Source organism: Micromys minutus (assembly GCF_963924665.1).
Source record: "Micromys minutus genome assembly, chromosome: 12".
Lineage (NCBI taxonomy): Eukaryota > Metazoa > Chordata > Mammalia > Rodentia > Muridae > Micromys > Micromys minutus.
In genome coordinates, this window is record NC_137981.1 from 27,466,005 (window position 1) to 27,733,752 (window position 267,748).

The following is a 267,748-nucleotide window of genomic DNA, read 5'->3' on the forward strand; positions in this document are numbered from 1 at the left end:
GCACCCCTCCATGGCCTCTGCTGAAATCAGTTCCTGTATCGAGGCTCCTGCCCTGGTTGAGTCCCTGTCCTTACTTCCTTCAATGATGGACAGTGATGTGGAAGCATAGCCAGATTAACTCTTTCCTCCCCAGTTTGCTTTTCAGTTCATGGTGCTTTAGCAATAGAAACCCTAACTTAGACATTTTCTCATAAAATAATCACTGGGCATCTAATTGAGATTGGAAGAGGATTGAACAGGACATTCTCTGCTAATATAAGGTATTTTTAAAATGGTAACTAAAATTCAGACCGGGTTACAGGAACTTTGAAAGAGATACCTATCAAAGATTCTGTGCAGCCACTACAAAGTGACATACTAGATGCTTCTGGCCTCTTGGGTCGCAAAGCTACAAAAGACAAAGCTTAGCTTTGTATTTCTCACCTTGAACTAGTGCCAGCTTGTACTGTGGGCAGACCCACTTGGACCTCAGGGGAACTGAATGATGTTCATTCCTGATCCTTCACATCAGTAACCGATGACCCCAGCTGGGTACAGTGGGACTTGAAGCTCCCTCACAACTCTACTAACTTCTGTTCTATAATCTAAGACAAATCCTTGTATATTTAGATACTTGAAAAAAAATCATTCCTTGGTCTATTTTTCTAAATGAGAGTGATGATTTGGCCAAGGATGGCGTTATGAGCTCACATTAATCATAGGTTTTGCCATGACTATTAGCTTACCCAAACTTTACTTGAATCAAGATTCCAGTTTCAAGTCAAAAAATAAAAATAAAATAAAAAACTTTACTATTTTCATAAAATAACTAACTCGTTCAAAGAAAACATAATTTTTAGACCCAAAAACTAGGACAGAGATTTTTTTTTAAAGATTTCTTTCTTTTTTAATGTTTGTTTTTAATTGTATGGTACATGTGCACATGAATTGCAGATGCTCACAAAGGCTGTGATCAGGCTACCTGGTGTGGGTGCTAGGAGCTCACCCTTAGCCAGTGAGCAAAATGCCTGTTGTGTTAGCACGAGGACCTAAATCTGCATCTCAGTACCCATGGAAAAGCTGAAGGTAGATGTTCACATCAATAACCTCAACACTAGAGGTGGCAGAAACCAAAGATTTCTAGGAGATTACCCAACAAGCCAGTTGTGGTGATTTGAATAGTACTCTCAGATATTGAATGTTTAATGTCTTATTTTGGGTTTTATTGCTATGAGGAGACACCATGACCAAGGCAACTCTTATCAGGACAACATTTAATTAAGGCTGGCTTACAGCTTCAGAGGGTAAGTCCATTATCATCATGGCAGGAAGCATGGCAGCGTCCAGGCAGACATGGTGCAGGAGAAGATGAGCATTCTATATCTTGATCTGAGAGCAGCCAGGAGAGGACTGTCTCTGCCATACTGCATGGAGCTTGAACACCAGGAGCCTCAAAGCCAGCCTACACAATGACATACTTCCTCCAAGAAGGTCAACCCTACTCTAACAAGCCCACACCTCCTAACTGTGTTACTTCCCATGGATCAAGCATATTCAAACCACTACTCTTAGTGAGTGGCATTAGGAAATGTAGCCCTGAAGTGGTGTGGCCTTATTAGAGGTAGTTGGGATGTAAGAAGTTCAAGCCAGGCCAATATGTCATTCTCTTCCTGCTGCCTGCAGATCCAAATGTAGAACTCTTGGCTCCTTCTCCAGCACCATCCCTGCCTGTATTCTGCCATGCTTCCTGCCATTATGATAATGGACTTACCCTCTGGACCAGTCATCCCCAGTTAAATGTTTTCCTTTGTAAGAGTTGCTTTGGTCATGATATCTATTCACAGCAATAAAACCCCAAGACACCAGTCTAGCCAAATCAGTAAACTCTGGATTTAGTAGGAGACTCTGTATAAAAATCCAAGGTATTGCCAGGCATGGTGGCACATACTTTTTAAATATATACATCATACTTTTATTGATCATTTGGGAATTTCACATCATAAGCCCCATTCACACTCATGACTTCCCAGTCCTCCCAGGTCTACTCCTACCTTTGTGACTTCTCCAATAAAGAAGGAGGAGGAAAGATAAGAGGAAGAGGAGGAGGAAGAGGAGGAGGAAGAGGAGGAAGAAGATGAAGAGCAGGAAGAAAAGGAAGAAGAGGAAGAGGACACTCAAATCCAATTTGTGCTGCCCATATACTCACTGAAGCATGATCAAACTCCCAGTGGCTGACCCCTTAAGGAAAACTGAGCTCTTTCCACTCACACCCCTGGATGGCACACTTTTAATGCCAGCACTTAGAAGATAGAGGTGAGCTTGAAGCCAGCCTGATCTGCATATTGAGTTCCAGTACAGATAGGGTTATAGAGAGAGCTTGTCTCAAAAACACAAAAGACAATAAACCCCAACTAGTGGGTTATAAAAGGACTCAGTGAATACAGACTCTTGGTGACATCAGTTCAAACCATGGAACCCACAAATTGGAAAGAGAGAACCAAGTCTAACGAGTTGCCTTCCGGCCTCCATACCCATGCCATAGCACACACACATATAATTAGACATGTGCACACACAAGGAGAAAATGAAATAAGAAAACAGATTAGTAAAATCAAGAAGAAAATCCTTACAGACATGTTTAACGAAGTTAATAATCCAAGGAGTAGTATCCCAGTGAGGGGTAAATTTATCTTCTAAAAGTGCACAAAGATTAGAGAAAAACAAAGCATTTAGTGTCCTAATTAGGATTACTATTGCTAGCTAGGGTTACATTGTGACAAACATCATGACCAAAAACAACTTGGGAGGAAGGGTTTATTTGGTTTACACTTCCACATTACTGTTTATCATTGAAGGAAGTCAGGACAGGAACTCAAAGGGGTCAGGAACATGGAGGTAAGAGCAGTAATCAGAGAGGAGTCCTGCTTACTGCCTTGTTCCTCATAATTTGCTTATAGAACTCAGGACACCCAACCCAGGAGTATTCCCACCCACAATAGGCTGGACTGTCCCCAGTAAGTGTTACAGGTCTGATGGGAAAGGTGTCCCCAGTGCAAATATTCCAGCTCTGAAGGGAAAGATATCCTGGCAGTGGGGAGCTAAGAAATACTGCAGTGTCACTCTGCACAATGAACTTTACATAAGACATTTATTGGGAAAAACCAGGAGGGTGGGTGAGAGGCAGGCTCTGTTTATATAGGGTTTCTTTGGGGTAGAACTTTCCAGGATGGGGATTTACACGGTGGGGACTGGTGAGGCTTCAAGTCCTGAGCTCAGGCCAGCCCAGGAATTTGGTAGGACATCAAGCCTTGGCAGGGATCATCTCAGGCTTTCTACTTTGTAGGCCAGAGCTTTGCTACTGTCTGGAGGGTCTGCTCTGTCCAATATGAGTGGTTGGAGCCTTCTGTAGGCAGAGTCTATGGTTGGAGGTCCTCGGGGGTGGAGCCTGTCCACTCAGGTGCCTCAAGGGGCTTACACCCCCATCAACCACTAATGAAGATGATACTCTACAGATGTGTCTGCTTACAACCTGATCTCCAGGCATTTTCTCAGTTGAGGCTTCCTCCTCTCAGATGACTATAGTTTGAGTCAAGTTGACAGAAATCTAGCCAGCACAATTAGATCCTTCCAAAAGCCATGAGGCCGTACTGACCAGAATAAAGAGTGATGATATCATGTCTGCCTTTCTCCAAGCTCGCTGTGCCTGTCTGTACTGAGTCATTGTCTGTTGTGCTGTAAACTGAAGTTCCCAGAGAAAGCTATACCCATGTAAAGGATTCTGTATGACTGATTGGTATGTTTGGACCTCACCACGGCAGAGAGTCATAATGTTCAGATATGGAGCCAAAATTATCTTGTTTTTTGTTAGTCCCCTTAATATTTATCCATTGCTAACTTCCCTGTCTGGCCTACTATCTTTTCGGATATTATGTAAAACCATTGGAATATATCAACAGAAGACTAGCTTCCATAACATCAACTCAAAATATCACCAGATAATAAATATCTGAAGCCTATTGATAAGTTGTCCCACCTTGCTATAACCTGCCCACCCACTGTGCCCATCAATGTATTTGGTAAATGTTTTGAATTATGACTACTTTTTGTTCTGTGGCTTTGAAAGTTTATAAAAACCGCTTTTATGTCAGAACACGTTATTGGGGGCAACCTGAATTCATGCTTCTGGGCCATGGTTATTGGTATCTGGCTCAGAATCAACTCTTTTCTTCCTCTTAAGGAGAAGGTTGGGTCTTGCATTGGCAGTGTGAAGCAGTGAACAAGAGAGATTCAGAATTCTATTGGTGTCCCTCCTCTGTTCACCAGTACGGATGAACCAGCATGTGTCACAGAAGAACAGACACATGGGGAGACTTAAAATACTCAAAAGTAGCATATGTTGGGAGAGGAATTAATGGGAAGGAGTTTTTAATCCTTGTAGAATACAAAGATATCAACTATGTTGTATTTATATATGTGTGTTGCACTCACAAGAAGAAAATTGTTAGGCTTGGCTAACTGCTGTGAGAAAAACAAAAAAAAAAAAACCAAAATAAACAAAAATGAAGCCCAGGTACTGTAGGACAAATGCCTCTTCCTTCTTTCTCTCTCAAAATAAAGCAGGTCTCTGGACTGTGTCCAGGGATCCAGCTCCCTCCAGGCAGTGGGGTCTCTCATCCATAGAACCTCCAGGTTCTCCTTGCTTGTCCATGTCTGAGGAAGGTGGCAATGAATAAGAAAGGGGGCAGGGAGTGAGAAGGGGGAGGGGGAGGGGAAGGGGGAGAGGGGAAGGGAGAAGAAGAGGGAGGGGAGAGGAGGGAGAGAGAGGGAGAGAGAAGGAGGGAGGGAGAGATTATTTAAGGTGGCCAAGCATTTGGGAGGCTTCAACAAAACGAAGACACTCGGGTATGTCCGTTTGTATGTATGTATATTAAATCAATCAAAAACAGGTCAAAAGAAGCGAAAACGCAGTTTCCAATCCATTCTACCTTCCTGCTCTCCTGCATGGCTTGGTAAGGTTCCTGAACCTCAGTTAATACAAAATGCAGGCTGCAATTGGATGGTTAGCGATGAAACTAGGCAACTCTGGACAGCACAGTCAGACACATACATGCTTTCCCTAATTGGCGGGAGTTAAGTCGCTCTCGCAGTCACCGCTAACACTTACCACAGCAGGTGGAAACTGAGTTACTTTACCAGGCCTTAGACCAGTAATTCTGTTCTAAACCTGGGGGCTTGAATAGGGAAAGCCTTGGCCCCGCCCAGCACGTGGCCACGCCCACCTCTCCGAAGTCTGGAGGGGCGGTTGCCTAGCAGCAGGTGTTAGAGTCCTTGACAACCTCTCTCAGACAGGACACAGCACCATGCCAGAACAAGCGGTAGTGACCTTGCGCTATGGGCCCTACAGCGCAGTGGGCCTGTCCGTGGAGCACCGCACCTCCCGACTGCAGGGTCTGCAAGGTGGGCCACCCTACCAAGGGCCTGGTTTTGAGCCTTAGCCTCCCGGATGCAGCCTGAGTCCCCTACCTAGACCTTCCCTCCTCAGATCCCAGGCAAGCCGCCTTCCCCAGGAAGCCTTCCCTGATGACTTAGCACCTCCCTCTGACTCCCCCTGCTTGGATATAAAAGCTGAGAATGAACATAATCTGTGAGTATCGTAAGTGTTACCGGTCAAAATATACAACTTTTAGGAAAAAGCAGCTAACTCCACATTAGGATTTGGGAAGTTTAGGATGAGGAATAACAAGTGACCTTTGTAAGTCAAGTGGCTGCACAGTGACCAGCCTGAGATACTGTCCCTTGCTTGTTCATTTATGCAGCTAGGCCTGTGTTAAACACGTGTGCATGGACGCAGGCAGATGTTGGTTGAACTGTTGAAAAGGGTGTGTTGATTAATAAGAGTCGTGCTTAAAACCAAATGCTCTAATAAGTCTAGAGGACACAAAAATCAGTTTGGATCCAGCCATTAGGGATGACTTACTGGAGGAGGTGGTATTCAAAGTTCACACCTAAAAGGTGGGTAAGCTTTTCACTATTACAAAATGTCACTCTAAGAAAATAATTGAGAGGTTTCTGTAGCAAATCCCTTAGCATCTGTGTTCCCAATTGTGTCCATTGGACATAAGCTAGAGTTGTTTGGGAAGAGAAACTCATTTGAGACAATGTCTCTGTGAGATTGGTTTGTAGGCAAGTCTGTAGTACATTTTTTTAAACCAGTCATTGATGTGGGGAGGACCCAGCCCATTTTGAGAGGCACCACTCATGGTCCGGTGACCCTGGGTTCTGTAAGATCGCAGGCTGAACGAAGCTACAAGAAGCAAACCAGTAAACAGCACCCCTCCATAGCCTCTACTTCAGGCCCTGACTCTGAGTTCCCACCTTTAGTTCGTGCCCCGACTTCCTTCAGTGACAGTGGAGTGGAACTGTGAGCTGAAACAAACCCTTTCTCCAAGCTTCTCTTTGGTCCTGCTGTCTTATCCAGAGCTGGAAACTCCACGGTAACATTGATATTAGTTTGTGTCAGCTTCCAAATGCTTCAGGCTATGTGCCTTGGACAGTAGAAATCCCATTTCCTAACATGCTGGAGGCCCTGGCTAGGTAGGGTGATTTCTGGTGTAGCTCTCTTCCCAGCTTGTTGATGGCCACTTTCTCTCTTGCCCTCTGGTACTGAGAAGGTGGATACCGTGTCAAACAAACTTATATCATCATCAAGGAAGACACCACAGATCCTCTTTTTGCGTTTTTAAAAACACGTTTTATTATTTATCTTTGACGGTTTTATACAACATACTTTGATCAGATTCGCTCCCTCCAGCCCCGCCCCCAGCTTCCTAGTCACTCACTCGGGCCTGCTTTTTACAAACTCCAAGCTAGTCAACTCTGTGCTACCCAAATCCTCTGGGGTGTGAATCTATCTTTTGGGGCATGGCAAACCTTCTTGGAGACACACCCTTAGAGAAAACGACTCCTCCTGCCCCAGCAGCTATTAATTGCTAATGACGTCAAGGCTCAGAGTGGTACTTCATGTCCACCTCTCCTTGGCAGGCTGGGATTTTGTCTGGCATGAGCTTTTGCATAGCATCACAACTGTGAGGAGTTCACACGTGTGACTGTCCTGTTGTAACCAAAGCCGACTTCACTTTAGTCTCTCTGCCCCTCTGTTGCAGAGCAGTCTCCTGAGACTAGGCAATAGAGAGGGTGACATTCATGTGGCATGTAGGGTTGAGCTCTCCTGGCCAGCTTTTATAGTTCTGGAAGTAAGCACTCATTTTACCCATCTGTAAACTCTGAGGGTTACAGAACGGCTGGCCTGGCAGGGCGTGCCCACTGGTGCAGTGGTGGCACCAACGTTGTGGGAACAACTAAAGACTTTCTGATTGGATTTAAGGGGCACTCTACAAGTCAGAACCCGTTCCCAGTACCACTGGAAGCGTGACATTGTTGGGTAGGTTATAAACTCTAAAGACAAACCTACCACTATTTTTCTGAGTGTTAAACCAACTTCCAAAGACTTATCAATATACCCATAGATTAGTGGATCTCTCAACTCTCTTAAGAGAAGCATCTTCTTGCAATAGATGGCAACTAGCAGAGACCCACAGTTGAAAAATGTACAAAGAATAAGGAACTCTAATCCCTTCAAACCAGGGGCTTCCTATGACCGCATTTAACCTCAGTTATAGCCTAAAGGCTGGAGTTAGGACTCGACACACAAACTAAGGAAAGTATAATTAAGCCCATAGAGGTGTCATGTTGCAGCACTAACTAAATATCACAGTATTGCAGAACCATCATTTGTCTGTTCCCAGAGTTTTCCAACATCCTAAACAATAGCGCTACTTCGTAAGTAGTAACTCCAACCTCCACCCCTAGATCTCCTACAGTCTAATCAATCTTCCATCCCAGTGCATTTGATATGTAATATGCACAACATCTGCTTATAGGCCTGCACTGTGGCCAGGGGACGGCATTAGCAGAGGCTGAGCACAAAGGCTCTGAAGATGAGATAACCTAGTTCTGACATGGCCTCTTCATGAGCCTCCCTTTCCCTGTTGGTAAAGAGACTATGAGCCCCGCACTGTGAGAAATGCAGAGAGACCAGTGAGCACCATGCCGCATGTGGCAAGGACTTATTTCAGAGACAGTCATTAGGAAAGGAGGGGCTCTCTCGGGACATCTAAGGAATGGGAAGTAGTTCAGTCTGGTAGAGGATGGCAAGAGATGGTTGGGTCTGTTTTGCCCTTGACATCAAACAGTCAGGAAAGGTGCCTAAGTGAAGAACCACGAGTTAGCCTTAGTTGGAAGGCAGAGGCAAACAGATCCCTGAGCTTGAGGCCAGCCTGGTCTACAGAGCTAATTCCACAGGGCTAGTGCTACACAGAGAAACCCTGCCTTGAAAAATTATAAATGAATAAATGCCGTAATTTGTACCTTAAAGTCCAATTCTGAAGTGAGAAATTGCAGAAGAGAAATGGAGGAAGTTGAATTGTTAAGAGACACCAAACCAGTATGTAGAAACCATGTTCTAGGATTTAGAAGAAATGAAGGCAGGATCGAGTCTAACTATAAACAAGATCTGGACACCAATGGCATTCAACGCCTCCCTTCTCCCGGTCTCAGGCCCTGGCCTCTCCCATTTTGTCATTCATTTGGCCAGAACCTTGCACCCATTTTCATTCCTCCTCGGTTACACCTACTACTCAGCCTGTCAGTCTATTTCAGAGTCTTTGTCCTTGGTGCATACCCATAATTCAATCCTTCTTAGCCCTGCCAATCTCCTTTCTCCACCATTTCTGTTTGGTCGCCATCATCATTATCATCATCATCCTTCTCCTCCCCCTCTTCCTTCTATTCCTTCTCCTCTGTGTTGTGCCATGGCTTCCGGCCTGAGCTCCCTGTAACCATCATGGTCTCTTTGTAGTCTGTTCTCAGAACCAGAGCAGGGCTTTATGCCTGGATAACTCAGGTGGCTCCCAGATCACTTGGGATAGATGACAACGACCTTCCAAAGGCCACCCAGCTCCTCCTGGCCTCCTTACACATCCACTCCAGCCACACCCACACCCTCACTGACCATGAAACTCTCCAGGGATCCCAGGAGCTTACACCTGACGCTCAGGAGGAGCTGCACCTGGGATGCCTTTCCCTCCTCAGCCTCCAAGTCATCAGCCCCGAAAGTCACCCTCATGGACAAGCCCTTCTGGAGTCTTGTGTGCGTGTGTGCATGTGTGTGGCATACCTTGTGTGTTGCATGCTGACACTCATGTGTGCAGTTCAAGAGATAAATCAATGGAGTCGATTTTCTCCTTCCACCAAACTAGGGCTTGACGGCAAATGCCTTTATCCACTGATCTTACCTCCTCACCTCACACACACTTGGATAAACAATTCAGCCATTCCTATCTGCCCCATTCCCTGCTGGGTACCAGTTCCTAGGATGGTGTCTGGTACACAGAAAATTGTGACCACATTTCTATTCACCCCAGATGGGGCACTAACAGCAGACGGAAGAAACCATTTCACCCACATACAGAAGCAGAAGTGGGCTAAAGGCAGGAAAGGCCAGTTTCACCTGGGCAGTGAGTCACAAGGGCTGCATCCCTGGAGCTCCCTGCTCAGCTTGCTGATAGCTCTACTGAAAGGGTCTCCTCTCCCCTAGTCATGGCTCACTGCTTGGATGACCCTGAGAGAAGGGTTTCATGATAATGTTACTTTTGAAACATCCAGGAAAGAATGTATCAACTTTGAGGGCGTAGCTACTCATCAGAAATATAGAGCCACTTGCTGGAGGGAGACTGGAGCAAGAGACAGAACCAGGCAGCAGGGCAGAGGTGTTTGCCTAAGGACAGAGTAGGAGGGGCCAGAATTGGGTAGTGAAGAAGTGGGAAAAAGTAGAAGTACCAGAAGGCATGTTAGACCGGACCCCAAACTGTTGAGCTCCAGCTGTCTCCGGAGAGAGATGCATTTACAGCTGTGGGTTGTGGAAGGATTAGAGAATGAAAATTCATAGGTTTCCAGTTGAAAGACAAATTGGGCAGTGAGCTTGGAGGGCAACTTGGGAGTATCTATAAAATGGTAACCCACACAACAGAAACCAAATGTCTCCTCCCCAAGTACCTTCTTTACTGCAACCCACCCCCACCCCCTCAGTTAACACAGGTGTCATACTAGCAATGCTTTCTGCAACATTCTTGGTGGGGGAAAAAAAGGAAGCAATCAGAAACTGCAATGGTTCGAGTCATTGCAGCACGTCTGTCACCTGGCATGGAGGCGGAGACCTGGGTGGGTGAGCCCAGCACTAGGCAGGTGTAGAGCCTCTCCTGTGTCCCCTGCACACCATGATCTTTCTCTGCTTGAAAGGGCAGATGACAGAAGAGGGACATAAGGTAGAGTCAGGCCGGTTTTTAAAATGCTGTCCCTTTCTATAATGTCTAAGATTTTTACAGAATCACAAGTCCGCTTTACATTTGTAATCTGAAAATCTTTTAAATGTACGTTTAGTTTCGGGGAAAGGGTGTCCTAAAGAAAGACAGAGAGACAAAAAACCAGTATACATCTGTAATCCTGGCTCTTGGAGAGTGGGGGGGTGGAGAATTAGCAGTTCGAGCCATTTTGGGCTACATGGGGCTCTGAAGGGGGGTGGACAAAAGAAAAGGAAGACAGGCAATCAGTCAGTGTGGCGATACCTGTGATGCCAACATTCAGGAGACTAAGGCAGAAGGGTCATGAGTTCAAGGCCATCCTGGGCCACCAAGATTCTGCTACCACCACCACCCCAAAAGTAAGGAGTTGCAGGGGAAAGAAAGGGTGGAGGAAAGAGAGGAAGGAAGGAGAGTGAAGTAAGAAAGCAGGCATGGATCAGAGAGGAACAGAGAGGCTTGGTGAACATCTGAACTCATGGTTTCTGGCCTCAGAGAGGCAAGTAGGTAAAGGACTCAGTGGGGCCAGAAGCTGAGCTGAGGCCTCGGGTACAGGCTGCTGGTCCCTCTTGGGGAGGGGATGGTATTTTGAGGAAGTCCTGGGGGTGTCTTTGATGGCTGTGGAGGTTTGGAAGGTGTCTGCAGGTGGCTGATTTGGAAAGTAAGCTGTGTATACCCGTGCTTGGTAACACATCTAATAACAGCTGCCAACATTTACGGAGGGCCTGGTGACCAGGGCGAAGGTGTTAATAGCAACAAAGCAGGGGACATTTACTCCCTCACCCCGCCCCCACTCTCCCACTTTAGACCCAGCGTTAGTGCCAGAGTGAGTGGATCTACTTGCAAGCCCTCCTCTGTAGGATCTGCTTCTGAATTCTGCGTATGAGTTTTTTTTTTTTTGTTTTTTTTTTTTTTAAATCATAGCTCTTTATCGTTTCCCGAAGCCCCACTGTCTTTGGAAGGATGCCTGATCTTTTCTGAACATGCCATGCCCTAAGCAATCTGAACGCTCTTGTTCTTTATTAGTCAGGAATTATAATGGCTCAGCAAAAAAAGGAACCGTCTCCACTAAACCAATGCTTAAAAGAGCCTTAAGTAATTGCCCCGGCCATGGTTTCTCCTCATCTACTGTACTTGAGGCTGCCAAACGATGCCCTCAAAGGAATTAGAAGGCATTGGAACTGACCGTTAAAAATGGAATCCATCTTTATTTAGTCAAGGTACCCAAGTGCCATCCTCCTATCCCCAGCGATGCATTAGCTGTGTTCATTAATGGTCACTGGCATCGCGTCTGCTCCCAGTAAAGAAAGGAAGGCAATCCGTCAGGACGCCAGCAGCACTGACATCACCCGCAGATGGTGCACAGCTCTGCCAGCTCGGGGAGGGCCTCTCCCCTGTCCCTGCACTTTATCCCGGATTCCCTGTGAGGGATGAGGTGCCACTTCAAAGAGGTGGGTGTTCTGCGGGTGGTTTACGACTTCTGGCTGATTTATGCTGGGGTTTAGCCACTTCCTGTGCACAGGCTTTGTTTCAGGGAACATGCTTATCTGACCTTTCTTTGAATAGACAACCATCTCAGTAGCAACCCAGGGAATGACGTCCCCCTCCGTGCCAAGCAGTGGCATTTGGGTGAGCTGCAGGAATCCCAGGGGGTTGCTCTCCCTCCTCCCTTTAGCCGGCACCAGCCATGCTATAGTCGGGGCTCACGACCTCCTCTCTGACAGGAAGGGATTGAAGTACTGAGGCTGATAGTGTGACCGATTCTGAGGTAGTCGTTACTAGAGTAACAAGTCAGACAAGGTAGCCAGTAGCCACAAGGGAAGGTGGTGGCACCATTCTGAGTTTGCTCCTTTGGGGAGCCTGTGTTGGCCCCAGGTTCCTGCAGGAAGGTCAAGAGGCATGCCTTTAAGAGTTCAGGTGCCAGTGCCTGGGTTCCTCTCTAGGGAGAGACGAGCCCTTCTTGTCTGCTTAAGTTGCTCATGGGAACCCTCCCCATTTGCCTTTCAACTCCATGGGGTGGCTCGTTTTGTGGACCAAATCCATTTTCAGTAACACCTTGTCCCAGAAGAGTAAGGCTGTCTCTATAATATGCTCCAAAGCCAGATGTAGCCTGAGTTTCAATCAGATGGGCCTTTCAGGGACAAGTCCAGGACAGCTGGGAAGTGCTTGCCTCCTGAGGTCTTTTGCTGCCTGTGCCTGCCTAGTCCTTGTCTCCTCTTCTCTCAGACTCCCTCAGGCCTTAGAAAGCTAACTTTAGCTGTCTGGAGAGGAGTGACAGCTAGACTCCCGCGCTGTCCCTTTCAGATTTCAGTTCTACAGACCACACAAAGCCTAGGTCCTAGAAGCCACGGAACTCCTTCCCACCGGTAGCTACTTCCTGGGGGGAGGGGTGCAATGAGCAGGGAAGGTGAGGTCAGAAATCCCTCCCCATGGACTAACAGCATGCCTCCCTGGTTGAGGAACTGTCCTTCCTAACCAGCTGGACCACTTCCAGTTAAACAAGTCACTGAATGCCCTCTTCAAAGATGTTTAAGACCAAGACACTAAAACAGGATACAATAGCACAAACACGCCAGAGAAAGGACACGGGTGTTCTTTGGAGAGAGGCATTAGCTGAGGTAGGTCAATTAGGGCCAGCCCCAGGTGCCTGGAGAGGCAACTGTGTTAATGGAGACCCTCACCGAGTCTTTCTCAAGTTTCTTTCCAGAAGTGAAATCCAAATTATGCAATTAAAAGTCTCACAGCTGGGGCCGGATGTTCTTGAACTGATTGAAGGATGAAGGAGTGGACACAACAACATTCCGAAACAGCGATTGTCTCAGTAATTAAATGCAATTAGCAGACAGAAATGTCTGCCCTTCCCCTCCGAAAACTGATTGGAATGCTGAGACTTTAAAAAAAAAAAAAAAGTGACCCCATCTGATGCTTTGTTTCTTCTAACCCAGTTGCTCAGCTGAGCAGGCAGGATGCTAAAGGTGAACTGGCACCAACTCTAGGATGGATGGGGCCATGAGAGCGTCAGGGGAAACAGAGAAGACTGGGGCCATTAGCTGTCTGGGGGGGGTGGAGTCGGGGGGGGGGGGGGCTGCACTGTGAGCTAACCACAGACCAGATGGAGTGGGCGGGGCTGTAGTGGAGACTTGCCTAGCCCGCCTAAGACCTTGGTTCAATCCTCATCGGAGGGGGAAAAGAAAGATTGCCTTAACAAATTATCTGTGGCTGGCTTGGAGGAAGGAGCCACTGGGTGTAAATGATAGATACACAAGCCTCAGACTCAGAGGTGAGATTAATAAACCCGTTTTCTTCTTAAAAGTCTTCTGATTATTATAGACATCATGGGAAGTGCTGAAAGAGTAAACGGTTTACATAATCTCGCCTCTGAAGGAGGAAGAACCACGGAGCTCCCTTTCCTCCATCTTTTTGAATTTTAAGACAGGCTCTTATTTAGTAGACCAGGATGGCCTCTAACTCAGTATCCTCTGCCCCAGTCTCCCTTAGAGCTGAGTTACAGTGTGTCACACCACACGAACTTCTTCTTTCTCACATACATAGTTTAATTAATACTGAGTATATGTTCTTAATCTATTATACGTATTTACATCCTAATTTTTGTTCTTATCACAAGTATCACTATATTTTAAAGTCCCTTTTTCTTTTTTGTTTGGTTTTTCACACAGGATTTCTCTGTGTAGCCCTGGTTATCCTGGAACTCACTCTATAGACCAGGTGGACCTCAAACTCAGAGATCTGACTCCTGAGTGCTGAGATTAAAGGTGTGCACCACCACTCCCTGGCTTAGGTTCTTCACTTAGGCACCTTTTCCAACTCTTTGATATCAAGGGTCGACAGACCCAACACTCTTGCTGTCTGCCATCCTCTACCAGACTGAACTGCTTCCCATCTCTCACATGTCCCAAGAGACTACCACCCAGCTAACAGAGTCCCTATTTTTTCCATATTTATTTACACATTGTGTGTGTACACACACCCGTCTACATCATGACACACACAGGTGAACACAAGAGGACAATGCAAGAGTTGGTTTTCTCCCTCTATGATGTAGGTTTCTGGGATTGACTTGGGGCTGTCAGTCTTGGCAGTCAGTACCCTTACCCATTTGGCCATCTCACCAGCCCTATAGCTTAAAATTTCCAAATTAAACTCTCGTTGTATGCACATAGACTAGGATGCTCTGTCATCCTTTTATTATCAGACTTGTAAACTGTTCACAGAATTTGGATATTATAGAAAGAACGTCTTGTGGCAAAAATCTGCCTGTCTTATTTTTTCCCCCCAAATCTGCCTGTCTTGTCCACTATAAATTACCCTCTGGAAAGGCAACCAAATTATATTTCCATCATCAGTAAAAGAAGTTGCTGGATCCTGGTCACCTCCAATACTGAGCACCATCTCCATGATGTAGAGCTGTGGGTGGGACTCAGTGGCCACTTCCAAGAGATGGAAAATTTCTAACTGTTCCTCCAGGCCTGAGGAAATTCACAAGCAAGACCTGTGTCACTTGGGTGTCTGTCTTTGCTTTCCTGAGACTTTAAGGACAAATGGAGGCCTGGGACTAGCTAAGTGCCCACAAGGCACTCATGACTGTGACCAACCAGGGAGGAGCTCTGACATCTATGAGGAAATGGACAAAGGCTAACGTGGAGTCTACCCACTTGTCACCCGCGTCTTTCTTCATTTTTCAGCTGTGTTGGCCAAAGACGGACATCAGATCATCCTGGAACCGATAGAAGACTGGAATCTGGTGGAGCTTGTAGTAAATGAGGAGACGGTCTTTCAGTGTGACATCCAAGACCTGGAGTTTGGTAAGGCTGTGGGAGGCCTCTGTCCAGCCCTCAGCCTTCTCTGAGCAGTCCCTCCGTGTCCAGTGGAAATGGCCAGGGAGCCATGCTTATAATCAAACTGGGCTTCTGTCTGCTTTTCAAACTCACTTCAAGAGCCCTGTTCCCTGTGGCACATGAAAGACAACATGTGTATGCTGGAGGGCATGCAATTGTGTGAGCACACACTCACACTCACATACACACCACATTCATACCATACACTCACATATACACACATACACCATATACACATACACTCACACACACCACATACACACTCACACAAACACCACACACAGATACACATACACACATACCAAACACAACACACACACCAGATACATACCACACACATATATAACACACCCTGACACACACACAGAGGAACACACAAATACACATACACAACAAACACACCACTAACACATACCAGATACACACATACACCACACAATATACACACCCTGACATACACACATCACACACACACACACACACACACAGTACAGTGCTGTGCTGCCTAGCTTCTTCCCCAAACACTATAGACAGGAAAAAAAAAAAAAAAAAAAAAAAAAACCAAAGCTGAGTCCAGCCCTCAAATGAAAATCAGGCTTTGTTTAGTTTCCTTGTTTTTTCCACCATAATAACGTATATCTTATTATTATTTTCTTACAACATGCTTTTTGTTCTATTTGTTTACTTTTTCTAGATTTCCGAGACAGTTAGTGTTAGCGTGCCCGCAGGATATGGCATGATCAGCTATATTCTGCAAAATTTCTGGCCCCCTAGACTGGCACCATGCCTGCCTCCCCATGCCTACGAGCAAGAGCTTCAGCAGTCCACCAAAGCTGCCAGAGGCTGCTGAACAGTTTACGTGCCTGTAGCCTTTGAGAACATACTCCCAGGGAAAACTCAAGATATATTCAATATTGCACCAGCTTGTTCACAAAGCTGGCCAAAAAAAAGTGTTATCTATTTCTCTAGGGGGCGATGGCAAACTAGACCCACTGTGTGAAGAGGCCAGGATCGCTGTGCTAAATGCCTTCTGACCTGGTGGAGCAAACAGAAGAACACCAGGGATGTTCTCCAGCCTACAGTACCAGCAAAGGGGGCTCAGTAGACACATGGATGGTGGGTGAGCTCTACCGGCTAGAACATGAAGATTCCACCTGTCCACTAGTCTGTCCAGTTTGGGTTTCTCATCCAACTGCCTAGGAACCCAGAAAAATAATAAAAACTCCTCCCTGGCAGCGTCTCTCAGTCTCAGCCCATAGGGAGAGCCCTCCAATATCAGGTGCACTGGATCTGAAGGAAATAAGAAAATGCAATCTAATAACAAAGCACCAGCCCCCTAATAAAGCGCCATCGCCAGAAGCATTAGACATTCCATTCTGAAGCCTGCCGTGAACCAGGAACAGGTGAAATTAAAGAGCTTCTGAGTAGGGGGTGGGAATGAGGGCTCTGAAAGTCTGGACCAGGCCAGTGTAAATGTAGAATTCAGAGACCTGACCATTTGTACGGGTTTGTGTCTTGCTCTTACTGGAAAACATTTTGAATTGCTAGAATAAAATGATGTGAAGTCAAATCCTCACTTGGCCCTGTTGCAAACAAGAAAAGCATCTGCCTTCTCTTGTGTTAGCCAGTTCGGCAGGATGCTCTAAAGGAGACAGGATGTCCACATGGCCTTTGGAAATGACTGAGAATGTCTTCCTTCTGTCTTCTGCCTTCCATCTCCTTGAAGACACTTCCCTGTGGGGAACCAGGAACCTGCTCCCTCCCTGTGGAGACAAACATGCTCCGTGCCTCAGCGAGCCAGACATCCAGGTGCCTTTTAATACTTTTAAAACACCAATTAATTAATCACAACCCAACTTTATAAGATGATAAATCAATGCCCTGTTAGTGGCCCATATAAAGAAAGCAAGCATCTTTTTTTGGAATTAAATCAAAGGCATGGTTCTGTCTCAGCAGTTTTAAAATGAAATTTAGAGATTCTAAGCATTTTCATCATTTAAAATAATTTAATAAAGATTTGGAGGGGTGGGGTGAGGGGATTTCCAGGACTCCCAGGACTGCTGCCAGAAACCTGCTAACCACATCTACTTCCTCTTGTTAGGTTTATCCTTGAAACCTGTGACCAACAATTCTGTGACCTCACCATCAGCTCCCCAGCCAGTGACAGGAACATTTCAGTAGTGTGACAGACAGAAGACCAGGAAAGGACCCTTGTATTTCCTTAGACACATCTCCCAAAGTAATCCTGAGACGTAATACCCAAGCAGTTCTCCTTCAGACACTGGCCTCCAGCTGCTGCCTTTGCAGGTGGTTCAGGAAGGCACCTCTCAGGTGATAGCATACATGCTCCCTGAAGGTGACAAGTTTCCAGGAAAAACATACCAGCCAGCCAGATTCAGAGAAAAGACAAGAAAATGCTGACACAGGTGTCTGACATGGGGCACAAAAGAATAACCTTCCCGAATTGAACATGTAAAGGGAAAAGTACCATGAGACAGTGGTACAACCAGGTGCTCTCAGCTTGGCTGGGGCCAAGTGTCCTAAGTCACAAGAAACAGATCAGAGGCCTTCTTAATGTAAGCTCACACTCTGAAGCTACAAAGCCTGGGTGACAGCAGGCAGACAGAACCAAGCTCCTCTGAGACCACAGGCCAAACAGCCCAGTGACCTGTGAGCATGGAGAGAGAAGTGTGTCCAGCTCTGGGGACAGCCGTCACTCACCTCCAATGTCACTTTTGCTCTCCAGGAGGGAACAGGGCTGGGGCTATTGATCTGGGTCTTTCTAGAAATGCTACAAATCTGGGCTTCTATTTTAGCTCTTTTTCCTTTTTTCTAATACTGAGGCTTGAACCCAGGACCACCCACATGCCTGCCAAGAGTTTTAGCACTGAATTATATCTTTAAATCCTCATAAAACAAAACAAAATAGAAAACTACCACACCATCTGAAAAGCAGGCACATCCATGGCCCTCAGGAGGCTGCTCCTTTGTGCTGTTTGCTCAAGACTGCTGCAGGTGTGCTTTTGGTCTAGGCATCATTCTTCCCATACATCCCACAGTTTCCCCATAAGTTCCATGGTTGCCCTTCCCATGGCTGCCCATGGCACCTCTGCCTACAGTGGAGCTGTAGGAGCTGTATGTAAACTACTCTGTTTCAATGAAACATTTGACCCAATAATTTGCATATGCAAAGTAAACAACAGACAGCTTTCTGAAATGACACCAGAGAAGCTGGGTTTTCACACACACACATGCACACACACACACACACACACACACACACACACACATACCAGGGGAACGGTTGACTCTATCAGTCATCTTAGGAAAGGCAGAAAAAGGAAGGGGAGGGGAGGATATTAGAAAGTAGACAGGAAGGAAGGGGAGGAAATGGAAGCACAGATCTTGGCACTATGTCTAGGTTAAATTTATCGCAAAGTTAACCACTAGCACCTGCCACTGATGACCAGTTTCAATAATGTCATTTGGATGTTCCCTCAACAGGCTGCTAACCTTGATAACCCTTCTAGATCACAGAGGCAGAGAAAAAGAGAGATTTTTCACTGCAGAGCTTGTCATGTAGAGCTGTAAGGGAGGCCACCAAGCTCCATAACCCTCAGAATGTGATGCCACAGGCCAGAAGTGTCTTCAAGGTTGTGCCTGGTACTATAGGGATGGAGTGGGCAAAGGGAAGGCTGTCTCAGAGGCTGTATGACATGTGAACAAAGACCTAAACGCTGTACAAGTTCTGTCAGCCCAAAAGCACAGTGTGGAAATTCCAGGAAGAGAGAGACAAAGAACAGGGAAAGGATGTGCCTTACTTTGAGGAACCATGAGAAACTTAGGGTAACCTGATAGTATGTCTGGTGGTTTGAGTAAGAATGGCTCCCATACATTCGTGTGTTTGAATGCTTAGTCCCCAGTTGGTGGAACTGTTTAGGAAGGTTTAGAAGGTGTGGCCTTCTTGGAGAGGGTGTGTGGGTTCTTAGGTTTCAAAATCCTCTCTCTCTCTCTCTCTCTCTCTCTCTCTCTCTCTCTCTCTTTCTCTCTCTCTCCCTCTTCTTCTCCCCTCTCCCCTCTCCCTCCTCCCCTCTGCCCTCTCTTCTCTATGCCTTGTGCATGTGGATCAGATATGATCTCTCAACTGCTGCTCTAGCACCATGTCTGTCTGCCTGCTGCCATATTCCCTACCATGATGTTCATGGACTCAAACAGAAACCAAGAGCCCCAGATTAAATAAATGCTTTCTTTTATAAGTTGCCTTGATTGTGCTGTTCAGTCATGGCAATAGAAAAGTAACTAAGAAGGTATCTTAGTTAGGGTTTCTATTCCTACATAACATCATGACCAAGAAGAAGGTTGGGGAGGAAAGGGTTTACTCAGCTTACATTTCCACATTTCTGTTTATCACCAAAGGAAGTCAGGACTGGAACTCAAGCAGGTCAGGAAGCAGGAGCTGATGCAGAGGCCATGAAGGGATGTTACTTACTGGCTTGCTTCCCCTGGCTTGCTCAGCTTGCTTTCTTATAGAACCCAGGTACCACCCACAATGGGCTGGGCCCTTCCCCTTGGTCACTAGTTGAGAAAATGCATTACAGTTGGATCTCATAGAGGAATTTCCTCAACTGAGGCTCCTTTCTCTGTGATGACTCCAGCTTGTGTCAAGTTGACACAAAACCAGCCAGTACAGAAGGTATGTATATAGAATAAGAGGTAGGCCAATTGTAGGACTTAAATGCCACAAAAAAAAAGCTATAATGCATCTGGGGCACAGTTTGTAGTACAGTACTTAGAGCAGCTCAGAAGTCTAATGCAAAGCCCACAGAGAAAGGAACACAATACAGAATTTTGAACTGGGTTTCAACTTAGATTTCCTCATTCATCCCATGACCACACCGGTATTAGGGGCCCAACAAGCTGCTCATCCGCTATCTGGGTGCCACACTAGTCTCTTTTAGGACTCCAGATGAAAGTGTTATAAATCAAATACATCCTGCTGGGAGGAGGTCTCAACCCCACTCCCTTCTTCTAGAATCACAGCTTCCCAGCCTTCGTTCACTGGAATACAGGTATCTACTGCTCTTTAAATAAAGCAAAAGACTTGCAAATGACAATGTGCATTTTAATGCACAGGTATTGTAGAAAAGTGAGCAACTTTCAAGTACACCACCCAGGTTCTGGGGTTCTTTCTGGCTTGGGGGTTTGTGTGAAATATCAGAAAACAAACCCTCAGTCCGATCTGAAGTATCTCCCTGCATAGTAGAAGGACAAGCCTCTCCTCCAAGCCAGATTGACTCTGACAGGAGCACGGAAGCACAGTGGCTATAGGGGACCTTGTTTGCTACCTGGCTCGCCTCCAGCAGGTTCCGTGGGCGATTCAAGGCCTCTGCTGCTGCCCCTTTCCTGGGCTGGAGTCACTTCCTTCCACACATTGCCCTTAAGTCTAAGAGTAGATATAGACCTTGCAGAAGACCAGACTTGTCCACATCTCAGCTATTAGCAAGAACCAGCAGGAGTTCCAGGAATAACTGGTCATGTTCAGTGAGTACCAGCCTCAAGAATCTTTCCAGCCTAGCTATAAACTTGGATCCAAGCCCAGGAGACTACTATCACCCTGCAGGAATATTCCAAACTCTTCCAAGCTCTTTGGAATCTGGCTACAAGCATGCCAGGTGCTCACAGGATGTCCCCTGCATATGATTCAGAGGAAAACTGGTCAACATTTAGGGCTTCTGACTTGTGATGAGTGAAGTTTTCCAGGTTTGGGAATATTTCTACATGGTTCTCATCTTTTGGCCTGCCAAGTGCTTCAGGCAGATCCATCATAAAATACCAGCTCGATCTAAGTAGAGCTATGGCTCTAATGTTATACCAATAAAAAATGCCAGCTGGGTTGTTTGAAAACAGGACAAATGAATTATGTTTATGTTGAAATATTATCAGGCACTAATGACTCCCAATATGGAGTAGAAATGGAATTTGACCCACCAAAGGACACAGCATATGGCAAAAGTCCTTAGACCACCCCAGAGAAGGAGGTTTGTCCTAAACATTCCAGGAGAATTGGACAGCAATCCCAAGGGAGGCGGGATTCAAACCTAGTCTTCCTCTGCAACACATTCTAGGGATTCAAATGTAACAAGTAAAACCACAAGTCCGAAATTTTGTAAACTTGGAATGAAGAAGGTGCTTGTCCTTTTTTTTTTTTTTTTTTTTTTTTTGGTAAGAATTTGTATTCATCTGGACTGTAAAAAAAAAAAAGTAATAAAAGAATTTATATTTATTTGCTTTCTGTGGGAAGGAATAATGCTTGGCACCAAACACATGTGGAGGTTAGAGGTCAACATGGAGTTCTAGGATCTTAGCTGAGCTCACTGGGCTTGCACAGCAAGTGCCTTTACCCAGTGAACCACCCAAGGCTCCCCTAAAGGAGGCCCTTCAAAGTATGACTCAAAACCCGCAAAGATGGAAGAATAAATAACTTCAATTCCATAAGAAATAAAACCTCATCGCTTCTCGGCCTTTTGGCTAAGATCAAGTGAAGAAATAAAACCTCACAATTCTTTTACAAAATAATGTCATATCAGAAGTTAAAAATACATATGGAAAAGTGTCTTTCAACTCATGTTTTTAATATGACTCCCACAAATCAATTAAAAAAAAAAAAAAAACCCTAACAGCTATCGCAGAAGAAAAACAAAGGAAATGGAGAGAACATTCACAGAAAAGGATGTAAAAATGGTCCTTCTACACAGAAAAATGATTTGATCTTACCTGTAATAAGACCATTGCAAATTAAAACAGAACCCAGAGCAGAGCAGATGACACTGCCTTTGAGAAGGATGTGGAAGAAGTCACTTATTCCTGGATAGAGACGTGTGAATTAATACAATATCCCCATAACAACTTGGCATTATTAGCCATAAAATTAGAACATATGTCCTTTAGCTCAGTATTAGTCCCTTTAGGAAACGTGTCCTAACAGTATCCATATACAGATGTGTATAGGAATGCAGAAACTCTAAAACATAGTTTGTGGTGCTGGAGAGATGGCTCAGTGGTTCAGAGCACTTGTTCTTGCAGAGGACCAGAGTCGGATTCCCAGCACCTACATGTTGACCCACAACTATCCATAACTCCAAAGGATCCAACTTCCTCTTCTGGTGTCTAAGAGCACCAGGCATGCGCATGGTACACATACACACATGCAGGCAAACACACACATAAAATAAAAATCATTTTTAAAGACCATGAATCATATACGTCTATTTAGATTTTAAAAATGTCAAGCCAGATGAATGTATAGGAACACGATGTAGGTTAGTGCTTGTGAAAGGCTGACACGGGTGCTGAGGAGCTGAGAGCTAAACATTAGAGGGCTTATGTTCACATAATGAAAACGTCCTATAATTAATTGAGGTGATGCTTATACCAGTCCATGGACATTGAGCATGCTAAAATTCACAGAACTGTGCACTTTTAGTGGGCAAATTGTATGATTTGTTTTATATATATATATATATATATATATATATATATATATATATATATATATATATACTGTTACTAAAAAAAATATCAGCCATGCCCCCTTTAAACTATTTGAACAACTTAAAAATGATATGTTTCTTATATTATCTATATATATATTGGCTTTGCAAAGACATCAATGTCATAAATATGATGCCCTGATGTGTATGGTAGGTGTGAAAAACTGTGTGCACGTGTGTAGGTAAATGTGTGTGTGTTGTATGTACACAAATTTACACAGGTCAATGTACACTTGGAAGGATATTCTTTCCTGAAAAAGTCAAGAGCAAAGTGAACAGGTAGATGAAAAAGGACACTCCCCCTCCACTTTTCTGGGAACACACGCACTTTTGTTTGTATACAATAATAAGAAGAATGAAATGGGAGGAAAATCGCTCCTTTGGAGCTGGAAAATGGCTCAGTAGGTAAGAGGGCACACTGTTCTTGTAGAGGACCTGAGATGGGTTCCCATGTTAGGTAGTTCAACAACTGCCTGTCACTCCAGAGGAAGCTGACACCTCTGTCTTCCACAGGCTCCTGCACTCTCATGCACACCCCTACCACACAATACCTCTGTTCTGCATGGGCTCCTGAACTCACCCACACACTCTTCTGACCACTACATATTATCTTAAAATAATAATGAAAGGTAAGCTCCTTTATTGATGCTTAGTGAGTATTGAGCCTTGGCTGTGTGTATGTGTTCACCTGGTGTTCTGATAGCAGCCAACGTCACCGAATCCTTACACAGATCCCTACGCAATATTCTATTGAATAAACAGAGGAACTCCATCTCGGGAGGTTGAGCAATCCAACCAAGCTGCTCATTCAGGTAAGAAGTACCCTAACCCGTGGGCAGAACCAAGTCCTGTGAGACACTAAGCTCACCCATTCCCATTCCATTCTCCATTCCTGAAGTTGGACTCGAACTATTTTTGTAACATCCCCCCAACTGACCCCTTAGTGACAAGGATTGACAGGCACAACCTAGCCAGGGCACCCGGTCTCATACAACAAACTTCAAGTATCTCCAAAGCTTAGGCAAAGATCCTAAATCGCACACAGGGGACTGAACAGCAGATCTGGCTCTGAGATCTAACTGGTCCTTGTCTTTAACTCTTCCAGTCTTTTATCCCCTAGTGACTGCAGCATTGGTAAAATAAGTTCAACAGAGACCTATCCAAACTGCTTTTAATTTGACACACTGCTGCAGACCCCCATCGGTGCAGAATGACATCGGAGCGGTGGGAACTCTGGAAACCGTCTTCAGAAGAACCTCTATTTTTCTCTCTCATAAAACCGCTTCCAAAATGTCTGATTTTATCTTCCTTATTAAAAACAAACAGAAAACAAACAAACAAACAAAACTCTGCTGGTCTGATCGCTTTGTGCTCCTGGGTGTGGGCGTGGGCATGGGCGTGGTCTCGGGTGTAGGGGAAGGTGCTTGTGGAGACCGGTGGTTGACATTGGTTGTCTTCTGTCGATCATCACCTTGTTAGTTTTTGAGACAGTGCTTCTCATTGAGCCTAGAACTTGACAGTTCAGCTGTACTAGCTAACCCCCAAAGCCCCAGGGATCCTCCAAGCTCTGCCTCCCCACTGGGGGCATTACAGGTACCACACCTACTTTTACTCAGACCCTGCGAACTCAGGTCTTCACACTCACATGGCAAGCCACTTTACTAATTGAGCTATTGTATTTTATTGCCTTTTAAAGTGCCTTAAAGTCTTCTCTCAATTTGGTATAAACATCAGTGATTATAAGAACAGCTTATTGTTAGTGATTTGCCATTAGAAGTGTCTCTGAGCAAACCATGGCTAGTCTCATGTCCACGCCCATGTTCTCCTCTTTGACTCTGAGATCACACCCACAGTCTAGCACCCCAATGTCTTCCTCAAGCCCTGTTTCCCTTGAGAAGACCAGATTCCAAATCCCAGTGGCTGAGGCAAGTAGTTTAATCAACTGCAACAAGATGGGGAAAAAAAAAAACGGAAGAAAAAGAAAGAAAGAAAGAAAGAAAGAAAGAAAGAAAGAAAGAAAGAAAGAAAGAAAAGAAAGAAAGAAAAAAAGAAAAGTATGTTGGTTTGTGTAACTGAGAAATCCAGCTTCAATCATAGCTGGCCACTAGCCACGGATACTCCATAAGTGACATCAAGCCCTCTCTCTGCCGGTTGGTCATGCTGTCCCAGGCACGCTCACCCATTAAATGCTGACCAGCAGCTCCAAGCTGGCTGGAATTCCCCACTGAGAAGTCCCTTGTGGAAAGAAAGTTTTTCTTTCCCAATTAATTCCAGAAAAAGCCTTATAACCTAATTTTGATTTGCCCTGATTGGGTCATGTGCTCATTACAATTGATCTTGTGACCTAGGTTAGCCATGCCTGGGTAGATAAAGACATGGAGAAACCGATCCAATTAGAACAACAAACCTGCTGGGGGAAGGGGGGGGGAAGGGGATGCGTTTATAAGGGGAAAATGACTGTTTGCCAGGCAAAGAAGATGAGTAACCAAAGAGAGCAACTGTTCCGTGTATCCTGAACATTTCCAACTTGGATACCCAGGGCGCACGGAGAGAACCCCATCTGCTTCTACCTCCACATGAATTCATCATCAGCGGCTGTCACAATTGCTTCCTTGCCATCTTACAGCTTCCTGAAATATCACCAAGCTTGCCTCTCCCCGCAGTGTGTCACTCACCTCCCAATCACCATAACAAACAGCTCTGATAACCCTTTTATAAAGAGAAGGAGCTTAGGCTCACAGCTCGGTGGAGTTTCCAGACCTCATCCATCTACCCCACTGTTTTTAGTTCTGAGTGAGACCACACATCACAGCAGGTGTGGGTGGCAGAGCAAATCACTCATACATTTCTGGGGAACAAGAAAATGAGAAAGGGCTGCTATCTTGCTTGTGAGGCTCTGCCTACCCCTTGACAGAAAGAACATCTGCTGGCTTCATCTTCCAACAGAGCCTTTCTTAGTCTTTCAACCTCCACCTGCAAAGCACCACTCACATGGCTACCAAGAATCTCTCTACAAGCCCTGTCACCCATTTCCTTCCTGTCCTAATGTTATTTGGGGAATCTGCCATTATCGTGGGTTTTGGGTGACTTAAGCAGACAGTCCATGCATGGTCAGTCTCTGCCTCACACCTTGACTCTAGAGTCCAGAGCAATGGTTCTCAGCCTTCATAGTGGTGCAACCCTTTAATACAGTTTCTTATAAAATTATTTTTGTTGCTACTTCATAACTATAATTTTGCTACTGTTTATGAATCGTAATGTAAACATCTGATATGTGATCCTTGTGACAGAAAGGGTCATTCGACTCGCTAAGGGGTTACAACCCACAGGTTGAGAATCACTGGTCTAAAGCTTGTGACACAGGACAGTGAAAGAAAGATGTAGCTTCCTCCTCTGGTCTCACACAGCTTATATGCTTCCCAGTCTCTGAGAGAATATTTGACACACTGTAGCCCTGTCTGTCTCCTGAGAAGGTCAAGAGTGCCTAGTAGTGGCTGCCATGACATTTTTCTGTCTTTGTGCCTCTTACCCAAGAGAAAAACACGTGGGTGTCACCTCATCAGCCCTCCACAGGCACATGGTGAACACCAGAAGATATGATGGCTCAACTTCAATGTCAGCTTGACTTGATCTAGAATCACCCAGGAGAGACCTCCCTGGGCATCCCTGTGAGGGAGGTTCTAGGGGACAGCAACTGAAGAGGGCAGATGAACCTTGAAAGTAGGTGGTACCATCACGGGCTGATCAGGATGTAAAACTTGAGCTGAGCAGGGGCATTCTTTTGGCTTTCTGACCATAGACACAATGTAACTAATTACATGGTAATCTGCTCCCCGTGCCTGTGCTACTATGATCCACTGTGGCCCTCTAAACCAGAAGCCAAAACAATCTTCCCTCAAGTCCTTATTCCCAGGTATTTGGTCACGGGGTGACAAAAATGGAAACTAATGGTAACTAGGACAAAGAGTTGCAATTCTCTGTTGCAACCTGCTCAAAGTGAGCAGATACCATTCACACCCCAAGGGGGCAGTGTGGCCTCGCTGTGTAAAGAGTGTGGGGGAGTATCTAAATGTCACCATGGAAGTGCAAAGTACAAACTCCTGACAGTTAGTTGGCACCTCTTTCGGAGGAACAGTTGACTTCTTCGGAGAAACTGTTTCCCTCAGGTCCTGGTGTCTGGAAGAGCTCTGACTGTTGGACATGGAAGCTTGACTCTCAAGATGCTTCAGGCACAGTGGTTGGCAGTGGCTGTCTCTCTTTGACCTTTGTAAAGCAATAGTTCTATTGTTTTAAGAATCCACCTCTCCTCCCCTTGGTCTATGGGACTCCATGCCATCCTGCCACTGCTACTGACTCATGCCTGGCCAATAAGAGTAGGACATCTCACAGGACCCAGATTTTCTTAAGGCCAGCTTGAATTAATTAGATCCCACCCATTGGAACCAATACGATTTTCCCTAGAACCACTTCCAAACATAACACTTCAGGTACTCAGCAGGATGCTGGAGGGCTAATGCACCTCTCACACTGGAGCCAGACAGCCTCCTACAGCTCCTAGCATGTTCCACTCAAGTCTTGGACTTGAATCGCCCACACATTCCACATCACTGGCTACTGATCCTCCCCTGCTTGGGACATCTTCTAATCAGCCCACCTACCCAGAAACCCCCATGTACCAAGCAGAACTTCTGATTCTCTGGGGAGAAAAGACAGAGTTTCTCTGCTACACCCACAGCAAATGTTTTAAAGATTTATTTATTTTTATTTTCTATGTATTAATATTTTACCTGTGCACGTGTGTGTGTGTGTGTGTGTGTGTGTGTGTGTGTGGGTGGGTGGGTGGGTGGGTGTACGCGCGCACCCACACATACACACACACACAGATGTCAGAAGAGGGCATTGGATCCTCCAGAACTATAGTTACAGACAATTGTTAGCTGTCATGTGAGTGCTGGGAACAGAAACTGGGTGCTCTGTAAGAGCAGCAATCACTCTAAACCACTGAGCCATCTCTCCAGACTTCAAGCCTTACTGTGTGGATTCCATTGGTTAGTAGATAACGATTATCTGTCTATCTGGGGTACAGTAAAAAGTTGCTCAGGACCTACATTTCTCTTTTTTTTTTTTTTTTTTTGTGATGACAACATTCAGAATTGAGTCTTCTGAATATACCAAATTATGGTACAAACAGTATCTCAGAGAATGAAACTTCTTACAACCCCACAGACTGCTTGAGGCAGAGTTGACTGGGGGCAGGGTTGGCTAGAGGCAGAGTCAAGCCTAAAACTTGGGTCTGTGTAACTCAGATAGAGTTAGGAAGATGGTGTGGGTGAGCAGGGTGCTAGTGAGTAACAGAGAGCACACTCAGGACGTCCGAAAATGTTTGGACTCTCCCAATTTGACGTGGAGGTGTTAGCGCAAGGAAACGAAAGTGTGATATGGAGTTTTCTCCCTGAGAAAAACTATTTGCCACCATGATGTGTTTGGGAAAATAGTACCTTTTCCCAGTACTGGGCTCAGCTTGTTGCTGTTTTCCAGACTTGATCAAAGATGAGCTGGCCCCACCCACCATGGATGGCACCATTTTCTTCCAAACATACATGTCAACAGGCTAAATGACAGTCCCTTTATAGACCAAGACTGTTTGGTCTCACCTGTGTCTGGGAAAAGTTTCAGAGGTTGTTCATGTTTGTCTTATGATAGGATGGTAAACCAGAAAAAAAAAGAAGCTCACAACCTTACCTGTTGAACTCCAAATCTGCACAGCTCCAGGTAGATTCCAAGTACCACATCTCTAGATGACTGAAAATTTATTTAGCCTCTTATTTTTCAGTTTTCTCGCCTATAAAATGGAGTAGTAATAACATCGTCCTCCTTGGGCTCCTTAAAAGCATCACAGATATATTTATTTGTTGAAACTATGTTGTTCTGGCTACAGGTTGGCCTTGAGCTCATAGAAATCCATTGGCCTCTGCCTCTTGAGTTCTAGAATTAAAGGCAAGCAGTACCACCCCTGCCCCCATTTTTTGTTGTTGTTGTTGTTGTTTTGTTTTTAGGTAGCCTAGACAGTGAGATTCAAATCACAAAAGTGAAGCCATCAACAGAGATGGAGGACTGTTATATTGTCCCCTTTGGTTTTGTCTACACACCCTAATGTTTAGGATCCCGGCACGAAAGCCTGGCTTCTGTTCTCTGCAGCCCTCTCTCTCTGTCTGGGTCTGACATTCTGAGAAGGAAACGACTACAGGGGATTTTCATTTTACCCTTCAGCAAGACAGAGCTACAAACAGCCTGTGGAGGTGGATAATTTGCAGCATAGTTTCTCTCCTACATCCAAGATTTTGAGAATTCCTTCTCATAACACTGGGAAGTCGTTCAAAGGGAAACCAGTTCTCTGTATTCTCCCACTCCCCCAGAAGGAGACCACCAGAGGAGCCCCAGTTGGATCTACACAGATCTACGTAGCCAAACCAGAGCAGACACACGGTGGGAACGGGAACACACTGGTGACTTCTGGGTACTGCCATTGTCTTCATATTTTCTCTGACGACAGAGGACAGTCTTCCCCAGCTGTTACGACCAACACCCACATCCCCCTCTCCTAGAAGCATAACCTGCTTTGTTTGGGTCCTTCCACCATTCCCTGCATGTCCTGTGGAGGTCTGGTCTATTTCTGTGTATGTATCATAAAGCTGAATTCTCTTCTCATGTTTACCAGCTTTTGTTGTGCAAACCTTGTTCCTTGATCTAAAACTAATGGTTAGATAAAATTGGCTACAGCCAGTTCCTGGAATGTCTAGAAGTATTTGGGTTTTGAGTGACCTGGTTGGAGGAGGGAGAGGGCTGCCATGATGGGAGATGGACCATGAGTCCACGGCCAGGAGAAACAGCAAGTGTCTGGGGTACATCGCTGGGGAGGCAGCCAGGCCAGCAGTTAGAAGAGTAGATTAGGGGTGACTCCCAGTAATTGTCAAAACCAAATAAATGAATAATAGATAACCATGGTCTGCGTCTCATTTATTTGTAAGCCCCTCGGGGATAAGCTTAAATTGTTTGTACTACACACAATCTTACTAAAACTGTCAATCAAGATACTCCGGGAAAGATATGGATGGGCCAAGAAGTGCTATGACTCTGAGAGTGTGACTCTTAGAGTCAGTGACAAATTGAAAGAAAGCAGATAGAAAACCCAGGAATTCATCTCGGGAGCCAAATCTGGAGCAGACTTGCCGTCAGTACTGGCAGCAAAAATGCTCCGATCCATTCTGTTCATGGCTTTATGGAGTTTGCACATGTATATGCTACAGGTTATATCTGTGGCCCACAAGGAATGCACCCTGAGACACTCTGGGAGAAGGCATCATACTTCAGCATGCTGCTCTGCTCCAAGATATCACAATGGCAGGTAGAATTTAAAGAGAGGAGTTCTGTAACATAAAGTCACTTCCAAAACACAAACAAACAAAGATAAACATCTCAAGATCAGAAACAAGACTAAAGGGGAAGCCACAGCATGGGAGCACTGGAGCACAGAAGCCACAGCATGGGAGCACAGAAGCCACAGCATGGGAGCACGGGAGCACAGAAGTCACAGCATGGGAGCACGGGAGCACAGAAGTCACAGCATGGGAGCACAGAAGCCACAGCATGGGAGCACAGAAGCCACAGCATGGGAGCACGGGAGCACAGAAGTCACAGCATGGGAGCACAGAAGCCACAGCATGGGAGCACGGGAGCACAGAAGTCACAGCATGGGAACACTGGAGCACAGAAGCCACAGCATGGGAGCACTGGAGCACAGAAGCCACAGCATGGGAGCACTGGAGCACAGAAGTCACAGCATGGGAGCACTGGAGCACAGAAGTCACAGCGTGGGAGCACTGGAGCACAGAAGTCACAGCATGGGAGCACTGGAGCACAGAAAGCACAGCATGGGAGCACAGAAGCCACAGTGTGGGAGCACAGAAGCCACAGTGAGGAAACACTGGAGCACAAAAGCCACAGTGTGGGAGCACTGGAGCACAGAAGCCACAGTGTGGGAGCACTGGAGCACAGAAGCCACAGCATGGGAGCACAGAAGCCACAGCATGGGAGCACAGAAGCCACAGTGAGGGAACACTGGAGCACAGAAGCCACAGTATGGGAGCACTGGAGCACAGAAGCCACAGCATGGGAGCACAGAAGCCACAGTGTGGGAACACTGGAGCACAGAAGTCACAGCATGGGAGCACAGAAGCCACAGCATGGGAGCACTGGAGCACAGAAGCCACAGCATGGGAGCACTGGAGCACAGAAACCATGCTTTGCAAGCACTAGAGCAAGCTTGGCTTCTTCAGGAATGGGTCCGAGAATATTCTGTGTCAGATGCAGGATTGCCAGCAATGCTTACAGTCAAGTGCTGAGTATCCGTCAGCCAAGAAATGGAAACAAAGTGACATCAGCCTAGACACCTGCTGCAGCAGCTTCTTTGAGCCTCTGGACCTAAAGGGTGGTCTGGACAAGGAACCTCAGATAACTGAAGCACTTCAAGACATCAGTCTGGTCTAGCCTTTGCATCTCCATAGAATAGAATCCATACTGTATTGCAGTGACCCTTACCCTTGGCTCTATTCCAAAATCCTCAGAGGAGGTCTGAAACCAGGAACATTGCTGAACTTGGTTTTGTGGTCACCAGGTATCAGGAAAGTATTAGGTAGAAATTTTCAGAAATAAGTAAATTGGTTTGTAGCATAATTCTCAGCAACACGATAAACTCTCCCACTTTGGGCTCCATCACAGTGGCTATGACTCACACCTCAGTCCAGCAAATCTACATTGTGCACGCACAGCCTCCCTGTCTCTTGTAAGCCTCTTCGGTGATCAGGCTAGCTGAGCATTTAGTGTCCGCATCGTGGCTTTTACCACACTTAATAACATCTCTAAATGTTATTAAGGCTGGTGATGCTTGGAAAATCAGGTCCTCCAAAGAGAAATACAAAAAACTTCCTTTAAACAACACGGCAGGGGTATCCATAACAACGACAACAACAACAACAACAAATATCCTATGAGGGCTTGCTAATCACTGTTGCTGATTTATTACTGTGCCTAATTTATGAACGATCTTTAACATAGCTATGTGTAAATATGGAAAAACACAGTGTATTTAGGGTTTGGTACCATCCAAGATTCCAGGCATCTACTGGAGGTCTTCAAATGGATCCCATGGGGAAAGTTTTATGTCAATGTGACACAAGTTAAGTTCTCTGAGACGAGGGAGCCTCGGTTGAGGACATGTCTCAGTAAGATCAGGCTGCAGACAATCCTGTAGGGACTGTTCTTAATGTGTGATTGATGGAGGATGACCCATTGTGGATGGAGACAGCCCTAGGTTGCTACTCCTGGGTTTTACAGAAAGAAGGCTGAGCAAGCCAGTAAGCAGTACTCTCCTCCATGGCATCTGCAGCAGCTCCTGACTCCAGCTTCCTGTCCTCTGTGAGCTCTTGCCTTCACTTTCCTCTGATGGTGAACTGTTCTATCTGTGAATGAAATAAACCCTTTCCTCCCCAAGTTGCTTTGGTCATGGTGTTTCATCACAGCAATAGGGACCCTAACTAAAACAAGGAGCTACTGTAGAAGACTTAATCCTATAGAGATCAGACAACCATTAAAATAGAAACACAGTGAACAAGGAAGGAGAGAGAGATTAAACAAACAAAAACATCCAACTTCAAACAAGTCAGACCTCCAAAATATAGGGAAAATGAAAAAGCAAGAGGAAGTTAACAAATGCAACAATTTGAGGATGGACTAATTTCAGATAAAATTAGGTGCATAAAACAGTATGCCTTCGTTTGCTTCTCTGTTGAGTGATAAAATAGCATGATTAAAATCAATAGGGAAGAGTTTAGTTTGGTTTGCAGTGTAGTTCATCATGAAGGGCAAGAACTCAAGACAGGAACCTGAAGTCAGGAACTGAAGCAGACCACGGAGGGGTGCTGTTTACAATCTTGCTCTTATGGCTTGCTCAGCCTGCTTTCTTATAAAATTCAGGACCAACTGCCCTCGGGTCTGGGCTCTCCCAAATCAATCATTAATCAAGAAATTGTCCCATAGTCTGGCATACAGGCCGGTCTGGTGGAGGATGTTTCTTCATCTGAGACACTCTCTTCCCAGATATGTCTAGGTTTGCGTTAAGTTCATAAAACTAACCAGCACACTGTACTCCCAAATTACAAACTGTTGAAAGAAGCTTGTAAAATAACAGTCATTAAAAATAAAATAGGGAGCTGGAGAGATGGCTCAGTGGTTAAGAGCACTAACTGCTCTTCCAGAGGTCCTGAGTTCAAATCCCGGCAACTACATGGTGGCTCACAATCATTGGTAATGAGATATGATTCCCTCTTCTGGTGTGTCTGAAGACAGCTACAGTGTGCTTACATATAATAAATAAATAAAAATTTTTAAAAATTAAAATGAAATGGCTGGGTGGTGGTGGCACATGCCTTTAATCCCAGCGTTTGGGGAACAGAGGAAGATGTATCTTTTTATTCTAACTTAGCCTGGTCTACAGAATTAGTTTCTGTAAATGCATTTTTAAAAGAGGATAATCTTTTCCCTATACCAACTAGCTCCCAAATAAATTAGACAAAGACTATAATACTTATTTAATCAGGCTTTATGGCACAATAACTGGACAGTCATTAACCTATTCTTTTCCTCTAAACTATTCTGGCTACCTCCCAGCCAAAATACCCATGATACTTGCATTTTTAGTATTGTTCGGCCTTTCTCTGCTTCAGTTGTTTTTCAATGAAGTCCCTCTTAGAGGTAAGAGCATATTGACAAATGCAGGATGGATCAAAGGTGGCTAAGGGGGGTGATTCCATTCATAAGACAAAAGACAGGCCCATATGAATGAAAATGGATTCCAGTTGCCCGGGTCAGGGGTAAGGGATAGCAGGTAGACTCAGCGGTGGTGGGTACAGGGTAATCTTTGAGGTGATGTATGGTTCTGCCTTTTTTATTTAGTAGTAGTCACACAAGTCAATACTTGTGAGAGTGGGGTGTTGAAATCATCTGTTGTTGTTTATTGGCTGTTTGTGACCATGTAAGTACTAGCAATTGAATCTGAGTGCTCTCAACTGCTGAGCCGGATCCGGTTTTTTAATCCTATCTGCTAATTTCTGTTCTTTGCTTAGGAAATTGAGACCATTACTAGTTAATTACCGAAAGGTGTGGTTGCTGTCTGTCCTCCTGATGATTTGTAGCTTGTTTTCTAACTGCTCATTTGCTTAGTTACTGTCCTAGCCTGTGACTGAAGTGAGGACATAATTGTCCTTGGTGGGAGGCTATGAATTTCAGTCAGTCAGAGGCATCTGGAAGAGCCCAAAGCAGGGAGTGATAATAGTAGATTAAACATGGCCAGCATGCTGGGGGGAGGTGTTGAGAGAGCAAAAGAGCAGAAGGCCAAGAGAAGCAGAGAGAACCAAAGAAACAAAAGGGAGAGCAGAGTTCTATAGGAACAAGAAAGAGAAAGAGAAGGGAAGGGAAGGAGAGAGGAGGGAAGGGGAAGGGGAAGAAAGGGGAGGGGCAGAGGGAAAGGGAGTGAAGGGAAGGAGAGGGAAGAAGAGAGGAGGGAATGGGAAGAGAGGGAAGGGAAGAGGAGGGGAGGGGAGGGAAGGGAGGGAAGGAGAGGGAAGAGGAAATTAGAGAAGGGAAGAAGAGGAGGGGAGGGGAGGGGAGGGAAGGGAGGGAAGGGAAGGGAAGAGGAAGGGAAGAAGAGGAGGGGAGGGGAGGGGAGGGGAGGGAAGCCTCTGGGCTGGAGAGGTGAGAGAGTTAGTGAGAAGAGCTGAGAGAAGCCACAAGTGCTATTGGATTGGTTCTGAGTTTCTTTTGGACCTGACAGCATGGTTTATTCTTCTCTGTAGCATCATAAGTGTAAGTGTGTGTGTGTGTGTGTGTGTGTGTGTGTTGTATATATACATGCATATATATGTGTGTGTGTATGTATATATGCATGTGAATATATATACATATAAATGTATATTTAGAGCTTCTAATTTTAAGCCAGATGGTGGTGGCACACACCTTTAATCCTAGCACTTGGGAGGCAGAGGCAGGTGGATCTTTGAGTTTGAAGCTAGCCTGGTCTACAGAGCAAGTTCCAGGACAGCCAGGGCTACACCCAGAGAAACCCTGTCTCAAAAAAACAGAACAACAAAAACAACAACAACAACAAAAAAAAAAAACCCACCAAAAAATAATACAAAGGAAATTCTAGTTTTGGGGGTGTTTAGATTGTATATACATAGAATAAAATGTTTAAATAGTAGATTTATTGTTGAATTTTTATTTTATAGTTTTATAAATAGCAGAACAAACGGCCCTCTCCTCTGTGCTATGGAGAGGCTGAGGAGTCTTCCCACAGCTGGATGAGAGGCTCTTGGCTCTCCTGGAACTAAATCATGTCTGGTTATTGATAAACTGCTTCCTTAATATTGACCAGGAGTCCCTCTCAAGGCCTTGGAAGGCCTCCTAACAGATAACACTTATAAATGCAATTACATATAATCGTTAATTTCATCCTGTGTTTCTGATTTTTTTCAGATTTTTCATACGAAGACTGTACATAATTTTAAATGGTATATACACATGAATATTGGTTGTTGGATTGTTTCTATTTCCTTCAATCTACAATAGTCTTTGCACTTGTTTTCTTACCATTGCTTTTGTCATGAGACCCGGTGAGATCTCTGGCAGCCTCCTGGCTACTACCCTTGCCTGATTATTTCTTATGATGCTCTTGAATCTATTCATACGCTGCTGGATTTCCCAGAAACAGGATGTTAACCCATAGGCTAGATCAGATTCAGGTCACACATCTTTTGGAAGTTTTATGTGTTGTATAATGCTGTGTGTGTAATATTTTATGTTATCAGGAGACATATCAGGTTGTCCCCTCACTCAGGGTTCAGCCCATAATCACTTGGCCCCATGTCCTGAGCAGAACATGTGGGCAGGAGAATGTTACAGAAAAGGTTTTTTTTTGAAAGATATATTTATTTTATTTTATGTTCATAGGTATTTTGCTTGTGATATGTGTGTGTGTGTGTGTGTGTGTGTGTGTGTGTGTGTGTGTGTGTGTGTGTGTATTTATATAATGGATACCTGGTGCCATGGATGACCTGGGACTAAAGTTACAGACAATTGAGAACTGTCATATGGGTGCCAGGACTTGAACCTGTGTCCTCTAGAGGAGCAGCCAGTGCTCTTAATCACTGAGCCATCTCTCCAGCTCTAGAAGAGATTTCTCAACTCATGGTGAAAAGAAACAAAAAGCCAAAGACGGTATTTTAAAAACAAGTAGAAATCAATTGTTTTATGACTTGTTAAACTTATTATAAACATAAATGTATATGCTTACATATATGCATATATAGGTAAACAAACACACAAACATGTACAGACATATGTATCTATAGGAACTGTCACTGGGATAGAATTGAACTTAAAATCAGTTCAGGGAAATTTTATGTAATTTACTTAACTGTAGTTTTATTTATGTTTTTATTTGCATTTTTCAAATTAAAATATAATAACTACATCATTTCTCTCTCTATGTCTTCTTTCTCCAAACCCTCTCATGTGAAGGGAGAAGTGAAAAGGGGTAGTAAGTATAATTGGGAAGGGACGTCATTATGGAAGAAAGGGGATAGAGCGAATAATTCTAAGGATGTTTGAAAAAAGCCAGAGGGAATCATATTGTTTTATATTCACCTAAAATTACATATAATACATGTAAGTATTTGTGTCTACATACATGTGTAGTTTCAATGAAGCTACGGGATAATACTATTCCCCCCCACACACACACGAGTCATACACTATCTAACAATAACCCCAGTACCAAGTATGAGAAACAACTTTGAGGTTTTAGCTAAGGGTGCCCAAGAGACTCCCAAAACAATAGAAGCCATTGCTGCTGCCATTGCTGCTCCCACTGCTGCTGCCATTGGTTGCCTCTCAGAAGTTGATGGTAAGTCCCCATTGCTGAAGAACCATGCATCCAGACTCAGGGTTTGGAGGAAACCAGCTAGGTCTACTCCAAAAACATCTTCCCTGAGGACTAGCTTTCATAATAGCAGAAAGGTGCTATGCAAACATCCAAGCGGAGCAGGACAAAGCTGGCTTGCAACATTGGCACTGAGGAAAGAAAGAATATGAGAGGTGGGAGATGAGCGGGGTGTGGGATATGCATGTATTCTGGCCTGCTTCCCGCCTCCCATCTTGACTTTCTTGGTATTCCTGCTTCAGCTCTCAGACCATGCTACACCCTTGCATGGTCTCACACGCTTCTCTCACCTGAGGGCCACACTCTGCAGGTCAGCTGCTGATGCTACTGGACACCTACAGGTGGTCCTTTAGTGATAAGCTTGCAAATGTAGGTCTTGTTCTGTGTGTTCCTGTTCGAACCTGGATCACAGATTTGGTTCCATCAATGGGCATTCTTTGGTAGTGTGGCAGATGCTGGTCACATCTCTGATTGGGTCTTCAGGAATTGGGTTGCAAGGGCAGGCTTCAGTCTTGGTGGTTTCTCGGGAGTGAATAATGTCCAGAGTCGATGTATGCTCTTGATGCAGCCGCACCTACGTTTAATGCACGGCCTCAACCCATGAAAGTGACAAAGCCTTCTCCTTGGGATGAGGCTCAGAGAGCAATGGCAAAGCCTCCCGTCCTGATCCAAGTATGAATGCTGATAGTGTGTGTGGGGTGGATGTACACCATCGCTTTCTCCCCTGGGATATTTACATCCTGAAGACCTCTCTCCTGTAGAAGCTGCTCCTGTGGAGATTAAATAAACCTGCTCTTCTCAGCTATGGCATGAATCTGTCCTTGATTTAACTGTATGAAATAACCCCCACCTTTCTGGTCAATGTAGGCAGTAAGCATGCTGATCCTTCGGAGACCTAAGTCCACCGTATCCCAGCATTTCTCTTCATTCATCTGTGTGTTTTTCATGTCTTCCTTCTCTTGATGTCCAGTCAGATCTGTCCCTGGAGCCGTGCAAGGTTCTTTATGGAGCTGGGTTGATAGATGCTGGTCTCATCACCAAAGTTAGGCCTTTTTTCATAAAGCTATGTTGGGTTTTGTCAAAGGCCTTTTCTGCATCTATTGAGATGATTATGTGGTTTCCTAACCTTGAGTCTGTATCATTCAAGTTCTCTAGAGGAACAGAACTGGTAGAATAGACATGTAGGTATGAGGTGTGTTCTCACACACGCGCGCATGTGTGATTTACTACACACACACACACACACACACACACACACACACACACACACACACATTTTTTAAGAGTAGTTTACCGTCTGTGGTTTGGCTGTTCCAAACAGCTGTCTCCTGACAGAAAGGCCAAGTATCATAGTTGTTCAGCAGTGAAGTTGGACGTCTCAGCTGGTCTTTGGTCTCTATTGAAATTCCAAAGAAGCAAGCTCTATTACCAGCAAAGGCATGCCTCAGCAACAGGGTAGACGAGCTTGCAGTGGGAGTGAGGGAAGCAGACAATAAGCCAAAAGCTCCCATTCATTTCCTTTTATGTGAGCTGCCACTAGAAGGTGTGGCCCAGATTCAGAGTGGGATCTAACCAAGAAAATGTCCCACAGGCATGCCCAGAAGTTTGGGTTTTAGTTGATTTCGGGTGTACTCAAGTTTTCAGCACAAGGCCATTGGTGTGATAAATTATATTTATTGATCTAGTTATGTTGAACATCCCTGTATGTCTGAAATGAAACTGTCATGATGAATGATCTTTTTGATGTGCTCTTGAATTAGGCTTGCAAATAGTTTATTGAGGATGTTTGCATCTATATCCATATGGGGAGATCAGCCTATAATTCTTATTTGCCTGGGTAGTGGGGCACTAAGGGCTTCATAAGAAGAATTAGGAAGTGGTCCCTTTGTGTTTACAGAATAACCCGGGTATTGTGATCTTCTTTAAAAGTCTGTAGAGTTTTGCACTCAGCTCTCAGATGACCTATGTGGAGGAGGGCAGGAAGATCTGAGTCACTGTGTATTTTTAACATGGCATAGCCATATCAAACACCACCCCCAAATGGTTTTGACCTGTGGGAATGACAAAGCCTTCCCCAGGTAAGGCTCAGAGTTCAGCAAAGCCTTTTTCTGGTTCAAGTGCAAATGTTCACAATGTGTACAGAAACTGTAAACTGCAGCTTCTTCCTTTGGTATGACTACAACCTGAAACTGCTCCTCCACCCACTCCTTCATGCTTACCATAACCCCACCCCCACTCAGCTGTTTACCAAAACCCCGCCCCCACTCAGCTGTTACCATAACCCACCTTCTTGATTCAGAAGTGTTTGCTTCTGGATTGCTGCTGTTTTAGTGCCCTCTGTAAGAGTGAGCATGGCATACACACCACATCCCAGCTTTTCCGTGTGTGTGTGTGTGTGTGTGTGTGTGTGTGTGTCCTTTCTTTATTCCCCTCTTGCCCTAGTTTGGTCAACCCCTGAACCTATGCAGAGCATGGCAGAGCTAGATTTTTTTTGGGGGGGGGGATTCTTTTCCTCCTACTTTATTTCTTGTTATAGGTCTGTTTTTAATGATGTACTTCATGTTGCTTTATTAGCTTTGGTAGATCATAATCACCTAGAAAGCCATGTTTCTTTTTGATTTCTAGTTTAAGTGGTGGGATATAAAACTTTAAGGTATGTCTTTACAAGTCGCCGTGTTTCCTTAATGTGTCCCTATTCATCTCTGATTGTATTAATTTGGGTATTTCTTTTGATTTATTCTCCAAACTATTTTCTCTAAGAACCAATTATTTGCTTTTTGGATTCATTTTTCACCCCTTTCCCATTCCTATTTCATTAATTTATGCCTTGGTCTTCCTTTTTGCCACCTCTATTGCTCTGGGAAATGGTTCTTTCCAGTGGCTTAAGGTGCATCATGAGGGATTTCTTAGTTTTTTGAGACAAGGTTTCTCCTTGTAGCCCAGGCTGTCCTGGAACCCGGAGACAGCCTGAGTCTCTGGCTCCCAGGGGCTGAGATTAAAGGCATGCATCACCCGTATCTGGTTTTTATTTTGTGTGGATACTGTTTTTTATGTGGGTACTTAGTTATAAACCTGGCCCTTGCCTTCACTGTATCTGGGATTTTCATAACTGTTTTCATTCGGGCTTTCATTTCTTCATTTTCATTTCTTTAACAACTTACACATCATTTAATAGCATGTTGCTTGCTTTCCATGAGTTTGCAATTATCTATAGTTTCTCTTGCTGTTTTACATCTCTACCCCACTGCAGTCAGATAGGATGCGGGACATTAATTTTCCTGCACTGATTGAGATTTGGTTTGTGTCCTAATATATATGATCTATTTTAGACGTCTCCATGTGCTGGTGAGAAGGCAAATTCTTTGGTGGCCAGGTGGAATGTTCTGTAGATGTATGTTACATCCATTTGATCTATGATATAATTTAATACCAATATTTCCATATCCATTTTCCTAGTCATATAGTAAGTGAGGTATTGTATTACTATTAGGATCATTTGTAACTTAAAATACTACATTTGTTTTATAAATCTGAGTGAGTCTGTGTTTGGTATGTATTTAATTTCCTCTTGATGGATTAGCTCCTTGGTTAGTATGAAGTGTCTCTCTCTCTTCTGACAAGTCTATTTTGTCAGAAATTGGAATAGCAGTCCTGCCTGTTCCTGAGTCAGTTTGCATGGAATATTTCCACCCATCATTTTATCCTACAATAGTATTTGTCTTTGATAGTGAGATGTGTTTCTTGGAAGCATAACTTTTAAACAAAAGATACTATTTTCTAATTCAATATGCTATTTCCTTATCTCTTGATGAGAGAACCACAATCATCCTATTACTGAAAAGTATATATTGATTCCTGTGTTTTTGTTTTTGTTTTTGGCATTTGGGTATTTCTTAGTTCTTCCCTGCTAAGCATCATTTATTTTATTCCTGTTGTAGTCTCTTGGGTATATTTATCTTCCTCTCCCGTTTTAGGTATTCCCTCCAGCATCTTCTGCAGGAATGATGTAGTAGCCATGAATTCTGTAGCCTGCTTTTGTCGTGGAAACTGTCATCCTCACTCCAAGAGTTTTGCTGGGTGTGTCAGGACATCACCAGTTATGTCCTTCCAGAATCTGAAATGCATCCTTCTAAATGTTTAGGTTATTTTAACCACCATTCTAAATACTCGGTTATTTTAGACAAGTCTGGTAAACAAGCTGTAATTATTTAATAGAATCACTATTCTCCTGGTCCTCTAAAGTAGTCACAGACCATCCTAAAACAAAACAAAAAAAAAAAAAAAACCTTTACTTCCCAGTCAACGTTTACTAGAGAAGTAGGAGCCCTATCTTCATGCAGTTTTCCCCCACTTAGTGATTTGAAACACACTCTTTGTTTAGGAAGCTCCTCTGGTCTTCTGTGTAGTCTTAGTGTAGCCTGAAAGCTAAATTTAAGATTCATGGCACTATATACTCCCCAGTGCAACTCGAGGATGTTCCCAAAGGAACCACATTGTCAGTACCCCTGGGTCTATTCTAGGTAAGAGCATCTCATTCCTATAGGACTCCCCCTCCTCTTGCAAACAAGGAACTTTTCCTGACACCTATAGTGCCTATGCTTTTCTCCATCAGGGCCCCTAATTCAGTGAACTAATCCATTGTCATGTGCTGTAAATATACTTTAGGGGCAAAATAAATGCTCAGCACAGTAAGGCTCTGGATTAAATTCCCAGTACCATAAAAAGACCAAACCAACCAAACACACACACACACACACACACAAACACACACATACAGAGGGGTGGGGAGGGACACCATACACACTGTCAACAGATTTGGGGCAGAACTCAGGTAAAGCCCACAAGGCTCCAATGGATAACTCCTGACCCAGTCACAGATAGCTGTGATTAATCTTGATGAATCAAGAAACAGGTATGAACTTGAGAGAAAAATCTGTGAGGATGGGGGAGAGTAGCCAGCATACATATGTAAAATTGTACATACCATAATAAAATTAAAACCATGCCTACAGGTGTCACTCAGTGGGAGACATGCTAACATGTGCCAGACCTTGAATTCCATTAGAAAGAGATGGGGAGAGAAGAGGAGAAAAATAGAAGGAAGCACATGTATGTCTCTCAAACAGGGCAGACCTGGAGGCCATGGCATCTGGTTCCAAAGAGGCACTCTGGGAAGGGGACACATCAACAATCTGTACAGGGTCCTAGTGCCCCCCACCCCCGACCCCGCTCCTCCAGCATCTTAGCAGACTCAGCAAGGGAGAAGCAGGAAACCCCTGCCTGTGGCTCAAGGGGGAATCTGTTGAACAGACATAGTCTCCATGGGTTTGCTTTTCTCCCAGCCACCCCTCCCCCGGATCCATGGGACAAAAAGGGGACAACAGGGCTTTCTCAAGCATGTCTTTATTCCTCCACCCTTTGGTCTCCCACTCTGGTTCACACATGTGTGCCGCACTTCACTGTACCTCCCGGTGTGGCTGAGCCTCACCTGCTGTTATGGCTGAACACTCGACTTCCAAAACACAACAGAGAGCATATGCTAGGATGGGAGCGATCCTTACACAGCTCTGGTGGCTGTCTAGGGATGTGACCAGAAAAGCTAAAGAAACTGCCACCAAAAAAAACCCAAAACACCTAATCAGAAAGGTTAGCAGGGCTGGTGAAATGCCACATCTATGTTCCCTCCATCTAAGGAAGGCTAATCCTTGGTCCTGACCAATTCTGAGATAACAGAGACCAAAGCCTGCCGTGCTACTCTTTGGTCCCAATTGCTACAAGAATGTGGGTCATCTGAGGCCCCAGAGTTTCCAGAAAACCTCCCTCAGCCAGATCTGAGCACGCGTGGCCTCATTCTAAAATGTCTTGCCCTCGAAGGCCTTTAGGTTGAAGGCAGTATCCAGAAACTTCCTCAGCGACACCAAGTGAGCATTCTTATTTCCAGTGGCTGGTGCGGCTGCAGGGTCCCGGCCAACATACCTGGAAGAGGAGAGTCAGCTCAGGGAAGGGCTGGTAGGGTCACATACGTGAAGAAAACTGCTTGCCTCTACTTAGGGGACTTTGCACTTCCAGCCACAGGACACAGAAGTTGCCCACTCTGACCATGGAGACAACAATCATGCCATGGCCCAGACTTTGGAGGAGATCTGAGTCACACAGGAGAGTCTGAAACCTGATCCGGACTGCAGAATCCTTAGGCTTACTATCCTCGACAGCCCCACAGGCATTCCTCCCAATCCTGATCAGCTAACCTGTAGACAGAGAACCCAGAATCTATAGGGACTCAGATGCTTGCCAGAGAAGACTAGTTCTCCATGGCACTGCCAACGAGGCAGGAAAACCTAGTATGGGATTGCCAGGATCAAGAGCCAGTGCAGGTTAGCAGAGGTAGGAGGTAGATATCAAGCTCTCTAGCCCAGTACCATATGGGCCGGGAGTGGCCGAGGAGAGTCATGAATCGTGGACTGATGTAGTCGTAATAGCCCATGTTCTTATGTTCTTCCTGACACCACACCAGCTCAGCTCCTGAATACTTCTCAGCCTCCCGCATGATCAGGTCGAAAGGGAATGGAGAGATCTGGGCAGGTAGAGATAAAGGCTCGTCAGTCACGCCCAAATACCGCAGAGTCGGGGCGGGTGAGTTGACCTTGTCTATCACTACAGTGGTAAGACAGTCGGCAAACCTGCTCCAGGCGTGTGACAGCCACTTGCTTCTCCAGGCCCTGGCTGCTGCGCTCCTTTACCAGGTCATAGTACACCTTTCCCGTGCAGAAGATGAGCCGCTGTACCTGCTTCGGAGACTGTGCCGCGGGGCCATCTTCTGGAATCATCCGCTGGAAGCTAGTTCCTAAGGGATAAACCAGGTACCTCGGGGGTATCAGCACCCAGAAGGGCAATGGGACACTGAGCCACCCAACCATTCCTGGGCTCTTCCCAGCTACTGAGCTGATTCAGGTCAGGCTGATTAGACAGCTTTTGATCAAAGATGGACTAAAGGAGAGATGATCCCCTACATTGTCAGAGGGAGAGGAAGGCAGGTCTACAGCTAAGACCAGAGCTCTAGGAACACATTCAAGGTATGGGGTACAGGAATGGAAAAAGACCCTGAAGGACAGAGAAGGTAACATGATGGGCCCTGATAACATCATCCTGCTCAAGATTTGTCCCCCCACCCCCAGTTGTGCCCACACTGCACACAGCCCTCAGACCCCATGTGCCAAGGTGAGCTGTTGGGAGGCCACTGCACACTCCTCCCCTAGCCCCATAGCAGAGCCTCGATCTCCCAGCTCTGGCCATTTCTTCTTCCCGAAGCCAACATGCTGTAGAACTCTTCAGAGAACTGTTGTGATGTCCCTGTGTCACCACCCCTTCGAGGGCACTGAAGCCCAGAGGGCGGCTGCCAGGCATAGAGACAGAGCTACCAGTCTCCCAAGAGGCCAGTCGTACTGGTGGGTCTGACTCACCAGTACAGCTGCCTTCCCACAATAGGCGCACAAAAAACAACAACAACAAACAATAAACCCCTCACAAAAACAACAACAACAAACAATAAACCCCTCAAGTGTCCATGCCACTGAAGCCCTGACTGGCTAAATCCTGCCTCTACTCAGGACTCAGCCAAGCCAGATGTCCTGTTGGCCACAAGCTTCATTCTTGTGCCTCCCTGACCAGGTCACCCTTCGAGTCTTCATGTGCTTTCCTGGCTCCTGATCCCCGGGGGGAGAGGGCACCCAGGTTCCCACTGATGTCTGTTTGGTTTGTGAGTGAAACTACGGATAGAAGATGAGTGTGTGTCACTCAGTATTCAGCAAACCAGACACCTCTCTGCCAGCGTCTCCTCTCCTGCCAGCCTTACTGACAGGTGACAGCCCGCCACCCCCGGACCCTGGAACTTATTCCAAGTGATCTGATCTAGCCAAGGTGCCAATCTCTCAATGCTGTTGCAGGTGAGGACCCGGGCAGGAGCTGCAGAAGGGACAATGAACAGAGACTGAGAAGACAAGGGAGCTCCAGGGGCAGAATCCACACATCAGCCACTAGACCACAGGTCACCGCCAGTGACGGAGGCCCACCAGGCCCAGATCAGACACATACCGGACACCATCTGGTCAAAGCTGGACTTGGCATCGGGGTGCCTCAGCAGAGACTTGGGTGTGAAGACAATGAGCTGGAAGGTAAAAAGCCAGCTGCCAGTAGCTCCTATCCATCTATGGGTTCCCACATCCAACCCTTGCACCGTCATGGTGCTAAAAGGCTAGGGCGGCTCACGGGCTTGCGGAAGGGCAGCAGGATCTGCCGGCGCAGCACGTGGAAGTAGCTAGCTGGTGTAGAGCAGTTCACCACAATCCAATTGCAGTCATAGAGCTGGCTCACCTCGAAGTCCTCAGAGAACACCTGCAGTGAACACCTGCTGGCTAGGAGTGGCTCTCTACACCTGGACGCCATACCCTGCCTGGGGACAGCGGGCAGAACTCACTGGGTAGGCATCTGAGTCATCATTGCTCATCTGCAGGAACCTCTCTGGCCTTGCCGAGGAGTGCTCAGGACCCTGAAAGTACACGTGACCCAGACTGAGCCTGCAGAAACCTTAGGCTCGCTGTGCCCAGATGGCTTCAGGAGGCAGAACAGCCTGTTCTGTTCCCACCTTGCCCACCAGCCTGGATCACAAGTTCCAGGGGACTGAGAGGCATTTCAAGGGATCAAAGGGTGAGCCTGCCCTCCTGCGGTAGGCCTCTGGCCCTCACCATGCCCTCCATGCCGTGCGGCAGCAGGAGCACTATGCCATTGTGCCGCACCCACTTGGCCTGGCCAGTGCTGATGAACTGGTCGATGATACACTGGGCAGTGTTGTGGAAATCACCAAACTGAGCTTCCCAGAGGACCAGGGCGTTGGGGCTGGCCATGGCATAGCCCAGCTCAAAGCCTAGGCAAAGGACATCAAGACAGAGCTCAGTACAATGTCACCAAGTAGCAGCAGTTCCAGTTAAATCCAGTCTTTCCTCAGTACGTGCTACCAGTCCCAACCGGGCCTTCCCCATACGCCAGAAAGAGGCAGGGGGCTCACTAGGCCTCAGAGGTCCGGATGTGTGTTCCTGGATGTGGAAGCATGTTTTTCTAACACTATATGTTGCCATATACTATATGTTCATGTGGCCTTGGGGACACCACCAGCCAACCAGCCAACCAGCCAAAAAGACCTCTGAAAACATGCACAAAGCTCCTGAGAAAGGGCAGGCAGGAGCCCAAAGGCAACTCCCACAGGTGGGGCTGAACCAGGAAGAGGTAGTAAAAGGACAAGCGTACTGGCTTCGGGTAAGCCGAGGGAGGGCACGTCCCCATAGAGTCACAGGCAAACCCCAACACTGGGCTCCTGGGGTACAGAATAGAGAAGGTGGGCTTAAGACCATGTGTTCATGACCAGACTTCCTGCTAGGTGGTCGGTAGCTACAAGCTGCCACGGACTCTCCTGGACTTTTGTACTCTGTGGTTGGCACCCCAGGAAAGAGTTTAGGTATCATATAGAAAATAAAGCAAGTTGGGTGTGGTGATGGACACCTTTAATCCCAGCAATCAGGAGGCAGGTGAACTGACCTATAAAATGAGTTCTAGGACAGCCAGGACTGTTACACAGAGAAACAAATTCCGTCTTGAACAAACAAACCCAAACAAACAAAAATGGCAAATAGAAAGAAAAGAAAACAAAGCAAATATCCCCTTTCCCCAACAGAGATGCCTGTTGGACCACGTAGTACACGTTTTCATCTCCCAAATGTCTCTGGAAAGAAGCAGTCCAAATGCATTTCCTCAGGGCTATCCGAGTATCTCTGTCCTCCCTCCCAGTCTCCAAGACTGCCTGCCCTCCCAGATCCTGAGGCATCCCAGTGAGCCTGTCACCCACCTAGAACTCCATACTCTGAGAGGGAGCTATTGCACACAGTGTAGGGAGCCTGGTCAGGCCACAGGTGATTCATTGGGACACACGTCCTCCGGTCAACTTCCTGATCATGAAGAACATGATGCCGGTGGCTGGGGAGAGAGAAATCAGGATAGGGACAAGAGCAAGGAGGCTGTCACACAGACAGCAGCAGGTAGGTAGGTATTGGTATATCCCAAAATGCCTATAAAGTCCTATGAAATGGCCATACCAAGAAGGTTACACAGTAACACGCTCCTTTCCTGAAGTGTTTCCAGACCTGCTCTCTCCCCGCCGGCCACCCACATATTACACCAAGGGTGCCGGGCTTAGATCTGAAAGCTACAACGTCTCTTGCCTCAGCGTCTCAACCACAGAGGGAACCAGTGAGACCTGCCTTGCCAGCATCCAGAAGCAGGGTGCCCCTTGAAACACCAGCAGGCCACATCTTCAAGGTAGCATCTCTTACATGGCCTACCATCTCTTCAACCACTACACCTGCCCTGTCCCTGTTCAGAGGAGTTGGGAAGCGCTGTAAAGACCCCAGGATGAAAGAGTAAGGGAGCCCCCGGGTTGAGGTCCAAGCCCAACAAAGACTGGCAATCGGTTCAGGATGCAACTGATAGCTCCCTTCAGGATGCAGAGATGGCTGCTGCATCCCAAGCTGAAATAAGATTGGCAGAAATGAGCTCCAGAAATGGAAAAACAGCTTGTGGTCCTGGAAGCCAATGAACGCGCTACTGAGCCAAGACTCTGAATATTCAGGGCCCCAACCTAGAAGTATTGAGTCCTCACTCAGATCCCAAAACTCAAGCAGCAAGGCAGAAACTCTAGGCTGATGCAGATGCCAGTTATAGAAATAAAGACTCCCGGGGGTCACAAATGACTACCAACTGAGACAACCAATCAGCTTGGCATGTGAGGGTCAATAAAGGGACTGTTTGAAAACTTGGCCCTAAGTATGGATTTAGCCAGACAAATGTCCCCCCAAGGAGTTCCGAGAGAGAGAGAGAGAGAGAGAGAGAGAGAGAGAGAGAGAGAGAAGTCTACTTCAAATCTCTAAGGCTAATTCTGGGATGCCTGTGTTTTGCTGAGTTATGAGATCCATGGGCTCAGTGAAGACAAGACCAGAGCTCAAGGGACCAGGGCCCAGCCTGCCTCAGCCTCACCTGAATGTGCCCCTCTCCACATCTTGGCCACTGAGCCGCACATGGATGCCCTCCTTCAGCAGTGAACCAAAGGCCATGTACTCTGCCAATGCCCAGTCGACTGTGCGCTTCTTGGTCATGTCTGCTCGGCCACGCAGGATCCGAGAGAGGCCTGTGAGAATGAGGAACACGGTTCAGCCCCAGGTCTGATGGCTGAAGCACCAGAGCCATGGGGTATGTGCTCAATGAGAAAGCAAAGGCTTTCTGGTCCCCTCAGACTCTCAGTGAGAAGGCAAAGGCTGTGTGTGGGTGGTTCCCTCAGACTCTAAACTGTAGCCAGACCAGGGCTGATCTGAGCTTCCTCTTCAAAGGAGGAAGTGGTAATATACTAGGTCAGAATTCTCTATGACACTTCCATGGAGGACTGTCCCTGCCCTCCAGAAGAGGAGACTGAGCTAATAAACACCATACACACAGCAGGACCCCTGCAATGCATACAGGATGCAGCTCTAAGCCTGGGCGCCATCAGTGGCTACCTCATACATACTGTGAGAGGTGCATTCCCATAGCTATCTAGAGGAGACACAAACATCTTAGTGTAAGCTTCCCTGTTCCCCTAAATGGCCGAGGGGTACCCTAGAGGCTGCCTTAGGCAGATTCAAGGTACCAATTTAAGACCTCACCCTGACACCCAGCTGGAATGTGGTATCCACAAATGCATATCAGCCATATCCACTGGGAGTGGAGCTAGGAACATGGGAAGGGGCCTATATGAAGCTTTGAGAGCCAAACCAGGAAACCAAGAGGCTAAGCAGGAACACGTCATGATCTTTGTTTTCCTATGATATCCCATCAAATCAACCTGAGGGATACAGTGTCAGCTCTGAAAGTAACTATGTTGGAGTTTGCACAGCAGCCTTACCTGTGTGGATCTTAAAGTCCTCCAGGGGCACAGAGCTGGCCACATTGCCAATGTGGGTCAGCATGTCTTCAGGGATGCCCGTCGTAGGGCATGTCATGCTCTTGGGCTCTCCATCCACATTGAAGAAGCCTGAAGGGACAGACTCCATTCAGACTCTGGTGAAGGAACTTTGACACCCCTGGCTAGTTTCTGTCCCAGGCTGCAATTCCTTACCTCCAGAGACATCAGTATATACCCTTGGGAATCTGCCACAGATGAAGAGCCACAACCATAGCTCCTACGCATGCCCTAATACTCCCCAGGACACCGAGGTCACAGCTGGCCCACCTTGGCCCCACCAGAGGGACCCTTAGTAGACACCCCCTAGTACCACCCCACCCCGGAAAGGCACAGGCAGCCACACTTGCTGTAATGCCATCTCCTCCACACTGGCCTGCCTCTGCCTGCAGGAACAGCTCACACTTGCACATCAGGCACAAGCCTCAGCTCTGGCGCTGTAGTGACTGCACTCCAGAGCCACTACAGTCCTTTCCCCACCAGTGCTCAAGGCGGTCACTGAGCTGCATGTGTCTCACTCACCAGGCCAGGGGGAGTCCAGCCAGTGCTTTATATGCAGGATCTTTTTATCCTTGGACCTGCCATATGCCTCCTCACAGATACGGTCATATTTGGCAATTTCTTCCTGGAATTGAGAAGAAGGTGTGGACAGACAGTGATATATTAGGCATCCAAGAGGGTCAGTCAGCCCAGACTCAAAAGCCCTAGTCTCTATCAGTAGGTTCTAGAGATGCCATGGTCAGAGGCTAGACCTTAGAGTTCAGAGCGGTCCTGGACAGATACTCTAATGGAAGGAGAACCAGGGAGACAGAGGAGAGACTCCCACCAGAGGTTCTACCATAAAGGCAGAAGGACTAAGGACGTCCCTACAGAAAGATCCCTTTCCTGTCTAAAACTTGGCTTGTCCTAAGTCACAATACACACCCAGGTGTACCCATGCCCCAAATTCCTATGCCCTGTTAAAACCAGAGACTTTTGGAAACAAGGTACACCAGCTACTCCTTAAAACCTTCGATGTCTAGCACTGTGCTGATGGCACCTGCAGCCATCCCATGCTCCCGTTCTGCCCATCTGAGGCTTGTGCCCACATGTCCCCTTACCTACCTCAAACTCCTGTAGCGTGACTGTGCCCTCGGCGATGAGCTTGTCTGCATACTTCTTCAGCACGGGTACCTGCTTGTGGATCTGCTTGTACATGAGGGGCTGTGTGAACATGGGCTCGTCCATCTCATTGTGACCCCGCCGGCGGTAACAGACCTGCGTGGGCAGCCAGGGCTTCAGTCCCCACCACAGTCTGTGAGCACAGTGTGCACGCAGGCCAGGGTCTGATCTGAAGCATTCCAAAGGACTCACTCTCATCTGTCGCTGAGTCAAAGTTCCATACCCAGGCCTTCCCACAGATGGTTGGTTGTTGGTGACACCAACCCTTAGTCTGAAAGCATTTCTAGGCCTTAGTGCTGAAGATATACTGAAGCCCTAACCACACATGAAGATGGGCCATGCTGATGGCCCCTGGCCCCCCAAATATACCAAGCTTGATCAGCACAGAAGAAAAGAACCCTCCATCGCTGCTCTAGCCCCAATATGTCGAAATCCCCTGGTTTGTTTGCTACCAGCAAAGTTGGGCTACTAAGCATGCTCTGGTACCAGCATCCTCAAACATATCCGATTTTCTTAGCCAGTCAGGAACAGGCTAGTCACTCCATCCTTGGCTCCAGCACCCCCAAACACAGCAGCATAGCAGGAATAAGCCATCTACTCCATCCCTGCCTTGGCCTGTCAGTACCCCAGACCCACCAGGTCTACAACAACATCTTTGTTGAAGGTGTTCCTCCACTCAGCTGCCACACTGCACACGTAGATCACGGCCTCTGGGTCGTCTGCGTTCACGTGGAAGATGGGCGCATTGACCACGCGAGCCACGTCCGTGGGGTAAGGTGAGGAGCGAGCCATTCGGGGATCCGTAGTAAAGCCAATCTGCAAGGGCGCGAGAAGCCAGATGTGCCCCTCTGTGCATTCTTTTTTGAGACAGGATTCCATTAGATCTGGACTCCAGTAATCCTCCTACCCTAGGCTCTAGAGCAGCTGGAACCACAGGCATACACTGCTGTGCCCAGAGTCCCTGCTTACTTGGGGCTAGACATGCATTGGCAGACAGATCTGGGAGCTGGAGTGTGAGGGGGGTATCAGGGTACCAAGGACATACAGGACATGAAGGGGTAACAGTCAGTGAGTCCTTGACCAGCTATGACAGCAGTTGCTATGGGGCAACAGCAGCGGCAGCAGGGAGGCTGGCCTGCTTTTCTTCGGGCCCTTGGGCTGCCCAGGTACTCAGGCTGGGCATCTGATGCAGCAGTGATTGCAGAGCTCCGGGCTAGATGCTTTGGTTCCCAACCTCATTGTCCTCATCTATAAGTAAGTCTCATTAAAGTCCTGCTCCCAGCAAAACTCGAGGAAGATTAAATGCTGCTGCAAAGGAGGCAGAGAGCACAGGGTTTCTAGTGTGAGACTTGGCTGCCTGGAAGGAAGGAACTTGACTACCAAGACCGATGTGCTCAGGGAGCTCAAGGTCACCTACAGCTATGCAGTCAGGCACCATGCTGTCCTCGTGCTGCTACACATGGGTGACTCTGGGTGCCTGGGAAAATATTTTCAGGACCCCAGTCTTAGACACAAAATTCCACAGTATTTCCATAGAATCTACATCTGTCTCTACATCTTTAATCATATATATAATGTAAACTATATGTAAACAGTCACTGTATTACATAAACTTTAGAAAACAAGGAGGGAAAAGCCTTGTTCATGTTCTGTACAGGTTAGTGCTTTGTTTTTCCTGAATACTTTTGTATGTGTGACGCTGTGGTTCAAAGCCAAGGCTTATGTATACTAGACAAACATTCTCCCTGGATTTTCTGAGACAATCTCACTAGATAGCTCAAATTGCCCATGAACTCTCTAAGTACCAGCTGGAATGGCAGGTACCCCCATTCCTGGTCTGAATATTTTGGATCCATAGCCAATTGAGCCTATGGATGTATAACCTCCAAAAGCTACATAGATATGTGTACAGTACATATATCTTATATATCTACCAATTTCTCAGATGAGGACACAAGGCTGGAGTCTGGTTCCCTGCCTGAGGTTTCATGCTAGACAAAGGATCGGGTTCTTTACCTGAAGTCACGTGTTGGGAAGTTGCAGGACAATGGTATGAACACCACAGCTATCTCACATTTCCCACCAACCCACAACCTGGACTGCTAGGAATGGGCATGTGACCTGGTATGGAGCCGACACCCTTACCTGGTTATTGACCACAACATGCACCGTGCCATTGGTGGTATAGGAAGGCAGGTCGCTCAGATGGAAGGTCTCATAGACGACACCCTGGCCAGCAAAGGCGGCATCCCCATGGACCAGGATGGACATGACCTGAATGGCAGGGTATAAAAAGCAGGATCCTGTACCCTGGCCTATGAAGCCCACCCTACTTCCTCTTCCATCAAGATCCAGGATCCATATCCTCAGGATCTAGTTTCTCAGAGCCCTGTTCCCAAAGGCTGATTTTTGGGTGCCTCTCTATAGAGAAACTCACCTTCTTACCCTGGGCATCCCCACGGTAGAATTGCTCTGCCTTCGTCTTCCCCTGTACCACAGGGTCCACAGCTTCTAGATGGGAAGGGTTGGCTACCAGCGACAGTGTTATGTTCCTGTTGGTGACACGGTTGATCCTCTCATGGTACATGCCCAGATGGTATTTGACATCACCAGAGCCCTGAGGATAAGGGTGGGATATGGTGAACCTACCACCTCCAGTGAAGGAAGGAGGTAAAGAGCAGCTCATGGCCTGAGCCAACTTGCCAGGCTTCTTAGACTGTAACAGGGCTCAAAGGCTACCTTACTCCTCACACCAGTGAAACCAAAGACATGTTAGAAGATATTTTAGGATCCAGGAGTAGAGAAAACATACTTTCCGAACAATTAAATATAAAGTCCCTATGTGGTAAGATAGCTAAGCCAGGACAAATCTTTCATTAGCAAGGGGAAAACAAGCTGGTCTGTCAAAGGCAGGGAGAGAGCTAATTGCACTCAATATGCAAAGTGGCTTTGCAAATGAGTAAAGTCAAATGCCAGAGTCCCAAGAAAATAAACAAGAAGCACGGAGATTCAGAACTGTTGACTCGTTTCAAAAAGTATGTCAAAATTAAATCATTCTGCACCCATCCAATTGGCAAAGGAAAAACCAACAGAGAAACAGCTGTGGCTGCAAGTGCTGTGGGTGGGCCCAGTGGAGGCTCCAGGGTGTCTGCTCCTTGCCCAGGCTCCTGTGCTTCTCAGGCGCCACCTACCAGCTAGTCATGTGCTCACTGCAGCAGGCAGAGTCCTGACACAGAACTCTGGAGCTGCAAGAAGCCAACAAACCAAGCACATTAAGTGTTGGCACAGAACAGAGGCAACATGGTGAGTGAAGTCGCCCGACACCTACAGTGCCCCAGGCTGTTCTCATGGTTCCTGGACAAGTATGTGTGTCCGCAGGGAACACACCTCACCACAAATGCAGGCAAGTGTACACAGACACACCATGAATGAAGTATCATGGAGAAAATGTTTTCTCTTTCAAATTATATATACTTTTTTCCTTTCAACAATACTTACAATTTTTAAATCGTAAAAAAAAAAAAAAAAAAAAAAAAAAAAGTGCAACTCAGACAAAAATCTCAGCTTTCTTCCCCCCAAATCTTCTCTTCAGTTCTTCATACCATGTGGGGCAGGGTCCTTTGTGACTATTGAGGAGCAAACAGAGGCTTACAGGTGTGAAGGCTGCTGAGCAACATGAACAGGATACTGGAAGATCCTGGGCTGGAAGGCAGCTCTGTGGGCACCAGGCCTGCTCTGGCACCAGGCCTGCTCTGGCACCAGCCCTGCTCTGGCACTGTGTCAAGTGTTCCTGGACCAGGTTCTTTAACCAACTAAACACCTGTGCTGGGATTGTAAGGGTTTCTGTAGATTTATGTTAAGCTGATACATGATTAGACAGTGGAAAGGTAGGCAGAGAAAAGGTAGGAAAATGGAAGAGAAGAAAGATTAAAAAAAAAAAAGAGATGGAGCTGGAGAAAGCAGACCTAGATCCTGGTGGCCGTAATTGGCGATAGGTAGATATGAATATTCTCAAGGGATTCTATAGGTTATCTCTTGTAGAAGGGCAGTCTGTATCTTTGTCCATTGGATGTGATCTTGTGGATTGAGAAGTTAATATATAAGCCTTTCTGAAAAGTTACTGGGCTTTTGAAGTAATGTTTGTGATGGGTGGTGGAGGAAAGAAAACACCAGGTCAGTAATAACCACCGGGAAAGTAATACTGAGGAGAGGGTGGCCTGTGGATCGAGTGACAGAGTCCATGGGCTCGGCTTGAGTGGCGTCCGCGGAGCGAGACTGTGGGGCTGATAAAGGAATAGGCCTTCCATATTTTAATATTTACTGCAACAGGTTCCAAAGGCAAAGTTCCTTCCCCCCTCTCAAAAGGACGACAAATGGACATGGATGAACACATGGGGTTACACACACAGACACACAGATGTAGAAGTAGACATACACACACTCAGAGATACTGACAGACAATACACACACAACACACACAAACACAACATATACAGACACACACACACACACACACACATACACACACACACACACACACACACACGCACGCACATGAAAAAGGCCAGAGAAGAGACAAAGCTAAGGAACACAGAAGGGGAAAGAAGAGACAAAATGTGTAGGTCAGGAAATTCAGCTAGAGACTTGAATGAAACAAAGAAGAGGAAGGCAGGCAGTAGGGCTGAGGGCTTGCCATGGCTGAGAGCCTCCACTGGAACAAGAAAATAAGTTCTGTGGCTGGTAGGTCAAGGGCACAGGAAGCCATCGGTCCACCCATGCCTCTCTGGAACCAGCAAGTCACTCAAGGCTGACAAAAGGACTGTGGACATAGAGGCTCTGTTACAAATTCTCAAGGGAGAAACTTCAGGGAAGCCCCTGCCCCTCTCTGGGCCTCAGTTTTGCTAGCTGGAAACAGGAAGGTTGGCCAAGATGATCCATTGCAGCACCTACTTCCCAACGCCTTAGGGACCTGAAGCAAGCATCCCAGGCCCTGGGTCTCTTTCCATGTCTTCATCCTGGTAGTTCACGTCCCAAACTCTCCCAGCCCACCTCCCAAACGCCAGCCCTCTTGGGTACCCCAGGAACACTATGACACCCACCTCATCTGCTGCTTCCAGCTTGGGATCAAACTGACAGAAGATCTGCTCCAGTTCCTTGCGGATCACATTAGCCAGCACATTCAGCCTGCCCCTGAGGACCAGAATGTCAGGGCTACCATCTGACACCGTGGTCACCTTCCTACATTGGCCAAGTGCAGCCATTCTCCCTACCTGCCGAGGAACCTATCAGAACCATTCCTGCTGGACCCAAGTAAGGCCCAATCTTTCCATTCTGCCTCAATATACTGGGCCCTGGGGTAGTCCCAGTTTGCAAACTTCCTTCAGACAGATTCCCAGCATATCAATGATTTAGAAAGCCCTTTGGGGAGGGGCAGAAAGCCACTAAGTCACCTATAGCATGTCCCTACTCATCCCCCCCAAAAGACCCAACCCATTACATAGACACCTCCTGAACACTGAATCTAGTATGTAAGACTAACATGACCCTCCAGCCCAGCCAGCAGCAGTTTTGGGCAGGATAGGACAGAGGAGACTCAGATCAGGGAGAATACTGAAAGAATAGGCAGCCATGGACCGGATTCTTCAGCCCAGCCTGAACTTACTTACTACTTAAAGTACTTACTGCAGGGTAGGAACCAGTCTGGTAGGAACATATAAGTGATTCAAAAAAAAATTCTCTTCAGAACCCATTAGCTTCAGGGTGACAGGAACCCTAAGCCTAACTCCCAGCTCCACAAAGAAAGGAAAAGCCTCCTCCTGGTCAGCTCCCCTCCACAGACACCCAGGAACAAAGAACATTCCTCAGCTGCTCTGGGCAAAAAGCCCTTCACAGCCCAGAGGTTCCCATTCATGCCGTGAAAGCCTGAACTACCAGAAGGGCCCCTTTGATCAGAGAGCCCTCCAGGCAAATGCCCACTTAGCAGATGTCAGAGCCATCTCTGTCTTCCAGGTGCCATCTTCTCCTGCTGTTCTAATAGCCCAAGGCATGAAGCCACGAGTTCCAGGCCAGCATGGCTACTGAGACAGCTCTGCCTAACCTCCTAACAGACACTGGGTATTTCCAGACCCCTCAAAGGGACCACGACAGACAAACCTTAGACCCCTGAAAGGCTGCCAAGACAGAAACTATCCACCCCATACATCTAGAGTCCCTTGGACATTACAGCTCTGTGCTAGCCCAACCACAACCAGCTTTCTAAATCACAATAGGGCTTTGCCCAACAGACTACTGGCAAAAGAAAATTCAAAGTCTTCATCAAGGGAAATACAGTAACCTTAAGCTGGGAAACAGATTGTTTATCCATCTCTATAGACCGATGTCCAAAGGATGCCAACTCAGGGCCATTTACTCACTTGTCCCTAAGCACACCCCCTTGACTTCTCCTTATCTACAGGATTTGAACTCAGTATGTCCCACAGTCTGAATGAGCCCTGGCCACATATGGCTCTGGCTAAGTATCTGGCTCTTGCTGTAAAGAATAGGCCACACCAGGGCCCTGAGAACCTTCCAAGTTCTTTGCTTTTTTGCCTCAAATCCCACCAATGCCCCTCACCCTGACTGCCACCTCCTTTTTCCTCAAGGCAAGCGTCACAGCGAGGGGAATCGGTGGCCCCACCTGTGTGGCATCCCCAGGATGACGTTTTCAATCCCCATCTCACTAGATTTGTCGATAATGGTCTTGAGGGCAGGAATCATGACCTCACAGCCCTCTAGGCCAAACCGTTTCTCTGAAGACCACTTCCTGGCCAGGAAGTCTTCAAACCTGTTTGGGGAAAGGAGAGGGAAGGGGTAAAAAGGAACAAGTTTGGGGTTTACAAACTTTTGACAACCACGGCAAGCTAAAAATGCCTAGGCCACAGGAAAGACAAAATCACCTTCCTTCTGTATAGCCCAGGACCCAGCCTGGACACCATGTCACACTCACCTAAGGAAAAGCACAAGGCAGGGCACCTTGGGAGTCTTCCCATAACCTTAGCTGCCACCCCATTCCCCAATACCACTCTCTCCTCCTCACAGCCAAACTTCCCTGAGAGGCCATCCTCCAGTGTCCCTGCTCCACCGCCGTCCTGCAAGCCTCAAACACCTTCACCCTGACAATGCCTAAGTTGTTCCACACCCCACTGCTCAGAAAGTCTCTCAGTAGCCAAGCCAGGTGCACCTCCGGGCCCCTGCAGCTCCTCCAAGGCATCAAGTAGGAGTAACACAGTGCCCCTGCTAGGGGTACCATCACACCCCCCCATGCCGGGGACAGTATTCTGTCATTCCGATAGCCGCAGGCTGTTACTTCTGCCTAAGCTGTGTGACCTCCACTGCAGTGTTTCTCTGCAGCCCCATGCCCACCCACCTATGTGGCTCTGATGGTCAAATCAACTGAGCATATGGTCCTGATATTTAGTCTAAGGGCTTCTGCAGGCCTCCAGCAGTGGGAGCAAGTCAGCCTGTCTTCCCCTGCTGGGCCCTGCCAGTTTCCCTGCCGTGGAAACCAAGCACAGTCCTCCAGCCATGCAGACTGTCCATCAGGTAGTGCTGACCTCATGGAGCGCACTAGTCTAGCCAGCAGGGTCCGCTTCTCCTCGACGGAAAACTGCATCACACCCGGAGTTTCAAATTTCTGTCGGATCCACTGGCACTGTTCCACGTCATTAATAAACATGAACTCCAGGCCGATGTGCTGGCAGTAGGTGCTCTAAGAGAGGCAGGTGCAAAGTGTTTGAGGAACAGACAAGAGCGGTGATAGTCCCAGAGTCTGAGACTGAAAAGGAAGTACCCTCTTTCCATCCCTCTGCACATCCTCAAGAGCTATGCCAGACATGACTCCTGGGCTCACCTCCAGGCGACGTATGATCTCTCGAAGGGAGAGTGTGTTCTCTGAGCCACCGATGAAAGTAGTGGTGGGCAGCCGGAACTCCTTATCCAGATCAGCCTCCTGCAGGTCATAGAAGGCTGGAAAGGAGGCCAAAGCAATAGAGAAAGAAATACTGAGGTTGGGCTAGGGATATGGAGAGCATCTCAGCAGTACCTAGTGCATCCACCCTGAGATTTGTCCAGAAGCCCCGATCGATCATCAGTGGAGAGAGGGAAGGATCTGCCCCACCTGCTGCTGCCGTGAGAATGGGTTTGGAAAAGTGGTAAACCCTAGCACTGGTGGGAACACATACCTCGTGGGATACTATATAGTGTCTTGGGACCCTGTAAAGTGAGTAGGAAATGGACCCAGGAGCAAGAGTCACACAGACAGAGATATGTCAGGCTCAGGCTAAGCTTCAGGCCCTGCAAACTCCTCATTAGGTCTCAACACCAGCTAGCATGTCATTGTAGGGTAACAGGGGAGGATCCCAGCACTTACCCAATTTATCAATGGTTGTGATCAAGTCTGAGGGCACAAAGGAATCCAAGTCTGCATCCAGGATGCCCAAGGGATCCAGCTGGGCCACATGGTGGCCTCGGATCTAGGAAAAGGAAGAACAATAAGACTGGACAGATATTCATTCCATGTGAGGCTCAGAGCCCTGCCCCACTTCCAGCTTCAGCGTTCCACGTTGTCACGCATCCTACCGCGCTGTCACCTGCCAGCAAATCCCCTGAGACGTTGGGAGCTTCGGTTCAAAACCACAATATGAGGCTGGCAAACATAAGCAAAGACCCACACATAAAGTTATATGCTATACACCATTAGTGTAGATTTCCAAAGTGTCTGACACCTGAGCGAGGAAAATCTAGACAAGTGAGGGAAATCCCCACCTGCTATTACGAAACCTTTTCCACAATCTCCCATCCACGCACCTGTGCGTGAACATACACAAGAGAAATAAAAATAATAAAGAGAGCATCTAAAAGATTGAGAAGGAGCTTCACAAGAAATCATAAACTAGAGAGAAACCATGAAGTAAGAAGACTGACTGTACAGAGATGGGGTAATACAGGAATTGTAAAAACTGGGTTGAAGGAATAAGATTTCAAAGAAACAGGCTTTTTAAGAATATCTTATTTTGAAGAGTTGACTTTGGGACCCTACAAACATTTTAATTATAAAACTAAATTAAGATTTAACACTAAGAGCATATCCACAGTAACATATCCACAGCAGTATGGCTACACGGAGAAGGACGATTCCATTTGGCCAATGGAATATTCCCTAAAGGGGACATTCATAAACTTTCCTATTGCCAATCAGTAGCAACAGAAGGGAATTGTTATTCTAAGCCTGTTCCGTGTGGGCTATGGAAACATCACATAAGCCACTGCATGGCATCTCTGAGAACATCTATTGTTGGCATCTTTGAAAGGAGAAGGTGCCATGAGATGGATGAGGTCAGACCCTTAGTCCTGCATTTGAAGTACATGGCTGCATTAAAATAAATCCATAATGCATGCTATCTTTCTAAAAAGCACACAGTTGCCAGCTCTGATCGCTGCAATTGACTAGACTGATAGAGAACATTCTCAGAACTCCCAGGAAGCCTGGTTCCGGAAAGCGGAAAAATATAAGACTATTCTAGATATTTCTCTGTTGCTATAATAAAACACTGACCAAAACCAATTTGGGGAGGAAATTGCTATTTCACTTACAGATCCGTGATGAAGGGAGGCAAAGCCAGGAGTTCAAGGCAAGAACCTGGAGGCAGGAACTGAAGCAGAGACCATGGGGAGGATCAGGGGACAGGAGGGTCACCGCTTACTGCCTTGCTTAGCTACCTTTTCTATACAACCAGACCCACACATACTGTAGGCTGGGCCCTCCTGTATCAACTAGCAATTAAGAAAATGCTCCAGAGACTTGTCCACAGGCCAATCTGATCAAGCCAATGCCTCAACTGAAATTCTCTCTTCCCAGCTGTGTCGGTTGACAACTGAAACTAAGACAAAGACTGACTTGGAGTCTATTAGACCAGAGAGCAAAGGGGTGCCGATCACTGGGAATAAGGACACACTGTGAGAAGTATGTGTGTGTATGCAATTTACAACAGACTGAAATCCATGTAATATGCTTAAGTGTGTTCATTCTCATGAAACTATAAAAAGAAGGAAGTTAGGTATGGTGGTGCATGCCTGTAACCTGAGGCAGGAGGATCATGAATTCAAAGTCAGCCTAATCAGTAGAGGGATAGACGGAGTGAGAGGAGGAGGAAGAGGAGGAGAATAACAACTTTCGCTGGTTACTTATGAAGACTGCACAAAACCTCTTATTTTTGAAAATCAGTCAATAAACAGAAAAGTAAAGTGCCCCCTAGCCCTGCCTTTGCTGAACAATGTACACCTCAGTGTACCGAGGACAAAGGAAAATATTCACCGTGCTTGGTTGTTCACTGCCCTCTAAAGCCCATCCCATCCCCACCAAGAAGCTGACCGGGGGAAAATCAAGTCTACACTGGGTGAAGCTCAGAGCTCATTTACATGGACAAAGGGACTGTGGGTGGGGTGGGGATGACACTGGGAATGGAGCAGTAAAACCCGACCTAGAAAACCTCTGCAGGAAAAAACGGCATGGTTCATTTTACAAAAACTAGCAAGAAATAAAAACAACAGAGATGGAGTTGCGGAGCCCAGGAGACGTATCAGCCACTGCAGTGTGCCTCTTTACGGCAATCTTGCTTCAAACAGGCAATGCCTGGATCCACAGGATCCTGAGCTTGGTACTGGCTAATGGGGGGGGGGGGGGGAGGGAGGGAGGGAGAGAGAGAGAGAGAGAGAGCGCCAGATATGGTGGTGAATGGCTATATCTCAGCACTTGGGAGATGAAGGCAAGGAGATCAGGAGTTCAAAGTCATCCTGAACTACAGAACAAGTTTGAAGTCAGACTTTTGGGCTACGTGACAATATAGGCTGAAGAGATAGTTCAGTGGCTGAGAGCATGAGTTCAAATCCCCAGCAACCATATAAACAAGAAGCCATGCCAGTAACCTCTGTTAAAACTAATGGAGTCAGATAGACCCAGAGAGCTTGCTGCTAACCATCCTACCCAAAACAATGAACCTCTGGCTCAATGAGACATTGTCTCAAGGCAATAAAGAGGTAAAGAGACCAGGCATCCTGTTCTGGCCTCTACACACACACACACACACACACACACACACACACACACTCACACTCACACACACACACATACACACTCACACACACACACTCTCTCACACACACACACACTCACACACACACTCACACACACTCACACTCACACACACACACTCTCACACACACACACTCACACACACACTCACACACAGACTCACACACACACTCACACACACACTCACACTCACACACACACTCACACTCACACACACACTCTCACACACACACTCACACACACTCACACACACACTCACACACACACTCTCACACACACACGTACCACATGCACAGAACCTGAAGGACAGAGCTATGCTGAGATAAGAACAAGCAGCATCCTGGACGTTCACCTCCATACAAGACAGTTCTAGTTTGACCGTCCTTGTTCTTGTCAAGATCACCCATGAGGTCACCAGGTGTCTTTCACCCAGTTAGGAAACCACAATGAACTGGAAGATTCCCTTATTGGAAATACTTGGGACCAGCAGAATTGGCATTTCATTCTTCTTGATTTGGGGATATTTAGACATAATGAGATACGTTGGAGAAAGGACCCAAGTCTAAACACGAAATTCATTTGTTTCACCAGCATCTTGTATGCAGAGCTGAAATGTGGTTTTAGACAATGCTCCTAGGATGCCTGTGTTCTGACTACAACCCATCAACATGAGATTAGGTGTGGAATTTTCCACTTGTGATGTCACATCAGTCCTTAAGAAGTCTCAGATTTTGGACTTCAACAACAATTACTGTGCTGCACAAAGCTCATGTGTCCTCCAGCCAGAGAGAGCCCCCTGTGACCCTTGGGCACCAGGTGCCAGGGAATTCTCACTCCACACTCCCACACAGAGGATTCCTAGTCGGAGACAGCACATTGTTTGCATTTGCCGATGCCCTGATGTTCCCAGGTCCATGGGAGCAGCTCACTGCTCCTCCTCCTCCAGGCCCACAGCCCCTAGAATCACACTCTGCAGGCCACGTTTCCCTTGTGAAATGCCTTCTGCCTCCGGTTCCCACAGAGATCCTCAATGGTTGCACCTGTTACGGCGTCAATACCAGTGCAAGCCTCCAATTAGTCCTGTTCAGCTGAGAGAACATGGACCGTCACCAAGACACACTGCCAACCACCAGGCCCAGCCTAGGGAACCCGGTGTGAGAGAGCCCAAGCCTCCAGAATGAGCAGCTGGTGGGGAGCTGTGTCTGGTAAATTATTAATTCATTCTGAACTCACTGATGAAGCTCCTGCTGCAAACGGTCCCTGTTTCTTGGAATGCCCAGACTAGAGAGTGGTTATCAAGTGTCAGAGGACTCCATGGTCACTTCAGGCTAAATGCAACCTACTAAGTGCTCCTCTAGGTACTTAGGACATCACATGCAAGTTGGACGACAACACAGAGAAACAGACAAGCCAGCAAAACAATACACTCAAAAGCTCTAAATGGCATGAGATAAAGGCCAGTTCTCAGTGAGGTGACATTAGGGCTCAGACTCCCTGCACCCCACCCCACCACCATCCTCCATCTCTCTCACCTGATAGGCACGGATCAGGGACTGTACTGCCAAGTGGTCTTCCACCAGCTTGCTGGTCTTGGTGCAACTTGACACAGATGCCCTGCTCTCTTGGATAACAGCTGGGGGCTGTGGCTGAGCAGGGCCCATAGAGGCCTCCTTACTTGTTCTCTGGAAGAAGCTGTCCCAGGACTAGGTAGGGAAGAAGGAAGAACCCAGCTGGGTCAGGTCATAAAGAGTTGGTATCCCCAAAGCACTCAGTGTTCTTGGGAACCATGGTGCTCAGGGACTTTAAAGAGGGACCCTCCATTCTGGGACCCTCTACTAGCCCAGGTCCCTTACATAGTCCCCAGCTTTCCTCAGGATGTGGGTTCCATTATAGCAGGGACATCTGCCTACATATTTATTCTTAAGATGTTAGAAAGGCTGGAGATTTGGCTCATTGGTTAAGAGCACTGAACTGCTCTTCCAGAGGTCCTGAGTTCAAACCCCAGCAACCATATGGTGGCTCACAACCATCTGTAATGAGATCTGATGCCTCTTCTGGTGTGTCTGAAGACAGCTACAGTGTACTCATATATATAATAAATAAGTAAATCTTTAAAGAAAAGATGTTGAAAAAAATCTTTCTACAGTCATTGTGTGCACACATACAAGTATACTATATTCAGGGCAACCCAGACAAGATGTGAACCAGAAGTCCGTTACAGGGAACAGAGGACATCCATGTTTCACAACACTACACAGGCAGAAACAAACAAACAGCGGGGCATTTCTCACACTGACAAAGATCTGAGAGCATCAAACGAAAGCCAAAAACAAAACCAAAAACCAGGATCGTTCTCTGCCATAAAAGGGGGAGAATTCTGTTATGTTTGCAAACATTTATGGAGAGAAAAATCTCAAAGAGAAGAAACTAAAAAACAAACCCCGTGGTGGGCTCAGAGGAACCTCTTGATTTTTCATGCTGCTTGCATCTGGAGCATGTGACTATTGCCTTTTCTCCCATTTTACTTTTAGATATCAAGGGGTATTAGTTTATTAGATGGCACATCTATATGCATTTCTTAATTTCGTCCCAGGAGCCATCTGGAGAGAGCTCAGCATAACCAGGCTGGGCCGGTCTCCAGCACATCAAGCAGATCTTTATGGTCCATCAAGTGGGATGGACTCACACAAACTTTGATCAGTAAGAAAGCAAGAGGCCACTCCCTTCTCCCCCCACAATACACAGGGATGGAAGTCATGGCTGGTTCTTGGCAGTCCCTTATCCTGCCAACCACCCCAGCAGCTTCCTTCCCATAAAATGTGGAATGCAGGTGCCAACCTTGTGAACGCTCTGTGGGTTTTCCAACCAGGCAAAGTACATCTCTTCCACATAACTGGAGCTGACTCCACTTCTGCTCCTTGGGATGGTACTTGGTGGCCCAGAAGACCTTCTGCGCCCACTGAACGCTGGGATATCCCGTATGGCCAGGAGCTTTGTGGCCCGTGGCCCCAACTTGAATGGCAGCAGCCTCAGCTGGCTCATTCTGAACGTGAATAAGGAGGAAGAAGCAGAGATCACAGGACTCAGTCAGGAGGAAGCTCAGATGCATGTGAGTTCACACCTGCCATCTACACTGAAAGGTGGCCCTAGACTAAGCCAAGGTGAGACACAGGAGACAAACTCCTATCTCAGCTTCATTTCCAAGCAAGAGGTCTCAGCTCAGTGACCTTCTCCAAAGGCCTCTGAAACCCAGCACTCCTACCCTTCCCTCTGGCCTAGGCTCCCTCTCTGCTGGTCCCAGAACCCTGCTACCCCTATACACAACCCTGCTTCAGGGGGAACCTAGGTCAGGCCCTGAAGCCCACTCAGAAGATCGCAGAACATGTGTAGGCAATAACCCAAAAAAGGGAAGGGCACATAGCCTATCCTCTTGGAAACGGGGCAGGGGTCCTCTAGGCACTGGGATGGCTGTATGTGGTCAGAAAAGGCAGGGAAAAGGCACTGAGGAGCAAAAACTCAGAAAAATGAGAGGACAAGACCCACCCACTATCTCTGGAATCTCTGATCACTGGCTAGAAGTAACCAGTAACTTTCTAGGAGTGCAATACTAGGTTAGGGTATCTTTGCTTTTGGGCAAAGCCTTAAAGGTCAGGAACCCAGACCTCAATGATAGCTCCCTTTCACAGAAGTGGGGACTGGGAGTCCCTGTGGTGAAGGCAGAACTGAAGCCAGCCCAGTGACAGACCCCTGCTACAGCTGCCTTCTGTGGCAACCAAATGCTACCTGGAACTTACACTCCAGACAAACACCACCTAAGACAGCTGTCAGCACAGGGGCCACCCAGGTCAGGAAAACACAACACTGGGTTCTTTCCACTTGTCAAATTTCCCAAGGAAGAGACCTAAACAATGGGCAGGCTTTCAATGGATAGACACCCTCAGTAACCTCTCCCCGGTACAGGAGTTTTTAAAGGTCTTCTCTACTCATAGAGAACTACCAGGCTTCCTGCTCCGACCTACTGAGTCCCCTGCTGCCCCAGGGTCCTTGCTACCACATGTAAAGTAGGACCTCTGCTGTCCTACCTTACCCCATGGCTTTGAGCAGAAGGTCCTCTCTTGACCTGCCCTCTGCCCCCTGCCCTGCCCAGCCCAGCCCCTCCCCAGCCTGGAGTAGATCCTTCCTACTGAATACTGACTGATGATCTTCTACCAGGGGAGTCCAAGCTTCAATACAGAGTACAACCCTAGAACACCCATCAGAGTCCAGAAGCCTGTGGCTCCTTATACAACCCGCTGACCCAGAACACTTATACTCTGGGGTATATGGTCCTGGTTAGAACTGACTGGCTCTAAGTCAATGCTCCTGGGTGTGTTCAGCCAACTATCCACCAACTGCACCCCTCCATCCTATCCCTGCCACCAGCTAAACCAAGTCAGGACGCCACTGGCTAGAGTTTTTTGCAAGGGATAAAGTCCACCAAGGGGCAGGCAGGTATGGCTGTCCTAGGCTGCCTCCCCTGACCCTTGCAAACTCACTTAGGCTGGAGAGCCAGGGGAGTTCCTCAGTCACAGAAAGGCGAGTTCCTCAGGTGACCTGCAGCAAGTCTGAATTAGAGGAAAATTAATACATTCTACAGGTAGGGCTAGCAAAACTCTGAACCTCAGTTGCCCCAGGATTCCCTCCCAACATTTCAACCCCCGAGTTGGTGTAGCAGCCCGTCGTGAGCCACTGGGGCTGGGCCTCCTGGAGCAGCAGCCTGGGCCCTACAGTCTAATAGTTCAAGTCACACTGTGGAAACATCCAGGAGAATACAAACAACTATTGGGCTTCCCAATCCATTCTACACAGCAAGGGAAACAGGTTGTAACAGAAGTAAGGGTACACAGTCCAACAAGGATGGAGTCACAGGGCTCAACATTCTCACGGAGGTGGGCACTAGGCTGGAGAGTGACCAGCTGTCTGTTCCGGGGTCTGTGTCTTCCTCACGGCAGCACTAAGATGTCCTAACATCTCCTTGGGACAATGCCCTAGTTCCTCTTTCTGCCAGCTTTACCCCCACAAGGTGATAGGACGGTTCAGGCCAGAGAGGGACAATGCCTGGCTGTGTCCAGCCTGGCCCAGTGTGCCGGAACACTGTGTTACACAAACACAGAACAGTCTGGGCAGCCAGACACTGCTATGGCCTTCACCCAACCCAGCAGGAGATGCCAGCCATTCCTACCCCATGCCAGCTGGGCTTGAGGACCTCAAAGCTCTAAATCTATAGTCAGAGCCCTAGTTAGTGCTGTTAAGTTCTACCCATACAGGACAGGATGGCAGCAAGGACCCCCTAAAATATGCCCTGTGTACATTTCTAGTGGGAAGATCTTGGGGGCATTCTTTCTGAAACAATGTCATCCAGTAGTCCCAACCTGACCCCAGAACCAGTGCAGGCAACCTAGGACTAAGAGTTCTGCAGTGATACACAGGGGAGGGCTGCTCCGTAATGGATCCCTTGGGAAAACCAGTTAGTAGAGGTCAGAGTATAGAAGGCCCCTTTCCCCCAAGCCCTGAAGCAGCACATAGCAGCAGAGCCTGCATTCTGTCCTTCTCTGTCTTGTACTAGAAACTGAACTCACTGCCTGATTGGAGAGTGTGGAACTGCAAAGAGCTAAGCAGCAGGGTGTGATGGGGGTGGGGATGGGGGTGGGGTGCGAGCTTATTTTCTTGACAGGGAGGAAGGAAGGGCCAAACTAAAGCCCAGAACTGGGAAAAGTACAGAGGTGGGTGGGGCTTGTTTGAAGGTTACTGGTGGATGAATGGAGAGGAGATAAACAGACTGGCTTAGTATTGGACCCTGTAGGGCTGGGAATTTCAGCGCTGGGTCTTTGCAGAGCATGGTACTTGGGGTCAATCAGATAAAGCCTCTTAGCGCTGCTCATCCTGAGTGTGGGAGGATGGCTGGGACCCCAAACTACTTGAGCAAGGAATCTGGCCCGCCTCGGTTTCCTCCAGTGGGAGCAGAGACCGCAGTTAAAAGCACATATAGGGCCTGTCCTGGGACTTCGAAGCTGCTTTCTTGTCCCGCCAGATGCAACCCTGGAACCTCCTCAACCTCAGTGCAGTACTGGGCAGCCCCCCTCTCGTTGGAAGAGTACCAGACAGGGTCCTCTCCAAGCCACTATGGTACAGAGTGGGAGGGGACTGCAGCCTTCCGGCCTGAAGCCCCACTGTTGGCAAGTCACTCCTTCCCAAGAAATCTGCATTCGCCTGCTAAAGCGCGCAAAGGGCTGGGGGTCCTATGGAACGCCGCACTTAGGCAAAGGAGAGACCAAGGTCAAGTTCCCGTTCCCCACCCCAATCCCGCCCCCTCCCCAAGGGCCTGGCTGAGGTTAGCGGGCAGCGCTGCCCCAGGACCTAGGATCAAGTTGCAGAGGGTCCAGCTCGCAGGAACGGGGGATCACGCCGCCGCGCTCACCGGCTGGCCGAGGTTCCGGGCCACGCGGTCCGGGGGCTGAAGGTCCGGGGACAGCGCGGAGGGTCGCAAGCCGCGCGCTGAATCGATTACCTAGGTCACGTGACACGGCCGCCGTGAGCGCGCACCCTCGGGATTCCGCGCGTCGTGACGTCTCGGTAGACGCCCCGCCCCGTCTGCGGCCTTCGCTGTCCGAGGTGCTGACCTCCCAGATCCAAGACCACTTGTGGTCCCCCAAAAGGCCAGGCTTCTCCAGATGGTCAGCAGGAACCCAGGCCTGCCTTGTCTAAGTGAATGGAGACACTGCTGGACCCATGAACTCCAGAGTCTTCGACTTGAAACTAGGAAGAATGTACAAGAACAAAGCAGACTTGTATGTGTGTTTTGAGGGAAAGAGATTCTTCTCTATCGCCCATAAAATGGGAATGCTATTAAAAGTTTTGCTGTCTTCAGGCCGTTTTGAAGAAAGGATGAAGTAGTTTGTAAAAAAAAAAAAAAAAAGAGAAAGAAAGAAAGAAAGAAAGAAAGAAAGAAAGAAAGAAAGAAAGAAAGAAAGAAAGAAAAGAAAAGAAAAAACACGTATCCTTCTCTTTCCGAGGGACTGTGGCTTGGTGTCCCTCTCCTCAGAGAACCATTGCCACAGACAATGTTACAAAGAACATATAGAAATTTTATCTGACCTTTTATTAGTGATTTGCAATTATGTTATTTTTCAGTTTGGAGTTTTTTTTCTGTTATATTCCTGCCTTATTTTTGTATTGAGTTCTGTTTCACTTAAGCTAATATTGTATGCCTGAGTCTGGAAATACTATCAGCTGTCCTTTACAGGATTACTGTAACAGCCCCTAACTGGCTTCTGTTTACATCCCTTAATCCTAATCCAGCACAGCAGCTAGAGATTTCCTCCCGGAGCACACTTCATGTCACAGTTTTGTACAATCATCTTTCTACACAGGTGTTTGAGTCCCACTGATTCTAAGCAAACTATCGATAAATGGAGGCTCCTACGTCACATAAAACCATAATCAAATGAAATTTTTATGTTTTTCTCTTGCCAACCTGTCCTTGATTTATAGGGGTCTTGGTTAACATCCTTTGTGAGACTCAGAGAGGGAACCATCCCTTTTTCCTTCCCTTCCCTTTATCCCTGTGATCCCAGCACCGTGATGGCTAAGGCAGGATAGTTAAGAGTTCAAGGCCAGCCTGAAACTCATATTGAGAACCTGTCTCAAAACAACACCCAGACTCTGTCCAGGAGACTCTAGGCAGCTATGAATGTCCAAAGTTGTATGTTTGAAATTCTTTCCTGGCAACTGTGGGGAAAATGGAGGGTAAAATGTCAGAGTGTGCATTGTCCTCAGTGAGAGGCAATCAAGCACTGTCGGAGAAGAGGCTGGGACAGATCTGACAGACGGTGGCTTGCAGGGTGTTTGACAGGGTCTGAGTAACATGGACTTCTGGCTTTCTAGACTGGTGCTTGGTGAGCAGGGTAACAGGTGATATGGGTTGAGAGGCAACATCAGAGAAGTTTACAACTGAGAGCCAGTAATGAATGAACGACCCAAGAAGAAAAGAGAACCAGTGTCCATGGGCAGGGAAATGCCCTAGCAAATCAGAAGGCTTCAGAACTTTCTGTTTGTTCATAGCCCTTTGCAAAGTTATAAGAGGGACAAAAAGATGGATCCACATCCTGGAGGGAGGGAAGGCGAGTCACTCGTAGAACGGGATGGGGAAGAGGCTGCCAAGCACAGGAACTACTGCCTAGGTAGCCTGCTGGTAGACCAGCCTTCCCGCCTGATTGTTGTTCTGCTAATTACAGCAATTGAAGCAATTATTTGGGAGCAATCAAGGCTCCCATAAGGTGGCTGCCATTCTTAGGAGTCTGGGAAGACGTGAGGGAAGGACTGGAGCTCTGCAAAAATCTTGGTATCAGAGACCTGTCTTTGCTTTCTTGGGTGTGGGATATAGACACACATGTTTACTTATTCTGTTAATTCAGAAACATGAAGCGTAAAGTGGTCTAGTCCCATATCAATTATGATTCAAGAAAATGCCCCACAGACATGCCCACAGTCATATCTAATGAAGGCAATTTCTTAATTGAGGGTCCCACCTCCCAGATGACTCTAGTTTGTACCAATTTGGCACTGTGTCCCTGCCTTCAATTTTGTAAGATGAAGTTCTAACTCCAGAATGTCACCCACTACCTTTAAAAATCCGTATTTAAGAGAAAATTGAGTTAAAATGAGGACATTGCAACGGCCCTAATCAAGTCAGGCTAGTATAAATATATCCTTTTAAGTAGAGGAAATTCAGGCACAGACACTGAAGTGGAAATTTCTGGCTTTTTTAGAGACTCTGTTGTATCATGTGATACTTTCCTGGAAACTGTCTCCTGAGAGGATATTTTAGCCGAAGCAGACATGTGGGAGGATGTTTTGCTAGGAACAGACGTGGTGTTTTTCTGGAAGCTGCCTGTAAAACGTGCATGTGATGTTTTGCTGAAGTGGACAGTTTGAGAGAACACGTGATATTTGGAAATGGTATAAATATAATCCAACAGGCAGTGGACAACGGTGGTGACGATGATGACAAAGATGGTGCTGTATCGGTTCACCTTGCCACTCTTTGTTGATCATTGTTTGTTTTGGTAGAGACTTTGTAGAGAGAAATGCACCAAAGAAGTTCTGGTGGTGAGCCAGCGCTTGTAGCTTCTTGAACTCTGGCTGATTGGCAGAACCTCTCTCTTTCTTCTGGATCAAACTGCAGTTGCCGATTCATGAATGGTGTTTGTGAGTGGATTGACCTACCACTGCTGATTTGTGTGAACTGAACTGCTGATCTCCTGACAGTGCATATTGGATTCACCGCAAAGAACAATTTCTAAGCAGGTCCATATTCTCCTTTGCCCTATTAACTTTTCCTTTCCACTACCTTTGGTGGGTGATGGGCTAGAAGGGAGGTTAAAGCAATTAAATATACTTACTAAAGTAGGTTTTGAAAACAAGAAGCCTACAAACGTAGAGAAGGTAAATCTTGTGAGACACAGGAACAAGATAACATCTACCAGCTAAGAGCCTTGGGAGAACAGCCTTGCATTGCCCTGGAGATGGTGGAGAAAGGAGTGGGAGTGGCTGGTCTGCCTGGGGCATTTGTCAGTTGGAGCACACCAGTGTGAGGTCACATGCAACCTCTGCTCCAGACACTGCTCCCAACTCGAGCCCTACTTAGGATGTGATTTCCCCTCCGATCCTGCTTCTATTTCTTCCTGGTTACTGGGTCTACATGCAGGTCATTCCCAAGAAGAGCAGAGCTTCACATAGAAGGCTTATGTGCATTTTCTCCCCTGTTCTTCCACCAGCTCCTTATCTTACCATTTTGAAGAGGTGTGTCAAATAAACAGGCCACCACTCAGAAGCAAATGCTGTTTGTTCTTTTCTTTTTTCTTTCCTTCTTTTTTATTTATTTATTTATTTTTGGACTGATCTCATCTTCATTTTTGTTTTTCTAGAAAGATCAAAGACAATTTCATTTGAATTTACAAAAAAAAAAAAAAAAAAAACACCCTAGGCAACTGAGCTGTAGCTCCCAGCAGCTGCCCCAAGGAGGAGAATAGGAGAGAGAAGCGGGAGGGGAAAGCCATACCAGTTGATCTGGTGTGGAGGTCAGACACATGGGGGACAAGAAGACAGATGGTGGTAGTGGGGTCTTTATTGCCTAAAGATGTGGCCAGCAATGGAAAGAGACAGGAAAAAAAGGGAAAAAAAAGAAAGAAAGAAGGAAAGTTGACCCTTCCTAACTCAGGACAGGTGGCAGACCCAGCTGAATCTCACAGTGGCTGTGCTCAGGGACAATGCTGGAAGAGGTATTCTGGAAATGAAAAGTACAGTTGCTCAGTGTGGTGGATTGAGTATGCTTTGCCCATGGGAAGTGGCACTATTAGGAGGTGTGGCCTTATTGGAGGAGTTGTAGCCTTGCTAGAGGAAGTGTGCCACTGTTGGGGGCAGGCTTTGAGGTTCCTGAACTCAAGCTCAGTGGGGAAAAGAGAGACTCAGTGTTCTGAACAAGATGTAAAATCCTCAGCCCCTCCAGTGCCATACTGGCCTGGACACTGCCATGCTTCCCACCATGGTGATAATGGACTGAACCTCAAAACCAGTAAGCCCCAATTAAATATATTGCCCTTTTCCTTGGTCATGGTTTCTCTATACAGCAATGGAAACCCTAACTAAGACACTCAGTAAGCAAAAATATCCCACCTATTTCTTTAGCCCAAAAACATGAGCTTACTTTCCTAGGGGTGGTCCCTTTGTCAGAGGATTGACTTGGCCTAACCAGAATGTTAGGTATCCACTCACTGAGTCTATTCTATTGACTAGATGGAGTTTTTCCTTAAAGGGCATTTCTTGCTGCTTTAACATTCCCTCATCGGAAGAGTAACCTTTAAATCATTCAGGATCCAGATCAGGGATCAGAGCCCCAAACACTTTCGGTATCTCTGGCCTCTGACTCACTTTTCTTTTTTAAGTATCATTTACATAAAAAGTAGAAACACTTTCCATAACAGAATAACAAACAATTCCTCATGTTATTAAACAGTCAGTAGCCATGGTTTTAATGATTGAACATGTATCATGGTATAAACAGTTCCTTTACTGCAGACTTCTATAGTACATCCCAATGTGAGCCACTGGCCTGCGATCTCCGGTCAGAAGTCAGAGTGCTTGCTTTTTTTTTTTTTTTTTTTTTTTAAACTTGACTCCCATTACCAACACACTGCCAGGTCACCCGCAGAGCATTGTGCAGGATTCAATATTTTAAATCCTTGCTATATCTAAGAGTCAGGAAACTGACACGCATAAGCAGAGAATCGCTCTGAATACCAACAGGAGAGTGTGAGCTGAGCTCTGGACTCCCAGTGCTGGCTCAGGACTGGGGCTGCTGGATCCACACCACCTCCAGCTGCTGCCATTCAAGAATAGCCTATACAAATAATCTTGGAGTAAGACGAGACATGTTGAGTGTGTTTGGGGCCTGCAGAGGCCTTCCTTCTCACCTCAGGTGAGCTCCCACTCTGGAGCTATGTATGGTTCTGGGTGCTCATGGGCACACGAGATTTCCAGAGTTTGTAGAGTCTGTATTCTTCCCTCAAATATTCAAATGAAACTCATGGACTCTTGGGTTATTCCATAGTCCCCTGATACTAGTTGACCTTGGAGGGCAAAGGACAAAATATTGTCCCTTTTAGTCCCTCTGTCCACATTAGTACAGACTTTTGGGGGTTGTTGCTGAGCATTCATGTCAGTTACACCTTGTATAGTCACACCTTGTATAGTCACACCTTGTATAGTTACACCTTGTATAGTTACATCTTGTATAGTCACACCTTGTATAATTACACTTTGTATACTTTTATACTTTGTATAGTTTTGCACCTTGTATAGTTATACCTTGTATAAATCTACACCTTGTATGTTACACTTTGTATAGTTTTATACCGTGTATAGTTACACCTTGTATAGTTATACCTTGTATAGATCTACACTTTGTATAGTTACACTTTGTATAGTTATACTTTGTATAGTTTTATACCTTGTATAGTTACACCTTGTATAGTTACAGCTTGTATAGTTACACCTTGTATAGCTACACCTTGTATAGATCTACACTTTGTATAGTTACACTTTGTATAGTTTTATACCTTGTATAGTTACACCTTGTATAGTTACACCTTGTATAGTTACACCTTGTATAGTTACACCTTGTATAGTCACACCTTGTATACTTACACTTTGCAAATAGTTATACATTATGTAGTATATAGTAATACCTGCCTGGCACTTTTAGAAGTAGGTAATATTTAGATAAAGGTTGAACAAAACCCAAAAACATCTAAATAAATCTCAATTTTGTTAAGATTCATTTTTTATGTAGTTGCTTTGATTAAATTGACATATGCTTTCTGTCTTTTAAGATAGTTGTTACAAATAGTGCCTGAATACACATTAACTGAATAGGTCCCTAGTTCACACTTCCCTCGAATTCCTAAGACCACATGTTCCTTCCTTGGGAACACAAAATCACTTATTTCTCTGCTGCCCAAGAATCAAAGCCATACTGATGACAAGGGTCCTGTCTTAGTTACAGTTTTACTGCTGTGAACAGACACCATGACCAAGGCAACTCTTATGAAGGACTATAAGATGATGTATTTATTCAGGAAGGCAGGTACAAGATAAACGAGGCCTGTCATTGGACAAAAAGAAAGGATGAGCAGGAACAAAGTTTCAAAAAGTAAGGAAGGAGCTGGAGCGAGAAGGAACTGGGAGAAGCATAGAGGCAGATGTTAAAATTCTTTTCTGCACATAGATACAGGTAATCAACATTTTAAAGGGATGGGTGTGTACAGGATTTTGTGCTGTCTAGATGGGTAAATTTTATCACACCAATTGGATCAGAGGTTATTGTGTGGTGTGTTCTTTCATGTGGTGACTTAATTGAGTTCAAGAAAAGGTACAGAATTGGGATATGTGTGCCTGACGTGGTAACAACTCACCAATGGAATGACTCTCAGACTGCCTGGATCAGAGAGTACCCTGGGGGCCATCATAGAGCTGCTGAGATAAATTAGTGCAAATTCCATTTGGCCCTGTAGTGCTGGAACTAGTGTGGGAGCAATCCCCCTCTCTCTCCCCTCCCTGTTTCAGAGAGAGCCAGGGACATCGCAGAGCAGTAACTGGTTGCGCCACTTTTTAAATATTTACTGCAACAAAGGACAACTTTTAATTGGGGCTGGCTTACAGGTTCAAAGGTTCAGTCCATTATCATCAAGGTCAGAATATGGCAGCATCCAGGCAGGCATGGTGCAGGAGGATCTGAGAGTTTTACATCTTCAACTGAAGGCTGCTAAGAGAAGACTGACTTCCAGACGGCTAGGATGAAGGTTTAAAACCCCACACCCACAGTGGTAGACCTACTCCAACAAGACCACACCTACTCCAACAAGGCCACACCTACTCCAACAAGGCCACACCTCCAGATAGCACCACTTCCTGGACTGGGCATATTCAAACACCTACAATTCCTTCTACAGACTATTCATCAGCAACATGGCACAGAGTCTTCCCCCATGGTTCTGAAACTTATGATAAAGGACCATCACTCTGCCTCGGGCCAGAACTCTCCTCAGATTTCATGCTGCTATCTATGGCATTAATAAGTCTCCTAATAAATTTTTTATACAAGAGAACAATCTATCACAGTGTCCCACTCCAACTCCAACCCAAAGATCTTTCAAGCTTATCTTGGCTTTATAGGTGGAAGCTTAGGGGGTTAGGCAGGACTCCTGTATAGAAGGAGGCTAGGCGGCCCAGGAATGGACTACCATTAAGATGCTAATTTGGGGGCACTTGAAAGAATTTACAGCAGAAACTGGGGAGAGGTAAAGGAAGGGAGTTGAGAGGCTCAGACTAGTTCCATTCAGGTCAAGTCAGGAGCAAGGGTATCCTGCCCTATTTCCTGTCCACATACGTCCCATCTACAGGTGATCAGTACATCCAGTGTACTTGAGTAAAACAAACTACTTTAGAAAAATGAAAACATTTGGCTTGTTATCTCCCATAAACAATAGCCTCCAGCATTTCAGGTAGTATCTGGCTTTGAGCAAAGGGCTTACAGGTTAGAGGCATTTTTAAAAAGATTTATTTATTATAAATAAGTACACAGTGGCTATCTTCAGACACACCAGAAGAGGCATCAGATTCCATTACAGTTGGATGTGAGCTACCTTGTGGTTGTTGAGAATTGAACTCAGGACCTCTGGAAGAGCAGTCAGTGCTCTTAACTGCTGAGCCATCTCTCCAGCCCCGTGGCATTTTAGTTTTATGAATATTTTGGGCACAGTAATTAAAACTTAAAACATAACTTTGTCTTTTATACTATATCTAGTTTTGTGTCAGGTTGACTATAAAACACAAACCAGCACACTTTCAAACCCACACCCCCCCAACAACCAGACACTATTTAGAGACACCTTGAGGTTGTGGTGTGGTTGAATATATACAGTCAATGATTAAAAAACAGTGTCTTAGGGTTTCTGTTGCTGTGAAGAGATACCATGACCAAGGCAACTCTTCCAAAGGACAGCATTCAACATTTAATTGGGACTAAGCTACAGGTTCTGAGGTTTAATCCATTTTCATCATAGCATCCAGGCAGACATGGTGCTGGAGAAGGAGCTAAGAGTTCTGTGTCTTGATCTGACTACAGCCAAGAGAGGACTGTCTCTTCCATACTGGGTGAAACCTGAACATAGGAGGAAACCTCCAAAGCCCACCCACAGTGACATATGTTTTCCAATAAGGTCACACTTCCTAACAGTGCTACTCTCTATGGGCCAAGCATATGTGAACCACCATATTCCACTCTCTGACCCCCATATGCTTGTTCAGACACATGAGTCTATGATGGCCATACCTAGCCACAGTGTCCTACTCAGGGTTCTGTTCCTGCATAAGCATCAAGACCAAGAAGCAAGTTGGGGAGGAAAGGGTTTATTCAGCTTACACTTCCACATTGCTGTTCATCACCAAAGGAAGTCAGGACTGGAACTCAAGCAGGTCAGGAAGCAGAAGCTGATGCAGAGGCAGTGGAGGGATGTTACTGGCTTGCTTCCCCTGGCTTGTTCAGCCTGCTTTCTTATAGCCCCAGGTCTACCAGCCCAGGGATGGCACCACCCATAATGTGTTGGGCCCTCTCCTCTTGATCATTAATTGAGAAAATGCCTTACAGCTGGGTCTCATGGAGGCATTTCCTCAACTGAGGCACCTTTCTCTGTGATAACTCCAACCTGTGTCAAGTTGACACAAAACCAGCCAGTACACATAGCATAATATAAAATATGTTTAGTCCAACTTCAAAAGTTTCATAGTCTATTATAGTCTTAACAATGATAAAAATTCTAAGTTCAAACTCTCTTCTGAGATTCATGCAATCTCTTAACTGTAATCCCTATAAAATAAAATTCAAAAAGTAGATCACATACCTCCAACATATTACGACACGGGATAAACGTTACCATTTCAAAACGCCATAATGAGGACATACTGGACCAAAGCAAGACCAAAACCCAGCTGGGCAAACTCCAAACCCTGTGTCTCTACGTCTGATGCCCCACTCTTTTCAGCTTTGATCACTGCAACACACTTCTTTCTCTTTGGCTGGTCCCACTTCCTGTTAACAGCTTTTCTTAGCAGGTATCCTGTGGCTCTGACGTCTCAACATCTTGAAGTCTCCAAGGCAACTTCAACTTCACAGCTTCTAGTTCCAATATCTAGAATCCACACATAGTCTTCTGGGCTCCTCCAAAGGGCTTGGGTCACTTGCCTAACTCTGCCCTCTGTAGCACTCTAGGTTCTGTTTGACTCCACTCCACTGCTGCTGCTGTTCTTGGTGGTCATCCCAAGGTACTGACAGCTCCAAAAACAATGGGGTCTTCTACTGTAACTAGGCTTCACCAATATCATCTCATAGGCTCTCTTTATAGTGCCAAGCCTCAACTTCTTTGCATGACCCCTTTGGTCCTGAGCTATCAACTGCAACTAAGGCTGCACCTTCACTAAAGGCCTTTCATGCCCTCTCACAGTGCCAAGCCTCAACTGCTTTTCATGACCCCTTCATGCCTTCAAAACCAGTACCACCTGGGTGACTCTTATACATCACCAAGTCCAGCTGCAGCACAAGGTACAACCTTGGCTATCTCTGAAATAGTTTCTTTGTACTTTCAGAAAACATTTCCCAGAATATTTTACCTCAGTGATACTGGTCTCTTAATCACCACTAATGTCTGAACTGCAACTATCCTGCATCAATTGTCCTAGTAACCCCTTGACTCTTGACTCTAAGGCCAGAGCCTCATAGCCAAAGCTGCCTGCCAAGTTCTTCTGCTTTCTGGGGCTGGAAGATGGCCTCTGTGTTCTATTACGTCCTTCACTACCTAAGCTTGGTGGTCCTGTGACTTGCTCTGTAAACTGATCTTCAACCCATAGATCTGTGTGCCTCTGTCTCCTGAGTTTGGGGATTACAGGAATGCACTACCATGCTGGGACCTAAACTTTTCTCTACTTAGGACTTGCTCTGTACCGGGCTGCTCTTGAACTCAGATATCTGCATATCTCTGATCCCTGGTATTAAAGGCATGTACCACCATGCCTAAACTTTTCATGGCCACTATGCCTCAAGATCCAGATCAAAAGTCCGTGTCTTCCAGCCTCAAGATTTGGGTCACAGTTGTACCCTCCATTTCTTGGTTGTAGTTCATTCCAGATTAAAAGTCCAAATGAAAAAAATAACCAGGCAATAAGAACTCTTAACATAATATAACTATTCCTTGTTCAACTGCAAATGCATAAACAATAAGTTTATTTGGGTGGGATCTTGCCCCAATGTCACCACTCCCTTAATTCTATTTAATGTCCTTGAACACAAGATTCAGCTCCATTCTACTTCCTGGTGCCCCTTTACTCTTTGTACCATATATTTTGTGTTTTAATCTTCTAAGCTTGCTACATTTGATCAAAATGCCTCTCAGAAGAGTGAACCACAAGATAAAGTCTAAACTTGGTCGATTTGAGACTTCTTTTGTTAATGCAATTAGTCTGAATCTATTTACCATAACCCTAGGCAGAATATATATAACATTTAATTTCTAGCTGCTATTTTTTTTTTATTTTTATTGGCTATTTTATTTATTTACATTTCAAATGTTATCTCCCTTCCCATTTTTCCCTCCACAAATCCCCTATCCTCCCCTTGCCACTATGAGGGTGCTCCCTAACTTGCACACCCACCTCTGCCCTAGCATTCCCCTATGATGGGTCATTAAGCCTCCACTGGAACAAGAGGCTCCCCTCCCGTTGATGCCACATAAGGTAATCCTCTGATACATATTTGGCTGGATCCACGGGTCCCCTCATGTATACTCTTTGGTTGGTAATTTAGCCCCTGGGAGCTTCAGGGTGTCTGGTTGGTTGATATTGGTATTCTTCCTATGGGGTTGCAATCCCCTTTAGCTTCTTCTCTTTGTACAAGGGCAGAAGGCAGCCACGTTTTTCACTAAAATATAATAAAAATGGTCTCTAGGCAACATATTGAAATTCTTCTCCTCTGAAACTTTTTGAGCCAGATAGGTTCCCAAAGTTCAAATCACCCTCAGCATAGATGTCTTCCATATTTCTACTAGGATGACCCATTAAGCCTCACTTAAAGCATTCCATTGTGTTCCAAATCCAAAGTCCCCAAATTCACATTCCTCCAGACAAAAATATGTCAGGCCTATCACAGCAATACCCCACTTCTGGTACCAACTTCTTTCTTAGAGTTTTATTGCTGTGAAGAGACACCATGACCAAGACAACTCTTATAAAGGACAACATTTAATTGGGGCTGGCTTACAGGCTCAGAGGTTCAGATCATTAACATCATGGCAGGAAGCACTGCAGCATCCAGGCAGACATGGTGCTGGAGAAGTTGCTGAGAGTTCTACATCTTGACCTGATTGCAGCCAAGAAAAGACTGTCTCTTCCTTACTGGGTGGAGCCTGAGCATAGGAGAGACCTCCAAAGCCCTTCCTCAAAGTGATATACTTCCTCCAACAAGACCACACCTCCTAATAGTTCCACTCTTTATGGGCCAAGCATATCCAAACCACCACGAATAGCTTCATCGTGTCCTAGTGTTACCTAAGGCCTCATTTCACAAAGAATAAATGACTAGGTAATTAGTGGCTGGGTCATATTAGGTATTCATATGATTTATTTATTTATTTATTTTTGAGACCGGGTTTTTCTTTGTAACAGTCCTGGCTGTCCTGAAACTCTTGTAGACCAGGCTGGCTTTGAACTCACAAAGATGCTTCTGCATCTGCCTCTTGAGTGCTGGGATTAAAGGCAGGCACCACCACCATCCAGCATACAGTTAATTTTTTAAGGGACTTTCCATTTATTTTCCAGAGTCTGTTCCATTTTACATATTTACCAACCAAATGTATGAGTGACTCGGTTTCTCTGCAACTTTGCCAACATCTGAGTGTATATGTGTGTGCGTGCACGCGCGCGCGTGTACATACTGTGCATACATGTGTAGGCACACACATACTATTTATTCTAATGAGTATGTCATAATATTTAATTGTGGGTCTAATGTGACTTTACTGAATGGCAATGGATATCTTTTCAGATGCTGGTTGTCATCTGTGTGACTTCAAAGGAGTGCCTCTTTGTGTCCTCTATCCCCTTTCTAAGTTTTTCTTACTGTTGGATTTGAGAGTTATGTGGTAACCCAGACACTGGTTCCTGTCAGACAGACTTTTCTTAGTCTATGGCTTTTCTATTCATTGTCTTAAAGGGTCTACTAGGCAAGTGTGATTAATTCTAATGTGTCCACCTTTTCATTTATTTCATGGTTCACATTTCTGATGCCCGTGTAAAGTTTCTTTGTTTGTTTGGGGGTGATCATCAGTGCAAGTGGAGCGCCTGAGAAAAATGAGGCCATTCAAAAAAGACTTGTGCCTCTCACTGTAGCATCTGGACTACTGGAACAAGGTACACCCACCCCAACCACACCCCCTGCCTGCCCTAGTCATCAGGCACTGGAGTTTCTTCTGGGAACTTTGAGCTAGGGCTCCAGTTTGCAGGGAAGACACTGATGGGTAGGACCACAATGACTCAACTGCCTAACTATGCACTAAAATGCCTTCTATTTAAAACTTAATCTTCACACCAGGACTCAAAAGATGGACTGGGGTGTGAGTGTGTTTGTGTGTCTCTATGTGTGTCTGCATGTATGTGTATCTGTCTGTGTGTGTGTGTCTGTGTATCTGCATGTATGTGTATCTGTATGTGTGTCTGTGTGTGTCTTCATGTGTACCTGTCTGTGTGTGCATCTGCATGCATGTCTGTGTGTCTGTGTGTCTGTGTGTCTATGTCTGTCTCTCTCTCTCTCTCTCTCTCTCTCTCTCTCTCTCTGTGTGTGTGTGTGTGTGTGTGTGTGTGTGTGTGTGTGTGTGTATCAATGCATCTCTTCTGACCTTTGACCAATGTGGCCACATTGACTAAGTTTTCTTTTCATTATTAATTTGACTCTTTTATTGGCATATCAAGGGCAGTGACCAATCTTGGCTTGTTGGCCAGTCAGAGCACCACAGCCTTGCATATGCCTTGGTAGGCAAGTTTTCTATTACTCAGTTCCAGCCAAATCCTATCTGATAAATTTTCACATCACTGTACATGCCTAGTACATTTACTCCCATTTTCCCCTGAAGGTTGTATTATATTATATTTTAAACCCACCATTAATTTTGAGTTAATATTTGTATAAGAAACTGACTCTTGGGTTGATCTTTTTCTTTGTCTTTCAAGGACCGTCCAGTTGCTTGATCCATTTCAACCATTTGTTTATGACTGTCTTTCCTGCATTAAATTTCTTTTGTGCTTTCGACAAAAACTGATTTGGGCATATTTGTGTGGTTCCTTTTTCTTTCTTTCTCTCTTTTTTTAAAGATTTATTTATTTATATATGTGAGTACACTATAGCTGACCTCAGACACCCCCAGAAGAGGGCATTGGATCCCATTACAGATGGTTGTGAGCCACCATGTGGTGGCTGGGAATGAACTCAGGACCTCTGGAAGAACAGTCAGTGCTCTTAATCATTGATCTATCTCTCCAGCCTATGGTTCCTTTTTCTGAGGTTACCTTTATTGAGATATAATTCACATACCAGTCAAGCCATCCATTTAAAGTGTGCCTTTGGTGATTGTTAGTGTAGTATTCTCAGAGTTATGAGAATATACTATGCCTACTACAACTATTAGAGGGTGTACATCGTGGGCAGATAGTTTTGGGGTGTCTTTGAGTTCAGAGAAGGCCTCTCCTCATCTCTGGTAGTCTTTAACCCCAGAATGCAGGTGCCAGATATTGACAGTCACACATACACACACATATTGACAGTCACACAAAACACAGATATTGTCAGTCACACACACAGATATTGACAGTCACACAAAACACAGATATTGACAATCACACAAAACACAGATATTGACAGTCACACACACAGATATTGACAGTCACACAAAACACAGTTATTGACAGTCACACAAAATACAGATATTGATAGTCACACACACAGATATTGACAGTCACACAAAACACAGATGTTGACAGTCACACAAAACACAGATGTTGACAGTCACACAAAACACAGATGTTGACAGTCACACAAAACACAGATATTGATAGTCATACACACAGATATTGACAGTCACACAAAACACAGATGTTGACAGTCACACAAAATACAGATATTGACAGTCACACAAAATACAGATATTGATAGTCTTACACACAGAGATTGACAATCATACACACATAGATTGACAGTCTCTCACACACACAAAGATTGACAGTCACACACACACATTAAGATTGACACACACACACACACACACACACACAAAGATTGACAGTCAAGGGAACTTCCATTGCATCAGTGGCTTTCAGGTTCTTTTCTTGAAACTTTGAGAACAGAAATTCATGAACCACAAAGGGTGAGTTTTAGAAAGGCTGGTGCTTACAGGGTGGGCAGGGCTCCTTATAGCAGAAGGAGGGTCCTGAGAAATAAGGTGCCATGGAGCTGCTAGTCTAGGACTTTTTAAAGAATGTATGGCAGAGACTGGAAGGAAGCATAAGCTGGGGTTTGAGCTGGCCAACAATGGTGGCTAAGTATTCGGCCTGGAAGACCCACTCTTTTGTATCTCTTGGGAAGGTCAAATAAACCAGGCCAGTGGGGCTTCCAGGACCAGAGGGAGTATTGCTCACAAAGGCCTGCAGGTAGCAAGGGTCTGACATATTCTGGGAGGTAGAGTTGTCTGACTGGGCATCAGGTGCTTCCTAAAAGGACATTAGCCAGGCCTTAACAGGGGCATTTGGAGTGCCCAGGGCTCCATAGAGCCCCTTCAGGGTTCAGTCTATTTTGGAAAAATCATTCTGGAAGTTTCTCAAAGACCAGTAGGAGAGCCAATGAAGGCCAGGAAGGGCCTTCCCTAATGAAGGACTCCAGGGAAGAAAGGATGTACCCATGGGGCAGGGGAGCAGAAATGGCAAACGTGTTACAATGCTGGGGGTAGTGAGGTTGGAGGCATATTGGTAGCGGGTACTGAAAGGGTAAGAGTCAGCATGGCTTTCAAGGACCTAGAGGTGCATTAACCCTGCCACCCACTGTGGGGGTGCTGGGCTGAATCCTATCATGTATTTGAGACCAAAAGAACTATTTTCTCAGGACCCTTAGAGTACAAGTCAAGGGTTTACCCAAGAGGCCCTTGCTTTGGGGATAGGTTCCCTGGTACAGCTTATTTCTAGCTAGATCCAAAAGCCTTCAGCCCTGGAGGGGCAGGGTGACAGAAAGAGACCAGAGAAGAGAACTGCAGGGACCAAAGTGACTGGCAAAGCAGCCTGAAGCAAGATCTCTCCCATGAGCTGGTCCTAGGGTCAATGTTTTTTTGTTTGTTTGTTTGTTTGTTTGTTTTGTTTTTTTATTGCAACAACAAGGCTTGCTTGTTACAGATGTTCAAAGGCACAGAAACACATAAAAGACAATGTTTCACATTCAATCAGCTGAGTTTTTAAGGTAACATTTTCCTTTGTCTTTGTTACAGTTTTCAAATGTTTGACAAAGCTGTAATGTTATTGTCACGATGTCAGTGTCCCTTCATTTAAAATGACCAGGAGGCATCCTCACCATGCAATGAACTCCTGGGTACGCTAAACATCAGCATTGGACAGATCACTCAAGATCTAGCCTGGCAGGTTTCAGGTAGATCCCGAGCCCCAAATTCTAGGGACTCTACACATGATAAACGCAAGTGCTACCAGCACTGCAGAAGTGAGCTCCTGACTCACAGCTACTAGGTCCTTTGTTTTTCTTCTGCAAACTCTTTAGGCAATTGTAAGCACAGTGACTTAGAAACCCCAGCAGTATAATTAACTTCCAGGGGAAGCAAGGAGGAAGTGTGGGCTGTAGTTAATAAGTCCAGGCTAGGCTCCCCTATTATATGAAGTGTGTGGGCTAGAGATGAAGGCCTTGGGGAATAATCAATGCCGTTGTTGCCTGAGCTTAGATTGATTTCATAAACAAGAGCTGAGCTACTGAAATATCAGATAGGGCCAATACCTTGCTATTTAAACTTAAAAAAAAGATTTTGACATCTTCTCTAATGTTGTTCCAGAAGAGCTAAGGACACATTTATCATTATTCACATCATGGTGACAGTAAGAAAGAAGAGTTTTGTGCACCCCTCAGGAAACAGCTCCCATGTTTCTGCCCCTGAGATCCAGGACTGGATTTCTTAGCATCTTCTGCGAGTTCAGCTTCATCTCTGCCTGCATGCTGGCTCTTGAGAATGTAATACCTGGCATTACCTGGGAGTCTGTTGGCAACAGGGGATCTCAGTCTTGACTTACTAGAGTCTATATTTCTCTAGCATTCCCATTAATTCCTACATTTTATTAGATGCCAGAGGCACTGCTGTCAATGATCCAAGGATCCTGTATCCCTGTACAGTAAGATGAAGGCTGGCAGCACAAAGCACACCCACCCGGTGGGATCAGCTTGGTGGCTCAGCCGTCAGTGGGTTCATCTTTAAACTCGTGGACTCCAGTTGAGGAGTTTCTTCCCTTCTGCTCCTTCTCAGGAGGTAATTATTCCTCTCCCAATTACAACTCCTCAGCATTTTCTATTGGACATTCACAGGACTATGAATGTGCATGATTCTCAGACAAGCCATTTCTTCTTACAATGGCTTCTATTAAAACGATTATACAAGTCAATTTAACTGAAGCTTTCTACACAGCTGCCCGCAAAAGTACAAGTCCTCCCGAAAGCCAAAGAGGTGACTTTTGGAGTTGTGAGGTTTTGGAGCCCCAAGGCCTTACAGATTCCGACAAGGTGATTCTCCTAGAGATTAAATGTGAGCAATAGCATCCACTCACTTGGCTTCTGGCCACACTGGGGAGAGGAAGGAAAAGCCAGTGGAGAAAGGATGAAAGGAGAAGGAATCCTCTAGAATCCTACCTAATTCCAGGGACTTCAGTTAAGTACAACAAAACAGTCTGATAGTAATCTCAAGATCACCAGTCCTGTGTCCATCTGGGCTCGCCGTTCAGTGGTCCTGTGGCTGGGATGAAGGCTGTTTCCAGTGATGATGATGATGATGTGTTGGACCCTTGAGCATCTTCTTCCCTCCCACTTACAGCCTGGAGAATTCTGCCCATTCTGTGATTCCCAGAAGCCTCTGGATGCAGGTGTCCATTCTATTGTCTGGGATTCTTAGATCCTTAGAAGACCACATTTTCTGAAGGTGAAAAGCTCACCCCTGAACCAGTTGTGGCCATTGAGGACAAGCCCCCGGCAGTAGCCATTTTCCTCCACAAACTCCCTTTACTCTAAAAAGAATATGTATCGTGTGTATTGTTTTCATGTTTGTAGTTGGCATACATTCATTGTACTAGTGATGGGATTCATAAAGACACTTACATTCAAACTTGCTAGGTACCCTGACCATATCACGCGACAGCTCCCCTTCATTCTCCTCTCCAACCCCAGTCTCTCTTCTACTTTTATTTATTTCATAGATTTGGATCTCTAAATTGGAAGAACCAATTTAGATGGGTTTTAGTTTATCTGTAGCTAACTTTTCTTTCTCTTTGGCTTCTTGACATTTTTCCATGGTCATTACGAACAAGACATTGGCCCAGAGAAAGGGGTCAGGCTCCGGTTAAAGATGGGTTAGCCCTTGTTTGAAGACACTACCAAAGAACTAAACCCCTGGTGCAGTGTGTGTGTGTGTGTGTGTGTTTCCTGATTGGTGTGCTTCTGAAGGAAGTAGGGTCTGGTGAATAGAAGAAGAAAGAAAGGCTGGTGCACTTGTCTAACGTGGGATGGTGGGCAACCAGAAGGCCTCTGGGCTTTAGTCCCTGGTCAGCTCCTTCTACCACAGCCATAATTCCGGCATCTGGACTATAGATTTATGCCATCACATGTTTTCCCTTAGTGCATATAGTATGAGTCATATCTATTAAACACACATCCCATGATATGTTAGGTCTTAGAGCATCGTAGAAACTACCAAGAAGCTTTATAAAAATAGATGCACTAATTTATAATTGTACTTTGCTCCTTTGTTTCTTTGTATAAATTTCATGCTCATTTTTAAAATGTGTGTGTGCACCTGCGTGCATGCATAAGTGTGTGTGTGTGCATACACACATGTGCAAGCACAAAGGAGTGTAAAGCAGAATAAAATTCTAGCCTCACCACAACATTGACCATGCATTATCCAGAAAGCGGTCACTGGATTCCCTCATTTGTCTCACAAAAGAAGGCTGGAGGAGGTTGGTAGCCACATGACACTTTACTACATAAAGCTGTCCCCTCTGCAGTGAGACTATACCGAGCTTGTCACCTTTAAACTGTTGGAAGCCCACAAACAATCAATGCCACACTCTTTATTGCAGAAAAGGAGCCAGGATACAAGAGATGCTGGAGAACTTAAGTGTAAACCCCACCCCTGTCACTGAGTCACCCTGACCACCCCCTGGGGTGTTAGTCAAGGCATAAGCCCATCAGAAATACCGGCTATGCAGGTGGAGGGGTGAGGGTGGGTAACTGTCCTGCAAGCTGCTGTTTTCAATCAGTAAGATCTGAACATTTCTGTTATGAGTGGGTGGCGACTGCACAGTGGCTTTTGCTTTGATGAATTGTGCTTTTCCTCGCCATTTCTGAGACTAGTATAGTCTCTCGGACTCTGAAGACCAGCAACAATTTATGACATGTGTGAGTCATCGTGGGAGAGACACAGAGGAAGAGCAAGGCCCAATAAAGTCACCCTTGGGTCACAGTCCAATAGCATTCAGAGGATGAGCTAAGCCTGCCCTGACTGCTGGAGCAGTCTGGATGCAAATGTGTATGCCACACAAAGACAAAGGCTCTCCTTGTCCCAAATGGGCTGATTCTGACTTTACTGAGACTGTGCCATAAGCTCTGCTGAGGATATGGGGCCTGCTTGTGAGTCTCATGGTCTGCATGATAGAGACAAGTAAATGGGAAGGGAAGTCTCAAGTCAGATGTCAGGTCTGACAGTAAGTTCGGGGCTCAGGGGCTGGGAAGCAAGAATTCCACCAGCTGTGAACAATAAAAATGGCCCCACTTTAGGCTCGAGTTGTACATCAGTGGTAGAGTGATTGCCTGCCTAGCATGGCAAACACCAGGACTCCATCCCCAGCAGTGGGAAAAGAGTTTTTACATAGACATCAGACATTTATTGGAAGGGGCTAGTCGTTAAACCTAAATTGAAAAGTCTCTTCACAAGCAAGGACTGACTTCTGATGCCAGTTTAGCTGTTCCTTCTGCTGTGAGACCCCAGCAGTTCAGCTGGTTTCTCTGGGATCTGGTTCCCTATCTAAGGTAGAGGTAGGGGGTGTGGAAAGATGGCTCCGTCAGTAAGCCTGCTAGCTGTTCTTGCACAGGACTGGCGTTTTATTCAAAGCACCCATATCAGATGACTCACAACTGCCTGTGAATCTGACTCCCTCTCTGGGCCTCCAGGAGCACTCACACACAATTGTATGTGCATACAAGCAAAAATGAGGATTTCCATAAGTTTTGTAACATCTCAAAGTGAGTCTGAGTTACAGTTCTTCAAGTGCTCACACAGGTCAGCTCTGCTTCATGAAGCTTATTATCTTCCTACGAACACTGTTCTCTGTGCCCCGTGTTCAGCATCTGCAGACTCACCAACTGTCCATCAAAAGTACCCTGCATGGTGGCATCCTTGGCTCTGTGGTCAGCGCTGGGAATCCGAGATTAAAAGTTGGTCATAGCGTATGTGGAAGCACACGGGTCAGAAGAAAAGCTTCATTTCACCACCCAAAATATGGCAGCGGCATATTTTGGGGGCAGGAGATTGTTAGAAATGCAGCCTGAGGCTTGAGATGAGAACCTGCTTTGTGTGTTCTAGGCACATAGCTCCGCATGGTGCAGGGCTGTGGGAAGACTGGGGTCTGTAGAAAGCTGTCCATATCTGAGGTCAGGGAAAGCATCTCCAGGCAAGCTGCTCCTGGATATTCTTGTAAGATGCCTGGGAACTTACTGGTTTGAGATGGGGAGAAAGGAGATCCTCAGCAGAGAAAGGGGCTGCATGAGACAGCAGCGTAGAGGGGCTGAGGAAGAGCTGGCTTTTGAACCTATGTATCTACTGTACTAAGGAATTTAAGGCTTCTTTCCTTTCCTGAACACAGGTCGGGCAGTGCATGGCAGATGTGCCGCTAACCTGGGTCAGAGCAGAATTATGTTTTCAAGGAAGAAAAAAAAAAAAAAATCAGCAAAAGCCAGTTCCCTCCAGGTTTGCTCCAGAGGATAGAAAGATCCATGCCTTTGAAGGCAAACACACACACACAAATTCTAGCACAAGGCAAGGAAAACGAGAAAGGTCTAAACATTATAAAATATGGTGATTTTTTTCCCTCGGAGGCAAAGTAGCAACTGTTCAACCCTTCCCACAGATTGAAAAGCAACGCAGAGAAGGCCTGTCTAGAAGTAGCTGGAAATCAGTTCTGATGTGAGACTCAAAGTCTGTTCTGGTGTGTGTCAGGCAGGTGGCCTGCACCCTGGATCCTGTCTGGGTGTGAGTCCCCTCCCATGCAGGCCCAGGACGTCCTCTATCCCCGGCTGGACAGATTATCTTGATGTTGAGCTAGAGGAAGCCAGGGTTTTAAAGAAAGGCAGGGGCATTAGTCATGTTCTATTATGGCATTATTGATTTCCTGAGTGTATGTGTGTGGAATAATGCAGACATCCAGTCCAGCGTGGGTGACTCAGAGACTGTCCTCCTGAGAGGTTAACAGCCAGCACCTCACTGAAGAACACCCTTGTCAGGCTGAAGCAAGCTTACATAAACCCTCGAGACTTAATGGCTTCACCTGTTCTTGGTTCCTTGCTTTTCATTGACTTGTTAAGCCATCCATTTGTCGGGTAGATTCATACCACTGAATTGTGAGGATGGTGATGGTGAAGACAGATTTCCCCACGCAGAGACTCTTCCTACTTTCTGAGCCTCCAGTCACCTTCCCACACCTCAGCCAGTTCCCAAGTTCCCTCCTTAGGAAGGTGAATTCAGACGCATTCTTCCATGAAGCCTCCTTGTGAGAAAATTCTGTTCTTTAAAACTGGCCATCTCAGTGATCTGGGCCTGCTGTATAGCAGGCAGAAATGCAGATTTCTCAGGGGGCCCGTCTGCTGTCCAGAGTGTTAACTAGGAGCAGAGTATATGGACTAAAGAGTGGAGCGTTTGTCATTAGGATGAAAGTTCACTGCAGTGTGCACAGGGTGAAAAGAGAGAGGAAAAGAGGAGGCTAGATGCTAGCCCCTCCCCCGGCTCTCATTTCGGCGAGTACGTGTAGAAGCTGGCCCTTCACGGTCCTTTTTCCAGGGCACAAGGCTTGCATGGTGGACCCTTTGTCCTTGACAAGGGGGCTGAGCAATGCTATCTCATTCTATGGAGGGAATGCATGGATTGGCAGGGCTCTGGGGACCATGTGGCTGTGTATGGCGCTGGACCAAATGGGAAGGATAAAGCTGCCTTTGTATGCATTTAAAACAATTAACTAAGAGAAACAGAGGTCAGAGTGACATCTAAAACATCCAGAGTTCCAGGAAGGGGACGTTCTGGTACAGATGAATTAGTGACGCATCCGGGTCAGGAAACCTAACGCATACCAAGCAGAGCGGATGGAAAGGGAACCAGGCAAATTGCAGCGCAGTAGGACCAAAAGCAGAGCTGAGCAGCGGAGACGCCCGGCTTCTCAAAACCGAGGCCAGCACTGCCAAGCCTGGGATTTTGACTTCTGAAGGGTTTAGTCTTGTGAAAACACAATTCTCTCGGTCCAGATGGTACATTGTTTCCCCATTCACCTTACCCCCTGCCCCCATTCCCTTCTGTCATTAACTCCTTGTCTTAGTGTGGCACATTTGTAACTGATGAGCTGATCTTAGTATGTTATTATTTAAGTGACAAATGTCACTTATTTATTATTAGAAATTTACATACAATAATAGCCTCAATTAAAATCTTGAGGTTTGCCATACCTGTATTTCAACTTCGTATTTTTCTCTTCTGTTCTTCCAGTACCATCATTTCCTTCTCCTGTTTAAAACCATTTCATTTCTTTCTAGAGCTCCAGCCAGGCTGTTAGTCAGGTCTGCTGGCAACAGGTTCTCCTGGCTTTCCTACATCCAAGACTGTCTCGATGCTCTCTACCTGAGTTATGTTCTTGCTGAATTCTTTTGGCAACTGTGCAGTCTGTAGCACCCCTTCTCAATCTTTATGGGTTCTGATAAATCCAGGCATTTGAACTGTTTGTTCTACAGAATGTCCTTGCTCATTACTTTAAATTTATTTTCTTTTGTTTTCGGAAGTTTGACTGTATTAGTTTGCATTTGGGGGCATTTTGTTTGAGTTTAAGGTTTTCATAAGCTTATGTCATTTATCAACTTGGGGAATGTGTGAATGTTTTTCTAACCATATCTTCTCATTTCCTTCTGCATTCAGCACTTCCCAGTTGTTGGCTTCTTCAGTGAGAGCAGCAAATTTACAAAATAAGAAAATTCACAGGGTTGCTGACTCCCAGGATTCCTAGCTAGTCTGCCCCTTTCCTTCCTCCAATTTTCAGTCTTCCAGTTTTTTTTCCTTTTTGCACGCGCGAGCGCGCACACACACACACACAGTCCATGGGTCTCATCTGTATTTAACCAGAATATTGAAAATTATTTCTAGTGATCTTTTAAATTAGAAGTCCTCTATTATGTTGATATGTGTGTAGTTGTGGGCACATCTTTTTAAGACATATTGATTACAGATGAAATGTTTTAGATGAACTTCATAATTAGAAGTAGGTAATGGGCAGGAATGTAGTGAGGCTGAAGAGAGGGCTAAATTAATTGTTGGAAAAGAGGGTGGATACACTGAAGTTCATTTCTCTAGTTTCTGTGTATGTGTAAAATCCTTTATAAACAAGATTTCCTATCTACTCATTCTAAGTAACATGACAGGGCTTTATGAGAGGAGTGAGCATCTATATTCCTTCCAGAGTGTAAACTTGATAACGGGGTCTCCATTTGTTAGTTACAATTAACTATACAGCAATAGAGCTGCACATTGACTGGCATATATTTGCCACCATGGTTCCTCAAAGGTAAGACTCCTCAGACTGTAAAATGTACTGTAAATGTAAGCATCATTGAGTGCTGTAAGTTTTTAGAAATATTCTGATGTTAGAGGTGCTAGAGTGAAAGGAATTCGGAAGTGTTCAAGACCAGAGTCAGGGTATAGCTCTGAGGTGGCCAATTCTAGTCAACAGGCTTTGATAGGCACACTGAAACTTTGTCACAACCTTGACAAAAAACAAAAGCCTGCTTTGCTAAGATGTATCTCTTCATCTGACAGAAAACAACAGCCTGCTAAGCTGACAAGTATCTCTTCGAGGACTCCCTCTTATTTTCCATCCCTCAGGCCCCCACGATTTAAATACTATGCTATTAAATGGGGTCAGCCTGTTAATTTATACCTTTTATTGATTAAATTCGTCCTATTCAGACTGACTGGGGTGATATAAATCTAGCTACAGCAAGAGGCTTATTTTTATCCAGGCTACATGGACTTACTCTAGGAAAATGAACATTTCCAAAAGGAAACCACTTTTCAAAATGTTATTTAATTAGCATACAAAGTACTAGGCTTCATTACAGCATTTTTTGTTCCTTTTCCTTCTGTGTTCTTGTGCACCTCCCTGCACCGGCTGGACCCTTCACTCCTAGTGCACACCTTTTCACCTTCATGTCACGTTTGTTTTATTGTTCTATACCTTCCAGAGCTGCTTCCTCCAAGTTCAGGGCCTACAGACATGAACACTTAAGGCGTTTAGACAGCTCACCCCGACACTGTGTGTTAAACCATTTGTTATACAACTCTTCAAAGTTGAGCATCTATAAAGTTCAGCTCTGGTGGATGGGAATAATGTAGATTCTTACTGGTTTTCCAACTGACAGCAAAGAGATTCAACTGGTTTCTCTGGGCTACACTGGAACAAGGCAGTAAAAAGAAAATGTTATTTGTGGGTTCTGGGTCCTCCAACCTCACTCTGAGTACAGGGTACAAACCACTAGCCTTTGCTCTCTTGAGCAGAGTACAATGGTTGGCCCCAAGAAAGTTCTTAGACCCTATGACTTTGTGGATGACCCAGGTGATGGTCCTCAGAACATGTACTCAGCCCCTGACTCAAGCTCTCTTGTAGGTATGAAAACTAGAAGAAGGGATTAAATACCAGGCAGTGTGACTTCAAAAGCATCTCATGAAGGAAAACCAAATATACCCAAAGGTGGTGATATGTGAAAGCACCCCATGCTGGTGGCTGTCTGTCCTGTCTGGTTTTGTGTGTTGACTTGACACAAGCTGGAGTCATCACAGAGAAAGAAGCCTCCTTTGAGAAAATGCCTCCATGAGATCCAGCTGTAAGGCATTTTCTCAACTAGTGATCAAGCCGGGGAGGGCCCAGTCCATTGTGGGTGCTGCCATCCCTGGGCTGGTAGACTGGGTTCTATAAGAAAGCAGGCTGAGCAAGACAGGGGAAGCAAGACAGCAAGTAACATCCCTCCATGGCCTGTACATTAGCTCCTGTTTCCTGACCTGCTTGAGTTCCAGTCCTGACTTCCTTTGGTGATGAACAGCAATGTGGAAAGTGTTAAGCTGAATAAACCCTTTCCTCCCCAACTTGCTTCTTGGTTATGAGGTTTGTGCAGGAATAGAAGCCGGAAGACACTATCTATGCTAATACACGCACAAAGATAAGCAAAAAGTTCAGTCAATCTTCAAGACATGCACACACAATCTCTAACAGTAAATAATAATTTGAGGGGAAAAGCGGCCATGATAAACAGGGGTCAGAATTTCTTACTCTGTCTCTACAAAACTCCTAAGACCTTGCCTGCTCCCCAAATGTAGTATCTTCATAACACATTAGGTGTACATGAACAGGCAGAAAAATAAAACCAGTTATTAGATACAAAGATGCAGGTCTTCTGACCAGTTCCAGTAGCCTGCCACCTGATGGCTCCACTCCATAGATTCCGTGGCATCTAGGGAACTGGGCCTCAGGGTCTTTGGATACTGGGCAGTAGACAGTGGTAGACAATGGCTTTGAGTAGTTTGGTCTATTGAGTCTCACACTGGAATGCCTCTTCCCTCCAAAAACCATGGGGTTATTGTGAGCTCCTGGGGGTGTGTGGTGCCTACAGGCTTCAGAGTTCAAGTCTTCCTGAGCTTCCTCTTTAAACTGTATCTGATACAAGCTCTCTCTTGCATCAGAGAAAAGGCAGAGTGAAGTTGCAGATATTGAAGGACAGAGGAGGAAGCAGGTAAGAATCTACAGGTACCACCTCCCCTCTAGTTAAGGTTTCACAAAACCATTAGCTCTGCCACAGCCTAGCCTTTAAAGTGTATTCTAGAGTGGGACTTGACATCTGGTTTCTAGAACATTACATATTAGAAATATCTGGCCCTGTAAACACAGGGGTTAGTTACAGCTCCTTGTCAAGCTCACCTCTGAATGCAGATGTCACTGTAGACAGCAAGAACAGAGAACATTCTCCGAATGTACCCCAGTGCAAATACTCACCCATAGCAAAGAGTAACTATTCAGTTCCAGCATCCTTCATGTGAAAACCCCAAATGTGAACTGGCCCCAAATCCAAAGCCTTAGGGTCACAGACATGCCACAGTGCCAAATCCCAACATCTGAAGCCATGCAATGTGCCCTAATGGGCATGGAGACACCTGGAACCGGAACTGCTTCCTAAAGTGAGCCTTAGGCATGTGGGTGGGGTGGAATGAAACACAAACTAGCTCTGTTGTCAGATATGGCTGCATCTGACAGCTCAGAGCCCACAGTTCAGGGTTAGTACACTTTCCTGAGTTGATGCTCTATCTGTTACTGTGCACTGCTTTTGTAAGTTGGTGAGTTAGACAGAAATTAAAAGCGGCTTTTATCAAAAATGTAAGATTTCTAACTTGGTAAATCAAAGGAGGAAGGAGTAAACATGAAATAAAACAGTAGCCACAGGAAGGAGAATACAAAGGTGTGTTACACGGGACAGATAAGCTACATGCCCCCCACCCCTTTAAGCAGAGGCTCTTTAAGGACAAGGTTAATAGTGTTCTCTATGTGATTGTCCCTCATCAGTCAGCTCTGCTTCATTAACCCGAGCTCAGCAGGACACCCTAACATCGAGATACACTGACAGACAACCCATCAGGTTTCACTCCTGGCGGCCCTATAAAAGGCAGCTAGTAGATGACCATGTCACTAACTCTGCACAGACTGAGAGCTGGGTCTAACCTTCTGCACTCTGGAGTATCAGTGGTCCTTTAGCCTGGATCTGTAATTTCTGCCAGAATTATTTGCTTCATCATTTGACTAAGAGAGAGGTGTGGGGATAGAAAAAGAAGGAAATAAAATATAACCATAGATCTGTTAGCAAAGCATAGAACAGCTGGAAGGGAAAGAGATTTGAGTATCAGTGGGGATAAGGCCAGACTCCTCTAAATCTGGGATTTGATCAAAAAAGTCTTAGTTGTGCAGGAAAGAGCTTCATCAATGACAAGTGGTAGCCTTTGGGCCAAAGCTCATTATCCTCCGAGTTTTGTACAAAAGAGAAGAGTTAAGACTGTGGACCGGGACCCATTTTCTTTCTGCCAATGCTGGCAAAGGAGCTCAGAGCATCTAACATAAGCTTCTTGGTAACAGGACTGACTGACTTTACTGGCTTTTCCTGACAGCTAGACTGTAACCAGAACTTTAACAGTTTAAAACTACTTTAGAAATCTGAAAAGATGTTTTCGTGATTACATTCTAATCAGCTAATGTAAGACTGGCTTTGGTTCCCAGACTAACCCCATAAAGACATTGATGATAGGTTACCTTGTTGGTGGTTTTAAAAATACAAGTGTGAGTAAGAAATTTGAAACCGGACTCTTCAAAAGCCTATACCTCATTGTCCCCCAACATCAGCTGGTGGATTTTACATACTCCTGCAGACACAATTAGAGAGTACATGCTTATATGTATAAATAAAATATGAATGATATGGGAGTTTCTGACAAATGATTTATTAATGAAATTTATTAACTCTAATATTTACTGCCAGAGAAACTTCTATATGTACAAATCAGCTTGAAGTTTCCAGCCCCGACCTTTGGTTACATGAATATGCCTTAAGTGCCACAGACAAACATTAATCCCAATTGCAAAGAAAAAACAAGTCTTGAGAAAAAAAAAATCCCCAAAGCTCTTGAACCTGGTTTCTTTATACCATATGAGGAAAATCCTTTTATTCTACATTTTCTTTCCTCTTGGTCAGCTTCTAAAATAGTCCTGGGGAAAGGACAAAAGAACCATTGCTTATAGGATCGATGTTTCAAAGAGAAACTGGAAATTAGTCTGTCTTCAATAGAAAATAGTTTTAGCCTAAGATATTGGCATTAAGTGACATAAGAAAAACTTGAACTTTCAAAATTCAAAATGTAGACAATGTAAACGTAACAAGGGTTGGGAGTGAGAAGCTCACAGGCAAATCTGTAGCAAACTCCAATTTCTGGGTTTTAACTTCTTCCAGGAGTGATGGTATCTGTTAACCACCAAATCAGTCTGGAAGAGAAAGACCTAAAAGCTGAGTGAAACCTTTCCTGGGTTTTACCAAGAAATCAGATTGGCAAAATAAAGGGAAAATAAAAGAATAAAGACAGAGGGGAAGAAAAATGGAAGAAACCATGTCTAAGCCCATGTCAATCAGGATGAACAAGTGACAACTGCATATATAGAAGACACTGCATCCTTGATTACAAATGTGGATTATATACACATTTAGATCACATTTAGATCATAGGTCACACCCCGCATTTCAAACAGGATGTCTCTCTAAGAGAAGTCCTATTCACTTGGTTCCTCAGGTGCCTGTCTTCTGTGCTGGCTGGTCAGTAGTCTCTGAACTTGACTCGACAGCATGGTATATGAATGGGTAAAGCTTGGTGTCTGGTCCAGGGGTGGAACAGTTTCTGCATTCTTCATTGTAGTATCTAAGCAATAACTTGTACACTTTTCCTAGAGAGTAAAAGACCAGAACAATTTGCATATAAAGTTATACAGATAACACACACTCACACATATATATATATGATAGAAAAACTTAAAAAAAACTTGTTATTTTAATTATTTTATTTTAAATAGTGTAGGTTCAGATTTGGCTTCTGAAATTACAATATGAATTTCTAACACCTAGAAGGCTTTCCTGACATAAACTTTAACATTTAAAAACCACTTTAAAGTAGCATAGGCTATGAGTACAGTAGGCTGTCCATGTCAACTGAATTCACATCAACCCCAGCTATACACTCAGCTCCCACAGGAGCAACACACTTGATGAGCACAGTACAGTCTCATAAATCCGACAGACTGAGGACTTAGGGACTGTCAGGTTTGAATTTATCTTCCTCTCATGAATGGTTTAAATATACACTCTGTATACCCTATTCCCCTTTAGATTTTTGTATCAATAAAAGTGAAAATAAACATTAATTCTAGCTTCCCACCCTCACTTTTTTTTGTTGTTGAGACAGGGCTATTATCCTGGGCTGGCCTAAAACTGATGATTCTCCAACTGGCTGGAATTATAGGCACATACCACCATGCCTGGGCAGAGGCCTCACTCTAAGAAAACAGACAGACACAAACCTCTGCAGAACCTGTTTAAGTGCGCTGTTGCTCTGCTTGCCCCAGATAAACCTTTCTTACTATGATCCATCCAGACTTAGCAAATGCTCCTCCTGGATGGTACACATCCATCTAGACACCTACTCACCAACACTCAGTTTCCTCTCAGTAAGGAAAGTGTGCATGCTGTAAATGTCTCTCATCAATTCTGAGTCCCCAAAGGTGAAATAAACCACATCGCGTTCGGCCGCAGCAGCTGCCAGCATCTGTATTAAGGCTGCAACAAAGAGAACAGACAGCTACATCACGGCACTTGCTGGCAGCACACTGGCAGCTCTTTCATCCAGCTACAGAGGCAGGGATGACACAGCCTTGTCCTAGGTCAAAGATTTACGAACCCAATGCATATGTTATTAGGCATGGTGAGTAGACAGTGACACAGACCCTTCAGTCTCTGATTCGTCAGGTATGGTTTGGAGAATAAATTCTACTGCAGCATTTTCACAGTTACTTCTCTGGACCAGAGAAATGAAGTTCACTGAAGCAGCAACCAAGGCATCAAAGTAGCATATATAATTACTTTTATTAATCTTGAATTATTTGTTTGCTCTATTTAATAATTTTGTCTCATTACATACTCGCTGGTCTTTTGGGAAGTTCTGCTGTTATCACTGACTTGACAGGCATTCCCTACATAAGCTGCTAAGCTCACCTGTGTCCCCCAACATTCACACATCCCTGTCCTGCCACAGGGAGCCAGTGTTACTAAAGATGCTGGATGAGTAACCCTGGAGTGTTAGGACAGAAAGACAACTGATCACTACTCACCTCCAATCAAAACTATAAATCTCCGAACCTGAAATATGTTTCTAGAAATTAAGTTTCTTTTCAATCCTTATCTCAACAGAAATATTTATTTTGAATATGAACCTGAACTTGGCAACAACTAATGCCCTTATACTAGGTATGTTCTACCTTGTAAAACAGAAGGTGGGAATGCAGTTAAAACATGACGAAGGATCTTTCTACAGTTAGGATCTTTAAGAGTACATAAGGATTTTACACATCTAAACAAATACCTGTAACATTACTGAAATAGGGCAGAAGCTACAACTGCAAGAGTTAATGGGTGCCACCTCTGGGAAGGTCTGTTCTGCAGTGTCTTCTCATAGATCCATTAAAGGCTAACAAAGACTGCAGTACTATAGAGTGGAGCCACTTGGCAGCACTCTTCCTGGGTGATCATAATGAAGATGTCAGCGGTATCCAATCGAGTGCCCCCACAGAGTTCCACTGCTACAGTCGTCTGAGGAGGCATAACCCAATCCCAGACTCATATACTTCAAGCATGTGAGTGTCCAAAAACACTTTCAGAAATACTCCAGACTCAAATAGGGTAACACACATAACTGCATCCGGTACTGAACTCTGCCCGTGGAGAAAAGGCTACATTTATTATCTATTTGGTCATCTGGCATAATAAGGATGCAGAGGAAAGAAGAGATAAACATAACCATATACCTGTATGAATTTAATAATTATAATGAAATATTTTTCTTAGGAAATACACACTGCTATATTTAAGAAAGAAGGAAACAGTGCATGCTAACTGATGCTTGCATGCATTGGTCCTGTAGCTAAATGAACTTGCTGCCAAGCCTGACATCTAAATTCAGCCCCCAGACCCACATGGTAGCAGCAAAACCTAGATTCCCACAAATTGTTCTCTGCCCTCCACATGTAGTCTACACACACACACACACACACACACACACACACACTTAAAATAAATGCATCTGCATAAAAATGCATACATATTCATATACAAAGGAATGTATACTATTTTTATATCCTTTTTTTTTTTTAAAATAAGGTCTTTGTAGGTTCAGGCTGGTCTTGAACTCACAATCCTGCCTTAGTAACTTACTTGAGTATACTACCATGCCTACTTATGATTATTTCTGACAATGCATGTGAGATTGTAAAATACCATCAAAGTCCTATCCTGTTGTTTAGACCATATTTACTGGCTATCTACAACCTTGGAGATACCATGACTAGGTCTCATTAATCTTAGAATGTTGAAAGGAACTAATTTCAAAGCAAAGGTAAGATTTAATTAAAATTGCTCAACCAACTTATGCATACATTAAAACTTCAGAACACAAGGCTTTGAAAGGTTCCTAATTAACCTTAAAGAGCATATAAAAATGGAAAATAATGAATTGCCATCTTCCAAATGAATTGTCCTTTACCAAAACGTATTATGCTTTACCTTTTAAAGCGAATGAAAAGTTGGCTTGAAATACTAGGAAAGGAACAGAAAGGAAAGGAATGGGGCTGTTGGTCGGTCTTTCTGTCCTGGCTGTCCCGCTGCACAGGCCTATGCTGGGTCAGGAAGACAGAGATGAGGGGTCCAAGCCAATCCCCACCCTCTACTAGCTCTATTTAGCCACTTGCTTTGTTCTTGGCCTCGTTTTTCTCAGCTACACAACAGATTTGCACCAGATGATCCCTAGAAACTTCCAGTTAGGATTCCATAATTACTGTCATCATTTTTCTGTCTGCATCAGGTGTTAAGATTGTAACTACACAAATGAAATTTTCAGGAAAATACATTAATCTTGACCTTAAATACATTACTGAGTCATTGACAAAGCATTTTAATTTTCTTTTTTTTTTCTTCTTCTGTGCATTGGTATTTTGTCTGTGTGAGGGTGTTGGATCCCCTGGAACTGGAGTTACAGACAGCAGTGAGCTGTCATGTGGGTGTTGGGAACTGAACCCAGGTCCTCGGGAAGAGCAGCTAATACTCCTGACAGCATCTCTCAAGTATTTTAAATGTCACTATCTATAGCACCTACTGTCTATGACATCTCCAAGGTCTTGGTAAAGCTATAGAATTAAGCCTCATGTTTTAAGTGAACTCTCTTGCATCAAAAGTTAGATGAGAATAAATTTAATGGGATATGTGGACAGATGCCAAGTCTGATATAAAAGCGTACAATTCTAGCTCAAGCATATATAGGTGCCAAACCAATCACTTAAATTAACCTGTAGGGAGCTTGGTTTTAATTTTCTTTTTGGCAACCATGTCACACCATGAGGAAAACACAAACAAATATGAATAACCTGAAAACGCAATTTTCTGTGTCCTGTTACAGAAAATGAATGAAGCAGACATGACAGGACTGAGTGTGGTGGCACTGTTGTTAATCCCAGCACTACGGAGGGAGAGCCAGATGTATCTCTGTAGGTTCAAGGCCAGCCTGGCCTGCACACTGAGTTCCTAGACATCTACTACTACATAGAGAGACCCTGTCTCACCAAAAGGGGGTGCCAGATAATGAAATCTCGTATCACAGTTGGTGTCTGAGGCCTTCCCCATGTAATATTAGTAGTATCTGCTAACACGGGGCTTGAACTCTAATAGGCTCGTTTAATTTTTACAGAACCAGAACAAGATAACTAGCATTACTGCCATTTCGAGAAGGGCTAAATAATTGTCCAAGGACAACGAGTTATTATTTGCGTTATCTGAGTGTATCCTGGCAATACGGCTCAAACAGGAGAGATGTGAAAGCACTGCCCTTGTCTTCCCAGTGAACTCAGACTTCTGAGTGCTCGCACACCCTTGGTTGCACTGACGGTCTCCAGCTCTGCTTGTAAACTCCAAAATACACACATGGTGTGTAGGCCAACTCTCTTAGTCTTGACTTGCCCTTCCCCTGACTACAGGCATCACTAACTCCACATGTACAGTCTGCTCATGTTTTATATAGATTTCTTCACTCTCCCTGCAATGTTGTATTACTTTCCTCACTACTGACAAAAGCAGCTCAGGGAAAAAAGGGTCTCTTTCGGCTCACACTGGAGAGTAGAGAGGGTAGGGAAGGTGTGGCAGCTAAAGCATGGTGCAGCTGGTCACCGTGGATCCTCAGGCAGGAAGCTGAGATGAGTGCTGGTGCTCAGTTGCTTTTTTAGTGCTCTAAGTAGCCATTGGACAGTACTGTCCATATTTAGGGTGAGTCATCCCATCTTAATTAACCTACATTGGAAATCCATCACAGACATGTCGAAAAGTTTGGTTTTATAGTAACCCTAAATCCCATCAAGATAACCATCAGAAATGCCAGCTTTCATATTTAGAGCCAGATCCAGTGCACATTAAAGGCTTGAGATGTTAGGCTGATTACCCACTCTCTATGCCTCAGTATGTCACCTATAAAAACAAAACATCTTCCTAAAAGTTGCTGTGTGATTATACAGCAAGTAACTAACTTGTTGCCAAGTCTGATGATCCACTAATGTACATCTCCTAGAACAAAGAACATAAGGATAACTAGCCTCTGGTGTTCTGGAGGAAGACAGGGTCACCTTAGTCAGTTCTGACCCTCACCTGCTGTGCTCCTTTGTGAGATATCTACAAATCTTGGCTTCCCAGTCTCACAGGAAGGTTACAAACAAAGAATAGTTATGCAAATAAGAATAGAAAATGTGGCGATTCTGACACTTGACTGATCTCTACCAACTTGGAGGCTATGAAACAAAGCATGCAACCATTTGTCAGATCCAGAAATACAGCAGCATCTTATAGGTACTGATGACAAACACTCCACATATCCTTGACTTTACACCATCATACAGAACACTAGAATACAAAAAGAACAGTGCAGAACTGTTCTGTGTGTTCTTACTCATGGGAAGCTAAGAAAAAAAGGGAAATGTGATCTATTCCTGCAGAGGAAGCAAAGTGTCAAGGTGATCTGGTATCTGAGATGATCTGTCTACTTTCAAAGATTCACCCTTTCCCAATGTTTACAACCATAATTTCCACAATGGCCCAGTGATTAAGAGCACCGACTGCTCTTCCAGAGGTCCTGAGTTCAAATCCCAGCAACCACATGGTGGCTCACAACCATCTGTAATGAGATCTGATACCCTCTTCTGGTGTGTCTGAAGACAGCTATAGTGTACTTATATAATCAATCAATCAATCAATCAATCAATCAATCAATCAATCTTAAAAAAGGGTTACCAGTTCAAGTCAACCACAGCATGGCAGAAAATGACTCATTGGTACTATCCCATTACCATTCTTGATTAATCATTTTTTCTGGTGTTAAGCATTTTTTTGAGACATGTTCTATGTATCCTAGGTTTGCTGATTCATGCATCATATGTGTCAGAGTACTGGGACCAAAGGCTGATATGTCCCTTCATACGTGACTTGTGTTTATCCATCTTGATTTAAAAATAGCAAAGAAATTAGTAAATACATTATCTAGGTTTGATTTAATGGACATAAGGATGGCCAAATGGAAAAATAAATGTATAATAATGTTCTGAATTTCACCAATCTTTCACTTTATATGTCAAGGGACCCAAAGGAAATCTCAGTTAGTGAAAGATATACCTAATGTTTATTGGGTATGTTCATTTGGTCTCATGGATGGAATGGTATCCAAGTTGGTCTAATTAGGAGTATTTCTATGGGATTTTTAAAAATCCCATGGAATCCTTTTAACCTTGCACCACTCAGTTGCAAAGCTTGTTAAGCCTGTAACCATGTAATTCTGGTTCCTGCCATACAGGTACAATGATGAAAACAAGAGGATGTGGCTGTCACACTGAGTACCCACAGGGGGAATCAATATGCATGTTTCAGAGATGGAGAAGCTGGTCCAGGATCTAATCATTTATAAGGTCAATTCCATGAGGCCTTCCTTAGACACATTAATTAATAGCTCCTTCTAGGTGAAAAGAAAGGCCCACACTCAAATGGGAAGACTCTTCCTTCATTTCTGGTGGAAGGGATAACCTGTATTAGACTTTTCTTCTTCAGCCAGCTACTCGTGTACACACCAGTCCCCACAGAGAACCTCACATATGTGTGTGCAGGACATGGGAGGTATGGGAGGAGCTCGTCAGGCACACCCATGGTTAGAAAAGAATGTGCAATGTCTCAGCGTAGTCAGTAGCTGCACGGAGATGCTGGTACACATCTCATCTGTGACTCCCTTACTAGGCAAGGCTCTGGGACAGAAAAGACATGAAGCAGACTATGGCACCAAGACACTTGCTAGTATACTAAGCTAGCAATGGCATAATCTCTCATAAGCAAGTCCATACCTTATGGAGACAGTGAAAAATAAACAAGGAAGGAAGTGTACGGAGACACTGACAAGAAACCTGAAACAGGATTTTCATGAAGGAAGCAGAAAAAAACAAAAACAAAAACAAAACAAGGACGAGTGTTTCATTGAAAGAATCTGTTGGGCATGGAGTAAATTCTATACCCTTCAGAGACACCTATTCAAGTGCCAATATACCTGCAATAATTAAGTCATACAAAGAAACTAAAATAAACTCTTAAAGCAGACAAAATATCTTTATTCTTTGATTTCTGTAATGGTTTAATGTATAATATTTTATTTCATAAATGCATCTTTTTTGTATCAAAGTACAAGCAGTGGTATGGAACTTACCTAATATGCAAAAGGCCTTGGGCTTGACCCTTAGCACAGCCAGAAAACAACCCTAAACAAACTCATGGTATAGGAAACCAATGCTTCAGTGACCAGTAATCTACTGCCTAGTCAACCAAGCGCACGGGGGGAGTCAGAGTAACTGCCAAGTCTAAATCTTGGAAGCAGAGAAAATGAGTCACACAGGGAAACTTGACAACAGCGCCCTGATGGAGTCTAAGCCACGAGGAAAAGGAGACAAATGGGCACACTCGTAAAGGGTTCCCGCTGTCCAGCACACACGGCCACGGTCTATGGCAGACCAGGCTTTTGGATTGATGACATGAATCTAGTCATTTGTTTTACTTAAAAGAAAAACAGAAAAAAAAAAAAAAAAAAGAAAGAAAGTATCTGTCATAAGATCAATAGTTCCAGAGTGAAAAACAGGTTTCCTCAAACAAATTCAAGACAATAAAGAATTTCATAAAATAAGTTTCACAAATTCCTTTTTTGGTAGACTTTCAAACTTCAAAAAAAATGTATCAGGCAGTTTTTATTTTGAACCTGAATGAAATACAGTAGTCTTTAAAATGGGGACAAGAAAGGTTATTTTAAAGACGCTACAAAAACGTAAAAAACGTGGACACATAAAAATGAACTCAATATGGCATTTAACCAAAAGGCTAAAATGAAAAAAAGCCAAAACTGAACAAAAGTGCCTGTAACACAAGCTACTGAACACTTAATATTTTTTAATGTACAGGAATTATTACTGATCAGAGAAAGAACAACTATCTCAAGAACATACAGGAAGGAGACATAAAAAACCAATTCACAAAAACAAACAAAACTGTGTAATAATATTTCACCTTCCCAAGGCTCATACTACAGACCTTCAGGAGACAATCTACATCAGGATGAAATATAAAGTACTCATATAGCCTAAGAAGGTATTATATGCAACTGAAAGCAAATAGGCAGATGAACCAACTGTACCAAGTAGAGAATCTCTGAACTGTGATATATATGTACACAGAACAGAATAATATGTAGCTATTAAAATAATTGGTAATAAATCTATTTTTTTAGTGTTGAGAACTATTGGAGTGAAGGTTTTAAAAAGGGGCTATGGGATGGAATTATGGTGTGAATGCATTCATGTCAAATGACTACACAGAATTTTTTCACAAAGATATTCAATGTTACCATCAAATTTAGGTGATGTTTACTTTACATACTTGAAGGTACTGTTCTGGGTTCAGAAGAGTGAGTATGTCACTTTTATGAAAATAACAAGCTTTCATTATGGGGATGATGCCACAATGACAGACTCGCTTGTTTTATTCCTAATACGCTGGCTTTCATCTATGCCTGGTGGCTGTCAAGGACAGTTACTTGCCTTTGTGTGCTGGGGCTGCTCTTCCTGTCCCCAGGCACCTCCCGGGCTCTTAGCACTGTGTTCCTGGAGGGAGCACTGAGTCAGGACTGCTTTAGTCTTAGTTTGTTGCACTAATGAGATGATTCAGATAACCCCAACTGCCATGATTAGTTTTTTGGCAACTTGACACAAGCTAGAGTCAAGAGAAAAGGGAACCCCTTCTTTGAGAAAATGCTTCCACCAAATGGGGTCCTGGGCAAGTCTGTGGGGCATTAAAAAAAAAAAAAAAAAAAAAAGGAGATTGGTGTGGGAGGGCCCAGCTCATGGTGGGCAGCACCAGTCCTGGACACCTGGAAGTTGTAAGAAATCAGGCTGAGCGAACTATGGGAAAACAAGCCAGTGAGCAGCAGTCTTCCATGGCCTCTGCATCAGTTCCTGCCTCCAGGTTCCCAATGAGGTCCACATCCCGACTTCCTTCAAGAATGGATTGTGATGTGGAAGTATAAGGAGAGGTGCTCTAACACTACTGAGAGAGGTTAGTGATCTGACACTATTGAGAGAGGTTTGTAGATTGTCCTGAAGCTGTTTGTATTTTAATTGTTAATTCCACTTCTCCAAGAAGGGCTGCCCAGTCAGCCTACTCAAGAGGTGACTTCATCTGAACCTTCCCATTTTAATTAGTAAAATAAAGGAAAGCCAGTGACTGGGCGGGGTGAGGGAAGTAGAGAGGGCTGAGGAGGTCAGAGGGTGAAGGTCGTGGCAGCATGGAGTTTCCCAATAACCAGCTAGACCCAGGTGATATTAATTGGCATTAAATAGCTATGAGCCTTAAGGATTTTACAGGTCTAAGATCTCATATAGAAGGGCAGTTTGTATCTTTGTCTATTTGATGTAATCTTGTTGTGTAGAGGGTTTGTGGATTGAGAGTTAAACATATAAACCTGTACAGAAAGCTATCGGGCTGTAGAGTTGTATTTATGTGGGATTTTGGGGTAGAGAAACACCCCGGGACGAAGGCAGAGAACAGGTGGTAGAAAACCGCCAGGGAAGGGAGTTTCGAGGACAAGTTGGGCTCCAGAGGTGCTTGGTGCTCCATATCAGGGTCGGGCCTGAGGAGTGAGACCTCAGGGCTCGTAAAGAGAAAAGTATTTATTATATTTTTTAATATTTACTGCAACAGAGGTTGGTGATCTGACTATTGAGAGAGGTTAGTGATTTGACACTATTAGGAGAGGCTGGTGATCTGACACTATTGAGAGAGGCTGTCGCAGCTATCTCCCAGTTGTCTTTCAGGCTTTATCAGAAGTGTATTGTGTTTTCTCAAAGTATGAAACTTAAGAATTCTATGAGTTAGTCTGGTGAATTTTCAAACTTGAAGGGGTCAGCAGGCAAAATGCAGTTGGCTTGGGGCCCCTCTGAGCCTTGTGGCTATAGTCTGGAGTAATGGCAGTCAAGTTAAGGACTATCCCCTAATGTGTACTCACTCCTGGAAGTTAAGAGCCAGAACTGTCTGTGGTACCTCTAGTTTCTGTCAGACTGGTTGGGATGCAATAAAGCAGTGGGTATTGTAATGCCTCCTGGTCTGTGCCATCCGTGCAGCTCCCCCAGGCCATTCTCCCACGGCACTGTATTTATCACAGCACTAGAGAGTGTGTGCTGCATTTGCCTAGGCCTTTCTTTCTTATACTGGGCTGTGGCTGTCAAGAGCGGAACCACATCTTATTTACCTCAGATTCTCAGAGCCCACAGCACAGCAGATGGCCCATCTGTTTAGTGAGTGAATGAATGAGCTCGGTGAATAGCAAAGCCCATAAACAACTCTCCCATGAGCAAAGTACTTTGGTTTGAAACATCTGAGTTGGTTTTACAATTTTCCTTCCCACTGACCTTTGTACATTGGGCAGATCGAATCCCTTAAACCAAAATAAATACTGTAGGATCTGGTTAATCAAAGAGATAAGCAACCTCTGCATGGAAATAGTAACTGAATAAGAATTCCTCCAAACACAGCCATAAAAAAAAGTGTCAAATGTTTTTACACCCTTGGATTTTTAGTCTTTTATGACACAACATTAGAAACTGGGCTGACTAACTTCTCTCTCCAACCCTCTCACTCCCAGTCAGCAAGCTACTACCTTTCCCTACAGTGACCGACTTACCTTTTAATCTAGCATCACCCCCAAAGGCACCACAGCCCCAGTTTCCTGTGGCCACTGCAGACAGATTCTCAGAAGGAACTCCAGGACGAAGGAATCCACAGTAAGCCTGTAGGAGACATAGCACAGCACAGTGAGCAGACTCGAACAGCACCCACTGGCTGATGGCGAGCAGAAGCCACTGTCAAGTGTTGTTCTCATTCTCATTTTTCTTTTCTTTTATTCAAAATAAAAGGGAAAAAGAGAATAGAAGTAAGAGGTGGGAATGAGTAAGGAGCGAAAACTTCAAGCTCTGTTTGGCTGTAACTGCTCTGATATTGGGCACGTCGGATCCCTCAAACCAAGACAACTCTTAGTTTCTCTAGCAGTTGAAATGAACAGAAATAAGGCAACTAAACAGACTTCAGGACCTGTGACAAAGGGTAGGAACTAAAGCTATCAACAAAGCACCAGCGCCTACCTGCCTCTAGACTTCTGACCAGTGTCTCCTACTTTCATGTAGTCAGACTGACTCCAGTGCTGTACTATGCTTGAAGCATCAGATCCCTCCCCCCACCACCTTCCTACACTCAGTTAAATGAGACCCCGGGTAGACCAGGAACTATAGATTTAAAAGGTATTTTTATATTCTGTAACAAAATCTTAGTGTAGACTGTCACTGAACTCTGTGCCCCACCCCCACCTACTTCTTCTCTGTCTGGCTCTTGAGTACAGAGAACAAAATCGCCTTTAAGACCTCTCTCAGTCCTAGTCTCCAATTTCATAGCCCTGTTCTAAGCTAGCATATTTAAGAATTTGCTAGCAACCCCAGACAAGTACCACATATCCTAAGGATGTTGACTAACTAGTAACTAAATGAAAAGCTCATTTGACACAGAGCGCCCTAGTTTAAAAGGTCTGAAAGTTTCTGATTTTCATTCCTTTGCTATCAGCCAAGTCAGTCTTCTTGCCTTTTAAGGCTTAAAAAAAAACCTATATCTATCCATCCATCCATCCATCCATCCATCCATCCATCCATCCATCCATCCATCCATCCATCCATCCATCCATCTATCTATCTTATGTATGTGAATACAATGTCACTCCCTTCAGACACACCAGAAGAGGGCATCAGATCTCATCACAGATGGTTGTGAGCCACTATGTGGTTGCTGTGAATTGAACTCAGAACCTCTGGAAGAGCAGTCAGTGCTCTTACCCACTTAGCCATCTCTCCAGCCCCTTTTAAGGGTTCTTAACTTTGTGAAACTATCAGACAAGTTAAAGAGGTTCAATGTAACAGCAAAGTAAATCTCTTCTAGGTTGTCTCAGGTATCGAACAAAGACAAAAATATACTAAACCAAACTAAAAGGACGATCTGTGGCAAATATTCCTACAGAAAAAGCAAGTACAAAGAAAGATGTGTCAGCAAAGCCCCACATGCAGAACTATATAGTAAGTTGTTCTCTGAATTCTCCATGAAGGTATAAAAATACAGTTTGTACACTGTCTGGGTGAATTAAGAAGGCTATTTCTACTCCCTCCTAGACTACAAATCCTGATAGATATTAGTTATAATCTGTTGCTAAACCATTATTTAATACCAGGGTGCAGAACTTTTAGAAGTACTCACAAATTACCTGCATAATCAGATGCACTGAGGTTCTGAAAATCCCTTTCTGGTCAACAATAAGAGAGATCTCTATTTGTTTTTTGGCAGGTTCTTAAAAGATGAAGACTCTGACATGCATTATATGAATATGAAGAATAACCCTCTGAATAAATTTAACTCTGAAACTGTCTCCTGTCCCATTTTCCTAACATGCGACACAAAAAGGGGTTCTCAGCCTCCCACACTTATGTTTATGCCTTATATTATCAGAATGGCTTCAGTCTCCTCCCCTCTATTGTAATCATCCTGGCAGGAGGATGATCTGGAGACAGACTATGATGATTCACATATGCTTGGCCCAGGGAGTGGCACTATTAGAAGGTGTGGCCTTGTTGGAGGAAGTGTGTTACTCTGTGGGTGGGCTTGGAGACACTACTCCTAGCTAGCTGCCTGAGGATGCTCAGTATGTTCCTGGCTTCCTTTGGATGAAGATGGAGAACTCTCAGTTTCTCCTGCACCATGTCTGCCTGGATGCTACCATGTTTTTACCTTGATGACACTGGACTGAACCTCTGAACCTGTAAGCCAGCCCCAATTAAATGTTGTCCTTTATAAAACTTGCATTGGCCCTGGTGTCTGTTCACAGCAATAAAACCCAAACTAAGACACAGACAGTTGTGTTTTTCCTTTTGGTCATTAGAATATTGAAACAACAGAACCCAGAAGACTTACAAATTTTCCTGGCATCTCATGTTTATAGAAGGAAAGGGCTGAAGCCCTGCTGCTCCTAATGGAGGAACTTGGCTTCCAGAAGGAAAAGCAATTCACACAATTCTAACAATTCACTGGACTACTCTAAAGGACAGATAAGCCAAGTCAATAATAGGTCAATGATGGGTTGGACCAGGTCTGTTTACTTGTACCCCAGTGCCCTCTATTTAAAGCTAAATCTCATGTCAGGACCCTATTTGGTCCTCTTCCCAATGTGGCCATACTGAACACATCTCCCCCACAAAACAAAACTTACTCAAACCCATTTTTACTTTGCTCAGTAAATACAACAAACTCAAAATGGATACTCAACTCGAATGGAAAACACAGAAGGATGTCGTTTGTAGGTGATACCATCCTACAAGATCTTGAAGGTCTTTAGTTAAGCAGAGTTCTTAGACTCTAGGAAAGCACACAACTTCGAAATCAAGCTAAATTTGTCTTGAAGGAGCCTGCGTACATGAGCCCTTATGTAAGAAACTGAAACCCAACAGTTCACTTGTTCTACCCTGTGGATTTTAGGGACCCAAGTCAGGCCATTGAGATTGGTGGTGTCTTTACCTTATGAGCAATCTCAATAGTCTGATTTCTGGTATTTTTAAATGAACATAAAATGAAAGAAGATAGTTGTTCAGTTTTCTTACTTGTAAAATTAAAAAAAAAAAATGAACCAGACATGTTTTTCTGGTTCTATGTGTTGAGAAAGTTAAAGGAAAACCTCTTTAAAATGATACATTTGAACTAATACTCCAGAAAAAAATGTGTCACATACCCTAAGATTATAAACAATCAGATATTAAACTTCTGAAAAATACCAGTAGAAAGTACTGATTGGTTTTGCTATTAAGCTTTGATTTAATAATAACCCTACTCCAAATCTGGATCCAAACAAAACTCAATAAAATAGCAAACAGCTACAATCAACTTGGTTCAGCTTCTATCCCAGATGGCTCCAGGAAATATATTCATAGTGTAACCTCACCTAACCAAGTCTAAGAAGACAAATATGACATTTCACCAGCATCTCATTCTTCCTTTGCAGAGATACCTGCCACTTTTACAAGCTGAAATCACAAATCTTTCCAACACCAGTGTCTAAACTGTCACCTAGCTGATTTGCCCCAGAATTAGAAACGGCTTCCCAGCACCCATTTGATCAGGTGAGACTGATTCCTGCTTTTACAGAACAGCTCTACTTTGGGTCCTGATGCAGGTCTAACAGGATAGGTGGAACCTATGTAGTGTGACCTCTTCCAGAGGATTTCTATTTCAGTTGTCCTCTCCTCACCAATGCCTAATGGCAAACAGGATGCCGAAGCTAAGGTGCACACCATGTATGGTCTTAGGTTTTATTGTTTCAATTAGAAAACTATGACTCTCCCACCTACCTTGGATATAGTATGTAAAAAAATTATGCACATTATCACTAGGATCTAAGATGTCTTATAAAACATACTGAAACATAATACATTATTTCCTCCAACTTGTACTTCCCTTCTATGTGACTCTTGATGCTTGTTCTAAAATTTATAAATCTGTTTAATATGTTAAGTGTAAATAAGGAAAGAATTTAACTGAGGAAGCCCAAAGTAATCTGATTTTTTTTTTTTTTAAAGTGGGTGTGCCTATGTGTGTAGGCCTGAGGTACCACTAGGTATTTTTTGACACATGGTGTCTCATTGACCATAGAGCTTGTTTTTTTCAGCTTGAATGGCTACCCAGTAAGCCCCAGGGACTCATTTGTCTCTGCCTCCCTATTATTAGGGTTATAGGCAAGTGTCAGCTTTTATAGAGTTTTATGTAGGTACTGGGAATGTAAACTCAGGCCTCATGTTTGTTAGCACTTTGCCTACACAGTCGTCTCTGTAGTCCCTGTATCAGTTCTTTCTTTTTTTCCTTTTCTCTTTCTTTTTTTAAACTTTAATTGGCCCTGCATTAGATTTTAAGATTAAGATGCTGGCTTGGTGAAGTGACTTAGTGCATCAAGGGGCTTGTTACATAGAAAGAGCTCAATTCCTGGGATCTGTATGGTGTCTACGACCTCAGCCAACGCACTGTGCCACACACGTCCCACCACATGTAACACAAACAAACACAAACAAATGTAAATTTTTAAAAATTAAGATGTAAAAATGACATTTAATAAAATCATTTGCTGCTTTTTTCTTTTTCAGCAAGAGTTACAAAAACAATTCTTCTCTGAAAGAGTACATTTTGTGAATATAGCAGTGAGTGAGAGACATGCATCTAACTCAGGTATTGTAGCACAAGGCTGTTATCCCAGCACTCAGAAGGCAAAGGCAGAAGAATTTCCAGGCTAGCCTGAGCCATATAAAACCCTGTCTTAAAAAAGAAAGAAAAAGAAAACAGAAACATGCGTTTATCAATTGGCTTTCCATGTGACAGGCTCTGAGCCAGGCGCTCTCTCAATATCAGTTTACAAAAGGATCAGCTGCATTAAATCTGCAGGGTTTGGTTTTGTTTTGTTTTTGTTTGGTCTCAAAGGAATTTGATAAATATGTTGGAAGGCAACTTTGAATTTCTCTTAAAAATAAATGAGACATAAAGGAACATTGGGAAAACTAAATAAGGACAGTCCACAAGTTCAGACCTGGTGACTACTTTTTGTGTGGAAAAATCTACATTTAAAAAAAATGTGATCTGAAGACTTGAGGTCTAGGCTGGTGATGAGAGCCTGCCCAGGCCAGGCTAAGGCCTGAATTCTCCCTAGCACCAAGAGACAAAGAAGGAAAAAGGTGCATGGGAGAGGGGAGGAAAGAAGTCAGCAGAACAGAGAAAAGACAAAAAAGCAAGCAGAAATCAGGAGAATCTGGTTTAAGCCCTTGGGCACTGTTCAGCTTTGGGCAGTGTGAGTCACCCAGTGTTTACTATTTCGTCTACCTCTAGCTAGAGAAAGGTACAGACAGTGTCTCTTGTCTTTTGGAGTGGTTTGGATTAAAGCAGGCCACACAGGATGGAAGCAGGATGTCCAGAAGAATGGAAGGCCACTGGGAGTTCAAGGACAACCTGTGTCCATAGCAACAGATGCCAGGAGAAGAAAGCAACCTCTGACACTACATTTCAAGTGCTAAGTGGATTGCCTAGTATAGTAGAAGTGACCATTTTGTTACCTTCCCCATTGTTAGGTACAGTAATCAAAAAACAATCATACTTGCAGTTGAGTAAAAAGAATCCTTCACATTAACATAAATATTGGTAGGTGGGAAACAAATACAAAACCCTGTCACTGTTCTCAACAGACAGTGTAGCTGTGTCATCTGTTGTCTTCTATGCTTGGGCACTGGACTTACTAAACTTTATTTAGTATTTAAAAGTATCTAGAAAGTAGTTATTGGTGATGTTCTGGGATGATGCACTTAAATAATTTCTAAAATACCTAATTAATGCTAATCATTGACCAAGTCATCTGAAACTCCTCCTGAGATACTTCCATAAGACAGGCAGTGTACCAGCCAAACTGACCTGAATGAAATAAAATTCCCCCACCTGCTAGGCTATTTCAAGACTCATTCTTTGTACATAAAGTCAGTAAGTACTTTATATTCTGTAGCAGTGGTTCTTACCCTGTGGGCTGTGACCCTTTGTGGGTCATGTGACCCTTTCACAGGGATGGCAGATCAGATATTAACATTACAATTCATAGCAGTAGCAAGATTATAGTTATAAAGTAGCAACAAAATAATTTTATAGTTGGAGGCCACCAAAACATGAACTGAAGGGTCAGAACTTTAGTAAGGTTGAGAACCACTGTTTTATAGATAAATGTTTTCAGTGTTGGAAATATGTATTCCCAACCTATTCATCTATATATAGTACTATACACACATATATACATATATGTGTATACATATACATATATACATATACACATATATACATATACATATATATTCTATATATGAAACATTCCTCATGTCTCTGGGACAATAAACTAAAAGTTAGTGATACAAATCAATTAACCATAAGGAATTTTAAGACTTGTTTATGCTCAAGGATTGCATTAAAATATCATAATTATTGATTTATTTCTTTAAAAATGGCATTTATTCCATCCCTGCCACTGTGTGTATGTGTGTATTTGTGTGTGTGTCTGTCTGTCTTGTACACGTAGAAGGTAGAAGACAATTTCAAAGAGGTTTTCTCTTTCCACCATGTAGGGTCTAGGTCCTGAAGATCGAATTTAGGAGATCAGGGTTAGCGGTAAGTGCTTTTATTCACTGAGCCATTTTACTGGCCCCAATACTTCCTTTAAAAGTGAATGTTCTGGTCCCCTGCAGGAAAGTATATATGAGAAGATAAGCTTCAGCCATAAAAATGAAACACTTTCAACTTATGTTAATATGCTATGCAACCAACTAAGCACATTTTATTTTACCTTTTTTCATATATTTTTTTCAAAACAGCTGCTTAAACAAATACCTTTTAGTTTCAAAAACCATGTAACAAGGGTCCATAGACATGCTTATGTAAGGAATACCTGATGAGAATTTGAAGATCAACCTGTCTTGACACATTCTATCCTAAAACATCTTGAACTCAAAGGCAATTGCTTCAGGTTGAAATTTGTAACAATGAAAACATTATATTTATCTGTTTTTGTTGTTGCTGCTGTTGTTTGTTTCAAGTGCAGGGGATGTAACCCAGGGCCTCACACATGCTAAGTAAGCACCCTACCATCCAACTGCATCACCAACCAGAGCATTTAAAATGTTCGCAGCCACTTATAAAATAAAAACCTCTGGACCAGCCAGACCATAATGCACAGAGTGAGTAGTGTAGAGCTGCGAACACACACAAGAAAAGTCTTTCTGGATAGTTGTGAGAGGAACTGCTTTAAAGAATTCTCAAAAACAACATCTATTATACGGTCTACCTTTGGTGACAGCATTCTACTGAAACACTTTAAGAGATTCAGTTGAGAACACTAAATATTCAAATAACCTAATAAATTATATATTAGAAAACAAGTTTATCAATGAATTAGCTGCTTAAATGGTCTAGGAAATAAAAATATCATGTTTAAAAACCTACTAAACTCTAAGGGCTGGAAAAACCTTTTGTGATTTGCTTTTCTACCCGGGCTGCAGTCACTGTCAGAGGTTTCTTTGCAGATACCTGCAGCTACAACCAGGCACAACCACAAGGCTTGTTACCTTAATAAGTAATATTCTAGTCAAATCATACTGGCAGGAGTTAAACGATGGTTCGCAGAGCCGAGAGAGTAATTTGGAAAACCAAAGAACATCTTTGCTGCTTTGTTGAGGTTCCAAATCTACAGAATAGAATCAACTCTCAATTTCACAAGGGAATATATTATAGCTCATAGTAGTGAGGATTTGGACAGACCAGAGGTACAGGTCACTTTTGAGATTGCAAAAGAAAGAATATGATTAGGCAGAACTATGCATCGTAGACACATCATATCGTATCATAAATATGTCAGATTATAAGTCAGTAAATAACATGCTTTCTTTTCAATATTGAAACATAATTTTTGGGGTCTTTTAAGTTTTCTTTTTATCCTGGTATCAGAACACCATATAGAGAAAATGCCATGTCATGTGACAGATCTACCCCCACCCCTCATTCCTTTCTATATAGTTTTATAATGATAATGTTCCAAAGCCACTAAAATACCCAATGAGATAAGTGCATGGGCAGGTTTGACATCAAGCAATATTCTCTCTGGCCAGTAATCAAACAATTACAAAATGGAAAGTACATCTTGTACAAGCCGACAGAACCATTAAGTCAGGGAGCTCTGGGCAAACGTACTGACACTGTAAGAATTACCAGAAAGCATTAATTTCAGCATTAATAAAATGGCAGTGAATACATGGCAGCTGCCGGATGAACTCAGAAACAAGGTTACTGGCCTTGTTAAGCTCACGTCTCACTTTCTCAGGCACAAACTGATCGAGGTAGCGTCGGAAGTGAAGTGCATCAATGGCGACAATCTCCGTGCAGCGACGCTGCCACTCGTCCCTGTGATGGGACAGAAAGGGAACAAAGATATGGAACATGTAGAAGCCTTTAGGTAAGACCCTGGCAGGAGTTATGCTGTCTGCATTTTGGCAGCATTAAAATATCAAAAACAAAGAAATCATAACCACAGGGCCCAGAAAAGCAGGTGGACAGGAAAGCATTATAGTCTTAGATCAGAGGTGTGTGTACTGCAGACTGCTGAGGGGTAAGATGAAAACCGAGAGACAGCATGAGACAGTATATTGTAGACAAGTACATCATTTACAACGAGCCTCAGAGGCTAAAGGATTTTGGAGTAATCAAAAGGAATCTTGGTCTTTGTTTTCCTCTGAATACCACAGACATGGTATTTACTCTGTCTTTTTCAGAGATCTGTTCTAAATCACTGGCATATAACATTACCTAATACTGCACAGAATATAATCATGAGAATCAAGTATTACAAAGTAATATATAACGTTCAGTCTATGCTTCTACTTACTGTGCTACTATCAGCTACACACTGTATCTTTAAAATGATCCAGACACAAAAGCAGACAAGATGTGATGTCTACAGAAATATGAAGGACTATATGAGCTAATGAGTTTGGAAATCCGTACATTTCCAAATAGATCACCCATTCATTAATCAGCTTGTATGCATTGGTAGCCAAGAAAGATTTGATACTGAAGATTAAAAACAAAACAAACAAACACCAACTCTCTCTGCCAGTCTGGGTGATTATGGGATAAGGATCCACAGAGATAACTGTTTGATTACAAGCACTCGTGTCAGAGCCAGCTTCAGTTACCAACCCGACACACCTGGCAAGAGTGGCCTTCCTCACTGGGTTTCCTGGTGAGCAATGTCATCGGTGGGGAGGTGGTCCTGAGCTGAATAAGGACGGTAGGTGAGCATGCCAGTAAGCAGGACTGCTGTGGTCTTTTAGTTACCTTAGCTCTTGCCTCAAGTTCTGGCCTTAACTTCCTATGATGATGGGCCAAGAACTGTAAAACAAATAAATCCTTCCTTCCCCAAGTTTGTCTGTCATGTTTCTTTTCTTTTTTTTTTTTTTTGGTTTTTTTTTTTTTTTTCTTTTATCACACCAACAGAGACCAACAAGAACAACATATTTTATAAAATAAAAAAAATCATAGCTTGGACTTGACCTCACAAATAGTCAGACTATAATACAGACAGAACTGACTCCTTTAGCCAGAATGCCTTTTTCATTACAAAGTGAAGCACAGAGTAATTTCTCTTCCCACCTGGCAAAGTAGGTTTTTTAAAGTATCATTTAGTGAATAAGCAAGGATGCTACCATAGAAGTCTATTTCCAGAAGGAGGGGACAGACAGAAGCGGCAATATTCTCACAGGCTTTGAACTTGGCCACATACTATCCCCCCATGTAGCTGATAACACAGTAAGTTAAGCATAGCTAAATAAGCTGGTCAAAGGCTCTAAACTCTAATTTAAACTCAGTCTAAGTTTGGACTTGTAAGTTAACCTCCATAGCTCAGAGGTAAGAGCTGCACTACAATGTCCTGATGGCTTTTGCCTCAAACTTTGGATTTTTATTCTTCTCTTTGACATGTGAAACATGACAATACTGTTTTGACTTCCAAAAATCTGGGATACTGACTTTAAAAATAATTTAAATGGAGTCACCACATAATGGAGACAACGACCCCACTAGATATCTTATGCCACCAAGTAAAACCTCCAGTGCTAGGAAAAACAGATTAGAGCTTGTGGAGTTATTGGCCAAAAGTGTCCCACAGATTCCTCCCGAACACCTTAGGCTATTGCTAAGGCTACAGATTACTCTCCACAACCTGAAGAGCCTGTTGCTGAAGACAGCATTTACTTACATCATCGAGCATGGAGAAACAGGGCTGGTGCCCAGCTAGAAGCTTCACCCTTACTATTCTGCTAAGGGAACACAGTAATAAAATAACTCCTAATGACACATTACTATACCCATAGATCGGTGCATTGTTCAACCTTATTCAGAGAAGCCTCCTCTTTCAGTGGTTGGTAATTAACATAGAAACCCCCAACTAGACAATGTGCAGTAAGTAAGAAACATTGTAACATTCAGTCCCAAATTGGATGCCATCATGAAATCCCTCTCAAGTCTGATGGATCTACATGGAAGAAAAGCTGGAAAAATTCTAAAAACCACAGGAATTTCCTGTTCCAAGGAAACAGTTTTTCTAGATAAAACGAACTCAAAGAGACTGTGACAACATGCATAAGACATATACAAGGTTAAGCCAAACAAAATCCCAGCAGTGAGAAGGGGAGGCAGACACAAAGTTCCAGCCTTAATCAAGAAGCTCTTTGCTGCTGATGTCTGCCGGGAACGGGTAAATCTGTTTTCTCAATGGAGTGTTACCAGGTGTGTCAGCCACTCTTCAAGACAAGCTCTAGGCCCTATGCTCAGTAATAGCTGACAAGTAAAAAATGGACTTCATGGTTTTGTTCTTGGTTTTGTGGGCTTTTTGTTGTGTGGGAGTACTGAACTTGAAATTGGGTGGGTTGGGAGGTGGAGGATCTAAGATTTGGTGAAAGGAAAAGAATATGATCAAAATATAGTATATGAAAATAGAATTTTAAATAGAAAACAAAACAATAAATTTCGGAAAGGGGCAGAGTGCAGGAGAAAGCACATGCTCCTTTAGTTTCGGCCACACTAACATCAGAAACACTCACTTTTCACTCCCATCTTCATGGCTCCGGGCCCAACGATAAGTTTCAGCATAGCCCGTGTATTCACTGTACTGTTCAGTACCTGAAACAAAACGTCTATTAACACCACTGACTTCAGACTCAAAGCATTCTACCTAAGGTGATCAACAAGGTGAGAGTACTATTCTCTTGCTTTCTTTCCCCAACCCTCCCAAGACAGGTTCTCTCTACATAGTCCTAGCTGTCCTGTAACTCACTACATAGACCAGGTGGAGACTCATTCTTATGACTTCTACCCAGCACTGTACCTGAAGAATACAGTAGGATCCCTGCTGCCATAATGCAAAAAAAGAAATAAAAGACAAAAAGAATGGGAAGAGATAAGCAGGGTTGGGAAAGTAGCTCCATGGAATAGTATGAACAGAATGCTGGGCTTAACTCCAACAGAAAATATCATAAAAATAAAATAAAATGTAAAACTGTCTTGTAGATGTCATCATTGTTTATACAGCAAATCCCAAAGAGTTGCTAAGAGTGGGGTGAGGATAAGAAAAACTCATAAATAAGAGTTAAGTCAAAGATGTCTCTGTATATTAACAGCAGACAGTGAGAAAACAAAATACCAAACATCTATTAACACAGCAACAAAAATATCAATCACCTAAGCAAATTGAGCAACAGATGTAGAAGACTAAGAGAGACAAATAAATAGAGAAATAGAGCATTCCAGAAAGCTCCATATTATTACAAGGTTAATTCTTGATCTCTATATTCATCTCAATACCAACAACAATCCCAGTTCCAAACAGTACCTCTTAACCCGTGTTCCTGACCCAGAGTACTGCTGTACTACCCAGACTGACTTAAACTCATGAGGTCAAGTGATCCTTACACATCAGCCTCTTAAGTATCTAGGGATACAGGTACAGCAACATATGTTTTAAAAATAGTAATTAAACTGGGTGTGATTGTGCCATGACTTCATGGCCAGCCAAGAAAAAAGGAGAGTAACAAAATAAAACAAAACCCGGAGTGCTGAACTTAGTTCAATAGTTACTGGATCTCAGCCAAAAAAATAAAAAGATGTGGGAAAGACCTATGAAACAAATGGAAGCCACAGAACAATTAACTAGAATAAGAAAAGACAGGTCCCTCTCAAATATTGTTGGAACAAAACAATGATTCATATAAAAATGCAGACCGCAACAGCTACATCATGAATAAACATTTGGGACAGAGGATAGACATAAACATAAAACTGGAAGATGAGGACATTCCTGCTCTCAGCACTTGGAAAGTGAAGGCTTGGACATCAGGAGTTCAAACTGGAGTATAAGAGACAATCTCAAAAAAAAAAACTTAAAACAAAAACAAACCTATATAGGAGAACAGCTTCATTGTATGTATTTAGCCAAAGATTTCTTGAACTAGATAGAAAAAAAGCAGTGACTGTAAGACTTATAAATGATATAAAAACTAAACAGGATCACAATTCAAGTTACTGTCAATAAAACACTTTTAGGGAAAGCAGGCATAGAGGAAAGACATTTACATGACAGGTATCTGACAAGGACTTATTCCAGAATACTAAAGAAGTCTCAAACATTGGTAATAAAAACAAGTGGTTCTGAAGAAAGTAGAGTGTAGAAATAGAGCCCTTTCCAGTAGGTGGAAAGCCCCAGGTTTAGACCCCAGAGAAGAAAAATAAACACGAAATAAGTAAAACCACAACTCAATTTACAAAACTAATCAGAAATCATGAACTTATACCTATTATGAAAAGTATACAGTTGGCTAACATCTTCTGAAATAATGCTTAACATTAACAATCACATTAAAACCACAGTGAAAGGGTGTTGAATTTTGTCAAATGCTGAGAAAGCATTTGACAAATGTGTATTTTGGTTTTTTTTTTTTTGAGTTTTATATGGTGGATTATGAATTTCCATATATTGACCCATCCCTGCATCCCTGGGGTGAACCACACTTGATCATAATGAATGAGCATTTTGATGTGTTCTTGGATTTGGTTTGCAAGAATTTTATTGAATATTTTTGCATTGATATTCATAAGGCAAATTGATCTGAAGTTTTCTTTCTCTGCTGAGTCTTTGTGTGGTTTAGGTATGTATAAGTGTAATTTTGGCCTCATAAAACGAATTGGGTAGTCTTTCCTTTGTTTCTATTTTGTGGAATAGTTTGAAGAGTACTGGTATTAGGTCTTCCTTGAAGGTCTGATAGAATCCTGTACTACACCCATCTGGTCCTGTTTGTTGTTTGTTTTTGTTGTTGTTGTTCTTGGTTTTTTTGGGGGGTTGGAGACTTTTAATGACTGCTTTTATTTCTTTAGGGGTTATGAGACTATTTTGATGGCTTATCTGATCCTAATTTAACTTTGGTACCTGGTATATCTGTCTAGAAAATTGTACATTTTATCCAGATTTTCCAGTTTTGTTGAGTATAGGCTTTTGTAGTAGGACCTGATGATTTTTGAAATTTCCTCAGTTTCTGCTGTGATGTCTCCCTTTCCATTTCTAATTTTGTTAATCTGGATACTATCTTTGTGCCCTCTCTGGTTAGTCTGGCTAAGGGTTTATCTAGTTGATTTTCTCAAAGAACCAGCTCCTGGTTTTGTTGATTTGACTTTGGTTTTTTTGTTTCTACTTGGTTAATTTCAGCCTGAGTTTGATTATTTCCTGCTGTCTACCCCTCTTGGGTTTATTTGCTTCTTTTTGTTATAGAGCTTTCAGGTGTGTAGTCAAGCTGCTAGTGTATGCTCTCTCCAGTTTCTTTTTGGAGGCACTCAGAGCTATGAGTTTACCTTTTAGCACTGCCTTCATTGTGTCCCATAAGCTTGGTTATGTTCTAAAAATGAACCCACACTTATGGTCACTTGATCTTTGATAAAGGCGCTAAAACCATCTAGTGGGAAAAGGGCATCATTTTCAACAAGTGCTGCTGGTTCAACTGGAGGTCAGTCTGTACAAGAATGCAAATCAATCCGTTCTTATAGCCTTCTACAAAGTCCAAGTGAATCAAGGACCTCCACAAAAAACCAGATACATTCAAACTACTACAAGAGAAAGTAGAAAAGAGCCTCGAACTCATGGGCATAGGGGAAAATTACCTGAACAGAACACCAATGGCTTATGTTCTAAGATCAAGATTGACAAATGGGACCTTATAAAATTGCAAAGCTTCTGTAAGGCAAATGACACTGTCATTAGGACAAAATGGAAACCAACAGAATGAGAAAAGATCTTTGCCAATCCTACATTGATAAAGGGCTAGTATCCAATATATACAAAGAACTCAAGAAGTTAGACTCCAGAGAATCAAATAATAACCCCATTAAAAATGGGGTACAGAGCTAAACAAAGAATTCTCAACTGAGGAATATCAAATGCTTGCAAAGCACCTAAAAGAAATGTTCAACATCCTTATTCATTAGGGAAATGCAAATCTAAACAACCCTGGGATTCCACCTCACATCAGTCAGAATGGCTAAGATCAAAAACTCAGGTGACAGCAGATGCTGGTGAGGATATGGAGAAAGAGAAACACTCCTCCATTGTTGGTAGGATTGCAAGCTGGTACAACCACTCTGGAAATCAGTCTGGCAGTTCCTCAGAAAATTGGACATAGTACTTACTACCTGATGACCCAGCTATACATCTCCTGGGCATATACCCAAAAGATGCTCTAACATACAACAAAAACACATGCTCCACTATGTTCATAACAACCTCATTTATAATAGCCAGAAGCTGGAAAGAACCCAGATGTCCTTCAACAAAGTAATGGATACAGAAAAATGTGGTACATTTACACGATGGAGTACTACTCAAGCTATTAAAATCAACGACTTCATGAAATTTTTAGGCAAATGGATAGAACTGGAAAATATCATCCTGAGTAAAGTAACCCAATCACAAAAGAACACACATGGCATGCACTCACTGATAAGTAGATATGAGCCCAAAAGCTCTGAATACCCAAGATACAATTCACAGACTACATGAGGCTCAAGAAGAAGGAAGACCAAAATGTAGATGCTTCAGTCCTTCTTAGAAGGGGTTGGACAAATGGCTCAGTAGTTAAGAACAGCACTGACTGATCTTCCAGAGATCCTGAGTTCAATTCCCAGCAACCACATTGTGGCTCATAACCATCTGAATTAGATCTGATGCCCTCTTCTGGTGTGTCTGAAGACAGCTACAGTGTACTTAATATATAATAAATAAATTTTTTTAAAAAAAAGAAGGGTAGACAAAATATTCACAGGAGGGAATACAGAGACAAAGTGTGGAGCAGAGACTGAAGGAAAGGCCAGAGACTGTCCCACCTGGGGATCCATCCCAGATACAGTCACCAAACCCAGACAGTATTGCAGATGCCAAGAAGTGCATGCTGACAGGAGCCTGATAGGACTGTATCAGGCCTGAGAGGCTCTGCAAGAGTTTGACAAATACAGAGGTGAATGCTCACAGCCAACCAACCATTGGACTAGAGCAGGGTCCCCAATGGAGGAGTTAGAGAAAAGACTGAAGGAGCTGATGGGGTTTGCAACCCCATAGGAAGAATAACAATATCAACCAACCAGACACCCCAGAGCTCCCAGGGACTAAACCTCCAAAGAGTACACATGGAGCAACCCATGGCTCTAGCTGCATGTGTAGCAGTGGATGCTTTGTTGGGCATCAATGAGAACCTTGGTCCTGGGAAGGCTTGATGTCTCAGTGTAGGGGAATGCTAGGGTGGGGAGGTAGGAAAGACTGGGTGAGTGGGGGAGCACTCTCATAGAAGCAGAGAAAAGGGGGATAAAATGAGGGTCTCCTGAGGGGAAACCGGGAAAGGGGATAACATTTGAAATGTAAATTTAAAAATATCCAATAAAGGAAAATAAAAGTAAAAAAAAAACCCACAGTGAGATGCCATAATAAATCTCAATATATGGCTAAAATAGAAATGGCCACAATAAAGGCCAGGTGTGGTAGCACAGAGTGTTAATCCTTGTACTTGTGAAGCTGAGGCAGGTGGGTTTTCTGAATTCCAGGCCAGTCAGAGTTACAAAGTAAGACCCTGTCTCAAACAATAACAGAAAGAGCAAACAGACACAACCAACTGGGCAAACAATGAAAAGGCCACACTAAGGGCTGAGAAGGAAATAAAACAAGCAGAAATTTCACACTATTGGTGAAAAAACGTGGTACAATGATTTTGAAAAATAGACTGGTAATTTTTTATAAATTAAACATGAACATTTTGATCTGGTAATTTCACTTGTGGGTATTTACCAATGGAAAATAAAAATGTGTACCGATAAAAATTATACAAAAGGGGCCTCAGAGACAGTTCCTGTCTGTTTTTCCAGAGGACTCAAATTCAATTCCTAACATTCACAGGGCATCTTTAAACCCCAGTTCTAGGGGACCCGATGCCCTCTCCTGGCCACTGCAAGGTCAGGCTTACAAGTGGTGTACAGACATGGATTCCGGTGAAGCACACAAACACATGAAATAAGAATAATGCAAAGAAAAACTGCTCAGAGGAATGCTCATAGCAGGTTTACTCACAAGAGTTGCATATCAGTCATAGGCCAACCCCAGAAACAGAAACAATAAGATTCATATAAAGAGATTCACTACAAGGACTTGGCCGACACAACTGTGGAAGCTAAATAAACAGGTTTAACAAGCAGGCTGGGATTTTCAGACATGGGCAGCAGCTACTGCTCACAAGAGGATTTCTTCTGGGAAGTCTATCTCTTAAATGATTGAAATAGGCCCTCACAAAGTGAGGCAAATAATGTCCCTTCTTAACTCTTAACTAAACTACTGTGGACTTTTAATCACATCTACAAAGTATCTTTATAGCAACACATGAATTCAGTGTTTAACTACACAGAGACTGGGCTGAGCTAACAAAACCCATAATAAACTTAAAAATAAGCCTGGCATAGTGTCTCATGTGGAGGTTGGGGATCACCACAAATCTGAGGCTACCTAATCTACAATGAGACTCTTTCTAAAAACAAACAAACAAGAAAATGAAAAGAAACAAAGGAAGAAGGTGAAGGGAGGAGTGTAAACAGTCTAAAAGTAAATGAACAGGGTGATATAAGCCCAGTGGTGCTTAATACAGAACAGCGGATGTTACTTAGGAAATAGCACAGAGCCCGGGAGCACACACAGAGGAGTGTGGATGCTACTTAGTAGAAAGCACAGAGCTACGACACACCCCCAAACACGATCCTCAGTAGGTGGACTCACTAATCTAAATATTTGAGGGGAAAAAATGGAGAAGAAAAGAGGTAAGCTGGTAAGTTTTTACAAAGAGTGTGAAAAGCTGGGTATGATGACATGCACCTGTAATCCTAACTCAGGAAGTTGAGGCACAAGGATCCTAAGTTCAAGAGCAGCCTGAGTTACAAAGTAAGACCCTACTCCCCACCCCGGTTGAAAATTCAATATATTTTTCTTGTGATAACTGAGTAAGTTTGGAGTTTCTTCCAAATACGTCATATGCATGCAAAAAAAAGGCATATGTATGCAACATTATCAAAACTCTGTTTTTGTTATATAATTTATAATTTCCCATAATAAAGGTTAAATACTATAGTTTCTAATTTATTGTTTAGTATGCCACCTTTCAAAATAATTTTAAAGTAATTTATATCTTAATTCCCATAAGTTTACTTAGAGATTTTTTAATTCTATAAACCAAGAAAATAATTCTAATGTCCTTGCTATTTCTTGTGCAGAGCCTTCCTGGACCTGTAAGTATAGCTGGATGCTCTTGACTGTTCAACATCCACAGAGCACACATAAAGTGAGGGAGACAGAGAGCACCACACTAACTGAAGTTAAAACAGTACGTTCAGAAGTACTCTACAGGGATACATAACAGGCTCTTTAGGAGCTCTCACTTGCAGCCAGGCAGAGGCAAAGACACTGCTGGGAGTTTGAGAGCAGCCTTGATGAAGCGTGAGACAATGTCTCAGAAGAGAAAGCCACATCTTCACAGGTAGCACAGTGTGGTGAAAAGCACCAACTGACAATAGGAAACATGGGACCCACAAGTGAATCATCACTGGTCACTTGGTCATTTGAAACTCAGGGTTATTAACAGTGCTCATTTTTTTAACCCCATGAATCACTTAGAAAACGAAGTAAGACAAATTAAAACTCCTTCAAAACCATGTCAATGAACTTAACTTTGCAAAGCAGTAGAGGAAACAAAACCAACTCTGATCTTCCCTGAGTGTTTTCAGGAACGCTCCTGTTTATGTTATCTGCCTAGAAGTAGAAAGGCTCACGTTTCCTGTTCATATCAACAACAGCAGCAAAAGGATGCCTATTATGACCTTATAATTATACAAACACATTTTGTCTTTTGGAAGCAAAATAGTTGAAAACTTTAAATAGCAATTGTTATGTTTCTAACTAAAGAGAGGACAATGTTAGCTTCTCTCCAAAGAGAAATCAGGGTATTTTATTTCCTCTGCATCAGGGAAATGAATGCTTCCTTCTGGCTCTAAGCAAATTAAACCTTGGGTTTTCTAAGTAGACAACTTACATACTTATATCACTGTCTTTTGAAAAATGAATGCTTTTAATGTATTTCAAATTCAAATTTATTAATAAGCCATAATGGAAATATAAAAGCAAACACTGAGAAGAGTCATGAAGACAAAAGCTTCTGAATTAGTGAGTCAGTCTGCCTTGGGACAGACTCGCAGACCAAACATACTTCACTTAAGGAAAGATCCTATCAAGAGCTCATGGCAGTATATGAGCTTGAGACTTAGGAAGAAATGTTTCTAGTTTCTCTTACTATTAACACAAGCTTACAGTGAACTTGGGAAAATATCAGGATACTAACAAAGTCTACTTGTCATTCAGGGAGTTTACATGAACAGCACCTACTCTACTCCATTCAGCACCGCTGACAGCTGTGATTGTGGAGCAGATGCAACAAACACTCTTGCCTTCAGCCTTCACAGCTAATAAATATTTTGTAAAGATAACCAGCATAAAAACATTTGATCTCTAAACACTCAGAAAAACTCTAATTGAACTGAGATTCTCCATCAGTAAATTAACGCCTCTTCTGCTGACCAAGTTTCATCTGTAGGTATGTGTGGACATCTATCTGCTTTATGTGCTCAACAAACAGAACCAAGAAGAGAAGCCTGTAGAGCCCCTTAACACTTGATACTGAAGCTGTATTCTAGATGTTTAATTCTTTTAGTCCTTCTATACTGTAACTTATAGCTACTATAGGGTGAATCACACAGCAAAAAAAAAAAAAAAAAAAAAAAAAAAACACTGTCTGAACAAAAGTATGTGCCTATTTGCATGACCTGTTTCATATTCATTTAAAAGTCTGATAGCAACCAGATCTCCCACAATGACGACAAATTTAATTTACTTCCAATTTCTCCAAACTCTTCTACAGATTCAGGCAGCACAGTCACAGCCATTAGGTCACTGAGCTTAGCCGCATCACTGAAGGAATGGAATTGATCAGGCAGATAAATTACAGTGCATAGTTAAGAGTCTAAGGAGGGAGATGGCAGAAGTCCAGATACAAATAGATGATGAAACGGCCATTTCCATTAAGGGAACATCACATCACAGATATTAATTAGGAAGCACTGTAATAAAGTTAAGTGCATGTGGGGGAAAATGCTGAGTTAAAAGTCACCCCAAATGTCCTTAGCTTGAGGTCATCACAAATCTGAAGGGAAGTCACAAATCTACAAATTTCCATTCATTTTACAATAGCTACAGGTAAGTCAAAGGTCACTGACAGTTCCAGAGTGACCCTTTTGTGGTTGGGAACAAGCTATCTTAAGCAGAAGAAGGGTGTGGAGGCAAGAGGGCAAGAGAGAGACCATGCTAATATTTTCCTTCTAATGTACCCAGGGAAAGTGATATCCCTTACTTATTGCAACATTAGTGGCAGATAAGATTATTTTTCTACCATAAGAATAAGTTTGCCATAAGTAAATATATTGAATTTAAATGCTTAGCATTTACCAAGGTTTATTAATCAATTTTTAAATAATTTATTTACTTTACATCCTGATCACAACTCCCCCCCCACCCCTTAAAGGATATAAATTCTTCTCCAAAACGGATGGGCTATTTTGTCATAAGTTTTCTATTTAAATCCTAACAAAATGAAAACTGTTAAAAATTGTCATCAGTATATGTAAGGGATAGGAATAGTAACAGCCTCCGTGTCCAGAGTTCATGAAAAGAGCATAAGGCAAGTTTAGTTTGCCAACAACGGGCACTCAGCAGTCCTTCCCTCACTGTCCCTTCTGTGATTTGTGTGTGCTCACCTCCCCCAGTAACTTCCCAATCTCATCCATTTTATGTACCTACAAGGCAATCAACAACTCCAGAGACAAGCAGTACAGGAGCTGAGACAATGCTGACAATGAAAGGGCCTTTCCAATTCAATAAGTTGTGGAGGCAATGTCAGAATTCTAGAAGAAATTCTTCATTTTATTAACTTGAAGTAACAATCTAGGAATCTAAGGAGAAATTCTTTTGCTAAGGTTCTAATCTTTATTTCCATATAAAATAAATAAATTTTGCTGTTTGCCTCACCTCACGAAACCATTAGATCATGGAGGTAAAAATGTCTGATGTGAAGCCAGTTATAAAGTAGCAAGATAATTTTAAAACAGTAACTACTGTAGAAGTCAGCAACCCAGCAGCCACCAGGGAAGATGAAAGAATGCTGAAGCTCCTTCAAAGTCCCACTTTTTTTCTGAGAACAGTCATTAGGCCTTTCCCCTGGGGAGATCTCATGTAAAAGCTGTCTTGACTTCACAAACCTGGAGCTTGCCCAGTGTAAGAAGCCTAGTCTCCAAGCATTAGAGAAGAACAGCACAGGTTCCTGCTTACCATAGAGACTGCTGAGGTAGGAGGCACCAATGGGGCAAGTAGGAGATTAACTAAAATCTCCAAGGAAAGCTGACAGCAAGATGCTAACAAGGAGCTTAGAAAATTTTTAGCATATTTCTGGGAATGCAGAACACAGTGTGATACAAATGCCCAGAAAACCAAGAGAAGGCCTTCAACTTTTCCCACTGACCAACTGTGAGTCTTTGCAAGTAGGAAGTTAAGGTTAAACAGGGTCTTCAATGACCTGGTGGAAGGGTAATGATGCCAGGCATGCATGCACACAGAGCACCTCAGCCAAGCAGGAGACTTACTTATTCCAGTCACTTAAGAAATCTGCACAGTCATTAGCTAACCACTAATAAAATGAACAAAAGCCTTAGTGACAACACTCAACAAGCTGTACACGCTTCAGAACTTGTCTAAGAAGAGATAAAGTAAACAATACAGGTCAACGACAATAACTCCGATAGAGGGAATCCAATTTCTAGGGTTGCTGTATTATTTAAAATGTTCAGATATCATCATCAACTACAACAGAGAATCACAGTCACATGTAAAGAATAAGATAGTTGCCCCATATCTAGAAATAAAATAGTCAACAGTCAATCAGCAAACTGATGCTGGACTTGGTATAAAAACACAAGTCAGTTATTTTAAATAGGTTGAAAGAATTGAAACAAGACAAAATAAAACAAAACCCCATGTGTTAGTACTTAGGAAAGCTAGTATGTAAGTATGGGAACGTAATCCTCACACAGATGTATTAGGGCCACAAGATTGTTAGCACATGCCATCAATCCTACAACTTGAGTTTGATCCTCACAACCCACAGTGAAAGTAGAAAATTGACTCCTGAAAGTTGTTCTCTGATCTCCAAATGACACCATGGCATGTACCATGTATGCAAACACAATAGATGGATGGATAGATAAATAAATTCACTAAAAATTCTTTAAAATGACACACTAATATAGAGACAAACTATTGAAAGAAATTCTAGAATTGAAAAGTAGAATAACCGAAATAAAAAATTCACTGGAAGAATTTTAGAGCACATTACAGGTAAATAAATCAGCAAATCAACCAAAAGTCAATTAAATCTGACCAAAAGTCAATTGAATCTGAGGAAGAAAAAAAAATTAATGATGAAGAAAATGAACAGGGACCCAGAGACTAGTACAAACATCAAGTGTACCAACATGTATACCATTTGGAGAGGAAAGAAAGGGCAGAAAGAGTATCTTAAGACATAAGGGCCCTGGGGCTACGGTTTGCTCAGCCTGTAAAGAGCTCAGTAGATAGGGATTCTGAGTCTGATCCAAGAACCCAAGTATAAATGGTGGTATGGTGCAAGCCCATGGCTGACAAGGCACTGACAAGGGGATCTCCAGAGGTGTGCTGTCAGCCTAACCTAAGGAGTGAGCCCCGGATCAGTGCAAGACTGTTGGGAAGGGACAGATAGTGTCCTGAGGACAGCAGTGTCTGAGATTGTCCTCTAGCCTCCACACACATGTGAGCACACATACATGTAAATAGGCCCTTACACACACACATGCACACAGACACACTCACACACACGCATATACACAAACAAATACAACATTAAATAAAAACACAATAACCACAAATTTAATAAATTTGATGACAAAATAAATCTAAGCATTCCAGAAGCTCAATGAATGCCAAGTAAAGTAAAATCAGATCCATACCCAGAGAATCATAATAAAACTGTAAAATACAAAGATTCCTGAGAGCAAAACAAATGGGAAAATTCAATATACTCTTCAAGATTTCCTGCAAATTCCAGAGGCCAAGAGTGCAGCTCACTCTAGACTTTACCATGCACCTCTCTCTGCATGGAATCTAGTTTCATGTACATCTGATATAAGTTATAGAAGACTTTTTATAACAACAACCCAAATTTTTCCATAACTATGGTTTCCTATATTAATCTCAAAGCAACAACAGAAAAGAAAATTCAGTTCTATAGGATTAAAAAAAAAAAAAAAAAAGCACCAGTAACCGAGGAAACGTTTGGCTTCCTATAGGTATGCTCTTTTAGTTACTCAAATGAAAGGTGCACTTTGATATGTCAAAATATAAAAGATGGGGATAAAGTGTATTACTACTCAAGACATTTTAAGAAAATGAGGTAACAACAATGAAAAAGATAACAAATATAGATAATAAATTTAAACTACTTGGTCTAGGACCAGCAAGATGGCTAAGTGAATAGAGTGTCAAGCTCATGACATGATTCAACCCTGGAATCCATTTGGTAGGAAGAGAGAACCAACACCCCCAAGTTCTCCTCTGACCTCCACATGAGCTGTGTATGCAAGCCAACAACCCCCCACACACAATTTTTAAAAACTGTAATAAAAATAAAATATTGGGTATAATGCCCATAGCTTTTAATCTTCTTGGCAGAGATTCAAGACAAGGAAAAACTACCCCACTGTGTAAACACACACACTAACCTGTGATAATAAGACACTCATTGTGATCCAGCACCTCAGTGAAGAGTCTCGAAACAATTAACTCAGGATTGATTAAAAATCGGATTTCTTCTTGTACAAGTCCTGCACCAGTCACACCACCTCCAACAAAACGATTTGCAAAATCCACCTATTGGAGAAAATGTAATGTCTAAACAATGTCTGAACACCTACATACATGACAAAGAAATATATACTCTATGGGACCAAATCTTTTTCTTTTCCATGAAATTCTGAGCACAGCGGAGACAAAGCAATTTTACAAGCGGAAGCAGCATCCAATCCTGAGTTGGCTGACAGGCTGAGTGGACACGGAATATTGACCGTGTGAACAACTGCTTGAGGATTGTAAACAGCCTCCCCGTTATTCCTGCAACATAGAGGACATCACACTGGGGGTTATAGAGAATGATAGGGTAGTCTAGGAAAAATTTGTTTAGCAAATTAGACTAGTGTTTAAGAAAACTCAGAGCACTATTTTAGTTTTGAGAATACACTGAAAGAACATAAAACTAACAGCAAAGAGTTTAACTAGATATCTACTGAGAAACTGTAGGGCTGTGGTAGAATACAGGAAAGAGGAGGAACCTAGTAATTTCAGAAATGAAATAGATAGCATTTGAGAAATGAAAAACTAAGCACATGTCCATCATTGTAATATTTCTATGAATACAAATGGGGTTTGAGATCAACATAACTTGACTTTTACTGAATTGGGTTCATAACTGAAATAAAAATATACAATCTACCAAACTTACACTCGATAATACTTGTAAAAATATACCACATGACGTTATTGTTCACTCTTTGACAAAAAGACCAAAGACAGTTATTACTTGAAAGGTGAGCACAGAAATGCACTGTTAAGGCAAGAGCTTAAAAAAAAAAAAAGAAAGAAAGAAAGAAAGAAAAAGAAAAAGAAAACCTAAAGCTTCTAGTGCTTAGGAAAGTTCTTAATAAAGGGCTTTCGGTAACAGGTGAGAAACCTGCTCTAGTACACAAATACAAGCACATGAGTGTTTCTTTACTTGTGGCGAGCCATTTTCTAAGTCTTTTATTTTAAAGGTACTTGTTCAGATTACTCAGTTTCTGATTGTGACTTAATGAAAAGAGAGAAATGATAATACTCCTTACAGAGGTTTTGTTGTTGCCATTCAATATAACATAATTCATGCGTTGCCTAACGAGCGTTCGGAGCACCACAATACAATACTCCCTGGTCTCCTGGGGAGAGGTGGCATGGGTAGAAAGAGCAATTAATAGTGCTAGGAGCCTTTATAGCAGTCTTTTCACCTACCAAGGCCCCATAGTCCAACTGTAATACACTGAGGCAAGTGAGAAGAGTCTCAACTCTGACTGTTGGTGAATGATTTCTTGTTGAATTGTTCTGTAATGAGAGGTCAGCATTCCTGTGGTGCTAACTAGCATTAGCTTTGCTTAATTCTTAGATACATTATGCCTTCCTCATTTTACCCAAGACTTTATGTAGGAAAGAACTGCATAAAGAAGGAAATGCAGCAGAAAGCAATATTCACTTGGAACAATTTTTAAGTACACTGAAAAATTATATGACTAATTAAAATTTTAAATATAAAGATGTGTGTGTTTCTTTTCAGATGTTATGCATAAATATGTCTACATGAAAAATTGTTCTAGAAAGAATATGCCTCTTCAGTTACTTTGGAATGTATGACATGAACTCATTAAGCTTTTGCCTCCGCTGCTCCAATGTTAGGATTACAGGCTTGTGACACTGTTATTATTTCTCTCAGGTTTTGGAAAAGGGGATGATAGTGAAGATTTCACAGCAAAGATGAAGGGATAGACAGGATTACTTGCTCTTCAACAGGGAAAAAACAGTACAAATAGCTACATGTGCTTTGAAAGTGTTCTATATGGGAAAAAAAAAAAAAAAACAGGTTTATCAATCAGTCTTAGATGTCTGTCTGCCTCCTACACCCAAACAAGGCTTTTGGTGGCATAAAAACATCTCAAACTAGGCATGATTTAGGGCAAAAACAAGTCTAAAGAAAAAGAACAAAATTGCCTGCTGACAGCTTGTCAAGACCATACCCTAGGAACTTCATCCTCTGTCAGTCCACAATCAATGTCGGAACCAAGAGGACTGATGTCCAGACCTTAGGATTTTCTGTCAAAAGCTTCTGTGAGAGGCACATGAGCATACATGGGCAAACAGCAGATGTCAAAGTGATCTGTTCTTTTTTCTCTATACCTTTTTGCATTAAATCAATTCGGGAGACAAACAGGTTTTCAAATTTCGTTTACTGTTGGAAACCTATTAAGACGAATCTTAATGTACACATCCTTGTGATATTAACCTACCTGGAGCATGCCTCGGCCGTTGCCTTCTATGGTACCCTCGTAAGTGACATGTAAGCGTGTCAGGGGTTTTTCACATCTACAATGTAGAAAGTATTTTCTTAGAAAATGCACAAGACATAAATCTGAAAATACAAACAACTATAAAAGAAGCAAACAAAGGAAAACATCCAAATCTAAAGTCAGAACTAAACGTTAACATTCCTTGGGTTGGTCCTCCCATTTTTCACTAGAGCATGCATATAAGCATTAAAATGAGGCAGAATATTATTCTCCCCTACATGATATTAACAAAAAATTTTCAAGATACAAAAATGAAATTTTATGCTAGCGTTTGCAAATATAGAAAATCTGACAATGACCTGCCAGGTTATTAAATGGGCTCTGTTTTCAGTAGTTGGATAACTAGTGCTTTAGAGAGAGGTGCCAGTAGGATTCTGATCAGGAGAATTTTTGTATTAATACTATCGATGGATAAACCTAGTGAGTGTAACTAAGTACTCAGCACAATTTTTTTTCTTTCATAAACTATAGCTACTGAGATATTGGCCTGTTATATTTCAGGTTGATAATTTCATTGCATAAACAACATTTGAAGATGACATTTTTTTCCTTAGTAGATTTCAATAGCTCCCCCAACTGCTTATTGAATAAAAAGACTTAAGCTACATTAGAATATAATAGAGATGAGATCCAAGCTAACTTAAATAGTTATGTTTATAATGTTTCTGGAGTAGGTGATCAACAAACACACATACACACCCCATATACAAACACACACACACTAACACACACACCCACATCAACACACATACAATTTAGAAATGCCTTATTTATTGCTAAAATTTACTAATGTTCAAATTTTGAGCCCATAAGTATTTGTGGCCAAATTCTATCCTAACTGACAGATAAGTTTAAAGTAAGATTCTTTAATACAACTTCTAAAACCTTTATTTGGATTAACTCATTTAATTATCAAAATAACTTACACTTTAGAGATAGAAAATAAAAATACAGAAAGCATTTAATAGATTTACTTAAGCTAGTAAATAAAAAGCAGTAAAGATTTGAACCCAAGTGGCCTCTCATTCACTGAAACCATTAGTAGCATATCGTGCCTTTAGAAAAGATGAATAATCTTTTGTATAGTCTATAGGTTTTGTTGTATAACAGCATCTTTATTATATTTTGTGTGTGTGTGTGTGTGCGCGCGCGCCCAAGTGCATAATATTTGTGTACAGGTTCGAATACAACTTACAGGGCCTGCTTCTCTCCTTCACTCTTCTGATTTCTGAGAATGGAACTAAACTAGGCTTTTTTTTTTTTTTTTAAACTTCCCTTTCATGGTCCTAGCTTCCCAGTCATTTTATTCAGAGGTAACACTGCCTATGAAGATATAACTGAAAAGACAAAGAGACATGATCTAGAAACCTGTGAGCTGTCAATCAGCAAATACTATGGTTGGCAACATTTCTCCAACACTGGAGTTGGTAACCATGTGCACCAGTCTCACTGGGATTAAGAAATGGTTTGACACACCCTTTAATGCCCTAGCAGTTCTCCCACTTTTAGTCTCTGAAAATACCCTGCGCTCATGCCACAGGAATCAAGGACATAGACTACAGCTCTCTGTGATTAACCAAGCCTGGGTAAGGTACCTGCCGACAACTGAAGGGCTAACTGGAACGTGGCAGAAACAGACTGAGGAAAGGGCAGCACAGTCCAGTGCCCTTGGGAGTACTAACAACCCTCTCTCCTCCATCCTCCCCCTGTAACTGTACTTTCCTGCTTCTATGGAGTCTGGGAGACAGAATTTAATTACACTCCCCCAAAAAGGTACCACATTAGTCTTGCCTATCAGAGTTAAAGGACAATCAATGTCACATAGGGGCTGTTACTGTTCCTTTCAAAAAGCAGCCACTGGAGTGCCTGCATTTTTACCAGTCCCTTTACTTTAGTGCCAGGCTAGTGGGAACTGACATATTGAGAAAAACTGAAACTTGAATAAAACACTGCATCCCTTGACTCCTGTATCTCAGCAAACCTCTCTGCTGTAGACTGGACAGGTAACACAGTAAATGTTTAGTTCTGGACACCACATTGGATTTAAAAGAAACCAATGAAATCAAGGTATGTCAAAGGTGAGTTTATAATCCAAAACAAGTTAGTACAGTCACATGTCAACGTTAAAAGTAGAGATCAAGAAAGCACTTCTAAGGTTTGAGAAAAGGTCAAATGCTGAGGAACTTTACAAATCAGATTCACCAACTGTAGTGCCAGAAAAAAAAAAAAAAAAAAGAAAAGAAAAAGAACAGGGGAAGGGACAGAAGACAGATGAGTGTGGTAAAATGCAGTGCCAGACACTTAGCTAACAATGGGGTGGATAGAGTTAGAATAATGAATTTCACATCAATGAGCCTGTCTGGTTCCCATCACTGAAAGGATGGTCACTGACATCCTGGGGGGCTCCTGGCCCTCTCACCTCTACCCACCACGGTTCTATGTACATCTGTCCTGGCTCACGTCTTCTGCATGTTCACATCGTTTTCTTCTTCCCATTCCTCCCTACTAAGAATCATTTCAATCATGTGCTTAGTCTTCTGAAGTTCTTTGACCTCATAAATAACCATCTCTGATGACCAAAGTATCATCTAAGCAGACAGGTCCTTTCAGGTTAACTAGCACAGGCATCATTCTCCTTTATCACTAATTGTGAACAAAATTAAAAACTATGAAAAAAAAAAAAGAGAGACATTTCTTAACATGAAATATATACCTAAAATACATGCATAGTATCCTTTTCTGTATTTAAAAAGCTGACCCATTTTCTTTAATCATTGAAAACTGGCTCTAGATTAAGAAATGTATTTGATATTTCAGAGTATTAAAGATCTTACAAATGTGGATTGAATCAAACTGGCTATTATTCTGTTCAGAATTACCAGATAATATACATGAAAAAAAAAAAAAAAAAAAACTGTAGCAAGTGAGAAATCCACAAAATCTGTCAATTGTGTACATAGGAGGGGGGAAAAAATCAAACCTCAAAATTCCTGACATGCCAATTCTAAAGCCTAGTAAAAGACACGTTTCCTTGCACAGTCCTCCAGAAGACAATCCACTAGAATATAAACCCTGGCTGCAGGAGCCAAGAGAGCACTGATGTCCCTACTCAGCAGCAGCACCGGCACACAGAAACCTAAAATCTAAACAAAGGTGTCAGAAGGCTCAAAAAAGCCAGAAGATGAGAATCTTATTTAAAAGACACATGCTAACAATAAGAACCATGGATACGCTATTATGGAAGGAAATGCCTTGGATGCAGGGCAATCAGAGACTGAAACCTATCTTCCTAAGAGCTGTACAAGAGAATCCTCCCATAATCAAACAGACTTTGTAATTCTAAGGTGGATGGTTATTTTTATTATTACCTTTCCCATTCTGGAAAATCTTCAAGACTCTGTCTTGTAAATGTCACCAATCCAGTAGGTTCTACAGAAGTAACAAAGAAAAGAGACACACACACAAAGTATTAATTTTTACCTTAAATATACTCAACAAAAGAATATGATTGACAACACCTATAAAAATAAGTAGAGTCAGGCAAAGTGGCATACATGTATGTTCACAGACCTGGGGGGAGGAGGATCATTCATTCAAATTCATTTTTAGATGACGTTCATTCTGTGACATACAGAATTTGCAGATGGTGAATCAGCTGTACATTAAGATAGTGACTAAAAATGCTACCTTCTTACCATTAGGATCTCCTTCTATAACACAATAATTTCTCACAAAAGAAAACTACAAATAATAGTACAATAGTATGACTTGAGAGCTGGTAGTTTTTGGTGATGTTTTAAAAACTGAAAAGTTGGTTTAGAATAAACTATATATATATATATATATATATATATATATATATATATATATATATATATATACACACACATACATACACACATATATATACATACATACATACATACATATATATATATGACTGAATTCTAGTTTATAGACTTCTTTACAAAGAAAAAATTAACCCTATACTCAAAAACTAGTTAATAGATCTACATGTATGTGCTTTATGGTGAAGTAAAATGTCTTAGGGACATTTTAAAGCATGTCACTGGCTTACATATTAGTCAATAGACCTGCTCAGATAAACAGATACTTTACTAGAGGAGGAATCACTGTGTTAATAAAAGTAATTAAGGAAACTGCTTTTAAAATTAAATATTAAAAGAATATAGGGAAAAGTCTGTTTTTAAATAAACAATAGACTCAAAAGGATTAAAATAAATAGTAAGATAGTGAACAATTTTGGAGAAAAAAATTTTGGCTAGATTTACTGTTATTTGTTTGGTTGGTGTTTCTCCCAATCAAAAGCAAAAAATAAGTCATCTAGCCTGAAGTAAGTTGTCTGCTTCAGACCAAATAAGAACAAACTGAAAGGCTGATGCCATGTCAGATTCCTTCTGGAGGGGAAGGCTCTTTAAGCATTCAAAAGAGACGTCAGAAACTATTAGTGCTGACGGGGCTGAGTCCAGTGAGAGGTCAGCGTAGACAATTCTGTACTTCTTTACTCCAGGAACATAAAGAACAGCTCAAATATCACAGGGGGCAGTGCTTAGAACCAGGGCTTCTTGTTAACACAGATCTTAAAATAGCATTTAGATTCTTAAAGATAAACGCACAGAGAGACTCGGAGAAATTGATAAACACCACAGACAAAGCAAGAGAGAGCGAAGGCATGGCTCTGTGATAAACAGTAATTACAATGCCCTGACAGTGTGACTGAGTTACCACGTTTTAAACAGTTAACCTGTAAGATTCATTATTTCAAAACTATATAAAAAATTTAACTCAGAAGACTATTGTATCTTAACAGTCCTGAAGTCCTCGTCATGAATATTAAATACAAATGTTTAACAAAATTGAGAAGCAGGTCCTGCTAGAATTATATCTTATCCATTCTAAAGCTATGGTTTTTTATTTTTGTTTTTTTATATATTACATTTCTGAAACTAACACACTATTTTACAGTGGAACTATCAAGGCCTGGGTCTGGATTAAAACAGAACTTTCCCAAAAAAGATTGGCATGTGCTTTTATATTCAATTTGAGGTACCACTGACTTGAGATTGGATTCTATCCTGTTCCAAGCCTTTGCAGGTGATACTGGTGGTAGGATTCCAGACTTGGCACTTAAAATTTATGGTTCAAATTCTCAAAAGATTCTCCCACTCCTCTATCCAAGACTACAGTTGAGATGTGTACGTTTCTACTATCTCCTTTCTGCACAGCCAGGTTGACTTCTCATTTACCCTGTGTGATAGTTCTGTGTGCCAGCTCCCCCATGACAGTCGACACTTCTGAGTGTCTTCTCCTTACACACTTCCTACCATAGACGGGGGTCTTGGAGTTTAATGCCTTATGGGACTTTAAATCGATTTCTGAACTCTCTGTACAGTAGACTCCAGAACCTTTACTACGAGCCTTTCATTCCCCTTCATGTTTTTGCCTTCAGTCACTGGAGTCACATCAAGACCTACAGTAGCACCACACTGTATTTCTGCAAAGAAGTAAATTACTATGCAGAAGGGGAGGGGCAAAAAGAACATTTTTTATTTATATATATTTATTTTTACATAATTTATTTCTTCACAAGTCCCAAGGCTTATGGTTTATATATTTCTAGAGGGTTTATATATTTCTAGTTAAAAAGCTTTTAGATTTTTTTCCTTAAAATAAATGAGGTCTTAAAACTTAGAAAAGCAAGTTAGCTTTTAGAAAAGAAATATACAATTTGATCCTCAGAATAGAAAAGTCAGCTTTCAATTACTTATTTATATCTAAAACATGTTAGTAAAAATAATTAGTAGCTTGATACTACACTGAATTACCTAATTGTAATTCTAACACTTAAAGGTGGGGACAGGAGGACTAGGAGTTAAAGGCTAGCTTATGCTACACAATGAGATCCTACCTCAACAAAGAGTTCTGTTTTTGTGTATGTGTCTGTGAACATGCATATATGTGTATATGTGCATGTGTGTATGTATTCATGTATTTGTGTTTATGTGTGTAAGTGAGAGAACATAAAGATATTCCTCAGGCATTACTCACTTCCATTCATTCATTCATTCATTCATCCACTTGCTCATTTGGTTGTCTGTTTGTCTGTTTAAGACAGGGTCTCTTACTGGCCTAGTAGGTTAGGTTGGCCAGAGAACATAGGGAATAGCCTGTCTCTATCATTGCAATGCAGGGATCACAAGTGCCTGCATTCACTCCAGGCAATAGGGAACCAAGCTAAAGTCTCTGCCAGCCCTTCACAAACACCCCAGCCCTAAAGTCACATTTTAAGTCAATCATTGCAAATTCTAATTTAATTGTGTTTTTATAAGCCTGAATTCTTTAACATTTCAGTACAGGGTGTAAAACTAAGTAAGCTGTAAACATTATTTTATTAAGAACGAATATAGTTTTTCTCTTAAATATCAAAATCTTCTTCGCCAGACTTCTTTTTGAAAACTTGACCAATATTTAGCAACATTGTACTTAAAGAGGTAAATGGATCTTAGAATGATTTCAAAATGTGATTTAAGACAATACTACAAGCTGAAGAACTAGAAAGGAAGAAAGCTCATTTCATTTGACTGTAATAGAACTATAGAACAGAATAGATAGAACACTCAGCCAATCTGGTGTTCTTCATCTTGTAAGAAAATCTACCTACTGGTAAAGTTAACGTAGTAAGCATGTATCCTCTGCTCAGTACCTCCAGCTACCCTATAGAGTAATTATAACTACACTTCTATCTCATGGATGGGAATCTGTTTCAACAAAGTAAAAACAGTAAGGTCCCACAGAGAAAGAGATATATGCACACTAAATATAACTTATCTCATAAAAACTCTACAAGCACATAGTTGATGTGCTGGTCAGTTTTTGTTGTCAACTTGACACAAAGAGAGTCACCCTGGAAGAAGAAATCTTAGCTGGGGAATTGTCCAGGTCAAATTTGTCTGTTGCTGTGTCTGTGAGAGACTAGCTTTGTGACTGACTGGGGAGGGCCTGGCCTACTCCAGACAGCACTATCCTTGACCAGGTAGGCTGGGCTGTGTAAGTAAGCAGGCGTAGGTTCCCTTTCTGCTTTGATTTCCCTAGTGATGACCTGTGACCTGAAGTGTAAGCTAAAATAACCTCCTCCCCAGGCTGCCTTTGTTTTGGTATTTATCAAAGTTATATAAATCACACTAGAACAGTGGGGCAGAAAAGGAGGAACAAAAGGAAAAGCAAATGACTTGATCTACAAACATTAAGCTAGCTAATGCTTCTTTAAATAAAAAAGCATCCTAAATGTATTTTTTTGGTCAATGCACTCTTTTTAAGCCATTCTGAGTCACAACAAACCTTGGGTATGTATCACAAAGAACACAGGTCTAATTTCTGATATTATAGTACACATTTATATCTACATATAAACAGTATAAAATCTAGAATATTATATTCAATTGTTACTATCAAAATAAGTTTGAACAAGCAAATTATACTTCAAAATATAAAATATAACTCAGGTTATTTGATTTGAATTTTTACCATCGGCAAGAAAAATTATAGTTATGAATGAAAGGAATTTACTTTTCTCTGTTACTCTTCGAAAGTAGCAGAAGAGTGTTTTCAGTTTCTCTGGTTTCCTTGAAGAACGTCCTTCAAACAACCTGAAAGAGGTCAAAAGAAAAAGGGTTAAAATAAAACGCCTTTGTGATTCACAAACACCAAGTCTCTGTTTTTAATCAAACACTAAAATCGAATTCCTGCAGAAGGCAGTTCTGGAACTCTGGAGAGCCAGCAAAGCAGCGTGGATTCGAAGAACATCCTGAAAGAACTTGACCTGGCTGTAAACAGCCTCCTCCACATCCCCTGAGCCAGCAGTGGTGCTCTTCCTCCACCTTCTCCTCCAAGAACACAGCACTGTCTTGTACCTGGTGTTCATTAGGGCCACAGTTAATGTCTTTATGGCAAGCACTATTTATAATGCATAATATTGCTAAGCAATTATGTAACTTAACAAATGACATCTCAGAAAAATCATCATCCTGAGTGTGATAAAGTAAGGTAAGTATGAGAGTCAAGCCACAGACAGCTCTGATGAGACACTGGGAACAGAAGGAGTAGTCTCTGGTAATTAAAGAGCTTCTGTCCTGGACTGGATGTTTCTGTCTTCCCATTATTCCTGTGTTGAATTCAAAAATCATCAAGGCTCTATTTGGAAATAAGGCCTATATGCAGAGGAAAAGGCTGAGTTAGACAAGAGTCTAAATCCTAGTCTTAGGGTCCTCATAAGAAGAGACAGCACGTGAGACAGGGAGAAGGCCCGGTCTACAAGACATCAAGAACCCTCACTTCAAACTGAACCACTAGCACCTTGGTGTGGGATGTCTAGCTCCCAAACTGTCAAAAAAACTAAACTTTGTTGTTTCAGTCACCAAGCCTGTGATGTTTTGCTGTAGCTCTCTGAGTTAATACAGATCCTTTGCTTGGCAACAAAACCCAAGCCTTTTCTGTGTTGCAGTGTCCAGCAACCCTGATTTGCATGGTTTAATTCTGTTTTCCTTGTAATGGCACTGTTATTGTTAACATGTAATTCAATTTATCTGAAGGAAAGAAATTCAGGGCTTTAGAAGCATATGAACTGAGTAAGTAGTTCATTATAAGATTTCACACAAAAGCACACTTTTGGGCCTAAGACCTAGCTTTCCAAAGGCATTTGAAAATCATGTGAAGATTCAGTGGTTACAAATAATGAAGATTCTCTGCCCCTAGTCATACACTCTGCTTTTTATATCCAGAAAGCCTCTGAGTAAAAGTCTTCTCTAGTAAGTGGTAAAATGGGCACCATTTTTCATGATTAGAAGAACAATCTTATGTAAGTGTGGCAAGGGGCAAGGCAACTCACAGAACAACCTAGAAAATGGGAAGAGAATACAGCAAAAATTTGTGTAGAAGGATCTGAATTCAGAGTCAGGTTCTAAAGAAACAATTTATATAATCATCACCTAAGAGAAATGCCAGTACTGTTCAGTATTTTAACCTAACATATGCTCTACTTTAAAAAACAGTTTGACAATATCTATAAGGTAACTCACTTCAGATTTGTTGTTCTAAAATACTTAACACGAATATGGTTATATCTAACTGGAAACTAAAAGAGAGACTGAAAAAGTGAAAGTTTCAGCTTGATTTCTTCTGCAAAATGTTAAGTAGAACAGAATCTGTTTAAATAAAAGTGACAGTACAAATGAAGAAGTCACAGGCAGGACAGTTTAATTAAACATCCTACACCAATAAATACGATTTACTAAATGAATAATACCTTGACCTGCCTCCATGCAAAAATCCCTCACTGAAACTACTACTTAATAGAAAAAAAGGAGTATGACTGGGGAACACAGCACTGTCTTTTTCTCCTTTAGGGACAAACAGATGTACTATACAATTCAACTAAGGGAGAAGGTCTTTAATTTGACTATCACATTAAGAGGAAAAAAATGACTATTGCCTTAATGAATAATTCCCCCAAAGGGAAAATATCCCCTATATGGTCAGCTACTTGTAAAATCACATAAAAGCCTTCATACTTCATACCCATAATCGTAAATTATTCACCTTAGGAGCTCCCTGGGAAATGATGCTTATTATCCTGGCAACATGGAATTTTCTAAAACATTATATGACCACCATTATCACTACAAATGAGTGTAACATTTTATTTTACAGAGGTGGGCATGGCAGTGCATGGCAGTTCATCCTAGCATTTAGCACTGCATGAAAATAAGAGTTCAAGGTTAACCTCAGCTAGTGAGTTCAAGGCTAGTTTGAGCTATATGACACTGTCTCAACCATCCAACCACCCAAGCAAAATATTCCCAATTATAAGACTTAGTGACATAAATCAAACAGTTTTTGAATATATTACATTTATTTGCCATTCCAAGTCAAATTTCAAAGTGCTGTGTAGCCAAATAAGCTTTCTGAGATTATTTTTTAATGTTAATGTCAGTTTCTTTTTTAAAAAAGTATTGTTCTGTGTGTGCACACATGTACAACTGCACAAGTGTCTTGGTGCACATGTAGGGGTCAGAGGACAACTTCTAGAAGCCAGTTCTTCCCATCGAGCATGGAATCAGGATAGAATTCAGGTAGCAGGATTATGTGACGGGTATTTCTTGCTGAGCCATCCCATCAGCCTATCCCCACTATCGTCGTGGTCCTCCTTCATATATAGCCCGCTAGCCCGGAACTTGCTCTGTAGACCAGATTGGCCTCGAACTCAAAGACATCCACCTGCCTCTGCCTCAGAGTGCTAAGATGAAAGATGTGCACCATTATGCTCCGAATTTCTCATTTTCTCATGGAGCCTAGAAGGAACTCTGCATGCGCATGTGTGCATGTGTGCATGCATGAGTGTATGTAGTACAGTCAATCAGGAGAAATAGAATTAAAATCTTGGTGACAGTACCACCCAAATAAAATTATTCTTTTTGTATTATGTAATAATAGCAAAATTCATTGGAAATGGACATGAAAAATGTTATCATGAGAATGTATGCAATCTGAGGACAGAGCCTTGGGAGTAAAGAAAAAGGAAGACAAAGGGACTGAGAGAAGCAGAAAGTGAAGAGTGAGGCTGAGAGACCTGGGCTTGGATACAGAATGTCAGATTAACACAAACACAGACAGTCAGTCAGGCAGGCAGACAGACAGACAGACAGTCAGGCAGACAGACAGTCAGGCAGGCAGACAGACAGTCAGGCAGGTAGGCAGGCAGACAAGGAGAAAGTGGGGGTGGGGGACTGGCAGTTATCAAGTATCATCCGATTAAAACTTCCAACACCTTTTTTTCTAGTACAGATTTTTCAAAGTTCTGGATATATAGGGCTGACATGCATTTTTCAGTCAGCAACATGTATACAAATTTGTACATTAAACTAGGCCATAATAATCCTTGCTCATGTAGAGAAGACATTTATACACTTCACTACATAATAATTACAGATTGTTTTTAAAAGCCAACAGAAAAAAATGCTAGTCAGGCAATCTAACTTTTTCTTAATAAAACATTTTGCATTGTCAAGGGAAGAAGTCAGTAAAGGGTCAGATATTCATTAATGTGTTTTTCCTTCGATACTTATAGAGAAACATGGTTAACTAAAATCTCCTCATGAGTGGAAATGCTATAAAACATCACTGGAATTAGACTACACACACACACACCTCTTCAAAATAAGACTCAACCCCACTGGTATATAGTAAATCAAGTCCTAAGAACTATAGCCTCCACTTTAAAACAGAAGCAAGTGATAATATGGGATCGAGCCAGAAAGTCCTCCTTTGTGAGGCACTCTGCCATATGGCCCCAGTGGCATTTTCAATTCAGGGAAGAGGCAGATGTAAAAGCCTCCTGGGCTGCCCACTGCTGAGACCCACAATTTATCTCTGACCATCTAGTTTCCATGTGATTTCAGAAGCATCAATGCTAATCACATTGGAAGCCTTTATATAAATGTTCAGGCTAAGAAAGGCAAGCAGGGGAAAAGGTCACAGGTATTTAACATAACTAAGCAGGCCTGGAAGAACACAACAATAAATAAAAGAAGGAAGGCTTATTCAATTTATTGACGTCAGCCTCCCACTGCATACTTTTACCATTTTTCATATTCACTCAAGTAGCTACGCATATCTCACTGAGACTGAATACACACATTCTCATTTTCATTCTCTCTCTCTCTCTCTCTCTCTCTCTCTCTCTCTCTCTCTCTCTCTCTCCAGCAAGGAAGGGAGGAGGGAGGGAAAGAGAGAGGAAGGGAAGGAAATAGTACACAATTAGTTTAATGAACAGCTTATTGTACTTGATCTCCTAGAAGTATAGGGAAAGGGGAACTTTGTTTTGCCATTCATTTCTTCAGCATTCTCAGAGTATTCTGCTGGTAGTCAGACATGAAAAACACCAGGCCTGAGCGGAAGACAGTGTTCAAGTCTCACTTCTACAGGTGAGTCATATGTTCTCCAAAACCTCATTCCTATACAAACTTCCCTGCCTAGAAATTTCCAGAGAGGACAGTAAGCCATAACAGACACGTCAGTGGTTAGGAACTCATTCTTGTCATTTGTTAGGTTAGGGTCATTAAAACACACCACCTCACAAGCAGAGGCAGGTACGGAGTGCTCAAGAATCCTATCCAGACAGAGTCAGAGATAACTAAAAACTTTATCTTTGATCTCTGAACTGAATCTTGAAGGAGGAATAAAAACCACATAGAGAGCAGTCCAGAAAGCTACACGGTTAAAAAAAAGACAATTTCTACGTAAGTGTAAGAATAAGGGATTCTTGGCACTGAAAAGCACATGGTATGGCAAGGGTACTGTCCTGTTTGCCAGACATGTGACTTTAAAGGAGATTCTCTTACACTGGTAACGTTTTCAATTGCTAACACTCCCCTTGGGTTTGACAGTACAGAGTGTCTGTGTAACAGAAACTCTCATTCATGTCTTAGTGTTTGAGAGCCCTTAATATAACTTGAGAATTAGGGTGACCTGAGAGTATTCTTACATTTAAGTAATTTCATATTTTCATTTGCTTTAAAAACCTGGTAAGTGGAGCTTGGCAGTGGTGGCACATGTCTTTAGTCCCAGCACTCCGGAGGCAGGGGCAGGTAGATCTCTGGGTTTGAGACCAGCCGGGTCTATAGATCAAGGTCTAGGACAACCAGAGATACATAGAGAAACCCTGTCTCAAAAAGAAAAAAACATAAAACAAAAACCCCCAAAATTCTATAAATGTACTAAAATGTCTTAATTTTTTTAATTAAAAAATTGTATCAGCTACTAATCAGCGAATTCTACAATTTTTCTCCAGAGAGAAAGGAGAATTTTGTAATTATAAAAGACTTAACACAAGGCCTTTGGAATTAGCATTAGGGCACTGTATAGATTTATGAATACACTCCTCCACTGACATACAGAGCTGTTAGAAATGCTGCCCATATAAAACAAGTTTCATTGAAAACAATGAGCAGACTATGACCCAGATCTTAGTCTCTAAATAAAAGGAATCAAGGACCCTTAAATAATAGTTGATTCGAGGGCTGGGGAATGGATGGTACAAACCGAGAACATTTTATGACTCTAAAGGAAAATAAAATGTGCAAAAAGAGGATGGAATTTTGTCAAAAGTACAAGAGTCCATTTCTTGATAGGTTCAATGATCAAAAAAATTATAAATAACAAAATGAATAATAACTGCATTGAGTTTAATGATGTACAATAAAGATCATTAGTCCATTGTTACATTAAAAAAGAAAAAAGGAGTTAAGAAACAGATCTTTCTTACAATGAATGCCAGCTAAGACACATAGAAAATAAAATAGGAAAATGACAACTGGCAAACACTAACATAATAAATGTATAATTGACCAATAGATGCAAAAGGTGGTGTGGAAAAATGTGACATCATTTGCAGTGTTTTACTTTTCCTAAGAAAACACAGAAGGCAATTCTTTTACAGTGGGAGAACCTAGGAGACATTACCTTGGCCAGCTGAACCAACACTAAAATGAACTATAAGCCCATTAATGTAAAGGACACAAGACCAATTCTGTGATATTTCTGCCCAAAGCCATGGTCTAGCCCTATGTCATAGCTCTAGCACCAGGGAGACAGAGGAAGGACAATCATTGAGAATTTGAGGTAAGCCTGATCCACAGAGTGAGACCTTATCTCAGAAAATAAAAACAAAAAAAGCATGACCTCATTCTAATTGTAAAATAACATTAGCCAAGCAGATGGAAAACATTTTACAAGATAACTAATGACCTCTTCAAAGAGGTCAAAGTCATAAAAGGAAGGGAAGAAACAGGTTGGAGGAATCTAAACAGACACATGTAATGTAAGAAGCTAGCTGCTATGAGATAGATTAGAAAATGGGGTAACAGGAAAAACTGTAAGAATTCATAAGGCTACAACACAAGCCAGCTCTGTTAAATCAACATTAACAGCCTAGTTGTGATTATTTTTACTATGGTACAAAAGATGTTAAAGTGAAACTAAGGGAATTGTACACAACAACTTTCTGGTTCAATTTCTATAACTTTTCTTAAAGCCTAAAGGTAAGTATTAAAGAAAAACACTATTAAAAAGGGTACGTTACAAAAAGTGGCTCCACTGAAGCATCCTACTTTGAAGATAAAAACTGTTTGAGATGTGTTTTCTTTGCTTACGGTATGGCCATACCTGACTGGCACACTGTCTACAGTAACACACCCTTAGACCCAAAGCACAGGTGATATACTGACTCCAGGATTCCAAACAAGCTCTCTTTACCTCTGTGAACTTTAGTTATTCTGCCAAAAAGAATGGTCAAAAACATAACCTGAATAAAATGTTTATTAACTCTATGATAAATCATTCAAAAACATCTGTTGCTTCCACCTTCATGAGGTACTTTCTGAAAACATACCGATTGAAGTTAATGTCTGGATAACTAGAATATTCTGATTTCATCTTGGCATTCCGTCGGGGGAATGTGCAGAAGAAAGCATTAGCTAAAAGACTGGCGATCTGCTCCTGTGACATCGTGACAGAATGATTCATCTTCTGCTTCAGGAGTGGTATTGGCTGATAGAGGAAAACAAAAATACAGATGAGAAAAGCACTAATTAGTTTAGCAATTTGGAAGACAGAAGTACCAAATCACATTTTCTAAATTAAGGCAGGAATAATTTCAAGCTACTCTAGAGCCCTTAAATCAGCAATACTGTGAAAGTCAAGGGCTGATTATCAGAGATGTTGGAAAAATACACTCATCTGACAAGGTGCAGATTTCTAATCAATAATGACACTGAAGAGAACACAAAACATTACTTACCAGTGAAAAACAAGACTGCCTCAGCAAATTACCCTTGTAAATATAGTTTTTAAAAAATGGAATAAAAATGCAGCCCTGAGTTTAACTATTATTGTATATAAGTCATGTTCTTACGTTAACAATGTTGTAATAAAGTACTTTCTCTTGATCCTAGATAAAATAATTAATGCTTGAATAAATAAGTCAATTCTCTCTTGTTCTAAATCAAACTACCTATTGCTAATTTCTTCATGAGAACCAAATACTAAATAAAGCATTTAAAAGATGTGGAATCTGCCACATAGAACTAACTATATGAATTCTAAGAATGAAGGCATTTTCAACATAATAAAACACTCCAAATCAAGGATGACGCAGGACATTTTTCTTTAGTGTTTAGTCTAAAATGTCTTCTTGCACCAACCACAACATCATGAGCCATAAGTACAATACATAGGACCTGAGCATTGTGTCCAGTGTGTTTTGTTCTAATTTAAATGCTTAAACTGTGGTTTCAAATACATGCTGGTAAAATGAAAGATTATTATATACCAGTGCCCTTGAGTTGCAAAAGTTTAAGATAATCCCCTTAGAGTTTCAGAGCTCTTCCCTTCTCCCTTTCAGCTGCACTCAGAACAAGAGTGCTGCTGTCCACACAAGGCAGCTGCTTCAAGGGATCCTTCCTGGTCACACCAAAGGCACCACCACCCAAGTGCAGTTAACACAACAGAACTGCGCCTTCTGAGAAAACAGGAAACACACTGGTGCAAGTGCAACAGTTTGATGGTAAGAAGAAAAAGCTAAATTTACAATTCAACTATTTCTTTTAAAATAAAAAATCAGGGCTGGAGAGATGGCTCAATAGTTAAGAGTACTGACTGCTCTTCCTGAGGTCCTGAATTCAAATCCCAGCAATCACATAGTAGCTCACAACCATCTGTAATGAGATTTGATGTCCTCTTTTGGAGTGTCTGAAGACAACTACAGTGTACTCATATATAATAAATAAATAAATCTTTAAAAAAAAACAAGGGTAAGCAAACGAGAAAAGAAAAGGCAGAGGACTCAGAAAGCTCACACTGACCTCTATCTTTTCAAATCATTTACTTACAAGCCAGCTCTGAGATCAGGCAACAGAGTGTAAATGACTTAAAACATACTCTTTTTAATTCTACCTTTTTGTTTGTTTGTTTGTTTGGTTGGTTTTTAGAGATGGTTCTACATTCTAACTAATTTACCAAGTTAACAATAAAAATTATTTCAATAATGAGTAAATATTTTAGGCTTAATCAACTCAACACACAGATATTTATCCCCTGTCAAATACTTTTAAAAAATAAGCGGAAAAATACTATAAAGTAAGATATTTCAAAAGGTCCAAAATCCAATTTCTTGGATTTTCTTTTTAAGAATCTAAGGTTTATCTTTAGATCTGGCCTATAGATTTAGTGTGGCAAATCATTAAATGCAAGCATACACAATTTGACTTGTCAAAAACATATTTCTACTTCAAACTGAACTGTTAATTTTTCCCAAGAGAATGACTTTTCTGTAAAGAACAGAGAAAAAGATTAAAACTTTGTCCCCATCAGTGAGTAAAGAAAGAATGAAGGTACTCTAAGCCAGGATGAAAAGCTACACAGACATAACTTAATGGGACTCAAAGCAGGGAGAGTAAGAGAAAAGGATGAAGGAAGAACATTAGCAAGCAGCTTCCAAGACAAATAAGAAAAGCTGTTTTAAAATACATTCTCTATTTAATAACAGCAACCTTTATTTCAGACACAGTGCAATGCTGAGGTGAAACCCAAGTTAGGTTGCCTTGGAAACATCAGAGTAAAATGCTAATGCTGATAAACATGGCGTAATGAAAACCTCTTGACTGAAGAGAAGATGGCCCCAAGCAGGCATTTGGACAAGTTTGAGATATTTGTGGCTATCCCAAGGTATGTGCTTATGGTTTTAGGATTGCACTGAGTGCTATTATCCTATATACCCAGAAATGGTTCAGCCTAAAATATCCACAGGGCTCCTGTGGAACAAGTGTCAGCAGAATCCTGGCTAGCAATAAAGTACAGGAAACTAACCCTAGAAATAGAAGAGAAAGACAAATTAAGTGTGGTGAAAAAACACATGAAGAAAACTATGAAAAACAAAACCACACTCTTCTATAGAGTTTAAATGTGTGTTCATAAGCTCCTTAATACTTCTTCTTTATGAATGGAAATGACTTTCCACACCCTTACACACACACCAAAGTAGCCACACACCCATGCACTGTGATGGTTTGTGTATGTTTGGCTCAGGGAGTAGCCCTATCAGGGGGTGTGGCTTTGTTGGAGTAGGTGTGTCACTGTGGGCATGGGTTTAAGACCCACACCCTAGCTACCTGGAAGTCAGCTACCAGAGACTCAGAAGTCTCTAACAGCCATCAGATGAAGATGTAGAACTCTCAGCTCTGCCTTCCCCATGCTTCCCTGAATGCTGCCCTGCTCCTTCCTGCCTTGACGATGATGGACTAAACCTCTGAACCTGTAAGCCAGCCCCAATTAAATGCTGTCCTTTATAAGACTTGCTTTGGCCATGGTGTCTGTTCACAGCAGTAAAATCCTAACTAAGACACACACACACACACACACACACTCATGCACACACACACACACACACACTCATGCACACACAGGCAGCACTAATTAGACTCAGTGGGTCATAAAAAAGGATAAAATGAGTATATATGATGTTGAAAAGGTAAAGGGGAGGGCTTCTTAAAGAAGGCCCCAAGGGGAGTAAGAGAGTTAAAAAAAAAAGACTAAAATACATTATTTACATATGAAATTCTCAAAGATTACGTTTAAAAAACTGGAAGAGTCTAACTTCCCCTTGGATTTGGTTTAGACTAAGTGACTAGCTTCCATTAAGCAGAAAACTAGCAGAAGGAACACAGAATAAGATCTAACCCTGAAAGGCACTGACGCTTCTCTGTGCTCTGAGGAAGTCAGCCACCAAGCCTTGAGGAAACCAATCCAGCACAAGCTTTAGATAACCACAGTCCTCACTGACATCCTCACTGCAACCACAAGAGAGACTGTAAACCACACTTACTCAGCAAGCTGTTCTTAAATTCATGACCATCAGAAACTAAGATGGTACATGTCTACTATTTTAACTTACTAAGCTTTGAGGTTATCTGCTAGGGAGCAATGTATAATTAATGCATTCCAAACACAATAATGCAATCTTTTCTCTCATTTCTTTCTTTCTCTTCTTTCTTTTTTCTTTCTCTTTCTTCTCCCTCTTTTCTTTTTGGTTTGTTGTTGTTGTTTGTTTGCTTGCTTGTTTGGAGACAGAGTTTCCCCGTGTAGGCTTGGCTGTCCTGGAACTCGCTCTGTAGACTAGGCTGGCCTTGAATTTATAGAAATCTGCCTGCCCCTGCCTTTCTTCTTCTTTTTTTTTTTTAAATTAAACAACTTTATTTTAAAAAACAGAGATAAATGAACAGATTTTAAAAGCATTTTTGCATAAAACTATATGAATATATTTTTGTCAGGACTTGATTTATTTTTTAAAGGTTTGCTAGTATGCATTAAAATCTTACTAGTTATAATGAGCATAAAGTACAAGAGAAACTAAACGGAACATGGAAATAGTCAAAGTTTTCTTGGGGATTAAACATGATGATTTTTAAATACCAAGAATTGCCACAAGGCTACATTCTTAGTTCTTGAATTATTAATGATTTAAGGCCCTGCCTTTCAAGTGCTGGGATTAAAGGTGTGCACTACCTCTGCCTGGCTTTTAGTTTTAAAAGTTAAGAAGTAGCAAGAATTCAATGTTACAGTAACGTATAGTTTCAGAGGGAAGGGAGGTAGGTAGTATTAAATAATCTTAAAAATATATATATACCGAACCACTAGCTTGTATTAAATAATGATTTCTAAAAGACATTGTTTAAACAAATAGAGGGAAAGGAGTCTGAGTAAACAAACTGCAGCAGCGGAAAGGAGGCTGGGAACTGAGGGCTGCGTCTTTCATGTTCTCTGGCAGTGTCCTTGCTAGCTGCTGGCCTTTCCAGGGCACAAAGTCATCACATTCTTTAGCAGAACCCCCTTTCCTACCTTTGCCATGTGAGTCCAAGGAAAACACTGAGGAAGTTACATTACTAACCTGGGTGCAAATATTTGGCAGACAGAGTGCAATTTTCACCATGTCAGGTAAAATGGACTGATACAAATGTTGAGCCTCTGCTTCTTCAAGTACCTGAAAAACAATAAATAGATTGTGTGAATTAAAAGTAGTGAATAGTAACTAATGGACATACACTTGTGCTAATTTTGATTGCCCCTGCGCGCGCGCGCGCGCGCACACACACACACACACACACACACATAACACAAATAAATGAATAAATAAATGTGTGGGTTTTTTTTAATGTAATACTTATAAATAAAAAACAACATACTCTACTTTGGTTATCTCAGAGGACCCATTTAATCTAACATAAAAGCACTATAATTACTCTGAAACATACTATCTGTGACCAAACTAAACCACTGACCACCAGTAACCATCTTTGTGTCCTAGAATCCTCCCTTGTTAGGTACATTTTCTGTATCACACCGGAAAGCACACCAGGATGACACTTGTGGTCCATGCTCACCTGTTTTTCAACTCTACAGCAAGATGATTATTAATTCTAGGGGAAACAACATGTAGCAATAACTGTGAGGACTATTTGTCAACAACCACTATAAAAAAAACAGGACTAATGAAGCTAAAATAAATTTGGTAACTATGGCAGAACAGTGAGGAAGCAGTGATGAGCCTTCTACTACTGGAGATGGGGAATCTGAACAAAAGCCAAGACTTTAAGTCCTTACAGAAGAGAAAAATCAATAAAAGGGCTAGATATGGTAGCTGACCACCTGCAATTCCAGCACTCCAAAGGTTGAGGCAGGAGGACCATTACAAGTTGTAGGCCAGCCTGGACTACAGAGTGAAATTCTATCCAGTTCAAAACAGTTAAGTGGCTACTACTTTATAATAAGCCTCTTTTAAGTCTGCTATAAACAAAAACTAAAACCTAAAAGGCATCCATAGTGGACATTTATTGCCTCATAACTACAAAGTAAAGATGACTGTTTTCTTACATTTGAAAATGTTAAGACATGCTAATGCATTTGTTTATAACACTCAGACTCTTATAGTTCATAATTCCTTATGGTTTGTAAACCTTTCATTTTGAAGAAATTATTGATAGGATGTCATAAAAACAGCATGACAAAGTTCACTGTACCCTTTATGTATTTTCCCTCAATAACCACATTATTAGAACCAGTATATTGAAAAAGTAACTTTTATTTACCTGATCTAATTGTCATCTCCGAGGCTCATTGCCTCCATCTGCTAACCTAGGTCTAGCCCTGGAAGCTTCTAGCCTCTGTACAATCTTATCCAGGCCTAGAATGTTTTCAGCCTCTGAGACTGCTGAATAAGCTCACCCTTTCCTGTTCTTTCTGAACTCTGGCTGGCTTGTTTAACTCAGCTGTTCTGGCTCAAACTGCTCTCCAAGCTGACTGATTCAATCTGGCTTCTCTCTTGGCCTCTGACTGACTTGCTCTGCTTGGCTGCTTACTAACTTTAGCAATTTGTTCTAATCTTCTAGCTCCTTTCTGGCTTCACCTGAATCTAGCTTGTACTCTCTATGAAACCTGTCTCTTTATAACTGTCCCAGGGAAACTGAAAACTCCCTTTCTTTCCCCTTTTGTTCCCCCCCCCCATTACTACCCTCCACACACACTGCTCTCTAAAGTCGCTTCCCTTTTCTCTCTGTACTTATCAGAGCTGAGCAGATCCTATTCTGTCAGATCTTCTCTGGTTCATCACTTTGCCACTCAATGAGACAGCACTTTCAAACATGGCTGCTTCCTTCTACAAACAAACTTTACCTTCATTGTTTGGGATTAAAGGTGTGTACTAAAAGGCTTGTCTCTGTTGCAGCCAGAGGAATTAAAGGTGCTAAGGGCTGAGCCATGCCCCTACTAGAAACAGGTTTTTCAGTAAATAGCACAATCTCAGTGTTCACAGTGTGATCAAATATCCTGAAACTATATATTAGTAGTGTTAAAAAGTGTGCATATATCATTTTATGTCATTTATCACACACATACACCTGTAATCAAACTAAGACAGACTGATCATTACAAAACAGAACTTTTATTATCCAATTTCACTCACCCTTATTCTCACTCAGCATAACTTTAGCAACTACTAATGTATTTTCCATTTCTGTAATTTTATGTCATGTAAATAGACTCATAGTCTGTGTTCCTTCAAGTTGACTTTCCATTTTAAAAAGTCTCAGAGATTTAGTAAGGCTGTTGTAGGATCACCCTTTCTTATGAATGTTACTAATTACTATTATGTGACTTAAACATACCTTCAAGGATTATTTTGCTTTCCAGTTTTTGGTGCTATAAACTGCTATGGTTTGACTGCATCCTCCAAGAGTTTATGTGTTGGGAGACTGGTCCCCAGTGCAGCCCTGATGGGAGGCCATATGCAACCATTAGATGACTGATCCTATTAAAAGGTCACTGTGAGAAACTTCTCCTGGGTCCTTAACTAATTCTCAGAAGAAAGTTGTTATATTAAAAAACCTTTCTCTTCTCTCTGGCTTTTTGTCTCACCATGTCCACTCCATATTGCCATTTTCATGACAGAGCTGAGGAAGCCCTCGAACTTCCAAAACTGGGCCAAAAAAAACCAAACAAACAAAAAACAAAACAAAACAAAAAAAAACCCAAAAAAACAAAAAACAAAAAAGTTTCTTTTCTTCATAAAGTATCACTCATTTCTGTTTCCTTTCTCCTTCTTATGGGTTACTTAGAACAATAGAAAATTTCATTTGTGTATCAAAAACAAAAACAAAAAATCTTCAGATTGCATCTTTTTAAATAGAAAAGTTAAAATAACTATACACAAAATGCCCAAATGCACAGTTTAGTTTCTATATTAATTTTTTATTATTTTTGCTTCTCCATTTGTCTGTACATCCAAGAATTCCCTTTAAAATGCATTTTTAAGTTAAACCATTACATTTCTGTCTGTTTATTCACAAAAGTGACTCTGACAGAATTACAGGATTGTCAACAAATAGCAGGCATGACTATGACACATTATGTAGCTCCCTGCCTTGTTCAACGTTTCAAATACACTGCTACTGGTTAAACTTTAGAATTCATTCTCATCTCCATGTGAGGTTTTCTCCCAAGTGTTTAATAGGTCCTTCCTGCATGACTCTTTAGCTGAACACACACCTGTAAGAGCAGTTATTACGGTTTATAATTATTTTATCTCCCCATGCCTCAAATGTACAAATCATTGAACACATAAGGACTATGTTATAAACACTGCAAATCCTCACTACCAAGCATAGTAAATAATACTCATTGTTTGCTGAGGAAGAGTTGACTGACAGTGGAAAAGCTGGGGATATAGCTTAGTGACTAAGTCTTTGCTTAGCATGTACAAGGCTACTTGTTCCCCAGTACCAGTACACAGAGTAAAGAAAGTTAGTGGGGCTTGGGACTTAGCTGAGCCCAGTGAGAAAAGTTCACCTGTACTCATGAGGAACTGAGTTGGATGCCCAGAAACCATATTTTAAAAACAAAGGGCAGCAAAAGCAGTGCAGGAGAGACAGAGAAACAGGTGAAGTGACAGTTGGGTCCCTGGGGTCTGCTAGCCAGCTATTCAATTCTAGCTAGCAAGCCCCAGGACCCTATGAGAAACCCTGTCTCAACAAAACAGAACCAAACAACCAAACAAAACAACTAAGGTGGACTGCTCCTGAGAAACGCTACCTGAATGTGATGGCCCATGTACATGTACACACATTCATATACAGATGTACACACACAAAGACCTGCAGCCAAACAGAAGCCCACATACAGTTAGTGGTCATGAAAGCACAGTTTGCCCAAAAGAGTCCTGCAAGACAGAAAATATAAGAACACTCAAGAGGAAGTAAAGTTTAAAGGTAAATCAGTTGTTTTATACTAAAAAAATAAAACCTGAGTGGCAGACATTAAGGATGTCAGGGATTTTCTCTCATCACAATGAAGAGTCATTTAGAAAATGGAGTGCTAACTTAGAAACTAGCTATAGAGCCAGATGTACATATATTCTCTAATACAGGAAACCCCTAAATTCTTCTTTTCTTTATCTGTAATATGGACAATACTATATGGCTCTGCTTAATTCCCAGTTATAAAGGTTCTAATATAATAGTGTTTGATGGATACTATGGCTCCATAGCTCCGTGCACAAATTCCAAGTATATTAGGCAATGAGCCAGCAATTCATACTTATTGTGAAGCCTCTTTCTCTTAAAAACAAAACCAGCATCCCCACATCAGTAATCCTGAGTCTCACTGACTGACCCAGCAGGACCACCTGAGTTCTTTAACCACTGAGCTGCTCTGATTCAGACCCTCATCCACTCAACTGCATCCTGCTATCCCCTTTGGTTTCTGCCCAAGTGCATACTGATGTGTCCCTGCTCTGATTAAAAGCTTTCAATGGTTTTCATCACCTTTTCAGTACAGTACAAGCTCCATAATTTAAGATATTTACGAATCTACATAATATTATATTGAATGTCTACCTAAATATTAAAATATTTAGTCTATCAACCTTGAGGCTTATCTAGTCTTATTTAGCATATCATAAAAGCTGATATCCACACAGATACGTATTCACTTTCCTGCACATTTTACATACTTAGCAGCTCAACTATTCAGTCCTCCACAGCACCTGCTTATACTTCCATGACTGTAATGGCTTTCCTTAATTCTTGAACAATTTTCTTGCTATTTTGTTCAAATAATAATTGTTTCAAAGTCCGCCCATTTTTCCTTTCTAGTCCTCTCCTGCAATGTTTCTGTGTTTTGTTTTGTTTTTTAATAAGAGCCTTAGATTTTTCTGCTGTGTACTATTACTTATGGACACGCTCTCTACCACTTGCTACAAGTTCCCTTAAGACAAGATTAATGGCTGATTCACCATATCTAGAACAGTGATGTCCGTGTGTAAGTGTTAATAAATACACTCTAACAGCCATCTATCTCACTATTTTACAAAGCTCCTCCTCCTTTCTACTGCTGTCCAGAGTCTCTACAGCTTACAGAAATTACCACAGTTGACTCTTAAACAGTGGCTCAACTGTTTAGGGGTTCTGTCTTCTATAATGTATCTTAAGCCTACTGGAAATTTCACTAGCATATTATTATAAGTCTCTTCAGGAGACAAGTTCTTATTTCAAAAATTAAAAGTAAGTCAAAATTACTAAGATCTTTCACATTAACTTATTCTTTAGGCATGTTTCAGAGTACAGAAAAAATTAAACACTAGAGAAAAAAGAAAAATTATATCATTAAATTATGTAAGAATAAAAAATCAGCTAGAGAAGGTGAATGTTTCTAACATTTATCTGTGTACAACTCAGGCTGACACTTTGAGGAGAGGAATGTGACAGCTTACAAGAAAACAAACTTACTCATTCTTCTTAATTTCTGAAGGCTCATGAAAGTCTGACAGGCCAGCCACAGAGTGATCTCTCATGTGTATCACCCATCACAATTATGGCTTCAATAACAACATTCTCTAAATTTTAATACAGTACAACTGGTTTTCAGGAACTATCCAGTCTAATATTTTCATATTTAAGAAGGTAAACTTCACAAATTAGCAGCTAACTAATCTGCAGCTCTGAATAAAACTGTTCAAACTTTATTTCATAGCATCAAAAGAGCAATAAAATAAATGCAATGGCAGAGAGCAGGTGCTGTTTAGACCAAGTGACCCCAGGGTTCAACAGTAGAGACAAAGCAAATGCTGTCTACAGAGCCACCCTGACTGTATACTTCTCTTTTCTTTGTTAATGAGCTATACCTGGTTTCCCTAGGATCATGACTCAAATCTGGGAAATGCTGATAAAAATCATAACTTGTTAAAGAATCTGAAATTATATGCACTAAAGTAAAAGAGAGATTCTGAATTTTAAAGTATTTGTCTTTTAACAGATATTATCTACATTAGTCCTTAGACTAATCTGATAGTTATCTGCTCAGATACTGGTTCTTTCTTTCTAGCTGGAAGGTAAAAGATAGGGAGGGCACAGTAGGAAATGGATTCTTTCTGTTTATAATTGGTAAATTATTTTTGTTAGACAATTACTTTCACTATTATCATTTGACTTAGCTTGTAGCTTAGGGCAGTTATTTACTAGACACTGTGTATGTTAGAAATCACTACAAATTAGGCACAGACAGGAGTTTCTGCTGACTGGTTTTTGTGAACTCAACACAGGCTAGAGCCATCTGAAAAAAAGGAACCTTGATTGAGAAAATGTCCCCAAAATATCTGGCTCCAGAGCATTTTCTTAATCAGTGTTTGATGAAAGAGCACCCAGACCACTGTGGATGATGCTATCCCTGGGCTGGTGGTCCTGGGTTCTATAAGAGAGCAGGCTGAGCAAACCATAAGGAGCAAGTCTATAAGCAGCACCCTTCATTGCCTTCCTTCCCATCAGCTCCTGCCTCCAGGTTCCTGCATTGTTTGAGTTCCTGCCTCGACTTATTCGATGATGGACAGTGATGTGGAACTGTAAGTTAAATAAACCCCCCCCCCCAAGTTGCTTTGATAGTGGTTTTCCTCATGGCAACAGGAACTCTAAGACAGGATTATATAAAGAGAGAAGAACCTCTGGGGAAAGCCTGAGGTCTTATCAACTGTATTAGCAAGACAATAATAAGTACAAAAAAATTATCAGCCCAACTATATATAACTGACATACCAGCCTCTCCAAAAAGGTTTCAAAAAACACATTCTGTCAAAACTATGTAAACAAGAAAAGGGGGAGGACATTAAAAGTCCAACTTAACACACAGTACAGAAACACAAATGGGGGTCAAGTAAAGCATCATTTGGACACTGCCAAGAAACTAGAGACAATTTCATACTCAGATGGCTGTGTTGCTCAGGGACATAAAAACATAGGCAGTTCTTCCATAGATTTCATCAGAAGGCAGCTTCTTCTGGGCTCAAGGATCTCTTAACTGTATGAATACTACTAGAGGAAATGAAACACAGAGTGTTAGGGATATTCTTTCCCAGATTCAAGATGGTTTGTGGTTAGATTATGTCTCCAAGATTGCTGAATCTCAAGGTTTTGTTGTTGTTTTTTTTTTTTTTTTTTTTTTTTTTTTTTTTTTTTTTTAATCCACTGTCCCTAAAAATGTTTCCAAACACAAAAAAGAAATCAGCCTTGAGGCCACGCTCACCAATTCCTTTCATTGACTGTCCAGTTTTTAAGAGAGGGCAGGTTTAGCTCTAACAGTTCTAGTGTCTTCTACATGCATGTCACTCAGGGTTCTTGCCTTCAGGTCTACCAAACAGGCAGTGGTTTCTACTATGTAGTGTAGAATGCTTTGGGTCTGTACTGATTTTATCCTGTCAATTTCAACCATGTGCTTTGTGTAACAGCATGTAGCTATCCACCTACAACTTATGAAACTGTTCTTTTGCTTCCAAAGAGTCTACAACAAACGATTCAAATGGCATCTTCTGGATGGAAATTCAGATGGCTGACCTTGGGCCTCAAAGCCACAATGGTATTTCTGGCCCTTTGGAGTCTACTCAGAGAGCCAATTCTATTTCCTGTCAGATGATACATTCTATTTTGGAGGAAACTCAGAAGGTAAATAAACAGTTCAATAACGTAAGCAAGTTCCTGAAACTGACCAGACTAACTAAGGCTCCTCTGTCCTTAAACTTACATAAACAGAGGGGATTGCTTTTAGATTAAAGTTGCTTTTAATTTTCAAGAGAATTCAGTTGACAACTTACCAAGCTTACAAGGCAATAAAAACTTGCATACAAATCAAGAATTGTACATACATATTTTAAAGTGCTTCATTCTTAATAAGCTAGTATTAATAAACAAAACTACAATATGAATTTCTCTTTAATTAAAGCTGAAACAAACTTAATTCTCAGGTTTCACGGCGCCCCCTGGTGGCAGATTATTTAGAAGAAAAAATTCATTAGCAATTAAGACGAGCACTACTATAACAAAAATATTTCTAATTCACTGAATTCTACTTGGAAACACAATCATTTCAAGTAAATCTAGAAAAATTCAAGCTGTGATAAAAATGCTGTTACAGAAGTCATTGTTCTGTCTAGACCATCAAGTTGAGCTTTGTGAAGAATAAATATAAACACTACAAAGTCCTTTCCTTTTGGCACAAATCATGTATTCAACAATCACAAGGGTCATATTTACTGACTCCCCCTCTTTTCTAGTTGTCAATCTGGGTCAACTGTCACCTTATACAATTATTTTTGAAATGTCTCAGAGATTGTGGCTCAGCCTTCCATTGCTGGAGTCATGAATTATAAAACACCAGTCCAGTCTGGACAAAGCTTATTCTCAGGAGAAATACAGATATTTTCATACAGAACATGAGAAACAAATAGAGTGCAGGGAGGGGAAGACAGCACTATGAGCACACAGAACTTTCAGAAGATACTCAGAGGAAAGAAGAAACACCAAATCCGAACTGAGCTTTAATGATGGAAGGAGGGAAGCAAACAGCTTACCAGAGAACCACAATGAGGTTTTTAGATCAGGAGGTGAGGAATAGGAAATGATGCCATAGAGGGGCACAGAGGCAACACTGAAGAGAACGTACACAGGGTCAGCTATACAGCGACTGCAGTATACCAACAGAGCCCAACAACATGAAAGAGAGTGTAATAAAAACTAAGCTGAGCATCAGGAACCTCAACAAAGATACCATCTGATAAGATGAGGGGATGAACAGTTGACAGGAACTAGAGGCTGAGGTCAGCTAAAATGATTAACAAATTCTAATTCTATGTAGCTTCAACTCTCTAAGGCAAGCATGGTGATGCATGGCTTTAATCCCAGCAACTGGGAGGCAGAAGTAGATAGATCTCTGTGAGTTTAAAGCCTGTCTGGTCTACACAGTGAGTTCCAGGCTAGCCAGGGATACACAATGTGACCTTGCCTCTAAAAATCACTACCTCCACCAACAAAACCCTCTATGCTTTGGTTTTCGGTCCTTCACTTAAAGCAGAAATGTTTTACCAACACCTAGCTATGGGGTAGTTGTGAAAACCTGAAGAGAAAAGGGATACTACTTACTACCATACAAAGTAAAGCTCTCAAAAATAAGGGCTGCTACTGTCTCCATCAGATAGCCACAGAGAATGTGCCATCAAAGAAAGCATGTGTAGGGAATATCTTGCAGCAGATACAAATCTTAGAGGAGACTGAGCTAAGACTGAGCCTGGAATGTTCTGTGATCTGTATGCAACAGGCATGTAAGAAAATCTCTCTTACGGGAAGACAGGAATCAACTGCCAAGAAAGGGCTGTGTACAACAGAGCTTGAACAGCTTCAGTGTTCCACTGCCAGAGGTACCTTTTGTTTGTCTTTAAGCTGCTCTTCCCATGGCTCTAAAAATATTCCATATTTTACTACACTGGAAATGTTTCTTGCTTTAGAAAATGTCTTTTTATAGTACTCTTCTTGTAATTAAAGAAAATCAATGGCAAACTAGAAACCATGACATTCCACTTACAAAAAGGGAATGCATAAGACTTATTCTTAATGGGGTGCAACATACAATATTAAATGCAAAGTAATTTAAGAAGAATTAAGGCATCACATGAAACTGGGTACATAAAATGCCAAAAACTAAAAAGAAAAAGTAAGCTAGAGCATGATTAGTGATGTAAGTCTAGGGTGAGAGTTAAGCATGGAATCATCCCCCTTCTAACAGTGAGCATCTGAATAATGACATCAATACCAAACCACACTTAAAAGGAACGACTACTTACTATTTAATTAAAATTAAAAAATGAAAAGATGGCAGATAGAAGACATCAGTATACTAGATTAATTCCATTATTAGAATACAGAACAAACTCTACTGAATCAATTTCCACTTGTGAGTATCCATTACATCTAACATGCTGTGTGCCAATGATAAATACAATCTAGTATTTACAATCAGAAGATAACTGACTTCATCAATGACATACAAGGATAGCTCCCATAAGAATGAGCTTCTGACATTCAAAGCAAAGTGCCTCACTCAGATCTTATAATACACCCCATACAGTAATGCACATGAAACCAGTATGAAGTGATGATGGAACATGACATAGTCCATGTAAACCTAAGAGTTATAATTCATCTGCTTTAATATTTTAGTGAGTCTGATTAGATGCCTTTTGGCTTCTACAGTTCTCATGAATTAAATTAGCTTGTGCTGTAAAGTTATGCAGACCTTATTGATTCCAGAGACTCTGAGTCACCAAGGGAAGAAGTCCAAAAAGGCTACTTCCACTGAACTTCAAGTCAGAGGCTTGAAAACTACAGAGATAAAGACATTAGCTGTAGCCTTATGAAACATCCAAGGCTGCTTTCATTTGATTAGGGATTTCCTACAGGCTCTGCATGACAAATAGAACAAGGACATTTACAGCTTTTAAGTGTTCAAGACAGACCCAGAAAGCAGATGATCTATTAATAATTCTAAATCAGAAGCTACAAAGTATGTGTTTATTAGCAAAAAAAAAAAAAAAAAAAAAAAACCACAATACCAAAGGGCTACAAGAGAGAAAGCCAACATCCTTACTGATTATTGGATACAGAAGTCTGTTTAAATCTGAAACAGTGGTTACCACAACTACCTGTCTTAAGTTAGTTTCTTTCAAACAATTTAAAGAACACCAGCATTCAATAAAATGTTTATAGTAAATCAACCAGGAGGAAGGGCAAATATCTTCAATATACAAAAGTTTCTAAGCATTTTGACAGTTACCATCATGAGACAACCTACCCACAATAGTATGCTATATTCTGGAATATATCCTGTGATACGTAAGTACATTGATACTAAGTAACACATATGCTCACACTACTGACTTTTATGTTATTTAATGATGACTGATTTATGCTAAGTTTTGCCTAATCATATCACATGATTCAGGTGTTAATCAAAACTTAAGGCCAGCAGACGACACCCAGAGGCCCACCTGCCACTTGGTCCACTCGAAGCAGGAACCACTACAATGACATATATGGTGGAGAGACGGGAGAGAAAGGGAAGCTGAATGGTTTGAGCACTGTGAAGAGAGATGGAACTGGAGACACAAGAGTGAAGAGGAAAGCCTGAGCTGCCATCTGAGGCCATGGTGAAGTCCCGGCCCATGCTACCACTGAAAGCCATGTCTTGGTCTGTGGCCATGTTGGCTGGTGTCAGCAGGGATTGGTGTCAATGTCTATGGCCCATGTTACAGCTAAAAGCCATGGGAATGTCCCTGGTCTGGGCTACTGCCTGGGACCATGTTGATGTCCGATAACTGTGTAGAACTGGCCCCACCTGTAACTAGCTGTGGCAGTTGAGAGGGAACCACACCTCCCGTGACGCACAGTAGAGCTGATCCTGGGGGTGGGGGGTGTGAGCTGACCCTGATGGCATGAGTACAGGAGAGCTGGGCCCTGCTCCTTACCTAGGCAGCCCAGTACACCTAGCTATGGTAGGTAGGGTGAATGTGGGTGAGCTTAGCCCCAAGGGCATGAGAGTGGGAGAGCTGGGCCCATACCTTGCCAGCTGCAGCAATGGGTGAGCTAGCAGGGGCTGTGCTGGAGAGCTGTCCCTGGTGGTATGAGTGTGATCAAATCTAGGGCACTGAGTTGGATCACCCCAGTATCTACTCCATGTATGAACTGCTAAAGCATAAGAAGGCACAGATCCTGTAGACCCAAAGGTACATGATTCCCATGTCAGAGGACAACAGGATATCAGAGAGGAGTCCTAGAAGGATCCAGTACTAATAGTATAGCAAAAGCCAGAGGGCTCTAACCAGATCAATGATTCATTGCAATGCACATTTGCAAGTAAAAGAAGTGTGGACAAAAGGTTATATTGTGGGACAACACACTGATACACTGTGGGGAGGTTACAAGGGCAGAGAGTGGATAAGAAGGAACGAGATGAGTGGGGTTGGGGTGTATGATATGAATTCACGAAGAATCAATAAAAAACTTCTAAAAATCTTAGGGCCATTAATTTCCCCATGTGAGATGAGAACTTTGCTAAGACACTTTACTACAAATAATGCTGCTTCTCTGGGTTCTTCCTCATGCTCCACTAGTACATCATAACTGTAAGCTTCTCATAATCACAAAACCTTAAAAATCTTATTTAGGTATAGGTATAACAATACGTGCGTCAACCCAGGAGACAATAAATTGTATTGGGTCTACTTTAGAATCTTAAATTTAAATTTTAAAACTCTGAAGAAAAAGATAAGCTAGACATAAATTTTATCCCATTAATTTGCACAAGTATAACCCTTACCTATTGTTTAAAGTAAGCAGCATATAAGACTGCCAGTCCATTACTAATAGCTTTAGTCTTTCTCACAGGGAAAGAGGCTTAAGTAGTCCTTCCCCAACAACTCACAGGACAACAGCCAATTGTACGACATGTTTAGTATTTTTAGAATTGTAAAAAGAAAAAAAAAAGCAAAAACTGTTCAGCTTCTTTTTCTGTTTTAAATGATTTAATTTATATTTATGTGTTCAACTCGGTGTACATGTACATTCATGCAGGCACCCACAGGCCAGAGAAAGATGTCAGAGTCTGTTGAATCTACAGTGACAGGCAGTTGTGAACCGCTGGCAACAGAGACCTGGTCTTCTGAAAGAGTAGCAGATACTCTTAAATACTGGGCCATCTCTGTAGTCCCCCAACTACACACAATTTCTAAGATGCAATAAAGATCATTTTATATGTTCAATCAAGGTACAGACTTTGCTATATTTACCAAAGGAAAAAGATGGTTTCCAAGAAGAATACATCTCAAGTCTATGCTAGAGTGAACACAGTCTGTCTGCTTTAAAGATTTCCTCGTTTCCTTATCTGTGCTTACTGCTCTACCTGTCTCTCACTGCCACAGATAAAAAAAATAAAACAACAACAAAAACCCAAACAAAAAACAGCTTCTGTTGCTTATTATGGCCTTTATGAAAATTATCAACAAAGTGATGAAATGAGAAAAACATAAATATATACATCTTTTATCTAAAGCATAAAATGCAAAATGGAATGAAAAATGAACTATTTACTAAAATCCTTATGTTTACTTTTTACAACTAGCCCAGTTGCTGAAAAAAAAGTTTGCTACATAAACCAATTTTAGGCTTTTTATCAAATATTTTGCATATATCATGAAGTATATGCTCATAAAATTTATATATATCAAAACAAACCCCATGGGTTTTTATTGAAGCCTTTATTTCATTTTGGCATATTTTTTTGTTACTGTTGTTATTAGTTTCTTGTCTGTTTTGATTTTTGTGTTTGTTTTTGAGAAAAAGAGAAAGAACATCAAGTTGGATAAGCAGTGGTAAGAAAGGTGTGGGAGGAGAAAGGAGGGAAAACATGATCAAAATATATTGTATGAAATATTTAAATTAAAAGGTATGGGTATGGGTTAATGGGTAATTGTAAAGCCACCATCTACTCCTTGAAACAGAGAGGCTCCTCAAACATACAGTCCAAGCTCCCCCTCCAGCTCTGGCTTTAATGTGCAACATAAACCTCAAGTTCACTCATTAAGAGCGAATGAAATAATGCCACAGGTGTTAAAAGATGGAAACTGTTAAAGCTCCTTTATAATGCATTAAAATAAGAGAGCCTTCACTAACACATAGGGCATTTCATTAAACTCTCCAGTGAAAAATGCCAAGAGTAAGAATATTGATCCATTTGGAATATAAATTATTGAAGTGCTTGGATTTAATTTTGTGGAACGCCACACAGGAGGACCATAAAAAACATGATTTGTTCCCAATACTTCTAACAGCTGGCAGTAAGGAAGGCCAACACTAGCAGTCAAGATTCAAAACCACTAAATAACTGCAATTTCAACATGGTGTACCTAATATAAGTAACTATAAATTACGAATTAATAGATTAATATCTGGTTTTTTTTATTGGCTCTTGACAAAATAATGATGGCTTCAGCAGTACTTCTACTTCCATTCCAAAACAGGATGCTCATGTGTCACGCCTGGAACTGTGGGCCCCGTGAGTCTTACAAAGACAGGGGTCTGCAGATAATAACAGTAATGAAGAATCATGCTTTATTATTAGTGTTAATACACTGTTAAATTCCACTGGATATTTCTCTTTAATGAAGCATGACATTCAGAATTCCAAGCTAACCAAAAAATAACAGTAATGTTTAAAAAGTTGTAAGTAAGAATCTTCACTGTTTTCTCTATAAAGAAATGTGTTTTACAAAATCATTACAAGTTAAATTATTAACTTGATTTAAATAAATATGCAGAATAAATGTATTGAAATGTCACATGTAATAAATGCATAGTTTTTAAAGGTCTTAATTCCTTTCTTTTTTAAAGATTTGTTTATTTTATGTATATTAGTACACTGTAGCTGTCTTCAGACACACCAGAAGAGGGCATTGGATCCCATTACAGATGGTTGTGAGACACCATGTGGTTGCTGAGAACTGAACTCAAGACCCCTGGAAGAGCAGCCAGTGCTCTTAACCGCTGAGCCATTTCTCCAGCCCTGAAGTTCTTAATTCTTACCAGTTAAAAAATAAATTTAAAAATCAAAAAATAAATTCTAAATCCTTTAGGTGAAAAATATTTAAGAATTCTTTAGATTAAAAAGTATCCCTACTCCAGAATGTAGATACAGGTTAAAAGAAAAACTACAGAACAAACACAATTCCCTTATAATTTCAAACCTGACCAAACAATCGTTCCTCTTGCAGAAAGCACTCGTTACCACCACCATTTGTAATGTCTCACACTCACTCCTCACAACTACTAAGGGCTTGAGCCGCACGGCCCTGTGGGCCATGCTTGACAAAGGCCTGCATTATTCTTCCGAGATATGACAGACAAGAAAACACACACACACTTATTAAACATCTAAATTACCTGGTTAACTACAAGGACAATGACAGAATAGCTATTCTATCAGAGCAGAAAAAATATCCTAAGTCTCTCAATATGTGTTATATAGATATTCTCAAATCTGTAACACTGTAATGGCTTAGAAAATGTCAATTTGATAGACTACTGTACAATCATTAGGACTAAAAACTATAAAGCTATACCAAAATTTTGTAATATACAACAAGATATCCTAAACATAATTTAGATGGACATAACTATATCAGACAAATATAAATATTTAAGACATTATACACACAGGCAAAGACTTGAAAAATACAGTAAAACAGTTAAATATCTGATCTGGTTTTAAGTTCCTTTAATCCTCTGCATGTTGATAAGGTAAATAAAAACAGAAATGAATCCTTTCCCTAAAGGACTATAAAACCATCATCTGCACCTAGGTAATCACCTTATATTTACGATCTACACTAAATCTATACAAACTTGCCTGACCCTTTTGTGCACGATAGGGGCAAGGTCTCCAGAGAAAGGGGCAAGTCCTAGCTGAGCAATCTTATTAGAGAAAAAAGGGAGAAAGAAAGGATGAAATAATTAGTGCCCAGCAAGGTCAAAGAGGCACCAGTGAAATGTTTTACTGCCATCTCAAGGTATCAAATTTAATATCAGTTTAAGGACGTGAACCACCTACATTCACTTAAAGCCAAGAAAATTACAAGAAAAATACAAATGTTACTTTCAATAACTTAAGTGAAGAAGAAAATATTGTATCAATTTGATTAACTTTTCAATGCATCAGAAATTAAATCACTTTAAAAAGCAGACTCATTAAGATTCAAGGATACCAAGATATCCAATTTCCTGTCTGAGGGATAGATAAGAAATCTATTACTTTATGGCTGTCAAGGGTCAAAAGCTCAATAAAGTAACCCTGAAATTACTGGCACTAACTCAAAAGGCACAATTAATTTAGATTATAGCATGATTACAAAAGATGCCCTGGAAGCTTGCTTTTGTATAAATTAACAAAATAATCTTAACATTCATATTCATATGCAAAAGATTCAAAAAAGCCAAATAAACAGCAGAAAGAACCAATTTAAAAGACACATGCTTCCTGACTGTACAACTTACTATAAAGGTAGAATAATCAAACCTAGGATAAACTTCCACACATACAAGAACTTAGGTTTTCAGAAGAGTACCAAGCCACATAGAGAACATGTTTCTAACAAATGGTGTCTGGTCATGTGACTAGCCATAACCAAAATAATGAAACTGGACCCCTACTTCTTATAATAAATACATGAAAATTAACTAGAAACTGATGTTTGCACAGAAAATAAACTGACAGCTAGCAAGACAGCTTAGCAGATAGAGGACGTTTTCAAAAGTTTGATGATCTGGTTTCCGTTCCTGGAACCCACACGGTGGGAGAGAACCGACTATGGCAGCCCCTCTGACCTCCACATTTTATGTGTCTGTTGAAGAGTCCCTACATGAACATATAGCACAGTCACTGGGTTTTTTTTATTTAGCATATAATAAAACTGAGTCTGTTAGTCATTCCATTTGCAAATTTTAACGTGAAATGTAAAGCTGATGTAGTGGCACATGTCATTAGTCCCAGTGCTCAAGAGAAGACAGGTAGATCTCTGCAAGTTGGAGGCCAGCCTGGTCTATGTAGTGAGTTCTAGGATAGCCAGAACTACACAGAAAGACCCCGATTCAAAAATAAAAACACATTAAAAATAGGTAATGTATACAAGTACATGTATAAATATATAAAATCCTTAGAAAAAAGGCTGCAGAGACACATTTCCTGTCCCAGGGTTAAAAGCAATTGCTGCTCTTACAGAGGACCTACACTTGTTTCCTAGCACCCACAATCCTCTCTAACTCTAGTTCCAGGGGAATTCCATGCGTCTTCTAGCTTCTAGAAGACTCTTACCTTGCCACTCATTGCCTGCCCTCAGAAGTGCTCTGGAACTGTAGTAAAGAAGAGATCCACAAACCTTAGCCCTTCCCACCCAAATATTACATATTTAATGCTTAGAAAACTAGTACTGAGAGGACAGTGGCTGCAAGTTGTGCTGCTATCTTAGGAGGAAGCTCGGCCACTGATGTATTAGCTTCTGTGTGCTGACTCTGAGCTACTTTCCTAGTGGTTTTTTTTGAGGGGGGGGGAGGGTTGTTGTTGTTGTTTTGTTTTGTTTTGAAATCCATTTTCATGTTAGAGTTTTTGGTAGGTAAAGTCTTGTCCCTGAGACACATTTCCTGTCCCAGGTCCTCTTTAAACAAGCTTATCTTCTTAACAATTTCAGATCATCTTCAGCTGTACTTTCCTGGCCAAAAGGTAAACTTCCTTTACTGGCCAAACTCCATACTTTACTTATCTTTCTGAACTACACCTTATTCTCTCATAGACCTAGCTAAGACTAGCCTGAAGTCTACCCTGCATTCAAATTTTCTTTGCCAAACAAATTCAGTCTCACTCTACCTCGAAAGCGAAGGATTCAGGAAGAGCATGGCCAGACACATGTGAGAACACCCAATGTTCCCCAAACCACTTGGAATATTCTGTTTCCCTGCTGAAACTTCATGAGCCAGACCCACACTTTTTACAATGCTCTTGTCTCTAAAGCTCCCAAGAGAACGACCCATAGTTGTCTGCTTATAGTAGCCAGGGGCTTTTCCAGCCCAAAGTTCCAAACTTGTTCTCATTTCTCCTGCAAATCAGGTCCAATGGCCCAGGAACCACACGGTCAACTTTATCACAGCAACGGCTCTAACATATCTATACCATTTCCCTGTATTACTTGTCTTGTTGTTGTAATAAAATACCTTACAAAAGCAACCGAAGTAAGAAGAGCTTATTTTGGCTCACAGTTCGATGGTACAACTGTTCATGGTGATGGTGAAGCAAATCAGGGCAACAGTCTGACACATGGCTGAACTGTAGCCACATGTAAACACAGAGGATGAGAGATGATAGATGTTGCTGCTTAGTTTGATCCCATGAGATGCTGCCATCCAAAGTGAAGGTCCTATTCTCCCAAGAACTAACCTATGCTAAGAGGCTTTGTTGTTACACGATTAAAGACTGTCAAATAGACAAAGACCATACAGCATCAAATCAATTTATTATTCATATAATGTGTTTCCTTTAAGTGTATCCTTTATACTCTGAACTAACCAAGTTTATGTCATCTATGTATTTGTCCAATGACTCCAAATACAATTCCTTTGTCCTTCCATGGCACACTAGGCCCTATCAGACCATTTCTTCTGTTATGCTGTCTAATTATTATATTCATTTATGGACATGTTTAGTGTCCCTTTCTAATGATAAAACGGACAAGTCTTTACCTTGTAAACTATAAAGCATTACATACCAAAGTAGTGTTCTCTAGGGTATAACCATCATCACAACAGAAGAAGACAGGCTTTGGAGTCTAATAATCTTTCCTATATCCAGTAAATAGTTACTGTTCACCTAATTCAAATAGATTCGCCCATTTCAAGTACATATTGCAAAACCTAGTTAGTTTCCTCTCTAAATGTATCCAATTTCTATTTAAATTTCAAGAAAAGTAGGAAATCAATAAATAGCTAGATCTTTTTATATAGAGAGGTCTTCAATAAATAGTGTAAAGGTTTCTTTTTCTTCTCTCCTAGAAAGCAACTGATGAATTTCTTCATCTATGAAAACTGTAATATGTAGATGATATACATAAGAAAAATTTCAAACTTTTAAAGACAAGTTGTAAATCTCATAATCTAATTATAAATTTTATCATTAAAAATATTCAGAGCCTGAGAACTCATGTCATTTAAATCAAAAGTCTCATATTATACTGATATTATTATTTCTGATAAAAGAAATTTCTGTCCTAGCTAAAATTTACTTTTCTCAGTAATATATCAAAAACCTTTAGGTGTTCAGTGTCAGGCAGCAACTCAACAAACACATTATGCCCTTACCCTAAAGATATTGTACAGAATGCTTATATACACTTCCATACTCTGATAGCAAATACATCGAGAAAGGCATGGTGATAAAGGCTTCTCATATGTTGCTGGTGAGAACTAGAATCTAGAACTGCCTTCTGAGAACAGAAATTGGCATTATTATCTAAGTCTTCAAAATCCATATAATCTTTACATTAGCTGCTTTTCATAGCCCTGTGATAAGAAACACTTAAGGGAGAATGGACTTATTTTGGCATAGAGTTTGAGAAGATAAAGACCACTGTATAGGGAACATGGAGCAGCTAATGGCTAGGGCACTGGGAATGTGAGACAGGAAGAGAAAGGCTCAGGTGAGAAGTGAGACTAGGTTATTATCCATAAGACTTACCTTTATGGCCCTTTGTCTGCTAGCTAGGCCCAATCTCAAACAGGTTCCCCATCCCTCCCCCAAACAGAGCTATAAGCTGGGGAAACAGGTATTAAAATAATTGACCCTGTGGGAGAATTTCACATTCAACTATAATATTCTGCCCTTGGTCTATATAAGCTCATGGCCAGCTCATGCAAAATGTACTTAGTCCCCACAGTCTTCCAGTTTCAACACTATTCAAAAACTCCAATTTTTCTTTTGAAAACTGAAGGCTATCTATACATTGTGAGCTCCTGTAAAATCCAAATAAGTTACACATTTCTAACATACAATAGTACAGAATAAACAATCCAGTTCCGAAAACAAAAGAATGGGTTCATAAGCACAAGACGAACACCCCAGAGGACAAAAGCCAAACCCTTGAGCTCCACATCCAGTACCTAGGACTCAGACTGACATTATCTGTGCTTCAAGCCCCTGTAGCTCTGGCACCTGTAGCATGTATGGCTTCTCTGCTAGGGGACTCCACTTGTAATGTCCTCCAGGGCAGAATGAACATATTCTAAAGAGACCATTATGCCTCGATCATCCTTTTGGCTATTAAACTATTGAAATAATAATCTACAAGGAATTGGACTTTTCCAAGGAATCTCATAGTAAAGAAAAAAGTTGAAGCCCCGTTTCATCTGGGAAGAACTTTTTAGCCAGATTCCAAAGTTCTGACTTGAGGGACTACCTTGCAAGAGGTACTGGAGCCTACAAAATGATGGCACAGTGATGGATGGCACCACTCCTCAAACCAGATTGCTTAATTATGTATACCTCTTGACCTCTACTTAAAACAAAACCTCATATCAGGACTCTGAAGACATACTTAAGGGACAAAAAGTCAATGAACTTCTATTAGTTTATCCTCCTGGTGTGGCTTCACTGAATATATCTCCTTTTTTTGTTTTTTACTATTACTTTTCTCTGTAAATAGCCTACTGAAGATGAGTGGCTATGCCTGGGTTGTCAGTGCTAATCGGGCCCAGGCATTGCCTCTAACAACTCTGGAATCACACTCAGTGACAATAGCTTTCCTAAGTGGATGTCCCACATTTGTGGCATCTACAACATAGACCCAATACAACTTGGGCTTTACTTTACAGCTTTACACACAGGCTGCTCAGGACCTCCAAACAGAAGATATGACTGGTATCTGCTGTTGGCTCAACAGGTTTTCTAGATCCTTCATTGATCTCTGCTTGACAGTCTAGCTTTTGCATCCTGAATGCCTGCAAAAGTAGCTCCATGTAGAAAACACTAAATTATGCTACTAGGTAAAAAGTAGACTGGCCCCCTTTTACCAGAAGTTGCAAAGTATTTGAATGCTTCCCTCAGTTGACCTAAGAAAGTATGGCCCTGGGGAGTCCTGCTCAAGCAAGACAGACAAAAGAATTCTCCATAAATTTTCCTTTGGAATAAATTTAATTTACATAAACTGAAGTATCAGCAGCTGTGATCTTCCCCTCAAGGTACCTTTTCTATTGTTTCAGTATGAACCATCCTTTATTATACTAAAACTTTAATAATATAGATTCTTTAACACTATTTCCCTTTTTTACAACTTTAACCCAACTCATTCTTTTCCTACGTATTTTCACATCTTTCTGATGCACATTTTGCTTTGACTTTTCATTATAACCTCACTAAACACTGAGCAATAACTATACCTCAGCATCAATGCTATGCTGTCTTGAAGTTTCCTACTCCATTTACTTCTGAATTCCTTCACTTAGCTTTTCAGGACACAACAGAATGTGGTCATATGCTTTGCCTGAATCTAACAAACAGCTTCTCTAATCCAGGTCCCCTGCTTCCCCTGTCACCCCATTACCGCCTTTTCCCGTCTGCCCTTCTACCAGCACTGTGGTCTTTTGCACTACCACTCGACTGCTTGGTGAGAGCAGTTTTTATAGCACAGAGGCTTCTCTAGCCCACAGCTTCAAACCCATTTTCATTTCTTCTACAAAGGATGACTCCAAAGGCCTACGAACCAGAGTCTGGCTTATAGCAGCAATGACACCATTCTCAGTACCAATTAGTGCTCCGCATTAGTCACTTTTCTCAACACTGCAATAAAACAGATGGCAAGACACATTTAAGAGATTTAATCTGACTTGTAGTTTCACAGGGTATTGTCTCATGGCAAAGAAGGCATGGCTTAGAACAGTCATAGTTACCGCTCCACATCCAAAGGCTCATCCACAACCTTTCAAAATAGCACCCATCAACTAGAAACCAATTGTTCAAAATGAGTCTTTGCAGACTTTTCACATTTAATATACTTAATTAAATATTGTATATTAATTAAGTACATAATGTACTTAATTCAAATAATTATATTGCCAGGAATCTATTCTTAAAAAATAGCCAATGATGTAAAGTTTAGATATCAACATACTTATTTGTTCATTTTTTTAAGCATTAACATTAAAAATCCTCATTCAATGTGCCTAGGGCAAGACCATTTTTAAGAAATAACCCTGAAGTAGTATTCTATAACCTGAAGAGTGACAAAGATATTTGATGTTTGGCTTAAGTCCTTAAAATATTTCTATACAAAAACCAAAGTGGCTATCTGACCTCTTCATACAAAAGAGTAAGATAACATGTCTGACTATAGAGCCATCTGTGGTTCTAATGTGACCCCTGGAGCCAGGTAGAGTCTTACATCCCAGGATAACTTTCTAAGGTGGAACCTCGGAGAGGGCAGTGGGCAGCATTCTGTGTTTTAACAAACCTTCATGATCCAGATACACTATGAATCTGAAAGCACTACTGTGCAACATGCAGTCTTACAGATGTGTGTGCTCATTACACACTCTGGAAAAATAGACAACAGTGTAATGTCTATTGTCAACCACATCTTCATATTTCAGGTCTACTGCCAATCAACAGTGTTGACATGAAGTTTTAAATAATATTCCCGTTTACCCCCCCAACAAAATAGTCAACTATGTTCACCTGGATCACTATCAGAAGTCCTAGAGAACACTATTAATTAATTAATCTATTAGTTAACAGATTAGTTCTTAGTCTACTAATGTCACAGGAAATGAACTGACAGAATGCCAGAAATGTCATTAGCTCAGAGGTCTTTGTATCTGAGGGTGCTGAGGGCTTAGGGAGAGATTGATAAGAGAAATCACAAACATTTCACTCTTTGCTAATTTAAAGCAGTTTTCATCTAATATTCTCCTGCATTGATTGATAACACTGCAAACCAATCTGTTCACTTGGTCACAGCTGAAGCCACAACCATAAACATTTACAGTGCCTGACAGTTACATAAAGCATTGCACCACATGCTACCAAAGACACAAAGCTCAGGATGTTCAAGTCTCTACTAGGAACACTTCAGACTGTTAGATGATGTCAATAATAAAGTTAAGAGTCCCAAAAGACAAATTAAAGCACCTGTCATAGAAATGAAAAAGGTGACATCACATTCTGGTGAGGGTATTCAGAAAAATCTAAATCTAAAGAGACAGAATTTTAAAAGAAACGTGGAAGAGAGTTTATCAGTTGCTTAGAAAATGAAATAGCAGGCAGAAGCAAGCTATGTATAGAGGAACATTACAGGATGACTACATGTGACTGGGCTAGCCTGTTCCCACAAGGGACAAACTATGTCACCTTGGACTAACAAGCCAATCTTGAAATCACAGCTGCTCATTTATGAAATGTAAAGAAAGTGATTATTTTAATTACCTCAAAATTATTTACCTGGAAAGCAACTAGGTAGGAAAAGGCTACCTAGTGAACATCTTGTTCACAGTTTAATGATATTTAATAATATTCTCTCTTATATAAGCAAAACTAGGGAATATTAAAGGTATTTTAATTTATAATGTTTTAAACCAATTTTTTAATATTAACAAATGAAGCATAAATACTTGAGAGGATTCAAAATAAAATGAGAAATGCAAATGGCCCAAATTGTATATAATTTTTAAAAGGCTGTATACAAATGTATTCCTGAGTGAAAACTTACTTAACAAAAGTATGCTGCCATTGTTTGGGGCAGCTCTTTTGGTAAGTAGTTTACAGTTAAAAACATCCTAGCAACTACAATTTCAGGTATTTACCTCAAAGCATCAAAAACACATGTCCACACAAAAATGAATACAAAGTTCAAAACAATTTTAATTAAAAAAAAAAAAAAACACCCAAATGTCTTAAACAAATCATGGTCTTTACTACACAGTTGAGGCTCAACTAGAACTCTTTACATGCAGGCTGGTTCTAACCCTGCAATCCTCCAGCTCTTTAGTGCCAGGATGAAAACATGCACCACCATACCTCACTCTGAAATGTGTTTTTAAAAAATGCATTTTTTTATAAAGAGGTGCTGCTGCCCATCCTCCTCTGGTGATGTTCTTACCATTCTGAATGCACGGAGTGGCTGTACTAGAGAAAATTACAGAGAGTAGGGAGAGCTATGTGCTCTTGTGACTTCTCACCTAAACGTAGAAACAACCTGAACTATGCGAATACATACATATACAAAGCACACAAGTAATACTGCATAGTTACACATAAACACACATTACAGCAACTTACATATTAGTATAGTAGTGATTTTATATATCAAGTCATGATACCTGAGGGGTGGTTCATATGTGTACTGCCAGCGTTCAGGAGACTAGGCAGGAGAGTCAGGAGTTTGAAGGCAGCCAAAGTTAAAAAGTGAGACCCTGTCTAAAAACCCAAATGGGGAGAGTAAGTCCAGTCATAAAAGATAGTTCCACTGATAATGATAACAGTACTAAAAATTTTTTAATTACTTTAACAAGAGAATAAAGCAAAGTTTCAGACCCAAATTATCTACCCAAGACAAGCACTTGAAAACCACTAAAATAAAATAAAATTTGGTTGGTATGAAGAATTGTATGTACTTTTCTAGACCCTCTTAAAAAGTAATATCATCTTACAGCCAAAAAAAGCACACTTTTACCTTATCCCAGAAATCAACCAAAGCTGTAAAGTCCCATTTCTTAGAATATGCCACATTGTATTTCAGAATAGCATCCTATGGAAAAAAATAAAAACAAAAATCTTTTAACACAGTCATGTAAGTTATCTTTTTCAACTTACTTCCAGTAAATGTCTTTTTTTTAAATATATTTATTTATTTTATATATATGAGCACACTGTTGCTGTCTTCAGACACACCAGAAGAGGGCATCTGATCTCATTACAGATGGATGTGAGCCACTGTGTGGTTGCTGAGAATTGAACTCAGGACCTCTGGAAGAGCAGGCAGTGCTCTTAACTGCTGAGCCAACTCTCCAGCCCCAGTAAATTTCTTAATGCTAAGCAAGTTTCCTTCTGATATTAGCTACTCCACATTAGTAGCTACAGAGAAACAGAATGTAGACTAATTTATTATTCACATAAGATAAATGAGATTAGAAATGTTAAGCAATAGGAAGAAAACATAATTACCCTAAAGCATGCATTATAAATGGGGACAATGTACTCCAACTGGATAAAAATCAGACCTTAGGGAATTAAAAAAATAAAGAAATTACAATGATTTGTGGTTGACATCATATGTTGTGTGCATATATATATTATGTGTTGTTTATTTCTCTGTGTACACATACATATGTATATTAAGACCACTACACACAGAGTTATATATACTTTATTCATTTAGATATCCTCATACACAAGAAATACATAGTTACGTATAGCACTAAAATACCATTGGGAGGGAATAAGGGGAGAAAATGTTTAAAAGAAAAAAGACTGAAGAACATTATCTGGAGCAAGAGAGCAAGCTTACATGGCTGTATGTATCAAAATGTTCATGTGTCTAAGTATGTGCATATATATACAGAGGCTAGAGGTCCTTTCTGTGTCTTTTTCAAGTTTTTGTCATCTTATTTTTTGAGACAGGGTCTCTCCCTGACCCAGAACTCACTGAAGACTGGCTGCCAGAGAGCCCCAGGGATCTGCCGATCTCCATCTCCCTAAGCACTAAGTTATAGACACACACTCAACCTTTTTAAATGGATGCCAGGAACCAAATTCAGGTCCTTGTGTTTGCACGGCAAGTATCATATCGACTGATCCACCTCTCGGGGTCCTACTAGTAACTATTTTTATAAAGTATAAAATATAACTGTTAGTATAGAAAAAGTATATACACTTTTCTCAAGTCCTCCTACAGAGTTGAATTATTTTACAGCCAAAGAAGTAAGGACACTTCTATTTTATCACAGAAATCAACCACAGCTGTAAAACACTTTGTATGATGATACAAAACCTACCAGTTCACACAAATTATGTATTTTTATAGAATGGTAAGTCAAACTATGCCATCTACTGGTGAAAATTTTAAAATCTTGAGTAAATAATACTGTACACTGGATTTCCTGTTAGATATGCATTAAGCAATCTACTAGTTGTACAAAAGAAACTATTATTTATAACTAGCTCTTATTTCTTTTAAATACCTACTTTGCTCATATTTTATATAATTAACAAACTAGTAAGTAGATTTCCTGTTAGATATGCATTAAGCAATCTACTAGTTGTACAAAAAAAACTATTATTTATAATTAGCTCTTATTTCTTTTAAATACCTACTTTGCTCATATTTTATATAATTAACAAACTAGTAAGTAGAATTCAATAACAACTATATTGATAATTCAATTTTTTTCTAAGGGAATATACAGTCTGAAATCTACTGAGTTAAATTATTACTATAAAGGTTCCATGCTAAAAAGTTTATAAAAAGCTTCCCAGAAAATATTTCATGTCACACAATGAACAAGTATCTACATTAAAGCCCAGATCTATAAAAATATATTGTATTAGCTAGGAATCAAGGGATATCCACAGTCCTTCAGAAACAAACAAACAACACAAACAAACAAAAAAAAAAACATTAACTATATAACAAGAAGTAAAAGCTTTTAAAGAGTTATTTCTAGTCCTTGGTAGACTGTTTCAAAATGTTATATGATACAGTAATGTCTACAAACAAACAAATGGCCACATGATACATGTATATATTATATATATTTAATCAAAGATGAATCTTTTAAATCTTCAATTAAACAAAACACTATAGCACATATAAGAGTCTTCTCACACAAATTATAAGCTAATCTTTAGTGAAAAAAAGGATAAACTTTTTATCTGAGGCCAGAGTAGACAGTGAAAGCAATTATAAAGGAGAAAGGAGACTCTCTGGAGATGACAGAAATGGTAATATATCCTGACTGTGGTGGTGACTTCAACAGTAGACACAAATGTCAAAAGAGTATGCTTTTACATGATTCCTCAAAGTTGATAAAAAAAAATATTAGACACTGCTTATTTTCTAATTCCTTCATCACACTTTATAATTAAATTAACCAATAAAGTTATTGCATGATATCTACAGAAGACTGGCTCAAGCCTGCTTCAGGATTCCAAATGAGCATGTTCAACTCTCTTATATAAGTGGCAAAGTATTTGCATATAATTAGGCACACCCTACTTATACTTGGGTTATTTATAATTGCTAAATCAATGTAAATAACATATAGACAACAATAGGCTATTGCTTAAGGAATAATTGTAAGAAAAAAGCTGAGCCTGTTTAATTCTAGCCACAATTTTCTTTCTTTTTTTTGAGGCAGGGTCTCATACTATAGTATGAAATCATACAATAATAAACACAAGGGTTTTTTTCTGTACAAATTACACAGCACACTATTATCAGAAATAGTACTAAGAATACTGTTTCTCCTTTAAACTTTGGATATGATTACTCCAAAGCTACCCTTGAATGAATAAATAGCACAAAGATTATAGCAGTCACAGGCTTAAAATATTTAACTCTCCTTTCACATACCATTCTCTAAGTGAAGAAATTACTACTAGGAGATATAAAAAAACTTGGCAGATGGCATTGTTTTGTTGACACAAAAAAATTACATTAAAGCGATTGCCCCATCCTAAAGTAATCAAGGTGCACTAAGGAACTGCTCAAGATTGTGAGCAGACTAATTCAGAATACTAGGATTATTCTGTGTGCTTAAAGAAAAAATATAAAAATTCTTTAAAAAAAAAAAAAAAAAGGGTAGGCCAATTAGAAGAACAGTGCTTTCCTAATGGCATTTTGATAGTGTCACCACAAAGTGTTTGCAAGTGCATGAGTCTGGGTTGTGAAGACACACCAGGCATGAAAGTTAGTGGTGCCTTACACAGGTAAAAACAATCCTAGTAACCGACTGCATGAAGCAACATGGAACCCTAGAGGGTCTAAATCAAAGTGGTCACTAACATGCCTATATGCAAGTTAATCAGCAAAAAGATCTCATCTTTGTACCCACCAATATCCAACTGTTCACGATTGTAAAGAAAAGATTAAAAACAAAGTAATTATTTTTTCCATAGTATTTGAACAATACTCGGTATCCAATTTGGGGCTTGGATAAATGATTAAAAATACGCAGAGAGAGAAAGCATTAACTATAAACTGCTTTCACCGTTGATCACTAAAACAAATCAAATACTGGGTTATTATATTTAAAATGGAACAAAACTAAAATTGACATATACCTGCACAAGAACTGTGTGAACTTTTAAGTTTACATGGAGTTTTATGTTTGTACATATGAAATTAACATCCTAAAACAACTGACAGACCTTGAAAATCTTCTCCATCTTGAAGGAGCCAATTAAAAGAGTTCACTACAAGATTTAAAAAAAAAAAAAAAAAAGGCCAGGGTGGTTAAGAGCACTGACTACTCTTCCAGGAGTCCTGAGTTCAATTCCCAGTAACCACATAGTGGCTCCCAACCATCTGTAATGGGATCCAATGCCCTCTTCTGGTGTGTCTGAAGACAGCAACAGTGTACTCACACATGCATAAAATAAATAAATCTTAAAAAAAAAAAAAAAAAAAAAAAAGAAGAGGATAAGTTGTTCAAAATACAAACTTGTATACATATCATTTCCATGCAAAGAAAATGGGGGGGGGGGGGAACCCACAGGAACTATAAAAGCTTGGAACTAATTTGGTAGAAACCACGAAACCCAAGAAAGTGACCAAAACAAAACAAGTCTCTGAAAGAAATGAACACCATTTTTATAAAGCACAGACACCTGTGCTACTATTTGTGTTGTTTGGCTATAATTCTCTAACAAAATATGCATGTTTATGCCTATTGTAGATATTGGGGGGGGAAATCTAATGATTACCCTATGCTCTTAAATAAAACATTTAGTGCTCATATGTAAGACTAATAAATAATTAAATTCCTAAAGTAATAAGAGCAATAAAAATAGAATATTTAATGTGTATTCTAATCATCGGTAGGCTCAGTTTCCCTCTAGGCAAAAAGTGCTGAGGTCATAATTCTTTCTTGATTTTCTATTAACACATTGCAAAAGCATAATAATTTTAAAACAAACCAAAAAAAGAGGCTTAAGCTGAAGGAAATTGAACAGAACCAAGAAACTAAATTCTTATTGCTGGTTCACCAAATTATTCTATGTGGCTCTAGGCAAGTCATTTACAAGTCTGAATTTTTCTACTATATTACTAGTGACACTACAGAAACCAAGAGTTTTTCTAAAGAGCCTTCATCAAGTGACAGGACACAAACATTGCATATGAAGATTTCTGTCATTGGGTCTATTCTACTATGATCAAAAAATGTCTTTGAGGAAGAAAATAAAGGGCCTACCTCTCAGCTATATAGGAGACGGGACTGAAAAGAACATACCTTCAGGTTCTGGGGGCGAGTGAATTTGTTGAGAAGTGCAGTCTGAATGAGTTCCCATCTACTCCCTGCGGTTCGCTCACCATTCTTACAGGGGAAAAAAAAAGGCTATGTCAAAGCATTTTAAGTTGTGCATGACAATCTCAAAAGCCAAACATGCTAAACCACGACCCAGGGACTGAAATACTTCCAGTTTTATACTTACCTCATCTTCCACAGGGTACAAGTTTTGTTCGGAACAAGGCATTTTAACATGCTTGTTATCCCACAAATCTTTGTAATGTGTTGGAAAAGGTTTCGGAACCTCTCCTGCTCTCAGAAGGTCTACCTGAAATACAATGTCAATTAAAAAAATAAAAAACATAAGTGCATAAAACGAAGCATTCCTTCTACAAAAAAAAGAGTAAAGCAGCTCAAGTAAATGCTATAAAGTAGAGGCCAGCTCCCAGGCAGGAAACCTCACCAATCCCTCTTAGGATGTTGCCAACCTCATGTTAGCAATCACCATGTCTTGTGAACTTTCACCTGCAACCTGAGACCCTGATACCTCCTCACTGCTTGCCTAAACTGGCAACAGCTTCCTACCTCCCCCTTCTAGCTCCAGCAACTCCAGGTACTGACACCCTGTAAAACTCTTCTTCACCTTTTGGAGTAACATCCTCTCTGAAAATAGCCTGTTTTAGAATCTTTGCCCAAGCTCCTACCAAAATACCATTTATTTTATATGAATCAGAAACCTCACAAGAAACAGCAAATTCTTTCATATCACAGCTATTTCTATGCTCCTATGTATATGGTCTCCTCTTCTACTGTAGTTAATAGCAGTTAACATCTCTTTACTGTATTGATTTAAACCTGAATTCTCATCTTCACAGCAAGCTTTGTTTCCTTCATCACCATGAAGTCTTTAGAAACTTTAAATAAGTAGTTAATATAGTTCTTTACTTTAGTAGACTACTATCATACAAGATACCTGTTTTTCTTTTTGGTATGTTTGTATGTGTTCACAAGGGTGCAGATTGCATGAACAGGTATGTGCACATACATGTAAAGGCCAGAGGCCATAGGTCAATATTAAGTGCCTTCCTCGATCACCATCCAACTAACTTAAAAAAATAATCAACATGTATGTATGATATATGATGTGTATATGAAACATGTGCCTTAATGAGAGTGTAGAGATCAATGATTTTGAGGACCAAAGTCAGGCTGTCAGGGTTGTAACGCAAGCACCTTTATCTGCTGAGCCAACCCGCAAATCATCCATCTTAACTGCCTTAATTTTTTGAGACAGAGATCTCTTACTAAACCTAGAACAAATCCCAGCAACCACATGGTGTCCCACAACCATCTGTAATGAGATCCGATGCCCTCTTCTGGTGTGTCTGAAGACAACTACAGTGTACGAAAGAAAGAAAGAAAGAAAGGAAGGAAGGAAGGAAGGAAGGAAGGAAGGAAGGAAGGAAGGAAGGAAAGAAAGAAAGAAAGAAAGAAAGAAAGAAAAAGAGGGAAGGAAGGAAGGAAGGAAGGAAGGAAGGAAGGAAGGATGGAAGGAAGGAAGGAAGGAAGGAAGGAAGGAAGGAAGGAAGGAAAAAAGAAAGAAAAAAAGAACCTCACATTTTTGGGTCTGTCATTTTCATTTCTCAGAATGTTTTTAACCCCAATGGTATCATGTATTCACATAACAATTTTTAAAGTGTAATATGTTATGAATGAGAGACTTGTTCTAGAAAGATTCAATAAGTTGAGCTGAGAAAGACTTCATTAAGTTTATGATAGCATAACTGAACTCTAAGGAAGGAAGAGAAGCTAACTGGGGGTGGAGGGCAATTGTCGCATAATATTATTTCTGTTCTTTTGATTTAGAGCACCACCGAAAGGTCCATGAGTACCCAGGCCCTGGTACTATGAAAGGTACTGAAACCTTTGAGAACAGTTCTAGTAGAAGTAAGTATCTGTCTTCTTCCTCTCTCTTCTTTGCTTTCAGAGTGCCAAGAGATAAAGAAATTTCCTCCATCGTGCCCTCTTGCTGTGATGTACTATACAGGTCAAGAGCAACAGACAAAAGTAATCACGGACTGAGTCCCAGAAACCCTGAGCCAAAATAAATTTTGCTTCCTATGAGTTTATTACCTCAAATATTCTGTCATAGTCACAGACATCTGACCACAAAAGAAAATTGGTACCAAGAAGTAAACTCTGTACAGTATCTCATGATGCAGTTCAGAAACATTTGGGATTAATTGATGGGTAAAGTTTAGGGAAACAAGCTAGAGAAAAAACTTAGATTGCTATAAACAGGCCATAGTAAATGATGCAGATATCGCAGAAGACCAGAATGCTAATAGGAATGTGGACAGTAAAGGCTTTGTTGATGAGGTCTCAGAAATAAGGACTCTACTGTGAATCAGACCAGAAGTCATGAGTGTTTTAATCTGGCAGATGATTTGTCTATATTTTATTCATCTACTAAGAGTTTCTCTGAGGCTGAATTTTAAAATGGCAAGATTGATTTAAATATGAAAGAAATTTAAAGCAGCAGAACAATAAAGCTCATCATGGTTTTTTAACCAGATTTATAGTAAGAATAAAGAACAAAAAGATCTGAAAAGCTAATCGTTTAGGGAAAACAAATGTATGCATATGTGCATGTTGGGGAAAGGAAAGTATCATTGCTAAAGTGAAAATCACCCCTTAAAAAAAGGTCAGGTACTTTGTACTTGGACAATAAGATACCTGAGGGCTTCTCAAAAACTGTAAGGCCTTACCAGCGAAGATTTCACCTACCACAGGCTCAAAGATTTAAAATAAAATAATGAAAATAAAAAACTAGAGAGTCTGTTTCAAAGACTTTCCAAGACAGTGACTGGGGAAGAGATCTAGAGTTCTTGTCTGCACAAGGTCACCAAGGAACTGTTTTCCCATGTTAAGTTCAGGGGAATCCCATGCAGATCTCAAAAAGCAACAGATCTTGGCACTGTCCATGATTTTGACTTTATATGCATGTACCATGAAAGTTAGAGTCACAGTGGATAATTCTCCTGAGGTTTCAGAGTTTAAAAAGCCAAGCAGTATATGACAAGATCAGAGCCTGGACATGTAGACAATGAAGCTGAAGCTCCACTAGAGACCCTAGGAAGCCAACTAGAGAGGGGCAGCCATGAATACGAAAGTAGTTAAGAAGCTATGGTAAGCCAGGAATGAGGAGTTACTGCTTTATGGATACAGAATTTCCATTTTGGGAAGATGGAAAGTTCTGGAAATGGATATCACCAATGGTTTTTCAACACTGTCAATACACTTAATGTCACTGAATCACATACAGAAAAATGGTTACTGTGGTAAACTTTATATGATGTATATTTTACCACAACTTAACAAAAAGTGAGACTGATTTTAGATGTGTTGAGTCTGAATACCTGTGAGGTGGTAATGGAGAATGATCAGAAGAAGCTAAGAATAGAGCAAAGATGGAGAATGTACTGAACCATAAGTAACTCTGAACTTTTGTATTTTAGGAAATAACAACACCTAACATGCAGTGGGCATAAAAACATAATCAACCGGAATGAAAAGAAATAAAAAGAAAAATCTGCTCGTGGTAAGAGGTAATACCCACCCGAACAGTTACTGTGTGATTTGCAGATGGTCTTAAGAGAGGCAAACGGACCCCACACCGAGGCATTTTTCTCATATCCTCAATAGGAGTTCCCAGCCACTTCTTATCTGGAGAAAGGTTAGGTGGGACGTATTTAGGGATCTTCCTTTCTGTTCTTTGATGTCTGAATTCACATTGTTCTTTTCTAAGGTCAAGACAAATATACTCAGTCATGAGCTATTTACTGTCTCAGTTTTCTTAAATATGCATGTACAAATTTTGCAAAGAATATTACTGTCTTTGTATGTCAAACTTGCTTTGTAAGGAAGACTTACAAAGCTTTTTATAAAACCCCAGAGCTCGTTTCCAATAGCCTAGAGAAGAAACTTTCAAACATACAAATCACCTTTAAAAACAGAAGTCATAGATGTCAAAGATTATAGAATCAGTTACTTCTCTGGTCTTCACAGAATCATTTCAACAAAGTAAACTTAGAATTATAAGCTACAAAACATACCTTACAAAATCAATCACTGTTTAAAATTCCTTATGGAATAATAGCAAAAATACATACTTAAATATACATTTTAAAAAAAAATCCTAGTAGTATCATCCAGTTACAGGGCTTCAATGAGGTTTCTAACCCAAATCTCCGTTTTCTTATTTATAAAAAAGTATTATTACATGTTTTCCTGTCAAAGCATCAGAGAAAGTGTTGTATAAAAAAAGCCTTAGATAGATGCTAAATAACAACTACAGTCAACAAAGTATTTTCATCTTTTAATAATGCCCATTAACTCCATGAAACCAAGCCTAACTACCAATTAAACATCACTTCCTGTTTTCTGCTTCTGGCTTTTTAGAATTTATACTTTGAAATCTAGACTTAAATTAATTTAGCATAAATTGTTACTGAAAGTGCAAATTATTTACTATAAATAATTACTTCCTTAATTCCCTCTACAAAATTTAAAATACATCATGCTATGGAGGATACTCATAATTGGGAGGGAGGGGAGGATTACCTTCTGTCCTCCGATTTGGGAATCCTCATGAAATGATCTGTAATTTTAGAATCCCTTTTCCCATGCTGCTTGGAACTTCTACAGTCTACATTAAGGCTAGAAGAGTTTCCAGATGGCTTGACATTTAGATCACTAGTCCCAGCATTACTCTCTCCTTCAAATTGGAAATGCAATCTAATTTCACTTCCCTTAGTCAAATACCGTTTCCTAAGATCACCGTCAACTTCTCTCGCTTGGCAACTTGAAAGTTTATTTGCTGTTTGGGAGGAACGATCATCTTGCTCATCAAAGACTGGACTTGTTTCTTCATCTGCTTCTGAATCTTGACAACTGTTTTTCGAGTTGTCTACATCCATTGGTGACTCAGGCTCACTTTCTTTCTCAAACGGAGGCGAATCACCTAGGCTACTTTCTTGTCCAGTCAATTTGTTGTCATTTTTTGGTCCAGTTCCAATGTTCTCGGTAGCAACATCTGACAAAGGACTCTCTGGTACAACATCCACCTCCTCCAGATGACAGCCTGTACAGTCTTTCACAGACTGGCAAGATCCACTGTACTTACAGTTGCTTCTGGCTTGCTCATCTCCTACTGTTTGCTTTGTATGTGCAAGCTTTATAGGTGTAAGAAACTGTTGATTGTCTCTGTCTTCTTCATTATCTGTGTCACTGTGGTCGTCAGTTTGGGGTGACTGATCAATGTTAGCATTACCAAGCTGCTTTGGTACCTGAGTCATTGTTGGAGGCTCACTTGCCAAAAGCTGTTCTGCATGCTTCCCTTCATTTTGCCACTTACACATACTTGCAGTCTGCTGTTGGTTCAAATACTGTGTACTCTTTTCAGTGGGTGATTTATCAAGATTTAGCTGAGAAACATTTCCCAATTTCTCCACGTTATGTGGGTAAAAGTCGTCTTTCTGCACAGAACTCATCATGGGGTCAGTCCTTGTATTGTTGTTTTCTTTACTGTAAGAGAACAGAAAGAACTAAAACCAATTTATTACAAAAGACAGGAAGTAAAGTGATTAAAGTATTGACCAGCACCGTAGTGAGAAGATTGCTGTGTTTATTGCTCTGCATTTGTGCACTCGTGCATGGTAACACCAACCTTTCCTTCAAATCTTAAGCTTAACTGTATCTCATATTTCAAGGCCCAGGCAAAGCTGGTGACTTGTTCCTTCTATGTGCCATAGCTTCACTTACTTATACCATACCTTCACCGATGAATCCCCTTCACAAAGCACTAATTATGTTTTGTGTCTGTAACCACTACTGTATCTTAAAGATACATGAGTATCTTAAAGTCAGAAACTATTTCACTTTTATCTCTTTATCTCACAAGTAAATGAGGGTTTCTACATATAAAAAGACTAAAAAATATTTAAACTTTAAAAAGTTAATGAGGGAGGGTACATGAAGAAAACAAAAAGAAATTAAAAACAAAACAGAGGCAAGATAAAACTCCATCAATATACTATTCATTTCTCCATATAGAAATGTCTTTTTATACCTTTCTGATTCAGCTGTCTTGGGTCCTTTAGTATCCATCCAAGTGGTAATAGTCTTTTGTTTGAGAACTACAAAAAAAAAAAAAAAAAAAAAAAATCAAAATTAAAAATTAAAAATATATACATATAAACTCTTTCAAATAGAAAACATATATAGCATATTATACATATAAGTCCTTTTGCTAGGATCTGTGAGTTAAACAAAAAATAGCTACTCTTTCCAACTTCAAGCATTAAGAGATAAGAGAGGAACAACTAATGTGTCAGTACAGAGTTGATAGTGCGCCCTAAAGAGCTGTATTGCCAAATGTTTAAGATAATAGGCTCTGGACTCAGAAAATCTGACTCATAATCCTATCCACCTCACTGGCTTCCTTTGTGACTGTGTTTAAAAAAAACAAAAAACCACACTTTTCTCTGACTCTGATTCTCCACTTATAAAGTATACATATTAACAGTATCTTTTATAGGGTTAGTGTGAGGTTTAAATTATTATTAACTGATATAAAGGATTAGGACACCCTGTGATCCTAATATGCTAAGAAAAATGTCAGTCTTTACTTATTATTAAAAAAGGAGTCTTGACCTGAATTAAGGTATTTCCAGAAAAAAAAAAAATCAAGGCAAGAAAAAGTGTTAATAATCAGTTAAGATTTCTTAAGAGAGGTAGTGCTGAAATTTTGCTTTGAAATTTAAACAGGCAGCCAAGATAAAAGGAAAGGTAGCAATGGCAAAGAAATAAAAAGAACTGAGAGAGGAATAAAAAAATATAATTCGGAGGTCATGGAAGACCTTATCATAGAGAGCATCCTGAAGGACCTATAGAAACACAAGTACAAAAAGAGGGTTACAAGTCACACTTCGAGTCTAGAACTCAAGGCTAAACAGAGTGCTTATCAACACAAACCAGTGAGAAAGCTACTAGTCTAGGTCAGTAGTTCTCAACCACCCACCTCATGAGAAGGCTAGCAATAGGGGAATCCCAGGACTACACCCACAGAATCTTTGGGTATGAGGGAAGGAGAGGAGCGAAAGTCTAAACTGCATGTGCATGTGTGTTTGAATAATGAACTAGATGGCAAAATTAAAGATTACTGAGGCACAGAATAACTTCTTATGGTATAAGTACAATTGAACGTGGAAACTGAATCCAAGATACCAAAGAAATGACTGAATGGATGTGACCAGTGGCAAAAAAAAAAAAAAAAAAAAAAAAAAAAAAAAACAAACAAACAAAAAAAACACAATATTAGCTCAGGACTAGGAGATGCAATCAAAGTAAATACAAACATTTACATAACCATTAGAAATACATAGGCTTGCTAGAATACTAGAAATGCATATGCCTGCTGGAGATGAACTGAATGTGTCTATTTTAGTATTAAATCTTAGTCATTCTTAGCTGTTTTCTAAGTAGCAATATTAAGAATCCAAACTTGAGTCATAGATCCATTCTTATTTTCCTATTTTACCTTAAGTAATATAATATGAACAAAACAGATACAGGCCTAAATAATTAATTTAGCCATCACTGAGATAAGAACATAAGTGAAAGACCTTTTAGGCTTGAGAACTTGAGATGCACATTTTTGAGATTCAGGTCATTTCTATCTTTCATAAAAGTACTGAAGTATCATATACTTTCCATAAACCAGTAAAACTAAACAAAAACTGATTACTAGTCTTTAAGTGATTCCCATTTAAAAAAGTAATTTGCACAGATCTTTCTTGTTAAAGCACTCTAATTTATTTTTTTATGTCTCCTACAAATTAGGCTTCAAATAAACAATTAGTACCAGTCGTCTGAGGATAAACTATTGATGATGAAACATTTTCTATAGCTCTATCTTTTCTATTTAATTACATTAGATGGATTCAATGTTCAAAATCCAACTTTTTGAGACCTAGTGCTAATTTGGACCATTTCAGATTTTTAAAATTTCAGATTAGAGGCGCTTAAGCAGTTTGGTCCATGCAAAGCTCCAAAATCTAAAAAACTCTAAAACCTGAATCATTTCCTACCCCCAAGCATTTCAAGTATGAATACTAAATCTAAATCAAGTATACATAGTTCAGAAAATTCTCAAATTTCAAACCCTCAAACTTCCAAAACACTATTTTTTAAATCAGAATTTAAAACTTCTTCTGTGGTACATAAGGATTAGATATGAGGCTGCAATAGTTAGGCTCTTCCTGGTGGTTTGCATCAAAATGGTCACTGTAGTCTCATATATTGAATGCTTCATCATCAGGGAGTGGCTCTATTTGAAAGGGATTGGGGGTGTGGCCTTGCTGGAGTAGGTCTGGTATTGCTGAAGTAAATGGAGGTAGGCTTTGAGGTTTCAAAAACCTACCTTAGGCCCAGAGTCTCTAGCTGCCTGTGATCAGGAAGTAAATCTCAGCTACTGTTCCAGTGCCATGCTCCCTGACATAATGATAGTGACTAAACCTCTGAAAATATAAGCAAACCCTCAATCAATTTTCATCTTGGTGTTTCATCACAGCAATAGGATCCCTAACCTAGACAACAAAGATACACAATGAGCCCTTTCAGCTCTGGACTGAGACCTTTCTAGTTACCAGCATTACTATGGTCAAGTTATTTCAGTTCTTTTACAAGAATTGTTTTGGTCTGTGTGTTTTGGTTCAGTGGTTAAGAACACGGGTGCTCTTCCTGAGGACCTGGTTTGATTCCTAGTTCCGGTATGGCTCAAAAACTGCTTTGGTCATGGTGTCGCTTCACAGCAACAGACAGTGACTAAGACAGTCTTCTAATATGCATGAAGTAGCCCACAGAACTTGAACTTCAAGTGATGCAAACCTAGGAGGCCTGTTCCAGGGAAGGTGAAGGGGGCTGTCTGTCTCCTGAAGCCCCAACATGGAAAGTGCATCCTCCAAGCTTTAGGCTTCCAATTATGATTCGTGGAGCCTGAAAAAAATGAATGGGGAATAGGGGCTGGAGAGATGGCTCAGTGGTTAAGAGCACTGACTGCCCTTTCCGAGGTCCTGAGTTCAAATTCCAGCAACCACATGGTGGCTCACAACCATCTGTAATGAGATCTGATGCCTCTTCTGGTGTGTCTGAAGACAGCTACAGTGTACTCATATATAATAAATAAATAAATCTTTTTAAAAAATGAATGGGGAAAGGCAAGTGGTAAGATAACAATGTATCCTGCTAATCAAATATTCCCCAGTCCATGTTTGAACCCCAGAAAAAGGACTGCATTACTCTTTCCAATACTACTACTTCTGACATCTAAGTTTCTTTCCATTACACCACAGGACTATAGAGTTTAATCCATCTTATTACTTAAGGAAGCATAAAACGATTCCAAGGAATTTCTTTCATTTAACTAAAAATAATCATAGCAAACAAGAGAGGCAACAAAAAAAATTGACAAATGAGCTGGTCATTTAGGTCAACTGGACACAAGCTAGAATCATCTGAAAGGGAGCTGAAACTCCCTCCATAATATCAAGCTGCAGTCAAGCCTGTAGGGCATTTTTAGAATTGATGTGGGAGGGCCCAGTCCATTGTGGGCGGGGAGAGCCCTAAACTAGTGGTCCTAGGTTCTATGAGAGAGCAAGCAATGGTGAGCAAGCCAGTAAGCAGCACTCCTTCATGGCCACTGAATCAGCTCCTGACTCCAGGTTCCTGTCCTGTTAGAGTTCCTGTCCTGGCTTCCTTTAATGGTGGACTAAGATGTGAAGGTGTAAGCCAAATAAACCCTTTCCTTCCTAACTTGTTTTTGATCTTGGCATTTCATTACAGCAACAGTAACCCTAACTAGGACAACAATGAATACAATGAGCCTTTTCAGTTCTGGACTGAGACCTCGCAATCTAGTTACCATCATTATTTTGGTCAAATTATTTCAGTTCTTTGACCCTGTTTCCTTACCTAGGAATGCAGTTCTCTACTTCTGAGGAGTAAATGAATCAGTAAGAATATAAAAATAAGAGAAAACACTGTGTTCAGGCTACAAAAGAATTATTCTATAAATACATTCTCTCCCAACACTTAAATCCAATCTCTTTTATAACTGACATGATTCTGATTTACTCTCACTGAACATCATTCACGCTTATTTTCATCCACTTTGGTTCAATGAAGTGATCCAAATAGTTAAAAAATAGATACAAAGTACATAAAATACAGTAAAATTCACCTGCATTTTCAAGGAGGACCTCACTTCCAGCAAGTCTCCTATAGCAACTCAACTGGTTAAGTCATTTACCATCAAAATGTGAATAGCATGCTGAGTTCTGGATTTCAATCGAAGTATGAGATATATCCATGAAAACAAAAAGATACTGAATAGGCTTTCTCTACTCCACCCACTTCTAGGATACCTATATGCAAAAAAAAAAACCTTAAATACCAAGTTTCAGAAAGAATTTTAAGATTTGCAACAATGGTTTAGTATGAAAATTTAGACTTTGAACATTCTGTTCACTGGTGCTTTAGCAGGTATACAGAAAACACCACACATGTGAATATTAACTTGATTTCTCTTTGGCAGAAAACTTAAGGTCCAGCCTATGAGAAAAAGTCAGTAGCACCAACAGCTCCCAGTAAGCATGCAAATAAAGTTAGTAAGACCGCAGGGCCATTATGTGTAGTCCCTCAGTTCCTACTCCTTTACAGCAAGTCCTCTGAAATCTAAATCCTAAATTTAAAATCCATTCGTTGCTTATACCCCTAAGTCCTTCACTTATTGGGCAACTGTTCTGTATTTCCTGAAACTGGTTGATTTGTTTAGAGTATGATCTTTCTTTAACCCAAAGTTTTACAAACTAAAAATGACGAGTATTTATTAAATGAAACAATAGAAAAATATAAGAATGTTATTATATACATTACACATATAAGGATGTTATTTCATGAATCATTTCAGTCATAAATATGGTATATTTATGGTACTAAGTACAGCTATTATTGTGTACTAGAAAAATATATAGTGGCCTGAAGCTTAAAACATCCAAAATCTACTGCTTAACCCATCTTTCTAAAACATTAACCAAATGGCATTCTTTTGCTTGGTTTAAAGCTTCCAGGAGGCCCATTAAATACAGAACAAAATATAATTCCTTTAAATGGCACTTAAGTTTGTGCACAACGAAGCTCACCTAAGTCTTCTGCAACCCCACGTTCCAGTTCCAACAGTTTTTTGGTATGCTGCTCCTTCTACCCTACCCGCTTCATTTACACTAGACACCTGTTGTTTCAAGACTGGGTCAAGCCAGAAGCAGGAATGTATCTGATTAAGTCCCTTTAATTTTTGTATTTAGGAGGCAGGTCCAAGCTCCAGACCAGACTACACAATGAGTCCCTGTCTCAAAACAAACAAGAACAACAAAACACCTGCTTCAAGTCTGCTTCTTAGTGTTTGTTTCCAAGAAAGACAAGAGTTCACTCTTTGCCCTGGTCTCTGCCCGGCCTCTTACACTAACTACACACCAATGCATGCTTTCAGCAGTGTTCTTGGCTCTGCATGAAAGAACACAGCTAGGCTTTTCTCATACTCACTGAGTACTCCTCAGGACTCTCATAAGAGGCCAGTGTTCCTAAAGGCTCTCTTCTTGGTTGTTTTACTTTCTCTAAATACTGCATGCTAAACCACACTTGCAACATCCATTATACTTTAATACCAAGAACTCAAGTACAGCTGTTTTCTTCTGAGGTACAAAAGGATGGCATTGCTTCCAGTGTGCATCACACTTCTGTTCCCTGCTGCCTATCTTAAGAGCAAGGCGTCTCCCATCTAGACCAACTCCTTTGGTCCTGGGCTTCCAACCAAGTTTTCTTTTCCATTTTCTATACACCAACCATATACAGACAGTTCAAGAAAACAAGACTAACCAAGTCGTGTCTTCCCCCACCCCTCCACACACACTGAACATTCTTTAATGTCCTCTCACTGCCCTGAAAACATAAAATTCAAAATCCTTAGTAATGTCCACAGTACCGTCTATACTTCGGCTTAACAAGATCACTTTTTCCTAACTCTTTGCAGCCCATCTCTCACTAGTCCACCGTTTATTCTATGCACCAGCTGCATTTCTGAAGTACCTCTTTACTCTTTCTTCTCCAGTACTCACAGTAAGTACCAAAGCTTCTCAACTATCTTTGATCTCATAACTAGGTTAAATATACTTCACTCTTACCAAAACCATTGCTCCCTCCCGAATAAGAACATCCATTACTCTCTGTTACACATATTTGGCCTGTGCTATTGTTTATCTCTCCGCATAGATTTCAAGGTATGAAGGAAGACGAGATCAAGTTCCTCGTGTTCAACATCGAGTGCCAGGGACAAATACAATGCCAGCAAGCTAAGGCTAACAGCTCTGCACTCTGGGAAGTCAGCACCTGACAGAGTATACTGCAACAACTTCAGGACTTTTGGAGCCTGAAGTGCCCTTCTCCTTCATATACACAACGAGCCTTCCTTAGTAGGGCAACTTCTCTATCCAAGCTGAGGAAAGCATACAGGTGAGGTCCATCCGGTTAGCAACTGGCCATCGAAGTTTTGCACACCACACATGCAAGTAGAAAATTTGCAGCCCCTCATCTACGAGTGGCATCTAGTGACTGAACAACGGGGTCAGCAAAGTGGTGGGCACAAGATCAGTTAGGAGTGACTGGGGCCCCATGGTCCTCACACTGAAACAAGGACAAAGATTTTTATTTTCCCACGTACCAAACGAGATGGCGCTGCCTCTGTGCGGTCCCGCCCGCCCCGAGACGCAGGCTGGAGAGGACGGTGGGACCCTGAACTGTACGGGAGCGTCCTTGGGGTCGAGAACGCGCCTCTGCCTGCCAGGGAAGCTCCGGGAGTCCGAGGCAGTCGGCGCAGAAGTTCCAGCGGCACCCCAGCGGGGCCGCTTCGTGCAGGGCTCACAGCCGGGACCCGCACTCATGCTGGGACCCGCAGCGCACAGTCCCCGGGCCGGCCCGGGCGGAGAGCCTCATTCACTAACCCTGACAGGGACGGAGTGCGCCTCCTTCTCGGCGCCCCCCGCACCATTCCCTCTCTGCAGCGGCCCGCTCTTGAGGTTGCTGCTGCTCCTCGGGCCTCCGAGCCAGACCCTCCCTGTGCAGCCGCTTGCCTCCGCTCGTCCGCAGGGAGCCCACCTGCCCGGGACGCGGCGCTTCAACTCAGGTTCGGGCTCCGGCTCCGGCTCACTTTCCTACCACCGGAAAGCAGCCCTTCTCGCGCTTCCGACTTCCGGGCCGCACACAGCCGCAAAGCGGAAGTGTGGTGCTTAACGGGAGCCGGCGCCCGGAAGGTCAGCGTGTGAAGGTGGCAGTGGCAACGCGGGTTTTCCCGCTGTTGCTGTGGGGGCCACGGCCGAGCACACGACCCCGGCCTGAGGTGGTGGTGGTGGGAAGCCCACCGCTTTTTGTTGCGACCTCATGGAGGGTGGCGGAGGAAGTGGCAACAAATCCACCAGCGGGTTAGCTGGCTTCTTCGGAGCCGGAGGAGCGGGTTACTCGAACGCTGATTTGGCTGGCGTCCCACGTGAGTATCGGGCCTAACTTGCTCCCCTTTCTGACTGCTTCCTGGGACCACTAGAACTGTGTAACGTTCCCTGTCCCTTTTCCTGTTCGCGTTCACAAGATTCACCGTTAGTGGTAAGGTTTCAAGACTGAACGAATTTGGGGGATCGTAAATCTCCGGGAAGCTTTCTTTATTGACCTAGTTTCGAGAGGAAACACAAAATGTCCTCCTTTAGCGCTCCATCTCTTCTCACAAGCTTTTCTGTATTCTTGGCCCCGTTATGAGACCCTAGTTCTAGAAATAAACATTTCAAATAACAAAAAGCCTGCAGTTAATTTATTTCTAAGTATCGGTTAGGCGAAAACATCTTTTGTTCTTTTGTTTATTTTGAGACAATTCAGGAAATCAGAAAGCTGGGAAGCGAGGGAAACTTAAGAGATGTATAAACGGGGCGTGGGGGGAGGCAAACAATATTTGAAAACGAAGTAAGCAAATTCAAACATACAGAGTCATGAATACCTTCCCTGCCTGTTGGCCCTTCTCAATCATCTAAATATGTATTTCGGGCTTTTAAGGTTTTGTAATTACAGATATTCGGCTGGATAAATAGAACTTGGACGTTGATGGTGAATAGCTAAAGTGTCTCTTCTTGCTCACCCTCGTAGTGTTTGTCTAAAACCTGTATCCTTAAAAACATACAGAAAGTCCTTTTTGACCCTAACGTCTGCTGTCAAAACTGAGTCCAGAACAGTTTATGTGTAACTTAGGATTTCTCAGTTTCATAAAATGAAGGGCACTACTTAATGTGAAAAAAATAATTATTGCTTTTTTGGTTTAGACATCCTACTAAGGAGAATGACATAAGGATGCTGCAGATGCCATGACAGAAGTAAAATGGGACCCTGAGGTGGTGATAGTGGAGATAATGGTGGGAGATGAAGGCTATTTGAGAACAGGACAGGAAAAACAGCTTGGGAGTTGACATTGGAGCTGTGACCTGAATTTAGCAACAACTCTTTGAGAGACAGAACAAACTTTACATGTGTCTTGAACAGCTATTGGATCAGTTTGTCTTTAAAGTTACAAGGGCGTGAACTGATACAAGATGGATTGTAAGAGCAGTGAGGCATGAAAACAGCAACAAATACAAGCTTTTATAAGCAAGAGAAAGGGGATTAGATTTGATCTCATTGTAGATGGAAGCCATTAGGGCTGATTTCCTAATTTCTACAGAGAAAGTGAGTTGAAAGGGTAAGAGAAAGTAAATTAGTAAGAAACCATTGGGATGGGATGGGATGCTTGGGTGGGGGGTGCTGGGTGTAACAATTGGAAATAGAATTGATGGAGTGTGTGCATTTGTGAAGAATTAACCAAGATACAAAAGGAACCAAATAGTGTACTTAAAATCTATGTCGATTAATTTTCTTGCTAGATTGTTTCAAAGTCAGTAGATTTAAAGTTAACCTGAAATTTTGTATTTTCTTTTCCATTAAGTTTTATCCCTGGGTTAAAAAAGAAGGATTCTCCTTGCCATAATTGAGAGTCTGTTAATAAAATTGTTAGACTTTTCTACAATAAAAAATCTAGCCTAACGACTATTTTCCCTGAGAGGCTGATTATCTGATTATATTTGATTGTCATGCTAGTTTTTAAAAAGTGTGTGTATGGAGAAGTAGTATGGGCACTTTCTGCCAAACCTGCTGTCCTGTGTTGGATCCCTAGAAGCAAGCTGGTAGGTGGGAGGGACTCTAGTGAAACCTCCACATGCACACTAGCACACACTCAGACCCAAGTGAATGTATAAATGTAAAAAAGTTAAACATAAGCCAAAACAGTAATAACTAACCTAAGCTTATTTTCTAAGAGTTTCATGATTTGATGTTAATGCCAATATCTTACAAAAATTTAGGGTATTGGTGCAAGGCCTAGTTTCTAAGGAAAATTTACATTCGTTGAGTTTTGCAATGTGTAATAGTTGCAATGTGAGTCAGTCCTGTATAAGGTACTTGGATGGATTTTGTTACAATGTGACATTCTGTTTTCTCTGTAGTGACTGGTATGAACCCCCTCTCTCCTTATTTAAATGTGGATCCACGGTATCTCGTTCAGGTAAGACAACACAAGGTTCAAGTGCTTAGAACTGACTTGCTGTGAAGTACTTCTAGAGGAACTAATCTGATTTCTCTGTAATAAGACCTGGCTGTCCTAGACTCACTTTGTAGACCAGGCTGGCTTTGAACTCACAGATCCACCTGCCTCTGCCTCCGCCTCCTGAGTGCTGGGATTAAAGGTGTGTACCACCAAAACGTCTTCAACCATTAAATGACATCTACAGAATATCCAGAGCTAATGTCATACTTAACAGTAAGAAACTGAGTGATGATTCCTCAAGATCAGGAACAATACAAGTTTGCCCAGCTGGTTTTTAGTCTTGGCTTGGTCCAGTATTCCCTTTTTGGGATTTTAATGTATATTTTATTCCATTGTGTATTGGAAGTATCTGATCTGTGGTTTCATTTGATTTTTTCAGGGGATTACAGTTAGGAGATTGCTTGAATCTCAGAAGAGATGTTGAAGTTTGGACTTTAAAGCCATGCTGAGACTATTGTAGACTACAGGGACTTTTTAAAGTTGAACTAAATACATTTTGTATTATAATAGAGCTATGTGACTGTGGTGATTTGAATGAAAATGGTCCCCATAGGCCCATAGAGAGTGACACTATTAGGAGATAACCCTGTTGGAAGCTCTGGGGGCAGGCTTTGAGGTCTCAGATGGTTTCTTTCAACCATTCTTAACTCCAGTTGTAGAGGATGCAGTGCTGTCTTCTGATGTGCTTTAATATCAGATATACATGTATTTCACATACATACATGCAGACGAAATACTCGTATACATAGAATAAATAAATTCAAAAGGAAACGTGCATCATCTCTTTAAAGTGATGATTTTAAAGGGGTAGAGGTACATTCTGAATTTGTGTATGTGTTTGCTAGGAAGAAGTTCTGCAGTTGTCTAAGGTTAATAAAAGAAATATCTCCCCCATGTAGTTTGTATTTACTAATCAGAAGAGCTGGTATGCTTGCAAAGCTTCACATTCTCCAGAAATGAAAGCCAACTAAAGGGCCCTGTGTGGGTGCACACCTTTAGGCTGTGCCCTTGGAAGTGGAGGCAGGAAAATCAAGAGTTCAAGGTCATTCCCAGCTACAAAGCAAGTTTACAACTATTTGAGGTCTGTTTGTAAAAGACAGAAGTTACTAAGGGGAATAATTTATACTTGTATGACCCAAGCTGTTCTTTATTTGCTTCCAGACTGATAGTCAACTAGTATGTCTTACAGTTTTTAAGTATATCTTCGTTTAGACTCATTGTTTCTAGATACTAGCACTGTAGCTTAAGCTTATCATTAAGGCAGATTCTATACAACTGTATCAGATTTACACTAAGAAAGATTAGATGGAGTAAATCAGTTCTGCATGGAAATCCCTCCAAGAAATTCAGTGTGTTATGCTCACGTCACTTGTATTAGTCAGGCTTCTCCAGAGAGACAGAGTTTATAGAATGTGGGTGTATAAAGGGGATTTATTAAAATGGTACAATTATCCAGCAATGGCCGTCTACCAACAGAAAGTACAAGAATCCAATGGTTGTTCAGTCTATGAGGCTGGATGTCTCAGCTGGTCTTCAGTATAAGCTGGAATATGGAAGAAGGCTCTAATGCCAGTGAAGGAATGGGCTTGTTAGGCAGAGCGAGTTTCCATCTTCCATGTCCTTTATTTAGGCTGCCACCAGAAGGTGTGGCCCAGAATAAAGGTAAATCTTCCCACTTGAAATTATTTAAAAAAAAAAACACAGATGTGCTCAGCTGCTTGGGTTTCAGTTAGTTCCATGTGTAGACCAGTTGACAACCAAAAAGTTGTCACATCATTTTTGATTTATGTGCTGGCTGTTATTGCAGACAATTTTGCTTTTGCTCGAATTTGATGTCTGAGTTTGTCTTAATTTGATTGTTTACTTATTTCAAAAGTACTTTAAAAAGTTGACCTGTAATCCAAGCACTTGGGAAACTGAGACAGGATAATCTTGAGTTTTAGGCCAGCCTAGACTACATAATGAGACACTGTCTCATAACTAAAAGGAAAAAAAATAGGAAGAAATTTATTCAAGTTTTCAGGGTACCTTCATCTTGATTTTTTTTTTTTTTTTTTTTTTTTTTTTTTTTGACCATTAGGATACGGATGAATTTATTTTGCCAACTGGAGCTAATAAAACCCGAGGCAGATTTGAACTCGCTTTCTTTACCATTGGAGGATGTTGCATGACAGGTCAGTAGGTTTTTGTTTGTTTTAGATTTATTTTATTTTCTATGTGACTACACTGTCGCTGTCTTCCAACCCATCAGAAGAGCGCATCGGATCCCATTACAGATGTGAGCCACCATGTGGTTGTGGGAATTGAATGCAGAACCTCTGGAAGAATAGTCAGTGCTCCTAACTGCTGAGCCATCTCTCCAGCCCCAGTATTTTTATTTTTAATGTCCTTAAATCCAAGTTGTTAATGGTGCTTAAAGTAAAAAAAAAAAAAGTAGGATATTGTTTTTATTTTTAAAACTTGTATTGCATTTTTATTATATTAAAAAAACAATTGTTTTTTAATATAAAGGATGCATATATATATTGTTATGATTCACCACCAGGGGCTGCATTCGGGGCAATGAATGGTCTTCGTTTAGGATTGAAGGAAACCCAGAGCATGGCCTGGTCCAAACCGAGAAATGTACAGTAAGTGTAGATTCTTGCATATTAACCACTGCTTTGAGGTTTTTTCTTAATCACCATCTGATGATGTTAATAAAATGTTTAAATAGTTAGCATTCCCCCCCCCCCATCTCTCTTTTTTTAGTATATGGTTTTGGTTTCAAAGGATAAGGAACCAAGTTGTCCTCATTCAGCTGGTACTACCCCCAACCTGATTTCTTGGTTTACATGTGTTCTGTTCTCCAAATTTCTATGGCATACTTTTTAAATTGTTGAGTCCCAATTTTTCTTGGGCCTATAGGACTCGAAAGCTTGGTGATCAAAGCTAGATTTATTAGCATCTTGCTGACATGCTTCAGTTAAATTCTTTTTGACTGAACCTAGGGCATTGCGCTTTTTAGATTCCACTGAGCTAAATCCCCAACCCCCAAAAAATTCTTGAAAATAATTTCTTCAACTCCAAGGTCATTGTGTGTATGTGCATGTGTGCAGGTGTCCACATGGGCAGAGGAAGGTCAAATGTTAGCCTAAGGTGTCCTTTCAATGGAGCTGTCCCACTTACCCAGTGAACCATCTGCCCAGACTCTGAACTGTTGATGTATTCTCTGCCAGAAGGTGGCAGCAGACGTGATGTAGTTGGCCTTAGAAAACCTTAAAGGCTTGCCAGATTTTTTCCTGTTCCTGTTACTGTGGGAACTTCTTTATTGACAATTCAAATTTTGTAGTATTAGAAACCAAAATATTGTAATAAATACCTGTGAACCCTAACTCTTCTACAACAACCATCAGCCTTGGCCAGTCGCCCAGTTTCTTCTTTTGTATCATTTTGAAACAAAATTCCCAACCAATATTAATTATGAATTTAGAAGTAGGAAGTCTCTTAACAAAATATTATACTTGATTATTTTTAAAACAAAAGCAACATAATCTTTCTAGTCTTCCCATATTAGAAAGCAGCATTTAATAATTGGAAAAGGGTAGAATTTATAACCAAACATTATGTGTGTATAACTTCATAATTATAGTTTAATCACTTAATATTGTTGTCTATCCAGTGGTAGTCAGCCATCCCAGACACGTTTCTGTGATGGTGTTACACTGCTGGGAGAGTAATGTGTGGTCTTCACCTGGTTGCTGTGTCACCGTTCTGGTGAGCTGTGACTCTGGTGTGGGACGGAACTTTGCTTCCTTGAGAGTGTGCTAAGCATTCACTTTGACTGCTTAGTTCTAGTATGGGAGCAGACAGTGCTTTCTCCATGTGCTCCAGTAGGCAGCTCATCCTTTCTCACCCATGTCCTTTCTGTGGGCCCTACTGGTTTCCTGAAATGTATTCCCTTTCCCAAAGAACGTCGAGCACAGTGACACTGTTTTCACACAGATAAGTTTATAAGTACATTCAGGCTATGCTTTGACGCCTTTGTATTTAATCTGCCCTGAATAATTTTGTATCTTTACTAAAGGACTTTTCCCTAGTAATTGCCCAGAGTGTTGGAAATTTTATCATAAACCTCACTTATATAAAGTAACAATCATATTTATTAAAATCTGGGGTGGTATCAAGATGTACCTTAAAGTTCCAAAAACATTAAGGCTTGGGCCTATGTCTTTTAAATAGCTACTGTTATGGCTTAGAAGATTATACTAAAGAAACAGTGATCTTAAATACATTTTTTTTTCTCATTCTTCCCTGGTAGGATTTTGAATATGGTGACTAGGCAAGGGGCACTTTGGGCTAATACTCTAGGTTCCCTAGGTAAGTATAAATCTTGTTCGATTAATCTTTTGTTTTGAGACAATGTCTCATGTAGCCCAGTTTAACTCCAAACTTTTGTTATGTAGTTGAGGAGAAGCTTGGAATTCTGACCTTCCTGATCCTATCTTCCAAGTTCTGAAATTGCAGATGTGCATCCACTGAGGAACAAACCCAGGGCTCCAGGCAAACACTCTTCCACTGGGCCACATCCCCAGCTATTAAGTCATTCATAAATAGAAAAAAGGTACAGTTTGGTCAACCAAGATTCTGGTTCTAGGCTAAACAACATTTAAATCCACTCAGGTAAATATTGTAGCTACCATCGGTAAAAAGACTCATAAGTGCTCTTACTTGTCTAAACAGTATGCTGAGTAAAATCCTGTTTTAAACTAAATGACATCCAAGACATGACATACATGTTAAGAAAGGTTCAAAGTTCTGTATTGAGATGTGACAGACTGAGTCAGACCTTATGCTTTGTTTTCCAAATAGCCTGTTGATTAGTGAGTTAATCTATAGATTTTCAGGACCTAAATGGAAAGGTTGCAGTAACTCTTTTGTAGATAAGGAAAGCATTCACAGTTATAGACAGGGTAATTTAAAGTCAGAGCCCAGTGCTTTCATCATATTGTTCATGAATAGTTTCTTCTTTTGATTGCTAGTGGTTTATAATCTACTTACAGTGCATATATATTGCTATCTGAAGTTTTCACAATTTGTAGACAAGCTGAATTTAATTGTACTCTTTTTACTTATAGCAGATTGAGTAAAGGACAAACTTGAAAAGGCCACTATTGTAACTAATTATGAAATTTGGAAGCAGTGTCACAACAGAAAGCCAAATTCACATTTTGAATTTTGACAAATGATGATTTTGATGTTCTGCTTATGTCTGTAACCCTGAAACAACCCCCTACACACACTAGTCATGTTCCCGTGTTCTTTTGTAATTGCTTATATACCTAGGAAACACAACAGCCTGTGCCTACATTACAACTTATTTGTAGCCCTGGAAATCCTGCATTGCAGAAAGTCCTATAGTCCTAGGCAGGAAGCAGTAAATGATCACTCTGGTGGTTGCCATGTTCCCCATTATAATATGATGTGACTGGGCACAATGTTATCTATATGATCATTTTCATAAACGTATAGAAGTTCCACAACAGACAAAGAGCAAGGCTGAGCCTGATGGAATGTTGGAAAGCGAGTATAGGTATTGTTGGTTTGGGGGTTGAGCCATAATCTCCCTTTAGTTTTCACTGGTCTGGAACTTGCTATGTTGGCCATGCTGGCCTGGAACTCAGAGAACTCACCTGCCTCTTCCTCTGGAGTACTGGGATTAAAGGTGTGTACTATCCATGTAGCTATGATTTTGAAAACTGGTAAGAAAGCAGTATAATGCATATTGTGCCTGATAAATATAGGTGAAGTAATGTAAAGACTTGGCTAAAGGTTCTGTACAACTAAAGGGTTTTGTAGCATGTAGAAGTCAGACCTCCTATTCTTTTATTGGTATTGTGGGGGTGCAGGTTGTTAGGGGGAGAAGGTGACAGGACCTTTCTATGTAGGTAAGCACACACCTGGGTGGACTGGATCTCGCCGTGTAGACTAGGCTGGTCCCTAACCTACAAAGAGATCTGCCTTCCTCTGCCTCATGAGTGCTAGGATTAAAGATGTGTGTCACTGTTGGCTGTAGTGTATTTCTATAATAGAAGTATGTAAGTACTTTTTTTAAAAGTATAGGTAGCCTAAGTAAAACAGAGATATTTTTCTTACACTCCATAGTAACACTTTCTAGTAATAGCATTTCTTCTGCATCTTCACAACCCCTTCTTTGTATAACCAGTCGATTGTATACACATGTGCCTGGTTTTTTGTATCAGTAAATGAAGGTTTTTCTAGCTTTTTGGTTTGTTCTAGTTTTTGTTTTGGCTCTCCTGGAACTCGCTCTGTAGACCAGGCTGGCGTTGAACTCAAATGATCCACCAGCGTCTGTCTCCCTACTGCTAGGAATAAAGGCATATGCCACCATGGCCTAGCATCTTCCTACCTTTTATGTGACTGTGATATTCTGCATTATAAAAAACTGCCTTTCTAGATTCCTGCAGCAATGCAGATGGTTCTTTGTTGCCAGAACTTTCCTGTTAGGCAGTGCAGCAGGGATGTTCTGTCTGTCTTTGGGTGTGTTTACCTAAATCCCTTACTGTTCTAACTTAAATCACTGGCTCTTTCTGTTTTAGCTTTGCTCTATAGTGCTTTTGGTGTTATCATTGAGAAAACACGAGGTGCTGAAGATGACCTCAACACAGTAGCAGCTGGAACTATGACGGGAATGTTGTATAAATGTACAGGTAAGCGATACTGAGTGGACAACTGAAATTTCTGGACACCAGCTCCTGGCAACCTCATACTCTGCATTTGCTATCTCATATACATGGAACAAGACAGTATTTGTCCTTTTTTGTCATTAAACATTTCTTCACGACCCGTGACATGTTAGATCATGCTTCAGAATCACCTCCTTAAAAGTGTGAACACAACATCTGTTGTATTCATACCATCATTTGTGAATCTGCTCATCTATCCGAAAGATGATGAAATCTCCTATTTGTAAGTCTCATATACAAACCTGAAGGGAATATTTTTCATGAACAAGGCAAGATATGCTGTCTTTGCCTGCTATACTTTTCTTTTGTGACTTGGGCTAAGCAAATCCTAGTCTGGCCCAAAAGTTTCCTCTTTTTTTTTTTTTTTTTTTTGGCCATAACCACATCTCCTTTAGGATGGAGAAATAAGAGAAATCTTAGAAAGAGGATGGGGGTCGATAATAGTTGAGCGGGGCCTGAACAATGGACTGAACTTGAGGTATATTGTGTGATCCCATGAGAAAGATGTGGACACAAGTCTGAAAGAATGTTTTAGATTTGAAGCAGAGTGAGAGGTTTATATTTAGGTTAAAAGTCAGTCAAAAATATTTCAATAAAGAATTACTAGAATTGGGCAGTTAAAACTATTTGACTGTTCTTCCAAAGGACCTGAATTTGATTCTCGTTACCCATGAAGTGGCTCACAACCATCTCTAACTCTAATCCTAGAGGACCCAGTGCCTCTCCTGACTTCTCTGTAGGCCTTGCGTCCATGTGCATACTGACAAGCAAGCAAAACACCAATATACAATCAATCAAAAGAATTACTAGAATTATCCTTGTGAGGAATTCTTAGAAATGTGGCTAGAAGGTGGAATCAGCCAGGCATGGTAGTTTACATCTTTAATCCCAGCATTCAGGAGGCAGAGGCAGGTAAATCTCTGAGTTTGAAGCCTGCCTGCTCTACAGAACAAGTTCCAGGTCAGAGTTACATAGACCTTCTCTGAAAATAAAAAAGAATAGGTGGAAGCATAAAGTCAGCGTAGTTAGGATTACTACTAATGATGTTTAAAATTTATGATATTAACCTTAAGTGTAGCTACAGATGGTAAACTTTACACCTGATGAAGCCATGTGAGGGAAGAGGCGCTGTCTAAAGACAGATGAATTGGGCTTGTCTGGTATCCATGAAGTTGTGCTGGGTTAGATATTCAGTGCTACATAAAACCAGATATGGCACACACATAAAATCCCAGCACTCTGGTGGTGGAAAATCAAAAGTTGAGGGTTCTTTTTAGCTGTGTAGAAAATTTGAGACCAAGCTGACCAGGAAGGGACACTGTCAAAAAGCAAAACAAATAGAAATCTTGTTTGTAGCATAGTAGAAACATTGTATCATTAATTGGCTTTGGCTTTGCTAACCAAAAAATCTTGAAAGAAATTCAAGGAGGGAGGGGTTTGTTGCCACTTCATATTCCTGAGTAGCATATAAGGCCTATAGGAATAGAGCAGTCAATCATGTTAGAGCTTGCCAAGAAACAAAATGACACAGGACTGGCTCTCTCCTGACTGGTTCTCTCCTTTTGACCTTTTCTTTTGTCCAGCTCCCAGCCTATGAGATGATGCCACCTACCTTCAGAATAGATCTCCTCCCTTCAGTTATTCCTCTGGAATGTCCTTATAGATATCATGCCTCTTCGGTCAAACTGACAAAAATTAAGCATCATAGTTTGTCTTTGAGAGACACAATAGTATGCTGTTCTGGCTTCCTGAGCACTGCCCCATCTATTCCCTATGTGTGCAGTCTCTTCAAGGCAAGACAAAACTCAGTAAAACATGCCAGCTGTTTTTTACTCCCATAGCACCACATCCCTTTAGTAAAGTGATGTTATGTTTTGTTTCATTTGTCTCCCAGTGATTCTTGGTCATTTAGATAACTTTTCTGTAGACATTGTTTTTATACAGCAGAATAAGGAGTATAGTACAATGCCGTTTTAGAAAGGGAAAATATTGGCTCAGGACCCTCACAACCAAGTTCTCTGAACAAAGGAGATTTGTTTGCCTCAGAGGTTCATAAGGCAGGGAATAAGAGACAAAAAGAGGAGAGGAAAGGAACAAGGGAGAAGGAGGGTAGGCATTTGTCCCGAGAGGACAAAGGACTGCCTCTGGTTAGAAGACTGACTCTGCCCATAGGCAAATGGCAGTTTATAAAGGTAAAAGGGGAAACTATGGTAGAATAAAGTGTTTACTTTTAATTGGGCATGTTACTTAGTTGAGCCAAAGGTGTCTTCTGATTGCTGCGCTTCAATTCTTTTATTGCTGGACCTTGGTAGTCAACCTCAGGAGAAGGAAGTAGCCAAATAAGGGAATAGACTTTGGTGGTAGCTTTAGGAATATAATCTAACAGTTTTTAGCAAAGCAGAGGGAATAGGAGAGAAGGGCAAAGCATGACAGAGCCATGCTCTCCACATCGGGGCTGAGGAGAGTCCTTTCAGGTTTTATAAAAACAAATTTAATATCTGACTACTTTGGAGAAAGATGACATTTAATCCTGGAAGTTTTAATAGACTTACTTAAGCTTATGATTAAATATGAATACCGTTTAGAAGATAAGACTTAATCAAAAGTCCGGTTTGTCCTCGGCCTTCCCATTAGGCTCACTTTTCTACATGATTTGATCCCTTGATAGAAAGAATACACCATTCTTTCTACTACCTCATTTAAGGGTTTTTATTTTTTATTTTTATTTGGCTTAAAATGTTCTTTCCAAATAGGTTTTTTACAAATTCTCATCTCTTGGTCTTGTTTATATATGGCTTTCTTGAAACCTCCCACAAACAATTTAGCACAGAAGGCTCTGTGCTGCAGGATAAATTACTGAAAGCCAGATTATTTAAGTGCAAAATCTGCATATTAAACATGGTGATAGCTATTGCAAGAGTAACTTTATCATTATCAGTTTGAAGTGTCATCTACCCTATTTTTTAGCTTTATTTTTTATTATTTTTAATTCTGTGTAAATGTGTTAGTGCCTGCATGTGAAATGTGCACATGGAGGACAGAGGTTTAGAATTCCTGAGCTGCAGTTGTGGGCTGCCTGCTGTAGGTGTTGGAAGTCTACCTCAGTCCTCTGGAGGAGTTACTTAGTCACTGAGCCATGTTCCAGCTTTACACTGTATTGAATTAATGCCAACTGATAAAAGATAGTTTTTGTTGTTATTGGTTTGGTTTAGTTTTGAAACATCTCACTCATGGATTAGGCTGGCTTCAAGCTTGTGGGAAATCTCCACAACCCCTTCCAGACTGCCAAAAATAGTATCTTGTGTCTCATCTTGGTTTTCCCTAGTTGGTGGTCAGATTGAGAAACTTCTGATATTTATTGCTATTGAATTTCTCTGAAGCCTTTTCTCCTTTCCTACTGGGTATGCCTTCAATTACTTTTTGGAAACATTTCCAACATTACAGCAATTAGCCTTTTACCTATTACATATGATACATGAAATTTTACCTAACTTTAAGTTGGGTTTGTGACACCAACTGTAATCCATTTCTTTTCAACTAATATCTATCTCAGGATACTGAGATGGGGGTAGAGGATTACAAGTTCAAGGCCAGCCTGAAATTTTTTTTTTACTGAGGACCCTCTTTCAAAAAGTAAAGATGGAATCAGAAAATTGTTCATGGGTAGAATGCTTGCCTGTCATTCATGAAACTCTAGGTTCAATTTCCAGTGCCTTGGGGGGGGGGGGCTTTTTATTTGATACTTAAAATATCAGTAATAGAAAGTCATCAAGAAGTCTTTGGAGTGTGCATTTGAATTTTTCTGTAGATCTGACGTTCAGTTTTAACATTTGGAAAGAGAACTGGTTAACTAATGGTAATCTTGATGAAACTTGCTAAATTTGAAATGCTAACTTGTTATCCTTTTACTTTTTATACTTTTGCTAACCTTATTTTTGTAAACTGACATTGTTTTTGGAAAGCTAAAACTAATGGAAGGCATTAGGAGAGAAAGCAGGATCACCCTTTGTTGACTTCTTGGACCTTATTTTCCAAATATATGTTTATTAGCCTGCTCGAAGATGCTTGTTGATAGCAAAGCTGTAGCTGTTGTTATTCTGGTAGAACGTAATTATAATGGAATGCATTCACATGGACTCTAACTCACATCTTTTTGGGAAAAGTACATAGACATTATACTGAATTTAAATTGTGAATCATCTTTCTTCTTTTAAAACAGGGTCTCATGTAGCCAAGGCTGGTCCCCAAGTGGCTCTGTATCTAAAGATATACTTAAATTCCTGGTCCCCTAGCCTCTGCCTCCCAGGTGCTATGTTTATGCGCCTGTACTACCATGCTCAGCTTGAGTTTCTTCTTCTACTCTAGCTGTTCCATAATAGTTCACTAACTACACTAAACATGTCTAAACATCTCCAAATTCTTGAATCTAAAATTGAAGTTATGTTTTGTTCTCACAGAAAGTTATTTCTATGGTCAGCCTGTCTTCTTGAGTTTTGCTTTACAAAGGAACTGGTCTGCTTTTGTTGGAGTGACTTCGGTGTGAATTAATACCGAGATTTTGGTTCAGCATATTATTACTAACTGTTCCACAATCACACTTGTTCAGTTTCATAATTGGCAGTCCTTGTCACTTGACATAGAATTTCTTTTGTCTTAAAGAAGCAAGTTTGGAACATTTTTTTAGGTTTAAGGTTACCAGCAAACAGGAACTAGCTCCTGTTTTTAAATACTTAAAGCCTAGTATAGTGGTTTGTTCGAGTAACCCCAGTACTGGAGACCCCAGGCATTGGTGTTATGCTGAGCTTTTATGCTTGGAGAATGGGGTGCTAGGGATGGAACTGAAGGTTTCACACATTCTAAGTAACTATTGTACCAGCTGAACTGTGTTCCCAGGCTTCCCCAGATTCTGTTTGTATATTTGTATAAAAAATAAAATTCCACATGCAATCCATTTTCAATATAGAAAACTGTTTTTATTCTTAAATGTTTTAGGAAAATGTGTATTTTATCATTTTTTTCAAAGCTTTATCTTATGTCTGCAATAAAGTACAATTGCTATTTGGAATGGATGAACTACTAGAACCCAAAACAATGCATAAGGTAGTAAAGCAGTCATACAAAGATACCTTTCAGAGACATAGATATAGAACTTATATTGTTTATTAATCTGTTTAAAACAAAAATGCATTAATAATGAATTCATCTATAGAATCTGAAGGCATTTTAAAGATTATGATGCAAGGCCCCAACGTGGCTCAGTGGTAAAGGTACTTGATGCTGAACCCAGTGTCCTAAATTGAATCTCTGGGACGTAGGTGGTGAGGATAGAACCAATTCCTACAAGTTGATCCTTTGACCTCCTCATTACATGCACACCTACATGCACAAATACACACAATAAGTAAATAGGTGTTTTTAATTAAAGATTGTAATACATCTTAATAAAGGGAGTTATAGTAAGATCTTACTGCAGAACATGCTGTTCAGTGGATATTGTTTTCTGTGTCTTGGTAGAATCTGTTACTCTTTACCCAGACAGTTTTGACCCAACCCTTGAGGCCTTGGTTTGTTATTTATTTTCTCTGGGCGTGCCTGCACATCTGTGCTCATGCTTGACCACCTAGAAGTCAGAAACTTACTTCAGGAAATTGTTTTTCTCTTTCTACTATTTAAGTACTGAAAATTGATCTCTAGTTGTCAGGCTTGGAGGCATCTTGCTGGCCCTGGTGTGTGTTAATGAGTGTACCCGTGTATATAACATCTATTCACAATTCACAAAGATAAGAGTAGTCCACTGTCCTTTACTGGGTAAATGGATACTTAACAATGAACTCTGTTATTAGCCCTTTACAAGGCAAGGGAATGCTGACATACAAAACTATGTGGATGAACTAAGAAAGGTAAGACTATCTCTAAAAGACAAATACTGGGTCACTCTACTTATATAAAATATATATAAAATAGTCAAACTTTAAAAAAAAAAAGTAAAGGGGCAGGAAATGAGTTTAATTTTTAGTTTCAGGTTTACAAAGTGGAAATTTTTTCAAATGTGAATATTGTTGAAAATTACACAGGCTAGCGCAGCAGGTTCGATTCCTAGCACCTTAATCAGGTGTCTTACAGCTGCCTGTAATTTTAGCTCCAGCGGAACCCAATACCTCTAGACTTTGAGGGTACCTACAAGGCTAGGATTCTGTACTGAGGGTGCACATGAGCACACACACAACTTAAAATAATTTACTTTTTATTAATAAAACTTCAGACATTATCATTGAGATGTATGTTTTATGTATGCGTGGATTCTACCACTGAACAACCCCCTTAGCCACTGTACAGTTTTTTGGTGGGAGGGAAGTGAAGGTGAGATCTCCTGAAGACCAGGCTGGACCCAAACCACCTGTGTAGCCAATGATGACCTTAAACTGCTGGTCTTCCTCAAGTACTGGAATTCTGGGATTATAGGCATGTACCACCATACAAGTTGTATGTTGTACTGGGTGTGGAACCATGGCTTCATTCATGCTGCTGTGAGGCTTAACATTCTGCCAGCTGAACTACATCCCTAGCCTCCTTTACCACAGTTCTCAAGAGAGTTATAAACAGCAATTACATTTTAAGTGATTGTGAAAGTACCTATATGATGGCCTTTGACCTTCAGGGTCTAAAATACTTATTATCTGGCTCTTTTAGAAGAGTTGCTATTCTCTGTTCTAAATTGCTATTTTAATGAATTAGCTCTGCTATTAACCGGTTTGTGTGTCCAGAAACAATGCACTTAAGTGTTCTGACTCTTGTTTTTCCATATTTGGAAAATATACTTTTTATCCTGTTCCTTTAGAAGAGTTACATAAATAACAGGAAGATAGGAAGTAAAGCTGAAACACAAATCTTGTTTGTTTTAATTCATGGAGACTGAACATTGGCCTTATTTACTCTCTTAGCAAATGTATTTGCTGACCAACTTCTTGTTTGTACCTAGACAGTTGCTCAATTTTAAGAGCTCTAAATCAAGAGGACCTTAGTTTTAATGGGTGTTTTTGTTTGTTTGTTTGTTTGTTTGTTTTGTTTCTGTTTTTGTTTTGCTGCATCCAGTTGGCGAAACCTAAAATTAATTTAAAAGTTTTTTAAATCAATTAAAAATTAGACCTTGGCAGCTGGAGAAGTGAATCAGGTCTTCTTCCAGGGGACACAAGTTCAATGCCTAGCACCCACATGGCAGCTTATGACTGTAACTCCAGCCTTAAGAGATCCAACACATACACACCACATATACAGGAAAAACAATACACATTCTAAAAAATAAAAATTAGAACTTGGGGAGCTGAATGTGGTGGTGTGTGACTTAAACCCCAGCATTTGGGAGGCATAGGCAGGCAGTTGGAGGCCAAGCTGGTCTACATAGTGAGTTCCCAGTGTCTCAAAAGGGGGAAAATTTAGAATTTGGCTGGTGTGTGTGATAAAAGACTTTTTAGGCTAGGATTGGGTGTGTGGTTCATATCAGCAGATCTTAAACATTTTGTAATCCCTAATACATAAGCTAAAAACATTCCCAGGGTGGGTTGTTACTCAAAATCTGAGAAATGGTATGGAATTTCTTGCACAAAGAGCAAACAGAAACCATGTTTTTAGAGCACAAGGTCAGTTTGGCAGAAATGATTTGCAGCGGTTCCTTCAAGACCAGTGGCTGCACTGCAGCACTGAGTGGACAGAAGGCCTTTTAGGTCTAAAAAGCCTTGAGGATGAGGTGGGGAAACAATCTGAACAAAATTAAATGTTTGGTTAATAAAGTAGTTCCTTTCCGTTCCCTGCCCTTTTTCATTTCTATGCTAACTGTGGCAAAGAGCACCTTGTCCTTCCCTTTGTCTTGATCCCAAGTAGGGGTTAGAGGATTGTGTTTTGGTTGCCATGTGTTTGTTTCGGTTTTATGATTTTGTTTTAATTAAATTTGATGTCGAGCTCTACAGATTTTTCTTGACTTTGTGGCACAAGATTCATCTGTATTAAACAAGATCACTATATTTTCAAAACTTTAGTTTCTAAACCACACTGAATGATTTAAGTTCATGTTCAGTGTTACAGTCCAAATATAGCAAGATGGCAGAAATAGTAACTAAGAAATACTTCCCACTTATGTGTATTATTTGAAGGCCAAATTCTCTCTCTCTCCTTTTCCCTCCCTCTCTCTTCCCCCCCCCCCCCCCCCCCACACACACACTTGTAGAGGTCAGAGATGAATTTGCAGGACTCGGTTCTCCTGTGGGCTAAAACCAAACCCAGGACAGGTACTTTCTGTCACTGGGTCATCTCCCTGGGCCCCTTGTCTTTTTGAAATGTGACTCAGACACCTCTTTAAGCTCTCAAATTTATGGTGCCTGTTTGTGAAGCTGTAAGACTTGGCCCTAACCCCTTAAGTTTCTTTGGGAAACCCCAGTTTTACTTTTCTCTCTCTACTCGGTAAAAGCTAGTAAGCAATTATAAATTATTGAGCTATTTCCTATTTTAAGAAACTTCCTCTTAACTTGGAGAGTTATTTTCAAACAACACTAAAGATTAAATGCTTTTTGATCCTCACAAAAACTTGTCTATTGCACAAACAGCTCAAAGTCTAATTCTGAATTTTTTTCTCAACTAGTTTGTTAATGCTCAGTGTTTTAGTTGTGTGAGACGTATCAGTTTGAGGAGGGAGTGCTGGTGTCATCAGTACTAACCCAAAGCCTGATTGCGTTTATCATTGCTGCTTGTGGAGTCCTCAAATATTTGAAGGACCTGTTCAGAGTTCAGATGCTGACAATACTGTTTCCACATAGAATGTTCACTTCATTTACAGCCTTGAATCCACTGGGGGCAGTCCTACTGCCGTTCTGAACCCTCCAATGAGCACGGGATGACTGATCTGTTTGAACATCAACAATATTTTAACCAGAATTGTTACAAGTCGGACTGCGGTTAGCCACCTCATCAGTCCTAAGGATCTTAGGTCCAAATCATGAGAAGTGCAAAGAAGTTACCAACTTAAAACTATAGAACTGTATATTGTGTGATCTGGGAAATTACCTCCTGAATTTAATGGTGGTTTAAAAACTTTTCCTCTTGCTTAGGGTTCTCTACAATATCTTTCTTGTAACATTTTTATCCCCATTTTATTATTTTTGTCTACTGTTAATGTTAGGTCATGGGAGGTGCAAGTTTTTCATTTGCTCTTCTTTCTTTCCCCAGGTGGACTTCGAGGAATAGCACGTGGCGGCCTGGCAGGACTAACGCTCACCAGTCTCTATGCACTGTGTAATAACTGGGAGCACATGAAAGGCTCCCTGCTCCAACAGTCACTCTGAAGATTTTTGGCATCTCAGGAATGGGGAACACTTCATAGTCATCCAGATCAATTAATAAGTCAGTCTTGTACCTACAATGAACAATTGGAGACTTATTTGCTGTGAAAGACCATGGATGCTTATCCTGGACTGCACTGCTTGCCCTCAGTGAGTGGAAGCCAAACCCTCTTGTGGCTCACTGAGCATGTGTTTTCTCTTCTCTGGAGATCATCCTGCACCTCCTATCCCCAACCTGGAAACAAACCACTTACTCCAAATTCAGGCTGTACTTTTATTACCATGTTAATTCATTTAAAAATCTAAATAAATTTCCAAATAAAGGGTGAATCAAGGTCATAATTTCAGTATTGATAACATCTGGGGGGATAGAGATGGCTTACCGGGTAACCACGCAAGTGTAAAGACTAAGTTTGGATCCCCAACGCCTACATAAAATGCCCAACAGGTGTAACAGCCCACCTAGCCCCAGTGCTCAGGAGGCAGAGACCAGATCATTTGGAGCAAGCTGGCTAGTTCTAGGTTCTAGTGAGAGACTGATTCCATATTAGATAAGGTGAAGAATGCTTGAAAATTAATATTGTCAACATACACACAGATACCTACTTCAGTATAAATAGCTTTATTTTCCCTGCCAGAATTGGGCCAAAACAATGTGAAATGAAGGGCTACTGGAAGCATGAGATTCTTTTCCTCCAACATGGATGACGTTACAGCCTCAAGATATTTCAAGTTAATCATTAAGAGTAGTATCCTAGAACAGAACACTCTGTACAACAGTTGGCTGTCCTGTATGGTAACTCTCTGGGAATAATTAAGAGCTGGAAGATATCTAAGCCTGGGAAAACATTCATAACATGATGAATACTAAGCAACCTCTGGGAAAGATACCTTAGACCTTTTTGAATAGTGACTAAGTTAGAAGTACTAAACAAGTGGCTGAATCACACTGGGATGTAGGTATTTTTAATATATATGTAGTTTTTTTAGGGAAAGGCTGGAGACAAGATTCATAAACCATATGCTCTTTGTATAATTTAGTTTATTGCACCCCTAGCCAAACATTACATTCTGGGCTTTACAAATAACACAAACAACCTTGATGTGGCAATTATGCTTTTAATGGAGATATAAAACTTATCAATGCAAAAGAAAGTTTTATAGTATCATTAGCAATAGTGATTAACTTAAAGTATGTTTTAATAATGTGAAATACAGTGTGTTAGACCTCAAAAAGAAAAAAAAAACTACAAAGTTCCCTGCAACCTAGTGTTGGAAAGGTTCCTTAAATTGTTTTTACCCACCAACTTTGTAATACTCAGTGGCATCTGGGGAGACATAAGAAAATGAGGCTGTTTTCAGCTATGATTTCAAGCTTTAGTAAAGCTGTATGGTGATGTCACTATGGGGGAACCATAAAATTTTCCCAAAAGTACCTCCAATAGCACAGGCAATTCAGAGGCTTAATATTAACAAATAGTTCAAAGCATAGAAAGAAAACAGCTAAATTATCCTGAAGAACTGTAAAAGATAAGTCCTGCTACTCTCCTTCAGAGAAACTTTTTAAAATACAGACATAATTCAAGGATGTCAGTTCTGTGAAGTTTCAATGAAACACTCCAAGGCACAAGTGTTGAGCACAGCCTGTTAATCAAGTTGTCTGCACTGTACTGTTGGAGGTTCAGGATGCTGTGCTTGAAGTGACAGGACATTGACTTTATCCCTAGTTAAGAGCACCAGGTGTCAAGCTCAGCTTCCATTTACACAGGATGCACCAATAAATCCTTAGGATGATGAGTGGTTCAGGAACTACATTCCTAACACATCTTACTTTTCTGCTTTAGTTGGCCTAGGGCTCCTTAGTTAAAGCCAAGGTTTGTAGGACTTAAGGGGGCTCTGCCTAAGAGTGGTCTTGAAACGAGTCCTTTTCAAAGAGCTCACTGGTTACTTGGAGAGAAATAAAGGCAACAATTGTAGCTTAATTTCAGATGAGAAATGTTAGAAATGACACGTAGGCTAAATATCTGATGAATATCAAAATTTGCAATATAACATATTTAGTAGGGAAAATATACTGTATTGGCAAGGTTAATTATTTGTGTGAAATATTCTATATATCAACTGAACAGAAAAAAACATTTCAAATCACTAGAAGCCTGTAACAAGAGAAACAGCTAAAAGACAAATGTTAGATGACTTTACTAACTTGAACACATTAACACACTTGATATAGAAATATTTCACTTTTAAAACTAATGTTTGCCATAGAAGCTGGTAAAGGCCTGTGAACCAGGATGTGGTATCTGGTGAGTTGATCAAGTCACTGCTTCTGTAAGAATGAATCACCTTCACTTCAAGCCTCTTTTGCAGACTTATAGTTTATGGTTTCTGTTTACTAGTTCAAAACTAAGCAGGAGAGGAACTAAGCTGACTAGTCAGGCCTGGAATGCACAATAGTTTGGCAAGTCGCAGTCACTCAGCGCAAGGATGTGCAATAATCTGCAGGAAAGTTGCTCAATTCTAGCAGTCCATTCCTTCACATCTGTAAAGAAAAACCCATAGACATTTCAATTTATTGCTAACAGCATAATTTCTCCCTCCATGAAATAGATTAAGGTCTTAAACTACCACAATCCATGAGGGAATAAAATTATAGGTAGTTAACAGACTAAAAAAGTATGAATAAAGTTCAGGTGTTGTGTGTAGGTTTTTGTGTGTATGGTGCACGTGGCATGTGTGCTATTTGGTGTAGTATGGAGGACAAAGGATAATCTTGTGGAGTCCTAGTTATAATAAATTCTAGGGATTAAGCTCAGATCATCAGGCATCTTTATTTTGCTGGCACACAATTACATTAAATTTAAGAGTTTTATTCATGTACAAATTAACGGGAATATGGTTCAGTGGAGGGCAAACAAGTTGGTAAGAAGAAAACATTTATGAGCCACTGCAGTAACATCACTGCTACCTACAGCAGCTGATAACAATTCAGGACGTACCTGTAGAGGAGTTCTGTACAGCCATTTCTCTTTATCAGCTTTAAGCTGCATACAGGCAAAGAGATCACAAACTGCTGGGAGGCCATAACAGTCTGGGCGAAAGTTACGTTCTTCTTGTAGGGGTGAATTAAGAAATACTTCCTGCAAGAAGAATAAAAAGATAACTACTGGAAGGCATGGGACTAAATTCCCAACCAAATAGTAAAGAACAGTGTGTTAATTTTTTTCAAGAACAAAGGTAGCAACTGTTGCAACAAAACAGGTTGGACCTTCTTTACTACAGCATGAATGCTATGAATGCTAAGGACCTGAGAAAGTCACCAAAAAAAAAAAAAAAAAAAAAAAAAAACCAAAAAAAAAAAATCCGCAGCAAGTTATTATCTTGTGAGTTAGGAAAATTACTACTTCATCCATATTTAGCAGAATTAAACAACTGAAATGGGCAAATTTTGGTCCCTGCTCACCTGTGCCTTCTTTCGAAGTAGCCACTTATCTTCTCCAGAGGAGAACTGGCTGAGGTTTCCCATTTTCTTTACTGGTAAGACCCAGTCAGCAGTGTTAAAAGGACACCGGGAAGTGGTCATGGGACTTTTAAGCATTTCTTTGCCAGCTCTCTCCTCCATAGTAGGCACTTCTTTTGGGCTGCCTCCTTTGCATGTAGGCCCAATAAGCCACTTTGACAAGGAACTATTCTTTATGACTTGGAAGGAATCAGCAATTCTAGCAGGAGCCATAGCCTTAGGTGCTTTAGCTTGTTCTGTTAGCTCATTTCTGGAAGGACAGAGCCACAGAGACAGGGACTCTCTGTGTTTCTCAGGCTCAGATTTGGGTTCCACAGGCATTCCATTCTTGTCCTTTCCTTCTTTCTTCAGAAGCCATTTATGCATCGCTTCCTTCTCGCAGCTGTCATCACACACACACTCTGCAAAGCTGGTACAGGGTTCGTTGGCTTTGCATACTTCCTCTACTTTACATGTGTCCTGATGGTTCTGGACAAGCCAGCCCTCAGCGGTTACGCTGGGGACCGACAGTGATCTTTTAGCCTCCAAGTGGTCATTCAGGCACTTCAGATTGCCCAGGTTCTCAATCTCCACACCTCTGGGCTGGTTACCCTGACAGTTGGTACAGGAGTCGGGCTTGACAAGCCAATCATTCACATTGTAGGGCTCTCTGAACACCTGGAATAAGAGTTTAAACTTCTCACTGGTTTCACAGCTGCCATTCACAGGCTTCTCCAGTTCACAGGGTTCCTGAGAAGTCACCAACCAATCAGACAGATCCAGCTCATCTTGATCAAGGACCTCTACTTCAACATTCTCAACTTCAGTAGAAAAAGAACTGGTGCTACAATGGCTATTACATTTTGAGGAACTTGGTTTTCCAGGAATTTCTTGTTGATGATTGTTAAGAAGCCAGTTCTCTAAGCCCTTCACATTGCCCCAGGCATCACTAAAGAAACTGTAGGCTCTGGCAGAAGTCTATAAAAGAAGTACCCAAAATTAATGTTTTATTTGCTAAAAAAAAATAATAAGCATTTAAATGAAAATTCCATTTTCTGTAATCTTTTCAAAGTATGAAATTGAAATCAAAAGTATTTGGAGCATTGTATTAGATATCAGGAAAGAAAACTAGTATTTTTGATATAATGCCTGTATGGTAGGACACACATTCAAAGTCTAACAAGCATAAAAATATTCAACTGCTTCAAAAGCAAGACTGATACTCTGAAAAAAAAAAAAAAAAAAAAAAAAATCAAAGAAACAATGACCACTACTGTGAAGAGGTTTGGTGGTTGACAGTTTGAGTGAGAATGGCCACATAGATTTGAATGTTTGGTTTCCAGGTCTGTCTAGAAAGAATTAGGACATAAAGGAGGTGTGGGCTTTTAGGTTTCAAAAGCTCATGCCAAGTGAAGAGTCTTGTCTGTCTCTCTACCTCCAACTTGCAGATAAAATGTGAACCCTGAGCTACTGCCCCAGCACCATGCCTGCTGCCACACTCCCTGCCATGATGAACCTGAGCTCGCCTCTGAAATTTTAAGCAAGTACCCAATTAAATGTTTTCTTTTGTAAGTTGCTTTGGACCTGGTTTCTCTTCACAGCAAATAGAAAAAAGTAACTAAGACAGTGGTGAATACTCCACTTATAAGAATATCAACTGTTGGGCTGGAGAGATGGCTCAGTGGTTAAGAGCACTCACTGACTGCTCTTCCAGAGGTCCTGAGTTCAATTCCCAGCAACCACAAGGTGGCTCACAGCCATCAGTAGAGAGACCTGATGCCCTCTTCTGGTGTGTCTGAAGACAGCAACAGTGTACTTACATGTAATAAATATAAATAAATCTAAAAAAATGAGTATCAAGTGTTAACTTCCTAAAAAACCACACTGGCACAATTTATCAAAAGTCAAAAACAGTAAGTAGGGAGAATAGTGGCCTAGAAATTCGACTTACAGAAATTTACTCCTAAGGAAGTAACTCCTAAATGTTTAGGGAACAGAATCTTAAAAGTTTCAGCCAATCAAATTGTATGTGATTAAACAGTATACACTTGCCAAAAGAAATGCAGAATGATTGTTTTGTGATAATGTCTCTCTATGTAGCCCTGGCTGTCTTGGAACTCTGTAGACCAGGCTGGCCTTGAACTCACACCCACCTCTGCCTCCCAAGTACTTGGGATTAATGGTTTGTGCCACTACCACCTGGCACAAATGATTTTTAATTACATATAGGTACAAAAATGCTGTAAACAAAAATATCTTTTTTTGATGTTATTTCACTTAGGATTATAGACCTGTATGTTGCAAGTTTTTCTAAACTTCCTACCTATAGTGAAGTAATTTCACTACTGTAACTAAGATTTAAAAACATGTAAACATATATTTTGGGGCTGGAGAGATGGCTTAGTGGTTAAGAGCACTGACTGCTCTTGCAGAGATTCTGAGTTCAATTCCCAGCAATTAGTTCACAACCATCTGTAATGGGATCTGATGCTGGTATGTCTCTTCTGGTGTTTTGAAGACTGCTACAATGTATGTACTCATAAACATAAAATATTTTTTAAGGTACTTTTAAATGATGCTAAAAACCACAAATTACTGTTAACCCAATCTACCTCAGAAACAATAAAGGCAGCCACGAACCTGACTATTCTCCAAGGTCTGTTTTGGGGTGAGCCAGTCCTGTGGGTTGGTACTGGGTACGTAAGGAGCCTGAGGACCAATGGCAGGTTTGCTTACAAGAAGCCATTCACTGAGAGAAGCAGCTGTGCCGCTGGATGCTGACTTCTTCAAGTAATGAAAAAGGAAAAAGAAACACATAGCTGCTTAGCTAGGCAGTATCAAATGCAAGAAAGAACTTACCAGACACAGGAACCCAAGCACTCTAGCCTAGGGCAACCACTAACCTTGAAGAAGTCACATGCCTTCCCCAACTACAATTTTAAAGATCTTTTTTTTCTTATTGGGCTGGTGAGATGGATTAGCAGTGAGGGCACCTGCCACCAAGAGGGATTGACCTGAGTTTAATTCCCTGGATCTACAAGGTCCTCTGGCCTCCACACGAACACTGTGGTATGTGTATCCCCACCACACATACACAAATATAATTTTTAAAATGTACTGTGTGAGAGAACACACATGCTATGATGTGTACAGAGATCAAAGAACAACTTTGTGGATTTGGGTCTCTCCTTCAGTTTACACAGGTTCCACAGATTGAACTCAGGTAATCTGCAGGGTTAAGCCTTTACCCCCCTGAGCCATCTTACAAGTCCCAGTTTTCACAATTACAAAACAAGACCAGGAGTGGTGGTGAACACTTATAAGCTAGCACTCCAGAAGGCCAAGGCAGGAGGTTTCCAAGTTGAAGCCAGTTTAGGTTCTATAACTGCTAAATCAGACTGTGGTACAGTGTGAGTGCTAGAGTTCTTCTCAACTCAGCTGTCTTCAGCCTTTTACTCACTTGCCTTTACAAACATCTCTGAATCAAAGAATTCCCAAGCAAGAACCAATTATCAGTCTCAATGTTAATAATTTCCAACAAACTGATTATTTTTCTCCTTAATTTGGCAAACTTAAAAATGTATAAACTAAATTTCTATCTGACATTCATTGCTTCAAGAGAGGCATTCAAGTGAATGCTCATCACAAATTAAAAAAGAAAATGCTTATCAAGACACAAAAGTATTCATAATGTAATGACTCAATTACCAAAACCAAAAGCAGTTTACCTGCTCTGGCACCTGGATATACCCTCTTTTCTCTAGGAAAGGCCCAGTACTTGAAGAGCTTGATTGAGCCGTCAGATGCTCAGGAATTTGCTATAAAAAGAAAAGTATGTTATTTACATTGTTATCTCCTACCCAAAACAAAACGTGATAGCATAATCCTAAATTTCAAAATCACTGAACAAAGCACTGTTTCCACTGAAGTACTAGTCACTGTGAATCCAATGGTCTATAAGGCTTGAGTTATCTAGGTCATCGTAAGACATCTTCCTATATTAGCAGTAAGTACCTTGATTTAAACAAGACCCATTAACTATACTCGGTTCTTTTTATTAAAGACTAACTGTCCAGATCCATAACATTTATGTTTAATTGTGTCAAAATATTTTTGAAGACAGAAGATGAGCTCTAAGTATTCTTAGTGAGTCAACAACAATCTCCAAACTGTGGACCTACTGTGTGACTTAATCAGTACATTTCTAAAGGTCACTCACTGCCTCTAGTAAACTACCATCTATGAGGCCAGAAACTTGAAGAGTGCCCTAAGAAATAGCTGAAATTAACATTACTTACAATGGTCTTGAGGGATCCAAATGTGGTGATGGTCTGGCGCAGAGCAGATGTATCTGCTTCAAAGAGTAGGACAGTTGAATCTTCAGGCTTAAGGGCCAAACTGCCCAGTCTACCAAAATGACAAAATTTAGGTATTTTTCAAGGAATATCAGCACCAACAAGTGTAACATTAAATATAATGTAGGATGATTTTGCACAATACAAAGTTGAGTCAAATCCAACACGTGCGATGAGTTACAATCTGACTTGCTTTTATGCCTACTAGTATAGACCAAAGTCAAAACAAGTAAAGGTCTTTACCTCTCCAAGCACAGAGAGACTTGATTGGCAAGATCTTTGTTCTGGGTGTACTCCAGTTGATGAATAAGACAATTGAATTGGCCCATTAGCTACAAGAAAAATGCAAACATCTAGCCACAAAGATTTTTAAAATACCAGGAATATCCAAACTAATAGAGAAAACATTCACTGGAATCTAGAAAGCATACTCAAACAGTTGCCTTACCCAATAAAGCTGCTGGGCCTGTTGCTGCAGAGTCTCCTCTTTAAGCTGATAGATGAGATCTACCTGTTCATTGAGCCACACCTCACGGCTCCGAAGGCATTCCAGGTGGCGACTTATGCAACTGTGAATCTGAGCTTTTACCTAGGAAATACGTGGTAGCATAAATGAAGTGTTATAAGCCAAAGAATGATAATTCCCATAAAATGCTCATGCTCTTAAGCTTTTAAAGGTCAGAAATCCTTTATTATTTACTGACCACTATGAAAGTTCAAAACATGATCCCATGAAGTCCTGCATCCTAGTTAAAGAATCCAAGCTGATACCTAACTTCCAAACTTCTTCCTTCCTCCTCCTGAAAGGATCAGGGGTATCAGCAATTAAAAAAAGATATGCCAAGGATACTAATTCCACTGAGCTTTCCATATAACTTAAAAATATAGTCTTAACAAATTTATCATTGATAAACTTGGTAGTGTACACCTTTAATTCCAGCATTAAGGAGATAGGCAGGCTGATCTCTGTAAGTTAAGAGGTCAGCCTGTTCTACAGAGCAAGTTACAGTTCATCCAGGGCTATGAAAGAGAAACGCTGCCTTAAGGGTGATTGGGGGAGCAAACAAAAGAAAGAAAAAAAAGATAGCTAGTCTGAGTCTTTTTCCCACATGCATGGAAAAAACAGTCCTTAGAGTAAGCCAGAAAGCAGGAGACCATTAGGATTGATAGTTTAGGTTAACTACAAACTAATGTTCCTAAGAATGTATGCAGCAACTCACATTTTGTCTATATACAAACATTTTGAGGGGAAAATTCAAAACATCTATAAATTATATGGGCATCCACATAAGTATATCATAAAAGTTCCCCTTCAGAAAAAAAAAAAAAATGTTTTTTAAATCATACACAACTGGAAGCACTCACCAGCAGAATGCTATTGGAACTAACAATTCATTCTGACATGCACAGTGATAGTCAGTCGTTCAGAGACTACACCACTTAAAATCATGTTACTAACAAATTAAGTGGGGACATAATGAAGTAACATTTTTTATGTATCAAAAAGATGCAGCTATCCTGGGCATCATGGCAAACACCTTTAATGCCAGCACCCAGAGAGACAGAGGCAGGTAAATCTCTGGGGTTCAAGGCTATTCTGGTCTACAGAGAGTTCCAGTCAGAACTATGTAGAGAGATCCTGCCTCAATAAATAAATAAATAAACAAACAAACAAACAAACAAAATAATGCAGCTAGGCAGAATACAGCTTACTCTGTTACTTTGTATGACTGGGTACAAGAACCACACAAAGGAGCAATCAAAACCACAGCTACTTATTTCCCTGTGAGATCAAAAGCTCCAACATACCAGGTAGAAGATTAGGGTTAAGACCATTCAGGATATGGAATCAAACTTGCTGGGTGGCATTGAGAAATCCTTTGCTGTGCTCTAACCAGCCTTGTGCTACACCCAGACCATCGAAGAGAAAAACACAGCATACCTCTCGTAAGTTATCTTTAATTTGCTGTTCAGCCCGGAGTACTCCACCAATAGCAAGCTCCAGCTCCCTCCTTGCATCACTGCACCGCAAAAGCGTCTCTCTATTACTGTGGCAGCCACTCTGTTCCAGGGGTGTGTTCATTCTGCTCACTGTTCCTTTAAAAGAGAGAAAGAAAACCAAATAGCGCCAAATTACAATCCCAGACCATCTTTCAGTCATGGCTCAAAAGGTTTCTCCAATCAGCTCTCAGTGCTAACAACTGTGGTGATTCCCAACACATGGACTCTGAGTACATATTACCTCCCTTCCTCACCAACTTACTGCTAGACAACTGTAGGTGGAGAAGTGGCACAGCTTTAATCCCAGCACTTCGGAAGCAAAGGCAAGAGGATCTCAGTGAGTTTGAAGCCAACCTGGTCCAAGAGAGAGAGTTCCAGTACAGCAAGGCCCCAAAAACCCTGTCTCAAAAAGAGAAAAAAAGAAGGGAGGGAAGGGATTCTGACTATTTTATTTAAGGACAGTCTACATGTGAACATATATCTGAGAAAAATACACTAGTGGTCCTGAATTAGCAGAATACATGCTAGTAAAAATGCTAAAAGAATTAAGCCATGTTTGATACTTCCAGGGTGTAATCCCAGCACTAGGTGGGGGAGATCGTGGCAAACAGGACTACATAACACTGGTTTTGAGACCCTGTCTCAAAAATAACAACAAAACTAAAACAAAACCACCAATCATTAATAAGTTTCTAGATTACAGACGTGACTCAATGTAGAAGTAACTCTCTCTTACCATGTGTGTCACTGGGTTTTATCCCTCCCACTGCAAAGTAATAACGACAATAAAAATGGACTTGAGATATAAAAAAGATGTAAAGCTAATTGTTCTGGTTCTAATTCTGTCATGGATTTTTGCTTGTTTTGGTGATAAAGTACATAAAAATATACTTGATGGTGAAAGTATAAAATCCAATGTACTACATTGCTTCGGAATTGCTATTTAAACCTGTTCACTAAAAATAATACAGACTTTGGGCCTGGTTAATTTTGGTGTGTAATTCTGGATATTTGCAAGTATTTTACAGTAAAGTTTATGAAGATATTTCTTTAAAAGAATGAAATTTCCTATACTAGCATACTTGAAGTCATGAGGCTCTTACATCTGTAGACTAGGACTGAGGTGTATGGGAGGAGCCATGATTGCTTTGAAAACATCTGCTGAGTTAATAGAGCTGTAGTTAATACTGCTCAGAGTTGGATGCTGAGGGAGGGAGGTTAAAATGTTATCACAGGAGCATAGACACAGCTCAGTAGTTAAGAGTGCTTGATCCTCTGAGAGAGGATGGAGTTTAGTTCTCAACAACCACCTATAAGGACAACTTCAGGGGAGCTAACATCCTTTTCTGGCCTCCTTGGGTGCCCACGTAACAACGGGACAGACAGACACACAAAGAAACTTTTTAAACAGACAATATTATAGTTAGTAAGCTATATCTAACAAAACCATTCCATGTAAATTTAGATATAAGATTTCTAAAGAATTTTGTGTGGGTAAGTTCCCAGAGTTCTCCAGCAGAAGCAGGAGAAAAGTGGAAAGAGAAGTGAAGCATGTGATAGAACGAGATGAACAAAAAGAGTGTCAGAAAGCGATGGAGCGGACTAGACAAAGTTCACTGGAAGGACACCGTGTTTGTCTTGGACAGACTTAGAATTAAGGTATAAACAGTATGCCTAGCACTCATGAAGGCCTTGGTTCAATCTTCAGCACTAAAGAAACCAGGCATAAAGGCACATAAATCAGAGGGAGATTAGAAATTAAAGGTCATCTGATTGTGGTAAGTAAAGCTAGTGATAGTCATAGGCCAAAAGAGGTCACTGGGCCTGTGTGTAGTGGTTTGTTAGCTTGTTTGTTTAATGAATAACCTGTTTTTCTAATTACTGGGACTGAAAACATAAAAGGCAGATGTTAGAAACAACATAGGTCTGTGACAGAAACAGATTCTAAAACTATTTCTATATAGCTTTAAACTAATAAAGCAAAAAGAATGTTTGCACTGAAGAGTAAGAACAGCTAGAAAGGAATTAATAAAAATAAACAGATAAAAAACATTGTTGAATGCAAATTATGACTTGATATTGTACTGGATATTTTAATTCATGTGTTATTTGGGTGCATTTGTCACAAGGCTACTTGGTCCTGTGACTCTTAGGGTGAAAATTATTTCTGAGTAACATGCTATGGAGACATTCAGAAAAGGGAAGGAGGCCTCAAAAACCTGGGGGGTGGAGGGGGAAACATCTGCAAACAGGAAGGCTGTTTGGCCTAGATAAGCAACTCTGGGAGGACATGATTACAACTTCCAACTTTTGGAGACCTGTCTAGTGGAATCAGACTTCAGAATAGCTCCAAAGAGGGGACTGGCTTAACAATCTTTCTACAAGTCCTGAAGGCAATGACTTCATGACCTTGACAGCATCCCCAAGACCAGGTTTCACATCAGGCTGAAAGCTGGACAGAAGCAATACTGGGTTCCCACCCTCAGAAATAAAGTAGGGTCCTGGAGAGGTGGCTTGGCAGTTAAACATACTGACTAATCTTCCAGAGGACCATTTTCTACCATCCACATGGTAATTCACAACTAACTCTAAGTACAGACTCAGAGGGTCCTCAGACACCAGCCATGCAAGTGCTACAGAGACAAAAATGAAGACAAAACACCCATACACATAAATGTTTTTCTGAAAAAGAAAGGAGAAACTAGGAGAAAGATAAAGCTCAAAAGGCTTTCTTACCCCCTTCAGCAAAGGACTCAGATTGAGGAACTTCTGAGTTCCTACCGAATTCTCAAAGTTCAGTACATTTTCTAACTTCCCACTTGCTAATTCTGTTACCTCAGAATGTTTATTTACCCACAATGACCTACAGAAAAAAAAGGGCTTCCTCAATCACCTTTGTCAGAAGCCCCTGTGGAATTTTTCCTAATCTTATAAACAGCAGTTTATTAATTTGCTTCCATCTCAGGCTTCAAGCGTATTGGGCACACACTGCAGGGTCTTTGAAAAAACCCTGCTGACAGTAATATTGGAAGGTTCGGAATGTTGAGTGTCACCCATTACCATACTGCATTCAAGTTATCGAGCCATACATGACCTATGTAACTCTTTTCCCAACTGTCTTCACCTGTGTCAAACTTCTCAAGTCCTGACTTTCGTGGAATGCTAGAATGCCTGATACCATGAAATTTTTAATTAAAAAATCTGCTTCACAACGTGAAACCTACCCCTAATTCTAGATAAGCCAGAAATACTCAAATATAAGCAGAGCTGACTATACTGCTAGATCCTTGACAGTAATCCTTGAAATCCAAGTACAAACATGTTTCCAGGAGTAGACACAGACAAAACAAATAGCAGCTCATGACACATATCAGCAGTCAGGTTAAGAAAAAACTGCATAGAGTTCAAGTCCAGTCTGAGTTACATAGTGAATTCTAAGGCATCATGGGCTACAATGTGAAACTCTCTCAACAAAATAAAGGGAGTCATCTCTTTAAAATTCACAAGCCTATCTATCCAACAACTCTGTACTAAGAAGTTTTAGAGTACTGGGAAAATGTGAAAGAAACACAGGGTTGGAGAGATGGCTCGGTAGTTAAGAGCACACTGACTGCTCTTCAGAGGTCCTGAGTTCAATTCCCAGAAGCTACATAGTAGCTCACAGCCATCTTAAAAGGATGTTCTCTTCTGAGTATACAGTATACTCACATATAAATAAAGAAGAAGAAAGAAACACAGCCAATCCTCAAGCATCACTCCCCCTGGCTGCCCACCTTCCAAAAACCCATCAAGTTGAGGAGGGCAGTATCTATATGCACCACACATATCTAGTTATTAAGTCCGAAGACCTTCAAGCCAGTATTGAGCAACAAGCCACAAACTAAAGATAACCTGATATAATATGCTTTAACGGTAAGATTTCCAAAATGCTGTAATTCTCCTGATCCACACTAACCACAAACTTAAGGATGGAAAAGTTTACTGGGGGCATAGTGAAGTGTTTAGCATGCTCAAAGTCCTGAGTTCAACTCTCAACACCAATGACATAATTAAATAAAACCTTTGCTATTTTAGTACAGGACCCATATTTTATGCATGAAGTCAAAGAACTACATAGTATAAATGACATATGTATATTGTGCACGCATAGAACAATGAGCTTGAAGCTCATTGTTTTGTTTGCATAGATTATGTACACAAGTGTGCCTTCTACCTTAGAGGCCCAAAGGTGGTTGAGCCACATGAGTGCGGAGAACCAGCCTGGTCCTCTGCAAGACAAGCAAGTGCTCTTATAAGCTGAACAAGCTCTCCAGCCCCTAAATGACCCTTTTAAAGGATCACAACCACAAGGGATGAGACTTGAATTTAGAACGAAGGGTATTATAACCCATGAATTATGTTTCAGATTAATGTTTTTAAGGGCTTACTATTAGTTTCCAGAAAGAACATTTTATAGCCCTCAATAAATTATAAAGTGTTCCAGAACCATCTACCTTGGATTGCAACTACAAAAACAAGCAGCACTGTCATGATAGGTTCAGAATAATCAAAGCACTGCTGAATACCAGTGTCAAGCAGGAAGGATGAAAGAAGAGAACCTTCAGCTCCAGCATGTGTCTGTAATCATAACCACTCCATGCATTAGTGGTTGTCTGAATCAAGGTTTAAAATAATCTTTCTTTTTAACACAGGAACTAAGTGGACCAAGCTTGCCTCTGCTTCCAGAGTGCTGGGATTAAAAGCAGTGCCACCTCCCCTAGAATAGATAATCTCTTAATGCCAGCCTCCAGCTCTCATTCTGTGTCAGCTTGCTCTCTGCCTCCAAAAAACGCCCTCCACTTTTTACTGATTTTCCTGCCAGTTGAATCAATGAAGAGGCCACAAGAGACCTACCTATAGGACACACATATATATCTTAAAATACTGTCAACTTCGTTCTGTTTGAAGTGACAATCGACATGAGACCATTTGTACAAACTTACAGTGAAAAAGCTTATCAATTTAGTAACAGTGAATGCTACTTGCAATTTTACCTTGAGCCATTTTCTTGAGTTCACTTGCTGTTTCTTCTCTCAGTGAAAAAGGGATTTTTAATCACAGCATTTTCTCAAAAAGTATACATATCTTAAGTTGAGTCCAGTTCATATTCTTTACCCTCTGCAGCGCTCTAGTTTGCTTTTACAAGAAACTACTAGACCCAGCAAATAAACTCTAAGCAGTAACTAGAAAAAAAAAAAAAAAAAAAAAAAAAAAAGGCTGCAAAATTCTGCCACCTAATGGCAAGACTAAGATTTTTCTGTTTCAAAAACTAAATAACGGTAAAATTAAGCTAGAGTAGAAGTGACTCAACAGCTTTCTAGGTTTCCCGTTGCCCTTTCTGGGAGCGGCTGGTGAAATCGGTCTCCCAGCGCACGCATGCGCAGTCTCCTGGCCCAGGTTGCACACTTACCTGGTACTCTGGGCCCGCGACGGAAACTGCTGCGTGAAAGCTCGACGTCCTTTATACCCTACCGTCCTTTATACCCTACCGGCCAGTCAGGCGCCCGGCCAGGTCACGCCCACCCTGCGCGTATCAAGCCTCCCCTCCCCCTCCACAAACACACCAGCTACTCCGCCCACTACGGGGCTCTGTGGGCACTAGGCTGTAGCCTTCAGCAGCCCCTCCGCAGGGCCCAAGTCATGGTCAAAAGGCTTAGCAGCAAATCACTAACTGCAGAGAACAAGCAGGGCCCGCAGGCCGACCGCGATAACAGTCCAGCTGCCGGCTGGGGTTCTCCCCAGAGCTATTTTGATTTGGTTTGTTTAGGAGGTTTCTTCTTTTTTGCGCTTAGAAAAGCTTTTACTGGCTGGATGGCAGGGGTAGGCTCTGAGTTTTCAAGACCTGGTCTAGAGCACTGAGTTTCAGGACAGCTGGAGCTACACAATGAAACCCTAGGATGGAGGGGGCGGTGGGGGGAGGAAAAAGAAAAGAAAAACTCTTGCTGCGTAATTAGGGGTTCCAGAGTGCTGGGACTGGCGAGATACAAAGTGGTGGGGGTAGGGGGGAGAGCCAGGACACAGAAAGAGAAATGCCCCTCACCCTGGGATCTATCTAATTTTCCTGTCTGAGAGTAAAGAAATTTCAACATACGTGCAGAGCTTGTTTCCAATCGGCATTTCAGAAAAGGGTATCAGAAACAACCAACTGCATCAAGTGTGGAGCTCAAACCTGTGATCTCAACAGTTAGGAGGAAATAGGGTCCAGAGTGAAAGGGAAGCAGGGCCACAGAAGAACTCATTTTAGACCAGGAACTGTATTAACAATTCTCACCCCTATCCCCCAACAACACAACCCATAGGACACCAGTTTCCTTTACAAACACTAATTCTTTACACCAGCATTTTTTTTTTGTTTTTGTTTTTGTTTTTTACTTAATGTTTGAACTTTACTCAACTTTTAAACTTTGCTTAATCTTTAAACTTGGTTATAAAGCATACTTTGGAGCAACGCAGCATAACAAGTCGTGGTTAAGAGAAGTACGTGCAAAAAGAAGATGCCTTTGATGTCTACTGCCAGAACAGAAGGGTGGACATCTCTTATCTCTACTTAATAAACTCATTAACTTTGCTTCACTCAGACTAGTTAGGACATTCTTTCCTGAGGTGTGGTCAGGATCCAGCCTTACAGAGTGGAGGGAAGGGCATGTGAGCTGACTCAGGACACTGGAGGTAGTTATGATTACAGGTATGAGCCACATCAGACACTATGACTTTGTGGACATTAAGAGTAAAGCAAATCCATGAGAGAAGACTCAAACACCCAAGACACACAGACAGTAGCATCACCTCCTTTATCCTGAAGCTCAGTTTGGGATCCCAATTCAAACATTCATTACAAAAGAAAGAAAACAGCTAGTTCCAAATACCCTGTTTGGATAGCACATTTGGTGAAGATACAAAGACTAGATGAATGAAGAATGTACACTGTCTGTACTTCATGTCAGTGGCTGATTCTTATTCTATTAAATAACATACATCTGATGTTAAGCAAGGCTTAATCCCAGCAGGCTACAACAGGAGAATCATCCTTGCCATCCTGGGCTAATAGTGAGTTCAAAGCCAGTCTATATACACCAAGATCCTGTCCAAAATAGCTAGTGTATATGTAAAGCTGCTGTGAGTCTTGACATTTCCATTTTAGTAAACTAAGAAGCCCCTCTTTCCACCCTTTCTGTCTTGTCCATCTTGATTCTCCAAGTTCTTTCTGCCAGCATGCTATGTTAGTCCCTTCTAGCCATCTGCTTTGTAAGTCACAAGCAATAAAAAGCCTTCCCTGGACAAATACACCATTCTTCAGTATTACCACCCAATAGAACTGTCATCCTGCCCTCAAGTGTCCACTGCCATCTATACAGGTTTCCAGGAGTGAGTGTTCTCAACCTCTCTAATGCTTCCATCCCTGCATACAGTTCATGTTGTAGTGACCTCCAACTATAAAATTATTTCTTCTGCTATTTCGTAACTCTGTTAAAAATCATAATGTAAATATCTGCTTTCTGATGCTCTAAAGTGACCCTTACAAAAGGATCACTGACTACTCAAAGGGGGTCAAGACCCACCAGCTAAGAATCTATGCTTTAACACATGCCTCTCTTTTGGGGCCTGCTTTCTTACCCCGAGGGCTCTCCCAGTTTGAACACCTAGCACTGTATACACAGCTTGGTATCATCTGTACCATGCTGCATGCGCGGCAGTGTTGGCCTAAATAAGAAAGGTACCCACAGCACTTGTATCAATGCTTGGTCTTGAACTAACTAGTGCTTTAATACATCTTTTATTAATGGATGAATAAATAATATATTAATGATCAAATTCAGAGCAGCTGCAATAAATCTTTGTGTTATAAACAAATCAACTTGATGTCGTCCCATTAAAGCCTGTAATATTAATTCAGAAAAGTAATTTAGAAGAGGGCAATGTTTCTAACACATTTTCCTCCAATGCTGGGGGTACAAGGCTGAGCTTTGTATATGCTAGACAACACTTTAACTAAGCTACACCCTAGCCATTAGTTTCTGACAGAGTTCCATGTAGTTCAAGCTGGTCTTGAAATCAGTATTCTGCCTCTTGATAGACCTTCTGGACTCCCAGAGTCCTAGCCACAACACCCAGATTAACTTAAGTCCTTGTTTTCAAGCAAAACAGGACTGGTGAGGGCATCACCACAGAAATCATAATCCCAGGGTGAGTGCTGAGAAAGGCAGTTTTTTAAACTGCCAGACCCAAAAATCTTAGTTCCACAAACTCAAAATAACAATGGGCTGTTGGTTAAAATGTGCACTGTATTTACAGCCAACTCAGCTTTTCCCCCTCATATTGTGCAGTCATTACTACAGAAATTCCTGTCTAAAGCCTGAAAGACTAGCAATAAAGCTAAAATAAAACTCAAAACATACATGACAAATTATTTTGGAAGCTGTGATTGTCCACGTATTAAGACTGTGTTATACTTACTAACAAACAAAGCCCATGTGACCTACTCAACACTAAACCAAAACTGCTAGGTCTGTGGGCAATTAAGGTAATACCAAATGGGAGGGATTACAAGCTCAGAAGCCCCAAGTGCAGTCCTAGTCCCCCAGAAAAGCAGGTTGACTCTACCGCACAATCAAGCCCAGCCAAGCCAACCTGGAGGGGGACAGTCATGAGCACCTGCTGAGTCAGTCGTTGATGCTACTGAGCTCACTTGCCTGTGAACCTATCTAATTCAGGAGTATGTATAAATGCTAGGATCTGGGGAATACAGACCATAAGCTTACAATGACATCTGAAATGTTAGCTTTAACCATCTCAGAAGGCAAGCTGAGAACAAATGAGGGCTCTAAGAGACAAGCCTAGAAACACTGCTGGTGACACCAAGAACAAAAATGCTCAACTTAGCAGCTACTATGGGCTTTACAGGGTTAAACATGATACCTACAGTCACAGGCTTCCAAGCCCGAAAGTCTGAGTCTAGTTACTTCTTAGCCTTTTGACTAAGATCTAAACCCCTCAGCTGCACCAAGTATTTTGAAGGGGCCATTTAAGGTTTATGTAGTCATTCAAGTATTTAAGGTCTTGAACTGGAAGGCACAGTGTTGTTGTCCCTGAGGTTACGATGGCGAATCTGCCATCTAGCGGAAATTTTGTGCCACTGGTTCATAGACAGCAATAGATTTCTTAAATAAGAGGCACAGGTGGTTAAGAGGCTCTGACTTGCTTTAAGTGCCGAGCAATGTTTTAACACTGTATGGGCAAAACACCGGAAGGCTAGCTGAGAGTCTCAAGTGAAGAATGACTGTGTGCCAGAACACCCAGAGTTTACAAGACCCATATACAGGGTCCTGAGATGCGAAGCAATCCAAGCTGATTTAATAAACTGGCCATGGGAGTTAAGTCCTACATACTTCTAAAACTAGATACAAGATGCTTTAAGAAGCATCTTAGTTTATCTGCAGTTTGATGGTTTTCCACTTCTGAAAATATTATTTCTTCAAAGGAATAATGTAACTGTAGAGACAGAGACATAAGTCATCATCAAACTTCAGTGAGGAAACTTTAAATGTCTAGGCTATTTTCCGAGAGAGGGAAAAAAGAGAACTAAATGCAAGGACTGTTAACAGAGCCAGAGGCTACACATTAACTCACTCATCCCAACAGTTCTGCAGGCTAGTAAATCTTCCAAACAGCAAATCACCTAGGTGTGGTGACGTGCTCGTAAGTAAACCCAGTAGAGCCACCAGGATTCCTGCAGCCTGTCTCAAACTAGCAAACAAATCAAACCAGGCTGGAGAGATAGCTCAGTGGTTATCAAAGGGCTAGAGGTCAGTTCTTAGGACCCACATCAGGTGGCTCACAATAGCTTGTGAGGGGATCTGCCATTCTTCAAAAAAAAAAAAAAAAAAAAAAAAATCCAGAGCCCATCAAGTGACCTGCTGAGCAGTACGAATTAATTTCCTGTTGTCACACAGGGTGAAATTCTTCCCAAGGTTCTGATGTACTTTAAAGTGCAGAAATGTCACAGTAGGGTCCTAACAGAGAACCAACAGACTTACCTGTCCAATACACACCCAGGGAAATAACTCAAAAGCCCTATGGCCATATTCCAAATTACCAACAGGGTGGAAAGTCAAGTCCTTCCAAAAGGGTGCCAGGGTGGCAAGCCTTACCTACTAAACAACACGAACAGGAGAGCTGTGTGCTCTGAGGGTCAAATAACTCCAGCCCTCTGTCATTCTTGAGCCATCCTCCAAAATTCCAACCTATAGCACTGAAGACTCTACTGGTCCCACTACAAGGGCTTACATGAGAGACAGGAGCATGTCCATTTCTCCCGTTACTATACTCAATACCCTGCGCATATAGATGTTATAAATGAACACCCGAGCAATGAATCCTGCAAATTCTCTCTTCTCATCAGCAGAAGAGAGGAATCAAACCATTCTCGGGGACTGCTGGGAGAAGGAAATGGGATGTTAAGTAACACTGTGTTCAGGACATAGTCGGCCTCCAGAAAAAAAATTCCACCTTGCCAAACCATTAGGAACAGGGGCAAATATGCACTGGGTCAGTAATGGAAAACAGGCCCACCTGGGACCAGAGACCCAGACAAGGGCCAGAGAAACAGGGCTGTCACCACTGAAAACCCAGAGGACAGTCAGGGTAATGTAGGGAGAGGGATGAAAGAGAAGCATTCAGGCTGCAATCGTGGCCCGGGAACGGAGCGTGTCGACAAGACAGAGGAGAGAAGACAGGCCCAGTGCTTGGGCATGAAGAAAAAGGTGGCAGCCTCAGGACGAGGGGATGGAGAGTTATGGCCTGGCGCGACGCGGGGATTGAAGAGGAGTTCACTGCAGGCGTGACCTGGGGAAGGGAAAGACGATTGGGCCCCGCGCGCAGGCAGGTGGAGTGGTGGCTCTGGACCCCGAGTGTCGGGAAAAATGGAGGGTAGGACAGGCCACAGGCCGGAGCGAAGAGGGGCGAAGGGCAGCAAGAGGAAGCGTGCCCGCCGGCCATTATCATCCTTACCAGCTGGCAGCACTTTTTCCGGTGATCCGAGCGGACCTTGGACCGACCCAGACACCAGGGTACGGAAGGATCAGGACCCTGAAGACGGAGTTCTCGCGATACTATGACCTCCCTACCACGCCTCTCCTTAGTGTTCTGACAGTTTCGCGAGATTTCTTGCCGCGCCTGCGCAAAACATCTTTAGGGCTCTACTTGGAGGCATTCAGTAACTCTCCCTGCCCTTAACCTGGGTCCTTTTCGTGTTTATCAGTAAGTCAGTTAAATATTTTAAAGATGCACTAGAGAAATATGCCAAGATGAGCCTCTCACACGAAATGTTCTCACAAGGTAGATTTTATTTAACTGTAACGCTTATATGCAAGAATACATGACAGAAAACACAAATGGCCATATATCATGTCTAGGCAAATCCTGCTTTTCAAAACGTTTTGAATTGACCCATACTAACTGTACATATCAGTGAGGTACAGTGTTAACTTCCAATGCGTGTAAATAATCTAGGGGACTAGATGAGGGTAATTGATATAGTTATTATTTCTGTACTGATAATATAGAAAATCCTCTCAACTATGTTATTTTTTAAATAGTTAATCTGGATGTGATATCACCGGACTGCAATGCTAGCCTTGGGAGAAGGAAGAAGGAAGATGGATGTTCAAGGCCAGCCTCCACTACTGAGAGTTTGAGAGAAAAGAGAGACAGAGATAGATGGTTATTATCAGTATAGTCCTAGGCTGCTACAGAATATTAGCTACCATGTCTCAGACCCAACTCCACCCTGGTTAATAGGACAGTTAAATTCTCAAGACAGAAAAGAAAATGGCGCTGGAGAGAAGACTGAGCTGAGCATTAATGCTACTTAGTGTTTCCTTATGAGGGGGCTTGAGAGATGGCTCTGCATTTAAAAGCACTTACTGTTCTTGCAGAGGACCCACTTTTGGTTCCCAGCACCTACATGAAGGCTCACAACTATCTATAATTCCTGGTCCCAGTGCTTTCTGACCTCCAATGGCACCAGGCATGTACACGGTTCAAATGTCAGGGGAAAAAATGTCATGCAAATTGTGATGGTTTGCATGTGCTTTGGCCCAGGGACTGGCACTAGTAGAAGGTGTAGCCTTGTTGGAGGAAGTGTGTCACTCTGGAGATGGGCTTGAAGACCTTCCTCCTAGCTGCCTGAAGATACTCAGTCATCATTTCCTGGCTTCCTTTGCATGAAGATGTAGAACTCTCAGCTCCTCCTGCACCATACCTGCCTGGATGCTGCCATGTTCCTGCCTTGATACTGGACTGAACCTGTAAGCCAGCCTCAATTAAATGATGTCATTTATAAGACTTACCTTGGTCATGGTGTCTGTCCACAGCAATAAAACCCTAACCAAGACAGAAGTTGGTACCAGGGTATTGCTGTGATAGGCCTGACCATGCTTTTGTTTGGAAGAATGTGGATTTTGGGAGTTTGAACCTGGAAAACTACGGAAGGCTTTAAATGGGGCTTAATGGACTATCCTAGTAAGAATATGGAAGACTTTGTTACTGAGAGTGATTTGAAATGTGCTGACTTGGATAAAGCAGTTTCAGTAGAGAATTTCAGCATGTAACCAACAGACTGCTTTTGTAGTATTTTGGTGAAGAACATGGCTGCTTTTTGACCTTGTCCGAAGAGTCTGCCTAAGTTTAAGATAAAGAGATTTAGATTAATTGCTTTGAAAAAGGAAGTCTCAAAACAGCCTGGTGTAAATTCTGCCTTGTGGTTACTAAAGTGCACCCTTATGAAGAGCATTTTAATGAAAAGGAGCAAGTTGAGAAAGCAAAGATACAAAATAAATGGTTCGAGTATTAAAGGGACACCAAGAAGTGAAATGGAGCTAAATCCTTTGTTAAAGAACTTTAAATTAAATTAAGGAAGTAAGGACCTTGGGACAAGACCCCACCCAGCTAAATTAGCTCCAGGCAACTTAGTACAAACCTTTAATCCGGGGAGTCAAAGACTGGAAGATCTCTAAATTCAAGGCCAGCCTAGAACAAAGGAAGTTAGGTGAAGAAAAGCTTAAATCCAGGTGTGGTGATACACACCTTTAATCCCAAGAGACTGGTTTACAGATCTCTAAATTCAAGGCCACACCTTCTAATAGTGCTAGTCAGTGGGCCAAGCATGTGCAAACCATCACACAAATAAAGAAAATAATCATTTTCCTTTGGGGCTTGTGGTGGTTTGCATAGGAATGGCTGTCTTTGGCTCATACATTTGAATGCTCACAGATGAGGAAATGGCTTTACTCAGAAGGCATGTGTTTTCATTGGGATTGGTGTAGCATTTTAGGAGGAAGTATGTCACTGGGGATTGGCTTTGAGGTTTCTGAAGCCCAAGGTAGGTTAGGTGACTTACTCTTTCTTCCTGCTGCCTGTAGATCTGGATGTAATACTCTGAGCTACTTCTGCCTGCATGCAACCATGCTCCCTGCCATCATGATAATGGAATAAACCTCAGACTGTAAAGAAGCCCCAGCTAATGCTTCCTTTGATAAGAGTTGCCGTGGTCTTAGTGTCTCTTCGAAGCAATAAAACAGTGACTAAGACAAGGCTGATGGACTTTAGAACTTAGGAAAAACATGCTACATTTAAAAAAAATATTGAGAAAATAAATGTCAAAAGTAATGCTACAGTTTCAAGTCAGTATATTTTAGGTGATCTGGATGCCACACATAACTGACCCTAGAGCTAGGGCCTACCACCCACAGAAGTCTGGCCTCTGAGTTCCTTGTCAGACTGCATGAGGTCTAGAGAGCCCCTTTTCCATGCATCTAACCTGTTCTAACCTTATGCAAACACATGCACAGAGGGATTCTGGGACAGGGTGAAGAGGGGGGTACCAGGGACAGAACAGTTTGGTTTCATTGTGAACACACATGCTTCTTCCCACTGTAAACCAGAAACAGAACTCAGGCAGAAGGGCCTGATGTTGCAGAAGTGGTGGAAATGGGTGTGGCCATTCACACATGCATGGAACCCATTGGAGCACAGGGAAGATGCTGTAACTGATACCTGATATTATTGGGTTGATTTATTCAGTTGTATAACATGCATTAAGTTAATACAAATATGATTGGCAAACTTATTTTATTTATTTATTTATTTATTGAGTTTTTCAAGACATCTTGCCCCTGCCTTCTGAGTATTAGGATTATAGGTCAGCTCCTTACGAGCTTATATTTGGTAAATTTAAATCACACAATGTTCAAAAGTTGCTCCACTACTGAACCCACAGGAAGCACATTTACATTTTCCAGCCCTTGACCGGACAGGTCTTCTGTGGGTTCGCCCGTTCCACCACACTGTAGGTGCAGTTCTCTGCGTTGAATTGTTCATAACACTTCGCTTTGTCATAGCTCGCAGGGATAGGAGTTCTGCCAATGAGACAAGACAAGACATGTTAGAAGGAGAGAAAACATGTATTCACCCAGAGCTGCTGCTCAGACCTGCTTTGTACAAGAAGCAGACAGCAAACATTTCTGTTGCCTGGAATGTAAGGGCATCACTTAGCTGGAAGCTGAAATTGTGCATAGGAGGCATTTATACCAGTCTGTGCCACGGAGTCAGAGAGGCCATTCCTAACATGGGTCACCCTGCAAGCACTGAAGGACCCTGGCAAGTTCTGACAGGTCAGGGGCAGGACCCGGTTACTCTAGGACAGGAGGGCTTATTTTCCCTCCCTACCCTCCCTGTCCAGGGACTGGTCATCAAAAACTGTGCTAGACTATGGAAAGGGAAGGTTGTCCCAGCCCTGAGTGGTATCTAGTTAGAAGAGGAGCTCAACCACCCAACAGGAGCAGAGAGCCATCCCAGGCCAGGGTCATAGACTCCAGAGAGAATCTACTTGAAAATCCCGGGAAAACCCACCTGCACATGTAGAGGCACACACAGTTTTAGGAGTCATTGCCCTCAAAGCTCATCTTTAGGCTTGGGATTTAAATGGCCCTACAGGAGCCAGACATGGTGGCATGCAGCTATAATCACAGCACTTGGAGGTAGAGGAAGAAAGGTTAGAAGTTCAAGACCAGCCTTAGCTACAGAGTGATTTTGAGGCCAGCCTGAGCTATGAGAACCCTTGTCTCAGAAAACAAAGCTAAGGGCTAAAGAAATGTGGGCAGTGGTTAAAATCAATTTCCATTCTGTTGAAGGATTGGCTCTCAGCTCCCATGGATGCCTGTAACTCCAGCTCCAGGGAGTTAACACCATCTGGTTTTACAGGTAATTATGTCTCTGTCCATATGCATCCATACAGACAACACATATAAATAAATAATAAATATTTTCCCCAAGACCAAAGAATAAATAAACCGCTCTGGCTAGAGTGTATAAAAGCAGCCATTCTGATGCCATCTGTAGCAATGCCTTCTTATTTAAAAAGACCCAGAATTTTATCCTAAAGGAAAAAAGCATCTACTTCCAAGAACATCACAATTTGCAGCCCTCAGTGACCATGTAGAGAGACAGTGGCAGGAAATTGTCTCACAGCTGACCAGGACACTGGACACTCAACCTAAGCCTGCATGGCCCAAACCCATGGGAACATTGTCCTGTGAGAGGAAGTCCCCAGTGATATCATACCTTTGGCTGTAATATTTTGGTTTGACTCTTTCTAAGGCTAACAGCAGGCTACTTGCAGTATATAACATTTTTGAAGACATTTGATGAGTTAGATGGTACTAATAAAGAAATATTAATTGGGTTAAAAAAATAGAACACTCAATTGTAATATAGCCAGTAATGGTGGTACACACCTCTAATCCTAATACTTGAGAGGAGGAAGCAGGAAGTTTGCAAGATCAAAGGCAGTCTGAGCATATAGTATATAGTGAGAACAGAGGCTGAGTTGCTGGGACAGCTCCCTCTTGCTGCTCTGAGGAGATGGCCTGCCCAGCTGGCTTCTCAGAACTATCTCTCCAGCACCCCTTCCTCCCACTCCCAGGGTTGGCATGTTGGGTTTATGTCTCTATTTAAAAAAAAAAAAAAAAAAAAAAAAAAAAACAAGCAGTTTTTCAGTCATCAGTACTGGGGAGGGAAACAGCCCACAAGCAATAAAAAAGCTAACAGCCTCCACAGTGGGGAAAAGCTTTTCATGTTAGAGATTGAGAACTCTAGTACTTGTTTAAGCACCCCTTCTTCTCCAGATAGAAGATACTGAAACATTGCAAAGATCTTATTGCACATCTTATTGGTAGAGCTATCAATGAGCCAAAATGCCTGTCAGCCTCACCTGCCGTGGATCAGACTTCTGTCATTACAAGGTATCTGGTTTGACTAGCAAAATCCCTCCAAATATTTTGGGCTAGGAGCACAGACACAGTTTGAGGCTAACAATAAAAGTTACATTTTCAATAGATCTCATAAGACAAATAAGCTGCAAGACATATTAGATAGATTCATCAAAAATGTTCTCTCTCTGGTTGGAGAAATGGCTCAGCAGTTAAGAGCACTGACTGCTCTTCCAGTCCTGAGTTCAAATCCCAGCAACCACATGGTGGCTCACAACCATCTGTAATGGGATCTGGTGCCCTCTTCTGGTGTGTCTGAATACAGCAATAGTGTAATAAAATAAATAAATCTTTTTTCAGAATGTCCTCTCTCCCTCTCTCTCTGAGTATGAGAACCCTGAAACAGATCTACATGTCAATCCAAAAAAAAATTTTTTTAACAAAGCAAACCATAGGCAGTTCTTAGCCTGTGGGTATCATGCTTCATAGACATCATAAACTCTGTACATTCATTCTCAAACGCCCACCAGAGGTTAGTGACGATGGTATCGGAAGGAGAGAAAAGCCGTGAGGGCAGACAAGAAAGATGGGCTCCGTATCCCACAGTGAGACATCACCACTAAGAGAAATTAGTCTGCCACACACTTGGAAGAGGAGCCTGTTTCAGCAAAGGAGACAGCCTAGGAAGAAGGGGTGAGGTACAGGATGCCTGGACAAGTGACTATGCAAACGTTCTGAAGCCAGCAGTGTTGAGGATTCAGAAAAGTGAGGGGGCCAACATCCTGTTAGGTTTTGTTAAGAGAAAGAAGTGTCGAGAGAGAGAATCTTTTGTGCAATGTATGGGAGCATCACTTGTCAATAAAAGGCTCATGGCCTATTAACTGAGGCAGGAAACGGTGGTGGCTGTTCTGATAGGGAGAGAGGGTTTCTGGGATCGAGTCAGGCAGGAGAGGAGATTTGCCTTAAATGCTGAGGAAGCAGGTAGCATGGAACTAAAGGAGAGGTAACAAGCCACATGGCAGAACTTGGACTAGTTTAATGGGCTAATTAAGTTATGAGCTATCAGGAACAAGCCCAAGCTTATGACCTAAGCATTTATTCATAAGTAATTTAAGTCTCAGAGTTGTTATTTTGGGGAACTTGGGCAAAGGTGGAAAAGCCTGTAATTACAGAGGAGAGCGCATAATTGACTCACTGATAAAGAAGTTACTGCTGAAGCAGAGACTGGGTGTTAAAGCCATGGGCCACCTTGTTCTGCCTTGCCGAGAAGCTAAGAGCAAATTATGACATACAGGCACTGTTTCCTAAGCTATTGTCACAACAACCTCAGCTGTACCTTCTTCCTGCTGTGGAACTTGTGGTAAGCACTCAGCTTTCTCCAAGGACACACACATCCTGGAGAAGCACTGTGCAGAGGCAGAGGGCATCACCAGCTGGCCAGAAAAGGCCTCTTAAGAAATGTCTCTAGAAACCTGCCAAAGAGATTTGTGTCGAAGCAGAACCATTTACAAAATGGCTCCTCCTTCTGGTCTTTTGCTCCAAAATTATTGCAAAGCGCCTTCCAAGGCACATGAAGGTTCACAACAGCAGTGCTATTCACTAGCAACAAAAAGTAAGAAGCAGTGATCGCCATTTGAAAGAGTAAAGAAACCATGACCCTACGGTCTTGCAGAGTATCATTCCATGTGAAAGGAATGAAGTAATAACACACTGAAACTTGGCTCGACCTTGAAAAACTTCCTGAAAGCAATTAGCCAAACAGCAGTGCCTTGTGATTACAGGGCCTATCCAGAATAGGCAGATCCACAGACCGAATGCAGAGCGGAGGCTGCTGGGACAAGGTGGGGGGATGGACATGGATGCTTAATGGACACGTAGTTTCAACTGGGCTCTTTGAAAGTGTTGGAAAGGGCTGGAGAGATGGCTCAGTGGTTAAGAGCACTGACTGTTCTTTCTAAGGTCCCAAGTTCAAATACCAGCACCCACATGGTGGCTTGCAACCATCTGTAATGAGATCTGAAGCTCTCTTCTGGTGTGTCTGAAGACAGCTACAGTGTACTCATATGTAATAAATAAAAAAGAAAAAGAAGTTACTGGAAAGAGTAGTGATGTCTGTACTATATTAGAAATCCACAATGTGTCCTTGAAGAGTTCATTTGAAAATTGTTTAAATGAAAAGTTTGGTGTAATATATTTTGTACTACCAGAAAGGAAAAAACAAAAAACTTTTAAGTGGGCTGGCAAGATGACTCAGTGTGTAAAGATCCTTGATGGCAAACCTAGTGAGCTGATTTCAGGTGTGGCCTGATCTATACACACATGCCATACCACATGCATGTATGCCTGCACACACACACACACACATACAAACTACGTCAGTTAATGTCATCAGTGTCTAAGGTTTAAAAGTGAAGCAGCGGTTGAATTAGACACCCATTATTTTCACAAGTGTCTATTAGGAAATAGACTTCTCTCACAGGTTGCTCCAACAAAGGGTTTGTTACTGAGCGCTTATTTTATCTTTTATGTTTATGTTTATTTGTGTGTGTATATGCCACATGGATGCTGGTAGAGGCCAGGAGACTATGGAGGATCCTATGGAACTGGAACCACAAGTGGGTGTGAGCACCTGGGCCTGGAAAGGGTGACAAAGGCCAGATGTCTCCCAGACCCTGACCCTTGGTCCTTCTGGCTAGGCCTCCAGCCCCTGGATAACTGCAGTTCTGGTCAGCATCCATAGAGGGTACAAAGGGCCCAGAAATTTCCCACACAGAAAGCTTAGTCCAAATCTGCATTTTCTATAGAAAATGGAGTTTACAAGAACAGTCCACACGAAGATTGGACAGGAGGTTAGGCAAGTCCAGGAACTACTGTGGAACAGAATTGACAAATAGGTACATTTTCCCAGGGTAGAGCAGTGCCAGATGGGTCAGATGTTTCAGAAGGAAAAGAGAAAAGGGCATTTGAGCCTTTACCAAGTGCTAGCCACTGTCAGACTCACTGTATAGGCCAAACAAAGAGAAGACCTGAAATAGCTATCTATTGGGTTGATGAATTCATGCTCAGAATCTCACTTAGTTCTCACAGCAAGCTGGAGCTGAGAACAAGAGACTTAAACCTGACTCTGGCACACACAGCTTACTATAAGAGGGACTGAGAGTCGGACTCAGGGTACTCTGACTCCAGCAGCCAGTTTCTCCCACTTGACCACCAGGATCCTTTTCTACCCCAGATCCATTGGTAACCACAGAATAGGTTGTGCCAAAATTCTGTGATGAAAATGCTGACAATATGGGGACACTTAGTCACTATAGGGACATTTGAGGGAGGAATCGTTCACCAGTCCTTAACCTGTGGGGCTTCAACCACCCTCCAGGGTTACAATGACACTTGCTATAAAGACAAGATTAGATAGCTGAAACCACACACACACACACACACACACACACACACACACACACACACACACACAAAGAAAAAAAGAAATCAAGATTCAGCTGTGACACCTGGTGACCAGCCAATTCGATCAATGCCTGGGAGCCTGCTGGAGCAGTCTGTCAGCCTCCTTCTCAGTTGGGTGTTTCTCTTGATTGACTCTACCTTTACCTCGAGGCATACTTAGTGCATGCAGGCAGAATTTCCAAGACATGTAACTTTAACAGAATTCAAGCACTCTGCTAAAGTTCTCTATCTGTCCAGGGCACTTGGTAAAGTTCAGATTCTGAGGCAAGTTTGGAGAATGCTGCTTTACACTGTGCCTCTGATGAGTTGGTATAAACCCAGAGTGAGACCCTGAGGTTTCATCCCAGCACCGCTAAGACAAAAAGAGAAACATTTCTGTTCATGCAAGACTCAGCTGGCCAAAGAAGACCAACAAACACAGTCAGAGCTTGGGAGGCTGGGAGTGGAGAGGCTGGTGTGGCCTCAGCTACAGGTGCTTTGTCCCCCCTTTATTAAAAGACTAGGCCGTTATCATCCACATCAATCCAACAGAAACCATCCGCACAACCACAGGCCTGCCCTGGCCTTCCTTGTCTTCCACAGTGAAGCAGCTGCGTTAGCGCACAAGCACCCAGAAGGCAGTTCACACACCACACATCTCTTCCCTCCACCTCATTCAGACCACAACTGTTGTTACAGGCGGGTAAGGTCAAAGCTACAGTGACCACCAGACCAGCCTCAAGTGTAGATCACTGGATAAACTTACTAGTCTTTAGGAACCTGTGTGGAATGGAGACTTAAGAATTAAGATGATAGGGCTGGAGAGATGGCTCAGTGGTTACGAGCACTGGGGGCTCTTCCACAAGTCCTGAGTTCAGTTCCCAGAAACCACATGATGGCTCACAAACATCTCTAATGGGATCAGATGACCTCTTCTGGTGTGTCTGAAGACAACAACAGTGTACTCATAACTTAAAAGAATAAATAACTGGAAAAAAAGAATATGATAGCCAAGCTTTTAAAAAGTTGAGAACAGAAAAGCAATTGAGCTAGAAGGGAACGGCTGGCTGCCCAGGAAGAGTGGTCTTCAGATACCATATAATCCACTGTGCTTGCGCTGGGTTTATGACAGTCACATTCCTAAAAGACAACAGCTGAGTGTTCATGTCCAAGCACTCACCAAAGCGTCTGAGGAGTACATGATGGATGGATATGAAGGATTAGGTTCTTGGTTTGAGTTTTGTTGAGGTTTGGATTTGTTCACTTGACTTTTTTTTTTTTTTTTTTTGATGGCAGTCTCACTATGTCGCCATATCTGACTTAAAATTCCCAAGCTCAAACCTGGGTGGGGTGGTGAGCAACTTTAATCCCAGCACTTGGGAGGCAGAGGCAAGCAGATCTCCGAGTTGAAGGCCAGCCTGGTCTACACAGCATGTTCCAAGTCAGCTAGAGCTACACGCTGAGAGCTTTTATCACAACAAAACATCACGTTCCTGAACTCAAGTGGCACTCCTCTCAACCTCCCAGGTAGTGAACAGGACAGGCACCGGCTCCAGATGAAAAGCCGCTGGAGATGGCTAGGCTACACAACACGCCAGTTGGCTGAATGTAGTTGAGATATATGCCAAAAGTGGTAAATTCTATATTATGTACATTTTACCATGAGAAACTGCACTAAAAACTTGCCCTACTCCTCTCCAAGGTCCAAAGTAGATCATACTTCAGACCCTGGTGCTGCTGATGGCTCAGTGCAGGCACAGTCACTATAGTAACTGCATCCTCTGTGGGGGATGTTGGTAATGGACAGGGTTAGGCATGTGGGGACAGAGGGTATATGGGAAACCTCTTGACCTATGCTTAATTAGCCTGTGAATCTAAAATTGTTCTTTGTGTTGGAGATACAACTCAGTGATAAGAGTGCTTGCTTAGCAAGTGTGAATTCCTAGGTTCGGTCCTCAGAGTGCATTTTCCCCCAAGCAGTCCGACATGTACCCAGGTGATCTCATGTGAATCTTCTCCCCATTCTCACTGGTCAATAAAGGCTAGAGCCTGTGATTGGACAGTGGAGGGGAATGGCAGGACTGGAGGTTTGAGAGTGGGGTCGGGTAGATGGGGAGAGGAGGACGAGAGAGTAAGGAGAGAGGAAGAGAAGGAGGAAGACACAGTGAACCAGAACCACATGGCCAGAAGAAATCACAAGTAGCAAGGGGTCTTATAGCTAGGAAATAAATTAATATAGTGTTAGATCTGCCCAGTCTAGGCATATAGCTTATAATTATAATAACTGGACTGTATGGTTTTTATAAGGGCTTATTGGGGTTGGAAATTCCAGTAACATCTTGGCACTCAACTGTGTGCACTTGCACGCAACACGAATGAACACATACACACACCACAAAGTGTGAAATGGCTAACACTGCTCTAAAAACAAGCAAACAACAATAAAAAGGGGACACTGTGCAGGCTCAGTAGGTAAAGACACTCTCTATGCAAACCTGGCAGCCTGAGTTCAATTGCTGGAGCAAAGGTGACAGGTGAGACGTCACTGCTGGCATTGCCCTCTGACCTCCATACACACCATAATATGCACACCCTTCCTTTACCCCTCCCCCACTGAAATTTAAAAATATGTCGGGCTGTAATTCAATTGGTAGAGTACTCGATAGCATGAGTTCAGTCACCAGCACAGCTTAAAACAAGGCATGGAGATCAATGCCTGAAATCCCAATGTTTGGGAGATCAGGGGTGTACGATTCCTTCAATTACAAAATAATTTGAGGACAGCCAGGGATACTCAAGACCTCTTCTCAAAACAAACAACCAACAGCAGAACCATTGGCACAGCGGAACTCCCGTAATCCCAGTGCAAGGTCACTCTGTGCCCTGGTCTAAATGATTCCGTATTGTGCAGCACAGTGGTCTTGAGGCCATGTCTTGCTGAGGAAGAATTCATTTCATAAGCCTTGTTTCATTTACTTTGTGATCAGAGGAAGAGGCAGGATGACTTTGCACTTGTCGTGTGTGTAAGCAACACCATACACCCAGCAACACCCACAAGATGCACTCTGCTCAACAAATTGTGGAAGGAGAGCTGACTCCAGAAAGTCACCTTGTGACTCCAGATGCACACTCCCTCTATAGCCCACACATGTATGCACACACTAATAATATTTGTTAAGGGTGGGGAGAGCTGAAAGAGAACTCCTGACAGTCCCGGGGAGGGAAGGGGGCTTCAGCTTGTCTCAGTCCCTGCTACTAAAACAGTCGACTCAACATGGGTCCATCTAGACCAGTTCTTTGTTTAGCCTATATGGCTTCTGTAGGCTAACTCAACTGGGCGGCTCAACTTGACCCTGAAGTTCCACTCTAGCTGCACCTGAACAGGTTCTCTTTGCATCTCTATCATATTTCTGCCTGCCTGCCTTCAACTCTCTGTCAACACTTCCCGCTCCACTATGTTGGCAGCTATTTATGGTCGTTTTGTAATCTCCGTACATAGATTTCCTATGCGATGTATAAAGAAAACGTGTTCTGAGAGTTAATGGTAGTAATTAAAGTTGGGATTTTAAAAAAATCTGTTTGCTAGTAACTAGCTATCTGCTTGGTAAATCATAGCCCCTAAAGCAAACACACACACACACACACACACACACACACACACACACACAAGCGTAAACAAATGTAATTTATGTTAAAAAAATAAATCAGCGTAGCTTGTGAATTTGCTGTTATGCAATAATTCATATGGATAAGACACAAACATGTCTGTGTGCTTTTCATGCAGTGCACTCACATATCACAGACTGAGGTAGCAAGATCACTTGAGCCCTGGAGTTTGATGGCAGAGCCACCTAAGGAGACTTTGTCTCAAAACCAAACAGAAAACAAAGCCAAAGCCCGCAGCAGTGGCTCCCTGGACCGGCCAAAGCAGCGGTTGAGACTTACTTGCTGCAGCAGGTGATTGACTTTTCTCCACAGAAGCACCAGTTGCAGTCCTTCACCCAGTACGAGTTGACGGGATGAATGCCACCAGCATCTATGCAGTCTAAAACAATGCAAATCCCAGAGTCACACAACAGGAACAAAGCTAGTCTGTCAGAGCTGCTGGCATGTGACTATAGGCAATTGTAAAGGTGTCAGAAACAACCAGTGCTTTTGTATTAAAGAGTCTTGTAGTCCTAGCCTAGGACAATATTTGTTTGTTTATGTAAAGACAAGGCATTGCTGGCCTTGGCTGTCCAGGAGCTCACTGTGTAGACCAGTTTGGCCTCAAACTCAGACTCAACTGCCTCTGCTGGGATTAAATGCCTGAGCTTCCACACCCATCGTTCTGATAATGTTTCTTAAGCAAACTTAAATCCTTCTAGATTTTATTTTAGAACAAACATTGGAGAATAAATAAGACCTTCCCTTTTAACCCCTAGTAGCACAATTAGGAGTTACTGGCAACATGGGCCCAGCTTGTTTTTGTTGCAGTAAATATTAAAAAATAATAAATGGTTTATCTCTTTACCAGCCCTGAGGTCTCACTCCTCAGGCCCGACCCTGATACGGAGCCACGTGCAGCTCTGGCACCGCATCAGAGCCACCACAGCCCAACTTGTTCGAGCAACAACTCCCTTCCCTGGTAGTTTACTACCGCCTGTTCTCTGCCTCTGTCCAGGGCTGTTTCCCTACCCCAAAATTCCACATAAATACAACTCTACAGCCCGATAGCTTTTTATACAAGTTTATATATTCAACTCTCAATCCACAAACCCTCTACAGAACAAGATTATATCAAATCGACAAAGATACAAACGGCCCTTCTATATGAGATATTATACCTATAAAATCCTTAATGTTCTAGCTATTTAACGCCAACTAATATCACCTGGGTCTAGCTGGTCCTTAGGAACCTCCACCTTGCTATGACCTCCACCCTCCATCCTTTGACCTCTCTTCTCTCCACCACCCCACCCAGTCACTGGTTTTCCTTTATTTTACTAATTAAATTGGGAAGGTCCAGATGAAGTCACTTCTTGAGTAGGAGACTACTCGGCCCTTCTTGGGGAAGTGGAATTAACATTAAAATACAAACAGCTTCAGGACAATCTACATGTTTTCTCTGGATATCCTGAATAAACCCCTCACTTCTCTACTGGTATAGTTTTGTGTCAGTGGCTTTTCAATGCTAGGCAAACGTGAAGAATTGTAGGTACTGAAAAATCACCCACGGACTGGAGCGCAGCTCAGTGGCAGAACATGTATTTAGAATGCACAAAGTCCTGGGTTCAATCTCCAGCACCCAAATAAATGAGCAAACCTTGTGTGCCTGATCCCCACCAAAGAATCATAAGATCCAAACCTCTGGGTGGAGCCCATACTGCCTTGTTTACTTGTTTCTGTTTTGGTTTGTTTTGCTTTTTTGTGAGGAGGAAGGCATGCAGCATGTATTCCAGATGGGTATTAAACTCTCTATATGATTTTTTAAAATATTTGTTTTTATTTTATTTATATGAATGTTTCTTCTGTGTTTATGTAAGGTTGTATTATATCTACAGAGACCAGAAGGCCAGATGTCCCGGAGCTGGGATTATTAACAGTCATGTGTATGCTGGGAATTGAACTTGGGTCCTCTATAGGAGTATTCGGTGCTCTTTACCACTGAGCTATCTCTTCAGGCCCTGCATGGACACACAGGAATGCTCTGCATTTAAACAAGATCATGTACATTGAATTTTGAATGCAGCTTCTTAACCTTCGCTGCATGTGGAAGTCAGAGAGTATCTACTAGTCAACTCTAGCCCCCAGAGCTTCTTGTTCAGCTGTTCTTCAGCAGGGCTGATAGTGCTGCTTCAGGGCTCTCCGGGCAATCTCATCGAGCTAAAATTGAGGACTCTCCTACTAGTTCTATATCAGTCCGAATCCTTCTTCCAATGTATATTCCAATACATCTGCCCTATATACTAGGTCATATCTACAGATTGTGTCTACCAGGCTGGAATGGCGTTAGAAACACTGGAAAACCAGGACTTACCATTAGACTTTTGGTTTGGAAGGTTCTCACGGTTTTCAAAAGTGCATCCTGCATTGGATGCTGTCACCAAGGTGGCAAGGAATAGGAGGCTACCCAGCCAAGCTTTCTGCAATGCAGGGAAAAGGTAGGAATGAAGAGTAAGCAGCGATTCTTGAAGGTCATTCTTGACCAAGTGTCCTACAAGATCCCTGCTGAACTCTGGCATGGAGAGCAACTGCCCGGCACCACAGCCGAGCAACCACAGACCAAGGCATAAATTAGTCACATAAACTTGGGAAGGTTTGTAAGGAGGCAAAATTAAAAATAAAGATTTGGGCTGGAGAGATGACTCAGTGTTTAAGAGCACTGACTGCTCTTCCAGAGGTCCTGAGTTCAAATCCCAGCAACCACATGGTGGCTCACAACCATCTGTAATGAGATCTGATGCTCTCTTCTGGTGTGTCTGAAGACAGCTATCATATACTTATATATAATAAATAAATCTTTAAAAAATAAAATAAAAGATTTACATGAAGCCTGGTGATGGTAACCCACACCTTTAGAACTAGTACTGGGGAGGCAGAGGCTGGCAAATCTCTGAATTTGAGACCAATCTGTCTGCAGAGCGAGTTCCAGGACAGCCAGAGCTACACAGAGAACCCTGTCTCAAAAAAAAAAAAAAAAGATACCAATAACATTAACATGAACCCAGAGGCAAGCAAAATAGAGCAGGAGGCCTGCTGGAGCTGAGTTTGCGGAGATATGACTGGGAACAGGTTATTGTCAGAGTGAACCCAAGACCATGTGACCAGGAACTGCAGGTGTAGGCACTGGGACACGGAAGGACCATGACTGGTCACCCCTCTGCTCTGAAGAGGGTCTGGAATCCACAGCCCCAAAATAGCAATTTGCCCATGTCGTCGTTTTGAGAGGAGCTAAATAAATACACACAGTTCAGTGTGGTAATCTTGGAATCCTTTTAAAACAGAGGAGGAGGTAAAGACTGATATCACACCAAATGGCTAGAGGTTAGAGAAATGGCTCAGTTGGTAGAGTGCTTGTCTAAAAGCACAAAACCATGGATTCAATCCTCAGGGACACATAAAGCCAGAACTGGTGTGGCTCTGTAAAACCCAAACAGGAGCCACATTGGTATACATTGTTATTACGTCTCTAAACCTTGTAAGAATAAGTTTCTCAAGTCTAAAGTATCCTGCAAACCATCTCAGTCTAAACTGGACTTGTGACCCTATGAGGTAAGCCTACCCTTTGCCTTGTTAAACTCCTGAACTGGTGACATATGGTTGCCTTTTTGCCTTACAAAAAATGTGTCTTCTCAGATAACATGATGCCTCCCCTTCCACATGATGTATTCTTGCACTTATCTACCCGGGGCAGCCTTGAGTCCAGAGTCCCTCACTCTTCTGGCCAGATGCTAACAGCCAGTTACCCTGAAAGCTCTTTTCTGTCAACTCTACCCCTTCCCCATAAAAGGGACCTCAGAAGCCAGTGAGGGGCTGCTCTCTGAAGCCGACTGTGGAAGGGGCAGCCAGCTAGCCATTTCTAAATATAGCTTTGTTAGTCAGTTGTGGGATTGTTTGTTCTTTCGTTCTCAGGTCTAACACTACATGCCCCTAATCCCAGAATTCCAGAGAGTTCCAGAAGCAAGAGGCTCATTAGTTCAAGATCATAGCCTGGGCTACATGGCCATGTCTCAAAAAAAGCTTAATCATGAAGAAGTGTTTCCTGTAGTGGTTTCTCTCTGCTGGAAGAATAAAAAGGCAAATGAGGAACAAAATAGATAACGCAAGACAAAATATGGGCATGTTACCATAAAATCAGCATTGTCTTCAACATGAGGGATGTTAGCATTCTGTCTAAGCTCCACCCACAGTTATCTGGCAATAGACAGGTAAGCCCGACACTATAAAAGGGGCTGCTTGCCCCCTCCTTACTCTCTTGCTCTTCTTTTTGCTCTCTTGCTCTCTTGCCCTCTTGCCCCTTTGCCCCTTCTTTCCAATTTCCTTCCCCCCTCGCTCTCCATGTGCTCATGGCCAGCCCCAACTCCTCTTCTCTCCCCCCTCTTTCTCTCTCTCCCCTCCCCTACTACCTTCTTAACCTTATACCCTGAATAAACTGTTCTATACTATACCGTCGTGTGGCTGGTCCCTCAGGGGGAAGGGAAGCCTCAACATGGGCCAGTGAAGGCACCCCCTAACCCCATACCTCACCACACCTCCATGGAACACACCCCTCACTCTCTTTATCTTTTTATAAACACAACAAGGGGGCCTATGTGGAGAATGGCTTTTAAGTAGATAGTGCTGCAGCATGTTGGAAGTAGTCAGCTACAGAGGAGGAAACAGCTGGCTGCCCCCTTGAGTCACTCTTGCAACACGTTCTGAAGACAATTCTCTGCACTGGGAGTAGCTCTCCTGCCACAACCCCTGTGCCCCTCAGCAGCTGAAATGCCTACCTACCCCAATGCAGCTTGACATTCCTGTGACCCCTGATCATTTGTAGAAGAGTTCACTGGGCTGGCGCAGCCTGTGAGTCTGGGTATAGGAGAGATCATGCTGGGAGCCTCTTCACCAGCTGCAGTGTAGAGCTTTCTGCAGCAGTGACTCCTTTGCGCTGTCCTGGCTTGTTCTGGGGTGCCTGGGGGCTGTTGTACCAGGTGCTGGTCCTCCTTGCCCCCTTACACATGAGGAGGCCATCTCTACCTCCCAGAGTTTCTCTCGTGTTCCACTACTCCAGTTCGTCTCTTCCTATGCTTCTCAAATAGTGCTGGGAAAGTGCTTGTTTAAGTGTGACGGGAGGCTATTTTCTGTATTAAGATGATTAAAATTTTTTCTTTAAAGACTCACAGGTTAAATTTTACAGTAAAATCATTAAGTGATTATAGAAAATGTATTTTAAAGGGAAAAGAGATTTGGGTGTTTAAATGCCTAGATGAATAAAGCTAAGAAAGTATCAAAATCTGGAAAATAGCATATGAAATAAGTTCAGTGTAACAATAAAAATATAAAGTCATAGAAAAGTAGCAAAAGCAATAAAGGGACAACACTCTTGCATGCGTGCAGGCACACACACAAGCACACACACACAGAGAGAGAGAGAGACAGAGAGAGAGAGAGAGAGAGAGAGAGAGAGAGAGAGAGAGAGAGAGAGAGAGAGAAGGATCACCAAATACTTGGAAATTCAACTTAACCCAAGACAAGATGAATGTGAACACAGAAGAAGACTGAAGAGAGCAGGCCCAGCCATGTTCCCATAGGGACAGCGGCTATGGAGCAATTGGAAAGTGTAACTTAAGACCACTCAAATTTTTGGAATTCACATTTTCACTTCTAACACAACCCTAAGAACAGCACGGAGGTGAAGACAGACTTCTGACAAGGCTCAGTCACTGCGGATGGAAAAACATGCAACACCCAAGAAAGAGCTGACTCTCAATAAAACAGCAGAACCCAAACAAGACAAACGCTGCTGAAGTAAAGCGAGAGGAGAGAGGCAGATGCCAGGGATCTACAGGATATGCTGCTTGAGATGACACTCTGAAGGCCACACAACAGCCTGGGGGCTGCAATTCCTGTGACATAGACAGAGATGAAGCCCAGGCTGCCACAAACTCATGGTGTAGCCCAGGCTAGCTTTGAACTCAGGACAATACTCTTGCCCCAGCCTCCCAAGTGCTGGGATAGTAGGTTGGGCAACCACAGCCGGCTAAGAAGGCATTTTGTGACCCTGATAGAGATACGTTTCTTGGGCTCTTTTCTTTTACGGTGCAGTCATTGCACTTAGAACTCTAAAGAAATGTGTAAATCCTTCCAGAATTGGGAAGCAGTGACAGGAAGCTCACTTGAGTTTGATCCTTTCCTAATCTACATAGTGACTGCAGACTACATGGAGAGACCCCACCACACACACACACACACACACAGCAGAAGAAAGAGGAAGAAAAACCCTATATAAAACCCTTAATGTATTTTACACACCAACACTTGAAATTCATTGTTCTTCCTGTTTTATTCTTTTTTTAATTCCATGGTCTTTCACTCCAGGCCTCTGTATTTATTTGTCTCCCCACCCAGCCTGTTGACAGGATCTGTTTCACTCGGTGGAAAGAGGATCCTCCCATGCTGAGATGGCCGTGGAAGTATAGAGTCTTGCTTTACTGAGTCACAGAACAAAGGCATTAAGGAGTCAGGACTGGATCGGAATCCTAAAGACAGTGAGCTGCAGGGAGCACACACCCCAGCCTAAGCACACACAAGACTGAGCCAGTGTGGGGTAGAGTCCAGACTTGACAGGGTAAAGCAAATAATGCATTCTTTATCTGTGTTCTGCCAGTGGCACAAATTCCTCTTGTCCTCGCTCTCCTCCCACCCCCGTCACTCTCTCTGTCTGTCTCTCTGTGTGTGTGTGTGCATGTCTGTCTGTCTGTCTGTCTGTTGCTGTCTCTCCTCTGTTTCTCCTCCCAGGATGAGCACCTGTGGAGCTTATGAAGTGCCGAGTTATCAAGTTGCTCGGCAGCAGACAGGACTGTTATTTCTCCCTCTCTCCCATGTGAGCTCCACACTGGCTGCCCGCTGCTACTTTCATGAGCACATGAACTCAGGGAGACCTTGACAAAGAACACACTTGAAGAATCTGCTTCAGTGGGTCTTCAGGCTTATGATCAAAGCTCCCAGATAGGTGATACTGGGAGCCTATCTGAGGACCACCCCTGAGGAAGAGGCTGCAAAGTCCCCTCTGGCCCCTGCATCCTATCCTGCCCTGCCTCCCTTGCTGCAGACAGTAGCCACATACCCCTGATGCTTGCAGGCACAGGAGGGTAAAGGAAACTAGCTTTTGCTGGGCATGTCTAGGCGGTCTCCTTCCTGACCAGTTTGGGGTGAAGCAGACTGGAAGTGTCCCCTGAATTGTTCCCTGAAGTGTCCCCCTTTGTTAAGTAGCTGTTTCTGGAAAGAGAGCCCTGTTTTCCATAACTGAGGGTCAAGGGTCTTCAGAATCTTGGTCAGGGAAGGGTTATTGCAGCTACCTGAGTTCACCCCGAGGCCTCATGGGAGGAGATGAGAGACAGAGTCTGAGTGGAGATAGGGAGGGTACCGCCCACCACTCTTTGACCCCTAGCTCTGTCTTAAGAGGGTTTCACAGAATACATTTGCCCTGAGGTGAGGCCAGTGTCCCTTCGTTAAGTTTTTCCACCTTCACGTGGCTCTTCCCCAGCTCCTGCTTCCTTCCTCTAGTCCTCCTGTGGGAAGCACCATTCATTCCCTGATTCTGCCTTATAGAAAAGATACCTGGGCTGGAGAGATTGCTCAGAGGTTAAGAGTACTGACTGCTCTTCTAGTCCTGAGTTCAATTCCCAGAAACCACATGGTGGCTCACAATCATCTGTAATGAGATCTGATGCCCTCTTCTGGTGTGTCTGAAGGCAGCTACGGTGTACTTATTTATAATAAATAAATAAATAAATAAATAAATAAAATTTTTTGAACCTAAAAAAAAGAAAATAAAAGATACTTAAAGAAAAGACCCATTCTCAACTCAAGACGAAAAGAAGCCCTGTGTATGAAATCAGTCTCCTACCATGGTGGCCAAGCAGGACTCGTCCCAGGCAGGTCCCTCCAGTGAAGTCTTGGTGAGCATGAGTACTGCCTCCCTATTTATACGAGTGAGGATGACCAATTGTGGGCGTTCTTGGAATGATACTGTTCCAAGAACATATTGGGTATTTACTGAGGGCTGAACAGAAACTTATTATTTCTACTGCTTTATAAGTCTCTTACATGTAAAGCTTCTACCCTACCTATGTGTTTATCACTGGGGTCTTCTAGGCAGTAGGCCTTCTGACCAGTTTGGAGTATGTTCCTCACCTTTGACAAGCCGTTGCCCTTGGTTTGAGAGAGCAGACAGGGGAAGAACTCTCCCTTTGAGCTTTTATCCTGCGCCAGCAGGCTGACTGCTAGGCACCCCTCAGGATCCAGGAAAGCCTAATTCATGGATAAAAAATGAGGGCTCAGGAATGTGACTCACAGCAGCCGAGCACTAGGGCATAAGGTTAGTCCCGTGGGTCAGCCTGGCCAGCTAGGGAGCTGAGGCCCAGGAGGTACTAGCCTCAGGGTCCAGTATGAGAAAGCACATGTAAATGGAGCCGTCTTCCCATCAGCCTAACTGTCCTTTGATAGGCTACATGCTCAAATCTCTCAAACTATCTCATTCTCCTGAGTGTTTAGTCTTTTCTCTGTTTCCTCAGGAAGGCCTTCTTTTCTCAGTTTAATAGTGATTTCCTATATAGAAAACAGCATGGTGTTCTCTTGAATGATGAAAACGTATAAGCCAGCATTCCCATTCAGCATGTTTGCACTCCTGAAGGTTTACTGCAGCATGGTTCACAATTTCCACGTGACAGAGTACCCCTGAGTCCATAGCTGATGCGTACACAAGGACATATGCAGGAAGAAAAGGGTGAACTTTGGGGTTGGGTGTAGCTCACTTAGCAGAGTACTTGTTTAGCAGAGTGAAGCCCCAGGTTTCATCTCTAGCACCACCTAAAAGCAGACCTCGGATAAATGCTAAAGAGCTAGCTCTATCAGCACAGTGCTGGGCTGCAACCATGAGACCCCAACATCAAAAGGCTACATGTGGGTCTGAAGGGTAAAGGTTGGAAATACAAGAGATTGACGTCAGTTGAAGCCCCAAAGATGGTTATACAGATGATCATCAACTGGTAGGTGTTTTCTGTACTCCCGATTGTAGATCTGCTTTGCCTGGACGCACCACAATGGGGTAGATGTGCAAGGCTCCATGCATGCCCCAAACCCCACCTCCACAGGAGAGAGTGACTTAGATTCTAGCCAGATCAACCACGCCCTAAGTCCCTCCCCTGCACACACATGTAGCATTAGAAAAACAACTATGGCCAGTCTCAGAGGCAAACAAATGGGAATCCAGTGGTTGGACCCCGGGGTTTTTTAAAAAGGACGGAACAAAGGAGAGAGACAGGTTGAAACCTTCTCCTTGGTCCTGGCTCCTTTATGGCCCTTTATCCTCCTTGAATGTTCTATTCCAGAACCTTATCTCAGGCTCTGCACTTTTCTAACATTCAGGCAGGGGTTTATGACCCTGCTGGTAGGGCTTTAATCTCAGCACCCCGCTGAGCATTGGCCCACCAGAGTTCACAGGCCTGGCATCCTGCTGGAATTTGTTCCCACAACCTCCCAGCCCGAACTCAAGGGAGCCAGGCAGAGCACACCAGAAGCAGCCTTTCCTGTGACCTGCAGTGTGAAGCTACCTCCCCCTGGAGGAGCAGAATGGGGTCCCCCACCATAAAGTACAACAGCCGCATGGTGGGACAGGTTTGTAATCCCAGCACTAGTGATGCTGAAACTGGTGGATTCCTGGGCCAATGAGCCTATGGACCTATAGACTATGGGCCTATGGACTATGGGCCAGCAAGTCAAGTCTTGGTGAGCCCCAGACCAGTGACAGGCCCTTGCCTCCACAAACAGTATAGATGGCATGGTGTCTGCGGAACAAGTGAGGTTGCTATCTGTCCTCTCTGTATATAGCAGTTTCCTCCAAACTGAAACATTTCCTTAAGGAAGGAGAGGGGAGGTTCATGAGAATCAGAAAGTATTTGAATTTGAACAACCCAGGAAGCTGAAACAGTGACAAGACTCACTATCGGCCCCCAAGGTTATAGAAGCCATTAACAACTGTTGGAGCCTCTAACCTGTCACCTGTTGATCAGTCTGTAAGTCCTGTAAGAGTTCCAGGGCTGCAGCTGGAGTTGCACCCCCACTTGGATGGGCTTCTTGGCAGTACAGCCGCCTTTGAGCCATCTCTGCTTCTGTAACCAACCCCACACCCTTACTCATGTAACTGACTCACTAAACTCTTGGCTTTGTCATGGTTGCCTTTGGTGATAGTGTTAATTTGGTCTGTCCTTGACTCCTTATGTGGGGCAAATAGATGTGTGTTCATACATCCTCAGGAATAGTGTCACACAATATCTTCACATGCATGCATGTGCCTACCACACACACACACACACACACACACACACACACTCAAGCACACACACACATACACACACGTACATGAGTATGGTGAAACACACTTGTAATCCTAGCACTGAAGAAGACAGGAAGATGAATCACTTCAACAACATAAATATGTTAAAACTTCACATGGTTCCCTGTTAGGTATAATTTTATAATTTTGTGCATCAGGCAAAATCTAATTTAAATGTTGTAAAGTAAATGTTAAATGCAGATTTTATCAAAGGGAAAAGAGCAATCTTTAGTCTGAAGACATCAGCCTTATCCTCCCATGTGTCTTATTCAGAGTGAACTGTGCCCTCAGGGCTGGCACAGCATGGGCCATAGACTGGAGATGCTCAAACAATAGCTGGAATGAGTTGTTCACAGATTGGGAGGCTGGATGTGCAAGATCAGCATGTGTGCCATCGTGGTCGGGTTCTTGTGAGGGCTCTCTCCCAGGCAGCATGGCCGTGCCTTTGGTCACAACCTCATATGATAGAGTACAGCGGCTCTACCCCGATGACCACACTTCCTCCTGGAATTTCCTCTTTAATAGCTTTACAGGAGAAGTTAAGATTTCAGCCTGTGATTTGGGAGTAACAACATGTTCCCTTTTGAAGGGAAGACTCTCACAGATGCTCGAATGTAGCATCAGCGCAGGCCAGATGCATGGGAGGCTGAGGCAGACAAGGCCTCTCATCCAAATCCTTCCTTGAGTAGCTGTGTAAACTTGGGGAAATGTCTTAACATCTCTGACTCTTTGTCGACTTGCTTATGAAATAGAGACATTGATTCCCCACCTCCGAGGATTGACATGAAAAATAAGGGAGAATATGTCTAACATATCTAGCTAAGTGTCTGATAAATGATTGTACAAAAAGCAAATTTTAAAAATTTTATTTATTTATTGCTTATTCACTTTAGATAGAGCTCACTGCCCTCCTCCCAGTCTCCCCCTCCCACAACCCTTCCCCCTCCCCTTCTCCTCTGAATTACACATACATTTACTAAAATGAGTTTATATGGCACAGGTTCACAGGTCATGGAATGAAGAGACAAAGAAGCAAGGTCTACATACATGCTGACTTAGAGAAAGAGTAGGGGTGGGGTGGCTTATTCTGTGGGGAAGCCTTGAGGATCACAGCACTGGCTTAACACAGTTATTTATATAAGTTTCTCTACATCAGATTCCTGTCCTAATCAGAAAGATTGCTAGCAGTTTTCAGTGTAGAGGACATAATGTGTATAATTTATGTAGAGGACATATATTGTATATAGGGTTATCTTAGTTACTTTTATCTTCCTGTCACAAGACAACATGACCAAAGCAATTTATGGAAGGAAAAGTTTATTATAGGCTTACAGCTTCAGATGAGCTCATGTGACTATCCATGATGAAACATGGCAACAGGGAGGCAGGTGTGGTGCTGGCACTGTAACTAAGAGTGTACATCGTGGTCCACAAACACAAAGGAGAGAGGGAGAAGACTAGGAATGGCATAGGCTTCAGACCAACTATTCCAATATAGGAGCCCATGGGGACCATTCTCATTCACAGCACCACAGGCGTGGCTCTTTCTCACAGCAGTAGAAAGTAACTTGAAACAAGGGGTTGTTAAAGAAGGTGTCCAAGCACCCTCCTTTAACAATGGTGCTGGGTGGTGCTGGGGACAATGACAGGGCCTCCCTTATACATGCTAGGTAGGTTCTATACCACTTGCTCCAGAACTAACTTGCTGTTTTAAAATTTTACTTCTATTTGAAATAACTCTTCTTCTAAACTGGTATATTGCTATAGTTTGGATTTGAAATGTCCCACCAAGCCCATGTGTTGAATACATGGTCCCCAGCCCATGAGTTACTCCTAGTAGAAGAAATTCAAGTCATTAAGAGTATCCCTTTGAAGGTGATATTGGGACCCTTTCTCTCTTCTCTACCCATCTCTTCTACACTAATCCCTCTCACTTGGCATGAGGTTAAGCAGTTTGTTCCACAGAATGTTCCCACCCGTCATGTTTAGCTCCACAGCAAGCTCAAATGCAACAAAGCCTAGAGATCATGAAGTCTCTGACCATGACTCAAACCAGACTTTCCTTCTCATATGCCATCTCAGGCATTTGACACAGTGACAGGAAGATAACTCTTACACGTGCCCTGGGCCTGGAGTTATGGATGGTTGGTGCATACTCATCATCATATCATAAAGTATGATGATGCATGTGATAATAATAAATCCAGCCACAGGAGCTGGCTGCATTCATCCTTCTGGGAGTTGGGTGGCCAAAGCCTCTAGTAGAAGACTGTAGGAAGGACTGGCAGTAGGCTGCTCATTTCTGTCTCTGTGATGGATTGCATGTGTCACACTTCCCATCACCTGGGCTGTAGCTGAGTCTTGAGAATGACAGCGGTGTCTCTTCATAGGAGGTTGAGAGCTGTCCCTGGGTGTTCTTGGGAAAATGACTCCATGCTTCCTGTGGAAACCAATATCCATGGATTTTCAAGTCATTTACATACAATGGTGTAGTATTTGCAGATAACGTGCGTAAATCTTTAGTTCTAGCTTTTTTCTTTTTCTGGGATAAATGCCATAAATAAAAGCAACTTGTGGGAGGAAGTGGCCATGGGGAACACTGCTTACTGGTTTGTTCCCTAGCTTTTGCTCAGCTAGCTTCCTTCCTTCCTTTTTTTTCCCTTTCTTCCTTCCTTCCTTCTTTCCTTTCCTCCTTTCTTCCTCTTCCCATTCTCCTCCCTCCCTCCCTTCTTCCCCCCCTTTTATTTATTTTTTGGAGACAGGATCTCAGTATGTAGCCCTGGCTGTTAAAGAACTTACTATGTAGATTAGGCTAGATTCAGTTCCTATGGTGGCTAACAACCATCCATATCTCAGTCCCAGGGGATCTGATGCCCTCTCTTGACCTCTGCAGGCACCAGGCATGCACACGGTACACATACATGCATGTAGGCAAAGACTCATACATGTAAAAATACATAAAGACTCATACATGTAAAAATACATAAAGGAATAAATCTAAGAGCTTTTTTTTTTTAAGATCCTCTTTCTGTTCTGCATGCTAGCATTCCTTTCTCTCTCTTTTTTTAGATGTATTTATTTATTTTATGTATGTAAGTACACTGTCATTGTCTTTAGACACAGCAGAAGAGGGCATTGGATCCCCATTACAGATGGTTATGAGCCACCATGTGCTGAAAATTGAACTTAGGACCTCGGGAAGAGCAGTCAGTGCTCTTAACCACTGAGCCATCTCTCCAGCCCGAATGTTGGCATTTCTAACAGGCAGCATGAGCTTTAGTGTTTCAGTCCGCACTTTAGTGGCTGTAGTAATGCAGTGACTGAACAAAGTCCCACACATTGTTCCAATACAGCCACTAAAGTGCTGGACTAGAGTGAGGAGCATAGAGTTCTAGACTGGGAAACTCTTAACAGATGAGCAGTGGTTTCCCTGGAAGACTCCCCTTTTCCACCCATACCTGCCCCTGGAAGACTCCCCCTTTCCACCCATACCTGCCCCTGGAAGACTCCCCCTTTCCACCCGTACCTGCCTATCACCTGCACCTAAGAATCGAGTAGGTTATGGTCTCAGGTTACAGTGGTTTCTTCTCTGCCTTCACAGCACTTAGTGTTCTGTTCAGGTTTCATTGGTTTGTTTGCTTGCTTGTTTTGCCCACAATTGCTGGTTCAGGACCCCTTGGCCTGTCACTTAAAGGTACCCTTCTGATCGATTCTGTCTGGTCCATTTCAGAGCCCTTTCTCTTCAATGCATGACAGTGATCCATTCCTGGCAATAGGTCTCTGGGGTATGCCCTACCTAATTGGTCTGACTTTGGTTATCACCCTGTGAAAAAGAAACTAAAAAGGAGTATTCTTGCAATACAGTCTGGCTACTCTTTGTACCGGGTTGTGGGGGAAATGGCCACTAACAAATCTCTGTTAATTTATTTACAGCTAGAGTCGTTTTACAAAGCACTGGAAAAATAGGAAAAGATTTGCCTGTGGTTTATATCATGAGCTTCATCTTCTGACCTTGAGCTCTCATTAAACAATCTCCAAGAGATGCAGATTTTTCCTCCTCACTTTTACTGACACTGCACTCTGAATGAATCTAATACAAAACAGAAAGGCACCAGAGGACTGACCCATGTGTAGAGAGATTTCTGCATGGTTTCCAGTCATGGCTCCATATGAAATATACATGTATTTTGTCAACCTTTGAACTGGTCTATTTTAGGCTTTAGAAAGTTAAAAGTTATCACTTAATCTGGCAATATATTCTTTTATGATGTTGAGATTAGATGTTTTTGATATCTGATTTGGTATGCATACATATTATAAAATTATCCAGATAAAATCAGTATCTGTTCACAATGTGACCTGGCTAGAGGGTGAAGTTCCCTCCGTCTGGTATTCCTGATGAGGTCATTTCAGGTCTGACTAGAATCTCATCTCCTTAATGGAGAATCTTGTGAAAAATTACCCAACTCTGTTCTAGGAACCCATGATCAGGATGTCCTAGATAATTTATCTTAGCCGTTGTTAAAACTGCTTGTTTGTTTCTTAGCTGCCTATTTGTGCAGAGTCCTCCCCCTTCACCTGGCTTAGTCGGGGTCTCTATTGCCATCATCAAACACCATGACCAGAAGCCAGTTGGGGAGGAGAGGGTTTATTCAGCTTACAGTTCTAGAACAATGTTCATCACCGAAGGAAGCCAGGACAGGAAATCAAACAGGGCAGGGATCAGACGCTAATGCAGAGGTCATGGAGGGGTGCTGCTTACTGGATTGCTCCTATGGCTTGCTCAACCTGCTTTCTTATAGAACCCAGGACCACCAGTCCAGGGATGGCACCACCCACAATGGGTTAGTCCCTCCTGCATTGATGACTAATTGAGAAAATGTCCTACAGCTGGATCTCATTGAAGCTTTTCCTCAACTGAGGCTGCTTTCCAATGACTCTAGCTTGTCACATTGACACAGACCAGCCAGTACACTGTTTATCTTAGCTCTGATAAAACTGCTCGCTTCAAACCACTTACTCTTCAAAGTCCCCTCAGCAGCTGTTGAGCCAGATGCCTCAACAAGATTTCTGCCCTTAAACTCCATTATCTGGACCCTTGTGGCTACACCTAGGTTCCCAAACACTTGTGTGTAGTCCCAGCTGGCTAGACTACAGACTTTGAATTGTCCATACGCTGTCTGAGTGGTCATCTCTGTTGAGGTCCCCTTAGCCACAAACAAGTAAGCAAAATTCTTGATGACCCAAATTATTCAAACTGACTCAAGAAGTAGAAAACCTAATGAGACCTATAGAAGGAAAGGCTCTCCCTCTGAACTGGAGCTCACTGATTGGCTACACTGTCTGCCATCTGGTACCCAGCACCTACCTGGGTCCACCTTCCCAGTGGATGACAGTGGTTTCAATGATGGGATAATGGTGCACACTGCCACATGAGCTGTTTATGTGGGTATTGGAGACCCAGACTCAGTTTCTTTTTTCTTTTTTTGTAAGTACACAGGTATATTATTGATACATTTATTGAACTAAAATTATATAGAAGACACCAATCTATACAGAGGCATTTAGTACATCATAATTTATATAAGTAAACTTTAGAACTTACAGTTTACAATGACTGTAAATATAAACTTTACACTGAAACAGTCTCCCAAAGCAATCCGTTTGGCTGTTTTCGTGTTCGAAGCCGTCATTTGAGAATCTGATGACCAGTTTCTTTTACTCTCTGTTCCATTAAAATCCCCTGGCCAGATACATTGATGGGAGAGGAAATATCATGTCTGTATAATTTCTGTTTGGCTTTTTTGGGGGGGGGGGAACTCATTGTTTCAATTACCTTTTTTGCTTTGGATTGAAGAATTGTTGGAGAAGGTTGCAAGAAGTCTCCACGTTTCTGTAGTGTTGCCTCTCTTTTTTTAGAGGCAGTGTTTGCACTGTGGATGCTTGGCTCCATGAGGAGTATGTTTTCTTAGATGACGGACATAAGAAAACCTTTTGCTCCTTTTTGACAGGGGAATTTCTATGCTCTGAAATGAGAAACTTCACATTACTTCTGGGTGTTGAATACTTCTTTTCAGACTCGGTTTCTTATGCCTGCTCAGGAAGCATTTGACACACTGAGCCATCTCCCGGTATCTTTCGGTTGCCTTTCTACATACTAGCCACGAACAATCTGAAAACAACATTAATGAAACAAACCTGTTTGCAAGAGTATCAAAAAATAAAAATATTAAGGGGTGTATTGAACAAAAAAAGTGTAAGAACTTGTACCAGAAAGCTATAATTAAAATCATCTAAATTAAGGGCAACACATTACCATCCATAAATCTAAACTGTTGTGCATATTAAAATCCAACTAACCTTTTCACACCCTCCTCCTCACCTTGTCTTCCCCATTTCCAGTTTTCACTCTCCTATTATCTAGCCAACATTCCCTTTTAGTTTCCCTATTACAAACCCCATTATCTGTCTCTCTGTATTATGTATACAGAGAGAAAATGGTAGCTATAGCCTTACTGTGTTCCTCTCACTTGACTTAATATGGGGTGGTCGGTTCCATCCACTTGGCAGTAAATCACAGAACTGGTTTCCTTTACAACTAAACACTGTACTCGTGCTTTGAAATGGTCACACTCCTTCGGCACAGTTGAGCACAGCCCACAAAGTCAAAAGTATTGACTGTCTGACCCTCAGCAGAAAACCTGCTCCCTTCTGATCTAAACAATCCCATGGAGAAGGTTAAAGGGAGAAAGACCCTGGAAGTTTAGTCACTGTGTCTGGGCCACCTGTGTTTGCCAGATGACACCCATCACTGTGAAAGTTCTGACCCTTACACAGCCTGGACACATGGCCCTTCTTCCTGATGACTGCAGCTCAAAAGGAAGGAAGGCATCCCCAGGTTGTAGGTTTATTGAGCACTTGCAAATGCAAAATCTCTAAAAAGAAATGTTCTGAGACAAAGACAAAGATAGGTCAGGGGCCTTTAGTCAGGTTTTGCTTGGAACAAAGAGTAGTTCTCTAGGTGGCAGCCACCAACCAACACTTACAGATTCTCATAGCCTAGAACAAAGGATTGGACCTGGCCCCTGTGATACCAGTAGAAATGGAGATAGTTTATTGAAGAGAAAAGCATTCCCAAGTATACAAGTGGCTGGAATCAGAAAAAGTCCATCAAGACATTTGCCTGATGATCTCGCTACTACAACTGTCCATTTTCACTGGGAGTGTCCCCCTATCTTCTCTGGTTCTGCCTGCCTTTCCAGACACTAAATGCATTCTTACTTTTCTTGCTGAGGTAAAATGCACAGCAAAAAATGACATAAGGAAGGGAGAGTTTATTTCGGCTCACAGTTCAAGGTCACAGCCCATGTTGGTCCTGAAGGGCACAGTGACAGGAACATCGGTCTTCTTCAAGGAAGAAGACATTCGTGAATGCAGATGCTCAGACCACTTCTCTTTTGTTTTATATGGTCCAGGATTTCAGTCTGTGAAGTGGTGCCTCGCACATTTGGGGTGTGTCTTCTCATCTTAGCTAATCTAATCTAGAAACTCGTGTGTGTGTGTGTGTGTGTGTGTGTGTGTGTGTGTCTCTGTGTGTGTGTGCCCAAAAGTTTGTTTCCAATGGTGATTCTAAATTTCATCAAGATTGACCATCAGGGGCGACTCGCGGCGCCTAGGGGAGCGCTGGCTTCAGTGAGGAATCAAGGGTCTAGGGTCTGCGCCTCTGCGCCCCTGCTCCCCGGATCTCCAGCCGCGTCTCCTAATCCCAGAGACACATTCTTGGGAGCTTCTGAGGTTCGGTTGCTCGGTTTTCCCGTGACACGATGTTTCCCTTCTCTGGCCGCTGGAGGACCGAACTGTTGTTGCTACTCCTGGCTGTGGCTGTGAGAGAATCCTGGCAGATAGAAATCTTGTGACCTGTTTTGAGAGTACTGCGGGCCAGGGCTCAGACATATAGCTACATAGTCAGAGTATGCTGGGAAGCTAGCAACCCCTCCTCTGGGGCAGGCCTGGTCCAGATCAACAAAAGTAATGAGGAGACAATGGTTGGGAGAATCAACGAGACTCACATCCTCAATGGAAGTCATTGGATCATGGTGATATATAAAGGGGGTGACAAATATGACAACCACTGTGGCGGAGAGCAGTGCTGGGCAGTGGTGATGATCTCCTGCAATCGACAAACACTAGCAGGTCATTTTAACCCAGTGTCTGAGGAACGAGGCAAAGTCCAGGATTGCTTCTACCTCTTTGAGATGGGTAGCAGTCTAGCCTGTTCCCCAGAGGTCTCATACCTCAGTGTGGGCTCCATCTTACTTGTCATATTTGCATCACTGGCTGCTGTCTGTATCATCGGGGGTTTCTTATACCAGCCACTTGTAGTGGGGGCCACGGGAATGGAGCAGTTTCCTCATCAGGCCTTCTGGCAGGATCTTGGCAACCTAGTAGCTGATGTTTGTAACTTTGTGTGGGTTCCAAACTCAGCAATGTGCCTGCGGCATATCGAGGAGTCCGGGATGACCAGCTTGGGGAAGAGTCAGAAGAAAGGGTTGATCATTTGCTTCCAATGTAATTGCACTTTTAACGTCTAGCCACCTCTTCAGTCCCCAAACCAAAGCATACTCAGCCAGACTTCTCAAGCAGTCTCTCCTGTCTCTCACCTCTCCATTAATATTCTTGCTTTCCAGTTGGCTTTTGATTTGACCCTAACCTCCCTCCCTTTGCTCCTATTGTTTCTCCTCTGCACAAGTACATTGAAGGCAGACAGACATAGGGCCTGTGGGGCACACTCCTTCACCCCAGGAAGAGCAAGGACAGCTAAATAGGCAGAAAGGCATGAGCCCTGGCCGTGAAGGTTCCCACAAGTTGACACACTGGATTCTCTCATTAAAAAGCAAAGCTTACTTACTTGTACCTTTGGTTGTCTCATGTTGTTCCTGTCCCCACAGTAGTCTCATGAGGATCTGAGTGTAGCCCAAATACTCCCATTTGCTTTGAGCCGGGAATTAGTCACCTGATTGTCCCTTGTGTGGGATTAGGACAGGAGGGAGGGAATGTGAAATTTCCCAAATACAGGATTCTAAGGCGCCATCACATTGTTTATAGGTCTTTAAGTGACTTGATAGTTTGAACTGGGCTCTAAGCTATGGTTATAAATCCATAGGTAACCCAAATGCCTAATCAAATGGTTCTTTTCTAAAGTAAACAGACCCTGTGTGTCACCTTGTGGTAGTTTTGATGGCCAACCTTGTCCTGATGTTACAGACAAACATTAGAATCTGGTGACTACTGCCACCATTTTTAGGTTCTTATGAGATGGAACAAGAAACTGGGCAGAAAAAGGGGACCCAGCTCAAGGGGAGGCCCCAAGGCCTGACACTATTACTGAGATTATAGAGTGCTCACAAAAAGGGACCTATTACAATTGCCTTCTGAAAAACCCAATAAGCAGTTGAAAGAGTCCAATGCATAAATATCACCCAATCAATCAACAGAAGCTGTTGACCCTGTGACTGAATTGGGGAAAATCTAAAGGAAGCTGAGGAGGAGGGCAACCCTGTAAGAGAACCAGCAGTTTCAATTAACCTGGACCCCTGAGATCACCTATCAGACGTCATACACCAGCTGATATGAGGCCCCCAACACACATACACCAGAGAACTCTTGGGTCTGGGTTCAGTCAGAGAAGATGAACCTAACCCTCAAGAGACTGGAGGCCCTAGGGAGTTTAGAGGTCTGGCGGGGTCAGTGGGATGGGTGGTATGGGGACATCCTGGTGGAGACAGGAGGAGTGGGGAGGAGGTATGGGATGTGGAAGAGTAGGAGGGTGGGCCAGAAGGGGAATACCATCTTGAGTGTAAAAATAAAGAAGAAAGGAAGAAAGGCAGGCAGGCAGGCAGGCAGGCAGGCAGGCAGGCAGGCAGGCAGGCAGGAAGGAAGGAAGGAAGGAAGGAAGGAAGGAAGGAAGGAAGGAAGGAAGGAAGGAAGGAAAGAAGGAAGGAAACTGGGCAGACTTGTGGACAGCGTAGAAACAGAGACCGTTAATCAAGAAGGAAAAAATTCCAAACTAGGGAGTGGGAGGGAAGCTGAACTTTAATGGCACTCTGTGTCCTGAGGCGGGACCTCTTAGATCATTTGTATTAAATGCTCTTTCATACACGTCAGCCTTGGTGGAGGGGACTTTCCAGCTTTGTTCCTTTTTACATTAATTCCTTACTCATTCCCAACTCCACATTCCCGACAATGCCTCCTGAGTTTTGTAGTGCCAGAAATCTTTCAAAGAAGCTGAAGGATGACAGTTAGTCTTCTACACCTCTTCCTTGCTGATTATAGGCTTGGTCCCCGTCTGACTGGGACCACAAAACTCTCTAGTTCTAGCTATCAGGCAGAGAGGTACATCTGTTGATTGGTGGTATTCTAAACATACAGCCTTATTTGCATTTCCTCTGGCTTTCTCCCAGAGCCTCCCCAGAGGCACAGTAAGTAACCAGGACAAGTACAGATGTTATACATAATGTTATACTTAAAACTACAAGCTAAAGTTTAGGTCTTAAAGCTGCCTGGAAATGCCATCTTAGCTTAGGTCCTTGTCTTAACTTTGGCTCTCAGCTTGATACAATCTACAGTGACCTAAGAAGGGAGTCTCAAATTGAGTGATTGTCCAGATCAAACTGACCTATGGTCATGTTTCTAGGGCCCTATCTTGAGTGCTAATTGATGTAGGACAGCCAAGCACATTGTAGTCAGTATCATCCCTCTGGCAGGTGGTCCTAGACTATGTAGAAAAGCTATTTAAGCATCCATTAGTATGCCTCAGGAAACCAACAATTGTTGTAAGACCCCAAGGAGTCTTAGCTCAGGAGCACAACCCATAGAACACAACTAGACGATACACTGCTACAATGGCAAGAGGTTTTTATTCCATGTACATGGCGTTGCTCATCCTTACAGGGAGAGTCAACCCCGAACTCAAAAAGCACACATCTTTTATACTTTGTTTGAGGGGGGTGAACTACTATTTTACTATTGGTCAGCAGTATAATTTTCAGAAAGAGGAGAGGAAGGGGGAAGAAAAGGGGAGAAACTTTGGCAGTAAGGTTATTGACAATTTGCATTCTCCTTGAGATTCAGTACAGGGAGGGGTAGGGAAGCTGTTCTTAAAGCAGTCGTTTTTGTTTTGTCTTAACTCAACTTGGTCAGTATAGCCTGACCTGTCCACTAAAACTTTGTTTTTACATTTTTAGAACCTTGTTTATATAGTTCAAAACTTTGAGGGGTTTTGTCCTTGCTGTGTTTCTCAGAATTGGGTGATTAGAGCATGAGTTAACTATGACATGCCTCAGGACCCTATCTAGGGCTTTCTAGAGGGCCGGGTGGCTATCAGTCAGTATATTCTGTGGTTTTTCTGAGAATTACTCTGGGCCATTGTTTTTATTTTTCAGGCACAGGCAGGATCTCATAGCCTTGGGATGACTGGAAAATCTCTGAGTCTGACTTTAACCATTCTGTGTCTTTAGGGTCTTACATTCTAAGAATGGGGTGTTTTGCAAAAGTCTCAGAGCCCCTAAAAACCTTGTTTTTTACATCACAATCAGCACCCCATGGTTTTGCTTCAAGTTCCTGCTTGAGTTCTGTCTAGATTTTCTTAGTGATAGACTATAACCTATAGCCCTCCCCCCACAGTTTCAGTCAATGTTTTAGGTCAGCATCAGAGATTAAATTAGAACAGAAATTGGAACTAAGACTGGGTATTGCTGCTATAGATGTGACCATAGGACTTCAATACCTTGGAGGATTTTGTGAGAGGAACACAGAAG

General features: G+C 41.9%; 6 protein-coding genes and 1 pseudogene across 13 annotated transcripts; 3 read left to right on the forward strand and 4 right to left on the reverse strand.

Annotated features, from left to right (window-relative positions):
• Positions 1-5,339: 5,339 nt before the first annotated feature.
• LOC308428267 (UPF0728 protein C10orf53 homolog) lies at positions 5,340-16,284 on the forward strand (the record flags this gene model as incomplete). The annotated part of the gene is made up of 3 exons (XM_080926682.1): positions 5,340-5,436; positions 15,098-15,217; positions 16,220-16,284. 3 exons carry the CDS (start codon positions 5,340-5,342, stop codon positions 16,282-16,284), a joined length of 282 nt encoding a protein of 93 aa, XP_080782808.1.
• Positions 16,285-42,373: 26,089 nt separating this feature from the next.
• On the reverse strand, positions 42,374-67,730 carry OGDHL (oxoglutarate dehydrogenase L). Of its 3 annotated transcripts, XM_080926101.1 has the most exons (24): positions 67,637-67,730; positions 65,715-65,783; positions 64,018-64,222; positions 62,712-62,882; positions 58,459-58,561; positions 57,940-58,055; positions 57,644-57,798; positions 56,728-56,874; positions 55,151-55,241; positions 52,489-52,668; positions 52,197-52,325; positions 50,688-50,867; positions 49,995-50,147; positions 49,413-49,515; positions 48,834-48,962; positions 47,933-48,083; positions 46,749-46,876; positions 45,595-45,773; positions 45,327-45,398; positions 45,119-45,244; positions 44,945-45,017; positions 43,534-43,697; positions 43,273-43,427; positions 42,374-42,829 (listed from the first exon to the last, which is right to left on the reverse strand). In XM_080926101.1, exons 3-24 carry the CDS (start codon positions 64,219-64,221, stop codon positions 42,706-42,708), a joined length of 3,033 nt encoding a protein of 1,010 aa, XP_080782227.1. In that variant the 5' UTR covers position 64,222; positions 65,715-65,783; positions 67,637-67,730; the 3' UTR covers positions 42,374-42,705. The 3 variants fall into 3 exon arrangements, with proteins under 3 accessions (XP_080782227.1, XP_080782228.1, XP_080782229.1); XM_080926102.1 differs by lacking the exon at positions 62,712-62,882; XM_080926103.1 differs by lacking the exons at positions 42,374-42,829; positions 43,273-43,427; positions 43,534-43,697 and adding an exon at positions 43,871-44,815.
• A 27,169-nt stretch (positions 67,731-94,899) lies between these two features.
• PARG (poly(ADP-ribose) glycohydrolase) lies at positions 94,900-193,715 on the reverse strand. Of its 3 annotated transcripts, none has more exons than XM_080926856.1 (18): positions 193,660-193,715; positions 186,521-186,587; positions 185,014-185,976; positions 184,010-184,193; positions 180,596-180,718; positions 180,394-180,477; positions 175,617-175,691; positions 151,386-151,478; positions 146,835-146,992; positions 139,958-140,037; positions 135,739-135,799; positions 132,311-132,386; positions 129,950-130,097; positions 117,571-117,649; positions 114,766-114,874; positions 106,509-106,614; positions 96,653-96,781; positions 94,900-95,895 (listed from the first exon to the last, which is right to left on the reverse strand). In XM_080926856.1, exons 2-18 carry the CDS (start codon positions 186,556-186,558, stop codon positions 95,741-95,743), a joined length of 2,661 nt encoding a protein of 886 aa, XP_080782982.1. In that variant the 5' UTR covers positions 186,559-186,587; positions 193,660-193,715; the 3' UTR covers positions 94,900-95,740. The 3 variants fall into 3 exon arrangements, with proteins under 3 accessions (XP_080782982.1, XP_080782981.1, XP_080782983.1); XM_080926855.1 differs by having other exon boundaries at positions 193,226-193,704; XM_080926857.1 differs by lacking the exon at positions 193,660-193,715 and adding an exon at positions 190,691-190,773.
• Positions 193,716-193,806: 91 nt separating this feature from the next.
• TIMM23B (translocase of inner mitochondrial membrane 23 homolog B) lies at positions 193,807-212,582 on the forward strand. The gene is made up of 7 exons (XM_080926216.1): positions 193,807-194,047; positions 196,077-196,135; positions 198,258-198,351; positions 198,723-198,807; positions 200,478-200,536; positions 202,777-202,887; positions 212,140-212,582. The coding sequence occupies exons 1-7, from the start codon at positions 193,942-193,944 to the stop codon at positions 212,253-212,255; spliced, it is 630 nt and encodes a 209-aa protein (XP_080782342.1). The 5' UTR covers positions 193,807-193,941; the 3' UTR covers positions 212,256-212,582.
• A 1,693-nt stretch (positions 212,583-214,275) lies between these two features.
• Positions 214,276-233,275, reverse strand: NCOA4 (nuclear receptor coactivator 4). 3 transcript variants are annotated; one of them, XM_080925964.1, is made up of 11 exons: positions 233,154-233,173; positions 222,370-222,416; positions 222,049-222,203; positions 220,555-220,695; positions 220,350-220,438; positions 220,050-220,158; positions 219,480-219,569; positions 218,392-218,535; positions 215,716-216,729; positions 215,252-215,392; positions 214,276-214,794 (listed from the first exon to the last, which is right to left on the reverse strand). In XM_080925964.1, exons 3-11 carry the CDS (start codon positions 222,187-222,189, stop codon positions 214,789-214,791), a joined length of 1,875 nt encoding a protein of 624 aa, XP_080782090.1. In that variant the 5' UTR covers positions 222,190-222,203; positions 222,370-222,416; positions 233,154-233,173; the 3' UTR covers positions 214,276-214,788. The 3 variants fall into 3 exon arrangements, with proteins under 3 accessions (XP_080782090.1, XP_080782089.1, XP_080782088.1); XM_080925963.1 differs by lacking the exon at positions 222,370-222,416 and having other exon boundaries at positions 233,154-233,275; XM_080925962.1 differs by lacking the exons at positions 222,370-222,416; positions 233,154-233,173 and adding an exon at positions 227,141-227,235.
• Positions 233,276-236,430: 3,155 nt separating this feature from the next.
• Positions 236,431-248,076, reverse strand: MSMB (microseminoprotein beta; the record flags this gene model as incomplete). The annotated part of the gene is made up of 3 exons (XM_080926736.1): positions 236,431-236,560; positions 245,798-245,897; positions 247,872-248,076. 3 exons carry the CDS (start codon positions 248,074-248,076, stop codon positions 236,431-236,433), a joined length of 435 nt encoding a protein of 144 aa, XP_080782862.1.
• A 15,679-nt stretch (positions 248,077-263,755) lies between these two features.
• LOC308428452 (cation-dependent mannose-6-phosphate receptor-like) lies at positions 263,756-264,504 on the forward strand (annotated as a pseudogene). Its single transcript has one exon. The product of its transcript is annotated as a cation-dependent mannose-6-phosphate receptor-like (transcript).
• Positions 264,505-267,748: the final 3,244 nt, after the last annotated feature.

Bases quoted from the DNA above. Each gene is read 5' to 3' on its own strand.
- OGDHL (XM_080926101.1), bottom strand. From the start codon at position 64,221: ATGAGCCAGCTGAGGCTGCTGCCATTCAAGTTGGGGCCACGGGCCACA. The intron at 45,399-45,594 runs GTGAGGGCCAGA...GTGTACTTTCAG, and splicing joins CGCACGGCATGGAGGGCATG to GGTCCTGAGCACTCCTCGGC. The intron at 45,018-45,118 runs GTGAGCCGCCCT...TTTACCTTCCAG, and splicing joins TGCTGCCCTTCCGCAAGCCC to CTCATTGTCTTCACACCCAA.
- PARG (XM_080926855.1), bottom strand. From the start codon at position 193,445: ATGAGTGCGGGTCCCGGCTGTGAGCCCTGCACGAAGCGGCCCCGCTGG. The intron at 180,719-184,009 runs GTGGGTATTACC...ATTGTATTTCAG, and splicing joins ATCACACAGTAACTGTTCGG to GTAGACCTTCTGAGAGCAGG. The intron at 140,038-146,834 runs GTATGTTTTCAG...GACCTCTTTCAG, and splicing joins CCAGACATTAACTTCAATCG to GTTGTTTGAAGGACGTTCTT.
- NCOA4 (XM_080925962.1), bottom strand. The intron at 219,570-220,049 runs GTAAGTAATGTT...TTCTTTTTATAG, and splicing joins TTGGATCCCTCAAGACCATT to CAAATTCCTGAGCATCTGAC. The intron at 216,730-218,391 runs GTTCGTGGCTGC...CTTCTTTTATAG, and splicing joins AGACCTTGGAGAATAGTCAG to ACTTCTGCCAGAGCCTACAG.
- TIMM23B (XM_080926216.1), top strand. From the start codon at position 193,942: ATGGAGGGTGGCGGAGGAAGTGGCAACAAATCCACCAGCGGGTTAGCT. The intron at 198,352-198,722 runs GTCAGTAGGTTT...ATTCACCACCAG, and splicing joins TGGAGGATGTTGCATGACAG to GGGCTGCATTCGGGGCAATG. The intron at 202,888-212,139 runs GTAAGCGATACT...TTCTTTCCCCAG, and splicing joins AATGTTGTATAAATGTACAG to GTGGACTTCGAGGAATAGCA.